Source organism: Hylobates moloch, unplaced genomic scaffold (genome assembly GCF_009828535.3).
Source record: "Hylobates moloch isolate HMO894 unplaced genomic scaffold, HMol_V3 SCAFFOLD_11, whole genome shotgun sequence".
Taxonomy (NCBI): domain Eukaryota; kingdom Metazoa; phylum Chordata; class Mammalia; order Primates; family Hylobatidae; genus Hylobates; species Hylobates moloch.
The window spans coordinates 32,335,093-32,623,450 of record NW_026652286.1 but is presented as its reverse complement, the minus strand read 5'-3'; the positions used below and the strand labels follow the sequence as shown (position 1 = coordinate 32,623,450).

Genomic DNA, 288,358 nt, shown 5'->3' with positions numbered 1-288,358 from the left:
AAATATGCTCCACCAAAGTGAGAGAGTAAACCATGTATGAGGAACAAATAGGATCCAGGAAGAGGGATAAACAAGTGATGGGCAGAAAGATAATTAAGCAAATGAAAAGAGAGGGACTTACTCAAAATAAAACATATATGCAAGAAAATGTAATCAAAGTACACAATGTCTCAGCTAGGAATAATATGTATATAATCTTAATAATGTAAACCCTGAATATATTTTTGACAAACAAATAGATGATGTTACTACACTGACAGCATGTGATTAGGGTAGGATGTGTTCTATTTGCAGGGAGGGGTGATATACAAGGATTCTTGTTAAGTAAGTACATCACTGAAATATAAGCACAGGGAAGGCAGGAGTTTCTGTTTTGTACACTGTGAATCCTAGTGCCTAGAACAATGCCTGGCACATAGTAGGTCCTCAATAAATGCATGTTGAATGAGTGAAACTTTCTCCTAAGCAACACTTCTTCTAGGAAATTTGTAAAGAAAACAGAAAGTAAGCCAAACAAATAAAAATAAACTTCAAAATTATAGTATGTGGAATCTGTTCCCAAAATGTTAAGACCACCATTTTCATACTTGATAAGTAATACTATAAGTTTATTTAAACTGAGTATCAAAATATTTAAGACACAATTTAATAGCTAGATATTCCTAGGAAACTATTGTCTACAAATCTTTATGGTCGTTTGGTTGGTTGGAGAGGCCTTGAGGCTCAGAACAGTTCCAGGGAAATCAAGATGCAATTTTCTCAATTTAAAAAATAAATTATTTTATTAACTTTTCCTCCCATTCACTCACTAATATCATACAAAGATGGACTGAGGGAAACTGCCTTGTTTTGCTTTGCAAACTGGCAGACTCCTGAAGACATAAAGCCCTCAGTACTTCTTCTCACATTTGATTCCAGAAATTTTTCACCAGGACACTGATAACTTTTATTAAAATAAAAAGATGTGCATCTTTGGATAAGCAATCTTCCCTTCCATCTAACAGATCTAAATTGTGTCTACATCCCAATTTAACTTGGGTGAACTTATTGTCTGACTTTGAGGGTAATGAACCCATGAATTGTTCATTCACTGCTTTGCTCTTTCTGCCTCATTGAGCATTTGCAGGAACCTATCATGTGTCAAACACTGTGCAAAGACGCTAGTGGGGGAACAAGTCTAGGTCAAATAATCCTGGGTTCGCAAAGCTAAAATAGCTAGTCCCATGGAGACACTGAAGAAGACAACAAACTTGACTAATGGGGTATGTTTGTGTTTAGGTTGTTAAACTTCCCTTGGTGTCTGGTAAGCACTTTTCACAGAGCAGTGTGCAGGGATCCCAGTCTTGGCAGCCTTAATAGAAACTACTGCCTAATCCGCCCCAGGCAGGAGCTGGGTGCTGGGTTGTGGGCCACCCAATGCGTGCCTGTGAAGCAGAGGGCCCAATCCAGGAATTGTGCCATGCTATGGCATATCGGGGGAACCTGCCCCTGATAATTCAATGTTATTTCATGTAGGTTCTTTTCTATTTCCCTAAGTGTCGACCAGTCTGAGAAGGGAAAGGGAAAGAGTACAAAAGGGAGAAATTTTAAAGCTGGGTATCCGGGGGGGACATCACATGTCAGCAGGTTCCGTGATGCCCCCCAAGCCGCAAAACCAGCAAGTTTTTATTAGTGATTTTCAAAGGGGAGGGAGTGTTCGAATAGGGTGTGGGTCACAGAGATCACATGCTTCACAAGGTAATAAAATATTACAAGGCAAATGGAGGCAGGGCGAGATCACAGGACCAGGGCAAAATTAAAATTGCTAATGAAGTTTTGGGCATGCATTGTCATTGATAGCATTCTTATCAGGAGACAGGGTTTGAAAGCAGTCGGTCTGACTAAAAATTTACTAGGTGGGAATTTCCTTGTTCTAATAGGCCTGGGAATGCTACGGGAGACCGAGGCTTATTTCATCCCTTATCTACAACCATAAAAGACAGACATTCCCAGAGTGGCCATGTTAGAGACCTACCCCTGGGAATGCATTCTCTTTCTCAGGGCTGTTCCTTGCTGAGAAAAGGAATTCAGCAATATTTCTCCTATTTGCTTTTGAAAGAAGAGAAATATGGCTCTGTTCCACCTGGCTCTCAGGCAGCCAGACCTAATTGTTATCTCCCTTGTTCCCTGAACATCGCTGTTATCCTCTTCTTTTCTCAAGGTGCCCAGATTTCATATTGTTTAAACACATGTGCTTATGAACAATTTGTGCAGTTAACGCAATCGTCACAGGGTCCTGAGGTGACATACATCCTCAGCTTATAAAGATGATGGGATTAAGAGATTAAAGACAGGCATAGGAAATCACAAGAGTATTGATTGGGGAAGTGATAAATGTCCATGAAATCTTCAAAATATATGTTCAGAGACTGCAGTAAAGACAGGTGTAAGAAATTATAAAAGTATTAATTTGGGGAACGAATAAATGTCTATAAAATCTTCACAATTTATGTTCTTCTGCCATGGCTTCAGCCGGTCCCTCCATTCGGGGTCCCTGACTTCCCGCAATATCTCTCCCTTTCTTTCTGTCTTTTTTTTTTTTTTTTTTTGAGACGGAGTCTCGCTCTGTCACCCAGGCTGGAGTGCAGTGGCGCAATCTCGGCTCACTGCAAGCTCCGCCTCCCGGGTTCACGCCATTCTCCTGCCTCAGCCTCTCCGAGTAGCTGGGACTACAGGCGCCCGCCACCACGCCCGGCTAATTTTTTGTATTTTTAGTAGAGACGGGGTTTCACCGTGGTCTCGATCTCCTGACCTCGTGATCCGCCCGCCTCGGCCTCCCAAAGTGCTGGGATTACAAGCGTGAGCCACCGCGCCTGGCCTCTCCCTTTCTTTTTATATAAATGTGCCATAGCAATGAAGGCTTGTTCGTTCTCTCGATTTTGACGCAGGATTCTTTGACTGGTCTGGCATACTAAAGACAAGCCAATTAAACAGAGAAACATAATTCCAAAATTTACTACAATCGAGCCCCCAATAGACTTAATCCAAGTTGTGGGGTTTAATCCAGAAAGATTTTCTGTCACCTGATCTAATGCCTCTGCTCCAGGCACAATGGATAAATGAGCTTGAGAGGCTTCAAAAATTTGTTTCTTTAATTTAGTTATGTCCAATGATAAATTATCTTCCCTACCTAGAAGGTGTCCTTTGACCATTTCCCATGAAGGATCAGTCTACTTATAGGAATATGGGGTGATACAGAAATCTGAAGTATTCCAATTGCACTGCATTTGCATGCAATGTTCGAGACTCACCACCCAATCTCCAAGCCAAATAACAGACTGTCTTAAATCATTAATTTGATTAGCCCATTTTTGATGAATGCCTTGTTGAGAATTCCACATTTGGGTGGAATTGGCTTGCCAATCATTAACAGCATCAGCTGTTTGAATAGATTGGTGTAACGCCATTCTGGCAGTGGTGGCCAGTGCAGTGACTGTAATTAGGCCCATGATCACAGCAATTAAAGTGAAAACGAATCTCTTAGATCTTTTTATAATTTACTGTAACACTTCATTAATTAAATGTATTGAGGGGGAGAATTCCCAAGGTCTGGGCAAAGTTAGCAGAATCCAGATTCCTTCTTGAACTCGAACCAACATTACACTTTTCCTGGAGTCAAAATAGGAGTTAATACAAGTGTATAAATGACAATTAATGCATTGGACAGTTTGATTGTTTGTCCAAATTTTGATATTTCCCACTAACAGCATGTAAGGAGGCTTAACACAACTCTGTATGGGAACAGTCAGGTTGGAGGTAAGTAAAATGGAATGTCTGGATCTACATTGATACCAAGGGAGAGGGACGGTACTGGGGACAACAGAATAGTTTCCCCTTCCCATACTCACAGTCCAATTTCCAAAGTCACAATAGCCAATTTCCAAAGTTCTGGATGTTCTGAGCTCAGAATGGGGAGTATCATATGAGGTCTCGGTGGGGTAATGCCTTTATCTTCCCACTTTAAGGGAAAGAACGAACTGAACATCCTATGCAAAGTAGAATGATGATTCTCGTTCTCTCAATAAGAAATAAAATAATTAGCCCCCAGGCATTCCTTTCCGCCAGAGGAGCAATTTTTTTTTAAATAGCCCTTTGGTGCCCAGTCTATTACTAAACCATATGAGTCATTTTTTAATATTACTGCATGTGAGTTAACACAATCTTCTCAAACTAAGTTTTAGATGGGCCCTCAAAATTTTTAGGGCATGGTTTTCCTGCAGGTTTATATTGAAAGTATGGGGTATCTCCCATTACTCTCCCCTTTCATTTGTTTTAAAGGAGAAAGGGAGAGGCTGGAGACCAAATGTCCCAGTTCCTCTGTAGCTGATCTCTCCAGAAGATAAGCAGCCCAGACTTGAGTTTCTAGATGGATACAACCAGGTGCATGTCTGAGGCACAGAGGGCAGTATTTATAACTCATGGTAACATTAAATGCAGTGTCTTCTTCTCCTGGTTGAGCAGGGCAATGGTCATCTGTAGCTCCAAGCATCCACACACTATTGTTAGTGTAGATTTCTGCGGGAGCATCCATCCAGGTGAGAGGTCGAATAAGTGGAGGAAAAGGCACATAAGCCCAATAAGAATAATTTTGTGTAGCAGGTAAATCAGTGTGAGAGGAAACTGGTGAGACAGAAAGTATAAGGAGGAGAATCATTAAATAAAACCTATTGTGAGATTCAGTGCAGAAGCAAGAAGAGAAGAACAGAGGGATGTTATTTTTAGGCTAACAGAAATGGTGAGATTTTTAGGTTTGTAAGCAGAAAAAGAAAGATAATTAGAAGTGAGATTAGTTAGATGGGTCTCCATTGCCATCAGGGAGGATTGAATCAGACCCATTTTGATTTGGCGTGCCAGCTTCTGAGGAGTTGGCACAGATCTCACCATGTCTGAGGGTGGTCTCTGACGTGGACGTCTTTTCCCTGTGGTTTTCATTTGATGATCTCCTGGTGAAACACAAGCGTATCCTCTTTCTCACGTTAAGTAGAATCAGAGACAATATTTAAAGGTTTGGGGAAATCTTGTAAGGCAGTAATAACAGCACTTAACTCTGCCTTTTGAGCAGAGGTATAAGGGGTAGAAATAAGCTTGTTTGTAGGACCTATATAACCAGCATTTACATTGCTGGAGCCATCAGTGAACGCTGTAACAGCCTCAGGAATGGGCTGATCTTTGGTCAATCGAGGGACCACCCAAGAAGTCATTTTTATAAAATCAAACAGTTTGTTTTTTGGATAATGATTGTCAATAACACCAATAAAATTAATCAAGTGAATTTGCCACAGTACGGAATGTTGAAAGGCGGCTTGAACTTTGAGCCTATTTAAAGGAACTACAATTAAATTTGGATCAAATCCAGAAATTTTAAGTATTCTACACCATGCCTGTCCAATTAAAATGGCCATTTGGTCCAGATAAACAGACAAAGTTTTTGACACAGAGTGAGGAAGAAAGTACCTGTCTACTAAATCATTATGTTGAACTATTAGCCCAGTAGGGGAATGCAATGAAGCGAAAACTAGAAGCTGCAAAGGCTGAGACGGCTGTACTCTAGATAACTGGGTGGTCTGGATTATTTCCTCCACGAATTCCAGTTTAGTGAAGCCTCAGGAGTCAAAGTCCTGGGACTGTGGAGATTGGAATCTCCCCGCAGCATAGAAAACAAGTTAGAGGCCGGGCGCGGTGGCTCACGCTTGTAATCCCAGCACTTTGGGAGGCCGAGGCGGGCGGATCACGAGGTCAGGAGATCGAGACCACGGTGAAACCCCGTCTCTACTAAAAATACAAAAAATTAGCCGGGCGTGGTGGCAGGCGCCTGTAGTCCCAGCTACTCGGAGAGGCTGAGGCAGGAGAATGGCGTGAACCCGGGAGGCGGAAGTTGCAGTGAGCCGAGATTGCGCCACTGCACTCCAGCCTGGGCGACAGAGCGAGACTCCGTCTCAAAAAAATAAAGAAAACAAGTTAGACAGCACATAGATGGGAATACCTAAAGTAGGTCTTAAATAATTAATGTTACCTAAAAGTTTTTGGAAGTCATTTTAAGTTTTCAAAGAATCTCTCCTAATTTGAATTTTTTGAGGTTGAATATGTTGTCTATTGATCACCATTCCTAAATATTGAACAGGAGTGGTCTGTTGAATTTTATCCTGAATGATGTATAATCTAGCCTCTGTAACGTGGCGGCTCAAAATTTGATAACAGTCAATTAATTCTTTATCAGTGGGGGCAGCAATTAAAATATAATCAATATTATGAAGAATATAGGCCTGGGGAAACTGAGCTTGAACTGTTGAAAGCACTTGCCCAACATAAAGCTGGCAGATTGTAGGGCTATTTAGCATTCCCTGAGGAAGTACTTTCCATTGATAACAAGCTGCAGGCTCCTTATTATTGATAGATGGTACAGTAAAAGCAAATTTTTCACAGTCTGATTTATGTAAAGGAATATGAAAAAACAATCTTTAAGATCAATAACTATGAGAGGCCAATTTTTAGGTATTAAAGCAGGGGCAGGCATGCCAGGTTGGACGGCCCCCATAGGTTTAATTACAGCATTAATGGCCCTTAAATCGGTTACCATCCGCCACTTACCTGATTTCTTTTTTACTAGAAACACAGGAGAATTCCGGGGGAAAGAGAAGGTTCCACATTTCCAAGTTGTAACTGTTCAGAAACCAAGTGAGTTAAAGCCTCCAGTTTTTCTTTAGAAAGCAGCCACTGCTGAATCCAAATGGTGTGTCAGATTTCTATTGTAAAGGGATATAGGATCAGGAGGCGTGGCAGTGTCCACCATTAAAAATGATAACTTAAACCCTCCCTGTTTTCTTTTACAGTAACAGGGAGGGGTTTAGTAATCCCTTCATGAGTCCAGGAACAAACCCCATGTTTTCCATCATATGCTGACTGGGAGCACTATAAGAGTTATGTGGAATATTAATTTAAGCCCCAGTATCTACTAGGCCTTCAAACTTTTTTACTTGAATGTGTATGATGGAGGTGGGCCGTTGTTTAGAAATTACATTAATCCAATAAGCAGCTTTCTCCAGAGCCTATCCCAGGGCCACGTGTCTTATCTCCTTTGTTTAAAATGATATTAGGTAGTAAAAGCAATTGAACTTGTTTAACAGTAGTAAAAGAAACAGGAGCTTGGCCTGGGGCGCATAATTTATTGCAAGCTCTCATACACACCTTTGTTACTTGTTTTGTGGTAAGAGCATCAAAGCCTAATTGGGCATAAGTATCAGAGAAACTATCGGAGCCTGTGAGCTGAGCCTGAGTAATTAGAACACCATTAGTCTGATTTAGCTGAGCCTGTAGATGGGCCTCCTCTCTGCCCACTAGGCTGAGATGGGGTTAGAACAGCTTTTTGCCAAAAGGTCCTAGTCTAAAGGAAGCAAAGTGACCTCTGTACAAAAAGTTTTTAATACCATTTTAACATAAGGAGAAGTAGGACCATACTGAGTACAAGCATCCTTAAATTCTTTTAACAAGGTAAGATTGAGAGGTACGTAATGACACAGACCGGAATGACATGTGAGAAAGGGGCATTGAAGGAGCAGAAGAGGCAGAAGATTACTGGCGTCCATGTGTGAAGAAGGGTACAGAGAAGCAGGCCGGGTGGATGGCAAAGTGACCAGTTGAGGAACCAAAATGACAGGAGGCTGAGGGGCTGCAGTGGATGGGGGAGGACCTGGAGAATTATAGGTAAATTGTAGGTTGGTCCTGGAGCCATTAGCTGATGCCAGAGGTTTGAAGAGAGAAGATTTAGCATATCTCTGGTCCTGGGCTGTGTGAGTCATGGCTGGGAGCTTCAAGTACCTGCTCTTCATGAAAAGAAGTAAGATCAGTAGGGGATAAATTTAAGCCAAAGTCACCAGAGTTAGATACTGAAATCTCAGCATCATTATATGGGAGAGGAATAGGCAAAGGGAGAGGCTGATCAGATAATGAAAGCTGTGCAGGAGAGGAAAGTTGAGGAGGTATTAGGATGGCACGTACCAGGCCCAATCATCCCAAACAGTGACGGGAACATAATTCTCTGTTGAGACCAGTTCCTGGAATGTTGTACCAACAAGATCCTATACTTTTACATATACAGTTCCTTTTTCAGGAAACCAAGGACAGTATTTTTCCACCGCCCTGAATAGAGTGACCATATTTTCCATAGGCACTCAAACCTTTGCCTGTTTTAACAGGTCTACATCTAAGGTTCCTTTTTCAGGAAACCAAGGACAGTATTTTCCCACTGCCCTGAATAGAGTGACCATATTTTCCATGGGCACTCGAACCCTTCCCTGTTTTAACAGGAGTTTAATATAGAAGAGATAAGTATAATTTTTAGACTCTGTGTGACCCATAGTTAACCTGGATCATACACAGACTACTCACCAGTCGTCAGGGAGTCGAACAAGCGTTTCTGTGTACCAAACCAATGACATTTCTCCACACCTACCAAAGGGAATCGGGTTCCCACATGCACTTGGGAAAAAGAAAAAACCATGTTGGTGGGCCAGATTTTGGGGGAGCCCACCCCGGATAATTCAATGTTATTTCACATAGGTTCTTTTCTATTTCCATAAGTGTTGGACGGTCTGAGAAATAAAGGGAAAGAGTACAAAAAAGAGAAATTTTAAAGCTGGGTATCTGGGGGAGACATCACATGTCAGCAGGTTCCGTGATGCCCCCCAAGCCGCAAAACCAGCAAGTTTTTATTAGTGATTTTCAAAGGGGAGGGAGTGTACGAATAGGGTGTAGGTCACAGAGATCACATGCTTCACAAGGTAATAAAATATTACAAGGCAAATGGAGGCAGGGCAAGATCACAGGACCAGGGCGAAATTAAAATTGCTAATGAAGTTTTGGGCACGCATTGTCATTGATAACATCTTATCAGAAGACAGGGTTTGAAAGCAGACAATGAGTCTGACTAAAAATTTACTAGGTGGGAATTTCCTCGTCCTAATAGGCCTGGGAACACTACGGGAGACCAAGGCTTATTTCATCCTTTATCTACAACCATAAAAGACAGACATTCCCAGAGTGGCCATTTTAGAGACCTACCCCTGGGAATGCATTCTCTTCCTCAGGGCTGTTCCTTGCTGAGAAAAGGAATTCAGCAATATTTCTCCTATTTGCTTTTGAAAGAAGAGAAATATGGCTCTGTTCCACCTGGCTCTCAGGCAGCCAGACATAATGCTTATCTCCCTCGTTCCCTGAACATCGCTGTTATCCTGTTCATTTTTCAAGGTGCCCAGATTTCATATTGTTTGAACACACGTGCTTATGAACAATTTGTGCAGTTAACGCAATCATCACATGATCCTGAGGTGACATACATCCTCAGCTTATAAAGATGATGGGATTAAGAGATTAAAGACAGGCATAGGAAATCACAAGAGTATTGATTGGGGAAGTGATAAATGTCCATGAAATCTTCAAAATGTATGTTCAGAGATTGCAGTAAAGACAGGTGTAAGAAATTATAAAAGTATTAATTTGGGGAACAAATAAATGTCCATGAAATCTTCACAATTTATGTTCTTCTGCCATGGCTTCAGCTGGTCCCTCCATTCAGGGTCCCTGACTTCCTGCAACAATAGCAGTATGGCCATCTGTCCCAATATTTCAGAAAAGTCCTAGTGACACAGACCTGGCCTTTGGAGATAGTGCCAGCTGTTGAGTGCCAGTTCCAAAGGTTCAAATTTCCCTTCAGATAATATTTCTGGGCTTCTTGGGAGGCCAAACACCAATTGTGACTCCTCTTGAGCTCCTAGCTTGCTTCCTTGGCCTTGTGCACCACTGATAACATTGACAGGCTGGGGAGCCCGCCGCTCCAAGGTCTGGGGCCCTCCAGATCTTCTCTCCTACTCAACTTCCTTTCCTCTCCTGCCAGGCTGGCCCAAGGGCCCTGCGAAGGGTGGTGCTTCCCAGAACTACTGGGCTACCAGTTCTGCCAGACCTCAGAGAGGGTGGTAGTGGCCAAGGAAGAAGCGGGGCAGAGGGCACAGCCCTCATGCAGGTAGCACCTCCCAATTTTGCCTTTCCACTAGGCAGCCATTTATCTGGGCTGGAATCAGGGAGAGGGACACAGAAGTCTCCCCTAGAATTGCAGGGCTTTGGGAAAAAGGGCTCCCAAGTGAAGGCCGCCTTGGTGTCCCTCATTGTTTCCAAAAGTGAGCCCAACATCTAAAAATCTAAACAATTGAACTCATGGACCTAGAGAGTAGAGATGGTTATCAGAGGCTGGGAAGGGTAATGGGTGGTGATGGTGGAGATGGGAATGTTTAAAGGGTACAAAAAAAGTTGAATAAGACTTACCATTTGCTAGCACAACAGGGTGACTATAGTCAATAATAACTTAATTGTACATTTAAAAATAACCAAAACAGTGTAATTGGATTGTTTGTAACACAAAGGATACATGCTTGAGGGGACAAATACCCCATTCTCCATGATGTGATTATTACATTGTATGCTTGTATCAAAACATCTCATGAACCCTATAAATATATACATCTAGTATGAACCCACACAAATTAAAAATTAAAAAACAAAGCAGAACCAAAAACACAAAAGTGCATCCAACAGTCTAGACGTAGAGAACCTTCGCATACATAGAAATACTCCTTAGACAGCTGCAGTTCCTGGTGTGGTACTACAAAGGTCCTGGAAGTCCTCCTGCCTTACTTTGAGTCTGCCACAGGCCGGAGCTACTTCTAGAACAGTTCTGGCTGCCTTCCCAGAGGAGGGGGTGACTGCAGGTCACCCTGCCTCAGTGCACTCTGCACACCTGAGTTGTAGGCCGGGCAGCAGTCACCGGAGTCAGTGGTCCCGATTCTTCATGGGTGTTACCTGGAGTTTCCATTGCACGGGTGCTGGAGGCTAACCCACTTTAGTCCCACCAGCTGGGTCCTGCCACACGAAAAGGACCCAGAGGGCCTAGACAGATATCCCCTGAACTTCTTTCTGACCCGCAGAAACAGTGAGCATCACCTGCAGGGGTTCCGCCAGCCTCTGGCTTTGCTTCCTGCCCGGCAGCCTCCAGTAAGTTTTCCCGACTGCTCTCCAGGAGTGCAGTGGGCGCCCGTGTACTTATTTAGGGTCGCTGCTGCCAAGCGGCAAAGAGCGAACCTGAGGCCCGGGGCTGGGGGCTGTGGTGAGAGGCGCCCCTTTCCTTCTTGCCACCGCCCCTACCCCCCGCTCCTTCCTAGCCTATTCTGCCAAAGCTGGGATCTTCTCCTGGAACCCAGGAGCAAGAAGAGCTGGCAGTGCCGACTCCCAGAACCCGGCTTTCCTTAAGAAAAAATGGGTAGGCTGAGTTTGTGTGCGTGGATGTGCATGTGTCGGTGTGCATGTTTGGGGGACAGTATGTACCCCCGTTTGCATAAAACACGCCTGTTTTTGGAAACAGAAACACACGGGGTTGCTTTCGGGTATGAGTGTGGTTAGTTTGGGTTCCTGAGCGCGAGCCCTTTTGGGAGCAGCTGGTGAGGGCGCATCTGTTCCAGTGAGTGCTGGCTGTCTGCTGGACTGTCTGTGAATGCAGAAGGCAGAGCGTGTGGTGGGGGTCCTGCCATGTGAGTGATGATGTGCGCACCGGCTGGTCTGTAGTCGCGAGTGGAACTTGTGTGGAAATTCTTAGACTGACTCTTGGGCTGCAGCACCTCCTCCCCTCCGTGGGTGGCAGCTGGACCCCAGCGCGCTCAGCTCTCAGGCGCTTCAGCGAAGTGGGGTAGGGGTGTGGAGCGAGAGAGATAGAGAACCGGGCATAGACCATCTCCGCCAGGCAGCTTGGCAAACAGGTGGCAGAGTCGCAGGGCAGCTGTGTAAGCCAACTTCGGTGTGGCAGTGGAGGGTCCTGGCTTGGGGTGGGGGATGCTGGACCCGCAGTCGAGGATGTGGGGATACAGGGGAAGGGGGAGGAGGTGGATGCTGAGCCTTGTATGCAGGCTATGTCAGTTTAGCCCTCTCCCCAACCTCTCTTCCACTCCTGCCCATCCCAGAGGAGTGAGGTGGAGAAGGGTTGCCTGCCAGACTGGCACCAAAACATCCTTCTTTGGGTGCCTATGGTGCCAGGGCTCGAGGAGTCGGAGGATATCCAGAGAAGCACCCCAGGTGGTCCAAAATGATCAAATTTTTAGGACCCCTCCCTCCCCTTTTCCCTCCCCCACCACTCCTTCCCTGCCGTGGGCTCTTTCAGTTGTGGTCCCTTTAGAACCTAGGACTATTGCTCAACCTCGCTGGGGGTTCGGGTGGCTGGACTCGGGTCCCTCACTGGCGTGACAGGAGGGAGTGCGAGGCAGGAGTTTAGGAGCCAAGGAGGTGAGAGAAGCTCTGGCCCCTCACTGTAGGTGACGCCAAACTCTCCTCGACTTGCCCTGACTCTTAGTTAGTTGAAAACTCTCTGTCCTCTCCCAGGCTCTCCAGCTTCCCAAGCAATGACCTCAATGAAAAAAATGACAGCGGGGCGGACTGCCCCTGCTCCAGAGTACCAGTGTCTGCAGTGTGAGTTATGACGCAATCGGAGCTCGGTCGGTCCTTTGATTGGCTAGTCTTGGCCACTTTGGATTGGCCGCGCGGGCTGGTGGGGATCCCCCCTCCCGCTATCTCTGTAATAAGAGCGGGGTCTCCGCGGGGAAGGCGCCCACAGCAGGCGTGGTGTTCATCCCAGTCGACCGGTCGCTCGCGCTGCCCTGAAACTCTAGTCGCCAGGTGAGGAACTTCCCATTCCCCATTCCGCTCACTCTAATAACCTGCTTCTTCGACTAGTTCATCCAGTTTGCTCCATCTGCCTGTCCGCCTCTCCGCCGCCATCTGGTCCTACCTTACAGCAGTGGTCCTAGCTCTCTTCCAGGCTCCGGAGAAGGCGAGCGGTTAGGGTTGTCCTGGCAGTTTCTCCTACCAGTGCGAGAGGAGCCCAAGCATCCCCGTGGCTCAGCGTGGGCGCTGGAAGCGCGGCGAGCCGAGGTAGGCGGGTCTGCAGCCCTGGCATTGGGGCCCGGCTGAGCGCAGGATTCTGCCGAGTTGGGTCCGGGAGCGCCCTGCGCCGTCTTTGTTCTTCGGGATCATGTTTCGTTCCCGGGAGGTCGGAACCCTGAGCTTTCCTCTGAGGCGCCTCCTGGTGAGCCTTCCCGGGATTCCGGTCCGGATCTGAGGCGGTGTTTTTAGCCGACTAGAACCCTGGGCGCTCACCTCGCGGAGCTGCTGCCCAGCATCTGCTGCTAAAATGCGCTCCGGCAGAGGGCTGGCTTTGCGGGCGAGTCCTGAGACACCCGTAACTGGCACGTTAAAAATTTTCCCAGTTCCAAGACTGAGAAATGAGCGCTCCTTTCCAGTCTACCCTTCCCACCTTCCCCTCGCATGCGTTGGCGCGAAGCCCAGAAGAGGAGAAGGCGAGAAGGGGAGAGCAGGTCTATAGCAAGGTGCGTCCACGCCTGGTTTCGGCATAAATCAGGGCAGAAGTGTCGGTTTGCGTGCACAGGCGCGTGTGGCTTCTCCCTGGCCTTCAACAAAACAGAACCAAAATTCATCCTTTCTTTCCACCCTTCCCCTAGGACACCTTTTTCCGCTCTATCAAGCCATTCACTCACTGCAATGTATCTCTTGAGATTCACAGCAGCCCTTCCTGCAAATGAAGGGAACAGAGGCTCAGGCAGGTGAAGTAACCTGCCTGAGGTCACATGGCGGTTGTGGCAGAGGCAGGACTGGAACCTAGATCTATGCTGGTGCAGTAGTAACGTCATCCTTCCTTTACAGAGAGGCGGCATGGGTTTCCGGAAGTTCTCCCCCTTCCTGGCTCTCAGTATCTTGGTCCTGTACCAGGCGGGCAGCCTCCAGGCGGCGCCATTCAGGTGAGACAGCCTGGAGTCAGGGGCGCCTTCTGCTCCCACTGCCCCTAGGACCAGACAGCTCTGTGCCTCTGAAGTCACGCGTGGCTCCTGGTGAATCAGTGCCCACAGGTGGACCCTGGCCTCATGCCCGTCCCCTGGGAGTCGCGGTGGCCACATCCCCAGGGGAAGAAGCAGAGACCAGGAAGCCTGGCTGCCTATCCTGAGGATGGGCAGGCAGGGGCTCACAGCCTGCAATGAGTTTGCTTCTCCTCCACAGGTCTGCCCTGGAGAGCAGCGCAGACCCGGCCACCCTCAGTAAAGAGGACGCGCGCCTCCTGCTGGCTGCACTGGTGCAGGACTATGTGCAGATGAAGGCCAGTGAGCTGAAGCAGGAGCAGGAGACACAGGGCTCCAGGTGAGGTTCCCCAAGCGCCCAGCACAGGGCCTCCTCTCCCCGCAGCATACACAGGAAGGTGGATCCCAAGAGGCAGGAGAGAACACACTGGCAAGGGGTCCAGCAAACTGATTTGTCCAGCAGGATCCCTTTCTCAAGTTCCAAGGGAGACAGAGATCCCAGTGCACCTGGAGGGACTGTGTGTGGTTAGACACAATAAAAAGCTCCGTTTCTGAAAGCTGTTAGGACATAGATTTAGAAGCTTTTTCTAGACATAGAAAAAACTCAATTTCTGAAAACTGATAGGAAATGAAATGGGGAGGTGTGGAATCGTTCACTGTGGAAATTGCTCTTGCAGTACTGGGAGATCTCCTAGCATTGGATGAGTTAAGACTGGTAAGGGTGAAGCCAGGGATAGACCCAATATCTCAGAAAGTTTTAGAAATTTCACATGTGCATGCCATTCTTTCGCACCTGCAAGGAGCCTTCATTTCATATTTGCAAGGTGAAGATGAAGCCCTTGCAGGGGGTGGGGACAGAGCAGTGTCTGAGGTAGGTTTGAGCCTTTAGATGTGCAAGCTCTGTGGAGATGTGCGTGTTGTCATGAGGCCAGGGAGAGCACCCTTTCCCAGACCCACATCCTTTTGCACGTTGAGCCTGAGCAGAGACCAACTCCTGGCCTGGTCCCAGCACTGCTAGGCAGAGGCATGTGTCACACCTATATCCACCCCGAGAACCTCTCTGTTGAGCATGAAGGACTGACCATCATGGGAATGCCAGAAAAGATCATCCTTCCCCATTCAGCCCTTCTCTACACTGCCCTGGCCCACTGACCCTCTCACCTCTCCTAATGGAGTGTGTGTGAGCTGCCCTCCTGCCTGCCCCACCTGCTCCCACACGACATGTCCCCTGCCTGGTCCAAACTTCTGAGTGACTGCCCATGGGGACAGCCCGTAGTGCATGGTACTGTCTGGCATGTCCTTCCCTTGCAGCTTGAACAGTCCTAGATTTAAGTAGTGTAGTAATCTGAGTACTTGCCTGCAGGGCACATACTTGCAGTACCTGAAAAACTCTCATATGTTCCCTGGCATCAACTTTGGGCCTGAAATTCCTGGCAAGAATAGGGACATAGCCAGCGGCGTGCAGAGGGACCACTACCCCACTCCAGGGTCCCCCAGATGGCAGCTGAACTCCTCTCACCTCTCCTGATTCCCCTTCTTGCTCCACTTTATGAACCTGATGCATGTGTATTCCTCTCTGATTTGTCTTCATGCTGGTATTGGTATCTTTGCTTATGATAGAGAATGTTTTGAAGACCTCAGGATGGAAGGGAAGGCAGCAGAACTTACTGACCATGTTAGAGATAAGAGAAAATAAGGGAAGCTTCTTGAGACTGTAGAGGGTGTTATGACAGAGACATCCAATTTCTGCTTCTAAATATACCATGATAAAATAAGCACATCCTTAATGCCTTGGCATTTGATGAATCAATCTATTTTTCTAAAAGGAACTGAGCTGCGGTGCTTATTGCTGTGGTCCACATCCAAGACTTGAGGGTATCCAGTGCCTATGCTCAGAAGTAGCCTTAGCTTCAGGGTAGCTGGATATGGGGCTTGGTGGGTCATCTCTGTGACCCAGCTCGAGCAGCAAGGACAGTGTGTGAAGGAGCTGGTAAGTACTTCTGGGAGAGGATGCTGCAAACCCTGTTCTCTGAGCTTCGTCTGAAGACTTTAGGGAATTTCATTTTCCTGTGGTAAAGGGTAGTGTTGGTGCTTGTGGCTGGGGTATGTTCTCTATATACTCCTTGTGTATCTTGGGGTGGGTCTGGGCCTCGTTGCCCACTTCCTCCTTGAATGGTAAATGCAGGGTTTCAGCCTGTGCCCCATGGCTTGGAATTGTTTTTTCTTCTTTCTTTTCATGATGGTCTTTGGGCAGAGCTCCTGGCAAAGACTGCCAGGCCATTTCCCCTAACAGCTTTTATAATTGCATTTTTGAGAAACACTTACTGTTAGGTGGTGTGTCAAAGCATTGCTGTTCTCTTTATGAAGGTCCCATGAGGTGGGCTCCTCCCCCAGCTTTTCACTCACAGGTCTTCTCTTCTTTCTCTATTTTGCAAATCAGCTCCACTGCCCAGAAGAGAGCCTGCAACACTGCCACCTGTGTGACTCATCGGCTGGCAGGCTTGCTGAGCAGATCAGGGGGCATGGTGAAGAGCAACTTCGTGCCCACCAATGTGGGTTCCAAAGCCTTTGGCAGGCGCCGCAGGGACCTTCAAGCCTGAGCAGATGAATGACTCCAGGAGGAAGGTAACTGCCCTTATGCTATGGAATGAGAGGGGGAAGGGACTTGGAGTTAAAACCTACATTTTGAAAACCTCTGCTCTGGTAGGTTCTTTAGGTTCCTTCTGTCCGGTTACATTCTTCCTCCTGAGGTAGTGAGTTCTTTCTAGAACCTAGCTTGATGTCAGAATGCTAGGGCATTCTGACATCAGAGATGTAGTGTCATTTTTCTGATAAGGGAAATGGAAAGAAAAAAAAAGCTTGCTGGATTCAGAAAGGGAGAGGTCTGCAAACCTTAACCAGGGCCAGTCTTCATTCATTAGGCTGGTTTCAGAAAGGGCTCAACCCTTGACTACAGATTCAGATGGATGAGCTGTAATCATAACCTACTCCCAAGATTAATAGATGCAGTTGAATTATTTTAGTCTTCATTTGCCTTACAAGCCTGCTTACCTCTCATATCCACAATTCATAAATGGTGTTTAAAGAAGCACTTCTGTAAATTAGTATTTTTTCAGTAATAATTGTGATTATTCATGACTTGTCTTCTACTTCTTTTTTTCTCTTCCTTCTCCTTTTCATCTTCTTCCTTTTTCTCTTCTTTCTCCTCCCCATCTTCTCCCTCCTCTTCTTTTTTTCCCCTAATCTCAGGTTATCATGAAACTGAACTAACCATTTCTATTAATTTCTGTTGGCAACAACTTGGTGAGAATGCCCCATGGAAGATATACATGTTTGCATCCTAAGATACTGAAAAAAGCCACCTTTGTCACTTGAAAGGAATGAAACTGAATGCAAAATAAGCTAATTCCATATTTGCTGTGCATCATTTTTATATTTAGTTCTATGTCCAGTAAAAGTGATGGCGTCTCTCATTGACTTATCTGGTAGCAAACTGGTTCTTTCAGAGCCATCCTGTTGATCATGCAGCTCCGCCAAACCTTAGGGGGACATGAAATCACTGCCTGTTGTGGTCTCCGAGGACACATGGTAATGGTGATGCTGTGCCTTGTTATCTAAGAACATGACTGTATAATTTGTTTAAGAAAATGTCAATATTGTGCCATTTGTGAACTTCATCAAGATTAAAAGCATATTTTGGGTACATTTGTTTCAAAACCTTGGTGATGCATTACAACTTGTTTTCCTATGTAATAATAATAATGATGATGATGATGATAATAAATATTTTTGAGTGCTTACTATGTATGGGCCAGATGTTATTTTAAAACAGTGCTTTATACCTGTGAATTCATTTAATCTTCATGACAAAACCATGAAGTAGATGCTATTATTCATGTTCCTTCACCTCTGAGGAAACAGAGCCAGGGAGAAGTCCAAGGTCACACACAGATAGATAGTGGTGGACCCAGGTATATTGGGTTCCAGGGCTTACAGTGGAAATCACTGCACTATGTGCCTTTCAACAGTGGCTCCTAATGTTTTTCAGAGACTCGTGAGCCATTCTTTGGCCTAGCTGCCTGATAAGGTAGACCCTCAGATTTTGGAGATGCATAACAAATTTTAAACATAAAAATAACCTAGTCTTAACATAATATAATGAATTTTTTGTATCCATTTCTTGGCTTCAAAAATGATCACTTGCCACTGTTGTTATGTCTGTATATCATCTATATCCCTTCCTCCAGTGTATTATCATGTCAATATATCCATAAATAAATATTTCATCATGTATTTCCAAATGGTAAGGGCTTTTAAAATATAATCACAATTTCATTTAACAACTAAAATAAATTTACAATAATTTTAAAATTCTTTAATATTACATATCAGCCATGGTTCAAATTCTCTATGTATCATGTAATATAAATGATAAGATGGAGAATTTACATATATTTATATATATGTGAAACCAGGGCTCAAATTGAATCTTCACATTGCTGCTGGTTAATAATAAGTTTTAATTTAAGGCTCTTACAAATTAGAGGTTCCTCCCTCATCTATTTTCCCCCTTGCTGTTTACTTGTTGGAGAGACTAAGTTATTTGTCCAATAAAGAGTTCTACATACTGCATCCCTGTGGTGAGGTTTAACAGTTAAGTCCTGTGAATCAGCAGTCGGGTCTAGAGTGGGCGATGGGGAAAAGAAATAGGGGATGAGGCCAGAGAGTAGATGAAGGCGAAGACAGATCACGTAGTACTTTGTAGGGCATAGGAAACACTGGCTTTTTATTAGTCAATCTCTAGTCAGGAAAACAGGAACTACCTCAGTAATTTTAACAGAAACAATTTAATAAAAGGAGTTGGCTAAATCAGTATTAGTGTAGTGACAAAGCGAAAGAGAAGAGTAGTTCAGAGATAGAAACCATAGGAAGAAGTCACCATCCTCGGGGCTATGGGAATAAAGAGAAGAAGGGAGGTAAGTAGGATCTAGTGCCTGCAGGAGGATTCTCAGACCACCAAGACGGGAAGCTGGCAGATGCTAGTATCTCTGAGGGGGTATCTCTGGTATCTCTGAGGCTATTCTAGAAACAGGGAAAAACAAAACAAAACTTAAAACTGGAAACAACCTCACTGACAGGGTAGAACATCTCTGTGGGTGATGCCAGCAGCAATAGAAGTCGAAATTGGAAGGAACCTGTTTCTTTTTATTCCAGATGCCTCTTGTCTCCTCTTAGGACCCTCAATTAGCAGAGCCTAAAGGCAGTTCAGCTGACAGAGGAAAAGTTGGTTTGCAAAGTCCCAGCCCTAGTATTTCATAGTAAACATGTGATTTTAAATTTACATATAGGGAAGTTCATTTTTTGTGATGTACCATTCTATGAGTTTGAAAAATACATTGTCATCCAATTACCACCACCATGGAGATATAAAACAGATCTATTCCTTCCCCAAATTCTTCCATGTTTCCCCTTTGCAGTCAATCACTCCTTCCACCCTCAGCCTCTGATCATGACTGTTCTGTTTTCTGTCCCTATAGTTTTGCCTTCCCGAGAATGTCATATGCATGTAGCTTTCTGGTCTATCTTTTACTCAGCATAAGGCATTTGAGATTGATCCATGTCATTGGATGTATCAATGACTTGCTTCTTTTTATTACTGTGTAGTATTACATTCTTGCATTATGCCACAGTTGATTTATCAATTTACCCAAAGAAGGACACCTGGGTTGTTTCTTATTTGGAATTTATGAATGGAGGTGCTATAAACACTCATGGATAGATTTTTGTGTGAAGATGAGTGTAATGGGCTGAATCCGGCACTCACAATGTGTCCATGTCCTAATCAATGGAACCTATGTTTTTACCTTACTTGGAAAAAGGGTCTTTGCTAATGTAATTAAGAATCTTAAAATGAGATCATCCTGAATTATCCAGGTGTGTCCTAAATCCAATGACATATCCTTATAAGAGATTCACTCAGAAGACACATGTGGAGAAGGTGACATGACAGAGGCAAGGAGGCACAAGCCAAGGAAGTCTGTATCTACCAGAAGCCAGAATCACAGAACAGTCTCTGGAAGAAGAGCAGCCCTGCTGACACCTAGATTTTGGACTTCCAGCTTCCAGAACTGTGAGAGAATAATTTCTGTTGTTTTAAGCCACAAAGTTTGTGGTAATTTGTTATGACAGCCCTAGGAAACTAATACAATAAATTTTCATTTCTTTTGGGTAAATGCCTTGGAGTGGGATTGCTGGGTTATTTGGAAAGTGTGTATTTAACTCTGTAAGAAACTGCCAAACTATTTTCTGAAGTGACTGTACCACTTTGCCTTCTTGCCAGCCATGTATGAGAGCTCTAGTATTTCCACACATAGGTATGTAGTACTATCTCATTGCTGTTTTAATTTGCATTTCCCTAATGACTAATGATGTTGAGCATCCATTTTGCCATATGTTTATCACCTTTATTGAAGGGTCTGTTTAAATCTTCTGCTAAATTTTTATTGGCTTGCTTGCTTTATTAGTGTTGAGTTTTTAGAGCTCTTTATATGTTGTAGATGCAAGATTGTTTTCAGATATATAATTTGGAAACTTCCTTCCCTGAATCTGCAGATTGCTTTTTCATTTTCTTAGCAGTGTCTCTCATAGAGAAAAAGTTGTAATTTGAATAAGATCCAATTCATCATTTTTTTTCTTTTATGTATTGTGCTTTTGGTTCATGTCTAAGAACTCTTTGCCTAACTAAGGTCCCAAGTTCACAATAACCTTACTCAATACTTTCTTGTAAAAGTTTTATAGTTTTATATTTTATATGTAGATTAGTGATCTATTTTGAGTTAATTTTTGTATAAGGTGAGAGGTGTAGGTTGAAATTCGTACCTGTGAATATAGATACCCAATTGTTTCAGTGCCATTTGTTAAAAAGACTGTTATTTCACCATTTAATTGCCCCTGCACCTTTGTCAAAAAGCAATTGATCATATTTGTGTGGGTATATTTCTGGGTTCTCAATTCTGTCTCATTGATTGATTTGACCATTCTTTTGCCAATGTCATAGTGTCTTGATTAGTGTAGTGTTAAAGTGAATCTCAAAACCAGGTAATGTGGGTCTTCCAACATTGTTCATTCTTGTTCAAAAAGATTTTAGCTACGTCTAAAATATTTTCTACATCTTTTATACATTTTAGAATCAGTGTGTCAATATCTACAAAATTTCTGATGAGATTTTTAATGGGATTGTGTTAAATCAGTGGGTTAATTTTGGGAGAATTAGCATATTAATAATATTAAGCCATCCAATTCATGAATACAATACATGTTTTCACTTATTTAGGTTTTGTTTGTTTTTTTTTTTTTATCAGTGTTTTCAGTTTTCAACAGAAAGATTTTATTTTATTTTTTGGTGCTAATGTAAATGGTACTTAAACATTTTTATTTTTAATTGTTCATTGCTAGTAGATAGAAATACAATATTTAAAATATTAACATTGTATTCTGTGACCTTGCTAAACTCAATTATTCATTCTATGAGGTTTTTTTGTTGTTGTTTCTTTCAGGGTTTTCTATGTAGACAGTTATGTTTTCTTCTAGTAGAGCTAGTTTGAGTTCTCCCTTTTACATCAGCTTATCTTTCAGTTCTTTTTCTTGACATATTACACTGGCTATAACTTCCAGTATGATGTTGAATTGGAGTAATAAGTGCAGACATCTTACTCAATCTCTGTGATGATATTAAAGAAAAGTCCATACATTCTTTGGTACTACTTCCTTTAAAATGGGGAGTCAACATCCCCTTCCCTTAAGTGTAAATTCTATTGACTGATTTGCTTCTAACAATAGAATGTGACAGAGGAGATGGTATGTGACATGTGCTTAGAACATATAAGGTATTATAGTATCCTCCTTGCTTTCTTTCTTGGGTTACTTGCTCTGGGGGAAGTCAGATGACTTGTGAAGACATTCAAGCACCTGTGAGAGGCCTACATAGCATGGAGCTGAGGCATCCTGACAATAGCCATGTGTGAGCAAAGTGGGGTTGCAATCAGCTTCGTTGGTGCCAGTTACGCCTTCAGATGACTGTAGCCCCAATGGATACTCTGCCTGCAGCCTCATGAGAGACCTTGAGCAAGCACCACCCAGCTAAGTCATTTCTAAATTCCTAACCCACAGAAACTGTGACCAAAAAAAATTGTTGTTTTAAGCCACTAAGCTTTGGGGTAGTTTGTTACACAGCAATAAATAATAGTCTTTCAACATTAAACATATTGGGCATAAATTTTTTAATAGATGCTCTTCGTCAGGTTAAGAACCTTCCCTTTGATACCTAATTTGCTGATACCTAATTTGTTGTTTTTATCATTATGGATTAATATGAGAACTTTTGTGGAAGCTAAATGATGAGAACACATGGACACTTAGAGGAGAACAACACACACTGGGGTTTATTGGAGGGTGGAAGGTGGGAGGACAGAGAGAATCAGGAAAAATAACTGATTCTAAAAATCTAAAAATAACAGGATACTAGGTTTAATGCCCGGGTGATGAAATAATCTATACAACAAACGCCCATGACACACGGTTATCTATGTAACAAAACTGCACATCCTGCACTTGTATCCCTGAACTTAAAATTTAAAAAAAGAAAAAAAAGAAAAATTTCCAAGTGTTTTCCCTGCATTTATTTATATAGTCATATTTTTTTCTTTAGTTTGTTAATATGGTAAATTAATTGATTTAAAAATGTTGGAACAGCCTTGCATTTTCAGGACAAACTCCACTTGGTTATGATGTATTATTCTTTTTATATATTGCAGGAATCTATTTGCTAATAAATTTGTAGAAGAATATTTTGAGTTTATGTTCAAGGAGAGCATTAGTTTGTGCTTTTAATATTTTTGTTTTTAGGGTGTTAGGGTAGTGCTAGCCTCATAAAATTAGTTGGGAAGTATTCCCTTCTCTTGTTTTCAGGAAGATATTTTTTAGAATTGGTATTACTTCTTCCTTAAATATTTGTAATAATTTACCAGTTAAGCCTCCTGGGCCTGGATTTGCTTTGTAGAAAAGTTTTCAACTATATATTAAATGTATTTAATGCATATATAGGACCATTTTTATAGTACCATTTAGGTTTTCCTTCCTGAATGAGTTTTGGTAGTTTTTGCCTTTCAAGGGATAGATTCATTTTTATCTAAGTTGATGACTTTATTATAAAGTATTCCTTTATAATAAAGGAATACTATGACTTATTCATAGTATTCCTTTATTATTGTTGTTACTGTCTGTAGGGTCTGCAGTAATACCTTCTCTTTCATTAATGATATTGGTAGTTTGTCTTCTTTTTCTTTTTTTCTTGGTCATTCTGGCTAGAGGATATTATTTAACTATCTTTACAAAGATCAAGCTTTTGGTTTCATTGTTTTTCTTTGTTTTCTATTTGTAATGTTATTGATTTCTGCTTTTATTATTATTATTCCTTTCTTCTTTTTTCTTTGGTTATTATATAAAATTCTTTTTCCATTTTCTTAGGGGGGAAAGCTTAGGTTGTTGATTTGAAACCTTTCTTTCTTTCTTTCCCCTAATATAACTATTTAAAGTTATAAATTTCCCTCAAAGCATTGTTCTAACTATAATTTTGTTATGTTACATTTTAATTTTTATTCAAGTCAAAATATTTTCCAATTTATTTGAGAAATTTTTTTAATACATTGACTTTTTAGAAATCTATCCTTAATTTCCAAATATTGCAGAAGTTTTCAATTTTCTGTTTTTGATTTACATCTTAATTCTGTGCATGATTTCAATTTTAAATATATATATATTTTGATTATTATTATTTCAATAGTTTTTGTGGAACAGGTGGTGTTTGGTTACATGGACAAGTTCTTTAGGTATAATTTCTAGGATTTTGGTGCACCCATCACCTGAGCAGTGTACAGTGCACCCAATGTGTAGGCTTTTTTCCCTAACCCCCCTCCTGCACTTTCCCCTAAGTACCCAGAGTCCATTATATCATTCTATGCCTTGCATCCTCATAGCTTGGCATAATTTAAATTTATAAATTTTTAATTTAAATTTTTGGCAATCAAATATATTAATATTTTCCTTTATAATTTCTTTCTTTTTTATCCTCAAAAACAGGTTCCCCCATGTGCAACTACACCAAGCTTTTATTTATATGTGCCTTAACTCCATGAATTGCAAAATTGTTAGAGACGATTTTTCAGGCATATTATACTTATAATCCAACTGGAACTTACTTCGTTGTGTGGGAATCAGAATATTGTCTGCAGCTTTTGATTAACCTAAGCATATGAAGACACAAAGGCATAAACGTCATAGCATAGCTTGGTTAAGGAATAGCCATACTGTAAAAAGTTTAATTATGGCCATTTTTTAATCAAAAAATCGGCCGGGCATGGTGGCTCACACCTGTAATCCCAGCACTTTGGGAGGCCGAGGTAGGGGGATCACCTGAGGTTGGGAGTTCGAGACCAACGTGGAGAAACCCTGTCTCCACTAAAAATACAAAATTAGCCAGGTGTGGTGGCTCATGCCTGTAATCCCAGCTACTTGGGAGGCTGAGGCAGGAGAATCGCTTGAACCCGGGAGGCAGAGGTTGCAGTGAGCCAAGATCATGCCATTGCACTTCAGCCTGGGCAACAAGAGCGAAACTCTGTCTCAAAAAAAAAAAAAAAAAAGGAAGGAAAAAAAGAAAAAGAAAAAAAAACTAATGGATGTTGGCATGGATGTGGTGAAAAGGGTACACTTTTACACTGTTGGTGGGAATGTAAACAAGTGCGACCGCTATGGAAAACAATGTGGAGATTCCTTAAAGAACTAAAAATAGATCTATCATTTGATCCGGCAATCTTACTCCTGGATATCTACCCATAGGGAAAAAAGTCATTATATGAAAAAGATGCTTGCATACACATGTTTATATTATAGCAGCACAATTCACAATTGCAATTATATGGAACCAGCCCAAATGCCCATTAATCAACAAGTGGATAAAGAAAATGTGGTGTATATATATATACCATGAAATACTGCTCAGCCATAAAAAGGAACGAAATAATGGCATTTGCAGCAAGCTGGATGGAATTGGAAATCATCATTCTAAGTGTAGTAACTCAGGAATGGAAAACCAAACATTGCATATTCTCACTCATAAGTGGGAGCTAAGCTATGAGGACGCAAAGGCATACGAATGATTCAATAAACTCTGGGTACTTGGGGAAAAGTGTGGGAGGGGAGTGAGGTATAAAAGAGTACACATTGGGTACAGTGTACACTGCTTGGGTGATGAGTGCACCAAAATCTCAGAAATCACCACTAAATAACTTATTCATGTAACCAAATATCACCTGTTTCCAGAAAAGCTATTGAAAGAAAAAAGAGCTGGGTGGCTACGGTAATATTAGACGCAAAAGACTTTAAACAAAAAATTATACAAGAGATAAAGAGGACATTTTATAATGATAAAAGGGATGACCACTAAGAAGGTATAACAATAATAAACATATATTAACCTGAAGGCAGAACTCCAAAATTCATGAAGTGAAAACTAACAGAATTGAAGCCAGAAGTAGGCCATTTGAAAAAAAAAAAAAAAAGATAAATTATGGGCATTCTTGCAGAAGTAAGGTGATAACCGCATTGTGATTTTGATTTGAATTTCCCTGGTAATTAGTGATGTTGAACATTTTTTCGTATGTTTATTGGCCATTTGTATAACTTCTTTCTTGCTGATTTGTTTGAATTCCTTGTAGATTCTGGGTGCTAGTCCTTTGCCGGATGCATAGTTTGTGAATATTTTCACTCACTCTGTGGACTGTGTTTACTCTGCTGATTATTTCTTTTGCTGTGAAGAAGCTTTTTAGTTTAAGTCCCATCTATTTATTTTTGTTTTTGTTGCATTTCCTTATGGGTTCTTGGTCATGTACTATTTGTCTAGGCCAATGTCTAGAACAGTTTTTCTGATGTTATCTTCTAGAATTTGAATGCTTTCAGATTTTAGATTTAAGTCTTTGATCCATCTTGAGTGGATTTTTTACAAGGTAAGAGTTGAGGATCCAGTTTCATTCCTCTACATGTGGCTTGCCAATTATCCCAGCACCATTTGTTGAATATGGGGTCCTTTCCCCACCTTATGTTTTTGTTTGCTTTGTTGAAGATCAGTTGGCTGTATTTGGCTTTATTTCTGAGTTCTCTTTTCTGTCCCATTGGTCTATGTGTCTGTTTTTGTACCAGTACCATGCTGTTTTGGTAACTGTAGCCTTATAGTATAGTTTGAAGTCAGGCAATGTGATGCTTCCGGATTTGTTCGTTTTGCTTAGTCTTGCTTTGGCTATGTGGGCTCTTTACTGTTCCATATGAATTTTAGGATTTTTTTTAGTTCTGTGAAGGATGATGATGGTATTTTGGTAGGAATTGCACGGAATTTATAGATTGCTTTTGGCAGTATGGTCATTTTCACAATATTGATTCTACCCATCCATGAGCAAGGGATGTGTTTTCATTGGTTTGTGTTGTCTGTGATTTCTTTCAGCAGTGTCTTGTAGTTTTCCTTGTAGAGATCATTTGCCTCTTTGGTTAGGTATGTTCCTAAGGTTTTTTTTTTCCTTCTTTCTTTTTTTTTTGCAGCTGTTGCAAAAGGGGTTGAGTTATTGTTTGATTGTCAGCTTAGTAGCTATTAGTGTATAGCAGTGCTAGGGATTTGTGTACATTAATTTGTATCCTGAAACTTTACTGAATTCATTTATCAGATTTAGGAGCTTTTTGGATGAGTCTTCAGGGTTTTCTAGGTATATGATCATATTATTGGCAAACAGAGACATTTTGACTTCCTCTTTACCAATTTGGATGTCCTTTATTTCTTTCTCTTATCTGATTGCTGTGGCTAGGACTCCCAGTGCTATGTTGAATAAGTGATGAAAGTGGGCATCCTTGTCTTGTTCCAGTTTTTAGGGGAAATGCTTTGAACTTTTCCCCATTCACTATAATGTTGGCTGTGGGTTTGACATAGATGTCTTTTATTACCTTAAAGTGTGTCCCCTCTATGCCAGTTTTGCTGAGGGTTTTAGTCATAAGGGGATGCTGGATTTTGTTATATGCTTGTTCTGCATCTATTGAGATAATCATATGCTTTTTGTTTTTACTTCTGTTTATGCAGTGCCTCACATTTTTTGACTTGCGTATGTTAAACCAACCTTGCATCCCTGGTATGAAACCTACTTGATCATGGTGTACTATATTTTTGATATGCTGTTGAATTTGGTTAGCTAGTATTTTGTTGAAATTTTTTGCATCTATAGTCAGCAGATACTGATCTGTAGTTTTCTGTTTTCTTTTTTTGTTATGTCTTTTCCTGGCTTTGGTATTAGGGTAATACTGGCTTCGTAGAATGTTTTAGGGAGGATTCCCTCTTTCTCTATTTTTTGGAATAGTTTCAATAGAATTGATATCAATTCTTTGAATGTCTGACAGAATTCAGCTGTGAAACCATCTGGTCCTGGGCTTTTTTTTGGTTGGTAATTTTTTTTTTTTAATTGCTATTTCAATCTCACTACTTATTATTGGCCTGTTCAGAGTTTCTGTTTCTTCCTGGTTTAACCTAGGAGGCTTGTATATTTCCAGGAATTTATTCATTTCCTCTAGGTTTTCTAGTTTGTGTGAATAAGGGTATTCACAGTAGCCTTGAATGAACTTTTGTATTTCTCTGGTATCGTTTGTAGTGTCTCCCATTTCGTTTCTAATTGAGCTTATTTGGATCTTCTCTATTCTTTTCTTGGTTAATCTCACTAATAGTCTATCGATTTTATCTTTCCAAAGAATCAGCTTTTTAAAAATTTATCTTTCGTATTTTTTTGTTTCAATTTCATTTAGTTCTGCTCTGATCTTTACTATTTCTTTTCTTCTGCTGGGTTTGGGTTTGGTTTGTTCTTATTTCTCTGGTTCCTTGAGGCATGACCTTAGATTGTCTGTTTGTGCTTTTTCAGACTTTTTGATGTAGCCATTTAATGCTATGAACTTTCCTCTTAGCCCGCTTTTGCTGTATCCCAGAGGTTTTGATAGGTTGTGTCACTATAATCATTCAGTTCAAAGAATTTTTAAATTTCCATCTTGATTTCATTGTTGACTCAATGATTATGCAGGAGCAGATTATTTAATTTCCATATATTTGTATAATTTTGAGGTTCCTTTTGGAGTTAATTTCCAATTTTATTTTTCTGTGGTCTGAGAGAGTACTTGATATAATTTCAATTTTCTTAAATTTATTAAGACTTGTTTTGTAGCCTATCATATGGTCTATCTTGGAGAATGTTCCATGTCCTGATGAAAAGAATATATATTCTGCAGTTGTCAGGTAGAATGTTCTGTAAATATCTGTTAAGTCTGTTCGTTCTAGGGTATAGTTTAAATCATTGTTTCTTTGTTGACCTTCTGTCTTGCTGACCTGTCTGGTGCTGTCAGTGGAGTATTGAAGTCCTCCATTATTATTGTGTTGCTGTCTATCTAATTTCTTAGGTCTAGCAGTAATTGTTTTATAAGTTTGGGAGCTCCAGTGTTAGGTCCAAATATTAGATTATCTTTTCATTAAAGAGTTATGAGAGTTCTTTATATATTTTGGATACTAAACTCCTATTAAATAAATGATTTGCAAGGTTTTTCCCATTCTGTGGGCTATTTTTTTTGCCTTCTTTTAAAGCATAAAGGTTTCAATACTGATGAAGTTTACTTTATGTATATTTATTTACTTATATATATTTTTTGAGGATTTGCTTATGTTTTAGTATATGTAGGAATCCATTGTAGGCCAGGCACGGTGGCTCACGGCTGTAATCCCAGCACTTTGGGAGGCCGAGGTGGGTGGATCATGAGGTCAGGAGATCGAGACCATCCTGGCTAGCACGATGAAACCTCATCTCTACTAAAAAATACAAAAAATTAGCCAGGTGTGCTGGCAGGTGCCTGTAGTCCAAGCTACTTGGGAGGCTGAGGCAGGAAAATGGCGTGAACCCGGGAGGTGGAGCTTGCAGTGAGCCGAGATCGTGCCACTGCACTCCAGCCTGGGCGACAGAGCGAGACTTGTCTCAAAAAAAAAAAAAAAAAAAAATCCATTGACTAATTTAAAACCACAAAGATTTATCTATGTTTTCTTCTAGGAGCTTCATAGTTTTAGCTCTTACATTTAGATTTCTGATCCATTTTGAATTTGTTTTTGTATATAGAGTGAGGTAGGGTACAAATTCTTTTGTTTTTCATGTAGAAATCCATTTGTCCCAGCACAACTTACTGAAAATATGATTCTTTCCTGCATTGAATTGTCATGGAATCTTTGTTGAAAATCAGTTGACCATAGATGGTTAGGTTTATTTCTGGACTCTCAATTTAGGTATTATTTCAATGATATTTATATCAATCTTTTGGCATTAATACACATTTTAAAGAATACTGTAACATTGCAGTAAGTTTTGAAGTTGGGAAGTGTGAGTTCTTCAAGTTTACTTATTTTTCAAAATTATCTTGGCTAATCTGGATTTCTTGCATTTTCGTATTAATTTTAGGATCAGCTTGTCTGTTTCTGCAAAAGGGGTAGCTAGAATTTTGATAGGGATTGTGTTGAATACATAGGTCAGTTTAAGGAGTATTGCCATCTTAACAATATTACATTGTCCAATTCATGAGCACAGGATGTCTCATTCATATCATGAATTGTTTTTCTGATTTCATTCTGCTTTCATTGAATTGCCTGTCTGTATTTTATTGTATCTTGTTGAGTACACTTAAGATAATTATTCTGAGTTTCTTTTTCAGCAATTTGTTGATTTTTTTTTTCATTGAGGTTTGTTGCTAGGGAATGATTATGTTCCTTCAGTGGTGTCTTATTTCCTTGCTTTTTCATTTTGTTGTTGTTGTGGTGGTGGTGGTGTGTGTATGCGTGTGTGTCCCCACATTGATGTCTGTGCATCTGGTGGAACAACTACCTGTTTCAAACTTTCTAGAGTGTCTTTCACAGAGAAGAGCTTTCACCTACAGTTGGATCTTTGTGTGCAGCTTGGAAGGATGTGGTGACTATTTCCAGGTAAGTGCAATGGTATAGTCTTAGTGCAGCTTCTTTGGCTGCATTCAGCATCAGCAATAACTGTGAGTGCCTCAGTGGCTTAGGCTATAAAAGTTTGTTGTATCTGAGGTGGCAGCATAGGTTGTTAACATCCTCAGGGACAAGGGATTTTGAGGTCCTCCTATTCTTGTTTTTCCTACAATGGGAAAAACATAGGTGACAGGATCCCTTTTGGTGTCAGGTCTGACATGTCCTATGAGCTGCTGCAGTGGTGCTGGATTCCAGATACAGGTGCTCAGATTGGCTGTGAAGCTAGGGTCGTAGGCTCAGTGTCTCCCAAACCTCTTGTGGCATCTGGATCTTAGGGTGCAAGTTCACTCTCTGTGGATACATGTTGCTCATAGAACCAGGATCTTAGGCCCTGAGGCAACCCCTAGCAACTCTGGTCTAAGGGATAAGGTTGTAGCTGTAAGCTTACCCTTAGGGGGCAGGGCACAGACCAGGCCCAACTCTAGGGAAGAAGGGGTGCTCTAGAGGCTTGAGCCCAAGGCAAATGGTACAGCTGCCATGCAGGAGCCTGAACCAATAAGGTTCAGTGACAACTCAGCTCCCTGGGGATGAAACACCATATAGTGGTGATTCTATATTCTGGGGATGGTAGGGCTTGGTAGTATCCCTGACTCTGTGAAGCCAGATGCATTGGCAGGAAGTACCCCAGAAGGGCCAAGCAAAGCTGTTATTTTGGCCTTGGAGACAGGGAAAAGCACAGCAATGACTGTACTCTCCAGGGAGAGGGGTGTCTCAGCAGCTCAGACTCTAGGTAAGTAATCCAGTTCCAGTACTAGAGTTGTTTGGCCTGTAGGGTGAGGTGTCTCAGCTCAGTCATTGCTCTGTTTCCCTGCAATGCAGAGTGCTATACCAGCTCAGTTTTGGACTACACAGCTGCTCAGCTTGACAAAGGCACCAATTCCCCAGGGGGTGAAGTCCCATTTCAGCTCAGGCCCTGGGGCCTTGACTGTTCTAGGCAGCCCAGGCACCATTTTTCTGTTATGTAGGGCCCCATCAAAGCACTATGTCCCTGGCAGATAATGTGCAGTTTAGTTTAGGCCCTAGAGGCAGGGTGCAGCCACTGTTGACAGAGGTAGATGAAGCCGTTCTGTCAAAGCATCATTTTCCAGGAGGGAGTGTGCAGCTTCATCTCTTGCCTGAGGTAGCCAGTTTGGGGATGTGGGGGTAGGTGGAGCAGTTTCATCACTGCTTGGCACCATCAGGAAGAGTGTGGCAGTTGCCTGAAGCTTGGTTTGGGGATGCTGAGCCATCAGGTATGGGTGGTTTAATTGTAGTTTAGGCTCAGGGATAAAGAGGTGCTGTGGCTACTCACCCCCAGAGCAATACATACTCCAGCATTAGTTCCCTTTTCAAAATGACATAGGGCAGTAGCTGCATGGGCCACAGGGGCAAGGCACAGTGTCAGCTCCTTCTAGGGGGAGTACAGCTGTGTGGACTCTAGGTAGGTAGCTCCCTCCGGTAGGCTTAGTGTCTGTGAGGACTGCAGGAGACCCCAGTGGACTGTAGCTATCTCAGGTGGTGTTGATGGGGGATGCTGGGGTCCTCTTGCCTCTTGCCTACCTTTTCATTGTAGGGAGAATTTCCTCCTGGTTTTCGGCTGATCCTGGGGGTGGGGGTGTGGAATGGTGGAGGCCTGGCATTTTATTTTATTTTATTTTATTTTATTTTAATTTTATTTTGAGACAAGTTCTCACTCTGTTGCCCAGGCTGGAGTGCAGTGGCCCAATCTTAGCTCATTGCAACCTCCACCTCCTGGGTTCAAGCAATTCTTCTGCCTCAGCCTCCTGAGTAGCTAGGATTACAGGCACGTGCCACCACACCCTGCTAATTTTTGTATTTTCAGTAGACATGTGGTTTCACCATGTTGGCCAGGCTTGTCTTGAACACCTGGGCTCAAATGATCCATCTGCCTTGGCCTCCCAAAGTGCTGGGATTACAGGTGTGACCCAATGTGCCCGGCCATTTCCTTCCATTCTTTATATGGCTATCCTGAGTTTTTGTGCTCAGTAGGGTTTCTGTTCCTTTTTTGATGTACTCTGGCATTTACCTTTTGTTATTTTTATTTATTGTTTTGGCTGTCTTTTTTGGAGGAATGAGTGCTAGTGGCACCTAGTTGGCCATCTTGCTGACATAATCTCCAGGATGTCTTTTTACCAGTTAGATTTTCTTTATTTTTATATTTTTGAGTTCCTCAGCATTTGTTTGGGAAAGTCTCTATTTCTCCTTCATGTTTAAAGGATATTTTCACTGCATATACTGTCCTTGGATAAACAATTTTTTTCCTTCAGTACTTTATTTATTTATTTATTTAAAATAAGAAGTATAAACTTTATTTCTCAACATAAGCTCCATGAAAGGCAAGAGACTTGGTAGGCCATGATTCCAGCCATTTAGTCCATCCTCAAGAACTGAGGGTCCTGAGAATTTAACCATGTCAATGAAGTCTTTTTTTACATTATTAACTGAAAAAAATAGTGCTATTTAAAGACGCTTTTAAGGTTAGAGAAGAAAAATAAGTCAGAAGGAGCCAAATCAGGATTGCAAGGTGGATGCCTAATGATTTCCCAGCAAAATTCTCACAAAATTGTCCTTGTTTGATGACAGGAGTGAGGAAGAGCATTGTCATGGTAGAGAAGGACTTTGTGGTGAAGCTTTTGTGGGTGTTTTTCCGCTAAAGTTTTGACTAACTTACTTAAAACACTCTCATAATGAGCAGATGTTCTTGTTCTTTCACCCTCCAGAAATCAATAAGCAAAATGCCTTGAGCATACCCAAAAGCTATTGCCATGATGTTTGCTCTTGACTGGTCCACATGTGCCTTGACTGGCCCACTTCCAATTCTTGGTAGCCATTGCTTTGATTGTGTTTGTCTTCAGGATTATACTGGTAAAGTCATGTTTCATCTCCTGTTACAATTCTTTAAAAAATGTTTCAGGATTTTGATCCCACTTGCTTAAAATTTCCATCAAAAGCTCCGCTCCTGGCTGCAGCTGATTTGGGCACAATGGTTTTGGCACTCATTTAGTGAAAAGTGTGCTTAACTTCAATATTTTATTCAGCATCATCTAAGCTGAACCAATTGAGATGTCCACGGTATTGGCTATTGTTTCTGCTGTTAATCATTGGTACTTTTCAATTAGGGCACTGATAAAATTAATTTTTTCCTAACAAATTAATGTGGATGGCCTGCCACTGAGGGCTTCATCTTCAACATTGTCCTTTTCCTACTTAAAACAAGTTATCAGTTTGTAAACTGCTGATTTCTTTGGGGACATTGTCCCCATAAGCTTTTTGTAAAGCAACAATGATTTCACCTTTCTTCCATCCAAGTTTCACCATAAGTTTGATATTAGTTCTTGCTTCAATTTTAGCAGAACTCATATTGCTCTTATAGGGGCTCTTTTCAAAGTGATGTCTTATCCTTCCTTTATGCCTTGAACTAGATCCTGTTCAGACATGTCATAACAAATTAGTACAAGTTTATTTTGGTGCAAAAATTTTTGAAGTTGATGTGTAGTTTTTTTTTTGGTTGTTTTAAAATTCAAGTTTCTTTTTTTTTTTTTTTTTAAAAACCTTTTATTTTATGTTCAGGGGTACCTGTGAAGATTTATTACATAGGTAAATTCATGTCATGGGGGTTCGTTGTACAGATTATTTAGTCACCCAGGAATTAAGCCCGGTACCCAATAATTATCTTTTCTGCTCCTCTCCCCGCTTCCACCCTTCACCCTCAAATAGACTCAAGTATCTGTTGTTTTCTTCTTTGTGTTAATAAGTTCTCATCATTTAGCTCCCACTTATAAGTGAGAACATGTGGTACTTGGTTTTCTGCTCCCATATTAGTTTGCTGCAGCTCTATCCATATTCCTACAAAAGACATTATTTCATTCTTCTTATGCCTGTATACTATTCCATAGTGTATATGTACTACATTTTCTTTATCCAGTTTGTCACTGATGGGCATTAAGTTGATTTCATGCCTTTGCTATTGTGTATAGTGCCAAAATGAACAGTCATGTACATGTGTCTTTGTGATAGAGTGATGAAATATGTCATGTCACTCTCTTCTGGCCTATAAGGTTTCCACTGAGAGGTCTGCCAGATGTATTGGGACTCCTCTGTATATTATTTGTTTCCTTTCCCTTGCCACTTTTAGGACCCTTTCTTTATCCTTGATCTTCGGGAGTTTGTTTGTTAGATGTCTTGAGATATTCTTTTTTGGGTTAAATATGCTTGGTATTCTATACCCTTCTTGCGCTTGAATATTGATAACTTTTTCAATATTGGGAGGTTTGGGAAGTTCTCTGATATTTTCCCTTTGAATAAATTTTCTACACCAACCCCTCTCTCTACTCCCTCTTTAAGGCCAGTAACTCTTAGATCTGCCCCTTTGAGACTATATTCTAGATCTTATAGGTTTGCTTCATACTTTTTAATTATTTTTTCTTTTGTCTCCTCTGACTGTATATTTTCAAATAGCCTGTCTTCAAGCTCACTAATTCTTTCTTGTGCTTGGCCAATTCTGCTGTTAAGAGATTCTGATGCGGAAGAGGAACATCACACACTGGGGCCTGTTGTGGGGTGGGGGGAGGGGGGAGGGATAGCATTAGGAGATACACCTAATGCTAAACAACAAGTTAATGGGTGCAGCACACTAACATGGCACATGTATACTTATGTAACAAACCTGCACGTTGTGCACTTGTACCCTAAAACTTAAAGTATAATAATAATAAAATTAAAAAAAGAGATTCTGATGCATTCTTCAATATGTCAATTGCATTTATCAGCTCCAGGAATTCTTCTTGATTCTTTTAAATTATTTAAATCTCTTTGTTATATTTATCTGGCAGGATTCTGAATTTCTTTTCATGTTATTTTGGATTTTGTTGAGCTTCCTCAAAACAGCTCTTTTGAATTTTTTGTCTGAAAGGTCACATATCTCTGTTTCTCTGGGATTGGTCATTGGTGACTAATTCAGTTGATTTGGTAAGGTCATGTTTTCCTGGATGGTCTTGATGCTTGTGGATATTCACTGGTATCTGGGCATTGAAGACTTATGTAGTTATTATGGTTTTCGCAGTCTGGGCTTGTTTGAACCTGTCCTTCTTGGGAAGGCTTTCCAAGTATTTGAAGGGACTTGAGTGTTGTGATCTAAGTCTTTGGTCATTGCAGCCATATCTGCATTATGGGGCACCCCAAGCCCAGTAATCTGTGACTTTTCCAGTCTCATAGAGGTACTGCCTTAGTGGTCTTAAGTAAGATCTGGGAGAATTCTCTGGGTTACCAGGCAGAGACTCTTGTTATCTTCCCTTACTTTCCCCCAAGGAAATGGAGTCTGTTTCTCTGAAGTGAGCTGCCTGGAGCTGTGGGAAAGGTGACGAAAGCACCTCCGTGGTCTCCACCACTGGAGCTGTACTTGGTCAGATACAAAGCCAGCACAGCTCTGTCTTACCTAAGGCCCACAGTGACCATTGCCTAGCTACTGCCTATGTTCATTCAAGGCTCAAGGGCTCTATAATAAGCAGGTGGTGAATCCAACCAGGCTTGTGTCCTTTCATTCATGGTGGCAAACTCTCCCCAGCCCTAGGCAGTTCCAGAGATGTCATCTAGGAGCCAGAGTCTGGATTCAGGAATCTTAGAAATCTATCTGTTGCTCTATTCTACTGTGGCAGAGCTGGCACACAAGCCACAGACAAGATCCTTCCCACTTTTCCTTTCCCTTTCCTCAAGCAAAGGAGTCTTTCCCCATGGTCACCACTGCTCCAGGCTCATGGTGAGTACTACCTGGTTACTGCTGATGTTCACTCAAGGACCAAGGTCTCTTTAGTCAGCTTGTGGTGAATGTCACCAGTCATAAGTCTCTCCCTTCAGGGACATGGGCTACCCTCTTGCCCAGGCCAGCTGCAGAAATTCCATCCAGGAGCAAATGCCTGGAATTGTGGACCCCAGTAGCCCAGTTGGTGCTCTACCCCATGGTGGCTGAGCTTGTACCCAAGCTGCAAGACAATGTCCCCTTTACTTTTCCATCCCCTTTCCTCAAACATTAGCCTCTCTCCACAGCCACAATAGCTGGGAATGTGCTGGGTCTCACCTGAAGCCAGCATAACACTGGGTCTTACCCAAGGCCTATGATGTACTACCTGGATATCACTGCTGGTTATTCAAGACCCAAGGACTCTTTAGCCAGCATGTGATGGATCTTGCCAGGACTAGGTCTTTCCCTTCATGACAACAGATTCCCTTCTGGCCCAGGATGTGTCTAGAAACATCATCCATGAGCTAGGACCTGGCATGGAGGCCTTAGGACTCTTCCTAGTGCCCTATTCTGCTGTGGCTGAGCTGGCATCCAATTTGCAAGACAAAGTCCTCTTTACCTTCACCTCTCCTCTCCTTGAGACGGAAGGAGTTTCTCTTGGAGCTGTGAACTGCACTGCCTGAGGTTGGGGGAGGGGTGGTGCAAGCACTCCATTGGTTGCCCCAGCTGGTGTCTCCCTAGTTTGCATACATCTGAAATCCATTGGCTCTGAGTCCAGCCCAGCACCAGGACTTTCCCAAGAATTACAGTCCTTGTGGCCTAGACCACCTTTCAAGTTTATTTGGAACCCCAGAGTAATATATCCCATGGTAATGGGACTTGCCAGATCTCAGGTTCTGACCATAGGGATGGATGATTCACCTCTGGCTAGGGCTGGTCTAAATGCTCCATCTATGGACACCAGCTAGTTCTTCCTCATGTTACTTTCTGCCATGACAGGGCAGCACTGAGTTCCAATGCCGAGCCCCACAATGACTGTGCTCTCCCTCTCCCAAGAGCACAGATTCTTCACACCATGCGACTGATGCCAGGAGATGGAGAAGGGGTGGTATAGGTGATTCAAGACCGTCTTTCCTACTCTCTTTAGTGCCTCTTTCCATAATATGATGTTAAAACCTGGCATTGTTATCTCTCATCTAATTTTTGGTTCTTATGAAGGTGATTTTTTTTGTGTGTAGTGCAGTGGAACTTCATGCTGTCATGTTACAGTGGAAAGCAACACTGAGTTCTACTGCACTGAGAGTTTGTTTTTAACACTATCATGGAAAGTCCTTGAGTTTCAGTGCGTGCCTTGAGCTGAGAGTTTTGGGATGTAGAGACATAAGCATTCACCTCCACTCAGATCTTTGGAGTGTCCAAAGTTTTCTATTTGGTGAGAACTTAATTGCAGGTAATCAGTTTTATGCTGAGTGTCATAGCTGCTAGATCTTTATTCTGGGACATGAATGGACCTTTGTGCTATTTGTCACACACAAGCTAGATAAATGATCCTATATTTCCCATATTTCCCATATTTTGCTAAACATTTCTTTCCTGCACTGCACTCATGGTATCAATCTCTGTATCAGTTAGGATTCTTGGCTGCAAGCAATAGAAATGGACTCAGGACCTCTTATGCAGAAAGGAAAATTTTTGGAAGCATATCATAGCTTCACTGAATTATTGAGGATTGGAAATGTGGGAGTGGCTTCATTGGGTGGTCCTGGTTCAGAGACTCTCATGAAGTTGCAACTAAGATGTCAGCCAAAGCTGCAATCTTCAAAGACTTGAATGGGGCCAGAGGATGTGCTCTAAGGCTACTAATGTGTCTGTTGGCAAGAGGTTTTAATTTCTTGCCATGTGGGCTTCTTCAAAAGGTTGCTCATGTCATGACTTACCTCAGAGTAACTGATTGCCAGAGGATAGTACGTGAGTGGGAAGAGAGAATGAAAGCACAAGATGGAAGCTGAAAAGTCCTTTATTCCAAAATTACTTTTGTAATATTCTATGGGTTACATTGACCAACCGTAGCATAATGTGGGAGGGAATTGCCCAAAGGCATGAATATTGGGAGACAAGGATAATTAGGGGGTATCTTGGAGGCTGCCTACTACAATGGCTAAGTGGAGGACAAAGCTGAGAAATAATAAAAAGAAATCACCAAACAAACAAAAAGAAAACCTAGGGATGTTCCAAGGGCTGGCCAGCAAAACTTCAGAAAATGCCAGAGGGGAGGAACAAAACTCTTTATGCTGTTATTGCCATAAACATAGAGACAAAAGTCTTTATGTTGTTATTGCCACTGTAATGGTTATGACTTTTAGTCATTCTACATTTGCTCAAGATTGAGAGCCCTGAGAGAGAGCTGAGCCTACCTCATGTGGTGCATCTCCATCGTGCTGGGTTTGTGAGAGAATATCTATTTAATTCAGCTTCCATCATGGGAAGAAAGCACTACCTTCCACCAAGACTACACACGACAGGGAATTCTTCAAATAAGAGGTCAGGATGCTAACTGGGAAGAAGCGTTTAATTCTAGATACACCTGCCCTTTCCCAGAAAATACAGTATCTAATAGAGTCATACAAAATTGAGGGACCTCCAATTGGCTAATGTTACGTGAATTCTGAGAGATCTATGTAAACAATTAAATGTAGGAGTCACTGGAATTTGAATAGGAGGTATTTGAGATTATGATAATACACAAAAGAGCTAGTGAGTGTTTGTAGAGACAAGATAAGAGGGCAAGAAGGAACACAGAATATTTGAGAGAGTAGGAAAAGTCAGTCTGATGGATACTGCATCTTTTCTGATTTCTCACTGTTTGAACCACATCCAGGAACGGATTCACTTGTAAGTCCTTGCTGCTGTTGTGTCTCTTAGTTTTCTTTTGTCTGAAAGTGCAGTCTTCCTCAATAGGGTAGAGCTGTTATCAAGCAAGGACTGTCTCATTCACCTTTGTCTTTCTTCACTCCATAACTCAGTTGTTTAGCTATGTTTTAACCTGCCTGGGAGGAGGGGATCTAGCTATAGTTGGTTATCCTGCCCCCGCAAAAGCTCAAGAGAAGAAGCCACTCCTGGATATTAGCAAACAGCTATAGAAAAAGTGATTTATACTTTGCTTTAGAGGAGAATAACCTTTTTAAATTGCAGCATTCATTTGATGATTCTTCAATAGCCCTCAGATCTAAACCTCTGGAAAGGTAGAAGTTGCTATGCAGACAAAGAGATAAATTCTCAATGTGTAGTATGACTTGTGTTAAGGAATAATATACCGCTTGTATAACTTTTAATTCTTAGTAAATGAATATTGTGGATTAAGCTGTCCTTATAAGGATGAGACAATAAGTGATAAAGCCAGGGGCCTTCTGTAGGTGATAAGGTGTCACCTCTAGTGTAAGCTTGTTACTTGTCCCAGTTATGTGGGGCAATAGGCCTGTTTCTCAGCTAAGAAACTAGAACTTGGGAGAACAGGTCTAGGTCACCAGAAGGGAATTGATCCCTTCTTTGGTTTGGATTTCAGGAAAGGTTTGTTGAGATATCTAGGAAAAGGCTCACTGATGATGGGTGTTAAGATGACACTGACCCCGTGGAGGCAGGCTGGAAACTGAGAAGGTGGGAACCAAGGGAACAGAGTCAACCCTTTGAAGCTAGTTTGATGATTATCTCTCTGGGATGGAAGTGAAATATTATAGAACCTTTGAGCCCTGAGAATGAGCTCCTGATGGTAAAAACCAGCCTTGGATGATAAAGCCAGACTTCACTTCCCTTTGGTCTTTATTTACCTGTTGCCCTCCAACTGGGTTTTGTGAAATCTGTTCAAGTCCTGGATGGTCTCAGCTAAGCTCTAAGGGTACCCAGGTTGGCTCTTGTGTTTTATAAGAGTTAGAGTTATAAAGGAGAAGTCATAGTCCACTTGCCTTTGGCCATTAGAGCGTTTGCAGTGTGGATGCAGAACAAAGCATGAACATGTTCCATGCCTCCTCGTGTATCACTGAGGCTGTGCCTGGAGAATCGCACCATCTCTGTGTGCCCTTCCTAAGCCAGGCTGTGGTCACATTGCTGGTCCCTGCTTCTGCTGCCTCCTTGGCACCCCAAACCTGGATGGCATCCTCTAGAAAGGGTGCGAAGGCAAGAGACTGGATTTCTTATCACTTAGTTTCCAGAACTATGAGCTGAAGGTCTAAAATTTTTTCAGGGATTCATGAAAATGTTCAAGTTTACAAAGCATATTATTGGCTTCAACATATGAATATGGTAAGACAGGTAAATAAATAAATGTTTATTTAAGTGTCTTCATGTCTGTTGGTCTACTAAACTCAATTATTATGTAGTTGTATAGAAATTGTATTCTATATGAGATATAGATGCATCTTATTATGATATGAGGTGAGAATTTCAAAATAAAAGGACTAGCAGCATCTTAAAATACTGTCTCTTCCTCAGTCCGTCCCGCTAGGTGCAAAGCAGCCCCTTATCCACCAGAGGGCAGACTAAGCCCCGCTTCAGCTTCCTTAGCCAGGATCCCCTTCTCCCAGGCAGATCGCAAGCAGGTCTCCCAGATTCGTCTCTAATTCTTCCTTGTTTCTGAGCTTTGGTTTTGTGGCCTGTAAATTTGAATTAATGGTGCCACCGTCACAGAGGTGAGGCAACGTTCTTCCAAAGCACTTGGGATTCCGGGGGCAGGTGGTAATGTTAGGGAGGAGGGAGGCTTGAAGTTTCCTCTCATCTGAGAAACCTTGCTGAGACATCTAGAGACAGAAAACTAGTGAGACCCATTTTGTTTTATTCCTGATTTCCCTCAAAGCACAAAAGCTGGGGCAGAGATAGAAGAGTGGTGGGAGTGGGGGTCATTACAGGCATGAAGGAGATCCCCGAATTTTGACACAGGACTGCTCTTCTTCTTGAGCCTGTCCTTCCTTACTGAGATTTATTATTTCAAAATGCTCTCTGAGCTCAGAGGAGGCTTAGAGATCTCCTGGCTGGAGATGGGGTGGGGGTGGGTGAAGAAAAAATTAGGGAGGTTTTATGGAGGAGTTAGTCTTGACCTGAATGTGCTGGTAGGGTTTTTTTCAAATGAAATAATTTAAATAACTTGTTTTCCTAATTATAAAATAATATATACACAATACAGAAAATTTAGAATATAGCATCTCGTCCCCCCCAAAATATATGTGTTTTTTAGTTATCACATCATTCAGAGAAACCCACCATTAACAGTTTGGTGTATTCTTTCTTTTACATCTTATCTTAGTTTTGTTCCTGCTGCTATAACAGAATACCACAGACTGGGTGATTTGTAAAGAATAGAAATTTATTCCTCACAGTTCTGGTGGCTGGAATGTCCAAGATGAAGGCATCAGCAGATTTAGTATTTGGTGAGGGTTGCTCTCTGCTTCCAAGATGGCACCTGTCGCTACATCTTCATGTGGCAGAAGGGCAAAAATGGGGACAAACACTGTGTCCTCACATGGCAGAAGAGATGGAGGGGGGAGCTTACTCCCTTAAGGCCTTCTATAAAGGTGCTAATTCCAGCTGTAATAGTGAAACCCTCATGATTTAGTCACCTCCTAAAGGCATTGCCTCTTAATACAATCACCTTAGAGGTTAAATTTCAACATATGAATTTTGGAGGCACACATACATTCAAACCATACCACATCTTATGTACATATTTATAAACACATATAACATCAAACCTCTTTAAAGTCTACCTTTTTCAGTGTATATCTTTCTATGCTATACTTTGTTCTTCTATTATTTTTTGCTTATTTCATATTACATTGAATAGATGTGCCAGAATTTATGCAATGAAGCCCTATATACATGTAAATTGTTTCCAGATTTTAATTATCATAAAAATGCTATAATAATAATCTTTGGAGCTAAATTTTGCAAAATGTTCATATTGTTTCTTAGCAGGGATACACATGGGGATAATCTGGGACCACTTTAATCTAATTTTAATCTAATGCGATACTATTTTTTATCCTTTCTAGAAACAGGATTGTATAGTCAAAGGGGAACTGCATATGTAATTTTGCTAGATTAAGGAAATATGGCATTTTGTATTTCTACCCATCTTATATAACAGTTCTTCTTTCTTGCAGCCTCACTAACTGGATATGTTGTCAAATTTATAGATGAACTTCTGGATGACCAGATGTAGGAGGAACTAGTACAACTTAAGCAACAGACAACAGAAACAGACCCACAGGTTCAAATGTAGGGGGACCTAACAGGAAGAGAAATGTCAGCTCCATATAGGGAAGCACTTTCTGTCACCCTATCTGTCTAAAGGTAGTGTGAGATTCTCAGGAAGTTATAGGCTTCCTGTCACTTGAAGTGTTCAAGCAGAGGCCGGATGACCATTCAGCAGAATGTACTAGAGAAGGTTTCAGCACCACTTTGGCATCTAGATCAAGGACATTTAAGACTGGAGAAAAACACAAAACCATATTGATTGCTTCATTTTAAATACCTGAATCCATGATTATGAGAGACTTCATTAGGCCCTTATTGCTGCCATGGATTTATATGTCCCTAGTCCTTTCACTCTCCCATTTACGTCTAGATCACTTTTATATACCTTTCCTCAAACTCCTAGCACCCTCTCCACCATCCTTATTCTAAGCTTCTGACCTTGCTTCTTACTTCACTTAAAGGACAGCATCAATCAGAAGAGAGCCTCCACAGATTCTTATCAAAACATCTCTACACCTACTGGCATCGGAACATAGGTACTCTTCTCCCATTGGTTGCCATTGATTAACTTTCTGTGCCCCTAGCTGGAGCCATTTCTTTTATTTGTGCAGCAGATCCCATCCCCTTTCCACTACTCAAAGGCATTGCTTCAGCCATTATCTATCTCCGCCTTCACCTCGTACTCCCCTCACTCCTTTGTTTCACCTTAGTGTTCTTCCTGCTCTTGCTCAAAGATACCAGCCATACTCTTGCCTTAGAATATTTGCTTTCACTGATTCCTTTTTTTGGGATAGCTCTTCTCACAGATTTGCATTATACATAACTCTTTCACCTCCATTTACGTTGACTAGACTTAAAAAATATCTAACTGTAGGCTTTTACAGGAGTTACCTAAAACATAAGAATACAGAATGGCAAAAGTAAAAGAATGAAAATACAATATACCATGCAAACACTAAAATAATGGTAGTGTAATTAATATTAATTTGAATAAAATTGACTATAAGACAAAAGGCATTAAGAGATAATGAGGGCTATCTTAAGATAACAAAATGTAACATTTCCAGCAGAATGTAATAATTCTAAATGTATATGCACCTAATAACATAGCCTGACAGTATATAGAGCAGAAATACACAATTATAGTGGGACATTTTAATTCATCTCTCCTAGTAATTAACTCCTCATATGGGAATGGTCTGTTTATATCTCTTTCTCCATTTACTAGGTTATGAGGACTCCAAGGTAGAGACCCTGCCTTGATCATGGTTGTATTCCTAGTGGTGTGCATGGTGCCAGGCATAGGATTGGTCTTCATTCATTAATGTTTTCTGTACTAGACTTTCTCTGGCCATAGTGAGGTCACCATGTTCTGAAGCATTCTTTAGGAATGTTCTTACTCCTAGAAGGGACTTAGTCTTCTGGACTGAAAGCTGTCTCTCTCTGCACCTCACACTCCCTACCCTGTCCTCATGGGGCTTGGAAATAGGTGGGTTCTGGAGGGCCGGCGTTTTAAATCATGAGTAGTGTTAATTGTAGGGAATTTAAAACAGATCAATTTTTTATTTCCTACAGAGTCCTGGGCTGGGCATGGTTTCTATTAGAAGGATCCTTTCTAATGGATCCTCAATAATCTAATACATCCTCAATAATTTATCTGAGGGTTTGCATTAAGGCTTTTCAATTATTCAAATTGTCAGATTTTTCATCTCTTGGTGAAACTTTTCTGGAAGCTTCTATTTCAGTTGTTGCAAGTGCTTGATAGCATAGCTTCTGCCTTTGGCAAGCCCTTAGCCAAGGGCTGTAAATCTGGGCCTATCAAAACCATTATGGCAATTTAGAGGCTTTCTGGAGAATTCAGTGCTTCTACAGAGAGATTTAAATGAAGCAGTGTCTGTGGGGACTTAGAGAGTTTGTAGGTCTTGGTTTTTCTCTGGGTTCTGCTTGTAAACCATTGTGCTGGGCATCCTCCCCCATAGCTTCTCTATCATCTCTGCTCTGCTCTGCATCTGGAAGAGCTAATCTTCAGACCGTAGCACCTGGAATCTCTTGTTCCCTGATTGGGTTCAGCCAACAAAGGCACTGGCTGGAGATCAGAGGAAGGAGCAGAGACAGGTTAGGGAATTTCTTCTCCACTTCTCTTTGGAGCTATGATTTTATGAGCACAATTTCTTCTGGGTAGGCTCTTCCAAGGCTGCCCTGGAACACCAGTAAGTGATTTACCTGCTTGTCCCTCTAGAACTGGTGGTGGTAATGGCTTCCCGCAGTTGTCAGTCCCCGCATGCTTCAAACCACTTGCTGTTATTTTCTTAACCCTGAACATAAATAGGCCTTCACTAAATTGTTGTTCAAATTTCAGCCGTGTGGCCTTCTTTCCCACTGGGACCTGCCTGGAATATGAAAATGAACAGAATATGCATTTTGCCTGAAAGATGGCCCCTTTCCTTACCATCTGTCGGCTAAGAGTCCTCATCAGATACACCTGGAAGGACTAGGTCTCAGGTGCTGTGGACTTAGATGTGGAGATTCAGAGAAGGAAAAGACACCTGTGCAAGGTCAAAGAGCTAAAAGACAAGCCTCAAGCTCTCATCCCCTGTGCTGCGTGCTTTCTGCTGGTGGGCCTTCTCTTTTAGCTGTCTTCACTGAGGAGACATGCAGAGGGGGAACAAATGAGGACTCGTAAATTGGCAAGCAAAAGTAGAAAACTCAAGCCAGCTTAAGGGAAATAAGAAAAATCTTGTCAGAATGTACAGGTATCTCATGGGACCCCCAGGACAGGGAAGCTGTTGGTTCTCATAAACCAGGAATGGGAATGTCCTTCTCAGGGAAAATTATTGGAAACCCAAGTCCTCTTTCTTTTAAGGACTGGGTTTTCTGTTGGTTCTCTTTCTCTTTTTGCACCTGGTTCCTGGATGATCTCTGTCCCTCTTTGCTCTGACACATGGGACAGCTACTTCCTCTACCATGCTTGAACCATTCCATGGCACTTTACTAATATCTATTGTGTGCCAGCTGCTGCACTAGAAGACACGGTCTCTTTTCGCATGGTATGGAGGGTGGGAGAGACAGACAGTAATCAAACAAATAAACAATCAAGGGAATTTCAGAGAGTGATAAGTGGCATTCATAGGAGAATGACCGGGGATGGTTCTTTGTAGGTCAAGGAAGACTTCTCTCAAGAAGATGATGTGACTTGAGACCCTAGAAGAGAGAAGAATTATGTAGGGTTTCATGAGTCAGAAGAAAAGGTTTGCATTTTTTTTTTCTAAGTGCAGTAGTAAGAAGCAATTAAAGAGTTTTAGGTGAGGGAGGACAAGCTCATATTTACATTGTTAAAGGATGACTCAGGCTGCTGTGTGGTTAATGATGGTTAGAGGGCAGAAAAGGAGGCAGTGAGGTCCTCTCAGAAACTCTAAACAGGAGTCCCGGTTTGCAATGATAAGAAATGGTGGAGGGTTAGAGAGAGAGACTGGAGGCAGAGCAGAGGACTAGCAGACCAGTTGGATAGACAGGGAGGGAAATAGTAGGGGTAAAGAGGAAGCAAAGGCAGCTCAGGTTTTTGTTTTCATCAGCTGGGGGTGGGGTGGTGCCATTTAATGACCTTCCTTGATGAGAACTCACAAGCAGTCCCAGAGCTGCTGCACTCTCCAGGTGGGGCAAGTTCTTTCCTTGTCAGGCTCCACAGCTTCCTGATGGCTCCCAAGTGCCGCCACGGGCCACTTCTATCTGCAGGCCTTGTTGTCTCTGGGATCAGCCCTTGCCCCCGCAGTAACTTTGTGACTCAGATCGGAGTCACCAAGTACCGGTTTGTACACATTGTCCTCACTGGTTTCATTTCAAATGTATGTGTTCCAAGCCCCAGCTGGGCTCCTTTTGTCATCCCTAATCCATTCCTTTCTTTTCCATACTTCCCATGGGAGCTGGGGTGTCCTATCCCTGATTCCTCAAGGCTCCACCCCCACTTATGCCCCTTTCTTCTCCACAAATTACCTGGCCTCCCACTTTGGGAAAAGGCCTTCTTATGTCTCCACCCCCATCCTGCCCTTCTCAGCAGCAGATGCACTTCCTCCTGTCCCAGGCGAACCTCTGCACTTGTATTGAAACTCGAGGGGCTGCCGGGCACAGTGGCTCATGCCTGTAATCCCAGCACTTTGGGAGGCCCAAGTGGGAGGGTTGCTTGAGCTCAGGAGTCCGACAAACATGGTCAACAGGGTGAATCCCTGTGTCTACTAAAAGTAAAAAAAATTAGCCTGGCTTGGTGGCGCATGTCTGTAGTCCCAGCTACTCGGGAGGCAGAGGTGGGAGGACTACCTGAGCTCAGAAAGTTGAGCCTGTAGAGCTGAGATCATGCTACTGCACTCCAGCCTGGGGGATGGAAGTGAGACCCTGTCTTAGAAAGAAAAAAAGAAAGAGGGGGAGAGGGGAACAAACCAGAGGAACCTAGAGTCAGGCAGATATGTTGATATGTTTTCATATCATATTGGGTTTGAATCTCTGATCTTCCGTAAACTGGCTGCCTGACCTTGGGAGAGCTATTTAACCTCTCTCAGCCTGCTTCCTTCCCTCTAAGTGGGGCCAGTAATAACTACATATTATTAGACGAAACATGGAAAGTACTTGGTACAGGTGGAGCTGGTATATAGGAAGAACTCAATGCATGGCAATGTAGCCACTGTTATTATAATTTTGTCCCTTTTCCCGAGACCTCACTTCTTCAGTTACCTTCATACCCATCTTTCTCCCTGAAGGGAGCATAGGAAATGGAAGAAACACTGGACTCTGGGCTGGAGAGGCCAAAATGGCTTTTGGAGCCAGGCTGTCCTCCTTCCAGAAGGACCTGAGAAGCTGTTCCAGGCAAGACAGAGCAAGCTTCTGGGAATCTAAAGAGCCAGGGAAGGTCCAATGTGAGTCACTTCCTCAGTTAGGCACCAAGGCAGTGACAGAAGTAGCATTTCCTGGCCATGACTTTGCTGAGGTTGTCCTGCTATTTTTGGAAAGGTATTGCTTTTTAGGCTTCATAAAGGGGGACTCTATCTTAGTTCAGGATGCACAGCCACTGCATAGTCTCTTGGGATTCTCCAGTGCATGGGTTTAAGGAAGCTGGGGAGGAAGTGGTGTGACTGGCCCTACACAGCCCATGCTGGTCTTACACCCTGATGGCCTTTCCTCCCTGACCTGAACAGCCTTTATTTCATTGTTAAGGAGGCTAAGCTATGGCTCCTCCCACTGGAGCAATTCTCCTCAAAGTTTAGCAGACATCAGAATCTCCTAGGAGACTTGTTCAAATGCAGCTTGCTAGACCGTAGTGACAGATTTTCTGATTCAATCGCTGTGGGGTGAAACCTGAGAATTTGCATGTTGTTATAAGATCCCAGGTGTTGTCAAGATAGCTGGTCTAGGACCACTCTTTGAAAATCACCACCCTAGAGAGTTGCATACTTGCACAATCATTTGTCCTTTGGCATCCCGTCTGAGGGAAGGGCATGATGTAGAGGAAAGACAAAGGGGCAGGAATCTTGGGTTCTTATTTTCACTAATTTACTCTGTGGCTGTATTTCTGAAGATGGTTTTGATTGTGAGTAAGGGAATATTGCTTGTTACTCTAAGACACACCTGGACTTTGTTGGAAGGATACTAGGGAATCTCTCTAAATTCAAGGAAGAGGTTATAGTTAAGGTTTGGGAAGGGCAAGGCAGCCTTGGAATTTATTTTCTGCTGTCCAGGGCACTCTGGTCAGGTGGTTCAAATTCTAAATGCTGATAAGAAGTAATCTATTTGGCTCACAAGGACAGGACTTTCCCACCCTCCCCCACTTAGGCCAATAAGCCTCAACAGGTATTCAGTGGAGCAGACGTACACAGGACAGGGTCAGGTAAACAGGCAGGGCTGCTCCCCAGCTCCCACCAACCTGAACCGAGCAGCTTACTACAGAGGCCATGACTGGGATTCTTCCCCTGCCTGGGCCTCAGTTTTCTTATCTGTACTATGAGGGCTTTGGGTTAGAACTTCATCACTAGATTAGTGTTTCTCAAAGTTGGCCTGCATCATAATTGCTTGGGATGCTAGAAAATAGAGACCCACAATGTCCTGTGGTGTGCTGCTAGGTGATCAACAACAGGCTTTCCAAAACAAAACAAAGCACCCTAATTTATAGTGTTTGCTCAATTTCTGTAGTGTAAATAAATACTTCTACCTTGGTCAAGTTCAAGCTAAAAATGTGAAGTCACTGAACTTCACTCTGGGGAAGAGAGGTGCATGTGGGCTCCAGCACACCACCCACCTACTGACTCAGAACCACTGAGGGAGGCCTTGGACTCTGCATTTTGCCCCCCTTCAGATGATTCTAGTGGATCATAAAATTTCAGAACCCCTGAATCCAGAGATCTCTGAGGGCTTTTCTGTCCCTTCTGTCTCTCCATTCTAATTATATTACAGGTTCTCACGCTGGCTCTGGGAATTGGGGATCATTTTCCTTCTTGTAAGAATTGCAGAGCAAGGCCTGGAGAGATAGATGAGCCATTGCCCAAGTGAGTTAATGATGCATCTGCACCAGCCTGTCTGGTACTCTGTCTCCTTGTCCTCTGTGAGGGCCCTATCTCTCCATCCCGAGGACAGGGCAGCATCTCGATGTGCATGTCTCGGGGATACTGGAAGTTGCAGCTGTGGGTACTGGCACCCATTCCCATTGCTCATCTCTAAGGGTGGGGCTGGATTTCAGCTGCTATCACTATGACCTTTTGATCTCTTATCTCCATCCCTGTAACTGAGAGCCTGCCTGGTCGTTGCTATTTTTGTGCAGGTCCCTCATCTTGATAACTTCTCTGTGCAGGTAGAGGACAGAGTGGAGGATGCCGTTTTTTGTCTTGAGGTGCGCTGGGGCAGAGAGAGCCATGACAGAGCCTGTGAAAGACCCACCAGTGGATGGCAGGGGTGACACAGAAGTTGGGAAGAGAAAAGTTAGGCAAGGAAGTGTACGAACTGCTGAAAAAGTTAAAAATTCTTTCTTTCTTTTTTTTTTTTTTTTTTTTTTTGAGACAGTGTCCCACTCTGTTGCCAAGGGTGGAGTGCAGCGGTGTGACCATAGCTCACTGTAACTTTGAGCTTCTGGGCTCAAGCAGTCCTTCTCCTATCCTCCTGCCTCAGCCTCCTGAGTAGCTGGGACCACAGGTGCACACCACTTTTCCTGGCTAATTTTTTATTTTTATTTTTTTGCAAAGATGAGGTCTAGCTTTGTTGTTTAGGCTGGTCTTGAACTTTTAGCTTTTACTTATCCTCCCACCTCAGCCTCCCAAAATGGTACTGGGATTACAGGTGTCAGCCACTGCTCCTGGCCCAGGATTGTACATTGTTTCTTTAAGGAGCTTTCAGAAGAGATCATTTTTACACTGTAGTTAGGTTGGAAATTTAGTTTTGAACTGGGATTGTCCCTGACTTTTATTCTAGAGAGTAGTGGTTCTCAAAGCGTGATCTCCAGATCAGTAGTATCAACATCACCTGGGAACTTTTTAGAAATGCAAATTCTTCAGCTCAGAATATCTCCCCCTCTTAGAGCTGTTGCCTGAATCACCATGATTCCTTATTAATTTGTGGAGATTAAGCACTCCTCCCTCAAAAAACTCTTCCAATGCTGATGCCCCACGGGACTGCCATGCTGGGCTATTTTCTCTGACTATAGGGTGGATGAGCTTGTGACAACAGAAACAACTGGGGAATTCTGGGTTGGGGATAGGGGAAACCAAAAGAGACAATAGAAACTACTCTGGCTATAACAGGCCTTCTTAGGCACTTTCTAATGTGGCTACTTAGAAGGAGGCCTGAGGCCAGCACACCTCCTGCCCCTTGGAGATACCTAGCATAGCATGGCAACTTCAAGCAATGCATAAGCTCCTGGCGGACTGAACTCTTTGGATCTCTCCTGCATGTCTGTCCTCTCAACTCCCTGGACTCAGGACTTCACTGCCTGTCCCACAAGGAACAGGACTTTTCTGCCCTCCCCTACGTGGCTAATAAGCCACAACAAGTATGTGGTGGAACAGACGCAGGAGAGGGTGGAGTGGCCTGGCCCCAACCCCTGTCTCCTCTCATTCCACCAGGGTTTTGCCATCTTCCTACAGTATAACTTCAACTCCCTTGGGCAACATGTGCTCTGTTCTACCTGATGCTTGGGCTCCTGTGCCAGGCCTTGTCCCAAGGGCCCTGTTTATATTCATCTGGGCCTGAAGGACAGGATCCTAGCATTGGAGGCTGGTCAGTGCTCAGAGCATTTGAGGTGCCCCCTCCTTGGAAGTGTGATCGCTTCAGAAGAATGTAGCTGAGGCTTCTTTCAGTGACTATCTAGGGAATACTGGGGAAACAATTTGGAGCTGAGGCTGGGGGTTGACTATGAACCTGGTAGACTGCAGTGTAAACCTGAAGTCTTTCCTCCATTTAGGTTTGAACTTGTCCTTCCTAAAGTGATGAGTGAAGCTGGTGGATCTGGGATAGGCCATCTGGACAGGAGAAGAATGTGGAGTCAGGCTGGAGGGGACCTTTGCCTGATACAGCTCTGGACCAGTCCTGAGGCGCCTACTTTGGTTTAGGTGAAATAAGCTATTTGTGGGTACACCTCTGAGCATGTGCATGTGTCTCTACCTGTGTGTCTTTCTGTGCATCCATAAGGGTTCCCATGTGTATCTGTGTAGAGTCTCCATCTCACCAGCTGTGAGGCCACAGACAGGTGATTTAAACCACCTGGCTTCCCTTTTCTGTGTCTGTATTATGGGGATAATAATAACTTTTATAAAAGGTTACTATGGCAGCAAAGTGAAACAATGCACATAAGCTTCTTAGCACAGTTCCTGGTGCTCATGTGTTAGGCTATTATTATCAATGTCTTGGGTAAGTTACTTAACCTCCCTGGGCCTCAGTTTCTTCATGTGTAAAATAGGGATAATACCAGAACCTAGTACTGTTCTAAGGATTAGAGCAATTGATACCTATGAAGTTCTCGTATATGCAATAAATGTTAATGATTAGAATGTGTATTATCTTTGTGTATGGATGTGTCTGGTTGAGAATATCTGAGTTTGTAAATGTCTCTGAGCATGTCTTGCTGCTGGTGTGTGTATACACACATGTATATATGTATTTAAGTGTGTTTATATGGCCAGACAGGCCCAGTCTCTCTGGTGGAGTTTGCTGTTGGCCCAAGCCTGGACTCCCTGAGCCAGCTAGGGCCGGCGCCGAGGATGGAATTTCCATTAAGAATTAAGCAGGACAGCACAGCATTGAGAAGTCAGGCAGGCAGAGGGGAGGGGGTCGAGGGGGAGGAAGCTTCAACTCTGAGCTCCCTTGGGCAGCCTCAGTACTGAACTGCCTTGGACAAGCTTTGCCTTGAGTCACAGGCCTTCTCAGGGCCATGGCCCAGAAGGATGGGCAAAGGGAAGGAAGCTGTTCACAGGGGCCTCTGTAAGGAGACTTGCAGTCGCTGCAGCCAAGGCTGGAGCCATGAGGCGGCCCCCTGGCAATGGAGAGGCAGCCGGCGAAGGTCCAGGTGGCTGGGGTCTATGGGGAGTCTAGGAGTCCAGGAGGCTGGGCTGTGCCGTACGTATCTGGGAAGGTGGATGTGACTGTGTGTGTGTGTGTGTGTGTGTGTGTGTGTGTGTGTGTGTGTGTGTATTGGGAAGTGGAGGGTGGGGGCATTTATGCCAAATGCCTCCAGGGAACATCTAACAAACCAAGTCTGTTCCTCTCTTACCCTGAAACCCAGACACAGGGTTTGGGCCTGGAAATAAAAGACCTTTGAGGCTTTTTTGCTAACATCGATCTGTTTATGATCTAAGCCTCATTCTATTTCTAGTGTATAATAAAATATCTTAGTTTTCCAGGTGTTTTACATCCTTGACCTCACTTCATACTTTCAACAACCTCATGAGCTGGGCAGAGATTTTTATGTTCCCCAATGTACATATGGGAAAACTGATGCTCAGAGAGGTTAAGTGATTTGTCCAAGGACTCATCACTAGAAAGTAGTAGAGGCAGGATGCAAAACAGGTTTATCTGAGGAAGAAGTGGAGACTTCTTTCCTTCCCTTTCTTCCCTTCCCTTCCCTTCCCTTCCCTTCCCTTCCCTTCCCTTCCCTTCCCTCCCTCCCTCTCTCTCTCTCTTTCTCTCTTTCTCTCTTTCTTTCTTTCTTTCTTTCTTTCTTTCTTTCTTTCTTTCTTTCTTTCTTTCTTTCTTTCTTTCTTTCTTTTTTGATGCAATCTCACTCTGTTGCCAGGCTGGAGTGCAGTGGCACAATCTTGGCTCACTGCAATCTCCGACTCATTGCTTCAAGCCATTCTCCTGCCTCAGCCTCCTGAGTAGCTGGGGTTACAGGCACATGCCAACACGCCCAGCTAATTTTTGTATTATTAGTAGAGATGGGGTTTCACAATGTTGGCCAGGATGGACTCAGTCTCCGGACTCCATGATCTACCCACCTTGGCCTCCCAAAGAGCTGGGATTACAGGTGTGAGCCACCACTCCCGGTTGAGACTATTCTTATCATACCACCTGCCCTACCAGAAACAGACTCAGAGAGAAGATTCTGCAAACAGTCTGTAAGACTGTGGTTTCAGTGGTAATGCTGAGCCAGGTGGCACCAAGCCCTGTCCCCAGCCCTAGACAGCACTTGTTGAGACAGGAACTGAGGCCCCTCTCAGGGAACTTGGGGAGTAGAATCAGGCTGTTCTGGATGACTGGAGGGTAGAGTCGAAGCTGGCTTGTCTGAGAGGAATGATTTGGCCACCTTCTGAGCCCTGGGCCCCCAGAGAGCTGAGGAGGAGAGTTAATGTCAGAGAGCTTCTGTGTGTTTGAGTCCAGGGAGCAGCAGTCAGCTTCAGCCAGAGCCTGAAAAAAGAAATAGAGATTATTAGCATCAAGGAAGAGAAAGCTGCAGTGGGACCTTGGCGTGGTCGTTTTGTCATGGGGACTGAGTTGAGCTCCTTCTCCCTGAATACATATTGTGAGCAAATTGACATAGTTTGCATGTGAGAGATTTAGGTTAGATGTCAAGGAGATCTTTCCGCCAATAAGAGATCAAGATCCGCCAAGCTTTGGAACGGGGCTCAAGGGAGCCCAGGGGCTGCCTTTGCTTGAGGACCTCCAAGAATAGGTCAAGATTCTCTGGGATCTGGGGGCCTCATAGCAAGAAGGCGGAGGCGGGGGAGGGGGGCTTGTATGAAATGACCTGGAAGCTTTCCTCCAGGTCAATAATGCCACATTCCTGAGCTTTTGGGTAGGAATCAAGTTCCTCTAGATTTAGCTATTTGACAGAGTTCAGGACGGGGGTGGGGGGTGGGGTCTGATCTTATGTGCCGAAGTTAGAAGGAGTTTCTGCGACAACCCCTGGTCATTTTTGGCAGGTCCAAGATGTGGAGGGTGACTTAGGTATGTGTGAGCAAGGTTCCAGAGGGAAGCACCTGCGGTGAATAAACCGTCTCATTCTAGGCATTTGGGGCCCATCAAAGCTGGGCGGCTTCCTCCTTCCGAGCAAGTGAACTGCACCCAAATCCCTCCTTGTTTTGTTTCAGCTCCAGGGGAAACGATCGCGGCACATTCCCTTCCCCTCTCCAGATGTTGGCATGCGGGGCACCTTGCGGGCGACCCCGCCCGGACGGCTCCGCGGCTCCCGGGCTATCACCCTGGTGCCTGCCCGCCTGGCCCGGGGGAGCCCGGTCTCTAATTAGGCCTGACCGCGTCCCCATTCCAGCGCTCCCGCAGATGGGAGGGAGCGCCATGTTTCCCTCGCCAGGGGCACCGAAATAGCCTCCTCGTTGTCCCGCGGAGACAGCAGGCAGCCGTGGCTGACGCGGGACCAAGGCTTGGCAGGGAGCGCGCTGTTGTGGAAGGTCCTTGGGAGGCTGCGGCCGCCTCGGAGAGGGAGGGCGGGCGAGGGCGGGGGAGAGCGGGGCGGGGGGCGGGGGCCAGAGGCGGCCCCTCGGGCTGGGCCGGCAGAGCGGCCACTTCGTGCGCGGCATCTGGAGCTCCAGCTGCGCCCCGCCACCACTGGCCGCTCGTACCACCCGCCTGTCTCGCACGCTAAGTAAGTAGACAGCTCCCCTAGCTGGATTCAGGGGGCTGGTGATGCCTCTGCCAGCCTAGTTGGGAACGGTGCAGATTTGTCACTAATTGGATAGTAGGTGTAAGTGTGTCAGTGGGAGCGCTTTGAAGGGGAGCTTGCACCAGTGTGAGGGAGTGTGTCTGGGTGGGATGTCCACATGTGGAATTTTCTAGCATGTGCCCCAGGGTGTGAGTGTGGGTGAATGAGTGTGTCAGAGTGTGTGGTGGCCTGGAGTGGGCCACAGGTGTTTGCCTGTGTGGCACCTGCTGCCCTGGATGGACTGTGTCTGTACCTGTGGAAATGCCTGTGTGTGTGGCAGGAAGGCCTCCAGGTGGGCTAAGCCAGTCCACTTGTGGATGAGTGAATGTGCCAGCGTGAACCCAGGAAGGCAGAAGCTGGGGCTAGGGAGTGTTATCTGAATTCAGGCTTTCTAGGGTGACCTGACTTGTCCCAGCTGGGGTGTCTTCTCTGTGGGTCATTCAGTTTTGGTTTCTCAGGGCTTGGAGAAGGACAGAAGCTCAGAGCCCTCACACAACACTGGAGTGAATGTGGCTCTGACTGACCCCATCTGGCTAGACCAGGGTCAGGGAGACAGCTTGGGGGACCCCAGTCTTAAACCAGGAGAAGAGACAGGAGGCCAGGGGATGCGTAGACCACATGGCCATGGCCACCCACAAACGCTTGCAGTGCACCCACGCTCACATGCTCAGCATACACACGTTCCTGTCCATGTGCACCAGTCTTGCACACACTCTTCTCAGGATAGCCATGCAACCATTCACACTTTCAACATGTATACCTGTGGACAACGACATGTATGAAACATGCACCCATTTTGTTCAATGCATATGCACAAATGTATCCCTGGTGTGGCCCCACCCTCAGCCGCTAGCCTCCTCCCACTTTTGCCCCTTTTAACCTATATATTGTACCTCTGACAATGGCTCCAAGAAACTGGCCTCAGTGGAGAATATTTTAAGTCAGGGACTTTGGCTGCGGGGGTCAGGGCAGATGGTGATATGGTACCTTTGAGGGGTTCCATTTAATCTGAAACTGAGGCTGTCCATGGAGCTCAGCCAGAGAGCATCTTGTCCCTTAAGCTCTGGGACTTAGAAGCGGTGTTTGCCCTTTTAGAAGTGAAAACTTCCAAACGCTGCCTTTGGAAGGCAAGCCAGGTCAGGCTGGGATCTGAGATGGAGCTCAGCATATGTAATTTGCTCCATGCTGTAGTTTATACTCTGGATTACACTTGCTGCAGAGAAGCAGTGACCCTTCTGGGCTGGGTCCCAGGGCAACCATTTGGCAGGGAGGACAGTGAATTGAGCTGAGCTGATTCCTTCTCTTCTTTGCTTTCATTCAACCCTACTTTGAGTCTCCCTCCCGCAGGCTGGTGGAGGGATGGCATTTGCTCTGCTCCTCTCCTTTCTTCCAGTGGTTATCTTTTTTTCTGGACAGAATCTCCTCCATGACTTCCTCCCCCTGGTGACCACTGGGCACACGCTATACAGTGCTTGGAAGAGTAGGTGCCCTAAAATTCCAGCTGAGTGGTGGTGTTATTCTTCTTAGTAGAGCTTCTAGACCTGTCCCATCCTGGCTATTCTCTTCTGCATACTTCAGTGAGGTACTCAGACTAAATGTGCTCCTTCAGTTGGAAAGTTAGAAAGATGGTATTGAGTTTCCTTCCTTCCTTCCTTCCTTCCTTCCTTCCTTCCTTCCTTCCTTCTTCCTTCCTTCCTTCCTTCCTTCCTTCCTTCCTTCCTTCCTTCCTTCCTTCCTTCCTTCCTTCTTTCTTTTCTTTTCTTTTCTTTTCTTTTCTTTTCTTTTCTTTTCTTTTCTTTCCTTTTCTTTCCTTTTCTTTCTTTCTTTCTTTGATAGAGTCTCGCTGTATCGCCCAGGCTGGAGTGCAGTGGCATGATCTCGGCTCATTGCAACCTCCACCTCCCAGAGTCAAGCGATTCTCCTGCCTCAGCCCCCTGAGTAGCTGGGATTAGAGGCCCCCACCACCATGCCCAGCTAATTTTTGTATTTTTAGTAGAGATGGGGTTTCTCCATGTTGGCCAGGCTTGTCTAGAACTCCTGACCTCAGGTGATCTGCCTGCCTAGGCCTCCCGAACTGCTGGGATAACAGGTGTAAGCCACCACGCCTGGCCTGAGTTTCTTCTTTCTTGGTGTTTATGGTTTGGTCTAAGGGGTGACTAAGCTGTCACCCACCAACTTCTCTAATATGCAGGAGAGCAAGTTGGGTTCAACCACTTTTTGAGGGGAATGCTGGGATCTAGCTTCTCTTTGGCCTGATCCTACACCTGACCCTTGGGAGTGGTTAAAAAAGGGCTGGCTGTGGTCAGTCCAGCAGAATAAAGGTGGCAGGGGAAGGAATTATTTTCCCATTGTGCTTCCCTTGTCACTCTGGTTGCTGGGAAGCTCTTAGTCCATCATATGGCTCTGTTGTAATAGCTATGTTAGTTGGAACCATTGCTTTGACTTCTAATTTCTGCTTTATCAACTTTATAGAATACATATTTTCAACTGTAAACTTCCACATCCTTTGTTGAAGGAAATCAGAACAAATAAATGAAAAACCAGCAATTAAGCATTCTATTGGTCTCTGGGGATGGGAATCACACTGGATTTTCTTGGGACGTCCTCAATTTCAAATATGTCATCTGGTTTTCAAACCATATGTTTCAATTTGGCTTCTGTACCTTTGGACTCTAATTGGTGACAATGTCTTGGAGGTTTTTTTTCCTAGTAGCTCTGGGACATAATGCCCATCTCTGTGCTGGCTCAGACAAGGGGGATAGTTGAGAATGAATTGGGCCATTGATAAACACCGCCTGCTCCGAGTGTTTCAGCTGCCAACTCTTCCCTGTCTCAAAAGCTCAAGTGTCTGGGTGCCCGAAGGAGTTTGACCCTTGCCCTAAGCCTGGCCCTGGCCCCACAGCCACCCCTTCCTCATGTGACCCTGCCCAATTCAGGGCTCTGCCGGGAGGTCTGTGTCTCTTGGATCTGAGCCCTCCTCTAGTATGGAACACAACATCTCTGATCAGGGATGGCCCTTGTGGAGCTGGAGCTTGGGATGGGGAGCTTGGACTTAGGAGTGTGGAGGAGCACATGAAGGGCTTTACTGCCTCCTTGCCTGGGTCTGTGAGGCTAAGTGGTCAGGGAATCATTTGTCACCTCTTACCTGCAGAGGTGCACCTCATCTGAATGCAGGGCAGGGTTCTAGCCACATTGCAAAGTTGATGAAATTTCTAATTCACTCCAAGACAAATTATTTTATGCTGCCCAAGGCCATTCATGTTTGGAAAGGAGAAAGCTGGAGGGTAAAGCTTAGCAACAAAGAGTGATTAGAATAACTCGAATGGTGGGCTTTCGGGCATTGCATTGAGGTCCTGCTTCTCAGTATGTGTTATGTCAACCCAAGCTGGTGGCTGTTGCCTGCCTTCAAGATGCATCCTCCCAGAAGCATTTGATCACAAGGTAGGAAAGAGGAAATCCCCTGTGGCCTGGTACTGAGTAATGTGCTGGTGGCTTGGTATGGGTGAGGTGTTTGTTCCTTCCCAGATAAGTGTCATCTTAAAAAGGTAAGACTAAGACTGGAGCACATCTCTGCTGAGTTTTCACACTATTTAGACTCTGGTTGTCCCCTGGGCTTTAAGCTCAACCAAGTGAAAACAGGCTTAAAAGCCAGCAAGAGCATTGTGTGAGATAGTTAGGACTTCTGTACAGAAAAGGTAACTCACAGTAACTCACTTTTATTTATTATCGACTACTGTCCACCTTCCTTTTTGGGCTCTTTCCATCTTTTGTTTCATGAAATCTCTCCCCCTGCCTTTCAACCTCCCACCAACATGCAGTGGGCAGTGTTGAACTTCTGTGCCTTCACTTCTCCCTGGGGCAAACTCCGTCCTGGGAACCAAGCCTCTGCCCAGACTCTGCGATCTGGCCGGCTTGATCTCCCCTCTCCCAGCTCCAGGGTCCCCTCAGTGCCAAGCTCTGGGGGAGTCTTGGATACTTTGAGGATGTCTCAGGGCAGATCAGACTCTGTTTGGTGTGATGCAGTGTCTGTAGGCATCAGCAGTTTGGCTGGGTAGTTGTGTATAGTGTTCACTTTCTGCAGGAGAAATGGTTTTGTCTTACAAACCAAATATTCTGGGTTTGGAAACCATGTGAAATGTGGCCTGTGGTTGGAGGGTGTAAGCTACGTTGTGGGCCTGTGTGTGGTGCTGGATTTAAAGACACTGTTGAGGGACAGAACAATCGGCTCAGGCCATCTCACTTCTTTTGATGGAGGGTCAGAGGTGAGCAGTACATACTGGCAATGTGCAGAAAAGAGAGCACAGGCTTTGCAGCCAGACAGATCTGACTTGGAGCCTCAGTTTCCTCATCTGTAAAATGGGGTTCCTCATAAGGCAATGTGGTGCTAGAACTGGAAAGTTTATTTGAAATTCAGTGTCTGGCATAGAATAGGCAAACCGTAAAATGCAATATCCTTCTTTCTTATGCCACCTACTTTCTGTGAAAGAACACTGGATTCCAGCTCTGACTCAGCCTTGGGCACACTGTGTTATCTTGGGTTAAGTCACTTACCCTCTCTGAGCCTCCCTTTCCTGGTGCATAAAATGAGAGAACTCATTTCTCTCACTTCTCTGCATTTTCTGAAGATAATGAAAGAGACTAAAGTTAAGGGTTCTCTTGGAAGATCCAGAAAGTGCAACCCAAACTGATTCATTTATTCATGCCTCAGTATTAATTGAGATCATTTGCTGTGCCAGGGTCTGTGCAAGGCCCTGGGGGTAGAGGCAACTAGGAATATCCCGGGCTTCAAGTAGCAATCAGACCATATGGCAAGGCAGACTTGTAAACAAAGGCCTGTCTCTAGGGCATGATCAAAGCAGGTACTGGAGCACTAATGTAGCAGCAAGGAAGTGTTGTCTCCAACTGGGGCAGACAGAGAGGCCTTTCCGAAAGTGTAAGTACTTGGTGTGGATCTTGAAAGATAACAGGAAGTTGCCAGGAAGAGGAGGACATTGTAGGTAGAGAGACCAGCACGTGTGAGGGCACACAAGTGTTGCCTAATGTGGTAAGTTTGGGGAACTTTAAGCAGTTAGCATAACTGGAGCCTATGGTGTGGGTGGTCAGTAGTGTTGGGGATGAAATGGAAGATGTTACAAAGAGCTTTGTATGGAGTCCGGTCTGGATGCTGTCCTGAGATATTTAGACTTTTTGTCATATTTATGGGCAAGCACTGAGGTATTTTAAGAAGGGAAGGACATGGTGGATATGGGCTCACTTATTCATTCAACATTTATTGAGTGCTTCCTATTTTTATGTCACTCTAAATTTTGACATATCAAATATAATAACTATGTATAAGACTTATATAAGAAATCTCTCTTTATTCATGTCTCAATTGTTTACATGATCTTCCATTTACTTTATTACTTTCATTCTCTCCAATCATACATAAATATTATTTTTATTATTTGTGTATATTTTTATTGTTTATATAACTTATATTTCACTGTAAATTTTTATAATATATTTATTGTTTTATTATATATGAATACTTATGAAAATGTTTATATTTCTGATCCATTGAGGAGAAATTGGAGACATGATGCCTCTTTAGCCCCTATATAGTTAAGTATACATTTCCTTAAAAAGGATATTCTCTTACCACAGTGCAATTCTGTCCTAATAATGTCTTTATGGCTCCCCAATCTCCCTTGCCTCAGTCAGGATCCAATCCATAGATTGCATTTAATTGCTATCTCTCTTTAGTCTCCTCAAATCCAGAGCAGTTCTTCTGCTTTATTTATTTATTTTTTGAACTTTATTTTTTTGAATAGCACAGGTCAGTTATTATGTGGAATATCTCTCAATTTGGTTATTGTTGATGGTTCTGCATGATTAGATTCAAGCAATGCATTATGGGCAGGAATACAACTGCCGTGAGGTTATGTCCTCTCCAGTTTTCATATCAGCAAGCACATGATGTGGGGATTGTCCCAGTGCCGGTGATGGGAGCTTTTATCACTTGCTTAAGAATAATGTCTGCCAGTTTCTCCACTGCGAAATTACTATTTTTTCTCTCTAGAATTAATAAGTAATTTGTGGAGAGATACTTTGAGACTATGTATAACCTGTTCCTTATCAAACTTATACCCACTGATTTTATCATCATTGATCATTTTGAGTCAATTATTTCTTCCATATTTAGTAGTTGGCATTCTACTTTAAAAAAATCTTTTCCCCACTCCCTCCCTTCCTATCACTAGGGTCTCATGAATTCTTCATTTATTCAATGGGTTATAATCAATTATTATCTTTATTTTATTTCGATGTTCACATTGTCCCAAACTTGATTAGTGGGAGGCTCTGCAAGCTGGCTTTCTTTGTTTTTGATGCATCCCCATGATTCTCTGTGCTCTTCCTTACTATTTACTATAGCAAGAAGTTACAGGCTCAATTTCCTTACTTTGCTACAGCCCTGGAATTAGCCATTTGTCTGAAGAGCCCTGGATCCTTTTAGTCGAAAATGGTATTTAGAAACCAAGATTTAAAGGCTACCTGTGCTTTTTGTGATTGGTGGTGTGTCATCATTTATATGCTTTCTTAGCAAACAAAGTTAGGACATATATGTATATTTATTTCTCCAATCAACCAATACAATACATTGTTACATGTTTTTAGAAGAAAAAACCCCAAAGACTATGATAGAGAGTAATGGGGTAGGAATACTTTAGATTGGGTGGTTAGAAATGGCCTCTTTCAGGAGGCAATATTTAGAAAGACAGCATGAGGTGGGTGGATGGATTGGAAGAAGAAAGAGCCTGGAGATTGTTTTAATTATTCATACAGTAATTACCAGGGCCTGAACTAAGTTCGAATGAAGAGGTGGTAGAATCAATAGGACACAGTGACTTGTGAATGCAGAAAGTGAGGGAGATGAAGGAGTCTAAGGGACTCCCAGTTTGATGCCTCAAAGGCCTCTCAAACTCAACGTGTCCAAAACAGAATTTCTGTAGTTCTTTTTTTTAAATATATATATATATATTTTTATTGTTATACTTTAGGTTTTAGGGTACATGTGCACAATGCGCAGGCTTGTTACATATGTATCCATGTGCCATGTTGTTTTGCTGCACCCATTAACTCGTCATTTAGCATTAGATATATCTCCTAATGCTGTCCCTCCCCCCTCCCCCCACTCCACAACAGTCCCCGGAGTGTGATGTTCCCCTTCCTGTGTCCATGAGTTCTCATTGTTCAATTCCCACCTATGAGTGAGAACGTGCGGTGTTTTGCTTTTTGTCCTTGCGATAGTTTACTGAGAATGATGTTTTCCAGTTTCATCCATGTCCCTACAAAGGACATGAACTCATCATTTTTTATGGCTGCATAGTATTCCACGGTGTATATGTGCCACATTTTCTTAATCCAGTCTATCGTTGTTGGACATTTGGGTTGGTTCCAACTCTTTGCTATTGTGAATAGTGCCTCAATAAACATATGTGTGCATGTGTCTTTATAGCAGCATGATTTATAGTCCTTTGGGTATATACCCAGTAATGGGATGGCTGGGTCAAATGGTATTTCTAGTTCTAGATCCCTGAGGAATCGCCACACTGACTTCCACAATGGTTGAACTAGTTTACAGTCCCACCAACAGTGTAAAAGTGTTCCTATTTCTCCACATCCTCTCCAGCACCTGTTGTTTCCTGACTTTTTAATGATGGCCATTCTAACTGGTGTGAGATGGTATCTCACTGTGGTTTTGACTTGCATTTCTCTGATGGCCAGTGATGATGAGCATTTTTTCATGTGTTTTTTGGCTGCATAAATGTCTTCTTTTGAGAAGTGTCTGTTCATGTCCTTTGCCCACTTTTTGATGGGGTTGTTTGTTTTTTTCTGGTAAATTTGTTTGAGTTCATTGTAGATTCTGGATATTAGCCCTTTGTCAGATGAGTAGGTTGCAAAAATTTTCTCCCATTCTGTAGGTTGCCTGTTCACCCTGATGGTAGTTTCTTTTGCTGTGCAGAAGCTCTTTAGTTTAATTAGATCCCATTTGTCAATTTTGGCTTTCATTGCCATTGCTTTTGGTGTTTTAGACATGAAGTCCTTGCCCACGCCTATGTCCTGAATGGTATTGCCTAGGTTTTCTTGTAGGATTTTAATGGTTTTAGGTCTAACATTTAAGTCTTTAATCCATCTTGAATTAATTTTTGTATAAGGTGTAAGGAAGGGATCCAGTTTCAGCTTTCTACATATGGCTAGCCAGTTTTCCCAGCACCATTTATTAAATAGGGAATCCTTTCCCCATTTCTTGTTTTTGTCAGGTTTGTCAAAGATCAGATAGTTGTAGATATGTGGCATTATTTCTGAGGGCTCTGTTCTGTTCCATTGATCTATGTCTCTGTTGTGGTATCAGTACCATGCTGTTTTGGTTACTGTAGCCTTGTAGTATAGTTTGAAGTCAGGTAGCGTGATGCCTCCAGCTTTGTTCTTTTGGCTTAGGATTGACTTGGCGATGCGGGCTCTTTTTTGGTTCCATATGAACTTTAAAGTAGTTTTTTCCAATTCTGTGAAGAAAGTCATTGGTAGCTTGATGGGGATGGCATCGAATCTATAAATTGCCTTGGGCAGTATGGCCATTTTCACGATATTGATTCTTCCAACCCATGAGCATGGAATGTTCTTCCATTTGTTTGTATCCTCTTTGATTTCATTGAGCAGCAGTTTGTAGTTCTCCTTGAAGAGGTCCTTCACATCCCTTGTAAGTTGGATTCCTAGGTATTTTATTCTCTTTGAAGCAATTGTGAATGGGAGTTCACTCATGATTTGGCTCTCTGTTTGTCTGTGATTGGTGTACAAGAATGCTTGTGATTTTTGTACATTGATTTTGTATCCTGAGACTTTGCTGAAGTTGCTAATCAGCTTAAGGAGATTTTGGGCTGAGACAATGGGGTTTTCTAGATATACAATCATGTCATCTGCAAACAGGGACAATTTGACTTCCTCTTTTCCTAATTGAATACCCTTTATTTCTTTCTCTTTCCTGATTGCCCTGGCCACAACTTCCAGCACTATGTTGAATAGGAGTGGTGAGAGAGGGCATCCCTGTCTTGTGCCAGTTTTCAAAGGGAATGCTTCCAGTGTTTGCCCATTCAGTATGATATTGGCTGTGGGCTTGTCATAGATAGGTCTTATTATTTTGAGATATGTCCCATCAATACCTAATTTATTGAGAGTTTTTAGCATGAAGTGTTGTTGAATTTTGTCAAAGGCCTTTTCTGCATCTATTGAGATAATCACGTGATTTTTGTCTTTGGTTCTGTTTATATGCTGGATTACATTTATTGATTTGCGTATGTTGAACCAGCCTTGCATCCCAGGGATGAAGCCCACTTGATCATGGTGTATAAGCTTTTTGATGTGCTGCTGGATTTGGTTTGCCAGTATTTTATTGAGGATTTTTGCATCAATGTTCATCAAGGATATTGGTCTGAAATTCTCTTTTTTGGTTATGTCTCTGCCAGGCTTTGGTATCAGGACAATGCTGGTAGTTCTTTATCCTACTGAAACCTGGTCCTCTTCAGGTATTTTAGATTTCATTGAATGACTCCTTCGTCTGGGAAGCTGCACAAGTCAGACAGACCTGGCAGTCATCCTCAACACCTCTCTCCCTCAAAACCCATATCCAATCCATCCCCATATCTTGTTGATATTAGCTTGTAAATATCTCTCAAATCTTTCACTTCTCTCCATCTCCACCAGCATCGCCCTAGTTCATGGTACCATCTTTATGTTTCTGGGGTACCACAAGAGCCCCCTGGTCCCCCTATATCCACACTGGCTCCCCTCCGATTTGTTCTCCACACAGCAGCCAGAGCGCATTTCAAAACACAACTCTGTTCATATCATTTTCTTCCTTAAAAGTATGTTAGTTGCTTCCTATTGATCTTAAGATAAAGACCACACTCCTTAATAAGTCCTATGAAGTCTTGCTTGCCTGGCCCTGCTGCCCTCTCCTACATCTCCCTACCCAGCACTCCCTCCCTGGCTCTCCCTGCCACACTGGCCTCAGCTGAGTCTTAGTCCCTAGGGCTTGTTAGGCTCCCTCCCACCATAAGTCTTTGTATTTGCTGTCCCTCTGCTTAGAATGCTCGTTCTTCCTGACTACACCTACTGAATTCCTGCTTTACTCTCAGTTCTCAGCTGAGCTGTCACTTTCATAATCTTCAGGACCAGGCTCAATCCTGTTTTATAAAGTTTTAAAACATGTGCCTCCTTCAAGGCTTTATCATAGTTTCAGTTTTACATTTATTTATGTAATCATTAGTGATTACTTTCTCTATATGATGATGAGCTCTGTGAGGGTTGGAACCATGTCTGGTTTTGCTCGTTACTTTGTCCTAGCAGGTATCATGGTACCATGTTACTGACATATGCCACAAATATATGTTGAACAAATGAATAAATGAAGATTTATCATCTGAGTAACCAGATAGATGATGGAACCATTCAGTGGAATAAAAATCAGGAGAGAAGTAGATTTGAGGAGGAAAATTATCATTCATTTTGGGACACCTGGCATTTGGGGTCCCTGCCAACCATGTCTGTCCCTCAGAGACCTTACCATCTTCTGTACAAATTAGGATGTCACTAAGGAGCTTTTGAGGGGCTGGTGACAGGTGATATCTAATTCCTGGATGATTCTAAGAAGGTCCCTGGAGGAGGTGGTTAAGTCACAAATGGCATCCCTGAGCTGTGGCTTCTCTATCCTTATCTCTGGTTTGTAGAGCATACAGGAGATAGAAGGGGTTCCCAGGTGGTCCTGACTTGGCTCCTTGAGGACTTGTATAAAATATCTTTACAATCCTATGAAAGGCTCCGTGGAATTTTAGTTACTTGTATGATTCACATTTGTCAGGAGCTGCCAACCTCCTTCCTACCTCTAACACTGCACTAGACATAGGCTTAAAAGAGAATACAGAAAGTGGGTCTTACTAAGCCCAGGGAGCCATACTTTCAAAGATGTCATCAGCACTAGGACAGAACAGCCCATTCCATCCCGCTGACTCACTTACTCTTACATTCCTCACTCACTCATTCAACTTTCTATCTCATCTTGTTCATTCAGTCCCTTACCCACACACCCATCTGTCATCCACCTATCCATCCATGAACAAGAGTTTATGTTGGATTTATAGCAGGACTCAAGGCTAATGCATTATCTTCAGCACCACTCCTGTATCCCTCTTTTCTATGGTCCTCACAGCTCAGAATCCCAGGCGAGGAGACTGTCAGGGTTTGGGGAGATGTCACTGTGCTGGCGTAGGGCTGGGCTGGGTATGATTGCAGGGTGTTAGCAGGAAGAGTGGGAGACCAGAAGTGGCCACACTGATTACTCCTCTTGGCTCACTGTCTGCTTTTCTGGCTTCCCCTCTTTCATTGGTGATGAGAAATTAGAGATTAGTCTCCTTGTTCAGGTAGATATAAGATAGACTGGGCTTTGCAGAGGGGTTAGGGGGCTCTGGCCTTAAGGGGAAATAGGAACACAGCGCCCTGTGAGCCCTACGGTGGAAAAGGTGATGCTTTTGTTTTCTTCTTCATTTTAGACTAAGATTGCACTTTAACCCTGTGGAATTTGCAGAGAGGCTGGGGGAGGGTGGGAGAGCAGGATTTTAAAATGTGGCATTTAGAAACCAGGCAGTAGACTAATCCTGGCCCCATCCCCATAGAAGCTGCTCTTTCAGTTCTCTTAGGCTTGTCATTTACAAAGAGCTCCCTAGAATGTGTGCTGTCCATCTGCTTCAGCGGCTGACAGGGCTGGAATTGAGCAGACATAGGACAATGACAGCCACATCAGATAACAGCATCTTGGAAAAATGCCTGAAGGTTGCAAGGGTCTAAGTTACAGACTCATTCACTCATTCCCTCCCTCATGAATTCATTCATTTATCTACTTAGCACCTACCTAGTAGGTGCCATGTTTAATTCTCAGCCCTGGAGATATGACAGTGAGCAAAGCACATATTTCATGCCCTTGGAAGATTTGGTTTGGGAAGATAGACAGTAAACAGGGTACTATACACCATACAAAGTGTGAATACCATGGAGAAATATAGAGAATAATAAGGGAGCTCCAAGGGTTGGAGGTGGTTTATACATTTATACAGGGTCAGGAGGTTTTCTCTGATAAGCAGGCATTTAAGCAGAGGCCAGGAGGAAGCTATGTGAGTACTTGTTGGAAGAGAAGCCAAATAAAGAGAAGAGTAAGTGGAAAGGCCCTGAAGCATGCTTGAGAAAGAGCCTGCCGGTCCATATGATTGGAGTTAAGTGAGGGATGGGAAGAGTTGAAGGAGTTGAGATCAATGCAATAATGGGTGCCAGTTCACGAAGGCTCTTGTGGGTTATTTGAAGAACCTTGGCTTTTAATATGAGTGGAATAGTGAACATTGAAAAGTTTTGCAGAGAGAAATGACATGCTATAGCTTCTATGAAAATAGAAGATTGTTACTGGGAGGAGAAATGAATTAGGAGCCTGTTATAGTGATTTAGGTGAGAGATGATGGTGGCTAGGACCAAGGTCCACTTATTCATTCATTTATCTTCCATTTCATTTTCTATTCTACAGATGTCTCTGTAACCCTGCCTACATATGAGGACCCTTAGCACTTTGCATCCATTCCTCTGTCTGACCCGCTCCCATGATCTAGCCAGCTATCCTCATTGCTTTCAACAAGTCTTTACCTGCTACTTGGAGAGCGTTGTGCCAGATGCTGGCTAATATGGGCATATTCTTGTGGGACTTTGGCCCTCTCAGGGAGACAACATGCACCCATAGGAGATCACCAGTCAGCTACAAAACCAAGCAAGTCTCTCAGGCTCAGTATGAATGGTGTCAACACTTCATTGTTTTAGGAGGCCTGTGGGCTGGAGATCAGAGTAAGCTTCTGGGTGGAAGCCACATTTAAGCTGAATCTTGACAGATGGGGAGGGCAAGTCAGTCCTGAAGAATAACGGGAAAGTTGCTCTGAAGCTTGAACATAAGGGACATGTTGGGAAATACTGGGTGGTAATGCTAAAAAGAGGTGGCATGGGCTGGAAACAGGGTCTGGAGAGGAACAAGCACCAGGCTAAGGAGTTCACATCTGAGTTGAGAGAGTTTGGGGAGACACAGGTTTTCAAGGAGATTTTACAATGACAGCTGTGTTTTAAGAGGCTGAAACTAAAATCAGATGGAGGAATAATAGGCTGGGGACTCAGACAGCAAGAAGACAATGGCCTTGTGTGAACCTGCTTGGCCTTTAGGCCAGCAGGAATGCTGAGGCTAGGAGGACTTCTGGGGCAGCTCCTAGATGCAATGGTGTGGGGCTCTATGGCTAACACAAACAGCAGGATATGGTAGTGGCAGTTCCTGGGACAAACCCTACATGTCTCCTATAACTCGAAGCCACCTTTGAGCAAAGAACACAGAGAAGCCTGGGTTCTGGGAAGAGCAAGCTGGAGAAAAAAGTTCAGGTCTGGGCTCTGGCCATGAATGACTCTTTTAGAAGCCTCTGGGGTCACTGGATTGTAGGAACGTTAGATTCAGAGCAGGAGCTCATCTAATTCAGCCCTCTATTCTTATAGATGGGAAACTGGAGGCCCACAGAAGGGGCAAATATTGTCTAAGGCACTATAGAACACTTGTTTCAGAGAAAGGTCAAGCATCTCATTGAATTCATGCTGGAGGAATTTCTATGTTTTATTTAATTATTCATTTACATATCTCTTTCAGTGGGAAATAAAATTCTAAGAAGAAGAAAATTGTTCTGTTCATCTCCTTTCTCATCTAGCTGGGGCTTGATACAGAGCAGATGCTCTGCCTGACCCCCAGGACCACACTGTCTCCCCTCTTGACCCAGACAAAAGCAGGGTGTTAGGCTTGTCTCAGAGCTGGCCAGATGTGGAATCAGAAAGAGCTGCCTGTGGATGGAGATAGAGCCTGACTCTGGACCCTTATAAACTCATGAGGCTTGGCCTGCGACCAGTTTCTATCTCGGCTGTGTCCTTGGTGACATCTCACGGGTGGCCGTGATTATGGCTGTTGCCATGAAGGGGCTTGCTGAGAGAGAGGAGAGGGAGGTTTTGGTGTGGCGAGGGGGTATCTTGTGCCTGGGGCCACTGCAAGAGGAAAAAGCCCCTGCCCAGCTGGAGAGAGAACAGCCCACAGGGAGATTAACAGCCTCAGATGGGCACCTAGGATACATATTTGGGGCTTAAGGCCAGTGCTTGGTCTGGCCTGAGGCTGTTCCTGCAGGGACTTCACCAAACTCACATATTTGTTCTCTTGCTGTCCTAAGAAGCTTAAAGCCACTTCTTTAAGAACAGCCTCTCTGTGCAGTCTGCAAAAGTCTATGGCTTAACATCAACAAGATTTCAAACTGAAGTGTGTTTTGATGCACCTCCATCCCTGCATTTAGGATCCTAGTGGGGAGGGCTGAAGCTGGAGATTTCTTGAAAAATCAGAGGGATTTGGGCCATAGATCCTGCCAACCCAGGCACCAGGGTTTGCGTCAATGCTGGATGGGTAATTGGTTCTTAAGCTCTTGGTCAGCATCCTGTTCTGTTTGTCTTGTGCTGTATACTTGGCAGAGGGCTTCCACATGGAGAGGAGTGAGTTATACTTGTGAGCAAGCTTACTTGTAGGCACAGGAAAATAAGTACTCTCTCACTGTGTTCCATGTTCCTCAGAGAATATCCTGGGGAGGCAGTGGTGTTTTCTTCAGTTGTGGGGTCATTATGCCCTTCAGGTAGCAATCATGGATCAAGCAAGTTGGATGGAACTTGGATGGGTGAAATTCTAGAAGGAGACCAGAAAGAACTTGAGTTCACAACATAGCAAAACCCTGTCTGTACTAAAAATACAAAAATTAACTGGGCGTGGAGGCGTGCGCCTGTAATCCCAGCTACTGGGGAGGCTGAGGCAGGAGAATTGCTTGAACCAGGAAGGCAGAGCTTGCAGTGAGCTGAGATTGTGTCATTGCACTCCAGCCTGGGCAACAGGGTGAGACTCCATCTCAAAAAAAAAGAAAGAAAAGACTTGAGTTCTAATCTGGGTTCTATCACAAATTTGCTGTGTGACTTGGACAAGTCATTTATCCTCTCTGGGCCTCAATTTCCTTTTGTGCAAACTACAGAGTTGAAAAAAAAACATTTCTGAGAGCCTTTTTTGTATAACATTCCAGATTTCTTGCTTACATTATGCCAATAGGAATTTTGGTTAGGACCCTGTCTTCTGGATTTCTATCCCGACCAAGGGCTGATTTTTCACTTTGCCTGAATTATACCTTTCACTCCTTTGGTCTTTTAAGAGATTTATTTATTTATTTTTTTCCACAGACCATCTTGCCTGACAAAATCCCTCCTATTTTCATGGAATCATATGGGGATCCAAAGTGGTGTCTTAATGTCATATCCATTATTATATTTTAGTTTTTAAAACAAATGTGCCAAGTAATCAAATATATATTATTATCGCCAGTTTGCAAATGAGAAAAGAGGCCAAGAGAAGTTAAGTAACTTGACTAAGATTACGCAGTTAGTTACTGACAGAGCTGGGGCTAGGCTGCAGGTTTCTTGGCTGCTAGTCTGTGTTTGGTTGTGTCACTTTTTGGACTTGGGAAGGGGCACCATAAGGACTGCATGGGATAGGGCTTGTGGGATTCACCAGGTGACAGAATTATCAGGATGAGAGCACCTGCCACCACATATCTGTACCATGTAAGGTTGAAATGTTCTTAGCTTTGGGCAGCCCCCACCCACCTGGACCCAGAGGTGAGGGGGTAGGCTGGCCCCTGCACCCAGCTATGCAAAGATCAAGGCTGCAGAAAGCCCTCTGTGGCAGCTTTTACTGACAATCCAGCCCTGCTGTCTGCTGTGTTAGCAGGGTGGTGGGTATCTGGCCAGTGCCTCTTAGTCAACCTTCTCTTCTTCATTTTAAGAAGCTTTTTTTATCTGCTTGGTCCTGGAGCTAGGTTGGCTCTTTCTGGCTGCAGAAAGGGGCTTTTAAAGTAACCGTCTTAGTTTATTTCCCTTTGGGCCAATCCAGCCAGATCTTTGCTTGGGGCAAGAGGGAACCTCAAGGGTAGAAGTATGTGAGCAAGAAGGAGCTCTCCCCTCACAGACCAGTCAAGAACAACTGGACATATTCTGCCTCCCCAACCCCATTCACTTTGTGTTTGTAATTTGGGATCTGTGTGTGAGAGCTCTGAATAGATTGCCCCCATCTTCCCCTCCTTACTCATTAATCAAGTTTCCATATTTTCTTGGGTCTATTTAGGGGCTTGCCATTCTGTTCTCTATGTTTATTCCAGGGTCAATATCCCGTTGTATTTATTAGTTTTTAAAAAGTCTTATTATCCGGCAGGAAAAGTCCCTCCAATTTTTTTCAGAAATATTTTGGCTACACAATTCAGATTCAACTTGTCAAGTTCTAGAAAAAAATCCTATAGGGAGTTGATCGGAATTGGACTGAATATTTAGATCAGTTTATGATGAATTAACATTTCCCTATCATATATATGGTATTTCATATGCATGAATTATCTATTAACTTATCTTGGCCTTCTTTAATATATCATTTAATAATGTTTTACAATTTTCTTGAGAAGGGACTTGCACATGCTAAGGTTCATTTCTATGGCCCTTACATATTTTTGTTGCTTTGTTAATGGCCTCTCTTCTAAATTTTACTCTGTTTATGCTGGTATCTAGAACTACACTTGACTTTTGAATATTCATTTCTGACCAACTTTCTAAAACCTTGTATCAATTAAAATAATTTTTTGTAGATACCCTTGGATCTTCTACATAGAGAATGAGGATGAATTGCTAGTTCATATGTTTTCATAAGAATTAGGGAAAGATACTGTGTCTGCAGGGACACAGACCCGTGGACACCTGGCTTGCCAAGTGGACTGCAGGTCTGTGCCTGGTGGACCCAGCCCTGTGTTGGGGTGGCTGGATGAACGCAACAGAGGCCAGATTCAGACTCCGTGCTCTTCTGGCTGTGTGCTGTTATGCACAGGCAGATGTGGCTGCCTGTGGAAAACCACGTCAGCTGCAAATAATGGCAGTTTTGTTTCTTCCCATTCTAATACATTTTCTTTCTATACTAGCTAAGATCTGTAGCACTATAATGAGAAGAAATTGTTGAGAACTGGGCATCTTTATTTTGTTTCTGATCTCACAGGAAATGCTTTCATTCAACGTGTCATCAAGTATATTTCTTGTGGTCTATATTTTTCTTGGTGGATGCCCTATAATCAGTTTAAGAGATGTCTCTTCTATTTCTAGTTTGCTAAAATATTTTATGAATAGCTGTTGAATTTTATCAAATTATTATTCTTCATCTGTTGAGATGGCCGTAAGATTTTTTCCTTCTTTATGTAGTGAGTTTCACTGATCTGTTTTCTAATGTTAAAATAGCCATGTATTTTTAGGCTAGATCCAACTTAGCCATGATATACAATCCTTTTCACATATAGTGGATTTTGCTTGCTAGTATTTTGTTTAGTGTATTTTCATCTGTGTTTCTATATGAGATTGGCCTGTATATTTCTTTTCTCGTGTTGTTCTTGTTCAATTTTAGTATCAAAGTTATTTCAGCCTTATACAATCAATTGAAGTGTGTTTTCTCTTTTCCTATTCTGTGGAAGAGTTTGGTTATTTTTCCTTTGAATGATATAAACTCACACTTCTCTGGGCTTGGTGTTTTCCTTATGGGAAGATTTTCAACTATTGATGAATTCTTTCAGTGGTTATAGATCTATTCTTTCTTGAATCAATTTTGGTAAATTGTATTTTCTAGGAATTCGTCTAACTTATTTATGTTTTCAATGACATTGCATAATATTCTCTTATCTCTGCTGCATCTGTAGAAATAAACCTCTTTTATTGCTAATATTATTTATTTGTTTCCTCTTTTTTCTGATTTTTTTCCAGATCTTACCAGCAGTTTGTCTATTTTATGTTTTCAAAAACCAACTTTAGTAATTTTGTTTATGTTTGTTTTGTTTTGTATTTTGATTTGTGTTTTATTTAATGTTTGTTCCTATCTTAATTATTTTCCTTCTGATACTTTCTTTAAATTATTTTCCTCTTCTTTTTAAAGTTTCTTAAGTTGGAGATTATTATGTTGGAGAAGTTGGAGATTCTTTGAATTTTCACATTTTTTCTAATTTAAGTATTTAAGTCTATAATTTTTGTTCTCAGTTCTATTTTATCTATATACTAAATGATTTTTAATATGCCTATTTTCATCATCATTCAGGTTTATTTTCTAATTTCTGCTGTAATTTCTCCTTTGATCTATTGCTTGTATATTTAAAAATATACAACTGTATGGGGTACCTATGTTGGGGTAGAGATTGCAACCCCGGTGTCAATCTTTTGAAATTTGTTGAGGCTTGCTTTAAGGACTAGAAAGTAGTCGATTAAAAAAAAAAAGAATGATTCATGAGTGCTTGAAAATAATGTGTAGTCTGGGTGTTCTATTCATTAACATTAATTCTAACTTAAATGTGCCATTCAAATATCCTATATCCTTACTGATCATTTTCCTGCTTGATCTATCAATCAATGACAGAATTGTGTTGAAATGTGTGTGATTCAGGACTAGTTCATTTCTCCTTGAAGTTTTATCAATTTTACTTTGCATATCTTAAGACTATGCTATTAGGTATATCTCATTATTATATTTTCTTAATGGTCTGAACTTTTAATTTTTATATAGTGAATCTCTTCATTACCTTAAAGTTTGTTTTGTATTATATAAATACATTAGCATCAGATTTCTTTAGGTAAGTATTTTTATGGTATATCTTTTGTGGCCTTTAACTTTAAGCTATTTTAGGTCTTTTTGTTTTAGGGATATTTCTTGTAGCTAGCACATAGCATACACAACTTCCAGTCCCCTCCATGTAATGCACCCTTAATAATCTCTGCTTATAACTGGATAGTTTAGCTCATTTCCCCTTAATGTGATTACTAGTATACATTGATATTCCCTTCTACATATTTTCTTTCTTTGTTTGGATTAATTTTTTAAATTTATTACTCATTTATTTTTTCCTCCTCGACATAGTTGGAGGGAATTGTCTCTTTCTCTATGTCTGCTCTTTTAGTTAATTACTTTAGATATTATAGCATTAATAATAACCTAAAAAGCCTAAATTTAATTTACATCTCTATTTTTCTTCTCCCAAAATAGAACCTTGGAGCACTTTAAACAGCTTTAGTCATATTCTTCTAAATTCTATACAATATTTTAGATTCATCGTTACTTATCTCAAAAATGAGGGATTATAATTGTTTCTTTTTTCTTTATTTGGAGGCAGGGTCTTGCTCTGTTGCCCAAGCTGGAGTACAGTGGGGCAATCACAGCTCACTGCAGCCTCAACCTCCTGGGCTCAAATGACCCTCCCACCTCAGCCTCCTGAGTAGCTGAAAACACAGTTAGGAGTCACTGCACTTGGCTAACTTTTTAAATTTTTGTAGAGATGGGGGCTGCACTATGTTGCCCAGGCTGATCTTGAACTCTTGGGCTTAAGTGATCCTCCTGCCTCAGCTTTCCTAAGTACTGGAATTACAGGCATGAGTCAACGTGCCCGGCCCTGTAATTGTTTCTTAGTTAAAGTTTCTTTGGATTTACCCACAGTTTCAAGCAAGTTTGCTCATCATTCTTTCTTGTATCTCAAACCTTCCATATAATATTACATTCTTTCTGCCTGAAGCAAATCCTTCAGAATTTCCTTTAGTGTGGGATTTTTGGTTGTCTGAGAATGTTTATATTTCATACTTATTCTTGAAAGATAATTTCTATGGATATAGAATTTTGAGACAATTATTTTCTATCATAATATATTTTCCTGTTGTCTGCTGTGTTTCGTCATTGTTATTAAGTGGTCATCTGTCAATCTAGTTTCCTTTTTCCTTTGATTGCTTTCAAAATCTTTTGTCTTTGGTGCTCATTAATGTTATGAGTTGTCTAGGGTGTGTATGTATATGTTTTGTATTTATCTTGCTGGGGATTCATTGGGATTTCTGAATTTGAATGTTGTTTTTTCTTTCAAAAAATCCAGGGAACTGAAATTTCAGCCACTGATTCTTTGAATATCACCATTTACCCCATTCTCTCTCTTAACTTTCTTTGCAAATATGATGAAATGCTTGTTAGATCCCATCACTCTATATTTCTTAGCTTTAGTTCTCTCATATTTTTTCTCTCTTTGTCTCTCTGGACTGCATCTTGGTTAAGTTCTTTTGTTCTATCTTTTAGTACACTAATCCATTTTTTAGCTGTGATTAATCTGCCCAATGAGTTTTTCATTTTAATTATTGTATTTTAATGTAGAAAAGTTCTACTGGGTTCTTTCTCAAATTTTCTTGGCCATATTTTATAGCCTTTGTTCTTTGAAAATGTTTCCATGACTCTCTTTTATTTCTTGAAACTAAATTCTCTAATCAAGCCCCCTGTCCCCACAACAGATAATGTAAATTCAGGCCACAAGCCTATCTGAGGCCCATATTGTGGTCATTAATTCTCAACTCTCATTGTTGAAAATGTGATATAGACGGTTTATTTTCCATTTACTCTTAAACTGAGTTTCTGGTTTTCTGGATCCCTATTTGATTCCTCCCCTTGGGAAGTTCCTAGGCTTTATCACGTCTCCTTGCCCTGTACACATAGGAAACAGAAGTCCAGAGAATACAACATTCAACAGATGTTCTCAGGAAAAACCAAACAAAACAACAACAAAAAACTCCCTTCAACTCTTGCTTAGGTTTCCTGGTTCTTCTTTTGCTTTACTTTTGGCCTCTCCAGATTTCTTACACTTTTGCCAGCTCAGTAATATATTTAAAAAACATTAAAAACATCATTATTCATCCTTTAAAATTGTTCTTATGGAGAAGTATTTAAAGTATCTGGGCTACCATATTGTTGGAGATAACAATGTTGTATGAGTTTTCTTTATAAGGAGAAGGATTAATTGTCAATTAAAAAGCAGGTGCTAAAAATAGTGGCTCGATATGCCTCTCTAAAAGAGAAGGTAGAGTCTTCACCCTCACCCAACATATTAGCTGTGTACCTTAGCAAACGATTGAACCTCTCTGGGTCACCATTTCCACTTTTTAAAGTGGGGATAATAGTAGTACTGATTATTTTGGACATTTGGAGGAATACATGAAGTTATTTATGTAAGACACTTAGAAGGGTTCTTGGCACATAGTTAAGTGCCTAATACCATATTTCATTGGATTTAAGATGCTATATATTGTAAGATCCTTGTTACTTCATGAAAAAGAAAATATGGTTCCAATTAAACGATGACACAATGCCAAGATGCCATTGACTGAAACATACATCCCAATTTTGGTTGTTAAAATATGAAAAAAAGATATCTTAGAATGACCTGGCTATAGTAAATTTTAGCTATTATTATGAATAGATGCATATGAGCAAAGAAGGCAGTGGTTGAGAAACAGAATCTCAGTCTCAGAATTGATAGAACTTAAATGTTTGTAGGTATTTACTCCATTCCACCATGATCCCATTAATTTTTGGACTCTGGCTGTATTGTGCACGAGTTTACTTCTTTGTCCGGAGGGCTGTCATTAGACAAACAAAATATTCCACCATCTCCTCCAGGACTGAGGAAGAAGTGACTTCCATGTGTGTAGCACATTCATAGGTGCCTTATATATAGCATTTACTTTAGTTCTCACAATTAGTCTCATTAATTAAGACTGGTTGCCATGACCCCCCAATATTAGTGGCTTAACATGTTGCTTATTTCTTGCTTACCCCACAGATTGATGTGGATTAGGTGGCTCTACTCCAAGCTGCGAGTCAAGTCTCATCTTCCTCCTTTATTTATTTGTTTATTTTGCTTTACCATATTGTGGCTTTCAGATTGCTTTGGCATCACTCAACAGGTAGAAAGGGGAAGAGAGAGGGAGCATCAAGAAGGTACACCTTCTATTATAATATAATTTAAACTTCTTTTTTAAGACCTTACCACTTTCTTTATTCCTATTTGGAGGGAGAAATTAGTGTAAGTTAGGGTGTTTGAAGAGACCTGCCAAATGAGGTGGGATTAGAGATGAGTCCTGAGGCATTGGAATTACTTGGAGATAGAAAAGAGAATTGAGGGATTTCAGTCAGGATGTGCTCGGGTGCCATGACCAATGCATAGAATTGTGGAAGTGCAAGATGTTTTTGGAGCATCATAGAATACTCTGTTGGTGGAAAGATTAACATTGGGCTCCTACTCTGTGTTAGACACTGTGCAAAGCACTAGACCTAAACAAGTCTTGATAAAACAGTATTCTGCAAATGGCTTGTTTTTCATGTTTGATCCATTCTGTGCCCCAGATAGATGTGGATCATGTGGCCCATGTACCTTATACCCCCTGTTTCCAAACATAAAGGATTCTTTAACTGAAGATGTTATGACAATGACAACAGGATTTGCTGAGAATGACTGTGTTGTGCTCACATTCCGGGATATTCTGTTACATACAGTGGTTGTAGAATAGGTGATGGTTATGTCTTTTGTCCCTTTTTGTTAATGAGCTGGTGAGAACTCTTCACCCTTGTGGCCAAGCCAAGGTTTTGGTTCAGTCTGGAATCTCCTTTGAATGTCCTATACTACTTTGGTCACATAAGATGTGAGCTGTGATATTAATTGTTTCTTCTGGGTCAATTTTACTAATCACAGAAAATGTCTTAGTGTTTTTGTCTGCGTTTATTCAAAACATGGTTTATTTCTTAGTCCATTTTGTGCTGCTACAACAGAATGTATAATAGAATGGTACAGACTGGCTAGTTTGTAGTGAATAGAAATTTATTGGCTTACAATTCTGGAGGCTGAGAAGTCCAATATCAAGACGTCCATGGGTTTGGTATCTAATGAAGCCATTCTCTTCTTCCATGATGATGCCTTGCATGCTGTGCTCTTTGGAGGAAGGAAGACTAGATGCTCACATGACGGAGGTAGAAGGGCCAAGAAAGTGAATCTACTTATGTAAGGCCTTTTTCTAATGGTATTAATTCATTCATGAGGGCTCTGCTCTCATGACTTACAGGCATATCTTGGAGATATGGCACATTCAATCCCAGACCACTGCAATAAAGCCAATATTACAATAAAGAGAGTTACAAAAATTATTACGTTTCCCACTGCATATAAAAGTTATGTTTATACTATACTGTAGTATATTAAGTGTGAAATAAAATTGTGTCTATGTCTAAAAACAATGTACGTATATAATTAAAAATACTTTATTGCTGAAATGCTAATGATCATCTGAAGCTTCAGCAAGTCATAATCTTTTTGCTGGTGGAGAGTCTTGCCTGATGTTGATGTCTGCTGACTAATCAGTGTAGTGGTTGCTAAGGTTGGGGTCGCTGTGGCAATTTCTTAAAATAAGGCAACAGTAAAGTTTGCCACATCAATTGACTCTTCTTTTTATGAAAAATTTCTTGGTGGTATGCAGTGTTTGATAGCATTTTACCCATAGTAAAACTTCTTTCAAAATTGGAGTTAATCCTCTCAAATCCTGCCACTGCTTTATTAACTAAATTTATGCTATGTTCTAAATATTGCCTCTTCACTAGGAGTAGATTACATCTTAAGAAACTTCTTTCTTTGCTCATCCATAAGAAGCAACTCCTCATCCATTTAGTTTTGTCATGAGGTTGTAGCAATTCAGTCAGGTCTTCAGGCTCCACATCTAATTCTAGTTTTCTTGCTATTTTTAACCACATCTGCAGCTGCTTCCACCACTGAAGTTTTGAACCTCTCAAAGTCATCCATGAGGATTGGAATAAACTTCTTCCAAATTCCTGTTAATATTGATATTTTGACCACCTCCCATGAATCATGAATGTTTTTAATGACATCTAGAATGGTAATTGCTTTCTAAAAGGATTTCAATTTATTATGCTAAATCCATCAGAGGAATCACTATCTACGGCAGCTACAGCCTTACAAAATGTATTTCTTAAATAATAAGACTTGAAAGTCAAAATTACTCCTTGATTCATGGGCTGCAGAATAGATGTTAGCAGGTGTGAAAACATTAATCTCTTTCCAGATCTCCATCAGAGATTTTGACAACTAGGTGTATCATCAATGAGCAATAATATTTTGAAAGGAATTTTTTTTTCTGAGTGGTAGGTCTTAACAGTGAGCTTAAAATACTCAGTAAAACATGCTATAAACAGATGTGCTGTCATCTAGGCTTTGATGTTACATTTACAGAGAATAGGTAGAATATATTTTGCATAATTTTTACAGGCCCTAGAATTTCTAGAATGGTAAATGAGCATTGGCTTCAACTTAAAGTCACCAGCTGCATTAGTCCCTAACAAGAGAGTCAGCCTGTCCTTTGAAACTTTGAAACCAGGCTTTGATTTCTCCTCTCTAGCTATGAAAGTCATAGATGGCATCTTCTTCAAATATAAGGCTGTTTTGTCTCCATTGAAAATCTGTTGTTGAGTGTAGCCACCTTTGTCAATAATTTTAGCTAGATCTTCTGGATAACTTGCTGCAATTCTCCATCAGCACTTGCTGCTTCACCTTGAACTTGTATATTATGGAGATGGCCTCTTTCCTTAATCCTCATGAACCAACCTCTGCTAGCTTCCAACTTTTCTCCTGTAGTTTCCTCACCTCTCTTAGCCTTAATAGAATGAAATAGTTAGGGCCTTGCTGTAGATTAGGCTTTGACTCAAGGGAATGTTGTGTCTGGTATCATTTTCTATCCAGACCACTCAAACTTCCTCCATATCAGAATAGGCTGTCTTGCTTTTTTATCATTCGTGTGTTCACTGAAGTAGCATTTTTAATTTCCTTTAAGAATTTTTCCTTTGCATTAACAACTTGCCTAACTGTTTGGCACAAGAGGCCTAGCTTTTGGCCTATCTGGGCTTTTGACATGCTGTCCTCACTAAGCTTAATCATTTCTAGCTTTTGATTTAAAGTGAAAGATGTGTGACTCTTCCTTTCACTTGAACATTTAGAGGGCATTGTAGGGTTAGTAATTGGCCAAATTTTAATATTGTTGTGTCTCGGGGAACAGGGAGCCCGGAGGAGAGGGAGAAAGATAGGGGAACGGCAGGTTAGTGAAGTAGTCAGAACACATACAAAACTTATTGGTTAAGTTTGCCATCTTATGGGGGTGCAATTTGTGACCCCCCCAAAACAACTACAATAGTAACATCAAAGATCACTGATCGCAGATACAATAGTAATGAAAAATTGGAAATATTGTGAGAAATTACTAAAGTGTGACACAGAGACATGAAGTGAGCACATACTACTGGAAAATTGGCACTGATAGATTTGTTTGATGCAGGTTTGTCCCAAACCTTCAATTTGTAAAAAAAAAAAGAAAAGAAAAAAGCAGTATCTGCAAAGCACAATAGAGTGAAGTGCCTCAATTCCCAACACTGCCACAGTGGGGATTAGGTTTCAACCTATGAACTTTGGAGGGGAAACACTGAACCACAGCAATCTCTGTGTGCTAGGTTTTAAATCATATTTCTTCTATAGGACGCTTTGCTTCTTTCCAACATATTTAATGTATTTTGCTTTTTAATTTTCTCTGGTGGAAAGCAGCTCTTTGGATCTGAAGTCTGGATAGGAAATGGATCCTTCATTGGCCACAAAGATGGATATCATAAAACTTCTTACGGAGTACCATTAACTAGCCTGCTGGGTCAAAGTAGCTTCTGGTATTATTGTTTCACTTTATCTGAAATATCATGCAGGCTACATCATCTCGTGTAATTTTGACCACAACCCTGAGAAAAGGTTTTATTCCTATCTTACGGATGTAGAAGCTGAAGGTCAGAGAGGCCTTAGTAAGAGACAAAACTGGGATTGGAATCCCAACTCTGAACTTTTGGATTTTCAGGACCTCACCAGGCTACCTTCTAAATGTTATTAAGCAAACTCCAATTTAGAGGATTTGAGGAAGAAATAAAATCAGAGAAGATTGGATTATCATGGTTGTTGATTCAATGCTGTCATTTGTTCAAGGCTTTAGATTTCAGAGAAAATCATATTTGTGAAGTTATAAGAGATTGTACAATTCTCTCTCCTATGTCATTTTCCCAAGGGTATACAGACCCCTCCAACCTGGGTCCTCATAATGACTCAGAAAGGGAAATAGCTTGCCCAGTGTGCCCTTTGAGTATGATTTATGAAACAGGATGTATCCAAATTTTCACCACGTTGGAGCTATTCAATTTTCTCTAATGGCCTTTATCTGAGAGTTATGTCTATTCGTGGCAGTCACAACCAGTAAGTCATTAGCTTAAAGTATGCTGATTGTTAATTTTAGCACCCTGGGCCCTGGGCCCAGTGGGAGAGGTCTCTCGCTTTTGTAAATCGAAGCTAAGGAACATTTGAGCAGTTGGCAAACATTCACATTAGGAAAAGTTAGAAAGTAAGAAGGAATAATTTAAAAGTTAGAGTAAGAAGCAGTAGAATTGTTGGAGCTGAGGAGGCAACAGGATAGCTTTTTTCTGGCTGCCTCCCAACTGCTAGGCACTGTCCTCACCAGAAGAGAGGTAGAACCAGTCTTTAGATCAACACCTACTGTGTGCCAGGCACTTCACATATGTGAGCTCACTAATGTGCCTAGCATTCTTATTTTATCCTTATTATAGATCCCATTTTATAGACAAAAACCCTAATGCTCAAGGTCACACAGCTATTAATGGATGGAGCTCACATTTGAACCTGGGCAGTTGACTCCTGAATCTGTATTCTTAACCAACAGAGCTCTGGATGAGGGTGGCTAAAAGGGCCAACCAAGCCTCCCTTGGAGCTACATTTTGCCTAAGATCTTGAGATCTGGGCACCAGATTCTCACTTTTGGTCATTAAATAATTTTCAGCTCAGAGCTAGCTCCCAGAATGCCAGTAAGTGCAGCTTTCTTCTGTGGCTTAGGGCTGGGAGCTCCTCTGATGAGTAGCTGGTCAATCAGAGCCCCAGAGCCAGGAATGGCCCACCCTGAGACACAAGGTGAAGACAGCCATGGCTTTCCTGATTCCAGGAGCCTGAGCTTTCCTCTGAGATAGCCACACAAGCTCCTTCAGGGGAGGCTGCATGGACAAGCTGGAGCTCTCTAGAGGATGTGTATTCATATAAACCAGGTGCTGGCACACATGGGCACCAGTGAGGACACCTTGACACTAGGCTCCTCTCTCTCTGACCTCTGGGGACTCATGGGCACTTCTGAGTTAACCTGCCTGTCCCATTCCAGAGCTGAACTGAATCTGAACAGGACTCAGTAATTTCCCTGCCCACTCTTTATTTCCTCGTACTTGATAACCACAGCAAAGGGGAAAGTGCAAGCATACTTGCACTTTCCCAGTTTTACAGGTGGAGAACTGAGGCTCCATTGACTTCCTATGGTAAACCACTCTGAGGCGCTGGTGGGCCTGTTCCCTCCAGCCAGGCAAAGCCTTATTTGGATTTTCCCATGGTGGGAATGAGGAAGCCTGTGTGCATGTCCCAGGTGTAGCCTGGCTTGCTGTGTGACCTCAGTCGTTGCCTTTTTCTTTTTTTTGATTTCTTTCTTTCTTCTTTTTGTTTTTTTCTTTTAGAGGCAGGGTCTTGCTCAGGCTGAAGTGCAGTGGCATAATCATAGCTCACTGTAACTTTAAATTCCTGGGTTCAGGCAGTCCCCCCACCTCTGCCTCCCCAGTAGCTGGGACTATAGGAATGCACCACCATGCCCCATCTAATTTTTCTTTTTCTTTTTTTGTAGAGATGGGGTCTTGCTATGTAGCCCAGGCTGGGCTCAAACTCCTGGCTTTAGGTGATACCCTTGCCTCGGTCTCTCAAAGTGCTGGGATTGCAGGTGTGAGCCACTGCACACAGCCTCTCTTCTTCTTTTGAACTTGTCTCTCCGTTGTCCACGTTAACCCGTCTGTGCTTCTGGCTCCTCATCTGAAAAACGGAGATAACAATAGTAAACTACCTCATGGGGTTATTTTGAGGACTAAATGTAAAGCATTTAGAACAGTGCCTTATACATAGTAAACACCTAAGAAGTGTTTCTCCCTGTCTGCCTCCTCTTCCTCCTCCTCCTCCTCCTCATTATTATTATTACTACAAGGTGGTAATCTCTAAGGCCCCCCTACTAGTTCTCATACTCTGAGAGTATAATGTGAGCTCCTCCAAGAAGGCTGCCTGGACATTGCCTGGGAGCTGTAGTCTTAGCCCTGTCAAGGTCATGGATGTATTTGTGTAGATGAGATTCCTATTGCCTTCTAGGTAAGGCCTAAAAGGTAGATGTATCCAATTAATCAGGTGGAGGCTCGGGACCTTGTCTGAGCTTTGTTGAAACTATTTTGGCTCCAGAATTGAGGGGCAGAACAAAGGTCTGGGTGGGGCCCCCTCTACCTGATGCAAGTCGTTCTGGGCTATCTAGCCAGGGTCTCAGGTCCTGGAGGGGATTCAGCCCTGCTCTCTGAGTCCTGAGGTCTGTTCTGCCTACTTGTTGGGCTCTGACACCTGACAGCTGTGAGAGGCTATTGGGGCTTCCTCCAGGGAGCTAGAGCTGTCTATATTTCATGAGGCTCAGTTCATTCAGCAGGGCTGGGTGGCAGCTTGCTTGGTTTCTTGTGCCTCCCCTGGGAACGAGGGCTGTTAAAGTATCTGATTGCTGCAGGATGCCAGCCACCACAGCTAGCAATAGCTCCAATGACTATTGCCACCCTTGCACAGGTCACATAGAGGTCCAGAGTAGGGTGGGGAGGGAGATATGTTGTGAGTACCTCCTAGAGCTCTTTGCAGCCCTTCTTTCCACTCCTAGGTTCCTACCTCTCCACCCCTAGGGCTTTTAGTGCTCCGACTGAAAGCTTGCACCTGCCTCTTAAATTAACCCCTGTTGCTGGTCTTACTTTCTGGAGTTCATCCACTCCACTGGTTACCATGAGTACTGAAATTCCACTCTGATCATTTCACTCCCCTGCTCAAACACCTTTGATGGCTCCCTATCACCAATAGGACAGAGACTAAATAATCAGTTCCTTTCATAGTCAGGGCTATAGAAGCACCTTCCCTCCAGCCTCCTGAGAGAGATTTGGGTCCCCAAATACTTGCTCCATTTTCTGGTTTCTTTGCCATGGCTCACACTGCTCTTGGCACTGAATGCCCTTGTCCCATCTTCCCCTGGCAAAATCCCTCCCTCCATTTGAGGCCCAGCTCAGGTGTCACCTTCTCTAAGGTGAAGAAGTCTTCTGTATTTCCCTAGCTGAAAGTGACCACTCCTTTTTCTGCATTCCCATGCATTCCCATGCTGAGATAGTTTCCTATAAACTCCACCACCAGGCCGGAGTGCTCCAGCCTTCTTGAAACACTTGCAGTTCCCTAATCTCACCATGCTCATGATTCTGTGTCAAATGCTCTTCCTTGTGCCCTGAACACTCTTCTTTTTAGCCCCCTGTCTGTCCTATGGGAGAACTTGATGAACACAGAGCTGGGAGTGGAGAGGGAGGCTGCCTAGTTGGGTACGATCACACAGTGAGGACTGCAAGAACTCAGGAGGGACAGGCAGCTTTGTCTCAGTGGATGTTAGGATGCAGAGAGCTTTCTTTTTTTTGTTTTTTGTATATATATTTTTATTATACTTTAAGTTCTAGGGTACATGTGCACAAAGTGCAGGTTTGTTACATATGTATACACATGCCATGTTGGTGTAGAGCACTTTCAATGCACAGTGCATATGGTATGCAAAGGCTCCTCCTCCCCACCCTGAGTATTCATCTCACTGAATACTCATCACGGCATGGTGAAATAGTTACCATTGTCTCCAGTTTATCTGTGAGGAAGCTGAGCTTCCTTCCACAAGAACCCACCCAGTCAGTGAGCAAGTGTCTATTGATTGTTATGCACCAGCCTATGTCAGGCACAGGGGGTATGGCAGTGGCAGTGAGCGGCACATTCCTCTAGTCCCTGCTCCCCGCCTTCGGGGGAGAAAGACATTAAGCTCTTATTAAGCCCCTAATGTTACAGTTAATTATTTAATTACAATTGTGATAAAGTCTATGGAGGAGAAATACCGAGGGGACTAGGGAATCTTATAATGAAGGACATGACTGAATCCATGGGTCAGGGAAGCTGCCCTGAGGAAGTGGCATTTGTTCTGAGCTCTCACCAAGGAATAACTTGGTGAGAGGAGACAGAGGAGAGGTTGTTGGGGTCAGAGGAAGGAGTACCATGAAGGTGTTGGGCAGGGGGAGGCGTGGCTTGCTGCAGGGATGAACAGCAGCTGGAATGGCTGCAAGGCTGAAGGACAAGAAGGGTGGTTAGACAGGGACAAGATCCATGTGAGGCAAGTAGGCCATGGCAGGGTTTGGTCTTTGTCTTAGTAGCACCAGGAAGCCATTGAAGGATTTTAAACAGTGAGTTGATGTGATTAGATTTGCGCTTGAGATCACCCTGGTGGTGGTGTGGGGAACAATTTAGAGGGGGGCATGTCTGGAAAGGGGCGAGTGATGAAAGGAAGCCCTTGCAGAGGTCCAAGTGAGAGATGCCAATGCCTTTGACCAGGGAGGCGGTCATGAGATGAAAAAAATATGATGAGGATAATTCTCAGGCAAGACATCCAGATCTAGCCTCTGGGCTCTAAATCCTGTGCATTTTGCACACACCGGGGAAGGCAAATTGAAGAAAAGCCTACATTGTAGTCCCATTTTAAGGTGTAATCTGCATGCCAGGTACAGAGGAACTTGATTCTTCTGCAGGTACCACAAGGCCTCAGAAAGAAATCTTTCAGTCTCAAGCTCCTAGTCCTGTGCACCTGATTGGTGAATCCTAGGTCACGTGCTTCTGCTCTGTGTGCCTGATTGGTGGCACCTAAGTCATGCATTTTACTCTTGCTGCAAAGGATTCTGGGAAACAAGTGCCTGGCTTTTTAAGTTTCTATGTTGGGAGACAGGTTTCCACTTCACTAAGACTCTTAAGCAAAGGGATATTTCTCAAATGTAGGAAATGGGTTCATATGTTAGAGGCCAGAAAGAACGATAAATGTTTACACATGGATTGTCTTGGTGCTCACAACAATCTTGTGAGGTTGTCTATTTTTGCCCCATTTTACGATGGGAAACAGATATGGAAACACTGGAAAAGCACTGATTTCTTCCTCAGTAAAGCAGTACTCTCTAAGAGCCTTTTCAGCTCCAAATGTAGAGATTCATAATGATGGACAGCTCTGTTGCTTCCAGCTCTTGGACTTTCTGAAGTCTTTGAGAAAGAGTCATATCTGCCTGGTGCTGTCCAACTCCTCTTCGACTCCCCAGCAGCCTCCTCCCTGTTCCTAGAGCTGCGGCCAAAGCTTAACTACTTTCCACAATACTTACTGTCCCCTCTCCCTTCCATGTTGACAGCCCTAATATTGACAGCCCTAATGGGATTGCAGATTAAGCAATCCCAGACATACTTGGAGCTGTACCTGGATCGGCCCATTAGACAATGGCAGAAACCATCTTTGCTCCTGATTTTAATTGAATAATTTACTGTAAATAGCCTCCATTTCCTCCACAAACCCTGTGTCGTTAGCCAAATGGAGGTGAGCAAAGGCTGCCTCTAATGGGATGTGGGCGCAGAGATGAGTTGTCCAAATGGAGCTGTTGTCACAGCAAACATTGAATTAAATCAGAGACACTTAAGACTTCAAGTCTTTCTTGTAAACTAGTCACTTCTGATGGGAGCTACATAGCCCAGAGCCCTGAAGAAACAAGGCTGCAGGATCCATGGTGGGATTTTCAGTGAATTAGGAAAGGCCCTGGGATAGGTGATGGAGGGATTTCCTCTTCCCTGCTCACTCCTATATGTGTCCTTTTCGCCTCTCTTCCTGGGAAAAGCAGCAACTCTGCTCTGAGATGTATTTCTTAACTCTTCCTTCCAACAGGAAGGGTACTTCTTCTTGGACACTGCTATATACCAAGCACAATATCGGGGACTTTTGCAAGTAATCTCATTTAATCCTCATGATGCTCCTGGGAAGTAGGTGCAATTGAGGAAACCACATTTTCAGTGGGTGGGCAATTTTCCCAAGGTTATGTACTTATCAGGTCAGGATTTGTACAAGACAGGATTTGAATCTATCAGATTCCAAAGTTCATGTTCTTTTTGCAACACGAGTGAGGACATAGTACAGGACCAAGGGCTTGTCTTGAACTCAGTTTTGGTTTCCTAACATTCTGTGTAGCTTTGGAAGGAGTTTATTCTTCAAGTCTGCTCAACAGGATGAGTCTGACTTAGGGCTGTGGGAGTGGGTGGGTGCGAGGGCTTCAGACTGAAGATGGAACTTTGCAGTAGGAGCTTCCCTGAGGATAGCATGCTTTAAACAGGTCTCTTTGCAGCTTTAACTGGGACTATGATCTCCCCTCCCCTGATCCCTTTAGGGCCTATCTCTGTCCATATGACTTTCACAAAAGTGCCAATAAATGAGGAACAAAAGAGAAATGTCCCCATTGTCAAGCCACCCGTCCTCATTCCGTATGACTGCAGTGTTTGCTTTTCTTCCTGAGGGCTGTGTCACTGAGGGCTGGCACTAGGTGAAGCTGGAAGATTTACAGTCTGGGAAGTGGGAGCAGTAGGCAGTGCTGGTGAGAGGGAAGAGTGCTGGGCTGTCTGAGAAGGGTCCCCTGGGTTGGGTGTTGCCATTTGGGAATGGAGTCAGGCTGTCTGTTAGCAAAGGCTGAACACAGGCTCTTATTTTCATCTGCTCCAGCACCTCCCCTTCAATCAACAAACCTGGATTCTAGTCCTCTGCCACCTACTAACCTGTGCTTCTCACTGAATTTAAGAGGTCTCATCTGTAACAAAGGATGATGATAGCATTAAATGAACTAATACTATATGAAGCATTTAGAACAGTGCCTGGCACGTAACACACGCTCAGTAAATATTAGCTATAATTATTATTGTTATAGACACTTTATAAACATCAGCTGGGCTAAACAAGTATTTCCTATCTCGCCTTCCAGATATTCTTCCTCATCCCTAGTGAAAATGAGCTGTGATTCCTCTGAGAGCTAATCTGATTCACAACCCAGACTTTGACCATGCAGGTCATTGGGTCAGGACTGTTCCCATTCCCACATTCAGCAAGATTTGGCTTTAGACATTAAGGAATCTTATCCTTTTGGGGTGAAGAGGCAGCCAATAATGACACAGTCTGTGAATAGGGCAGTGATGCATATGCAATCAGATGTCCTTAAGGTGCCTCTCCAGCCTCTGGGAACACAAGAGATCACATGAAGCAAGGTTTTGTGAGCTGGCAGCTCCCCCTGCATAACTGCTGGGAAGCTATGGGTCAAAAAGATGAATGATGGCACCTCACTGGGGTGCTTTAAAAAATCAAGATATATTAGGCTTATCGCAGTTCCCTCAGCTAACAGCCCAGAGGCTCCTAAGGAAAAGAAGTCAATTGTTTTGCCTTGTTGCTGCTGTGTTCTAGCTGGCTTCTTGTGCTCACTGCTTCTTTCCGAAGAGTTCACAGGTTGGTCATCCAGAATAGGCTATAGAATGTATGGTCACAGAGCTGTATTTCCGGAATCTGCCTCTTAGAAATTCAGAACACTTTCTTGCATTCAGGCTTCTGCTCATGACAACTTTTTTTTTTTTTTTTTTCTCTGGGTCCCTCAGAGATGACTTGAATCAGAGTCAGAGGTTCCTCTAATACTCTGTGGTATGTATGCTTCACCTCATCCTACAGTTTCCTTTTGGTCCAAACTTCAAAGGGCCCTGGAATTTTCTTAGTATTTTCCTGTCTCCTCTCCTACCTTAGGCTCTAATCGCCACTTCAACATTTTTACGTTGCCCCTTTTCTTCTCAATGATGAAGATATTGAAGTAAAACAAAATCTACTTGCTCACTGCCATCTAATCACATCTTAGCTTTTACCCTGAGAAGTTGGTATTTTCCTTTTTTGTACTTTAGTCAAACATATCAAAAGGGAGCAAACGCCTCATTTTATTCTTCCTAGTTTTTATTTTGTGCCATCCCTTTCAGTCTACTGGCTCGCTAGATTCCAAAAATATACCTTCTCAATAATGACAATAATGATGGAAATAACGATGGTGATAACATGCTAATGAACGCTCATTGAGCCTCTCGCTGTGCTGAGTGAGTGACCTGTATCTCATTTTCTGCATCTCCCTTAGCATAGCTGACCAGAGAGCTGAGCACATAGCAGACTTATAGGACATAACAATAATAACAGCTAACTATTTATTTAGCTCTTACGTTGGCCGTATACTTCCACATTCCTAATCTCATGTCATCCTTATACTAGCTCTTTAAAATAGTTATTATTTTATATTATTAAAATAGATATTATTATCCTCAGTTACAGATGAAGAGATGGGGCTCAACATCAATGTATTAAAAATTTATCCCTCTCATTCTTTCAACAGACGTGTAGAGTGCAGGCTAAGTGCCTGGCCCTTGGCTCAGTTCCAGAAACACATGTGGTGTCTATCCTCAAGAAGCTCACAGTCTAGTAAGCTCCACAGACAAAGAAACAGGCAACGGCAGTAAGTGTCTGGAAATATCTAGCACCCTAGTTTATTCTGGGCTCCTGCCTCCCCACACTTTTCAGACTGACCATTTTCTTCTTTCTTCCCAGCATTATGAGGAGTGCTTTGTGTTCACCCACATCATTATTAAAGTGCTCCTCCTCCATTCTTTTCTATAGGGCTCCCGTGTAATCACGGAGTAAGACTCTTCTGTTGATGTGCCCAGGCAAAGGTGACAGAATCTGCATATTCCTCAGGGAGGGCTTACTCATGGGCTTGGAGGAGTTGGCAGAGAGAGAGAAATGAAAAAGAGATTGTGTACAAAAAGGCCTCCAGGAGCACAGCAGGGACAAAGCGAGGGAGAAAAATACAAACAGGTGGGTAGCTGGTTTGGGTTTAAATGTGAGGCACAGGGAAGCCAGCTATATCCTCAGTGCTGGGATTGGGAGTCCCCAGAACCTGGATTACTTTTATTCATTAGGATGCTTTTGGCTGTGTAGAACAAAAACCCTCACTCAGACTGACTTAAACGACAAGAGCTTTTATTTTCTTAGATAATGGGAAGCCTAGAGCTGGGCCAGACTCCAGCATTAGTTGATTCAGTGGCATAGTGATCAAGGACCCAGCATTTTTTTCTTGGTATGCTAACTTTGTTCTCCAGCTAGTGCTGCTCGTGATCGCAAGATGGTCTCTAGCAGCAGTGAAGTGAATATGCTCCCTTGTTCAAGTCCAACAGGAGACATACTGCCTCATCTTGCAACTCTCTGTTGGGAGAAAGAACACTTTTCCTAGAAGCAATCCTGTCATGGCTCATTGGCCTAAATTGAGCCACATGCCTATTTCTGAACCAATCACTGGCAATTTGGGTGCAATTACATTATCTGAAGTGGAATGGATTTGGGAAAGCAACCACTATGCCAATAACAGGGTCACATTTTCCAGGACAGACTTAAGCATAATCACAGTGAATAAGCCAGTTCTACAGTGGTAATAGCCAGGGAATTAGAATATAGAATTGCCAGTTTTAGCAAGTAATACAGGATGCCCAGTTAAATGTGAATCTCAGATAAACCATAGATACTTTTTTAGTACAAGTATGTCCTATGCAGTACATATAGGCTGTGTGTCCCAATATTTGATACATACCAAAATAAGTCAGGCAAATATTTGGCAATTGGAATAAGAAAATATTTTAGAGATATAAAGTGGGCTAGGGACTTAGAAACAAGATCAAATCTGGGTTCTGCCTTACTTGTGTGAGGATACTGGAGTGTAAATGGTTCAAAAGAAGAAGAGGGCTAAAAGGCTTTACCTCTTTGTCTGCTTTGGTTCCTTGTGGCCTGGGACCGGGAGAGAAAGTGATTGCACCTCCTCTTTTAGGGCCTCGTTGTGCCATCCTGCCCTCTATTTTCAGGGTCACAACCACTGCGAGCAGGCCTTGCTGCAGATTGGGATCAACATGATGGCACTGCCTGGAGGTCGCCACCTGGACTCCGTCACCCTGCCGGGTCAGCGGTAAGTCCTACAGCTGTCACTCCAGGCCAGGCCTGCCCCATCTGAACCCTGACTGAGGCCCAGTTCCAGCATCCTGAGGCTGCAGGTGACCCCATCTTCCCACGCAATTTTCTGGGGAGGAAGCCGAGCATAAGGTATTGGGGATGTCATGTTCACTCAGCAAATATTAATGGAACTGGGCCCTGGGACACAGAAAAATCAGGCATATCCCAGCCCCTAATGAGCTGAAGTCTAATGCTGAGGCTGACCATGAAACAAAGAATTGAATGGGTGTGCTAGTAACATAGAGGATGCCAGAGGAGGCTCCTGATCCTGCCTGGCTAGGGGACTAGAGCCACTGGGGGTCCTTGGCATTAGTGGAGGCCCTCTCTGAGGCTTTTGGAAGGTGTCATTCTACCCTTGGTTGTCTTCTCTTTTGCCCAGAGCATCAAGGAGAAAACTGAGCATAGAGCTGATCCTTGGGAAGTACTTGTCCTGAGTTGGTCAATGAGGGAGGGTGGGAAAGGCACATACTGAGAAGAAGGTGAAGCCCGGATAACAAGGTGAGAGGGGCTTGAGAACATCCTGTCTGAAGAAGAAGACACTTGGGGCCACCAGAGGTGCCTGCACACAGCTGGAAGATGTGGTAAGGCAGGTGCAGGTTTGATGTGGCTGGTCCTGGAGCCTGAACCTGAACCAGTATTAGAAGCACCAGGGTGCTAGATCTTTGCTGCCCAACTGTCCCAGTTTGCCGGGGCCTATACTGATTTGGGTATGGAAGTCCTGTGGCCTTGAAAAGTCCTGGCAAACCTGGAAAGTTGGTCACTGTAATGTAGGTTTGGTCTATAGAGGAGCTCAGTAACCTCAGAGTGCTTGGGGATTCCACTTAGCCTTATTTATTTATTTATTTTGTTGAGACATTTTGATGGGGTTATTTTGAGGCAACACAATCCAAGTATCTTTTGTAAAACTATGAAACCATTGTTTTATTTTGTAATGTTTTGTGTTACATATTCCATGTATCACTGACATTTTACCTTTATCCTTATCCCTCCATCTGAATTACTTGGGATTTCATCTTACTATGTCATTAATTTCGATATTGTTTGGTTATTGAGTATTTGTTTTGGAGTATGTGTTGCTTTTAAAATCAGAAAAAAATTATTATTTGTTAAAAGTCTACTGGAACTGGTTTAGCCTCTGTGTACACACCCACAAAGCCATCATTATAAAGAGGTTTTAGGATGTGATATACAATTCATACATGTTCCTGAGGACTCAGAGCATGGTTAGAAATGCCACTCAGAATTTCCTCTGCAGCTGGAAGCCAAGAATAAGAGATCATATAGGGGTCCAATTATCTTTGCACACAGCACCTCTAAGGTGGAACTCAGAGATGATGAGATACAGACCTGTCAGGATATATGTGGTTTCCTAAAGAAGGGGCCTGCCTTAGCCTGGAATGGCTGATGGCCTTTCATGAGACGGGGAAGTAGGGTCAGCTTTGTACACATGACTGCCTGGCTTCAAGGCTGAGTTATACTTCTTACTAGCTGTGTGGTCTGTGCAAGTTCCTGAACTCTATCATCTGTTCCTCACTTTTCTCATGTAGAAAAGGGGGTAACTAGCACCTGCTTCATAGAGTTAATGTGAGGATTAAATACATCTATATATGCAAAGTACGTGTCACACATCGAGAGCTACATATGCAGAGCCATTACTTATTGAGTGCCTGCTGCTGTGTGTTGGAGCTCTTCACGTAGGTGATCTGGGGAAATTCTTCCAGAAATTCCTCTCCTGACCCTTAATCCTCAGCAAGTGACCTGAGTGAGAAAAAGAAATCATAGGCAGACACTCTCAACAGCCTAATATTTAAAACCAGGAAAAAGTGAAACTATCCTGGTTGAAGTGAAGCCTGAGTCTCTCCTGTCCAAATAGTAGGTTGGGAACTGTGTAGCCAGGGGGTAGCAGCAGCTCTGGCTATAGGGCTTTGGGATCTCTCCAAACACCCCCTTGCAGTCCTGGTATGGTCAGATCTGAACCTGTGCTGGGGTTGAGGAAGCCATCATCGCAGGGACATTTAGGACAGTGGTTAGGAGCGCAAACGCTCCAGCTTGGTTCTTGGTTCTGCTACATAGTAGTCATAACTTTGAGCTTTAGTTTCTTCATCTATGAGATGAGGATAATTTATACATGCATCATTGGGTTGTTAGGAGCATTTAAAATGATATGTATGAAGCCCCTGGCTGGAGCATAGGACCTGCTTAATCAACGCTAATTTCTCCTGCTTCCCATGAGCAATAGGTGCACTGAGTAGAGAATGAGGGGCAAAGATCAGATCTTGGACCATTTTAGGCCACTGAGAACCATTGACCTATCTCTCCCTCTCTCTCTCCCACTTGCAACCTCTTCAGAAGTCTTGAGGTCACAGGAAATTAAATTACATGAAAATGATTTAGGAATCAAATTATTAGGAGGCAAGGCATTATTTCTAACTGATCTTGCACAGCAAATCCATTGGGAGGAAAACCCCAGACTGACCTAACATCAGGAGTTATGGCTGGCCGTAAAGGATGTAGCTTGTGAAATCTTTTTTTTCACAATGTCTTCAGCCTTACAGTTCTGATAGGGTGGGGTGAGCAACAGCGAGAGGGTGGTATTTCCTTTAATATGTTCAAAGCCTAGCATTGCCAGGCCTAGCCAGAACACTGAGGGAATAGAATCCCTGGATCTAGCAACCTGTTAATTGTGTATATTCCAGGGGCCCATGCATGGTCCACATTCACAGAGAAGGCGCATGTGTAGTTACAGAATGTCAGAAGTGTTAGTTTGCCTATGATGCAATCTGAAGCAGCATAATAGGCAGATAGTAGCAGTCACGTCTTCTTTACTCCTGTTCCAAGCTGCCAAGGCCTCTCTTGTGGGGAATAACACTATGGTTATTGTCTTCAAATAAATAATTCATGCTGGATAATTGACTTCTTTCTGTTGTGTTCCACTGAAACTGAATTTCATTTTGCAGTGCCATTGTTTACCTCAGTGCACAAAAATAAATAAACAAGTACTGCCATGTTGCATGGAAGCATCCAGCAGCCTGGGTAAATCATATGGGTGAGGCCATTAGTATTTGAGACCCTTGTGAGTAAATAGCAGCACAAAGGGCTGTTCTAGGTGCAGATTCCTAGGCGAGAGTAGAGGTCAAGAGCAACAGCCTCCTAGGCCAGAAGTTGGGATCCCTTGCTGAACTGGCATGAGTGATGGGAAGTGGTCTGACAGGGTGTGGTGGTTCTCAGCTCTGTATCTGAGTCTCCTGGGATGCTTTCATATTTAAAAACAATAAAATAAGCAAAAGAACAAAACTCTACTCTTGGAATCTCTTATGTGGGGCTAAGTGGTTGAAAGCATGTAGACCTTGGAATCAGACTTGGGTTCAAATCCCAATTCACCTCCTACCAGCTCTGTGACCTTGAGTGGCTGTTTAAGCGGTCTATGCACCTGTTTTTTCTTCAACATAGTGGCAGTGACAGCTTCTTTAAAGGGTAGTAGAAGTGCTTGGATCCAGGAAAGAAGGTCTCTCTAGAGCCTCAGGGTGCTCTGCAGTACACAAGCCTCACTTTCCCCGGTCATAGAAATCAGTGGTCCCCACTCCTGGTCCTCAGCCTGTTAGGAACTGGGCCCCCGCACAGCAGGAGGTGAGTGGCCAGCAAGAGCAAGCATTACTGCCTGAGCTCTGTCTCCTGTCAGATCAGAGGCAGCAGTAGATTCTCATAGGAGCGCGAACCCTACTGTGAACTGCTCGCGTGAGGGATTTAGGTTGTATGTTCCTTATGGGAATGTGATACCCACCACCCACAGCCTCCCTGCATGGAAAAATTGTCTTCCACTAAACCAGTCCCTGGTGCCAAAGGTCCCTGGTGCTGACAAGGTTAGGGACTGCTGGTATAAATAACAGTAATAATCTCTCTCCCTCCCACCAGGTAGTGAAAACGACGCAATCTCTGGTCTAAGTACCTCCCTGGGGGGTGGTCAAAGATTTACTGGTGGAAGTGAAGGGGGCCAGAGACGAGCTTCCTGGATAGCAGGAGATTGTAGCTGCTATGTCCCTGGCTGGTCTTCATTTGCTCCTCTGGCCTCCCATCTTTCCATCTGGGATGCTGATCTTCTTGTTGGTTCTGGGCATGGTGGTGGTGCTGCTGGAACATAGCCATGGTGGTCAGCATGTTGGGCCCAGGCTTTACACTCCCAGGGTTGTGCCCTCCGCCGTCACAGCCTGGCCTTCATATTCTGCCAAGATCCAGATGACTCAGTCCTTTGGTTTAACTTTCTTTATGGGAAGCCTTCTGGGGTGTAAGCTGGAGGCCAGGGTCCACACAGGGCTGGGTCCAGATGTCCCCTTCCTTCCCCACTTCCTTCTATAACTTATCTATCCCACAAATCATCTATGGCATTTAGAATTTTTCTCTCTGGATCCCTGCCAGTGAAAAGTCAGGGTGGCAATATTGATTAATAGGCAGGCCTTTGCAAACCCCTACAACAAAGTTGGCTTACAGTTTCAAGTACTTGTTATGGGCTGGGTACTCCACACAGCTATTCATTTAGTCTTCACTATGACCCATGTGTATAATTATTATTATCTATATTTTGCAAACAGGAGGTCATAGGTTGAGTTATATGGGAACAGCCTTTTAGGTGGGGTTTAGAGTTCAGAGTGGTTTTTAGTGACCATCTTTGGGATCAATGGCTGTGGAAGGGGGAGGAAGGAAGCAGGACTGGGTGGAAGGTGAAGTTGAGCTGCAAAACCTGGCTCAGTGATGTCAACTGATCTTGCAGGAAGCTTTGGAATCAGTGTTGTTGTCCATTGGCCAAAATGTCCAGGGCCTTCGTGTCCCACCTTGATCTGTCGTTGGAGTGTGTTAGAAAATATTTTAAACTGGGAAGCCATTAGGCTGGGGCTGCTCCAACACTTTAGGTTTCTACATAGCAAACTGAAGCCCAACGTCAACAGTAAAATGAAACTAGAAACTTTACTGTTCAGAAATCAACTAACCTTTAATTAGGATCTTTCCCCTTTAATCATTACATGCATTTTCTTTGTTTTCCTTCTGTGTTCAGCCCATAAAAGCTTGCCGTCCATGCTGCTTCAGAGGAGTTCTCCAGCCTCTTCTGGCTCTGAGTGCTGCCTGATTCATGAATTGTTTTTTGCTCAAATAAACTTTGTTAAATTTATTTTTTCTAAACTAGGAAGGATGTGATCTTAGGTGAGATGGCTCTGAGAACATCTGGAGGGCCTGAAAGCTGAAGGCTGTTGGCTAATGATACCCCCAGCAGCTGGGACAATAAATCCTGCCCAAAAGAGGAATCTCGGTAGCACATCACAATGTCTATCTCATAAGAGAACTGAGCCTTGAGGAGGTGAAGTTACTTGCTCAAGAACAGAGCTGACAGGTAGAGAGCTAGGATACATGTTTCTACGTGGTGCTTAAACCTGAGTGCTGGGTAGTACTCTAACCAATCTCTGTCTTTTCCATAAACAAATCATTTACTCATTTATGCAGGTAGTTGTTTATTAATTAGCTTTCAACAAAGTTCTTCTGTAAATATTTATGGAGTGTGGGTCATCTGCCTTGTATGGTGCCGTGTGCTTGAGGACATGTTGGTGACCTAGTTGGTGACCTAGTTTCCTGCCCTCATGGAACTCAGTCATTATTCACTAACTTCTCTTTTGGCTTGATCAGGCCTGGATTTGTAGCAAGTATACAGTTTGGGGCTTTCATCTGTGACTTCTCCCTGGGAGTGAAACACTTTTTCACATGGTTTCCATTCAGCTTGGCATATGAGATGAGCCTGGACTGGATGCAGCTGCAGCTTGTGGCAGGCAACCTCCTGGTTGCCCATGGCTAGCTGGGGAGATAACTAGCTTCCCTGAGCCAGTGGGGGCCATTGCAGGCCAGCTTGTCTCCATGTAGATGATGGCTTGCATACGTGCACCTCTGTTCTGTGGCCAGTTTTCTGCTGCTGGGACATTTTCTATGCTTGTGGTGAGATGTGCAGACTGTAATTGTGAATGGGATAATTGGATATTTTTCTGTTGTTTAAGCTGAAAAGAAGGCCAATCAAAGCTAGACTTGAATTCCATCCTTTCTCCCATTTCCAAAGAGAAATCCACAGAAACATAGGGTGTGACCCTGAGAAGGCAGAGGGACAATGATTCAATAGTTATTTTTAAGAAGAGAGGCTGGATTTATACTTTTGTACAGTGCTGGGAACCGAGATCATAGAGGCATTGGATATTGTTGCTAGAGTTTCCCCAGAGTTCATCTATGCCATCCCTTCATTATAAGATGGGGAAACTGAGGCCCGGGGAGGGGAATGTAACTGTCACAATACTCTTCAGGCTGCTTTCCCACCTTTTGGAGTCCTGCCTCCCCTGGGTTGTGTTTCTTAAATTAATGCTCTCACTCAGCCTTCAGTAAATCTTAGAAGCCCTGTGTCCCCACTTCAGTGGAGTTCTCACATAGCAATTATTTGTAATAGAAAAATCAATTTTATTCATTCATTTGAATGAGATTTACTTTGGACCAAGAACTTACTTTCAGCCAAGCCTTGGGTAGGCCAATAACAATTTATGTATATGTCATCTTTTCTGCTCAAGGATAAATGTCCTAAGGGCTAAATTCATATTTGGTTCATATTTACGCTCCTGACTATGATAAAATGCACACAGTAGGATCTCAATAAGGGATTGTTGAGTAAATAAATGTTTAATAGCTGTTTGATAAATGAATGATGAACTCTTGGCTAGGGAGTCTCAGGTGATGGTGAGAAATTAAATTAAATAGCTTGGATTGTGTTTTATTCTTTAATACACTCTTCTGTATCCAGCAAGCTATTCTCATTTTTTTAGTATAAAATTGCTGTTTGGAGGGAAAGGGTAAGCCAGAGATTTATCCTGATTAATTTAAATACTCCCCTTGAGTGGGAGCCAAAGATTTAATGGGCTGAAGGAGTCAGAGAGTTGAAGAGGCTTTGTTTCCTTCTAATGAAGAATAATTAAGAAGTATTTTTAGTCTTTACATTTAAGTTCACTGGAAAAAAGTTTGCAATCTCATCATCAAATCCCCTGCAGGAGAGCACAGTGCAGTGGGGAGCATGGATTAGGAGCCAGGGGCCAGACTTCCACTGATATTCTGTGTGTTCTTGGACAATTTTTCTCTCTCTCTGAGTCTTAGTTTCTTCATCTGAAGATGAGGAGGTAGACAAAAGTATCCCCAGGGACCCTTCCAGCTTTAACATTCTAAGTCTGTGAGTGAGTTTTAAATGCTTTTGTCCCTCTTTTTGGACAAAAATAACCCATGTTAGTGCCACAGGGATAGGAAAGCAAATCCATTGACTAAAACAAGTTCTTCCCGTTCTTTCCTGTAAAATGTGCAAAGGGGTCTTGTGTTTGCCTTGTGGCTGGGATGGACATTTCAAGGCATAGTAGTTTGGGAGTCCTCTAAGGATCTAAAATGTGCCCTGTTCAGGTTTTATAGAAGCCCCTTGGTATAGCCAGGAGAAGTATTCTATGGTGGGGTTGTGGGGTGACCTAGGGTGCCCTGCCTTGATGGAATATAATACAGATAAACACATGGATCCTAGCATTCTAACATTCTGCAAAATTTGAGCCAGTCATTTTCAACTTTACCTCCACCCCTCTGGCTACACTTAGCAACTTGCCATTTTCCCAACACATGAGTCCATGGTTCTACTTCTTTGCACATGGTGTTTCTTCTGTTTGAAGCTCTATCCTCTTCCAATACTAACTCTTTTCCTGAGAAACTTGAGGGCATCCTTTAAAGACTAGCCTGGAAAACCTATTGAGATATTCTGGCTTGGGTTACAAATCTCTTCTCTGTGCTCCCCTAATTCTCTATGTTAACTTCAAAATGCCATTTGCAGCACAGTGATCCATAATTGTTTGTTTACAATTATTTAGTAAATCTTTATAGAGTGCCTATGAAGTACTGGGTGCTGTTGTAGGTAGAGGGAGTATGTCACTGTGCAATAAATGATCCTGCCCTCATGGGGACCATATTCTCACATCTCTCCTCTGTAATCCTAGCACACAGGCCCAGTGCCTGGCCCACTTGGGGTGCTTAGTACGTTTTGGAGGTCACTTCCAAGTGTTTCAGGTATAGTAAATTGTTCATTTACAGGGAACTCCCCACTTCACACAGAAGGTAGACTAAAGTAAGGCAGAGAAATCCAAATTCCAGACTTTGAAGACTTTTAAAGTTCCATTCTAAATGAAAAGAAATTAAAATGAGCCAAGAAAAGAATAGGCATAGATTTCCACAAACTATTCACCCTAGAGTTTTGGGGACACTGGACACCAGATCAGCAGGATAAGCTGGGAATAAGGAACTGGTACCAGTAGCTGGAGGCCAGGGTACAGATCTTCTGAGCTGGGAAAATTGTTCTCTTTGGCCTCTAAGGGGTCAGGCACAGTGACCTTCTCCAAGTGGTAGGCTTTGGGGAATGAAGGAGGCGGTCCATAAGGCAAGGGCAGAGGCAGGGCAAGGCCACTGAGGGAATGAGGAGACCTCTAGGCAGTCAGGGTCCCATGAGGATCTCTCCCCACTGTATCACTACTTACATGGTCTTCTGGGCTTCCCTGCAGCTGCTACAAATTCATCAGAGGTCTGTGATGTTGAGGCCAGGGTCAGAAGTTCTGTCCTGAATGTTGAAAACATGCGCCCCAATTTTCCTCAGAAAGAAACCAGACAAGGGTTTGAAAAAAGACCAGACACTCCATCATCTTTATATGATCATAAACTATAAAAATTCGATCGTATGTCACCTAAGGGCAGTCTTGCATAGCAGAAAGAGCTCCAGCTTTGGATTTGAGGGTTTCAGTATTAGCTAAATTGCTAAAAACCATCAAAGAGCATAGCATAATAATTAAGAACAAGGCTCTGGTCTCACATTGCCTGGATTTTTGTTTCCACTTATTCATTGTGTGATGTTGGCCAAGTCACCCAGCCTACCAAATCTCAGTTCTGGGAATCTCACAGGATTGTTTTGAGGGTTAATTAAGCCATTAAGATTGAATAAAGCATTTAGCACACTGCCAAGAACATAATAAGTACTCAATCAATTTTAGCTTTATTGCCACTATTAACAATGAGGTCTTAGACAAGTTATGTAATGCCTCTAGGCCTCAGTTTCTCCATCTGTAGAATGGGGATGGCAATCTCCAATCATCAAACCACAGTGAGACCTGGAGCAGAAGGTTCTTGGTACATTGAAGATGCACTATAGGTGGTAATCCTCCCTTTTTGTTGTGTGAGTTAATTCCTTCTGACTTTGGAATACCCCTGAGGAAATATTGTAGGGAGAACACTGTTTCATACTGCAATTTCTTGGTATGAGACTTCGCTACTCCCTTCTCCCACCCCAATTCCACCCTGCATAATTCCAGCTTAGAAAAAACTTACCCAGCCTGTAGCCTGGTATGTGGAGATGATTGTAGTTGCATTTGGCTTTGTGTTTGAGTCTGCCAGACTTCAGAAAGCCCAAATTTTAGGACTCAGTCCCCTCATTCCAGATGTTCAGGACAGCCTCCATCAGAATGCAATGAACAGGGCTACTTGGGGAATAGGCAACTTCTGGGAGTTGGGTAGGACTCCTGGGAGCCACATTCACTGTCTTGGATGCCCTCCTTGCTCTCCAGGCAAGGGGACAATCTTAATAGCATCAACTTCAGATTTCAGTTCACTGTGGAGACTACGGAAATCAAACCCAAGTCCTGGCCCCTGGCCTCTCCAGCTCCTTGGCCAGGGACCTTACAAGCTCCTGACTCTGGTGGTTTTCCACCATGAAGGGAATGTGACTCATTGCCATTCCATCTGCCTTGACCTCAATTTTCAATTCCCGTCCTCTGTATGAGTAATAAGATCAGTCATTCGTACTTGCAAAGGAAGGATTTCATGCATAGTGAGATGGCAGCTCGAAGTTTATGGCTGAGGACAATTGACCCACTGGGAGTTGGAAGGGGCAGGGGCAGCAGGCAGCCCCCATCACACAGCCAGAACTGCTCTGTTTAATCAGACTTTTCATACTGGGGTCAAGCAGCAAATCCAGTAGGAGAGGTGGAGCCCAGAGAGTCAGCGAGCTAATGACAGAGACTCAGGCAAGCTATGCAATTATGGGATGTTCAGCACTAACACAGTCCAAACCTTAATGAGCCGCAGTCCCTAGACTCCCCAAATTGAGAAGGGCGCTTATTATGTGGCGGCACCGTGACCGTGGCTGGTATTAGATGGGCTTGTGGTGGGGCCATGTGGGATTCACCAGGTCCAGTCTCCTTCCTGAGAAAGCTGGGGCTCCCTTTGATGGGCCCCTCTGCAAGGCCTGACCCCCACTTCTGCTGTGGCCTTGTGCTCTCCACTTGTCAGAGGCCACACCCTGTAATCAAACCAAATGAAAACAGTTCCTCCCTGGATGTGTTTCCTGTCTCAGCGAGGGCAGCAGCTTCAAGAGAAACCAGGGGAGTCAACTTTGATTCTTTCCTTTTCTTCACGCTCATATCCTATCCTGTCCCTCCCAGATCTTCCTATCCCATGCCATTGCCTTAGTTCAGGCTTCTGTCTTTCTTCTCTTTCTGTTTTATAACTATCATTTCCCAACAGGCTACTCTCCTGCCTAGGATTTAACCTGGCTGTGATTCATTTTTTACTGATTCTTTGCACAATTGTTGTCACTTCCCTGCTCTAAAATGCTTTTGGTGGCTCCAAGTTGCCTTTCGGATTAAATCTACATCCCTGATCATGGCATTCGAGGTCTTTGATCAACTAGTCCCTGTTTCTCTCTTCAGACCCGTTCCTAGCCCCTCCCTCAGAGGCCCCTAATGTTATAGTCTAGTGAAACTTCTTGCCATATGACTTTTTGGCCATATGCCTCTGGGCCTTTGTACATGGTGTCTCCCCTATGTGGAAGTCTTTTTGCCTTTGTCATCCTGGCAACTCCTCTCCTCTAAGAACTAGAGCAAATGTTACTTCCTTTGTGTAAATATTCCCAGGCGAAGTCAGGCCCTCTGTCTTCTGTGATCGTAGCCTATCCTGCTCACAGCTTCTTGATGGTAGTGTGGTGTTTAGGTGATAGAAGCTGAGACTCTGAACTCTAGAGGCCTGGGTTTGAGTAATGGCTCCATTATTTACTCACCATGTGACCTCTCCAGACAAAAGTCTCCTCATCTGTAAACGGGGATAATAATAGTACTTCCCTCACATGACTGTGGGCAGGCTTAAAGGAGATAATATATAGAGAGGGCTTGGACACTGCCTGACTCCTTGCTGGAGCTCAACACTTCCACTACTCTTATAATTATAACCAGATTGAGTTGTTGGTGTTTTCTTTTTGTTGTTGTTGTTGTTTTTTTTTTTTTTTTTGCCTGTTTGGGTCTTGGCTGAGCTCTATGAAGGCTGGGATGTTCTCCTGTTCAACTTTGTAGCCTCAGTTCCTAGAATGGGGCTTGTTCTGAGCAGGCCCTGGAGACTAGGTCTCCAGGCCTGGCCCCAGTGTGCACTGGCTGTAGGACTTGAGACAGGCAACTTCTCCTGGCCTGTTGCACCTGGGGGTCTGTTTGGAGGGCAGAGCTGCCAGTGCAGCCCCAGGTGAAGGATCTTTTGTCCCTGGGTCTGCCCACAACTGAAAATGGAGAATCCTCCTTAGGAGCCTGAGGCTTGGGAGTGGAGCCAGGGCATGATGGAGGCAAGGTACCCAAGTGGTGGCTGGAGGCTGATGAAGAGTTCTGGAGCCTTGTAGATGGTGGAGAGAACTGGCTCTTGGAAACCCTCTAGTGGTGATTTCTATACCGTCACCTGCATTTCACAGAATCATGCAGAGGTATCAGGATGGTAATGGGCACACTACATCTGTGATGTAATATTCTCTTTAAAGTAGGGAGAAGAACAGAATAGAAAAAACAAAGCTAAACCATTTTTAGTCTATACATCAAATCCCATGTTACTGCCGTGAAAATTCATGACAAACAATAGGAATAGCTGGATGTGTGTGTAAGAATGCATTTATAGTTTTTACCTGACATTACTGCACATGATGTTGGAACAGAGTGCAGCCTAAAGCAGTTTAACATAACACTTAAGAACATACAGTCTAGACACTGATGAGCTGGGTTCAGAGCCAAACTTTGTCACTCGTGATCTGTGTGATCTCAGATACATTATTTGGCCTTGCTAAGCTTCAGTTTCCTCATCTGTAAAAGTAAGATCATAAGAGTACCCACCTCACAGGGTCATTGTGAGAACCAACTGAGATACTACATGTGAATCAATCCACATGATAACTGGCACAGGGCCCATCCTCAATTAGTGCTATTATAATGATTATGGATTTTATCTCCCTGACCCTCACAACCCAATGAGACAGGACAGCAGCATAGGTTATTATTATTCCTACTTGAAAAATGTTTAAGTGTAGTTAAGTTCCATACATATACACCAGCTGCATCGTTGGTGTGTCAGATCCAGTGCCTTGCAGATAGTGTAGCATGTAGCATGGTGGCTTGTAGGGAGGACAAGAGAGACACAAGATCTGCCCTGTCTCATCTAGGGGGTAAGGCAGACATTTAAAAGTTGTTAAACAATTGAGACCAGTATAGATCAGGGGAAAGACAGAGCAGAGTGCTTACAGACATGTGGGGCACATGGGGCATAAATTTGTTGAGGAGTCACAAAGGACTCCTTCAGAAGAGAGATTAAGGTCAGACTTCAACAATGTGTAGAAGCCAGCAAGTTGAAGAGGAAGTGGGAGAGAGGGACCAGCATGTGCAAAGCCTAGGAGGCTGGAAGTCACAGTAGCAGGACTGAAATAACTCAGGGCTGGGATAATGGTTGGAAATAAGGGGGGAATGAGCAGGTCAGGAAACTGAGGCTCAGAGATGACAGGTGTCGTGTAAGGGCACACAGCTATCAAGAGGAGGCAGTGGGAGGAGGGCACAGGTGATGGCTCCTAATCAGGTGTTCTTGTGGCTTATATCATCATAATGACTCTCATACATATACTGGCAATACAGATACACATGCATACCATTTTTAGAGGTTAAAAAATAAGTCATTCATGAGTTAATGAAAGATCGGAGAGTGTTAACAATGTCTTCTCTCAATCAGAGGGCATCTACAATGCTGGAGTTTGACAGTTAACAAGATGGGGCTCTGAGTCATCAAAGAGAAGGCAGCTGTCAGATGTACACATTGGCTCATAAGAGTGAAAACTGTTACCTGGAGCTAAATTCATGTTCCTTGGCTTTCTGAAACAGAAATAACAACAAGTTCCATTAGGGTGCTGGACAGACTGTAGAGATGGTGAGATCACAGACTTTAGAGTCAGGCATGGGACTGAAATCTGGCACTGTCATTGACTAGGTGGAAAAACCACTTTGAGCCTCAGTTTCTCCTCCTCTGTAAGATGAGGGTAATAAATAGCATTTTACTGAATACTAGTTAGATATCCTATGTGCAAGTTCTTGATATGTGCCTGCTATGCAGAAGGTACTCAAGAGATAGTTTCTTTCATAGTGTGCTTGGAACTATGCTACATTAAAAATAATTTGTTAGAGTAGTCAAATCTCTTCTTTACCCTCAAACCTTTCTACCAATTGAGAGAGGGCCCAGCCTGGAGAAGTGGATGTGATAAAGTGTTGGCAGTGCTGGTTGGTGGGACTGTAAACTAGTTCAACCATTGTGGAAGTCAGTGTGGCGATTCCTCAGGGATCTCGAACTAGAAATACCATTTGACCCAGCCATCCCATTACTGGGTATATACCCAAAGGACTATAAATCATGCTGCTATAAAGACACATGCACACATATGTTTATTGCGGCACTATTCACAATAGCAAAGAGTTGGAACCAACCCAAATGTCCAACAACGATAGACTGGATTAAGAAAATGTGGCACATATACACCGTGGAATACTATGCAGCCATAAAAAATGATGAGTTCATGTCCTTTGTAGGGACATGGATGAAACTGGAAAACATCATTCTCAGTAAACTATCGCAAGGACAAAAAGCAAAACACCGCATGTTCTCACTCATAGGTGGGAATTGAACAATGAGAACTCATGGACACAGGAAGGGGAACATCACACTCCGGGGACTGTTGTGGGGTGGGGGGAGGGGGGTGGGACAGCATTAGGAGATACACCTAATGCTAAATGACGAGTTAATGGACATGGATACATATGTAACAAACCTGACATTGTGACATGTACCTAAAACCTAAAGTATAATAAAAAAAAAGTGTTGGCAGTGCTGTAATCCATGCCCATGTCACAAATTACTCTCAGTATTAGCTTCGAGGTGGGTTGGTGGGCCTCATTTTGCCTCCCCCAGGAACCCTGGGGTTATACCATCGGATTTACTCTCTTACTATATTATACTGAACAGTTTAATTAACAAAAAATGATATAGAACACATGTCAGAAGATGATATGGAACACCAAATGTTAAGTGAATAGGATGAAGAGTGAAAATGGAGATTTCTGAGTAATGTTGATCTGAAAACTTTTTCTGCTGCTACAGCTTGGAGCAAAGGACTAGTGCATGGAGGCAGGAGAGAACACAGAGAAGCTCAGAGGAAAAGGGGGCATTTCTACTACAGGTGGCACAGGAGGCATTTTGCAGAGCCCACTGAAGAAGAAAAAAACCTTCTCAATGTTTCTGGTATTGCACAGATGTGTCAATGGCAAGTTAGAAACATGCCTGTTGCAATCTGCTAAGCACCAAACACTGGGGCAGGATTTACACTTAAAATGTGAACTTGGAGTGGTTAGGGATGGAGAGACGAAGAATTGCCTGCCACTTACATAAAAGCCCTGATGCACAGTGAGGCCTATGCTGATGCAGCTCAGCATGGGATTCAGAAGCAGATCAGAAGCAGAGAAATGAAAACATTGAAAAATTTGAACAAGATTAGAGTAGTCACATTTCCTTTAGTCGCATTTGACTGGGGCTTCACAAGAGCCTTGGTGCAGAGGGATGGGAAGTTAATAGCCTAACCATGCTGTAAATTATTTATAGCTTGTTACATAAATAATTATGGTTTAATTAGCTGTTTAGTAAGCAGTTTATAGTTCACTGCATAGTGGAGGTTAAGTCATTCTAAAGTCATCTATGTGTTGTTTTTATAAAGCCCTCACTGAGAGAGTCTTCCTGTTGGGTTATAGAGAAGTATATGGGCTAGATGGACCCAGCTGACATCTGGTGACAAGAGTTCTTGGGGGATCTGGGAAGTATTTTGTTTACTCAGAATAAAACCCAAAATGTTTACAATGGCTTCCATGGCTTTATGTGATCTGGCCTAATCCCTTCTCTGAGCTCCCCTCCTGCTAATATTTCTGCTGTTCACTCTACTCTAGCCACACTTATCTCTATACTGTGTCTCAAACAAAGCAGGCATCCTCCCTCTCAAGGCCTTTGCGCTAGGCTCTGACCACCTGCAATGCTCAGTACCCATATTTCAGCTAATTCTTTCACCTCCTTGAAGTGTTTGCTCAATCTTAGCTTCTCAAGGAGCCCTGCTCTGACCACTTATTTAAAATGAAAATTACTTCCCTGCTTTCCACTTGACAATTGTGGTACCCCTTATTCTACCACTACTTTTTAATAGAAATCATCTGCTTTTAACATACTGTATTCATTTTTATTTATTGTATTTATTATTGTTGTCTGTCTTCCTCTGCTATGATGTACTCTCCACAGGGGCTGGGATGTTGGTTTGTTTTGCTTACTAATATATCCCAAGTAGCTAGAACAGTTCCTGACACCTATTTAGCCCTAAGTAAATGTTGAATGAATGAGACTTGTGAGAATATTCAGGGTGAGACTTGTGCCAGTATGTTGGCCATGCACTCTGTATGGATGCTGGGAGTGCCTGGAAGTTTTTAGAATAAATTTCTATGAGAGGACAGTCCAGTAAGAGGGACTGGACTTCTTGAAAAGAAGAGATGGTAGGTCTATTAGATTCACCGTGTCACAAACTGAACCTATCATTGTGTCTTCCAGATTTATTTCTCCTATCCATTCAGCTGCTCAAGTAAAAAATCTGGGTTTCATCTCTTCACTCTCTCTCATTCATCATCTATATGAATCAGTGTCCAAGTCTTACTGATTTTGTCTTCTTACCTATTCTTGAAGGATTTTTGCCCAACATCACTCTGTCATCAGAGCTGAGAGTTTCTACTCACCTTACACTTGAAAGTCATTTTGAATGAATATAAAATCATTGGCTCACACTTTATTTCCTTGAGTATTTTAAATATGTAACTCTACTTTTTTCTGGTACAAAGTATTGCTCTCAGAATCTGATGACAGTGGAATTTTCTGTCTCTTATGGGTAACATGCACTTAGTTTTAGATGCGCAAACAATTTCTTCCCTCCCTGCCCCCCTGCCTTCCTTCTCATTCTTTTCTCTTGTGCAATAATCTTACTATCTTACTAGAGTATGTCTTGCATGTTTGCTTTCATGTAAGTAGTATGTTCTTTCAATGTGTAGTTTTAAGTCCCCTCCCCCACCTGAAAGTGTTCTGATTTATGGTTTTAGTATTTACCCTGTTTCTGTGCTTTGAATTCCTTCCTTAGGAACTTACATTGTGTGTTTGTTGAATCTTCTTACCTAACTTTAATATTTGTTGTTTTCTCTCAAATTCTTTTTATTTTATTTATTTATTTATTTTTTGAGATGGAGTCTTGCTCTGTCACCCAGGCTGAAGTGAGTGCAGTGGTGTGATCTTGGCTCACCGCAACCTCCGCCTCCTAGGTTCAAGCAATTTCCCTGCCTCAGCCTCCCGAGTAGCTGGGACTACAGGTACCTACCACCACGCTTGACTAATTTTCTGTATTTTAGTAGAGACAAGGTTTCACCATATTAGCCAAGATGGTCTCGATCTCCTGATCTCATAATTCACCTCGGCCTCCCAGAGTGCTGGGATTACAGGCGTGAGCCACAGCATCTGGCCTCCTTTCATCTCTTTCTTCATTTTTTATTTTCAAAGTTTTCTTAATTTTTGCATTTGATTTTTAAAGGCATTATCTTATGTGTTTCTTCTTGTTTAGTCTTTGTTTCTAAAATAACTTTCCCCTCTTTATTTCTAATTCCTTCCTGAGTTAAGACATTTCCTTTCTGATAATTTATGCTTCTTGTTCCTGTTTTTTATAATTTCCTTAAAATTTTAAGCTTATTTTATTATAGTTTTATCTGTTTTAAGAGTACATTTTTTTCTGGCATTTTCTCATTGTAGAGATATTATTCTGCTCTTTATTCTCTTTTTAAAATAACTATATATGGGATGAGACTACAATAATTTTCTGTTGCTCATTTTTAAGTGAAATTAGTTTTCATGAACCTTTAGAAGAAAGCAGGGTTCAGGAAACCTATTCTAACTTTATAGAACTTCACCTTCTTTTGTTTTAGTATAGGGTCCAAAAATATGATGACCTGCTCTCTGTGTGTTCCTAGCTCTGCTTTCTTCCCTCACATTGATCTGAACATCTCGTTCCTGTGCCTCCGTTGTCCCTGTCCCACTGAATTTGGATTCCACTCCCAGGAGTTTCTCCTTAATGTGGTGCTTTATTGTAGTAGAGATTCCTGGTGGGTCAGTTTTGAGAGTTCATAAAACACCCTGTACTTAGCTATATTGGAAAGGCAAATCCCCTTCCAGTTTCAGCTACTGTTCTCAAATTCCCATACTGTGCTTTCCAGTAAATACTCGGGCTATTTTGGGTTCTCCTTTCTCGTGTTCAGCAGATGCCACCTTCTTGCTTCTTTCTTCTTCTTCTTGTAAGATAATATGATATGGTTTGGCTGTGTCCCCACCCAAATCTCATCTCAAATTGTAGCTCCCATAATTCCCATGTGTTGTGGGAGGGACCAGGTGGGAGGTAATTGAATCATGGGGGTGGTTTCTCCCATACTGTTCTCATGGTAGTGAATAAGCCTCATCAGATCTGATGATTTTATAATGCCTGCCACCAGTTAAGATGTGCCTTTCACCTTCTGCTATGATTGTGAGGGCTCCCTATCCATGTGGAACTGTGAGTCCATTAAACCTCTTTTTCTTTATAGATTACCCAGTCTCAGATATGTCTGCATCAGCAGCATGAAAATGATCTAATACATGATACCGAGCAGGTCTTACAGGTCTTACAGATGTTGGTGGTTTTTCCCCACTTGCTGGTATTTCGAAGTTTGTGGGGATAACCTATCACCTAGTTTAATTATAAATATTATCCATGGGGCAGAGGTTGTCATATAGTTACTCTGTCAGTTTTCATGTGGGAGTTTGAAGAGATTGGAAAAATATGTGCCACCACTGCCATCTTTCCAGAATTTTCTTCATGTTTTTGACTTTTAAGTAAAAAAAGGTTTGATGATACAGTGGCTTTATTAGAACTTCTCTAATAGAGACTAAGACTTAAAGTATTACCCATCAGGCATTACATATATATATATATATATATATATGTGTATATATATATATAATATATATATATAATATATATATAATCACTTCACTTAATAATCACCAAAAGCTCAGAAGTTAGTTATTATTATCTTTCACCATTTGCTAGTGAGGAAACTGAAGCACTGAGTGGTTATATAACTTGCCCAAAGTTACATAGCTAGCCAGTGGCAGAGCTGGAATTTGAATTCAGGTAACCCAGCTATAGAGTTTCTGCTCTGGTGGGAGCAGTGGTAACCAACAGGAGTCTTCATGATGCCTAGAAGACCCAGTGGCATGCCTGGTGGTGGTACCCTCGTACCTAAGAGAGATAGCAGTAAGAGAAGAAGTGATGAATGTAACAGTCTGAGATATCCTGTGGAGTCCAGAGAGCATGACATTCACTGGAAGGAATGGCAGCCATGCTGGGTGGACATGGCAGGGCACGGCAGCTAGGGTCATGCCCAGTGTAAGGCTGCTAAGGAAGAAAAGATGTCAGAATCATTCAGTTCCACCTTGTAGTTGCTGAACCAGTCTTTTGGGGGGTGGTGGGGAACATATGTTAGATGAGCTCTGGGGACTCTTAGATGCACTTGAGCGAGCCTCATGACCCATCATGATGGGATGAGAGTGAAGTTGGGCTGTCTTTCTTATGTCTGTCTCTTCTGCTAGACTGTGTAACTTCCTGAGGGCAGGGATCACCAGAACAAGGCCTGAAACATTGTCGGTGTCAATAGTGTTGCATTGAATTAAGTTGACCAGGGATTGCCTGAGAGACACTGCTTACTGTTTTAATCCTTGTTGAACTGGTTGAGAATATTCTGTTTGTTCCTGGTGTCATGTGGGGACAGACACTTCTCAAGGGCTTGAGAATATATACCCACAACTCACCAGAACACTGTTTGCCTTTACATTCAGGCCAGACTCTGAGAATTGGGACAATGGTTTCTAAGGGTCCAAGCTCTACCCAACCAGAGCATTGCTTAGTGGAAGACAGGAACATTTGCAAAAATGCCTTGTACAAGAAGTTTCTCTGATTCTAATGACATCAGCTTCAAGTATTTCAAAATCTTTATTATCATACTTTTTGTGGGATCCAGTTACTTGCCCAACACTTAAACTTTTACCACAGGGCTGGGAACTCACCTATATTTTGTCTGACATCCTAGCCAAAGACAAAATCCATACCTCCTAAAATTAATTCTAGAGCAGAGGATGGGGTGGGTTTGGGATGTTCGTATGTGCCAGTCCAGGAAACTCTTGCCCGTCTTGTGTAACTCCTTGCAAGTTTGGAAAATATTTTTTTCAAATAAGCTGGCTTGGCAAGGCATACAATGCATGTCTCCCAGGCAGTCTTAGGCTTATTTGATTCAATTACATATTTATTGATACCTACTGTGTGTCAGGCCTTGCGCTGAGATGAATCAAACAATGACTGCTTTTGAGGATATCTCAAAGTCTGGTGGAGGAGAGACATAGATGGGAAGATGAATAGTGTGGTCAGTAACACAGTCTCTGGAGTCAGGCTGCCTGCTTGGAATTCTGGCTCTCTTAAGTCATGTGGCCTTTCTACACCTCTGTATTTTCACCTGTAACATGGGGCAAATAAGAGAGTAAACCAAGTAAGGTTGTCGTGAGAATAAAATAATGCATGATAAGTGCACAGCTCTTGAGGCACTGTAAAGGTTCAATAAAAGTTTTTATTACTGGTGGATTTTTTTATTTTTTATTTCACTGTGACTTCAGAAGTGCTTTTTGTCTAATTCTATTTTTTTTTTAGCTAAACGCAGAAATATTATTAACACAGTAGTTTAAATGTGAGCAGCTTGGGTGCAAAGCATTCTGGGAGAATTCAGGCTGTGTGGGAGTTCTTGAGCAGCCAACCCATTTTTTCCTTCAGCTGCTAATAGGCCAGAGCCTCTGAATGTCTTCCCTGCCCTGGACATAAGTGGCATGCACCTGCTTGATGGGCCTGGGGATTGGTCACTGAGTAGAGTCAGGGGGAGACAGGGATCCCCGCGCCTACTAATTTGTTCTGTTTTCTTCTCAGTATGTCTCGTTGCTGCTTGGGGAGAAAGAGTTGCTGCTGTTTAAACAATCTCTAGAAACAACAGTTATTTTAAACTCTTTTTTTAAGAGAAAGGGTCCCGCTTTGTCACCCAGACTGTAGTGCAGTGGCACCATAATAGCTCACTGCAGCCTTGACCTCCTGGGCTCAAGTAATCCTCCCGCCTCAGCCTCTTGAGTATTCTGAGTAGCTGGGACCACAGGGAAGAGCCACCATGCTCAGCTAATTAATAATAATAATAATAATTATTGTTATTATTATTATTATAGAGATGAGGGTATCGCTATGTTGCTCAGGTTGATCTCAAACTCCTAGTTTCAAGGGATCCTCCCACCTCCACCTCCCAAAGTGTTGGGATTACAGGCATGAGACACCACACCTGGCCTAAGCTCATTCTTAAAGTAAACCAGATTCTGCTTTTCCCCACTGGCACCTTGTCTGTCCTCATTTCTAGGACTGCTACCATGAAAGGCAACTCCTACAGCCGGACAGCTCTGTGTGGCTTTGGCCCGAAAGCAGCAATTATATCTTGGCGGCTCATCATTCTTGCCCACCTTCCTCCCCAGAGCTGTAGGTGGGGTCAGGGGCTCACAGTTTCCCTTCATCTTCCTTTGCCCATAGCAGCCCCAAGTTGTTGCTTGGGCAAATGGTCCTCCTCATCTGCCTATGTTAAGGCTGCCTCATCCCTCTCTCTGCTCGTCTACTTTATTATTTTATTTTATTTTAAGTGCTGGGATACATATGCAGGATGTGCAGGTTTGTTATATAGGTAAACGTGTGCCATGGTGGTTTGCTGCACCTATCAACACATTACCTATGTGTTAAGCCCCACATGCATTAGCTATTTATCTTGATGCTCTCCCTCCCCCCACCCCACTGACAGGCCCTAGTGTGTATTGTTTCCCTCTCTGTGTCCATGTGTTTTCATTGTTCAGCTCCCACTTATAAGTGAGAACATGCAGTGTTTGGTTTTCTGTTCCTGTGTTAGTTTGCTGAAGATAATGGCTTCCATATCCATCCATGTCCCTGCAAAGGACATGATCTTAGCATGGTGCTCAATGCATGGGATATACTCAATAAATTCCAGTCATTATTATATTTCTAGTTATTGTGACACGTGTGAAGGTGTTTTATATGGGGAAGAGCAGCACAGAGAACTAACATTTTTGAGTGTCCCCTTTTGTGCCATGCAGAGTGCTAGGCCCTGCACATTCATCACTTAATTTAATTCTTCCATCAACCCTGTGTGGAAACTTCTATTATTATCTATTTTATGGATGAAGAAATTGAGGCTCAAATTGGTAAGAAACTTATGCAAAACACAAACTTATGTTGTTAAAAGTCAGGATACTGGTTATCCTGGTTGGGGAGTGACTAGAAGGGGCACAAGGGAGAGTTCTGGGACAATGGTAATAGTTGGGTTTCTTTATCTGGTTGCTGAATTCATGGATGCGTTGACCTTATGAAAATGTATTGAACTGTAGCTCAATATTATGATGTGTTCACTTCTATGTACATATGTTATATTTCAATAAAAATTTCAGAAAATGGTAAAAAGAAGCAGCAGCTTGCCTAGGGTCACACAGATTATGAGAAGCAGAGCTAGCTCTTCCTACCCTTATGCCAGTGTGCAGGCCTTGTTTGCTTGTGTCTGGATACATCCCCCTTATGCTCAGACTTGTAGACAATAGGCTACTCAGTCCCAAGGAAGCTGTGGCTCAAGGCCTGGCTGTTAAGGTGGTTAAGGAAGGAGCAGGGTCAGTATGAGCCATCATGAGGGGCCTCAGAGGGAGGGTCCCGCGACGTAGCTAGGCATTGAAGGCACAGGTCCACGAGGCTCACCTGGGATTAATCTATAGGACAGATGATGGGGGCCCGACTGGAAGACAAAGCTACTGGGAGTAGCCATGTTCCTTTCCCCTTAGAGAACAACTTCCACCCATAGCCTGACTGGCGACCACTTTTCCTTCCACTTCCCAGTTCTTTGAGGAAGGCTCTGTTCCTGGCTCTTTAGCCAGGTTTCACCTACCATCCTGGAGCTTGGGCTCTCAAGGTGTTCCCTGCATGAGGCTCGTGATATAAAACCAGAGAGACAGCTAGTCTGGGCTCACAGTTTTTTTTGTTGTTGTTTGTTTGTTGTTGTTTTTTTAGATGGAGTCTCACTCTGTCACCCAGGCTGGAGTGTAGTAGTACCATCTTTGCTCACTGCAACCTCTGCCTCCCAAGTTCAAGTGATTCTCCTGCCTCAACCTCCCAAGTAGCTGGGATTACAGGCATGTGTCACCACACCCAGCTAATTTTTTTTTTTTGTACTTTTAGTAGAGACAGGTTTCACCATGTTGGCTAGGCTGGTCTCGAATAGTTGCAGATTTACAGAAAGTTGCAAAGGTAGTACAGAGTGTTCCCATATACTCCACATCCAGTTTCCCTGATTGCTGACGTCTTATATTACCATGGCACATTTGTCACAACTAAGGGACCAGCATTGGTCCATTACTATGAACTAAACTCTAGACATTGCAGGTGTCCCTTGGCATCCATGAGGGATTGGTTCCAGGACTTCCCACAGTTATGAAAATGCGTGAATCCTCCAGTCCCTGATATAAAATTGCTTAATACTTGCATATAAGCTACATATATCCTCCTGTATACTTTAAATCATCTCGATTACTTATAATACCTAATATAATGTAAATGCTACGTAAATAGTTGTTATACTGTGTTTTTTATGTGTGACATTTTTATTATCATATTGTTATTTTTTATTTTTTGAATAATTTCAATCTGCAGTTGGTTGAATCCGTATATGCAAAATCTGTGGATATGGAAAGCTGACTGTATTCAGATTGCACTAGTTTTTTTTTTCATGAATGTCCTTTCTCTGTTTCAAGATTCCACCCAGGATATCATATTACACTTAGTCCTCATGTCTCCTTAGTCACCTCTGTTCTATGACAGTTTTTCAGTCTGCCTTTGTTTATGATGACCTTGACCACTTTGAGGAGTATTGGTCAGGTGTTTGTAGAATGTCCCTCAGTTTGGGTTTGTCTGGCTCTTCTCTCATCATGAGACTGAGGCTACATGTCCTGGGGGAAGAATGCTACAGGATGAAGTGCACTTCTTAACGTATCCTATCAGGGGTACATGCTAGCAACATGCCTTATCCTTGGTGAGGTTAAACTTGATCACTTGGTTAAAATAGCGACGCCAGATTTCTCCACTGTAAAGTTTCTTTATTTCTCCCTTTTCTATACTCTTTTCTTTGCAAATGATTCACTACGTGTACCCACGCTCAAGCTCCTCCACCCCCACTTTTTAATCATCAAGTTTATATGAGGTAAGTCCTGTAAACACATATACAGTCATCTATTTGCGCAAATAGGGATATACACACAGACAGATACAGGCATCCAGATAATATAGACAGGCACCCAGATGGATTCATATCCACAAACACAGACACTGGTAGGCACAAACACGCAGGGCTTGAAGAAATCAATAGTTCTGTCACTCCAATTCTCCTACTAGCAAAGTGCTGAATCGATTAGGAGTTTAATTAACACAGCTTCTGAAATCTCACTTTCTTTTTAATTCTTACATAGCTTTAAAAACAAAACTAAGTATATACCTCCTGTGTGCATTGGGGTGGAGGGCTTGACAAAAATGTGAGTTGTGGATCTGAGCAGGCCTCCCAGGGCCTTGTTCTCCTTTCCTACCTCTACCATGGCTTTGGGGTTGGGTTGGTTCTTTCCCTTCCAGGCCAGAGGTAAGGGGTGTGAGTGCCTCCATTCAGAGGATGCCAGAGCTCTTCCTTGGGGAGCAGTCCCAGCACACAGGTTTCCTTTCAGCCAGGTGGTGGTCCCAGGTGCTGCGATTTGGCTGTTTTCCAGTCCTAGCCATCCCTACCTCCCCTGCCCTGCCCACCCTCCAGTATCTTCTCAGGGCTCTCAATGTGAATGGCCAGCCCCTAATCTGGCACCGAAGGCTTCTCAAAATCAGGGCCTTGGTATACCTTTCTGGCTTTCCTTATCATGGTTCCCTCTCTTCCAGAATGTACAACTCTAGAACAGGGGACTTACTTATTGTCCCTTTGACTGCCCCACCCTGGAATATGCTCTCACTGTCTTGACAAGTCCAAACCCTACCCAGGGTATGACCACCTCCTCCAGGCACCTACCCCTGATCTCCAACGGAAAGGGGGAGTTCTCTTCTTGGAATTCCCAGCAGACCCTTACTCTAAGAAGAACACCAACTCAACTATGTTTAGTTATTTGTGTGCTTGTGTCTTAGAAAATGTTCTTTTGGTTACAAGCAATAGAAATTAACTCTTGGACTTGTCTCCCCACTCCCGAAGTGATCCTGGAGGTTATCATGGAACAACTGAAGTTGCCATTGTTAACATGTCCCATGTACAATAATCCCTGTCTGTGTGACTCTTGGTTCTACGTTTCACAATTTGGGGCAAGGAATTGGATTAGTGCAGCTTAGTTCAGAAACCCACCCCTGGATCAAGCACCAATTGTTTCCAGCGGCATTTTAACACAGTCTAGACATGGCCACAGATGGCCAGGGGATTACCCCTGTGTTTGGGAGGAGGGGCCTTTAGCAAAGAAGAGGGAAAAGCTGAAGCCTGGGTAGCCAGCCCAAGAGGTAGCTAATGAAACTTGTCTCTATGATTGACAGAAGAGAGAGAAAAAGATGCTGGAAAGATAATGTAACAGATGTCCACTGCAAAGTGCTTATGCAGTGAATGAGTCAGTGTGCAAGTGACTTGCTCATTTGTTGCTTCTTAAAAGCCCCTAGTTCAGTTTTCCTCCCATTTCTACGTCTTTAGAACACAATAATCACAGTTTTTCCATCTTTTTTTTTGAGACAGAGTCTCGCTCTGTCGCCCAGGCTGGAGTGCAGTGGCGCAATCGCGGCTCACTGCAAGCTCCGCCTCCCGGGTTCACGCCATTCTCCTGCCTCAGCCTCTCCGAGTAGCTGGGACTACAGGGGCCCGCCACCACGCCCGGCTAATTTTTTTGTATTTTTTTTTTTTTTTTTTTTTTTTAGTAGAGACGGGGTTTCACCGTGCTCTCGATCTCCTGACCTCGTGATCCGCCTGCCTCGGCCTCCCAAAGTGCTGGGATTACAAGCGTGAGCCACCGCGCCCGGCCAGTTTTTCCATCTTTAATAACTCCTTTTCCATCGTGTCAATCTCAGGGCACTCTCTGCGTAGCCTGTGTGTTGGAGGCATATGAAGTCTCTGCATAGGTACAGACCTATGACAATAAATGCCTGACACTTGGCCACTCAAAAATGGGCATACATTTTCTGAATAACTGATATATATCAGACACTGGCAATAAGCCAGGCACAAGAGACTGTTTCTCACAGGACTTGGGGAGTTCAGGCACACACACCAATTGCGGTAGAATGTTATTAGTGCCCCACTGAAGGATGCAGGGGCCCTGAGGGGGAACTCATGAGCTATGGCTGTAGTTTTTTAGAGGAGGTAATATAAGAGTCAGGTCTTACAGGGTGAGTAGAAACTTGCCAGGTAGAGAAGAAGAAAAGAGGTTTCTAGTCTGAGGGAGAACTTCAAGGCTGCAGAGGATTGTGAAAGAGAGTGGTATGTTCGGGAAATGGGGAGGTTGAGTTTATCTGAGGTGTAGAGTGTGTTTGTGGCAGGGGTGCCAGGAGTTGGGGAAGATGGACAAGGGAGATGTGTGGGAAGGGAGGCTGGGGCCATATCGTGGAAGCTCTCTCATCTTAGCCTCAAGAGTTTTGACTTATCCAGGGAACGGTGGTATGGGGGGCGCAACTGAAGGATTTAAGCGGGGGAGAAACGTATTTCAATATCTATGTAGAAAGCCCTAATACATTCTTGGGGGAATGTGAAGGATTGGGGCTTTTGAAAGTCAATGTGGCAACATCTATTGAATTACAATTCAGAACATATGCATGAGGGTGTTGAATGTTGCATTGTTTATAGGGGTCAGGAGCTGAACAAAAAGTGAATGCCCAGCAATGGGAAAATGGCTTAATAAGTTGTGGAATATACACAATATGGAATAGTATTCAAACATTGGAAAGAGTGTTTTAGGATTCTACTGGATGACTTGAAAGATTTCAAAGTTAAGTAAGAAAATCAAAATGCAGCAAGATGTATATATATTATGGTCATATTTACAAAAAAAGCAACAGGTCAGAAAACCTTATAAATGTATATATACTTAGATAAAAGTCTGTGTAAGAATGCATGAGTGTGGAGAAAAATATAAAATGATACTTACTAGGTTAAACTTAGTTGGCTGAGATTGGAAGGGGTGGGCAAATATAAGGGAGTGATAATAAGATGCAGAAGATTAGAAGTTGTCTGCAATCAAACAGTACATGAGATGTGATTCTACTTAATATAAAATTAAATATGATTTCATAAGGATATATGGGCAGTAGGGTGCTGTGATTTTGGATTTAATGGGTTTTTCTTTCTCTCTCTCTCTCTGTGTCTGTATACATATACATATATGTATGTGTTTACATACATATGCAGGTATATGTATATGTTCACATGCATATGTATGTATATGTGTATGTTCAAATTCTTTACAAAATGTAATAGCTATTTCCATGAAGGGAGGCAGAGACAGAGAAATCATTGGTTATTTTTTAAAAACAACTTAAGAAGCAATTTCCTAAAAGAAATAATATGTTCAATTTCATGATTAAACATAAGATGTGTGGTTAAAAATTACATTTAAAAACCTATAGTCAAATGGTTACATATTTCAGAAAGCCTTGCTCCTTCTCATTAAATAACTGTAAACATGAAGACATGATTTTTTAACCTCGATAACTGGAGTCTGCCTTATAATTTCAACCACTTGGTACCTTTGCTTCACCAGGCTGGCCTCATTGGTGCCCTTTATTTGCTATACTGACTCAGAATAAAAGCCAAATCTCCACCTTGTTCAACACAGCCTTATAGGATCTACTCCCCTCACCCCCACCTCATTGCTCTCAACTCATCTTCCACCCCAGCTGACTCTTCCCATGCTACTCTGGCCTCCGTGCTATTCCTCTCACATCTCAGGACACTTCTGCCCCCAGAGCCTTTGCACTTGCTGATCTCTCTCCTTGGAGCAATTTGCCCTCAGATATCCACATGGCATCCTTCCTCGTGTGCTTCAAGACTTTGCTCAAGTGTCTCTTTCTCAATGAGCCTCCTCTGATCCTCTTATTTTAAATTGTGAGGTCTACTCCCCCATCCACCCCTAACACTCTCTAGTCTTCTTTTCTGTTCTCTTTTCCTTCCTAGCATTTGCTGCTTGCAACATATTACATACATTGCTCATTTATTTTGAAAATTGACTGTTCTCTCACTTGAATGTAACGTTGGCTAGAGAAGTGATTATTTGTTTGCTGCTACAGTCTAGGTCTTAGAACAATACTTGACATGTTGTAGGTACTGATATTTGTAGATGAGTGAATGAGCTGGTGGCAGGTGAAGAATGTTTGAGGCAGGTAAGATCAGTGGCAGAAAGACTAATCAGAATACTGTTACAAGCCAAAGACAAAGGAACTTGTGCTCAGCCTTAGTCATTAGTTATGCATGTCTTCTGTTGTGAAATGATGGTGAAATTTGTTATTGTCTTTTTAGTTTAGTTTTGTTTTCAAGTTTTACTTTTAATTGACACCTAACAATTGTCTTTTAACTTCTCATTAGTTTATCTTGATTCTTTAGGCAGATCAAAAGCTTTTTGAGCATGAAGGCTTAACATTTTCATATCTGCTTTTCCCACAGTGCCTGGCACTTATATGAAATATAAGGGACTCAACAAATGTACAATGCTTTACCAATGATCTGATATTACTGACTTTTACTTGACTCAGTGAATTTTAGAGTGCATTTTATTTTATTAAGATCTTAGGAACTAATCTATGTTCTCATGCTGTTGTACTAAATAAAGTTAATTTTGTTCCATTACAAAAGTCATATACATGCTCACTATAGAAAATTTGGAAACTAGAGAAAAGTTGAAAAAAATGAAAAAGACTTTAGTTATATTTAACCCATTAAGAGCCTTTAGCATTGTAATGTGTTTCCTTTAAATATTTTTCCTAGATGGAGCTTTCTAACATTATTGTAATAATTGTGTGTTTACATTTCCATTTTTGCATATTAGCACACACATTTTTCTTAGCTATAAACTTTTGGAAAGCATCATTTAAAATAATTGCATATACATAATCATAGCTATACCATAGCTCACTTAGCGTAACCATTATTTGATATTTAGGCTATTTCCATTAACTTTTTTTAAAGAGATGGGGTCTTGCTATGTCGCCCAGGCTGGTCTTGAACACCTGGCCTCAAGCAATATTCCTGCCTCACCCTTCCATTTCCCACTTATTGGAAAGATCATTGGCTACTCTGTCAGACATAATTGCCTGTTGCTTATTAGTCTGGTCATCTGCCCTTAAAACTTTGTGCTTCAGACTTGTTATCTGTAAGATAAAGAGAATGAGAAATGACTGAGAATATCAAGGTGCATGAATGGGAGAAACACTGCTAAGCATATAATAGGTGCTTAGTAAATATCAGATGGCCTAGAATTGAGTGAGACCTTTGGAAATCATGGGGTGTTGATAATTACCGTGGTGCTGTTCCTGGTTGCAGGCTGCACCTGATGCAGGTGGACTCAGTCCAGCGCTGGATGGAAGATCTGAAGCTCATGACCGAGTGCGAGTGCATGTGCATCCTGCAGGCCAAGCCCATCAGCCTGGAAGAGGATGCACAGGGTGACCTCATCCTGGCAGGTGGCCCTGGCCCTGGAGACCCCCTGCAGCTGCTGCTCAAACGGGGTTGGGTCATCAGCACAGAGCTGCGCAGGATCGGGCAGAAGCTGGCCCAGGACCGCTGGGCACGGGTGCACAGCATGAGCGTGCGTCTGACCTGCCACGCCCGCTCCATGGTCAGCGAGTACAGTGCTGTCAGCAGGAACTCCTCGAAGGAAATGGGCCAGGTCAGCTGCCCTGGGATAGGAGTGGGCAGGAACTGGAAGTCAGGATGCTTAGAGAAGAGTGGGTTTGAATCATGTGGTGTCTGAACCTTTTTTGGTCCAGAAGCCTTTCTCCCCTTCCAGTAAAGGAGGAAAGAAAGAGGGTAGAATCTTTACTGAGTGCCTACTATATGGTGGACATTGTGCTAGGTGTTTTTTTACATGTATCTCATTTAACCTGCACAACCTGTGAGGTAAGTGCCAGTACTTTGAGAAGCTGTGCAGTGGTTGAATTTATTGACTTTAATGCCAGACTGCTTGGGTTGAAATGTTAGCTCTGCTATGTGGACCTCAGCAAGTTACTTAACTTCTCTGTGTCCCAGTTCCTTCATCCTAAAGGTATAATAATAGAATTTATTTTATAAATTTGTTGTGAGGACTAGATGAATTGTTATATGCAAAACACTTAAAGCAATTGATTAAAAATGTTAGGATTACCTTTATTTTATAGATGAGGAAACAAAAGTTCTAAGAGGCCAAATAATTTATTTAAAGTTACGCAGTGAATGGTGTAATAAGTAGGGTCCAATCTAAGCTTTTCTGATTCCACAGCCCATGACTTTGAATCTTCTTCTCAAAGCCCAAAGTGAACCATTAAAAATCTCTCTTGTTATTAATTCTCTCTGTCATCATTCTCATTTCACCTTAGTGCTTTGCCCTTTGCCTCAAACTTTTCCTTCCTCAGCTTTGCAGACATTAAAACTTCTCTTCATTCTTCAAAGCCCAGCTTAAATGCCCCTTGTTTCCTGAAGCTTCCCAGCTTCTCAGCATAAATAATTGCTCAGTTTCATTTTCTTATACTCCCAAAGCAGCCTACCGTGATCTCTTTTGCCACCTGTATCACACTGTGTTATATTTTAAGTGCCTGTTCCCCAAGTCATATTAATTGATTCTTCATTTTTAATGCCCCCGAGTGCTCAGCACAGCAGTTGGTCCTCAGTTAATGCTTACTGAGTTGAATAAAATGGACTTATTTTTCTACAGATTGAGAAGCTGCTAATGGAGAAATGCTCAGAGCTCTCAGCAGTCACAGAGAGGTAAATTTGGACCATGGATCACCCAGGGTCTACCCGCCCAACCTCTGGCAGGAGAAGGGGCTGGTATCTTCTCCCAGAGGGAGAATGGGAATGGGAGGCCTGGGGGTGGTTTCAGAGTTTCCTTTTTCTGACTTTTATCAGACATCTTAAAATATTCTCTTGAAATTTTCTGCCCCATGTTCAGGCCCTATGGATAGGGTAAAAGGCAGAGGAGAGGCCTGGGCATAGGAAGAAAGAGGATTTTCTAGGAGTTGGTAACAAGGAAAAGGTTTCCCACAGCTTTGGGAAGACCCACAGGTCCTCAAAGTCAAGGCAAGAGTTAAGGCAAGGTGAAAGCAGACACTCACACCCTTACACACACATACACATAGACTTCAATGCCCACAGACACTCACATTCTCATAAACAGATATATAAACACATGCTTGGACCAGCACAGAAATACAGTCACACCCTCTCCTCCATATTTCACACACATAAACCTACATATGTTTATACTCAGATATGTACACACACTCAGCCTCACATGTATACACACCCAGGTGTGTGTTGACATTTTCCTTCACCCTTCCCAGAGCCTGTGTCCTGAAGATAAAACCTGAGCTCCCTGAGGTCTTTTGCTTTCCTGGGTAGAACACCGTCAGGCCACAGGAGTAAACTGGAACCTGATCCCCCTCTGTTTTTCTTGTCTGGGAAGAAAATTCTCAAGGCTCTCTGCACACTCTAGGCAGCCATTTCTTAAAGGGCCACAGGCATTGCCATCTACCTTTTCAGAGCTCACTAGCAATACCTGGCACTTGGCACCTCTCTTTGAAGCTTCTTGCCCCTCTATCTCCCACCCCAACATCACAGAGAAGATAGACCCTGGCTGCAATGATGGCAGATTCTGCAGGGAGAAGCCCAGAGGTACAGATTTTCCACATTCTGCTGGCCTTTCTTCCTGGTAATGTGGACTAGAAGTCCTCATCTCAGGCCAGCACATCTCTGCACACTAAGAGACCAGGGGGCAAGCCAGCTGTGGAATATTCTATCTCTGACTCCCAGTTGCCACTGTCTTCAGCACACACCAGGCTTGGAGCAGGTCTAGTTCTGGCCCCTGCAACATTTCTGGGCTGACCACATGCCGCTTCCAGTGGCCCACCCCATGGTTTCTTCTCTTCAGGTGCCTTCAGGTTGAGAATGAGCATGTCCTGAAGTCAATGAAGGCCTGTGTGAGTGAGACCCTGAGCACACTGGGCCAGCACTTTGGCCAGCTGCTGGAGCTGGCCCTGACACGGGAGGTTCAGGTCAGTGCAGGCTGGGCTGCGGGGAGGGGTGCTTGTGTGGACCCTTGGAGGAAAGGAGAGAAAGAGGGGCTGAGCCAGGCTTGGGGAAGCTACTGATGTGGACTTTATTGGGAAACATCTCACTCAAACCACCAAAGTCAACTCCAGCATTTGTGAAACAAAACTGTCAGAGCTGGGCTGAGGCTTCCTGAGCACCTAACCCAACTCTGCATTTTCCATATGTGAAAACTGGAGCCCAGAGTGGGGAGAAACTTATCCAAGGTTCATACAGCAAGATGGTGGCAGAGCCCAGCATCTCCCAATTATACTTTCATTATTACTCCCACCACCCTCAATCTTCTCTGTTGAGTTAATATTCACAGTGTACCCGATGGGTCCTTACTATCCTGAAAGAATTGAGGCACCTGCAGGGAATAAGCTAATTCTAGAAATCCTGACAACAGAGAAGAATCTAGAAAGATCATATAGTCTAGCCCCTGCCTCTAGGCAGGCTTGTGCTTGATTCCAGAAAGAGGGAGGGATTTGGAGCCTGGCCTATCTATTTTCAATCTGTGGTTCACCATGGAGCCTTGGTTAAGTTCCTGAACTTCTCTCAGCCTCATTTTCCTCCTCTATAAGTTGATAAACCTTCTCCAGAAGAAAAGTGAAAGGACTAAGCAAAGGCATATGGAAGTTGTTTAGCACATAGAGTGGGTTAAATACATGTTATTTCCCTCCCTTACCCTTTGCTATTTTAAAAACCTCCCAGTAAAGCAGATTCCATGAGGTTTTCATTATAAAAGGTATTTATGGTTATTTATAGTTACAGAAGTGTTGTGTTACATATTTGCCATTCTTTTCCCACCGCCAAATAAAAGCCTACCACAAATAACAAATCTCTTTCCATGTCGGCTCCTCTCCAAATTCAGCCTCTCTGCTGAGCCCAGGGTTTGCTTTCTCTCCTTCCTGAGTGTTTGGCTGGTTTGACGCAGGCCCTTCTGGCTTGACTGACATGCTGGTCCTGCCTCACCCCCACTCCTCCCACAGGCCCCCATGTCAGTGCAGCTGGTCCTGGGTATTATCACCCCCCACCCCAACAACAGGAAGGTCCTCAACGGCCACTCTCCATGTCTTGACAGGGACAAAGGGAAGGAAGGGCCACAGGCTGAGGTACTGGGGCAGGCACTTGGAGCTGATGAGCCAGTGCTGACAATCACATGCAGGGGCAGGCGGTGATCAACCGTCAAGTCCAGAGGGACCCAAGGGACACAAAGACCAAAATGGGCAAAAAAGTCAAGGGAGTGATGAACAAGAAATATTGGAGTTAGTGGTGGAGAGGGAGACCTGGAGCAACTTCTGAGCAGTGGTACAGGTGCTGGCTGTTGCTTTTTATGCCATTTTTGTGACCGCTTTCCTGAAAGTGCCAGGTTCAATTAAAAGGGCTGAAAACGGCTGGACGCGGTGGCTCAGACCTGTAATTCCAGCACTTTGGGAGGCCAAGGCGGGTGGATCACGAGGTCAGGAGATCGAAACCATCCTGGCTAACATGGTGAAACCCCGTCTGTACTGAAAATACAAAAAAAATTAGCTGGGCATGGTGGCGGGCGCCTGTAGTCCCAGCTACTCAGGAGGCTGAGGCAGGAGAATGGTGTGAACCTGGGAGGCGGAGCTTGCAGTGAGGGGAGATCGCACCATTGCACTCCAGCCTGGGCAAAAGAGCGAGACTCCGTCTCAAAAAAAAACAAACAAACAAACAAAAAGGGCTGAAAAAGAGGTGTTAAGTTGAACTGTGAGTGAAAGCCAGCTGGGTTTGGAACTAGTCATCAGTGTCTTCTATGAGGCAGCAAAGAGGCAGGGTATCTTTGATGCTTTAGGTCAGAAGAGCCTGGGAAAAGCTCCCTGGGCTTGCTTGCAGCCTACTTCCCTGGGCTTTGGGCTGTATAGTTGGATCCATTCTGCTATTTCTTCATTCTGATCATATTCAGGGTGAAATTCCCGATCTGGTGCTCCTACTTCTCCAGCTGTCCCCTGCTCTGTTGCCAGGTCTGACCACCTGGTTCATTGATGCCTGGCCTGGAAGCTAAGCAGACCGGCTCCTGCCCTGTTAGAATGGGTTCCTTATTGGCCTCCCTCTCATGGTAGGAGTGGGGAGGGGGCGGTGGGTGGCCACAGAGTGTTGTCCCCCATTCATTTGCATATTAGTTTTCTTCCTGATAACCCCCTTTCCTGGTGCTTTCCCCCTTCCCTGCCAGCATGTCCCATGATTTTCTCCATGTCCTTTTAAAGGCTGAGCTTACCATGCTCATAATGTATTTTTGGCTGATCTTTGGCTTCTTTTTACATTAGAAAGTTTCCATACAAGGCAGCAGTGACATCAGGAGATATATTGGCTGAAGACAGGGTAATTTGTGTTCAGTGTTGTAAGCATGTGTTTCGTAAACTAGTGACTCAAATATTGTTCCTTAGGATGTTAGTAATTATACCAGGATCTTACATTTGTGCTGTCTTGATGTAAATGAAATCAAATCTATTTCTTTACATCAAAATTTGTCTTATGATGTGCCGTTCTGCTTTGCAAATCTCCCAAAAGATCCTCATGCACTTATAGTATTTCTTGTCTGACCTGCAGCTTCCATAGGCAGGGATTTTGGTTTGTTTTGCTCATGCATATATCTCTAATGACTAGAACAGTATCTAGCATAGAATGTTAAGCAACATATTCCAAACTTTCAGGGTCACAGATTTAAAAATATTATTAAAGCACCTATTTACTTCTTCTGCGATGCTGGTGTTTTAGGAAATGCAATTCGAGAAACATTCTTTTAGCACTAAGAAGTCGTGTGGGCTCCTGAGCAGAGGAACAAATCTCCCCACCCACTTCACCCCAGTATTAAGGGCTCTTTGGACACCTTCAATTATGGTTGGAAAGACTGGTACAAATGGAGAAGTCCTGAAGGAACCTCCCAATGTTGTACAGACAGCCTGGACTAAAGCTGCTGAAGGAAACCCAACTCCCCACACACTGGAATGAGGCCCTCCTGGCTGAGATGAACAAAGTATAAAAATTGAAGTGATTGTATTAACCCAAGAATCTGGGACTTTGGATTATTCCTAGAGTAAAAGGATTTAAGTTTTTTCTTTTACTTTTATTTTTTCCCAGGGAACTTTAAAATGGGATATGAGCATATTAAAATTTTGGAAATCTTTACGTTTGTCATCTTGCAAGTATGTTTTGGATTATCTTTGTATTGCCATTTACTCTCATTGCAGCTTCTACCTACCTATATTGGGCAACATGGCTGAGCAAAATCTGCTCAGTGGGAGAGTGGGAAATATAATAGGAAGCAAATTTCAATCTTTTTACTTTTAGGAATAATCCAAAGTCCCAAATTCTTAGGTTAGTACAATCTCTTCAATTTTCATACTCTGTTCATCTCAGCCAGGGCCTCATTCCAGTGTGTGGGCAGTTGGGTTTCCTTCAGCAGCTGTAGTCCAGGCTGTCTCTTCAATAATGGGAGGGGTTCCTTCAGAACTTCTCAATTTGTACTGGTCTTTCCCAACCATAATTAAAAGGGTCCAAAAAGCCCTTAATTCTGGATACATAATACTATCACAGCACTACACATATATTCTTAGAAAGTTACAATAAGCTGATCCTCAATGCCTACAGAACCCCAGGAACCTCAGGCAACCTGTTGTCCCAGGATGCCATCCTTAGGGTTGCCAAAGGCCTTAACAGATACAGGCTCATCTGTAGCCAATAAAAAAAAAAAAAAAAAAAAAGGATGGGTGACTGAGACTGCCTTGGTTGCAGCCTTGGTAGGATGTCAGTCAGTTTATTTCAGTTGTCTATAGTCTATAAAGATTTGTGAACATACACTTACTAGGGGAAAACATCCACCACAGGTGAATTGTGGTACTATCTTTACCATATATGGGGAAAAAATTTTCTCCTTTCTCATGGACGGGCATTTGAACTGTTTTCCTTTTCCTGCAAAGTCAGGCATTTGCAACTTCTTTACTAGGACTTGCTTGATTTGCATTCTTTCCCATTCAGCATATTCAAAACATCTTAATTTTTAGCTCCCTGGAAACACTGTGTTTCTGCCACTCTAGCATGCACTGATTTGGGCTTCTTGAAGTGACAGACCAGTAGTCTTCAAACCATTTCAAATGCACTGCATTCCCCAGGTTCCCAAAGATTTCCCAGGAGAAATGCAAGCACATACAGTTTTAAGGAAATCTTATTTCCAGATCTTCAATTTTCATTTGTTTTCTTTCTTAAAAATGATCTTCCCAATAATACACTGAGTTTTTTATAGGCCTTCTATTATTTTCCAAAAGGCATACTCTTCATCCATCCCAAATCTTATAGTACATTGCCTTGCCATACAAAAATCTTGGTATGGGAGTGGAGAATCAAGCAAAGGAAAAGCCTTCATTCATGAACCATTAAGACCCTTAAGCTTCCATGAATTATTTCCATGCTTTATACATGTTTATGTTGAGTATGCCATTAGAAATTGTGTATTTTGGCTGGGTGTGGTGACTCATGCCTGTAATCCCAGCACTTTGGGAGGCTGAGGCAGGCAGATCACCTGAGGTTGGGAGTTTGAGAACAGCCTAACCAACATAAAGAAACCCTGTCTCTACTAAAAATATAAAAAAATTAGCCAGGCGTGGTGGCACATGCTTGTGATCCCAGCTACTTGGGAGCCTGAGGCAGGAGAATTGGTTGAACTCAGGAGGCGGAGGTTGCCATGAGCCGAGATCTTGCCATTGCACTCCAGCCTGGGCAACAAGAGCAAAACTCCATCTAAAAAAAAAAAAAAAAGAAAAGAAATTGTGTATTTTTCCCAGTGTGAGCAGTTTCTCAATTAAGATATATTGTAGTGTGTGTATGTGTGTGTGTGTATGTGTGTGGTTGGAGGGATGATTATAAAAGTTTTCAATTTATTTTATCCTTTCCATCCATTTATTCTCAAACAGTATGTGGCTCTTGAGGGACATTCTCCTTAGACCAAAGCAAAGAGAGGACTGGTAGGATACATCAAGCACTAAAAATTGCTCTTTTAGGACGCACATTAAAATGCAAGCAATTCCTTTCAGCTATTTTTCACACTCATCTCTAGGATGTGATATTAGCTGGAAAAAAAGTATCTTTGAAGAGCCAAAGATTCTAAAGGTTAATGACACTGATTCTTTTAAATGTAACTGTAATATGCTTTTGAGAACAACCAAAAATTTCAAGACATATTGGATAAAATACAGATACAGGTTTTACATTTTTAAAAAAATTTGGTGCACATTATTTAAGATAACAATTAAAGTCTATTTTGCCAAAATATTTTCTGAAATATTTATACTACTTTTTACTGCCTGTTAACAAAAGAAAAAATTAATTGCTGGCAGTTATGCTAATTAGATTTTAGCAGTATATACCTTTCTTTTTCTTTAAATACATAGAAAAATTTGACGATGAGAGCTACTAAAATTAATTGAATTACATATGCTTTTAAAATTCTCAGTTCTTATTTAATTATTCCCCAAAGACACCAAAGTTTAATATACATGTACCTATTTACTAAAGGAATACTGTGCTTTTTAAATCATATTCTTAGATTTTTTATTAACTTAGAATGTTAGCTACATATTACTTTGCATTATTACAAATTCAGTAAATTATTTTATCTTGGCTTTATAAGGTATACAATTAAATCAGATTTTTATTTTATATCTAATTTATTTTAATATTAACAGTTTTTGGATTTTTTTCCCATAGAGAATGATCTTCATAATTGTCAGTAGGTTTTTGCATTTCTTGAAATACATATAGAAATATTTCTTTTATTTTTGTTTTTTTTTTGAGACGGAGTCTCACTCTGTCACCAGGCTAGAGTGCAGTGGTGCCATCTTGGCTCACTGCAACCTCCGCCTCCTGGGTTCAAGCGATTCCCCTGCCTCAGCCTCCCAGGTAGCTGGGACTACAGGCGCACGCCACCACATCCAGCTAATTTTTGTATTTTTAGTAGAGACGGGGTTTCACCATATTGGCCAAGGTGGTCTTGATCTTTTGACCTCATGATCCGCCTGCCTTGGCCTCGCCAAGTGCTGGGATTACAGGCATGAGCCGCCGCACCCGGTGAAACATTTCTTAAATAGAAATGAAGTCAAGTTTTTACTGAGAAAAAGTTAACTCTGACTTGACTGATTGGGTTGACTGAAAGCACTATCTTTTCCAATTAGGTTATAGAGTGCGTATTTTTCATAAATTAAGTAAGTAAAACTGGAGCTTCAAGCTTTCAACAGAACATATTTGAAGAATAAAAATATTTTATTAAAACTTGTATTGGCAATGAAATAAATAATATTTTGATTTTCCCAATCCTCTCTGAAGAATTCGGGCGACTCAAGGTACTCTTAAGTGAAAAAGTAGTGGCTGTAATTAATGGTTATTCGATAAGTCTTGGAAAAGTACTTTTGGAATTTTTCCCAGAAATTGAGAAAGTAAATGAACATCTCTAAAGATTGGGTAACAAATGATTTTGCAAGTCAAGTCTTTTCCAATTCTTTGCTTTTGTCGATTTAGAAGAGGACCAATTTAGAGGAGTTATCAGCTGCCAGATTATTAAAAATAATGTTTGATGATAGACTGCTATGTAATTACATAACTTAGAAGGTGACTCAAGAGGTTAAGCAATGTAGTACACAAAATCCTCTCATTTCCCTCTATTGATTTATGGGAACAAGATTTTTCGGAGTTTACATCTAAAAATATAGCATTAAGTCAATATTCAATCACAGATACATAAATGAATTATCCTAAAAATGATAAAAGCCTCATTCATCTCATTTAGAGTTATATTTATTTTAAAAATAAAATTTTTATAACTTACAATTATTTATCAAAATTTATAACGTATTTATTTCATTTGACCAATTGGGCTGATAATAATCCTCAACCAAGAAAAGATTTTTTTTTTTAACACGGAGCTTGATAGTAACAGGAAATAATATTTCAAATTTCAATGATAAGGGTGATAAGGGTGATCAATAAAACACTTTAAAACTTAAATATATTACATTAAATTCTGAAGGAAAATTGAAATGGGAATATAAATTTAATGAAAGATGCAGAATGTTAAAAAAGAGATTATTCATGTATTTTTAAGTGAATGATGATGGTATTCAGTTGTTTTGGTATTTAGAATCTATTGAATACATTTGAAAGAGTGATGTAATGATTTTATTTTACGTCAACATTTGCAATTTTCTGGAAATTACATACTTTCCAACTTTGTTTTTTAAACTTATGATAAAAAAATTTAGCTGTCGAATTAAAAATGTGCAAGGGGTCATATATTTTTCAAAATCTTTTTAGGGTGAAATGAGAAAAAATTCTTTTGACATAAGATACTCAGGTGCTTCTAGTTCTGTATTATGAGGGCTATTGCCCCCTCTTCTTACTAGACGATTGCTTAAACTTTGAGATCTCTATCTGCTGGGAAGGGTTTCCATTTGGTTTCCACACTTGCTGCATTTGAACATCATCCTCAGCAGATACCTGAGCTGAGGCCACTCTTGATGTTCCTGAATTCTGAGTCCATGAGGGTCAGTACCTCTGCCAGGGGCTTCTCAGAATAGCATCTTCCTATAGCTTTTGAATATACCAGTTTTTAGTAGTATTTCTGTCTGCTACTTTTTTTTTTTTTCAGTAATGAACTCTGCCCCCAATGTTCTGTTTCCCTCTGTTAATCCCACATCCCTTTTAGAGAGACTCATTTGAATTTCTAATGATTTACTCTCCTTCTCATGTGGCTCTCTTTCCTAACTTATAGAGTAAATGCAGCATCTGGATCTGAGCTACTTTTCTGCTTTTAATTCCCTTCGTTTCCTGACACATTCTTTTGTTTTTCCAACAAACTAATCTAGATGTTGGGATTTCCCTGATTGAGAGAAATGAAATCAATTAAGTTTGGGGTCTGTCAAAATATTTTAGTTCTAAGCGATCTTACCCACATTTATGTTCCTAAATTGGATATTCCCACTTAGGAGATATTTTCCCATCTGACCAATAGCTCATCTAAACCTGGATATAATTATTATTTTGTTTGTCTTCTCTTCAGTACATCCAATCTTTCTGTGCCTTCCCTCAGAGTCCTAATTCATGCATTTCTCCAGCATGTTCTGTTAAGACAAAGGAAATACTGCATCCCCACTTCCAAAAACTTTCACCTGAGATGGTTTATCCAGTAATCTTTCGAATAGTTCATGATGGTCTCTGTGGTCTTTTCCTGTGTTCCGAACTCTATTATTAAAATATATTTTTTAAAAAACCAGCAATTGCTTTTATTATATCTCATGATTTTAAGGGTCAGTAATTTGGACAGGGCTTGGCTAAGTGATTCTTCCATTCTGTGCAGCAACAACAGATGTGGTATTCAGCTGGCAGCTGGCTTGAAGAGTGCTAGACAGTGGTATTCACTCACATGTATGGTGCCATGGAGGGGATGGCTGGAAGGCTGACCTTGGCTGAGAGTATTGATAGGGATCCTACACGTGGCTTTTCTAGCATCACATTCTCAGAGTTATCAAACTTCTGATATGGAAGCTCAGGGCTCCCAAAACAGTGTTCCAAGTTCCAAGATGCCTGGGTGGAAGCTTCAAGGCTTTTTATGATGTGGCCTTGGAAGTCTTAGGACATTACTTCTACCAAATGCTGGCTTCTATTGGTCAAGCAAGGCATTAAGATCAGATTCAAGGGGAAGGGGAATTAGAACTCATCTCTCTATAAAAGAAGTAGAAAAGAATTTTTAGCCATCTTTAATCTACCGCATCCTGTCAATGCTACCTGCATTTTATGTAACCCCTTTGCACAGATGGGCTACTCTACTATGTCTGACTATGGACTTTCTATCCAAAACTTTAGGGAGAGGTCTCACAATATTTTCCTGGCTCCTTCTGAGGAACTCATGCCAGTTTGCTTTTTGAGAGTTTACCTCCCTTCGATAGATTTCACTGGGTTGCAGTCACTCTTTTTCAGATTGACAGTCAATGAAAAATACATTTTTTCTTTTCTAATTCCTTATCCAGAGAAGTTAAACTGCATGCATCTCCTTAGTCCTCTTTTAATCCCTTTTCTTTGGTCTTTAAGGACTTATTTTTTTTTGTTTCATATCTGCCTAGTATGCATTTTAAGAAAATGTTTGTCATTCAGCTTCAGCCTATCTTCTCTTACTTTTTTTCAGTCTTTCACCACTCTTCTCATGATATTGAGTGAGGCATATTTTTGAAACTTCTCCAATGTCTTCTTGATTTCCTGAAAAAATCACCTTGATTTGTAGAGACTGTGTCAGTTTGAGGCAGATACTAAGGTAGAAGTAGATAGGCAATTCCTATGATGGATGCAAAGGAGGAAGCAGAAGCAGGCATGGAAAGCCATGTTGCAGGTCTGACATCTGAGAAAGAAAAGGAGGAAGGAAAAGACTCAGACAGGGAATCAAGCTAAAGTCCCCTGTTGGAGAAGTCCCCTGTCCCACAGTCATGCTGTGCTCAGTTATAGCTCGGAGTAGCTTAGGGGAAGTGTGGCCTTGGCAAGAACACAGGGCAGGTCCAGAGGGGCATTTGCAAGGCCCCCACTCACAAGCTCAGGTTACCAACACATAGTGTTAGATGCGAAGGGAATGGGAAGCCAGGATGGAGACCCACTCTCCTATTCGGCAAAACCTGCTAATGAGGCTGGACAATAGCCTTGCCTTGAGGCTTCAATCTCCACTAGTCCAGGTGAGGCCCTGCCTACATTAAAGGAGGTGGATTTCCTGACCTTCAAAAATGGGATGTCAAATTCAGAGGGGTCAGGGCCCAGCTCCTCCCAAGACCACATAGTTAACCTTAGTCAAGTCTACATCTGTTTCCTCCACTATGAAATGAAGGTTGGACAGATGATTTCTGAGGTCCTTTCCAGCTCTGACACATGGTGATATTTAGGGCCTTGAAGATTTCAGTGGAGCCTTTGATCTCATATCTTTCCAGATTTACACTGTGGAAAGGATGTTTACAACTTTTCTTTGTCAGAGATCTGATTCACTGAGACATATCTGAGGTGTAATTACTGTATATATGTGTATAGACATTAACATGAAATTATTCTCAGACTTAAATTGTCTAATATTAGCAGCTGATTGCAAAAGACATTGGGTTTGAATTGTTTAATGTAATGCTAATTTGCTTCAAGTGCAAACACTAATCAGGAACATTAGGTAATTATCATTTAGGTACAGGACCCCAGTATATGAAATCTGCATTTTCATGTGAGCATTAGTATCACATGTGTAGCTGCTTACGGTAACGGTGGGGAAGAATTCTAGGAAGTGTGATCTTTATAGGGATTTGTAGTGACAAATCTTGGTTATTAATTTTACCTTTTGCTGAATCTCTAACAAGAGGCATCTATCAAAACTTAGAGCATAATTTTTATATTTAATGTAATTTGATTAAATACACACTTAATCTTAGATGGCTATATCTAGATTAGCATGTTGTGCGTGTGTGAGGAATTCCATAAATTTGAATAAAGAAGACAAAAGGGAGAGCCACTTACCTTGAGCCTCAAAGCTCTTAATTTTAATCATTTTACAAACAGGGAAACCAAAGTGTGGGGAGCTTAACTGTACAAGATCACAAAATTGTAACTGCTTACAATTTTATTTAGCTTCCACCTGGCAGGTACCTTTAGAAATCCTTTATTTATATTGATAACCTTAAAAAATGTGCACAACCCCCTTAAAAGATAGAAATTTTTATTTACACCATTTTTAAAATTTATTTATGTATTTATGTATTTATTTATTTGAGATGGGGGTCTTGCTATGTTGCCCAGGCTATTCTTGGACTCCTGGACTTGAGCAATCCCCCTGCCTCAATCTTCCAAGTAGCTGGGACTCAGGCACGTGCCACTGCACATGGCTTATTTTTACACCATTTTATAGATGAGGAAACTGAGGCAAAGAAAGGCTAAGGTGCTCCAATTGTTGCTCTTAAGTGTCTTTTCCATAATACCAGTGTTTAATTAAAACTAAATTTCATTTTAATGTTTTAAAATAAACCTGGCAACTGAAACCACATGAGTGGCTGCTCAGAGCACCCAGGTCTGGAGGTCTTACTTTCTCACATGAGACCCTCGAAGGTTGCCCTTCTCAGTCTCTAACTCCATTCTTTCTAGGAGAAAACTTGAGCTACTGGCATTAATTAGCAGGAAGGAATCCTTTACGCTCAATGAATCACATGCTTCAAAGCAAATGGCTGATGATGAAGTGGTTTCAAGTTACATAAAAACCTTTCCCTCAGAAATTAGCTAAACTTCTCTAGAAATAATCTTTGTATCTTTTTGTTAATGAATCTTTCCTTTGCTTTCCTTCCTGAGCCTCTCTTCTTGGTCTTATGTTCAGTCCTTCCCAGACCCTCTCACCGCTAGCCTCGGGTTCTTCAGCCTTGATGAGTATAGCATTCCTCACCTAGCTACCCACCCTTCGACAGGATTCCCAGTGTTGCTATTTCATCTTGGCCTTACCCCCCAAGCAGCAAGCTACTGGAGAGAGCAAATGTCCAAGAAACATATCCCTCAAGCAGTAAACTACTGTGGAGCACTTCTCTTGACTTAACCCTTGAACCCATCACTCAGCTGGAGTTCACCATTGGCTAATAGCCATTCAAAATGAGCAAATTCTTTGGTCATAGCTGTAGCCACTCATTGGTCTTCAATTTGATGGTTTGTTAATTTAACTGATGGTTTCTTTTCTTATTAAGAACCAGTAGATTCACAAAATGGTATTTGCTGCACCCATCAATGTTGGGAGCTGATTTTCTGAGGGACTAGGGCAAGGCTAGTTATGGCCTATGTACCAAGGGTTTGAAATTATCCCGTATCTCTAAAATGTAGCTTAGACCTCACCCTGACTGATACCTTTCCCAAAGTTAGAACCTCATTGCCCTCACAATGGGGCAGTGGCTAGGGGCAGGAGTGGATTCCATGGTTGCTGTTAGGAGCATAGGCCCACTGGTATTCCATTAAGATGAGCAGAGGGTAGAGGTGGTGAGCAACTACTAGCTAACTTTTCTCTCTCTTCTTAGGCACTGGTGAGAAAAATTGATGCCTCAGACAATATCTACACCACAGAGTCCACCACAGGGAACCTGTTCAGCCTGACCCAGGAGGGGGCTCCCTTGTGCCGCATCATAGCCAAGGTGAGCTTCGTGGTTAGGGACCAAAATGGCAGGCCTGGGGAAGTATGAGGAAGCTCACTTGTTCAATGGGAATAGCTGGCTCAGGAGGTCTGTCTTGGCCCCTGCATTAGCTGGTGAGTGACCTTGGGAGAGTCACTTATCCTATCTGGGCCTTGGTGTCTGCATTTTTTTTTTTTTTTTTTTTTTTTTTTTGAGACAGAGTCTCGCTCTGTCGCCCAGGCTGGAGTGCAGTGGCGCGGTCTCGGCTCACTGCAAGCTCTGCCTCCTGGGTTCACGCCATTCTCCTGTCTCAGCCTCCCGAGTAGCTGAGACTACAGGCGCCCACCACCATGCTCGGCTAATTTTTGTATTTTTAGTAGAGACAGGGTTTCACCGTGTTAGCCAGGATGGTCTCGATCTCCTGACCTTGTGATCCGCCCGCCTCGGCCTCCCAAAGTGCTGGGATTACAGGCGTGAGCCACCGTGCCCAGCTCGTGTCTGCGTTTGTGATAGGTGGCTAGCCCCTCTGATTTCATTTCCCACTTGAGACAGAAATCTGGTGCCCCTAGAGCCTCTATCTTCTTTCTTTATGTGGTATATGTTATAAATACCAACCGTCTTTCTCCATCTCCACACATCCTTCCCTTCCTGGCAGCTGTGGTGTCCCTGAGGTCCATGGGATGTGGTGATGTAGTGAATAAAGAGACCATCTGGCGTGTGGCATTTTGGGTGATCGATTGACCTTATATGGCTCCCTGACATCATGTTTGTAAGACATGGGATGCCTCAAACCCAGTTCAAAGAAAAGTTTTTAAATTTTTTTCATATAGACTTGTGTATGGCTTAAGCTCTATCCACATTGCTTAATGCTGCTGCCATAACAACCTATACCCCATAATAATTAGCAGTAGCATTATCAGGAGAAAGAGGAGGAACAGATCTACAAACATGACCTTCACTACAAACTCGGAGGTTTGTTCTCTGGGTTCCCATCCAGTGCCCTTAGTCTCTTTTTGTGACCCTTTAGAATCTTGTGAACCTCAGCATCTGCCTATGATCCTTGGAAAAGCAGGAGGAGAATCTGGGTCCTCTATTGTTTTGTCACCAAAGATACTGGCCAGTGTTCAGCAGGCATCAAGACAAGATGGACTCTGAATACACTCAGTCTCTGCCTAAGCTTTCCTACTCCTCCCAAAAAAGGAGGCTGTAAAATTCTCTGAACAAAATAAAATGCAAGGATTTGCTCAAGGAATACAAGAAGGGAGAAGAATGCAGGCTAAACTGCAAAGCAGGCTTTATTTAACTAATGCTTCTCAATTCTGTTGGCATATTTCTCCTTTTAAGCCTTCATATCAATTTCTCCCTCTCCCAGGCTGAAGAGGAGCCCAGAGACAGCCTCCCTCCCTCTGACTCTCTCTGTTGATTGGGTCCTACATTCTGGCCATGGGCTGGGGTGGTTGTGGCTGTCCCAGCTGCTTGTCTGAGGAGAAAGCAGAGAAAGCACAAGGGCATGTCATGGCCTTTGCACCTTTTGTCTTTGTGTTTTGAATGTCCTTCTCTCTTTTTGCCACTTGGAAAACTCTTACTCAGCATTCCACACTCAATTCTGTATTCTTCTTTATTGCTTTCCAGACACCCTCCCACCTATGGTGTCTAAAAAGAGTAGCAGGCACTATCTCAGCACTTACCATATTCTATTTTGTTATGTGTTTTAAGCTGTGTGCTTTTTAAGGACAGAAACATCTGAGTCATCCCTGTGTCCTTAGTGCCTAGTGCAATGCCTGCACAAAGTGGGTACTCAAAGAATTTGTTGAATGAGAAAGTTACAAATTCACAGATCCAAAATCTCTGAGAGTTGGGAGGGAACTGAAGTTCATTCGACCTTCAATTTCGGTAGGGGTTTCTGAAGGGCTGTTGAGTATCCAATGGGTGATCCTGTGTCCAGAAACAGGTTCACTTGGTGTGGAGTATTTTGAATAACCTCCCTTATTCCCCATCTCTCATGTCCCCAGTTCTAATGCAAGTTCTCAGGGTACTACACTTTGAGACCTACAGAGCTAGTATGGTACTCTCTAATGACATTTATACTCAGACTAGATTCATATATATTGGAAGATAATTCATATATATTTGTCTCTGTTATATTTCTAACACTACACTGATGGGATCTCATGTAATTCTCATGATTCTGTGAGGAGGGTGGTACTAACATTTTATACAAATGAAGACACTGAGGAACAGAGAGATTAAATAACTTGCTGCAGAGCATATAACTATTAAGTTGAATTGCAGGTATTCAAATTGTGAGCTTTGATTCCAAAGGATTCATTGCACTTATATTGTTTGCCTAGGAGTAGGTCTAGGATTTGTGAGGCCAGAAGCTTATAGAATTATTGGGACCTTACTTAAGCAAAAGATTATAGAATTCCAAATTCCAAATTATTTAGAAAAGTGGGTTATTTAGAACGAGAAAATAATTCAAGAATATTTCTGGAAGGCAATTTTTTAACCACTTTTTTTATTATTATTATACTTTAAGTTCTAGGGTACATGTGCACAACGTGCAGGTTTGTTACATATGTATACATGTGCTGTGTTGGTTTGCTGCACCCATTAACTCAGCATTTACATTAGGTATTTCTCCTAATGCTATCCCTCTCTCATCCCCCCACCCCACGACAGGCCTCAGTGTGTGATGTTCCCCTTCCTGTGTCCAAGTGTTCTCATTTTCAATTCCCACCTATGAGTGAGAACATGCGGTGTTGGTTTTCTGTCCTTGCAATAGTTTGCTCAGAATGATGGTTTCCAGCTTCATCCATGTTGCTACAAAGGACATGAACTCATCCTTTTTTATGGCTGCATAGTAGTCCATGGTGTATATGTGCCACATTTTCTTAATCCAGTCTATCATTGATGGACATTTGGGTTGGTTCCAAGTCTTTGCTATTGTGAGTAGTGCTGCAATAAACATACGTGTGTATGTGTCTTTATAGTAGCATGATTTATAATCCTTTGGGTATATACCCAGTAATGGGATGGCTGGGTCAAATGGTATTTCTAGTTCTAGATCCTTGAGGAATCGCCACACTGCTTCTGGAAGGCAGTTCTATACCAGGCTGCTTTGCTGTAGTTCACCTACATGAGAAAGTGATGCCAACCACATTAACATATCTCCCCAAACCAAAACCAAGCATGTCTCTCACACTCAGCTTCATAGCTGGATCTGCAAAATGCCTGCAGCCACTCCAATACTACATTCAAGGAAGACTAAATAAAAAAGGATGGTGGTTTTCATTAATTATAATAGGAATTGTAATTAATTAGCTTCATGGTTAACTTGCCCCTGAACTTGGCTTCAAGACACTTAAAGCAAATATAGGCAACTAGTAGCCCTAGGACCTCAGTAAGGTCTTTTGTTTCCTGTTTCCATTCTCCTTTTTCACTTGAAATATGACATCACCATTGGAGACAGAACCAGGGATCTAATTGGTAGCAAAGTTATGTCCTTCAGTAGACTTAAGACTGTAGTCACAGGAAGATGCCCCGGCAACAGTGGTTCCCAGTGCCCACTCTGTATCACAGTCCCTCAGAGAGTTTATGGAAAACCCAGATACTTGTGCCCTACCCAAGATTCCATGGGGTCCTTGGGTAAGACCTGAGAATCTTCATTTTAACAAGCCCTACAAGTAGTTCTGAAGCATGGCCAGACTCTCAGAATCACTTATCTAAGCCCTTAAAGCAATCTTAATAGTAGAGCAGGGTAAATGCTCGTCAACTCTTGTGAGTGGAGAAGTGAATTTTATGTAATAGCAATAGCTAACATTTGAGTGTTGCTGTATTCTGTCCTTAATGCATTATATAATTCCTTTCTTTTAATTCATAAAACCATCCTATGAAGAAGGTACCATGTTGTTACCATCAATAGTTGAAATGGTTTAGGAGCTTATTCAGGATCATGCAGCTGACAAGGAGTTGAGACAGAATTGAACCCTAGCCTCTTTAAGTTTAATTCAGAGTTCATGGTCCTAAACCCCACAGTGGTGACTTCTGGTTCAATCCTTGGTCCTTCAGGTCCTTGGGCCAAAGTGTGACTCAGGAGTTCTCAATCCTGGATACACAATCGAACTACTAGGGAGCTTTAAAATTTTTAGGATTCTGACTTAATTCGTCCAGAGTAGGTCCTGGGATGAATATTTTAGCTTTCCAAGTGATTCTACTGTGCTGCGTGGATTGAGGACCTCTACTCTCTTTTGGGAGTCATTTAAATGTATTTAACCTGAAGAGCTTGTAGTGGTGTTGGGGCAAAGGGGATGGAGGAGATAGCATTGGATCTGTTTTCTCCAAGGATTCTGTGACTCAAACATTTAACTTGGTCAAGAGGGCTGACTGGAGATTTTTGTCTTGGTGCTGTGGGGGAACAGGGAAAAGCTCCAACCTCTGAGCTGAAACTGACTCAACGTTTGTTTAATGACTAATTCCAAACAGTAAGTAGCTGAATTTCTTTTGGAACAATTACCATTTTTCCCTTTCAAAATGAGTTGCAAACACATGCTGGGTTTGGGCTCTCTGTGTGGATCTGAGGTCTGGGTGGGATAAGGACTTCTCAATGGCACATGGGGTCTGAAGATATTTTATGTTTTGTAAAGAATGGGCCTTAGAAATCTCCTGGGAAGGAAACTTTGCTTGGCAGGAGCTCTGAAGCTCTGGGTGTTCTGTTTCAGGACCTGAGCATTGAAGGTCTGTTTTCATGTGCCGCTTGATATAGACAGCTCCTACCACCTGCCTGCATTTGTGCACCACGTTCAGGAAAGCAGAGAAGAGACGTGCATTTGGTTGTAAGCCAAGATGATGTTTGGCCTCCTGCAGATTTAGTCTCCTGTCAGGACCAGGCCTTAACTCCAGTTAAACATTAATCCCAAACATTTCCAGTGGTAGAAAGCAGGGGAAAAGGCCTGGGTTGGGACAAGAGGGCAGCTCTCATCCCAGCTCTGCCACTAGCTCACTGAAGGAGGTTGGCCAGACCACTGGGGATTAACTCCTCCTTTGTGGCCTGAGGATGCTGGACTGCATATCTAAGACACCTTCCAAATCTACCGTGCTGCCTGACTTTCCCAGTGTTTTCATGGGAAAAGTAAGGATGCAATTTTACTTTTATCCCATTCCATTTTAAAACAGAAGGCTAAGGTGAACTATTTGCCACATTTAGTCATCACTTCCTACATTTCTGTCCATAGGCTTCTCAGCTGTTCTATCACTTCCTCAGCTACTCAGGGATCTCCCATGCCCCTGGCACTCCCCTGGGCTCTCAAGAGCTTTGACCAGGAGTTGTTTAAAGATTTGGAATGATCTTTTGATTATTTACATGGGCCACACCCTCCAGAGCCTGCCAAGAGAATACTTGAGTCTCACTGAATATTAACAACGACGATAATAATTATTATTTATTGGTGGCTTCCTATGTGTCCAGGCCCTGTGCAGGGACTTTCACACAGTTGTTGTATCTTGTCCACATGACCGCTCTGAGAAGCGTATCAGTGACCCTGTTTTACAGGTTAGAACTCCAGGACTCACAGTGGTTGAATACCTTGAGCAGTTGACACTTGAAACCAAATTTGTCCAGCTCTGGAGTGGGTGCTATTTCCATTTCACCAGCTCAGTTGGTTAAAATCTAGAGTCTTTCCCTTTCCAGGCAAAACTCTGCTACGATAAATCTGTCTCCCTCCTAATCGGTATTTCCTCTTTTTCTGCTCCTTGTCCACTGCACAGTAATCAGCTTGCTTGCTCTAGGTATGAGGCTGGTGGAGGTCAAAACTGGGAGGCATTGGCAGGAGCTGGGGGCAAATGGGAGAATATGAGTTTTCTGAAGCCAGAAATGATCCACTCTGATGATGATGGTTGTGATGACAGCTGTAGTAGCAATAGTAATAATAAATTTATTTTTATAGCACTCACTTTGTGCCAGATAATGTTCTAAGGGCTTTATACAAATAACATATTTTAACATCCCAATGATCCTCTGTGGTAGGCAGGATCTACCCCCATTTTCCAGGTGAGGGAGCTAAGACAGTGAGAAAGTCCAAAGCTAGTAAGTGACTGAACTGGAATTTCAACCTGGCTGTTTGGCAGCAAAGGCTATGTGCCTGGTTACTGTTTTGAACTGCTTCTCAGCAGTCCCTCCTCTTCCTCTTCCTCTCACCTTCCTTTCCACTCTCTTCCTTTCTCCCACCAACCTTCCTTTCTCCCACCAACCTTCCATGCCCATTGTTTACTCAGGCATGGTGCTATGCTTTCTATTCACCATCTCATCTGATTCTCCGACAGTCTTTTGATATGTCATAATTATAATTCCCATTTTGAAGATGAAGAAACAGAGTTTCAGAAAGAACATAAATAATTTATTCAAGGTCACACATATGAAAGCAGAGCTGGGATTTTAACCAGGTCTACAGATTCCAGAATCTTAATCTCAACCTTCTGATATTTCAGGTCCAAGGGATGGAGTAGACAGAGTGTTGAAGCAGAGAAAAGATTCAGGGAGGACTTCCATCTTTCCAGCTCATCTTTTCATCCATTTTTCTGGGCTGGAAAAGGGAGTCCTTCCTGAATCTTCTCTCTGGAAGAAGATGGGAGACTAATTCCTCCCATAGAATTACTGTGTTTGGGTTTCCAGTTCTGACAGTGATGCAGGAGCTGGGAGTCCCTGGCATGCCCTGCACATCATCCTTACCTTGGATGCTCAGTAGATGTACCCAGTGTCGTAACAGTGTGGGCCAGTGATCTAGCGGCCTTCTTCATTCACCTCTTTGCGGCCTGCTGTTCTGTTTGTTTGGGTCCTTCATATATCTTAGCTGCTTCTGGGAGAGAATGTGGGCAACCTGTCTGAGGCTTGTCCTCTCAGCTTCTTGGGTTCCTCTGAAGGCTAAAGAATAAGCCCAGAGCTCTCTATGATGATGGCGGCAAATTCCATCCCTTCCCCTGGGCAGGGCACAGAAAACTCCTCTGGGCTTCATCAGAATTATCCCCCCCACCAATAGCTCCTCTGTTTTTCCTTCCACCACCAGCCCACACACCCCACAAGTGATCTCTTCCCACTTTATGACAGCTCATCCCAAGTCTCTCTGAATAATTCATACTGTTATGTGGCTGGGCTCTGAGCCCAGAGCTTTCTATAAAATTAAAAAAGCTTCAGCCAACAGTGTGATTCTGCTAGCTCAGGCCATTCCCAGCTTCACTCCAGGATGAGTGCTGCACTCGGTTCTTGAATGGGGGCTCCAGAGTGGTCCTCAAGACCAATCCATCTTATTTCCTCTGTGGCCTTCTTCCTTCTCTCTCCTCCCACATATCCTAGCCCTCGGGACCTCTTTCATGAGGATATAAGACACTCTGCTAATCAGGAAGCCTCACATAGCCTGACCCTTACCCACTCTCCAGAACCAGGTACTAGGCCTTTCCACATGTACTAACTCAGTTGCACCCCCAACAGCTCAGACATATAGCTATCATAGCCCATTTTTAGCCAAACTTAACCAGCAGCAAAGCCAGGATTTGGACCAGAATCTCCTTCTTTTGGATCCAGGAATTTCTCCCTCCCTCTCCTGGTCGCTAAAAGTGCTAAGAAGGCCATTTTTCACAGGCTTGAGAGAGACGTGATGAGAATCCAGTGCAAATGCATGCAGAGGCTTAAATATAGTTGTGCTGGGCTCAGTGCCTCCTGAGCTAAAGGAGGCTGCCACATTCATCCTGGCTCAGGCCTCACGCGCGTTCTTTGGCACTGTTTATTTATTGTCTGTTTCAGATGTAAAAGTCTATCAATCAATCATCTCTCTCTCTCTCATCTGTCTACATATATAGAGAAATAATATTTATACAATATGTATGATTAAATATAAGCACATACATATATAAATATATATCCATATATATGTATATATATTTACATCTGGAGGAAGGCTAGAAATGACCAGCAGGGCTGGCTGAGAGCTTAGAACTTCTATTTCTTTCCTTCTCATTTCAAAGAGAAACTTGGTTTTCCTTCAGTGACTCTCTGAGTGAGGTCTGTATGTAGAACCCTCAAGCAGATGTCCCAGGAACTATGGGAAAATAGGAAGGCAGCAGTAAAGGTTGTGGCACAAGGAATCAGAGGTGTAAGTGTCTGTCTCATGCCAGACATTTTTCCTGAAGTAATTATGTGCACTTAAAATCACAGTGGTTCTGTCTTGACCCTTCTACAACCCCCCACCCTCCGAGCATGTTAGGGCTTCTGCTCTGTGTTCTTTTAACCCTGCACCCCCAACCACATGTCATTGCCCCTCTACCAGCTTTGTACCTACTTTTAAAATCGTGTGCCTTCTGTATGAGATCATGAGTGTATTATGGACGGGACTGAAGCAGTCTTGCTCAGTGTCCAGTGTGATGTCTGGCCTATAATAAACCATTAACGTTTTTGAATGCACGAATGAATGTACTAGCCCTAAGTTATGCCCTTTCACACCAAAAGAAATGAGGAGAATTCATCCACCCCAAAGGAAGTAGGAATATATAAGTTGTGATAACTCTTAGCTGATTATAAAATGTCAGAAATTATGAACTCCTCCAGAGTTGGGTATCTTCATCTTGACCCCTGAAATGACCAGCAGCAAAACTCTTAGAATGAAAAGGGCCCATGAGCCTATCATTTTGGGGTGGAGGGGAAGGGAAAATCTGGAGTTGAGCTATTTTGGTGAACCTGTGCTGGGCTGCTTCTTCCAATCGCCCATTCGTTGTTCTATCAGTCATTCACTGCTGCGTTCTCAGCACACGTGGAACTGAGCCTGGCACATAGTAGGTGCTTTTGTTGTCAGAGTTCTCAAAAACCTGACAGAGGATGGTCTTTTGCTGAACTTGCCTTCTTCCTATAACATTTTGCTTAGTTTTGGGAACCGGTACAAGGAGGTTAGTTAGACCCAGGAGTGATGAAGTTAAAGGCGAGTGCCCTGAGGGACCCAGTTCAGATCAGTTGCTCATGCATTCTTTACTGCTGCCAACCCTAGGCACCCTGCCAGCTTTCAGGGAGGGAAAGAGGGAAAGATCTAGGCAAAGTTAGATGTGGGATATCCAATTCCTGCCACTCTAACTGCCCCAGTTAGTGCTGCCACTGGTTTGCTTGGCACCTTGGTTAGTCATTCTAGTGATCTCTTGGCTCACTTTGCTCCCAGAGCTAAGGTTGGCTCCAGCGATTATTATGAGTAAGTCTGACTAGTTAGCAGGGCACCTGGACAATGAGCTCTGCACTGCCAGATTCTTGCCTGATGGTAAACACTTTATTGGAAAGAAGTTTCCATAAACAGCTCTCACAAAAGGAAAAGTACATGCTCACCACACTCAAGAGCTGGGATGATTGTTTTTAAAAGGGTTACACACACAGGAGTAAAGGAGTGAAAATGATGATGTGAATTTAGGCTGAATCATTTTACCCATCCGGACTTCAGTTTTTTCGATCAAAAAATGGGAGGAAATGATAGTACTAATATAAAAGAAACCTTTTTTTTTTGCCTGCCTCCCGCAGCAGTTGGAAGGATCCAAGGAATAGCATGGTGACTTTTGGCAGAGGGAGAACCAGCTCTGGGCATCTAGTCAGTTCCTTCCACCTGCCTCAGATTGGTTTCTAGGACCTGCTTCCTGTGACTCCGGGCCTGCTCTATGGGGGGCTGCTCCAAGGGAGTTGCCAGATGTTTGGGAACCCTGTTGAAGGGTACTGATCGCCAGCCCTAGCAAATATGCCTGCCTTGGCCCCTGGCTCCTGAGCCCCAGAAGCATTTATAGTATCCCATCTCCAGCTTGGACTATGAAGGGTGACATTATTTCTGGAGCTAGCATCTCTCTAGTGTACATGTGAGCATGTGAGCGCGTGTAAGTGTGTGTGGGGCGGGGGTTGCTGGAGGCAGAGAGGACCTGAAAGCATATCTGGTGAATCAGGGATGTCACTTATTCTTGAGTTAGCCCCAGACAAGGTCACACAGTAAGATGATGTGACATTTCTTTCTCTTGGCAGGAGGGTGGGGTCGTAGCACTCTTCAAGGTTTGCCGGCAGGACAGTTTCCGGTGCTTGTACCCCCAGGCGCTCCGCACGCTGGCCTCCATCTGCTGCGTGGAAGAGGGTGTCCACCAGCTGGAGAAGGTAAGGACAGCTGGCTGGGTGGTGCCTGAGGTCCTCAAGCCAGGTAGGGGTGAGGGCCAGGCCTCATGATGGCCATCTGTTCCTTTTCATGGACCAAGTGCCCCGAGTAGTCCTTTTCCCAGGCACCATTTGGATAGGGCCGCTGGGACCTGGACTATGGGAGTCAGCAAACAGGTGAATGAGATGGGAACTGATGAGCCTGAGCAGGAAAGGCAGGGCTCAAAGGGACACTTAGCACTTTCTGGGTGGGGTGACAACTGGGGAGACTCCTGTGGGTGGAACATGGTAGGAGGCAGGCAAGTCAGGGGGTGGTGTTGGGGTTCAGGGTGGTTGATTCTTCACCCATAGCAGGCCTCCTAAAGATGGAAGAGGATCCAGATCCTGGGAGCATAGAGTGGGCAAGAGCAGGGCAGCACTGGGTGCCTGTGAAAGCAGGTGGGACTCCTCTCCACTAAAGACCATCGGGCTTGGTTGAGGGACGTGGAAGCCCCAGTCCAAGTGCTTGCTGGGCCAAGATGGTGTGGGAGTCGGGTAGGGTTAGAGAAGGAAGGTGGTGATCTGACAGGCTCTAGCGCCTCTGCTCAAGCCCGATCTATGGTAACATAACAAATTCTAGCCACCCTGACCCCTTCCCTGGTTGTGCGACTGAGGCTGCTCCTCTACTCAGATATGAGTGAGTCTGAGCTTGCGGATAGGCTCTCAGGGACTCCAGCCAGGAGGGCTGGGGAGGTGGGGGCTGAAATCTGGGGTTTCCCAACCAAGTTTCCAGGAAAGATGCTGAACATTCTTATAGAAAAGTGGAAAGGCCTGGTATGTCCTGGTACTATGGTGGTACCTGCAGGATTTGGGGTAGGATCTGAATCTGTTCCTGTGAGCTGGTCTAAATGGGGACAGGGGCCAGCAAACTGCTCTCTGTCCTCTGCATCCATGTCCCACAGTCTGGTCCTGGCAGCCCAAATAACTCCACCCTACCCTCAGCTTCTTCACTTTGGTCTGGACTCCTAGACAAATGGTCATCTTACTTTTTACCCTGCCTCCTTCCAAACCTACTCAGATTATTGGGTCAGGGTCATAGAATCATGAACTTAGAGATGCTCTTAGCTAAGGATGGAATGTGGATAGGGAATCTGCTCATTTTATAGATGACAAGGCTATGGGTCAGAATGGGGAAGTAATTTGCCTAAGGTGACAGAGCAAGATAGTAGAGGAGATAGTGCCAGCTTTTTGGACAGAGTGCCCCCTTCCCACTGGGTTGGAAGTCTTCATATCTAGTTGCTATGAGCACTAGATTTGGAGGTGAGAAATCCATGCTTACCCTTCATTGTGCTACTCATTAGGTAGCGAGGCTCTGAGGTGAGAAGTGACTAACTCAAGGTCATATAGCTATTAAATGAGAGAACCAAAAGCCAAATCCAGGTCTTCTAAGACTGAAACCAATTACAGTTACCTCTATTCCAGTGGACTGTCTGATTGTGTGAGCACAGACATGCTATGCGTGTGCTCTCTTATATGGCAAAATAGAGGAGTGGAGAGGGTGGTGAGAGAGAGAGGGAGAGACAGACAGTGGACTTGATAAAGGAAATGCATTGAGCATCCTCAACTTCATGTTCTGAATAATTCCCTCCCTTCTATAAAACTTGTTCTTCCTTGGATAGTGTACAAACGACCAAATGGGGTTTGTTTCTCACCTTTCCTGTCTGGTTGGCAGGGAAAATGGGAGGAGAAGATAGAAAGAGCTTGGGATCACCAGCCCTCCAAAAGCAGCAGATTGTATGGCTTTAGTGAGCTTGCAGGGCAGAATGAAGTTTTCAATTCAGGGAAGAAAAACAACAGGGCTTTTTTTTTGTTTAGAGCTGAAAACCTGTGCAGCTGGGATGGCTGGAGGCATTTTTCCTTTCCCCTATCTGATGCTGCTCAAATGCCAGAGTGCTTTAATGTGTCTTTCCCAGTATAGACGGTCCAGGCCCTAGCCTGAGATTCAGACCCTGCCCAGTTGAGCAAAAGGAGAAAGAGATGCTCATAGTCTGGGGGTTTAACTACATGCCAGGTGCTGAGATAGTCCACTACATGTATCCTTTCATTAATGCACCAGAACCTTGTGAGGTGAGCACTATTAGTATCTCCATCTTAAAGATAAGGAAATGGAATCTCAGACAGTTTAAGTGACTTGCCTAAATAACGTAATAAGTGTTGGAGCCAGAATTTGGACCCACATCTGCCATAGTACAACACCCAGTGTGTGTCACGACCTTGCTGGTTTAATGGTTACTCTGAGAGCACTGAAAAGGTCCCTGCAGCTTAATCCCAGACCACCTTGCTGTTCCTGGCCACTGTGCTAACCCCTCACATCCCCAGCTGGCATAGGGGATAGTAGCTTACCTGGACATTTCTCCTCTCCAGGCCAGATTGCTTATAAGACACAGACACTCATGAACTATTTCCTCTGTGCCAGGCACTGAAGAGGAATAAGATTTACCCTGGTAAGGGCCCCTGAGTGATCAGAAATAACAACTACATTGTATAGCAGTTGTAGAGCTTGCAGAGTGACTCCACGTGGATTCTAATTTCATTTGATGCTTGCTTCATGTTTGAAAGTATCCCCATAGTATGGATGAAAATACTGACATCCAGAGAGGTGAAATGACTTCTTGCACGAAATCATACATTATGTAATTCATTCATTCAGCAAATATTTACTATCTGCTATTTGCCAGGCACTGTTTTAGGTGCTGGGAGTATAACAGTGAACAAAACAGACAAAACCCCTTGTCTTCATGGAGTTTACATTCTAGTCTAGAAGGTAGCAAGTTATGGTCCATGGGATAAATTCAGCCTGCTGTCTGCCTTGTATGGCCCATGAGCTAAGAATGATTTTTTTTTCATTTTTAAATGGTCAGAAAAAAAACAGAAGAAGAAAATTTTGCGTCCCATGAAACCTTCTGTGAAATTTGAAGTTCAGCCCATAGTTTTATTAGAACACAGCTGCACTTGTTTGTTTGGGTGTTCTCTATGTGCTTTCATACCAAAACAGCAGAACTGAATAGTTGCAACAGAGACCATATAGCCTTCAAAGCCAAAAATATTTACTCTCTGGCCATCTATAGAAAATTCTTGCCGAGACCAGTTCTAGCAGGTAAGGAGGATGTCATGACCACGATGAGAGGAACAATAACTAACATATATCGAATACTTGCTTTGGGCAGGCACTTTGCTTAGCCCCTCCTTCATCAAGTCAGTTATTCCTTGCCGTCCTGTTATATCTCCACTGCTTACAGAAGAAAGGGAGACTCAGAGGCACGAAGCCGCTTGCTCAAGGGCACATAGCTAAAAAGTAGCTCAGGCAGTAATGTAATTCCAGCTCTGCTGGGCCAGAGCCAGCCTGGGCTGTTAACCATTGTGCGGACCCAGGACTCAGAATCTGATATTGTGAGGCCAGTGTCCATGCTCTTTTCCTCCATGTCATATTGCTTCCAACGTTGTGAGAAGTTCTAGAGACACCCATGAGGTCCTTAATCTCTCCCACCCTCCACCCACACCCCCTCCCTGGGTCCTGTCCATGCCTGCCACCCTCTGTGAGCTGGGCTGCTCAGCACTGCCCACAGAGGCTCTGGGGAGGTTGGCCATTGTCAGTGTTGAAGATGGAAGGTGGTGAAGACCAGGCACAGGCCGGATTGTAGAAACCACAGAGTGACAGGTGAGTGAAGGTGGAGTGGGGAACTGTGGTTCCCCGGGGCTCTTGCCAGCCACCCACTCACCGGGCATGGTTCGTGGCCTAATTAGATCACATCAAACTTTCAGCCTTCTCCACCTGATTTACTGGCCTGGCCTTCTCACTGAGGTCCGCTTAATTAATTGGCAGTGGGAAACGTGCTGGATTTGGTGAAATTCATTTCTGTTGTGCAGCTTCCCCCTCCTTTCCTTCAACCTTGAAGAGGTTCATTAAATCCTGCACAGCCCCCAGCGGAGTTGTGGGTCTAGACAGGTCACTGCATCCATCCCAATTGCTGCTGTGTCATGCCTGAGCCTTGCCGGGTTTGGGGGACTTGGGTGGTCATAGATTCAGTCATGGTCTCATTCATTTACTCATGGGAAGTCGCTTCGTCTCTGCTTCTTCATTCCTTCTGTTTGCCAGTCAGTCATTCACTTACTTTTAAACTCACTCAAATTCCAGTGCTTTAAGAGGGTGAGGCAGGAGCATTGCATGAAGCCAGGGGTTCCAGACTCGCCTGGGCGACATAGCTAGACCCTGTTTCTTAAAAATAAAATAAAATAAAAAATAAGTAAACTTACTCATTTGTTCTCTCACGAAGTCCACCACTAATTCACTCTATGAATTCCTTCTTTTATCACTGAAGCAGCCTATTACAGTGGAGAGACTGGGAACTTGGAGAATCAGGAAATCCTGGGTTTGAACAGATTTTTCTCACTGTGAGCTTGGATTTGCACAGTTCCTTGATCAGTAAAATGCGCCTATAAAATCTACCTCATGTATAGTAACATGATGCTTGGCACAGAGTAGGCAGTGAATAAATGATGGCTACTGTGATTGTGGCAGGTACGATGCTAATCACTGGGACTTTGAAAATGAATGGAAGGTTAGGGTCTGGTGGGGAAGGGAGGGCTGGCATGTGGGAGAGGGGCTGGCCTGGTCAAAGTTGCAGTGAAGTGCACACATGGAGAAGCTGGGTGGTGCGGTGGGGATGAGTCCTCACAGCCTTTCCCTTTAACAGACGAGGAAACTGAGACTCCGAGACCATGTTTCCTCAGTCATGAATGTAGAGCTTGGATGCAAACCTAAGTCTGGCTGGTTGTAAACTCCTGCTCTTTCCTCTGCTATTTGGGGAGAGCTGGTCCTTCTGAGGCAAGGACTGCAGAGGGATGAATCCCTGTGAGCTGGGTTCTCTGTGTTGGCCTGGGCAGGGGCCGGACACGGACGCCTACCAAGCAGGGATGGAGGCAAGATGCCAACACACAGCAAAGGCCTCTCCACAAGTGTCTGACAGGCATTTTGAGGCCCCATTCTTTCTTTTCAGAGCTGTCACGTGTAGGTCTGGTTCATCTGGGCTACAGCCTCCCTGCATCCTAAGCTTCAGGACATCTGTCCTTCCTTCCCTGTGTCCTCATCTGACATCACTCCTCATTCTCTACCCCTATGCTGGGTTCTGGAGAAGAGACAGGCTCCCTGCCTCCCAGGATGGCTGAATGGGGAGAGGCCCAGCAGGACAGACAGTGGTAAGGGCTGTCCCATGGCCATCAGAGGCTATAGGCAGGAGGCCCCACCTCTGGTGGGGTTGCCGGTGCAGGCAGCACCAAAGAGGCAATGAAGCTGGGCCCAGAAGGGCCAGGGAGGAGCTCCCAGGCAGGCCGGAGGAAAGCAGTCTTAACAAGGGCAGGGGCAGAGGGGACACCACTGCAGGGAGCCATCCCAGCAGGGAGCCACCTCATGGGGCTCCAAGTCTTTCAGTGTTCAGTGAATTGGGGGAGCCCCAAGGAGAAGGCAGTGTTCTCTGGACCTCACTTGGGAGAAGGCTAGAGGGAGAAAATGAGGGCCAAGGAGGGAGTAAGGGCCCCAGAGCCACACAGTCCAGCGAGAGCAGATGAACCCAGCCTGGTCAGGGTGGACTGCTGAGGGTGGCCTTCCTGGAGGACTGGAGCTGGCAAGGTGAGCTGGCATTACCAAGGGGGAGGACTGCAGGGTTTGGGGAAGAATGGAGAGAGGTGAGGGAGCAAGTCAATTCTCCTGTCTGAACCCCAGCATCATCTTCTGTAAAATGGGACTACCACCTCCTTTGTAGGGCTGCTATGGTGATGCAATGAAACAATATGGGTGGGTCTTGCAGCAATGGTGCCTGCATGGAGAAAGCACTCTGCCTGTGTCTGTTTCCTTTTCCTCCTCCCATGCCCATTTGTCTCCACTTTTTCAGGCTGGTCTGGGGAAAACTTCACATTGCCCCGAAAGGACCTGGTTATTGGGGATTTTGCAATGACCATGGCAGGGTGCCAGGTGCTCTGAGTGGTGAAAGGGAAGGTCAGGGCACTGCTGGTTCAGGGATTGTGGTTGGATGGGGCCAGGCCAGGATGGGGTTGGAGGGGGCTGGAGACTAGAGCTGGACTGGGTACTGTGGTCCAGATGAGGGGCTGGAGATGTTAGGGATAGGAAGCTACAGGTCTGTGGCCATAAGGAGTGGGGGGCACTCAAAGCCCAAGGCTCAGACAACCTCCAGGACAGTTCTGGTCATAGTCTTTTCCAGCCTTAAGACCAGAGATGGCCTCACTTTTAAAAGAGCATCCTTTTATTCTCACTCCTCCCTTTTATTTTTTGTTTTCAAATAACGAGTTAGTTCACTCTGTGCTGGAGCCAAGGGGGGAGTTTAATGAAAATCAATACAGAAATTAAAGATGAGGGGAGAGCGGGGAGGAGGGCTCAATTTCAAGTCCAAGAAGAAAATCACCAAGGGCAAGAGCTGGAAAAACTGCTGCCTGTCTCCATGCAGCTCCTTCACGCCTCACCCTCATTTCCTGGGGCAGCTTCTGGGAATCAATAGGCCCTGACAGCTGAGGTGCTGGGCTGGAAGAGAGATGAAGACAGAGAGGCCTATATTGAGCTCTTGAAATCCCAGAGGCCCTGGCCAGGAGGGAGTGGGCCACAATGGAGAATGGTGGGGAGGTTCTGTGGCCCCAGCTGCTGTTTTACGGGAGTCTCTCTCCACTGTCTGCTCCCTGTGTGATTGCAGATGGTCAGAAATAGTTAGTTTTTGCAAAAAATAAATAAAAAATTCAAACAAGCAAAAAAACCTCACTTTAATCAGTTTTTCTCACCATTATGCCCATTTGCTTTTCACAGTCATTTTGTAAGGAAGGCAGGGAGAGATGGTCACCTCCATCTTATTTACAGAAGACCAAATTGAGGCTGGAAAGGATAGAGATACTAGGAGGGACAGAGGCTGGACTGAGAACCCTGCGTTTTTGCTCCTAATCCTAAGTGCGCCCCCTGGTCCCATTAGGTGAATGGTGTCATAGTGTGCAGATCCCAAAGCAAAGCTACTTTCTTGCTAGAGTTGGTTCTAATATGTAAGCCAGGCTGGATAGAGTCAGAGGGGCTGTGAATGCAAGGCAAAAAAATCTTTGCTTAATTTGTCTTGCAATCCCTTCTTACCTAGGAATAGCTTTTAGAGAGAGGGAGAAAGAGAATGCCTCTGAATGAAGGTCGCAGATGCCTCTTCACCCCTCTTTGGCACTCAACCCATCTAGGATTATCAGCTTCCTCCACTCCTCACACCCCCAAACACTAGCCTTCAACTCCCATGGGAATGGGATAAGGCTTTGTAGAGAGGCCCAGGGTCCTAGGTTAGTTGTCTGTGCTGTGACTCTGGCTGACAGGCAGAAAGGAATTGGGGCTGGCACTGTTATTGTCACTCTTCCCAGCCTTGCAAGGGGGCAGGGCCCATGACCAAGCCTTCTCAGAGGGATTGTGGCTTGTTCACTTTCGACATGCCAAGGCTCTTGTCTGTCTGTCTTGATGGCTGGGGTGGGGGCACTTAAGGAGGCCAGGACGCAAAGAGGCAGGAACTAAATCAGCCACACTGCCCCACCTGCCCTCTCCCCTTCTAACAAAGATCTAGGCTGAGATTATGGGCCAGTACTTTCCAGACTGAAGGAAGGTTCGGGGACTGCGCCTTTCCCGCCAGGTCCAACCTGAGTTTGGAGACGGGATGGGGCTGCCAGGCAGTCCGGGTGCCTAAGAGCAGCAGTGGGTTTGCAGGAGCAGGCTCCATCCGCAGAGGCTCGGTGGGACCCCATGTGCTGTGCAACAGCGACCCCTGGTGGATAAGAACACCAGTGGCAGCTCCATCAGGCTGCCTAGGGTAGGCTTCTCCTGGGGCTGTTGAGGCTGGTGGTCTCTGGGCTACAGGACCAACAGTCAGGGCCAGTGTGTGGGGCGGAGTGGGTTGAGGAGTAGCGGAGGTTTACAAATTCAGGGCAGTGAGGGCTTCTTCCTACTGAGCCAGACTCCGATGATGTAGGCAAATCTTTCATTCCAACATGTCTCTAACTTCCAGATTTCCCCAGAGTCTGTCCTGTGTGTTCTTGGAGTGGAAATCTTCCTAGGCCTCCTAGTTCCCACTGGACAAAATCCAAACCCCTCAGCCTGGCACTGAAGGTGCCCTCTGAGCAAGCTGCCTCCAGCACATTGCCCCTTTGGTAAACAAGCCTGGGTTTGATGTCCAGCTCCACCAGTTATTCACTGTGTGCGTGACCTTGTACCCCTCTGAGCCCCATTTCATCATAGGTGAAAGTGAAGTGACAATCCCTGCCTTGCAGGTTGTGAAGATGATACAAGTCAATGCTCTATAGATGTGAGTTATTTTCCGCTTCCCAACAAATTTCTCCACCAAAGATCTTTGGGGCCTCCTTGCCTTGGAGCCTCTGCCTGTGCTGGATGTCCCAATGAGATTTTCACCTCCACTGTTGACATCTCACTCTAAGGCCTCCTCTGGACCTCCTTCCCGACTGTGATCCTCCCTCCTTGGTGCTCACACAGTATGTGGTACTGCTCTGGCAGCATATCCCACACTGCCTGGCCTCAGAACTCTGCCTTGGCTTCCCCACCAAGAGATACTATTCTCACCCACCCACTTCTTTAGTCCATCAGGGAAGTGGTTTGCACAGACAGGTGAATAATGTTTGCTATGGAACCAAATAAATACCATTTGAAGACTTCTGGTTCATTCTTCCTCATTGCAGATGAGAAAATAGAGGCCCAGAGAGGTGAAACGATGTGCACACCCACATTCCCGAGATCAACCACAGGGCTGAGACCAGAATGCAGAATGTCTGACTTCACTTGAAACAGCATGGCAGGATGCCGTGATCAGTTTCAGACCCTGATGAGGGGTGGGAGTTGGGGGAGTATAAACATCATAGGGTCCCTCAATAAGGACAGAATGGAATTTGCCCTGAGCCCCTGATTGCACCACTTAGCCCTGGCAATTTGCACTGGCTTTGCCTGTCTCCTAATTCTTATGGTCCTAAGCCCAAGTTCTTAGGTCTCAAAGAGACTTAGAGAGGTTGATGGGCCAAGATGAACTCTGCAAGTCAGCCTGAGATAAGTCGGATGAGTAGAAGCCCTTTGAGGCTGGCTATGTTCCCTGGGTAAAGTTCAGCAGGCTTGACGTTAGTGAAGAGATCCTGAGACCAGTTCTTCATTTGCCACTGATTTGCTAAGTGACCACAAGGAAGTTTTCTAATCCCTATGAGCCTCAATTTTCTCATTTGATGGGATTCCTAGTTGTGCTGGTATCTTGTGGCATATGAAGTAATTTTGTGAGATGTAATGTGATGAACAAAAGTTAGATGTTTAGCTGGCAGGGCTAGGAATTCTAGATGCCTCTTCTGTGGGTTTGGGTTGTGTTGAGTGGGTGGTGTTCTTCCAGGAGTTGTTAGAAGAGAGCTGGGTGCCTGTGAATTCTTAGATGGAGCTCTGCATTTGAGAGTTTGTCTCTCTCTCTCTCTCTCTCTCTGTGTGTGTGTGTGTGTGTGTGGTGGAGTGGGTTGTAGCAGGCTTAGCAGGGTAAAGTTGTTGTGCATCTCCTAGCTGGGCCCAAAGAATCTGGTGAGAACAGAAAATAAATGAGAAGTCTGATGAAAACACAATGCTGATGCTGGGGAGAAGGGAGGCTGTGCTCGCAGGGAAGCAAAGATTGCCTAGCACATGGGACAAGGTACAGAGATGGCACTCTCAGCCACCCCTGAGTGCTTCTGGAGTGGGGCAAATGCTAGTTTGGAGGGGAGCAGGGTAAAGGAGGTTGCTTGGGCTGATGAGGTGGAGGGAGGATTGAGAGGATGATACAATGTGAAGGTTTAGGGTAGAATTTGGTAGGCAGGATCCACTTCTGGGAACAGTCTGGCACTGACAGTGCGGCATGGACAGTAGGCCAGCCCTCAAAGCCCAGAACTAGAACCATCACCCACCACCTGCTGCCGGCAAGTGGTGGGTCCTCTGGTCACCCACAGAGATAAAGAGAGACAGGGAGAGGGAAGGAGGATGAGAAAAGGGGAAGAGACTTACGGGAGGAAGAGAAAGGGAGGAGAGCTGGAAAGACACAAGCCCAGCTAATGAACAATCAGTTTCCAAAGGTGTTTCATTCTCTCTTTGGGCTACTTCAAAAATACAAACCAAGTTATTTGGAGATTTGTAATAGCTGGACATGCAGTGCTCTGCTTGTGACCAACTTGAGTGTACTGTCCTCTCTTATTATGGTTTCAATTTTTATTTTCCTAATGAGTAATGGTTTTGAACACTTGTTCACATCCTTACTGGCCATTTGGTTATCATCTTTTGTGAAATGTAGGGCTGAGTCTTTTGCCCATTTTTAAAACACTGGGCTGTTTGTCTTATTGATGTGTAAACTTTGAAAAACACGTTCTACATATAAATCCTCTTAAGATACATAAGATCAGCCTGTGGTAGGTTTTTTATTCTCTTAATGATAAATAGAGATAAATGATAAATAGTCTTTTGATAAATAGAAATTCTTAATTTTGTTAAAATTCAATTTATTGACCTTTTCTTTTGTAGTCAGTGCTGCGTGTGTCTATTTAAGAAATCATTGATTTTTCCAAAGTTATGAAAACATTCTCCTAATTTTCTTCTAGGAGCTTTATTGTTTTGCCTTTAAAATTTTGGCTTATGATATATTTCAACCTAATTTTAAAATGGTGTTCAAGGTCAATTTTTTTCCCGTATGGATACCCAATTGAGCCAGCACCGTTTATTGAAAAGACTATACTTTCAGCATTGAATTGAAGTGATACCTTTTTTTTTTTTTAAATAGTGATACATGCATGAGTTTTTTTTCTGTTCCCTTAGCCTTTTGGTTCATTTTGTGCCAATAGAGCATGGGGCCCCTATAGTCTAATAAATTTTTCTATTTGGTAACATAAATTAACCAACTTTGTTCTTCTTTAAGATTATCTTGGTAATTCTTAACTTCTTTGCAGTTTTATATACATTTTAGAATCAGCTTGTCAATGTCCACAAAAATATCTGCTGAAATTTTGATTGGGATTTTAAAAAATTTAAATTTTTGGAAATTGATATTGTGTGTTTTTTTTTTTTTTCGAAGACGGAGTCTCACTCTGTGACCCAGGCTGGAGTGCAGTGGCACGATTCTAGCTCACTGCAACCTTCGCCTCCTGGGTACAAGCAATTCTCCTGCCTCAGCCTCCTGAGTAGCTAGGATTACAGGTGTGTGCCACCACGTCCAGCTAATTTTGTATTTTTAGTAGAGACGGGGTTTCACTGTGTTAGCCAGGCTGATCTTGAACTCCTGACCTCAGGTGATCCCCCCACCTCAGCCTCCCAAAGTGCCGGAATTACAGGCATGAGCCACTGCGCCCTGCCAGAAAGTGACATCTTAAACAATGTAGAATATTCTAATCAATGAACAGAGTACATCTCTCTACATCATACAAACTGTCTTTAATTTCTCTCAGCAATGTTTTGAGTTTTAGTGCTGGCATCTTGCACATCTTTTTTAGCCTTATTCCTAGTTATGATTTCATGCAAATGTAAATGGTGTTTTTTAATTTTTATTTTCTGTTGTTGCTAATACATTAAAAATACAAATTTGATGTTGTATCCAGTAATCTTGCTTGCTATATTTACTTACTGTTTTTAATAGTGTGTAGATTCATAAGGGTTTTCTATGTACACAATTATGTCATCTGTAAATAATGACAGTTTTGCTTCTACTTTTTCAATCCTTCTATTTTTGCATTTCTTGTCTGACTGCATTGGGCAGTATGGTTTTAAATGAGGGCAGTGATAATGGATATCTTTATCTTGTTATTGATTTCAGGGAAAAAGCTGTCAATATTTAATTTATTATTTTATTGTTAAGTATGATACCATTATTATTTTAAGGATTAAAAATGAGGCTCATAGAAGGTGGATAACTTGCTCATTTCACCAAGTCAGCAAAGAGCCCAGGCTTTTCTTGCTCTGAAGGTTGTGTAACTTCCTTGTATTACAGATATCTCTAGAACAGTGCTGCTCAACTCAGGATGTCCATGAGAGTTACTTGAGGAGTTTTACAAACTAATGATACCCCCAGCACTTTAGGAGGCCAAGGTGGGCAGATCACTGCACTCCAGCCTGGGCGACAGAGTGAGACCTTGTCTCAAAAAAACAAAAACAAAAATAAAACCCTAATGATACCAAGACTCCATCATAGACCAATTAAATTCAAATTTCTGGTGGTAAAGTCTGGGTATCTGTGTCTTTAAGACTGTCCTAGATGATTCTAATCATCTAAGAACCAGGCTGAGGACCACTGATCTAGAAGCAAGTTGGGTACAATTCAGATCCCAGCTGCTCCCAGTAGTGCTTTGCGAAAACTTGATATTTTCTTATCAGCACATGCCTAGTAACCCTGGCCCAAAGGGAAATCCACCCCCAAAATGCCTTCAGAGCATCTGTTTGAAAATCAGCTATAAGGAAAATCAACTGCTTAACAGGGAAATTATTTACTCTATATACTCTTAAGTTATTCAATCCATAATTGCTTTCCACCTTAATAACTCATCCCTGCTTTCTCTGCCTGTATGTCTCTCTCTCTCTCTACCTCATTGACTTGCCTGCCAAACTGGTTGTATAATCCCTTTCATTCATTGTTTCATTCCATATTACATATTAATATTTGTATTTTTCCATTTAGCTTTTAACTAAAGATTCTTGTTTGATGTAGCAAAAGAAGTTGAGTGCTGGGATATATTAGTTTGGAGGAGGATAATATTATCATCCTGAAGGCCTGTTTTAGCTTCTGTAGCTTTCTATGGAGCTCTCAGCTCTACCACCACTCCATAAAACAAACACCTCATTGTATAAAGGGAGCCTTTAATTAACCCCTTAGACTGTTACAAACGTCATCCTGAACCTTATCCCTATCTGGTGTACAGTCCACATTAGCATTCTGCCTCTGACCCATGGGTTTATTTATTCCATGAAATGCTTTGCCCTTTCCCTTGGTCTGTCACTTGCCTTTGCTTCCTTGGACATGATCCTTGGACATGGTCCTTGCTCCCCTTTCTGATTATAATTGAATTTGCCCTCTAACTATACCCTGGACAAACAGGTCCATCCTGCCTAGACCAGTGAGCAGGATTCCAGTCACTTTGTGATTCCCACTCATCATATATTTTCCTGCAGCCTTTGGGTGTCTGGGAGGACAGAAAGAAAGAGAAAATTTGAGCGTGTCTAGGTCACTCTCCTACTCCTATGGCTGAGTTTTCAGTGCATTCGCATGATTCTGTTTAATTGTTACAATCCAGAAACCAATTCTACCTCATTTTCCTTAAAATTAGACACATAAAACAAAAACAAAAACAACCTCCCTAAAAAACAAAACTAAGAAGAGCAGACTAGCACCAGTGATATATAATGGGCCTTTGTATATTAGCCTGTGTCCTTTAGATATTTGCATAAAAACCACCACTGGTGCTTTTCCAATAATCAGTAGGAGAATATTGCCCATAAATCTGATATGATGTTTACTGTGCATTTTGGGTTCTTTAACTGCAAGAGTTCTGCTATGGTTTGATTGTGTCCTCCAAGGTTCATATGCTGGAAACATAATCCCTAGTGTAACTTTATTGAGAGTTGGGACCTTTAAGAAGTGATTAGGTCATGAGGGCTCTGAGCCCATGAGTAGGTTAATACTGTTATTTTGGGAGTGGGTTAGATATCTTGGGTGTGGGCTCTTGATAAAAAGATGAGTTCAGCTTTATGCCCCACCCCCAATCCTTTTATGCAAGATCTCTTGCCCTTCTGCCTTCCACTACAGAATGACACAGCAAGTGGGCCCCTCAAACTTGGACTTCACAGCCTCCAGAACTGTAAGAAGTAAGTTGATTCTTTATAAATCACCCAGTCTCAGGTATTTCATTATAGAAGCATAAAATAGACTAAGACAATTTCCATGCTCTTCCTCCCACTCCCTGGGAAGAATCTCAGCATTCACCAGCCCCTTCTGTATCCAGACTCCAGGTGCATCAGCTCTGCTGCCCAGATGATGACCAGGCCAGGTCATCCTCATCACCACTTGCATGCCCGCCCATGAGGAAAGTCTGGCTTTAGGCCCAGGCCCATTCCATTCCATGCAAAATCTAATTATCTATAAGTGCTTCCAGCAGCAATTTCTTTAGGGATGTGAAAGTGCTTTGATTAGATTGTTCTCTTGGCATCATTAAGTTTACAACAAGGGATGGGAAGTGGGTGATTTGGGGATGCAGACTTTCCCAAAATGGAACTTGTGTTTGGGGCAGCTGGCCTCAGGGTGGGCTACTCCTGGGCCCATCATTGGAACTAAGCTGAGCAGCCCCTGCTCATCTGGCCCTTTCACCAGCTTCTCCTCTTCTCCCCAGAGGCCCCAATGAGGGAGGCATGGGACAATGAGTGAGGAGGCCAGAATTGGAGTCCTGGCCCTGGCATTAACTTGCCGTGTGGCCTGGGTAATCTCGTCTCCTCCCTGGGCCTCCATTTCCTCATCATTCAGCCCATACTTCAACAGTAAACTGCTGTGTGTTAGGCCTCAGCTGGATGCTGAGGACCTAGAGAAAATTTGGTATAGTAGCTGCCCTGAGTGGCTCAAATCTACTTGGGGAATGTGCATGTAACCAGATGAGACCGTCTAACTAGAAGGTGTTCTAGCTGAGGTCAGACCACAGTGATGTGGCAATGGGGAGAACAGAGATGACCTCTTCTGGGTGAGGCAGGTGCATGCATGTTCACAGAGGAAGTGACATCTGACCAGATCTGAGAGGGGAGCAAGGAGGGAAAACAGGGAAAATGACCACTTCAGCTTTAAGTGAATTGGGTTTGAGGTGCCCGTGGAATATCCAGGCAAATTATGTTTGGAATTAAATATAAAATGATAAGATAGCAGTTTGGAATGTAGATGTGGATCTCAGAAAAGAGGGCTAAGTTTAGGGGTCATTGTATTGAGTCACTGACTTAACTTGTGTTTGGGTGCCTTTGTCTGATAATGGAGTAAAGCAGGCTGGCAGCAAAACCTGGTATATGCCAGTTGAGATGAATGCAAAGGAGGAGAGGCCAACAGAGCAAATGGTAAAAAGTGGTGAGCTAGGGAGGAGCCTAAAAGTGTGGTGTCATAAAGTCTCTGCAGGAGATCAGGGCAAGATGGAGAGAACTGAATTCTCAGGAGCAGTGGGGGTTACAGAGAGGCCGAGTGAGAGAGGAACTGAGAGACTGAGATTTGCATCAGACAATTTCTCAAATCCTTTTTAAGCATATGATTTCTCTCTCCCCTCTCTATCTCACTTTCTATCTGTCTCACTCTCCATTTTCTTGTTGCTGTGCGTCTTTGCGTCTTCATCTCTGTCTTATTTATTTCTGCTTCATCTTTGTGTCACTGCCCAGGTCAGCACCTATCACAATGTAGGTGCTCAGGAAATGTTTATTGAACTATAGAAATGCAGGGATAGTACTGATTTTCTCTTTATTCCCTTCTGAGGAGTTGCAACTGTTCATTGCATTGTTCCTAGTTAGGAATCAAAACAGAAATCACTCCCATTTTAAAAGTCCTGGTTCTGGGCTGCATGACTGAAGGATGTCTAAACAAGTGGTTAAACTTTGGGCCCCAATCCAAAGAGCTGAGGTTCTTGGTGGGGTCTCAGTCCAAAAAGAGTGTGCAGAAAGGAATTCTGGAGAGAAGCCCAGTCAGGAGGCTGGGACAGGCAGAAGTGGGGTGAACCTGGGATTCAGGGCCCCAAGTCTAGGAGCCACCACATGCGGAGGGGAGGGAATGATGGTGCCACCATGTGACAGGCACTATACATGCAGTCTCTCATTTAATAATTCCAATGGTCCTCTGAAGTTGTTACTTTTAGGCCCATTTTATAAGGAGGAAAAAAACAACCTATGAGATTGGTATTATTCCTGTTTTACAGATAAAGGCTCAAAGTAGGTGTATTAGTCTGTTTTCACATTACTGTAAGGACATACCCAAGACTGGGTAATTTACAAAGGAAAGAGGTTTAATTGACTCACAGTTCCACAGGACTGGGGAGGTCTTAGGAAACTTACAATCATTGTGGAAGGGGAAGCAAATAGATCCTTCTTCACATGGCAGCAGCAAGGAGAAGTGCAGAGCAAAGCGGAGGGGAAGCCCCTTATAAAATCATCAGCTCTCATGGGAACTCACTCACTATCACAAGAACAGCATGATTCGATTACCTCCCACCAGGTCCCTCTCATGACGTGGGAATTATGGGAACTACAGTTCAAGGTGAGATTTGGGTGGGGACACAGCCAAACCATATCAGTAGGTAAGAAAATTGTTCAGCTAGTAAAGGACAGAGGCAGGATTCAGACCTAGGTAGGCCTAACTCTAATGTCTGTGCATGTTCTGATGCTACAGGAATTGCCTCAGGTGCTGGGAAGCCCAGAACCCAGTGGTGTGGGGCACTTGAGTGGCCTCCTACTATGGTGAGCTGGGCTGTGCAAGAGCTGCTGAGATGGTAATGAATATGAAGATCAACTTGCTGGCAGCAGACCAAGTGGCCAGTCAGCTGCATCAGAACCAAACGCTAGGAAAATTTGGCCCCTATGAAAAGACACTAAACAGGCAATTCATAGTAGAGGAGATCCAACTTGCAAAAAACAAAAGCCAAAACAAACCAAATCAAAGCAAAATAATGATATTAAAAGTCTCTCAACCTCATTAGTAAGTGGAGACACACAGGTTAAAATACAATTTTTATAGCCATAAAATTGGCAAAAAATTTAAATATCTGCCAATAGCAAGTATTGGCAAGAATCTGGTGTTTAGTGTGATTATGTATTGCTGGTGGGAATAAAAGTTACTACTATCGTTGCAAAACAATTTGGCAATACCAATAAAGCTAAAGATGCGGAAACACTGTGCCCTCGGAATTCCACTCCTAGACTGGGATCTCTGAAGAAACTGGCACATGTTCACCAGAAGACATTTAGAAGAATATTTATAGCAGCACTGTCCATTATAGCAAAATCTGGGAAGGCACTCAGACACCCATCGATGGGAGAATGCATAAATGAATTGAAATTGATTTATATAATGAAATACCATACAACAGTGAAAATAAATGGATCATAGCCACATGCAACAACAAGAAGAGGTTTCATAAACACTGACTGGAGAGAAAAGTAAATTGCTATATTCAGCATTATACCATTTATGTCAAGTACGAATCTTGTAAAACTAACAGTGGATACGGGCAATAAACCTCTGAGGAAAACAAGAGAATAATATGCATAAAACTCAGAGTAATGGCCCATCCAGCAGGAGAAATCAGAGGTATGAGATCATGAAAGGTGTGCAGGGGACTTTCTTGATTTTATTTCTAGAACTAGAATTTTTGGATATTAGGCATATACATCTACACATACAGGTGTTCATTTTATTATTTGTTAAAACTTATTCTCTCTCTCTCTCTATATATATATATGTACATATATAGATTTCCCTTTTGAAGGGATAATTAATGAGTTACCAAAAGAGATCTGAAGCATTTGAAACAAATTACAAGGGAGGCAAGACAATGGGCAATTGGCAGTTGTATAGACAACTCCACAGATCCTCTGGAAACCAAAGGACAGTGAAGGAATCGGGGTCTACATGAGGATGGGATCACTTTCCTGGGGTCAAGAATCGATTTAAGTTCTCATGTTGGCTGTTTCTCCAATGCTATCTTTTCCTATAATTGCCTTTGCTCACAATAGTTCCTCCATCTACAACGCAATTCCTTTAGCTTTGCTTGTCTAAAGTGTGTCCATAAGTATTAGGTCAAATTTTACTTTATTGTATTTATTTCCCACTTACTAAAAGCCTGCTACATGCCAGACCTCAAGCAGCCAAGAGTTAACAAGCTGTGGTCCCCAGGCTTGCAGAGATGGCAGGGGGACGGGGAGCAGACAGACAAAGGAGCAGAGAATCACACTGTATTCGTGCTCCTCTGAATTGCTGGCACATGAAAGTCAGCTGTGGAGCTGTTAAAAAGCAGATTCTCAAGCCTCCCTGGCAATTCTGGTGGAATAGGTCTGGGTGGGATATAGGAACTTGCTCTTAGGAAACTCTCACTGAATTTGATGCAGCTGGTCCACAGACCTCACTTGGAGAAACAGGGTCTGTTGGTGTGATAAATGCGACAATGGTAGCAAAGGTACTTGGGCATGGGAGACCCAAGGAAGGCCACGTCTCCCACCTGAGACGTGGACATTAAGTTAGGGTAGCCTCCAGGAGGCCCCTCTGTAGAGCATCTTCATTTGTAATTTGTAGATGTGAATCACTTCCCCCACTGCAGTGGACACTGTTCCCAGCACAAGGCTTGGCATGCAGTATATGTCAGGGATGTTTTATTCAACGGGGTTTCAGAGCAGTAGTCTGGACTAGGCAGCAGGCCTGGCAGCCAGGCCTTGGGTGGCAGCAGACCCTGGGGACCATCAAATCCTTGGCCTCTCTGGTGTGTTCAGATTGGCCTATCTCCAAGCATGTGTTGGGGATTAGGGTAAGTTACTGGTTTGGGTCCGACTGGTATTCACATCTGAGCTGGGGACCAGGATAGCATCTGCAACCACATTGAGATTAAGGAGACAGGATTGATTGAGACATTTCCCCACTAATGATCCTATAGCTTCTTAGCAACGAGCTTGATCTGTGCTGGAAGGAGGAAAGGGATGAAAGCCAGATGGGGTAAGAGGTTTCTTGTGTTGGCAATAGGGCTGCTTCCTGCTTTTAGCCCCCGCTTCCCTTCCCTTTTCTAGGCCCAAACGAGGCCTCTCTGAAGGCCTGTTAGTTAAACACCTGGTATGAGTCCAGTTCTGCCAGGGACCGCATGGCTGCTGTTTGTTCCCTTTTATTAAGCACATCCAGGTGAGTTTTATTGCGGACAGTTCCCTGGGCTCCTGTTTCCACATTTGTCTCCTTTGAGTCTGAGATTGCCAAAGGCTTTCACAGCTAATGGACCTTACAGCTCCCAAGAGCCATTTAAGGGAGGCACAGAACTCAGTGGTGATAATTAGTCAAACGAAATGCAGACCTCTGGAGGCCCACTGGAGCTGAGTGGCAGGAAGACGTAGGGACAGAAGCCTCAGGTCTGTGGCAGGTGTAGGGAATGAGCACAGGCTGTTCCTCACCCCACCTCTCCTGTTCTTCCCCTGCCTCATCCCTATCTCCCACTCCCAACCTGAGAAGGACTTGGTGCTTGGTGGCATGGTCCCCAGGCAGGCTGGTGTCCAGGACATCTGAGGGGCTGCCCTAGCACTGCAGAGCTAAACTTGACAAGCTCCTGCCTTCTTTTTCTCCAGCAAGTCTTGTGTACTGACCCCAATGGAGGCTGAGGTCTGAGCTCAGGTGCCACTTCTTAGGAGGCAGCATAATATCCTGTTCAAAACCTGGGCTTTGACACCAGACCATTTGAGTTTGAATGCCAATCCAACTGCTTTTAAAGTTCTTGATCTGGGGCAAGTCAATGAACTTTTCTGTGACTCAGCTTTCTTGTCTGTAAAAGGAGATAATAATACTGACCTCAGAGGGTTATTGTAAGGAATAGATTGTGTAATAACATGTGCACTCTATAGAATGGTACCTGGCACGCTGTAAGCAAATGCTCAGCAGAAGCTGTTATGCCAAGAGCAGGTCTGCTCCGGGCAGAGCTTGGAAACATGTTCTTATCAGGCACTAATGTCCCACCAGTTTCAGGTTTGATCCTTACTGGTTGGGCACAGAAAGCAAGGCCTCCAGGGAAGCAGCTCCATTTCTATAGTGGAGGATGGTGGAGGACAAGATGGGGAAGGAAATACTAAGCTCATCCTGTTGCTAAATGAGTAAGGGAAGAAGAAACCAACATTTCTTGAGCATCTCTTCTAGATCAGGCATTGCCTGCTTTATCTCTTCAATCCCACAACACCCTGTTGAAGGGTGAGGAAACAGAATCTCAGAGAGGGTAAGTGACTAACGCCAAGTCACATAGCAAGGAAGAGGGGATTGGAGGTCGGGGATGTGAGATTTCTAAGTGACTGTTCTTTCTATGACAATTTGCTATGGTGGATGACCAGGGTCCTGCCTCTGGACACTTGACTTGATGTCCGCTATCTAGGAGGCCTATGGAATTTTACTGATCTCTGCTAGACTCAGCGGAGAGGCCTCCAGGTGCCAGAATTTGAGTCATTATGAGGGCCTTATCACTGGATTGTCCCTGGTTCCACATGGGGTCCTGGGCTGTTCTGGGAAGCCAGAGCTGGCTTCCATGTAGTGGGGGCTGAATCTGTATCTGCCTCATTAATGTCATGGGCAGTGGTGTCCACCCAGGATGCACAGGGGAGCTCCCTCTCTCCATCTGCAGGTGGATGGTGTTTTGTGCTTGGCCGACATCCTGACCGACGACAGCCACTCAGAGGCCACACGGGCTGAGGCTGCGGCTGTGGTGGCCCAGGTCACCTCCCCACACCTGCCCGTCACCCAGCACCTCAGTAGCTTCCTGGAGAGCATGGAGGAGATCGTGACAGCCCTCGTCAGTGAGTCACCCTGGGCAGCGGGACCACTAGGAGAGAGGGCCTTGGCACAGTTGTCTTCAGAAATAGCCAGGAAGGCCTTCCCATCTGCCACTCATTGCACCCCAAATATCTCCTGCATAGATGATCACATTTGCTGAAATCCCACAATTAATGGATCTGAATTAGGCTTTGATGAGCCCTATTGTCAAGAGTTTCCTATTAAAATGTGTGCGGCCCTCCCAATTATTGTCAGTTTGGGATTCATTGGCCTTTCAGAAGGGAGTCCAGGACAAGCCCCAAAAAGGAGTGGGGCCTCAAATTTTGATGTTCAGATACTCAGATCAAGAGACTCTGATAGGCATTTTTCCTAAAGTCTCAGTCCTTGTATCCAGTGACTATGGCAGCAATGACTGGGGAAAATGGTTTCTCAGAGAGCACCAGCCCACCACAACCTGCTGCCTGAAAATCCCACCATTGGTCTCATATCATGGGGCCTTGAAAGCATTGACTCCTCTAGGTTCCCCTATTCGAACATATGTACCCCCAGCAGGAGAATCATAGATCCGTATCTAAAATATGCTCTTTTCTTAGTTTTCCTTTGCCAAATTATAGAAACTGAAAGGGCTGGTCTGGATAACAATCCCCAGGGAATTTTTTGTGACCCACCTCTTTCTTTTAAAAGTGCTAGTGGTGATCGGTGTTTGTATTTCTCTGTCACTCTCTTTATATCTATATCTAATTGAAATGGAATGAAATTTAATTTCATCAGAAAATTTAGGATTAGCTCTCGGAGTCACCATGCCAGGGCTGGGAATATCTGAAATAGCACGAACTTAGGGGCAACACAGAACATTGGGCAAGGAGTCAGAACCCTGGGTTTGGACTCGGGCTTTTCACTCATCCATTCAAGTGGCTATGTGCAGCAAGCCTGTGCCGGTACTGTGTGAGATCCCACCACTTACTGCTTACCATGTCACATTGTAAAATCCATTTCACAATTTTCCTGATATAAACAAGACATTGCAACTCGTTTCTTTCAAGGGTCCATCTAACTCTAGAATTTGGAGATCTGCAAGTACTTTGCACATAGAAGACATCAGTTAAGTTGAGTTTATGGCTGATTCTAGTCATGGGGGCAGTGACACTCACAGTTCAAGCTGGGAGAAATCAATTTGCCAATGTCCATATTTATTCAAAATTGAGAAAACATGGAAGCCCATTGTTGAAAGTCTTGGCTCGAGGGAGCTCAAGAGACCCTACAGTTCTAAGCATACTCTCTAGGTGAAGAAATCTAAGCCTAGAGGGGTTAAGTTACTTTCCCAAGGCCACAAAACAGCATTAGGACTCACTTATGCCAGGAGTCTCATATTCAACATGCACCAGAGCCCAGTAAGAAACATAAATGAGTTGAAGAGAGCCAGGTGGAAGAATAAAGGTGTTTGAGTCCTGTGTCAAATTGAAAAGCCCATGCACTGTCTAAAGGGGTGGTCACTGGTACATTTCAGTTGATTGTTACCGTGTGGGAAAGGCATAGACTTTTAAAGATAAGACAAAAATTGTAAACTTCACAGAAAATTTCTCAATTTATAAACATTATCAGATAAACAAAAGTACATGTAATCCAAGTGACCTTTCACTATTGTCTTATATTCGTTCCTGTTTCACTGCCCAGGCTGGGTTTCTCCCTGGAGCCAAGGGGTCTTCCTATTTATTTCATCCTGATGAAGATGCATTGTATAGTCCACTATGAGATTCAGCAGATATCTTCTGGGCAGGAAGCCAGAGCTCTGTTCTTTGGTGGGAAATAGCCCTCCAACTTCTTGCCATTCCCTGGAAACATTTATAAATGAGTCACTGGAATCCTCAATTTAATCTTCCTAACACATCCCAGGTGACTGAGACTGTAGTTCAAATAAATGTGCAGCAAAATTAAAAGGCACTTAGGTGGTTGTGTTAATAATTGCTGTGTCGGCAGCAATAGCAACTGAATGAGAATGAGGGGTAGTGTGAGGACCTAGAAGGAATCTTACAGCAAAGTGGGCCGCTGAGCTCTGTAGACTTACCCAAAACCTTGGATATAGGGAGGTGGCCTGGAAGGGGCTGGGGACTCTAGTGATTTTCCCAAAATCAGAGGATAGGGCAATCATTGGATAAAGGGAATCAGAGTTCTTAATACCTTGGCTAATCGGTTGTTCCAGTCCTGGGTGGTTGGATCAAGAGTTTGAATTATCTACTGGTCAAACCTGGGCTGTGGGGAGCAACATTGCCCAGAGGGAGGCATTACCCTCCTGACAGAACCGAAACCCACGTCTGTGGAAGCATTGCTGGGAATGAGTCAGAGGCTGAGAGACCAGAAGCAACTTGGAGTGTAGAAAGAATGGGGACTTTGGAGTCAGGCAGACCTGGATTTGATTCTAGCCTCAAACAGTTATTTACTGGCCATAAGACCAGGAGCAAATCACTTAACATTGAAATCCTCAATTTCTTTATTTACAAAATAGTGATAAAAATGGGACTGTTGTAAGGATTAAATTATGTAATGAAGTAAAAAATATGTACAACAGTGAGTAAACAATAAATGGTAGCTGCTGCTACTACTAGCTTCTGTAAGATTCAGCTAGTTGTAAATGTGGACAATCATTTTCTACTTTGAGGGTATTCAGAATTTAGCGGCACAGTGCAAGTCCCATTGCAGGTGTTTGACTAATGTTATTGGTAGAAAAAGGGTTTTACTACTAAAACTAAAATGTAGGGATCAGAATGTGCATTCACAGGTAGGTGCCAAGAGGTGGCAGTTGCATTAGAATCTGGAAGTATTGACTGTCTGGAGGCAAGAACTAGGGACCAGGATAGAACACAGCTGAACTTTGTCTCCCAAACTTTCTTTCTCTCCTGGGACTCTTTTTCTGAAGTATGGCCTTGCCTCCTGTGGTTTTGTGAAGGTGTTATCAGTAGGAGAGGGCCTGGACCGGAGAAGTACCTTGATTGGTAGTCAAGTTGGAGCTGAGGGCCAGATGTCAGGTCCACTGAAATGGGGGAAGCACCAGGGATAGAGCCCATCTATGCCTCCTGCTGAGGTGGGCATCCATTCCAGATTCTGTGGAGCCCGTGGGGGATGTGTCAGGTGGTGGAAGGATAAGGTCACTCTGCTCCTTAAAGGCCTTTAGTACAATTACAGATGGTAAATGGGGGAATTTGGTTAGGGCTAAGCTAGGACCACTAGGATTAGAGATAAAGAGCCTGATATTCAGGAGCTTGGTATAGGACTTTCTTGCTGCCAGATGACCCTTATACTGGGACCAAAAGGAAGTACCGAGGCTCTGTTGATGGCAGCTGGAGGGGTATAGTCTCTCTGTTTCACCTTTAGTTTCTTCCTTAAGGCAAGCTTAGCAGCAGGCTAGTGTGCATTACTGGAGACACAGATGGACTGGGAGCTCCTTCCCGACTCACAGGTTTTGTATCTCTTTTTCCTTTGGTCTAGAATATTCTATTTCCCCAAGTATTTTTATTACTGGCCCCTTTCTTCCCGTAAGGTCTCAGCTGTAAAGTCATATTCTTAGGGACACCTTTTGTTGCACACCTCAGCGGACCGCTAGTTATTCTGTCTTAGCACTTGTTTATTTCCTCCCTCATATTTATCAGACTTTGTAATTATGCAGAATAATTTTTAAAAGCTTATTTTCTCTTGCCCACTAGTATAATGTGAGCTCAACAAGGGCAAGGACCTGACCTGTTTTGTTCACTATGCCATCCCAATACCCCAGTGGCGCCTGACACATAGTGTTCATTCAATAAATACTTATTGGATGAAGGAGTGAGTAGAGTTACATACCAGGTTTCAAATCCCATTTGCCACCTGGGTAGACAGATACTGTTGCCTCTCTAGTAGCCACTTTCCTCATCTGTAAAATGGGTATTATAACACCTGCTCAAAAGATCTCCCAGAGCTATCGTGAGAACCAAATGAGACAACTGATATGAAAACACATGGCACGGAAGTTATTTTCTTTCTCTTTGCCATTCAGAACTGTGCCAAGAGGCCTCGTCAGGGGAAGTCTTCCTACTGGCCTCTGCGGCCCTTGCCAACATCACATTCTTTGACACAATGGCCTGCGAGATGCTCCTGCAGCTGAATGCCATCCGTGTCCTCCTGGAAGCCTGCAGCGACAAGCAGAGAGTGGACACGCCTTACACTCGGGACCAGGTAAGACACCCAGAAAGCACTGAGCCCAGGGCCCATAGCCATGGAGACAGAGGTTAGGAGGCCAGTGCTTCGTTTCTGAGGCAGGGGAGAGAGCATGGGAGTCCTGTTAGTTTTGCATGCTGTAGGAAGGCAAATATTCTCCACGTTTCTCACTGACTTTGAAGCCTCTCTATGAGACCTCCTACCCTCTTTGCCCATCCCATTATGAGCTTTACATGCTGCAGGAAGGTAAAGGAATATATTTTCTGTGTCTCTCATTTGATCTTGAAGCCTCTCTATGAGATCTCCTACCTGCTTTGCCCATCCCAACCACTATAGGGCCTTCCTCAATCTCTGTTCAGATTGCCTGTTCTGGGAGGCGGAAAGACCCATGGAAGGTGCCTAGACCTCCTCTGAAGGTCTGTGTCCTGGTCATGTTGGTGACCATCTGACACTGAACCCTATAGAAAACTGCTTCCCTCTTTACCTCCATGAGAAACAGGGGCTTGGAGCAGAATCTTCATTCGGGGCCTCCGCCTCTACATCAGTCATACTTGTCTTTGTATATTTGAGCTCCATGAAAGGTTTTCTTTGGTGGAAGGGGGGTTTTACTACTAAAAGTGTTTGAAAACATAGAATGGGGGTATTTTAAAGGCTCTTTGAACTCTGATGTTCTAGAATTTTAGCCCATTTCACCTTTGGCCACACTTGGTCTCCCACGTCACCACTAAGGAGTGGGGGTGGTAGATTAGGTGGTCTCTGTAAATTCCTCCCAGTACCTGAGCTCTAAGTTACATAATCCTCTCATCCTCAACTCAGCTTATCCCTGTCTGCATTTTAGCCCCTACACCATCACCTCTTCCAGGCTTATCTCTTAACTGAAGCTGCTTTGGTTTCTGTTCCATGCCAGCAGCTCCAGGAAGGCCTTCCCTGATGGTTTCGGCCCTCTGGAATTGCCTCCTTTTCTTAGAATTCATATCTCACAATGCAGTGTTGACTTATCTAATGACATTTGTTCCTCTTAATTATTTCATGTGATTTTCTTCCTCTGAGGGCATGGTCCATGTTCTGTATTTCCCTAGGATTTTTTGAGGCCTCTAGCTTAGAGCTGGTGCCCTTGGTGAAGTTCTCCAAACTTTGTCAGTTATTTCTTATCCTTAGAATCACCTGTGAAAGGGGAGCTGACCGTAGAAGCTCCTATTCAGAGATAATTTTCTAGTATCTAAGCATTTGCATATGAGGGTTCTAATAATACTGTGACACTGGTGATATTTGCCCCATTTTATAGATAAGAATATTTTGGCTCAAGAGGATGTCCCCAAAATTAAATGGTTGGCAGACAGCTAGCCAGTATTTAAATGAGGATTAAATGTAAATCCTGACTTAGACCTTGATCTTTGACTCTCATCTGCTATCATCTTTGAAGAAAGGAGGTAGTGCAGCTGTTGAACCACAGACTGGGTGTTGGTCCTGCCTGGGCCATTTATCAATTGAGTGACATTGAGCAAGTCAAAAGCTCCTGGGTGTTGGGTTTTCGCATCTATTAATTGGGACATGAATGTTTATATTGCAAGGTTATTGTGAGGGTGAGTGTAATAAGATATGCAAGGACCTGATATAAGGCTTAGCCCCTACTAAGTTCTTAATAAATGGTGAATATGATTACTTTTTAAACCTGATGCTCCAAAGAAGAGCATGAGTATTGAATTATCCAAAATCCTCAACTTGGCCCTCCAAACTATGTATGATATGTATGATTCCAGACTTCCTTTCCACTCTAATCTTATTACTTCTAAGAGTTGGAGAAGTCCCTGTAGAGACAAGGTATGACAGTAACAGATAAAGTGGTGGCCCCCTGGTTGGCTATTGGCTTGATTGACTCCTGAGGGGGACATGCCCCATGTCTACCATAGACATACCCTTGGTAGTAGGGAGGGAGACAGGAGGGCCCGCTCTTTGTGATCTGCCTTGCTCATGCTCATGTTCTCTTCAGATAGATACCTCCAGTTGCTGAGTCTCTCATCTACCTGACATAATTTTAGGTTCTTTCACCTTCAAGTGCCTCTCCTGTGGCTGACTCCAGTCATTTTATACAAGATCCAGTAATGAGGCAGTAAGACAAGGAATTTTGGATTCAGACAATCTAAGTTTGAAGTTTTTTTGCTATTAATAATCATGTCACTTTGGGCAATTCACTCTGAGTCTCACTTTCTTAATTTGTAAAATGGAAACAAATAATACATATTTTACAAAATTGAAATAAGAATTAAATAAATTAATAAATATAAACTCTTGGTACAGACTCTGGCACATAGAAACTATTAAATCTATGGAAGCGACTGCCAATGTTACTATGATTGGCCTTTGAATGTGTGGCACACAGCATTGAATGGGAACCTCCAGGGAGGAGTTCCCTCATCTGTAAAATGGGCATGACCTCTTCCATCTTGGATGTCCTGTGTCTCTATGTGTAGAAGTCCCCTTCTTATCACAAGGAATGACTAGCCCCCTCTTGAAGCCTCACTGAGTCCTAGGAAAAGGAGATCAGGGTAGGGAGAGAATGTGGTCACGCTGCCTGCAGATAGTTCTCCCTGCACCTGGAGTCGGTACCTTTTCATGTTACTCCACTGTCTGAGCCAGGCACGTCCCCCACTGTCCTCAGGATGGCTTCACCTTCTGCCCTGGCTCAGAACAACCACTTAGCTAGTGAAAGTGCACCCATTAAAGAAACAAATGGCTCTTTCCTGTGGCAGCGGGAGGATTAAGGTGATCAGAGGGCTCTCTGTAATGAAAACAAAGAAGATGAATTAGGCTTTGAAGTGCTCACCGCCCCCTAAAATACTTAGGAGATTAAATGCCCCATGAGACTTCCGGTAATGAATCTGCCAATGACGCCAATGCTGTGTGGAGCCTCTTGGGTCTTGGATCTGTACAGACTACCTCTGTTTGGACAATGAGAACCCCTCCATCATCCTGGCAAGCCAGGTCCACTTAATTTGTTCAACAGAAGCCTCGTTGGGTATGCCTATCCTGTTGCCACCCTTGGGGTATGGACGTTGGTGAGGGCAGCCTTGGACCTAGGCTCTTCTATCCCCTTCAGCTAATCTACAGGAAGGCGGCACGGGCTGCAGCTGACATGGTCAGCCATTGAGAAGCCTGACAAGCAATCTGAATAGTCCTATGTTTTCATGCCCAGGAGGTATTTTCCGGGAGCCATACTGCCCATAGAATCCAGCTACAGATCTGACAGGGGGAGGTAGGAAATGGGCTGCCTCCAAATGTGTTGGTGAACTTCTGGCCTGTCCATCAAGCAAGGACAATCTAGGATGGAAGAGACCTGATTATCTTATCTAATATATAATAGAGATTTTTACTGAGTCTGACTTTTTGTGGCCTTCAGGAATTAACTGCTTTCATAAGGGAAGGAGTGCTAGTATATACTTCCCACAGTAATACCTCATCTGTTTGGCATTTTAGAATGACTAGATTTTGTAACATTTCTGGGACCTCACTGTGAATACCATTTATCAGGAAATGCCAGTCACTAGGGGTTTAATTTTTGTCTCACATCTCAAAATCTCTCTATAGTTTATAAAGCTCTGTCATATACATATACGACATATTAGAAACAGCACACGTTTTTAGTTCAGACAGATTTGAGTTCACATTCTGGTTCTGCCATTTCCCAGCTATGTGACCTTGGACAAATCACTTAATCTCTGAGCCACAATTTCCTCATCTGTGTAATGGGGATAATAACATTTGCTCCCTCCCTCATGTCATTATGATGATTAGATGGGATAACGCTCGTAAAGTACTTAGAACCAAAGCGAAAACTCAGTAGTGAATGGGATGGGCTTCTCTAACAGAACCAGAGACTGGGATGGGTCTGAGACAGAGAATGCAAGCTTTGGAACAGAAAGGTAGGCTCAGGAAATATAGTTAATGTGGTGGTGATTGTATTAGTCTGTTCTCACATTGCTGTAAAGAAATGCCTGATGTAATCCCAGTACTTTGGGAGGTTGAGGCAGGCAGATTGCTTGTGTTCATGAGTTCAAGACCAGCCTGGGCAACATGGCAAAATCCTATCTCTACACACACACACACAAAATATATATATATATATATATATATATTAGCCAGGCATGGTGGTACACACCTGTAGTCCCAGCTGCATGGGAAGCTGAGGTGGGAGGATGGCTTGAGCCCAGGAGATGGAAGTTACAGTGAGCCAAGATGGCACCACTGTACTCCAGCTTGGATGATAGAGCCAGACCTTGTCTCAAAAATAAAAATAAAAATAAATTACCTAAGACTGGGTAATTTGTAAAGGAAAAAGGTTTAATTGGCTCACGGTTCTACAGGCTGTACAGAAAGCATGAAGCTGGAATCTGTTTGGCTTCTGGAGAGGCCTTAGAAAACTTACAATAATGATGGAAGGCAAAGGTGAAGCAGACACATTGCATTGCAGGAGCAGGAGCCAGAGAGAGTGAAGGGGGAGGTGCTTCACACTTTTCAACAAGAACTAACTCACTCACTATCACAAGAACAGCACCATGAAGATGGTGCTAAATCATTCATGAAGGGTCCACCCCCATGATCCAATCACCTCCCACCAGGCTCCACCTCTAACATAGGGGATTACAATTCAACGTGAGATTTTGGTGAAGACACAGATCCAAACCATATCAGGGACATTGTGTAGTATTGGAGGAATCCAGGATCACAACACCCTGTCCTGACCTGCTCCAGAAACCCCTCCCTACAAAGCCAAGGGCAAACCAAGCACAGAGAATATGGTCTGACTTTTATATGCTCTCTAATACTGTGGGCTTACAGCCCAACATTCATATAATCCCTGGGGCGAGGGAGCTGGGCCTCACCCAGGAGAGCCCTTCAGTCTATTTGCCGGCAGCACGGGACCTACATCCAAAACAGTTCTATGGCTTTTATCATGCGGTCTCCTAAGCCTAAATCTTAGCCCTCCAGTCTTGCCACTTTAGTAGTAAGGGAAAGCTGATCCTGTCAACGAGAAGACCCACGTGCCAGAGAGAAGAAGCCATGTGCTTGTCTCTGGGTCTAGGCAGGTGCCCTTCTCCTAGTCTCCACGCCTGTCCAGGCCTCTCAGGTCCTGCGCCCTGGTCCCTGGGCCATGTCTGCCAGAGGGAGGAAAAGGCTCAAAAGAGAGCAGAAGAGGAGAGGGCTATACCTTCTCCTGGGCTCTCTTGCCTCCCTGGCCTTGGAAAAGAAAGTATGTTCAAAGAGATCACACCTTTCTTCCCTTAGATCCCTTAATTCTACAAATCAATGTCCTTGTCTGGATTCTTTCTGCTCTTTGGTAGAGGAAGTGGTGTGGAGGGAAGAGGGTGCAGAGAAGCAATGGGCTTCCCCTAGAGCAGGGCTATCCAATCTTTTGACTTCCCTAGGCCACACTGGAAGAAGAATTGTCTTGGGCCACACAGATAATACACTAACACTAACAATAGCTGATGAGCTAAAAAGAAAAATCACACAAAAAAAAATCTCATAATGTTTTAAGAAAGTTTACAAATTTGTGTTGGGCCACATTCAAAGCTGTCCTGGGCCACATGTAGCCTGCAGGCCATGGGTTGGACAAGCTCGCTAGAGGCTGAAAATTATTCTGCTTTTTGTTCTCAGGGCTGCAGTTGACATTGTTGCTGCAAATTTCAGAGAGTTAACACGGTGATAATAGAAATCTAAATATTCATCTGGCAATTAAAGAATACTTCTAATTACAGTCATACAAGCTGTTGGCCTTTTGGTCCTAATTTCTGCACAGCATAAAAGTAATTACAACTTTTCATGAAATATATGCCAGACTTTCTTTGTTGAAAGTTCTTTAGATCAGAGCACCTGTCTCTACTTGGGTGTCCTGGGTATTCTTCACTTGCCTTGAATGCAGTTTGGTCTTCAGTATTAGTTTCCAGCAAGGGAACACAGGCAGAGTCAGGGTGTGATCAGGGCTGACTGCTGAGACGCTGCTAGGATGTGAGGCAGGCCTGGTTCACACCTTGGCATCGGCCTGCAGACAAGTGTTTCTCCTCCGTGTGTGCTGACATCAAAAGGCCTCGCCAACCTCCTTCCTACCACACAGGGGCATTTCTTCTTGAACCAGTGACATGGGAGGTCCCCTGCTATCCTGGATCAATTTCCTGTCTGCATTAATTTTCATGTCTTTGGAGGCCAAAGAAAAAATAATTTGAAAATGTGGGTAGTGAATACACACTTTGCTATTCTTCTGATGGGAAGGGTTGACCTGCTCTGGGACAGGCTTGCCTTTGGGAGGGATCTCACATTAGCAGCGTGTCTTGGCCACACAGATGCTCAGCCCCCTGAGTGCTGCATGTTTCTTGGTTAGTGTTTCTTGACACAGTCTTTTAAGGCTTTGGTCCTTTCAGGTTCTCCTGCCCAGAGCGAGCCATATTTATTTTATTTAACAAAGGGTGCTTGATATTAACTCATTGAATGCTCATACAGGTCTTAAAAGATACCTTTTATTTATTTACTTATTTATTTAGAGACGGAGTCTTGTTATATTGCTCAGGTTGATCTCAAACTCCTGGCTTCAAGTGATCCTCCTGCCTCAGCCTCTGGAGAAGCTGGGATTAAAGGCATGAGCTATGGTGCCTGGCTGAATTATTTTTATTTCTTGTGGTAGGGCCCCCAAGGATGTCCACATCCTAATCCTCAAAACCTGTGAATAAGTTACTTTATATAGCGACACGGGTTTTCTAGATGCGATTGAGTTAAGATCTTGACATAGGAATATTATCCTTGATTATCCAGTTGAATCCAGTGTCATCACAGAAGTTCTTGTAAGAGGGAGGGAAGAGAGTCAGAGTCAGAGAATCAAATGTGATTAAGGAAGCAAAGGTCAGAAGGATATATTCCCCTGAGCCAAAGAATGAGAGCAGCCTCCAGAAGCTGGAAAATAGAAACTAGGAAATTGATTTTCCCCTAGAGCCCCTAGAATAAATGAAGATCTGTCAACAACTTGATTTTTGCTATGTAAGACACATTTAGAACTTCTGACTTCTAGAACGGCAAGATAAAATTGTGTCATTTTAAGCCACTAAGTTTGTGATAATTTGTTATAGCAGCAATAGAAAATGAATACACCAAGGCACAGAAGGTTAGGTAACATGGCCAAGATCATAGCAAAATGCGATAGAGCCAGGATTTAGATGTAGGTTGAGCTACATGCTTAGCTGTCACATTATACTGACCTCTCACCTAGGGCCTCTCTCAAGGGTGATGTCCTCTGGATTCACCAAACAAATGCAGGGGGAATGGTGCCCTTTCACTTAGGTGGAATAGAACTTAATTGAACATCACCAGACAAGACTGAATTAACCTGGGCCGGGGAAACTGTCTGCCTGGCTCCTGCACTCTGCCCCCTGACAGCATTGTTAACTTGTATCCAACCAGGTAAAACAGCTGTCCCTAAAATCCCACCCATGGACTTGACTGTGAGGATAAACACTGACCTCTTTCCCCTCTATGTTATGGTGCACACAAGGATGTTTCACAAGGGGAACTCAAAGCAGGGCATAATTGGCATTTATTCAAATTGTGTTTAATTGAATACTTCATCTGCACCTCCAGAAAACCACATGGGGTACAGGCTCTGTAAAGAGGAAGTAATTTTCATTAACAGGATCTAAATTAGTCTGACACAAAGACCTACGTGGTGCCTGTGACATGGCTAATAATTACTGTGTAATGAACCCGTTGCCGCAGACAAAGTTTCCCTTTTCTTTTCCTAGTTTGTCCTTCCTTCCTTCCTTTACCTCCCTTCCTCCCTCCTTCTCTCACCTCCCTTCCTCCCTCCTTCCCTCCTTCTGCATGTCAAGTAAGTGTTTTTATTCAGAAAGGCCAGCCTGGTGATGGTGGGATGTCTCAGTCCCTGTGTGGTGGAAACAGAGTCCATGCTTCCTGCTAACAGCCCAGAGATAGCCAAATAAACTCTAAACTGACATAGACTTGGCCGTGTACCTCCTCCCTCATAAGAATGTGCACACGATGCCTCTTGGGGAACTTTCCAACCCAGCTTTTTCAACCCAGCTTTTTCCTCTAACTCCTTCCACTGAGCCCACAAACACAATCTTAAAAAGTGCAAAAATAAGTAAATAAATACGTAAAAGAGCCTCTAAGTCCTAAACCTCCTTTAGTCCTATTATCTTCTTAACTGCAAATAGGAACTTGTCACCCCCTTCATAAAACACCTGGTGGTACAGAGTTGCTTTCAGGATAAAGGTTCTGGAGTATTCTCCTGTCCTTCCTCTGGCAACCCACTGTAGTCATGCTTATCCAACCAGGCCCCTGATGGGGTCTGAGCTGGAAGGGGTTGTCACACACACAGATGCTGCAGCAGCCTAAGAATGTGGAATCCCCTTCCAACATGTATTTAGAAGGAAAGGGGAGAGATAGCTATTCTATTAATATGGTAAAGTTTTTTCTTTCTGTTTAAAAGAAGACATTTTTAAATGTATTTGTTATCCAGAGTAAAATAGTAATATTTGTTATCCAGAGTAATTAAAATGTAGATAATATTCTTTCTTGGTAGACATCACATTACTATCCAGTTTCAGAATTTTAGCTGCCAGAATTCTACTCAGTAGATTGTCAACTGCTGTCTCAGCGGAGGGGGGACACAGCCTTTGCTTATACCATCCTGCAAGCTTTGAAGAAACCTTTCGAGACAGAGGCTTGTACCAGTGAGAAGTGTTTTTAAATTTTATTTTATTATTTATTTTAATTACCACTTGAGAGCGCTGTCCATTTCTGTGAAAGTGGGTGAATTTTCATCTTGCTATTTATGTCAGGAGCAGTGTTGTGGGTGGTATCCGAGTTAACAGGTGCCATGTTTCCAATCTATTCCAGTAGCATTTTGGCACCCTTTTGCAGTTTGGGATCCCTGGAATGAGTTCTCTGTTAGGCCATTCCTTAATCTAGTTTGTGCTGTGAGTTCTTTTCTCCCTTGACAGTACCAGGGGAGGCTGGTTACAACCCACAAAGCTGTAACTGAGACTCACTGTCCACCTGGTGTCAATACCCCATTGCCTACAGGCAGAGATTTTCAGTGATGACTGATGAGCGAGGCTTACGACAGACTCGTAACGTGCAGCTGAGTATGCACTTTCTTATCAGATTCCATATAATACCCAATGCTCGATAACACTGCCTCTTCCTACCCATGCCCTCTAATGTGACCTTAGCCTTCATTCATCACAGGTTGAAAGTAGATGAGGGTTAGTATCCAGGAAAGATGCTGGGATGGAAGAAGTCAATCCAGAGTAAGAGCTAGCTGTCAGGAGGACAGGCCAGCACAGAGGAGTTTGAGGGGCCAGGGACCTGCTGGTTCTGTCTGCATTTCAGGACTGGGGACCAGAGCAGAAAGACAACCGGGCCCCAACTTCACCCAGGGTTATGCTAGTCTCTCCAAGGTGTCCTGGGGTCCTCGGGGGCTGTCCTATAGCCATAGGCTGGTAAATGGGCATTAGTCACCAGGGAAATACATCTGGGTGGCAGGAGCCCATAAGGATGGAAGAAAATGCCGTGGAAGGATAGGCCCAGTGGACAGGAAGGAGTCACGGGATAAAAGGAAGCTTTGTAGCCCCTGGCTGACCTGTCTGTAGGGAGGACCATTAGGATCAGGTGTGCTCATTTTCTGTTTCTAAATTCTCTTTTCCAGATTGTGACCATCTTGGCAAACATGTCTGTCCTAGAACAGTGTGCCTCTGACATCATTCAGGAGAATGGTATGTCTTTGCAGCATTGTACATGTTATGTGGATTATCTGGATGTAGGGGACTGTGTCTTTGTGCTTGTGTGAATGCCTGTGCAGGTATGTAAATAGGTACATGTGGCCGGGTGCAGGGATCACGCCTGAATCCCAGCACTTTCGGAAGCAGAGGTGGGAGGATCAACTGAGGTAAGGAGTTGGAGACCAGCCTGACCAACATGGCGAAACCCCGTCTCTACTAAAAATACAGAAATTAGCTGGGTGTGATGGTGGGCGCCTGTAATCTCAACTACCCAGGAGGCTGAGGCAGGAGAATCACTTGAACCTGGGAGGCAGAGGTTGCAGTGAGCTGAGATCACGCCATTGCACTCCAGCCTGGGTAACAGAGCGAGACTGTCTCCAAAAAAAAAAAAAAAAAAAAAAAAATAGGTACACATGTCTCTACGTTTGCATGAGCATATATGTGTGTGCTTGTATGTGTGCAACTGGGTCTATATATGTGAATATTTGTTTGCTTTTGTGAGGCCTAAATTCTAGTGGAAGACATATAATGTATAAGAAGATAGCAAATGTCCAGCAATGATAGCGTGACAGTGCCCTGGGGAAAATGAAGCAGGGAAGAAGAGTAAAGTAGTCTCAGGGTGGGGGGGTGGTGGTTGCTATTTTAATAGGCTCGTGAGGAGAAGGAAAATATTTCATTATCATCCTCAAATAAAAAAAATCTATTCCTACCAAGGGATACATTCCAACTTTAAATTGTTCCTATCTTAATTGCATTTGGCCACAGTAGAAAGCTGAGGAAGGGGTGAGAATGGGAGAGCAGGTCAGGGCAACCTGAATGTCTTGAGCCCTCAATGAGTGCATCTCTTCTCCCACTTGCTCCCTTGTTCCATCTTGTGCCGAACATGTCACCAAGGTCCAGGTGGGGTGGGCCAGGTTTCACTGGCCTGGAAGCTGATCTAAGCTGTTTCTGCCAAAGGATAAGGTGGTTGCCTTACAGCTGGGAGCAGAGATGGTGACGGCTTCCTGTGACTGGGAAATAAGGGAGCAATTAGCAACCGGTTGGAAACCAGAGACGCTAATGAGGCGGAGTGAGCTGGGAGCCTGTGCCTGCTGCCTCTGCTCTTGCTAAACCCCCTTCTCCCAGGCTTCCCTGCTGTCTTAACAAACATACACTTTCCCATCCCCCAATGCTCTGTTACTAATTGAAGGACATCATTTTGTGTTAATTTTATGTGATTGAGCTAATAATGAGAAACTTTGCTGAGCCAGCTGAGGCCACGAAGCTGAGCTATTGCATCTGTGCCCTGTTCTTTCTGTACTTATAGAGCCTTACGTTGAAGTGTTCAGTGGGAGTGGGTCTCCATAGGCCTGCGAATTTGAGATTGGAATATCTGGCATCTGTAGAGGGTTTTATGGTTCACAAAGTGCTATTGACTGACTCACTTAGTAAACAGTTACTGAGACCTAATATGTGCCTGGCATTGTGCTAGACAATGAGAACAGAGATAACTAAATCCCTCTCTTTGTCCTAGAGGATTTCACAGTCTAGACCGAGAGCACAACTTAACAAAAGTGACATATGATAAAAATATAACATCTACAATAGAATAATACAACAGAGGGAGGTTGGCATGGTGGTCGAGGTTGAAAACTGGAACCATACTCTGTGGGTTTGAATCCTGGCACTGTTGTTTACTAACCATATGACCTCTCTGTTTTTTCATCTGCAAAATGAGAATAATCCCTACCTCATAAGGATGTTGTGAGGATTAACATGAAGCATGTTAGAAGATTGTCTGGCACAGAATGAACACTATGCTAAGCCCCTCTGCTCTTTCAGGAAACAGTGGCAGTCTCACGGCGTTTACCTGAAGAGAGTTTAATGAAGGAGCTATTTTCCAAAGCAGGGCAGGATTTGAGGAATCATCAATGGTGTCAATGCAACTGGGGTCTACTGGAAGACAGGCCTCTTAGATCTGGACAGGGCAAATCTTGTTGTGCAGACTGGGCTTTGAGAGTCCATGGTGTAAATCACAGGTTGCAAACTTAGATGCCTACAAAATTCAGACAGGTAATGTAAATGGACGAGGTAAGCTCACCAGAGACAGGATCAATCTAATTTAAAGAAGGAACTCATAATAAGCTTTAACAATTTGTTATGCAGAAATGAGGTCCTAGGGTTAAAATTCTGGAGGCAGTTTCAGAAGTCAGAAATCTAGATTTTTATAGAAATCCTCCAATTAGCACACTATCGAAAATCTAAAAAATTGTAGACACTGTGTGGGGCAACAAAACAAAGCAAAACTATATCCTCGGGTCATGTCTGGCTTAAGTTCTAAGCTGGCAGGAGCCACTGGGTGCAGAAGAGGGGAGTGTGGGATAGGCCACTGGGCAACAGCTCACATAGATGAACTTTTGCTACAACCTGCAGGATGGAGTTTTTTAGATGGAGCATCAAGAGGGAAAACAGCATCCCTTTTAGAAAGAAAGAGTGGGTAAAGGCAAGGAGGTATGAGTGGACATGGCTGTGGTTTCTAGAACAATCAGAAGACAAATCTGGTTTCAGGGGGAGGGAGTAGACTTCTCAGCAGAGACTATTCAGGTCGAAATCTCTCAGTCTAACTACTGCACCCTTTTCCAGCTTGAGTTTACTCTAAAACATTTGATCTAGTCAATATCCAGCTTAGGTTTGGATCACCCCTTACCTGGGGGATTCATCAGCACTGGACCTGTCTCAGATGCAGTCAGTATCAGAAGTGAAGAGGTGATGTAGAGAAACCAGTTATGAGTTTCTTTCGTTTTCTTAATCCCAAATGTGATGTTACATCTGAATTTTAAAGCGGCTCCCCCAACTGCTAACCATGTGACATTGGGCAAGATACTTCACTTCTCTCTGGGCTTCAAAATGGAATTGTAATGGTACCTAATACATGAGGCTACTGGAAGGTTTTAGGGCATTATGCATTTACTATGCATTTAGCACAGTGCTGAGTGTGTAGTAAAAGCTCAATAATAGCATTAAAAAAATAAAGATGTCTTCAGATGCTCCTCATAAGTATAGTGACTTGGTACACGGAGACACCCTCAGGAGAAGAAGGCATGGAGGAACAGCCTTGTCTAGCTTCCTCCCCGTGGGTGAGACCCCTGAAGTCATCCTGACAGCCTTTGCTTGCACCCTGCAGCCATCTGTCCAGCTGGCCCCATGCGGGAGGCTCCACGCTGGGGTAGGTACCAACTGTTTCTTGCTTCCTGCCTAGGGGTCCAGCTTATCATGGGCATGCTGTCTGAAAAGCCAAGGTCTGGGACCCCTGCTGAGGTGGCAGCCTGTGAGCGAGTCCAGCAGAAAGCTGCAGTGACCCTGGCTCGTCTCAGCCGAGACCCAGATGTGGCACGGGAGGCCGTGCGGCTCAGCTGTGAGTGGTGCTTTCTGGCTGTGGCTGGAGTGAAGTGGGGGGATTGGGGGCGGGAGCAGCTCTGATTTCACAGTGGCAACAGTGGACACAGGGCAAGAGCTGGCTGGCATAAGCCCTATCTCTGGGGGCTCAGGGGTGCAGCCCCTGGTCTAGTTTGTAACTTGAGGCTGAAGCAAGAGGGAGAAAGGACCTAGAGAGGTGAAAGTTGGCCAGAACAGTGACTCACCTGCAGACTGTTAATAAGAACCCCATTCTTTCATTCACTCATTCATTTATGCACTTGCTCAGTTATTCATATACTCATTTATTTACTTATCTACTCACTTGTTCATTTACTCATTAATTATCCTTTAGTTCATTTATTCATTAACCCATTCATGACTTCATTATTCACTATTAACTCATTCATTAATTCACCCATTAACATGCTCATTCCTTCAGTTAGCCACTTATTTACCCAACAAATATTGTCAGAGCACCCACCCTATGCTAAGCTCTGTTCTGAGCGCTGGGCATGTAACACTGGATCTGACATTGTCCTGACCACAGGGGCTCACAGCCTCATGGAGGTGACAGATAAAAAAAGAGATATTTTTACTTCAGTATCTTGGGAGTGACACCCAAAGCATGTCCATGGTGCATTTGGCATGCACAAGAAGTAGCTCATGTTTATCTGGGTGAGTCAAAGAATGGTTTAACAAGGGGGTGAGTCCTCTGCTGTGGTTTGATGGGTAAGTTACTCACTCCTATGTGAAGGCTTCAGGAAGAAGCATGAGAAAAGGCATGGCAGTGTCACCAATCATCCAGGTACCCAGAGGGACAGCCTGGGGCAGCAGAGGGTTCCTGCTCCTTCAAGACCTTACAGAGGATGGACACACAGACTGCATTTGCATACCTTCTACTACTATCGTATAATGAGGGTGTCTTTTTTTTCTTAAAGTGTAAAAGAAGTCAGTCTGCATTGCAAAGCTTAAGTCATTCACTTAACTCTCCTCAGTAAAGCCCAAAGGAAATATTAGTAGAGTCTGTAGTTTTGTGTTATTTTAGCCACAGTATATTTTCTGACTGAAATTGGCACTTGAGAAAAAAAAAGACACAGCTAGGAATTTTGTCTGGTAAAGATTCAAATGTTAACCCACATCTGTGGGTTTGGCTTGGACTCTTCAGCTTGGCCTGACCCTGACCAGGGTCTGTTCACCACTGAGGGAGTACAAAGTTTCCACCACAGACTCCCCCAGGTGGGTTCAGTCCCCTTCTCTGGCAGATTGGGTGTGCAAGGGAGGCCCAGAACCTCTGGGTCAGGCCTGGCTGGGCCCCGTCCTGGGCCTGAGGCTCTCCCTGTGTCTCCTACAGGCATGTCCCGTCTCATCGAGCTCTGCAGATCTCCATCAGAGAGGAACAGCAGTGACGCCGTGCTCGTGGCCTGCCTGGTGAGTTCTCAGTCTTCCCCCAGCTTTTCCCCCAGCCTTCAGGATGCAGACGAGGGGGCCAGGAGAACTGGCTGTGCTGTAGCTGGCTTCAGTAAGCCATAAAACCTCTCTAGGCTTTAGCTTTTCTCTTTAGGATTGTGATCATTGTATTATTTGTTTCACTTAATTCATAAAATCGTGATGAAAATTATATGAGGTCATATGTGTGAAAGATGAGGGCTGAGAAACTCCCTCTTCCCTCTGTTCTACCACTACAATTTTAGGAACCAGGAACCTTTGAGATTCCCGTGGAATGCTAGCAGCTCGTGTCTATGTCATGGTGCCTGCAGAACATGGGAGCTAGGATAGGGATATCCCCTGCCTATTCCAAAGGGAATAAAGTGAGAAAAGCCTCCAGTTATCCCTGCAGGGAGCCCATCTGCTGTTGTTCTTCCAGCATCGTAGCTCCCTCCTCCTTTGTGGAATAGAAAGACAAGGAACATGACAAGACAGAGTGGACTACTCAGCAGCCACCTGGATCCTCACTTTGAACACAAGCAAGTGTATCCTAGGAAGTCCCTACCCAACTTCTTTTCGCTAGGGGTCCACCATGAGATAATCAATAGTACCAGACAGAAAATGCATGCTTCGTCTATATATTCTTCCCTACTAGGTCTCTAAGGACTCCCAAAGTAGAGTAGCTTCCATTTAGAAACATTTAGGAGCAGGGAAGCCACTCTATAAACACAACCCTTAACTTCCAGAAGAAAGCGCCGGCTCTTGTGATCAAAGAACATAAGGGGGAAGTGATGGATTTAAATATCCTTCAAGCTGTCTCACAGTAAAGTCCTCTCCTCAGCCCATTTTGAGCTGAGCTTGTCTCTTTTCTGGGAGTTTCTGATGGGCGTTGCGCAGTTGTAGAAACAGCGGGGCATTGCAGTCAATCAGACCTGTCTTGGTTGTACCATTAATGAGCTGTGTGACATTTGATAAGTCACTCAGTGCTATACATTTTATTCAGTAAATGTTTATGGAATGATTCTGTGTTGCATTCACTGTTCTAGGCTATGGGGATACAGCTGCAGGTAAAAATGACAAAAATCTCTGCCCTCCTGCTGTGGCTTTTATTTTGGTACGTTCAAGGCAATCTTAATCTTTTTGTGCCTTTGGTGGTCTGGTGAAGCTTACGGACCCCTTTTCAGAATAATCTTTTAAATGCAAAAAAATAAAATATATAGAATTAAAACCAAAACCAATTATATTAAAAATTATTAAACTATTTAAATATGTGATATATTAATATATTTGCTTTTTAGTCAACATATTAAATAAGACCTAGCAGTAAGTCTAATAAGTATTGTCATCTTGACTCATGCGGACCATAAATGGTATTTGAAAATATTTTCAACAACTTTCATGGGCTGTGAAAGTATTTGTAATTTCTACTGGGAAATCACAAATCACAGGGATTGCGAAGATGCCATGGTTTGTTGCTGCATTCACATTGCAACTGAAGGAAATGCTAAGTTTCAGTTACAGGTTGTGAAAATAAAGATGTATCTTTTTCTCACTCAAGTTCACAGATCCTCTTAATTCTGCCTGTTCTAGCAAGTGAAGTGAGAGGAAATTAACATGTAGTGATTGGCCCCAACTACCACTGCCTGACACTGAATAGGCCCTGAGGAAATGTTGGTAGCATTGAAAGCACTTGGGAAACTATAAAGCTCCATTCAGATATGAGGGCTTGTGATTATTACAGCTATCATTTTTATTAGTGTGAAGGAGAGCGCACAGAAGAGCTTGGCTACTATCTTTAATCACTTGAAGGACTTTCAAGCCGAAAGGGATTATATTTGTTCTTGTGGATGAGTTGGTGGATGCTGAAGAGAACCCCTCCCTCCCTAATCCATTCTCCGTGTGGCTTCTGAGTTAATTTTAGTAATGACAGTTTATAATCATGACACTTTCATGAAACCCCCATGGAACCTTTCCATGGTTCCCCATTATCTCTGGGCCACTGTCCACCTGTTCGGCCCTTCTCAGTCTGGCTCCGACCCATCCCTAAGGTCCTGCAGACCTCCCACTGTCTCCAGGCCCTGTCCAGCTAGGCTAAGCCAGAGCACCCTGAACTGTGCCATGATCCTTGCTCCCAGCAAATGTTTTCTCTATAACTCTGTGTATTAAAATTCTGCCAATCCTTCCAAGCTTAGATCTAAATCTCTCTCCTTCACAAAATTTTCCAGGAGCTCTCTGTGGTGCAAAGCCAGAGAGTACACAGCATGAACCTGAGCCTCCTCTCTTGGATTTTGTTTGACCAAGTCCTAGGCAGGTTCCATTATCTTTGTCCCAGGTGTTTTAAGGGGAGGCTCTTGGAATTCAGACATAGGCCTGCCTGATTCTAGAGGCCTGCACTTTTCAACCAGACTATCTTGTTCCAAGCCATGCTCTTTCTCTCCCCCTCTCTTACAGCACTGGTCTCCAGCATTGACTCATGGAGGAGGATTTGTATTTTTCCCCCTCTAGCCTGGAACCTTCCCAGGGCAGGGGACTTTTTCCAGCATTTTGTATATCCATGGGACCTTGAGTTTGGTGACTATGTATTAATTGATTTGGGGACTGACAGACTTGCTTCCCTTTTTCCTAGCTCCCAGTCTTGGGGGTGTCCATGGTTTGTCACTAGGAGTGTTCCAACATTTGAGTGTGGTCTCCTGGCTGTGAGATTCACTTGGAGCCTAGCCTGGCAGATGGAGTTAGAAGCCACCATTCCTGCTCTTCCCCAAGGCCTTTCCAGCTTCAAAGGCTCCCTTCAGGTAGAGGGAGGAAGTTTTACTTATTGTCTCCCCTGTCTGGGAAAGTGGCAGTGCAGATCGTCTCTCCCAAAAAGAATGGATTTTTCCTGAGTGAAGCAGCTGTCAGTAGGTTGCCAGGCTTGTTTAATGCTTGGGTGTTTTCAGGCTGTCTGGGAATGAGATTCTAGGATGACTAGCTGTTTAACCCTCTCAGAGAAGCAGAGGCTGAGAGAAGGATTGGCAAGGGTGCAGGGTCCTTTGAGGCTGCTGCACACTGAGGAGGGGGTGCTGTGAGCTACTGTAGAGTTCATGTCCTGCAGACTTTCTGGGGACCCTGGGGAGGTAAGGGTGTCTCTTCTCTCTCTGCCGCTCTCTGCTGTGTTTTGGTTTCTGCTTTGCTCTCTTTCTAGGGTTTGCCTTCTCTCTTAGCAGTTTCTCTTTCTTCTTTCCCTTTCTCCCCTCTTTTTATCACCATAACTCCTTTCTTTCCCTCCCCTCTCTACTCCTTCCTTTTTCTCTCTGCCTCCTTACCTCACCCTGCCTCTCTCCTATTGTCTCCCCTCCCCCTAAGGGCTCTCTCTTTTATTTTCTTTGCCACTATTTCTTTTTTTTCTCCATCTCTTATTTATACTTGGTTATTTTTCTTCACCAAGTTCATCTCTGTCTGTTTTAATATTTCCTTCTTGTTCTTTTTTCCCTGTTGTCTTTTTTTCTCTGTTTCTTGGCTATTTCCCTTTTCTGTCTTATTTGCTCTCTTGATAGGTCTATGTTCTATTTCTCTGTGTCTCCTTGCCTCCCTTCTTGCTTTATTTTTATCCCTAATGATGCAAAAATGCATTGGTGGCCTTATTTCCTCATCTTCAGAAAACCCCTGGTTCTGTTTTCATGGTGACAACTCAGGGGCAATGGGGTTATCTTTCCCAGTTGGAGCCAAGAAGAATCAGAAAGTGCTATGAAGTTTACCCTCGTTAGCCTATGGGGTGAACCACGCCCCATGAGAGTCGAGATGTACTAGAGACAGTTCTGGGGAGTCTACTTCCTTTTGCTAGGGTCACAGACCCTGCTCATTAATGCACAGAGACACATGCTCCTTCTCTTTGACCTGGCCTGGACATGACAGCACCTGTGACTCCCAGCAACAAGCTCAAACTATCCTCTCTTTTCACTTTGTTGGCCTGATTTCTCAGCAACAGGCTACCTACCATGTCCAGGTAATGAGCAGTACCCCTGCCTTGTGCTCAATATAACCTTGTATCCTGGGGTTGCTGCATCCTACCTATGTTCATAGGTCTGAGTGCCCTGGAGTCAGACTCCTGTGTGATGTCTGGAAGGCCACTTTCCCCCTCTGAGCCCTAGTTTCCTTATTTCCGAAATGGAGATCATGACACTTAGCTTGCAACATCATGTAGGGATTAAGTGAGGTGCTATGGGGAGATTCTCAGTGTTTGCATTCCCTCCTTCTTTTCTTCTTTTGCCATTCTAGATATTCCCCCACTCTTTTTGCTTCCAGCAGTGGGAGGGGAGGGGCACATTGTTCCCTGCTGTGTATATGCTCAGGAAGAGGGAAGAAATTAATATTTATCAAGCACTTAGCATGCATTGTCTCAGTTAACTGGTAAACAGGTCTAGGTAAGTGCACAGCTCACGTTTAGTTTCAGGTTGCTCTATCAGCAGATCTTAGTACTAAAGCACTTCGTTTATTCATGTCTTTTCAGCCAACATTTATCGAGCCCTGTGCCAACCTCTGTGTTGTCTGCTATAGATACAGAGAAATAGAAAACAAGATCCTTACTCTCGAGGGGCTCAGAGTCTAGCGTGGGAGATAAATACCTAAAAGCTAGTTACAGTCAAGTGTGAGAAGCCTGAGGTTGGCCCAGGGGCCCTGGTTGCACAGGGGAGGGAGGGATGGACTGTCTCTGCTTCAGGGTAATTGGGGAAGGCTTCGTGGGGGAGGTGACAATAGGCAAGAGCAGGAAGTCACTTCAAGTCACAAGTAAGAATATGAGCAAGGAGGAGGGGGTCTAGCTCAGAGGTAGAGCATTGGACTGCAGATTAAGAATACGAGCAAAAACACGTGGACATAAAACAGAAATAGCATACTCATTGCTCATTGTGTGGGGAGCTGGGGAGTGATTTTATTCTGCCAGCACCTCTCTTTCCTGTTCATCCCCCTTGCCAGATGTTGAATTTCTCAGTAGCAGAATCCCTATCTACTTTTACAGTATGTTCTCCCTCTCTTTTCTTCTTTTTTCCATAGTGCTTTCTATAGGACCTTGCTGAATTTATGGCTGAATGAATAGTTCTTGCTGTTCTAAGGTTACTCTAGGGATCTGGAAACAATAAAGACCATTATTAAGATTATTAACAGCTTTCAGATGACATCTATCTTAGTGATCAAGGTGCAAATAAAGCCAGGTGACCAAGAGATGTGGTTGCTATGTTGACCAGGTGACCAAGATGGTGACTGAGGTGCCAAGTGGCCAACATGATGATCAGCCCAAATTGTCTGGTAAATGCACCACTTCCTGAAATGCACATTTCAGGGTAGGTGAAGGAAATACATGTACCTGACATGGCCCAGTCTGACATGTGTCACCTCTTCTGTCTTCTCCCCAGGCTGCTCTGCGTAGATTGGCTGGGGTCTGCCCCGAAGGCCTCCAGGACTCTGACTTTCAGCAGTTGGTCCAGCCTCGGCTTGTGGACTCCTTCTTACTCTGCAGCAACATGGAGGAGAGTTTTGTGTAGTGAGTGTGGGAGAAGAAAGACATTTGGCTGTTCTCACACCCCCTCTGAGTACGCACCAGTGAACACACCTGAATACACACCAGCTCTCCTCGTCTTCTTATTTATACTTAACTTATTTTTGTGTGCAATAAATGGAGGGCGAAATCTTAGAGCAACATCATCAAACAGTCTGTGGTCCTTGGGAATCTTCTTTGTTTTTTATTTTTTGATTTCTGTAGCTTTTCAGTTGCAGATGTTGAAATTCGTAACGACCAATATGACAGATTGTCATGGGTGATTCCACTTCATCTTAGTTTTTCTACTCTCACTATATAATCTTGCCTCATTTTTTAAAACTTTGCAACCAGAGTATTTCAACTGCCTAGGAGGTTTTTTTTTTAAGTTGGATTTGCTCTTCTCAAAAATGTAAAATGAATTTAATAATTGGGTAGAATATATTGGAAAGAAGTTTCTTTTTCTTTAATAAATGGAATCATATAAAATGTATCCCAGATTTTCTTATTAAATTGTATTTTAAACTAAGTTATTGCTTCCCAGGTTTCATTCCCCAAAAACTTTTCCAACCATTAAAAGTACATACAGAATTGTCTTGTTTTCATAGGTGTATAAATAGGTTAAGTAAGTTCTGAGTGATTTAGGGAGAAACCAAAGTGACTTTCAAAAATACACCCAAAGGTACCAGAAACTCTGCTTCCTTTGGCTTCTTTGCTTTTGTGTAACCTCCTGTTCACCTCCTGGTGAATAGAATCCTCAGATGAGGCTTATTGAATGATTCCTCCTCAAAAGTATACTTGAAAGTAGTGGTGTGCCGAAGCCAGCTCATGCCCACTCACAAGGGACAACTGTGAGAATTTCTTCCCAACTCTGCACTCAGTGACCTTGTGTTGGTAGCCATGAGCTACCTCATGAGCCCTCATGTTGAAATTGCCCACAGTGGGAGTATTTATACCACAGAAATTCACAGATGCTATAAAGCACAGCTTTTGCTTTTTTTTTTTTTTTTTTTTAGAGAGCTGGTTTACCAATTTCGTTGCTTGAAAGTATCACAGAAATCTGGGGATCCTTCTGGAAACATAAATGCCATCATATGTGATATAACTTACACAATATAATATAATTGTGTAAAATCATGATTATAATAATGTTTCAAGAAACATTTCTTAAATTCCCAATTACTAGTTTACGTGAGTTAACCTCTGAACCAAGTCCTGGGCTAAGCATCTAATGTGCATTATCTAATTTATTCCTCACAATAATCACATGAGTATTAATTAGTATATTCATATATGTTATTACATATGATCAGATTATTAAATTACTTGCACAAGGCCACTAGCTGGTAAGTAGTGCTAGGATTTGAATCTGGCAATATCTATTACCAAAGCCTTTGTGCTGAAGTCATATGCTATATAGAAAGGTAATGTCTAGGTCCTCCCATCTAATGTGATGATGATGATGATTATTACGATAGAAAACACTTGTGCAACATTAACCAGGTGCCATGGACTTGTTTTATATTATTCTAAGTATAGATATTAACATTTACTACGTATACCCAGTTTACAGAGAAGAAACAGAGGAAACTCATTTTACAGATACAACAATGGAGCTGAAGTAGCAACAAAATAGCAGACCCTGGATTCAAACCAAGGTCTTCCGAGTCCTTATACAAAGCTTCCATTTTTAGAAATAAGGTATATATATATATTTCACTGAGTTGTGCAGATTGTTCAGCTATTGGCAACTTTCATTATATGATATCAGCAAACAACTTTTGTTAATATCATTATGATCTCATCTGAAAAGTTTTTAAATATTGGGAAACTATCAAGCTTGGAAGCATAAATTTTGTCATTGGCAACAAACACTGTCAGTTGTTTCCCTTGAAGAGATGGACTCACTTTGTTCATTTTTGAGAAAATGTCTGCCAAACTCCTCAGTCTCAATAACCACAGTTTGTCAATTATTCTTTCAGGTAAAGGTAGTGTTCCACAGAAAAAGCAAATAGTTGATACTGCAATTGAAACAATCACACAAGTGCCTTTCTCTTGAAACTGACATGCATTCTGCTTTGGCATACAGTAGAAATGCCTGAAATGCAGTTCTCATATCACTCAGAATAGTTAAAATGGCATGTACCAGGAGTCAGAACTTAATACACTTAATAATTTTTACTGCTTCATCAAGGATATTCCTAAGTGGAATTGTCATTTTAAAAATTTAAGTGTGTGGGAGTGAAGAATACAATAACTATAAGTATAGTTTGGTGCCACTGCCTTGATCATATTAAGGTGCACTTTTACTTACCATTGCTTTTGCACCATCAGCGCAAATGTCAATAAGTGAGAAAGGTAAATAACTTCTTAGTATTTTTATAAAAATAGTTTTGACCTCACAGAGCTCCTGAATGTGTCTTAGGACTCCCCAGAGATCAGGGGTCCTACTTTGAGAATCACTGATCTAGTTTAATACTAATTTTATAGTGAGGAAACTGAGGCCTGTGTTGAGGGGAAGCAAATGATTTTTCTCCAAAGCATACAGAATGAAGACTAAATTGCAGCCTTTTGCATTCAGGGTCAAAGTTCTGCCCATTCCTCAATGTCAGGCTAGTTGGTCACTAATATCACAGAACTGGAAGAGATTAAAGGAGAGTAGCTCTTCGGATAATATATAACGTTGAAAATTTCTACACTGCAACCTTTATTGTGAAGGTGCATGTATGTCAACCAGGGGCCTAGCAGGAAACAGAATTTAACTCAGGTGGTTCAAATAACAAAGTTTTAGTAAAGAGACCACTTGGAGACTTGAATGCCGAGTTAAGGGAGCTACTGAGGGATGCTGAGTCACCCAGAGACTAACCACCAAGGTAAGCCTTTACCATCCTAAGGGCAGAAGGGTCAAGTGAGATAATAGTGTTACCAAAGTCCACTGACAGCTGCAGTTGTGGCAGAGGGGCTTATCCGGTGGGAGCCATAGGGACTCAGCCACTGTGAGGTGCATGGAGTCTGGGCAGGGAGGCAGCAGGACAGAAGTACCCAGACCATCTCTTCTCACCTTCTGACCTCCTTCCAGTGCCTCCCATTGGCTAGTACTCTGGTGAGAGCCAGTTATGAAATCCTCTGGAACCAGCCTCTTGAGAAGAGAGCAGGGCAGAGAAGAGTAGAGATTGGATCTGGGTAAGGTTAGGATGGGGCCAAACTGAGAATAATAGGCACAGGTAGAAAAGTCTACATCCTTTCTTATTCCTCTGAAAAGTAACCAGTATTACTTTGAGCCTGAAGCAAACCATCAAATAACAGGATTTATGAGACTTGTTTTAGAGAAGGGGACGATAGGGGGGTTATAGGTAGAAGCAAATAATATCCCTCCTTGGAGCCTTGCTTCAGAAAGAAGAACCAGGAAGGATGGAGTAGGAGATGGCAGCACTTGGGGAAGGGGAAGTAGATTGTGTCCCAGGCCTCAGAATAAGGAAGATACAGATATTCAGGGAACTACCTGTCCCAGGCCTTAGAGAAAGGAAGATAGAGATATTCAGAAGTTGGTGTAGAGCTGAATCAACAGCAGCAGACTGTTAAAATCACAGGAGGTCCAGAAAGAGAGGAGTCAGCATGGTTGATGGTTCCTGGAGATGGGACCAAAGGCTGTGGCCAGAAGTGTGCTCCAGGGAAAGGTAGAGGAGTCTCCACCTTCCACATAAGCCCTTGGCTCTGCCTCATGGTTTTTCCATAGTAACTTTCACTCTGCTAACTCTCTACCTACACTCTGTACAAGACAACTACTATACTGGGCAGGGCGTTGGCTAGCTATGTGGCCTTAGGCCTTCATGATTGAGGCCATGGGCATAAAGTCCTCACTGGTCAGGTGCAGCACAAGTTAGCTCAGGTCACACAGATCAGGTTGGAATGGGGGGTGGCTGATTGATTAAAAGTTAGGATTTTCTTGGCCTAAAGCACACATATTGCCTGAAATCTTCCTTTATCTCTAGGCCCTAGGACAGGATTAAGGCTGGGACTGGTTTCTCAGGAAGCCCACAGGTTGAGTAGAGTCTACATCTATATACTGTGTCTAGATGGGGAAACCTGGACACCCAGATTCTTTAGAATAGGTAGGCAGCATGCTATGGAGAAACAGTCACCACCAGTTGGAATCAGGAGGATTCCTCCATGAGTTAAAAATCCTAGCTTTACCACTTTACTGTTGTTGACTTTGGACAGGGCTTTGTACCTCTATGAGCTTCTGTTCTCTCATCTGTAAAGTAGGGATAATACTCCTGCCTGATCTCCCTCTTAGGGTTAGGATTAAGATTAAGTGAGATCATTTGTATGGAAGTTCTTAGTAAACTATAAAGTTCTGTGCAAATGTAAGTTGTTGCAATCATCATAACTGTCATCATTTTGGAAAGGACTGTATAGATGACCCAGTACTTCACTTTCCTTATGCTGGGCCCCCTTGACAGTATCCCTTCTAACAGAATCCTCCATTATTGCTCATGCATCTCCACTGAATGTCATTAGTTTCTCTATTATTTGACAGTCCTTAGGATCATGAAGTTTCACCCTATATGAAGCCATAATCTGAAAATTCATCTGTTGGTCCTAGTGTTGGTGTCTATCTCTTGGCATGTTATCTGTTCAACAAAAGAAATTACTCCCAAATTTAGTGGCTTAAAACAATAACAACTACAACAAAAGCAGCAGCAAGAACAACAACAACAACAAATTTATTCTTATGTTTCCTGTGGGTCAGATTTTCAGAAATGGCTTAGCTGTGGATATGGCTCAGGATTTCTCGTAAGTTTCTAATGAAGATGTTGAAAGCATTTACAGAATGGCAGAGCAAGGGCTCCCAAAATCTGATTCTCCATAAAAGCAATGAGAACACTGTTTAAGATTGTAAAAATCAATTTTTTCAGAACTTTGAAAATTAATTAAAGGCTCGCAATAATCCAAGAAGTTCTAAAGAAAAAGGCCTGAATCTCTGTAAGAACAGTGAGCTTTGTAGTGTTTAACCTGTCTTATTCTCATACCGCTCTCCCCAGCTCCAGGGTATTCTTAAAGACCAGCAGCCTCAAAACTAATAGCTGTGAAAACCAGCAGCCTAGCAGCTCCTGGAAGAAGCAAAATGAGTTTGGAGTTTCTGTAAAAACTCCAACTAGACATCCACATGCAAAAGAAATCCAACTGGAAAGCTACATTATGCCAAACACAAAAATTAACAGAAAATGCATCACAGACCTAAGTATAAGAGCTAACACTATACAACTCTTTGAAGTAAACATAGGTGTAAGTCTTTATAATCTTGGATTAGACAACGGTTTCTTGGCTATAATACCTAAAGCACAAGTGACCAAAGAACAAATAGATAAATTGGACTTCACCAAAATTAAAAACTTTTGTGCTTCAAAGATCACCAATAAGAGAGTGAAAAGGCAACTCATGGAATAGGCAAAAGTATTTTCAAGTCATATATCTGATAAGGGGTTGATATCAGATACAATAAATTCTTATAATTAAACAATAAAAACACAACCCAGTTAATAGCTGGACAAAGGATTGGAATAGATATCTCTCCAAAGGAGACAAAAGATACGTAAAAGATGCTCAACATCATGAGTCATTAGGGAATGGAAATCAAAACTGCAATGAGGTACCACTTCATTCTGGCTAGGATGGCTAAAATAAAGACAATAACAAGTATTGGTAAGGATATAGAGAAATTGCAATCCTCATACCTTGCTGGTGGGATGGTAAAATAGTACAGCCACTTTGGAAAACATTCTGTTAGTTCCTCAAAATATTGAACATAGAGTTATCATATGGCCCAGCAATTCCACTCATGGTATATGTTCAAAAGAAATGAAAATGTATGTTCACACAAAAACTTGTACACTAAAGTTCATAACAGCATTATTCATAGTTGCCCAAAAGTAGAAACAACTCAAATGTCTATTAGCTGATAACTCGTTTTTAAAAATGTGATAAATCACACAATGGAATATTATTTGGCAACAAAAAATGAAGCATTGATGTAGGCTACAACAGTGATTAACTTTGAACACATTATGCTAAGTGAAAGAAACTAGTACAAAAGGCAATATATTGTATTGTTCCAAATATATGAGATATACAGAATAGCCAAGGCTGCATGGATAGGCAGTCGATTAGTGGTTGTCAGGGGATTTGGGGAGGAGGAATGGGGAGTAACTGCTAATGAGTATGGAGTTTCTTTTTGGTGTGATGAAAATTAATGGTGAATGTTGCACAACTCTGTGAATATACTGAAAATCCAGTGAATTATACACTTTAAAAGGATGAATTTATGATATGTGAATTATATCTCAATTAAAACTATTACTTTAAAAAAGGTGTCAGCCAGGGCTGCGACAATGTGAAGACACAAATAGGATTGGAGGATCTGCTTTCAAGGTTGCTCACTCACCTGGCTGGCAAGTTGGTGCTGGTTGGTAGTGGGAGGCCTCAGTTCCTCTTCATTCGAGCCTCTCCGCAGGCTGCTTCAGCGTCCTCTTGATATGGCTTTTAGCTTCCTCTAGAGTGAGTGATCCAAGAGAGATAGGGGCTGTCAGAATCTATTCTTTTCATGAGCTAGCCTTAGCAGTCACTTAGATGACTTCTGACACATTTTGTTAGTTAGAAGCATGTAACTGAATCCAGCCCTCATTCAAGGAAAGGGGAATGAAACTCCACTGCTTGAAGAGTAGATGAATTATCAAAGAATTTTCAGACATATTTTAAAGCCACCACATTGATTATATTTTTAGCAAGGCTTTTCTGTCTGATATGCTACTTTACTAGTCACATTCATGTTTTCCAAACTCTTTCTAAACTGCTCACTTAATTTCAGGAAGTCTAACGTGTCAATATCTCTCAGGTCCCAACCATCTTCCTGTGTCCCACTGCCATCAAAATGAGCATACAGAACTGAAAACAAACCCACTCCTTTTCCCTCTACTCCCCTCCACGTCTCTCACCATGCCAGCCACCAGCTGTGGTAGAACAAAGCCAGTAATAATTGCATTTGTTAGAAGAATATAGGTAAAGAGAAAATTACCACTGAAATTTGATTTCAAAAACAACAGTTCAAAAGGGAATAAAAGGAAACTGCAACAAACAGAAGAAAATATACTTTCTTGCTTAATAAAAATATTCCACGCCCTTTGAATTTTTTTGCTTGGGGTAAGGAGGGCTGGGAGCAGAAAGTGTGTAAGTCTAATTTTCTAATATAAGTTGTAGAAAAGAATAAGAAGTGAAGATCAAAGAATGAGGGAACCAAAAGCCTATTCAAAGGCGTTGAGACACAAATGACACTACATAAGCTTCCGACATAAGATGCTTCATGAGAGGACTTGCCCTTGGAGGACCCGCAGCTCCGTCATGTCTTGTCTCTGGCCATATTAAGCCTCCGAATAATTACTGTCCCTTCAACGCTATCCTTTTGTAACACCCGCAAATTCATAGTGTGGAAAGATGGTGTTACACATAAAGGAAACTTTATTAACAAGCAAAAGAAAAGGAGGAAGAAAAGGAAGTTGAACACTGAATGGAAACTCAAGCCAAAGACTTGCAGGGTCTTTTTTTTTTTTTTTTTTTAAATAATATTCAGAAAGGTGGAACCTTTGAAAGAGAAAGTTTAAATGAGGAAAGAAGGGGTGACGTCAAGCCCTGGATGAGATTTACAGTTAAAGCCCATAGCAGATGGGAGAATGACCTGTCCTCCCCCTCCAGGCTGTGAAGTTTAGGGCAGGCAGGAGACATGACTCAGTCTCAACTGATGAGATCCTCTCAAAGTCCAACTGATTTTAACAGAGACTTGGAGTGTAGACCGGGAACTTGGCCATATCTATGACCTAGGTAAGAAGTCATAACAGAGACCCTGAGGCAAAGAATCCTATTCTGGAACTCAGAACAGGGAAGAATTGAAGGAGCCTTTCCTCAACTCAGTGGCTCCATTTGTAATTTGCCTCAAAGTATGGAGCTAATGCTGATGGTATTTATTGAGTGCCTCCTACATGGAGTCATTTTACCAAGTGTTACCTCTCATTTTCACCTTTGTGAGTTGGGTGCTATTATTATATTTCCACATATACTCTCCATTACAGATGGGGAAGAGGCTTAGAGAGGTCAAGTAGCATTGCCAGAATCAGAAAGTTAATACTGATTTGGGATAGAATCCATATCTCTTTGACTTTAGAAGCTAATTAGGAAGAAAGTAGGGACTTAGTACCAGAGACTTATTAGCAGCTAGATGTGGTACTGGATCTTTGTAGAGCCATTGTCCTCCAGCAAACATATCATGAAGGTCTGCTCTAGGCTCAGGAAAGAAAAACAAATATAAGTAAGTGCCAGGACTACCTCTGATTTTAGATTAGAGGGTGGTGAGGTGTAGATAAGCCAATCCCTTCAGAAAAGCTTTAAAATATAGTGCTTAAAACTGTAGACTGTTGTGGACTTGAATCCGGGCTCTACCATTTACTGACTATATAATCTTGGGCAAGACATATACCTCCCTGTGCCTCAGTTGCCTCATATGTAAAATGGGATAATGATAGTGCCTTAGGCATAGGATTGTTGTGAGAATTAAATGTGGTAATACATGGAAAAGACTTAAAATAGCGCCTAATGGCAAGTACTCAATAAACGTGGTTACAATGAAAGTTAACCAAATCCCACCTTTGCATCTATTCAGGTTGCCTGGTCCTGCTTGACAGTGCTTCAGATGCAGGTCCATAGTGTGTTAGAAACAGAGACTATTAATCCTGTGAGGGATGCAGAGACCATCTAGGCTGATCTCTACATCCTCCACCTAGGAAAGAAGAAACAGGCTTAAAATTACAGCACAAATAAATGGAAAAGCTATGACTTGGATCCAAGAAATAACACCTACTATTACCATAGTTGCCATTTTCTTGAGCACTTTTTCTGTGCCAGGCACTGTGTATGTACTACTTCACTAAATTTCTAAAACAATTCCTGCTAAGTAGTTATTATTGATTCCTTTATACAAATAAGGGAACTGAGGTTTAGAAAGACTTTATGTCTTGCCTAAGATCACATAATAGAAGGCAGGATTTGATCAAACACTTTCTGAAACCAAAACCCTTGATCATTCCACTTGGTACACATATATTTTATTTTATTTGTGTATACATAAGCCCAATCACCATACATGATCTTAAAACACTTTGGCAAATTCCAAACTCCATTTGAAAAAAAAGTTTACACTTTAATTAGTTAATTCTTAAGCACAGATACACAATATTTTAACACTTGTTAAAATTTCAGTCGTAGATATGAAAATTATTTCAGGGAGAAGGAGAATAGGCATGAGAATAAAATATAACTTAAATAATGAAACTAAAAGTCCTGTGCAATTCTGATCAACACCAGAAAAATCTCTAAAATAACTACTCCTTATTCTAGTTTCAGAGTAAAGCATCAAAGACAAATCAAAGTGGATGCTATAAATTATCAGTTCAATTTTTAAAGCAATGACAGCCTTTGGGAACAAATGCTTTAACATGTCTTTTTGTTAGATATTTCTGATGGTTCCTTGTAGAGATCTATTTATTTCTACGATCTTGTCTTCTTTAACACAGTTTTTATTGGGGCTTCTTATACAACTTTTGATGCTATCCATAACTGATAAAAACAGAAATAAGAGGCTATTTGTATGTATGTATGTATAAGTGTGTGTGTGTGTGTGTGTGTGTGTGTGTGTGTGTGTCTCGGACTTGAGGTTCTCAAAAGAAACTGTGCAGCCCAAATATAAATCCGTAAAGAGATTTTTATAAAGAGGTCTATAAAAGGATAATCTATAAAGGGGTATTTGTTTATTTTCAAATTTTGGCATCACACAGAAACAAGAATCTTCAGTTTGCCTATGTGGTTAACATGGCATTCTCTTGTAAACGCCATGGCCTCTTTCTTTTCCACCCTGAGATTGATTCAGTCCCACTGCAGACATATCCCACCATCAACTCTTAAAATAGACCCAGTTCTCACTTTGGTGCAAGCCATGATGTCATGCATGACAGCTGGAACATGGGAGTTCCACTACATATGAATGAGTGTGTTTCTGTTCTCAGGGAAGGCAGGGGAAAGAGCAGCGTTCAGGGCATTAGCCCCATTTTGCAGGCTTGGCTGCTCACACCATTCCCAACTGTACTGTGCTTTCAGCGGAATCCATGCATGACTTGAGGAACAAGGGTAGGGGAAGGGACATGCTAATTTTCAATGGTTTTTGAAAAATTTATTCTTTAAACCTCAAACTTGTTAAAATTTAATAATGAACTTGTACTTCTAAAGTACTTCTAAATTGAAAAGTTCACCATTTAGATGGTGCATCTTGAGAAATGTATCACACAATCCAACTGAGAAAGTTCAGGGCCTCATATCAGGTTCACACTTTCTTATGGCAGTTCTTGGAGAAAATTTCATTTCTTTTTTTTTTTTTTTTTTTTGAGAGAGAGTTTTGCTCTGTTGCCCAGGCTGGAGTACAGTGACATGATCTTGGCTCACCGCAACCTCCGCCTTCCAGTTTCAAGCAATTCTCTTGCCTCAGCCTCCCAAGTAGCTGGGATTACAGGTGCCCACCAACACGCCCAGCTAATTTTTGTATTTTTAGTAGAGACGGGGTTTCACCATGTTGGCGAGGCTGGTCTTGAACTCCTGACCTCATGATCCGCCCACTTCGGCCTCCCAAAGTGCTAGGATTACACGTGTGAGGCACTGCGCCTGGCCTGCAAGGTTGGCTGCTCTCTGTGACTAACAACCAAAAGACAGTGGGGTTGGTCTCCTCCCCAAAGACCAGTGCACAAGAGTAAAGGTGGCGGGGCAGACCCTCACACATTTGATCTATGGCCTTTGCCTTCCTCCTAAATGTCTATCCCTTGAGCTTGGGACGTTTAACTGTCATCCCAGGGCTCTCCCAAACCAGATACAAATTTTAAAGTTTCTTTATCAATTAAAATGTCTTATTTCTCTTCTTTGTTATTTAATGGTATTTTCCAACATTTAAGTGGCTCTCCTCTTATTGCCTGATATTTCCTTAATGATGGAGCCTGCTGAGGCCTGAAATTATAAAATTGCAAGATCAAAAAGTTCAGTTAAACAGCCCTATGGTCTCGGCAAGGATGACAGAGACTCATTTAATCCAAGCCCAAGATGCACATATCCATTATTATTCACTGATTGGAAGACATTTTGAACCTTGTATATATTTTAAATTTTAGTATACAGAAGAGATTGGTAGTGGTAAATTCATAAAATAAAATACTATAAATAAATTTGAAAAATTTGTCATCTGAGTACATCTCAACATATTGTTGGAGTAAGAAAAAGAAAGTGATAAAAGATGTATACAGTACAATGCGATTTATACAAAAGTTGAATATATAAAAGAAACTAAATTATGTTTATGGAAAAATCATATGTTGTTAAACTATTAATACATGGATGGTGTTATGAGTGAATTTTATGCCCCCAAAATTCATGTTGAACTCCTAACTGCCCCCCCGCCTCAGTACCTCATAATGGGACCATTTTTGGAAAAAGGGTTATTGCAGAGTTAGTTAAAATGAGGTCATACTGGAGTAGGATAGGCCCTTAATGCAGTATGACTAGTGTCCTTTTTTTAAGAGGAAATTTGGACATAGAGACACATGCACAGGGAGAAGACCACGTGAAGCTGGAGTTATGCTGCCCGGAGTCAAAGAACTACCAGAAGCTAGAGAGAGGCCTGGAGCCCATCCGTCTCTAGTGCCTTCAGAGGGAGCACAGCCCTGCCCACACTTGATCTGCGACTTCCAGCCTCCAGAACTGCATGACAATGAATTTCTGTTATTTAAGCCACTTGGCTTATGGTACTTAGCTATGGCAACCCCAGGAAACTAAAACACATGGGAAAGATACACATGAACTTCAAGACAATGTCTACCCCTGGAGAGGTAGGAAAGGGAACAGGATTGAAGAGGAGCAAATGAGACCTTTATTTCATTAATAATAAAATAAAAGACCTGCAGTATATATGGGAAAATGTTATTAGTTGCTAAATTAGGTAGTAGACATATGGGTGTTTGTTATATTATTCTCTGTACTTTTTAAATATGTAAACTATCCCAAAATGAATCAAAAAGATATTCAGAGGAGTGTCTCAGCACACCTAAGACCGGCAGTGTTGTCTCTGGTTGCTGGTTCTAAAGCTGTAATCAACCTAAAGCCCTGCCTGTCTTTGGTTATAAAGAAAGAGATTGCTGGGTCAGAGACTGAAGATGCTGAGAATCTATCGAGACCAGTTATGCAGAAGAAAACAGATAGCTGGCATAGAGAGATTTATTTTTAGAAACAGCCACTTTATTCACTTGTCTCATCCCTTGAAGGTTCTTTATAATTGTGACTGAATCGCTCATCCAGCTCTGGGGTTGAGATGTAAGGTCAGAATCTTACCAATTAGAGGAGTAGATCCTCATAGAAAAGAGTGTCTCTGAAGCTAAAGCTCCTGCAATATCCTGTCTAGAGACAGCTCGCCTGGGCAGTGGGTGATGTAATTTGATCTGTTAATACTTAACCAGGAGAGACTCAAGAATTCATACTGACATCTGCTGGACCCTTTGAATACTTCCTGGTGTAAGTTAGAACCAGAAATTCTGGAGCAGGAGAACTCCCAATAGGCCCCTTTAGGGACTCTCTGACCTGGGGCGGGTGTGTCAGCATGCTGAGATATGCAACTTGAAATCAAATTTAAGATCTTTTGCTCACTGCACACATTTAGCATAATACATCCATGGCAGAATGAGGCAGGACATCTAGGGTATAATTAACAATCACTATTCTATGATAGTCTCAGCAACACAAATGCCAATTTGCTTGTCAAATTCCAAAGAGAGAGGAAGGGACCACGTGGTAACAATACAAAACAAGGTCTTTGTTTTCAGGGCTCAACTCAGCAACTGCTCTGTTCTTTGTGTAGCAGGAAAGAAAATCTTGTCAGCTCCTGGTCCACTGAGCTCTAGATACAAAGTTACTGTGTGGACATCTTTCCAGAATCAAATTCCAATACAACTCAGTTCTCTGGATCCGTGGGGGAGTCTGTAAAGATGTAAATTGAGATCCAGGAGCCCAGTGGAGGAAGCTGAGATAACTAAGAAAACAAGTTCCTTTGCTTGGGGCTTGTTGGATACACCCTATCAAAAGCTCTAGCAGTCATTAGATTTTGCTGTTGCTTAATAAAGACAAGAAAGCAAATTGTTACTTAATAGCTGGAATTTGTTTGACAGGAAAAATTTTTTTAAGAGTAGAACTATCTGAAAAAAATTAAAAGAATTCTATTGTGGTATGCATGTTGAAAGCTATTCTATAGATAATAATAGAGTTAAATATTTTTCTCCTAAAAAGGAACTATTGATTATGACAAAACAATAAAATGTTTCTCTTTTACTCCATACTCTCCTAAGAAAGAGTTGTATGATTTGAGTTGAAATTGGATTTTTAAGCAACTTTCATTATTTTTGTCTACTTTTAGATAAGAGTTCTCATATTCTTTCTGTTGAAGAAACAGGATGAGGGAAGGAGATAAACATTTACTGATGTGCAAAACAGTTTACATGCATCTTTGAATTTCATTCCAAGATATTGTTATGCCCATACTATGGATGCAAAACTTTTTCTCAAAGAGATTAGATATTTTTCTCCAAATTTCATGACTATTAAGCAGCAGATTCAGGATAGGAATTCAGTTTGACCTGACTTCAAAGCCTATGCTTGCTTTCCCTTACATAATATTGCCTACATCTGATTATAATTGCTGGGTTAAAAGAAAAATTACCAGATTTTACTTAGATTTTCTTTGTGTCCCTAAACAATTGAAAGTACACATAATCCCAGTGTTTAGACTTGAACCACCTCTCCGTACTCTGATGTGAGAGAGAATCTGAAGGTGAAAATGGCAGTATGATCAGTGGGAAAAAAAGTGAAGGCCAAATTGATGGAACTTTGGTTTTATATCCAAGGTAGGCATGGATCCAACAGCCATGGAGCAGTGGAGAGGATCTTACCCAACCCAGCCTGCCTGAAGGAGGCTGGCCCACATCCACAAAACCCTGACCCCTGCTCACTCTCTATTTTTTTTTTTAAGATGTTGAAGGCAAGTTTCCAACCAGTCTTGCTTTCCCTGGACACAGGATAGTGGCTGTAAATGTCATGTGGGTCCACCCATTTATTGTGCTATTGACTGGGTACTTGAAAAGACAACAGTAGAATGCAGTTGAGAAGCACTCTTACGATGAAATGTAATGATCTAATTTATTCATTTTGTAAATGTTTATTTAGTGTCTTTTTTTGATGTCATAAGACAGAATACAGGTATGGGGGTCATCTAGATCTGGACGTAAATCTCAGTCAGCCACTTACTATTTAACGTGAGGCTATTATTTAATATCTCTGTACTTTATCTATGAAATGAGAATAACATCGAGCTCACATGGTTGTTGTAAGATTTAGAAATAATATATGGGATGTGTCTAACGCAGAGCCTAGTACCTTGAAGGTACAAAACAAAATGCATTGTTTTTGTTATTCCTATATTTAAAATAGTTATTGTGTTATATTGATGTAATAGAGATTATAATAGACCTGGGGGACAAATAAATGGAAGAAAAGGAAACTTTCCCTGCCTTTGAGACATGCACATCTAGTCCTGGAGCCAGGTGCATAAACACACGATGAGGGGAGGAGAAAGCTTTTGTGACTGAGGTAAGGGCAAGATGCTCTGGGAGCACCTCTTATGGTTTACTGTTAGTTAGCTTAAATATAATTATATATAGGAGCTACAAATTAATATAGATTCTAAAGATATTGGGTGCCTGTGGCATCCACCAGCGCCTCACAAAGGTTAGGCCCTAAGCCAGGAATCTCTGGGCCAAAGGTGGAAATTAGGTTTCCTTTCATGCATCAACTCTGATAATTGATAGTGTGTTCTTGCATGGCTTTGTTAGTGAAAATTCTGAGCAGAGAAGTTTGCTCACATTGTAGAAGCAGCATATCAAACAGACTGAGAACTTGGCTTGTGGAGCCAGACTGCTCTGTTGCTTGCTTGATCCTGGACAAGTTCCTTAACTTCCTTGTCCTTTAAGTGTCTTCACGTGTATGCCTGGTTCTGATCCAGGTTTTTTTCTGCCATATTCTGAGTTTTAGCTTTAGTTTTTGTGTGCTAGTTTTCACTTCTTTCTATACCCCATACTAGCTGCTGTTACATTTTGGCCTTTGCTAGTTTATAACACTTTCTTATATAAGAGCTGATATGTAACAGCAAGGACTTCTCATTCTTTCTGTAATTGCTTAAATTCTAGTCTTTAAAGTATAAAGTAACACAATATTGACCACATAAACTCCATAACCTTTGTTTTACTGCTTCAGGCATTTTAAATTAAGCACCTATTTTGAATTAGACACTTTATTATCTCTGGTACAATCTGACAAAGTTATATTTACAAATAAGGAAATAGAGGCTTAGGGAAGTTAGGTGGTAACTACCAAGTGGAAGATCTGAAATGTAAACTTTGGTATTTTGGAGTCCAAAGTTTGAGCTTCTTCCTTTCTTACTACATGCTGCATCCTAGAACCTATTGTTTTCAGCACTTGGTTCTAGCACAAGTTAAGATACAGAACTTTGAAGAATGTTGAGAAAGATGGGAAAATTAGCAGGAAAATGGGGTAGAGCTCTCAGAAAAGAAATTAGCAATTAAAAATCAAGTGTACTCAGGGACTTAGGATCTAATCCACTTCTATACTTTTGTGCAGGTGTGAGAATCAGGCTGGACTGATTTAGGTGCATGTAATGGAGGTGAGGAAGATCAGAATTGCAGAGCAGGCATGGCAGGATATCTGGCCTAGTGATAACAGTGGAACTGGACCTCAGGGAGGGGACAAGTAGAGCTAGCAGGCTGAAGCAGACAAGTAAGCCTATCAAAATACTGGAGTGCAAGACAGGGCTCCCACCTTTCTGGGTCCTAGTTCCTCAGAAGGTATCTCAGAGAGAGTAAAATAGGCAGGTGGCAGCTTGGCCTCCCCTTGGACAATTTATCTTGCAGAAGGGCAAGGTGCCTGGAGCTTCCATTTCCAATAATAAGACAGAGATGAGGTACCCTGATTGACACTCACTGAAAACAATGGAAAACAGTGAATAAGTTATATACAACATCTTATTAAAGACTTTAATGAGCTGGCAAGAGAGTAAAAAGCCATGAACTAAGCAAAAGTGAAAATCCATGAGGCAAGTTTTTACCATAAAGGCATTTAATAAATCAGGTGGAAAACAGCCTCGCATAATACTATTGTATGAAAACACAGTCCAGAGACTGCTGGACATACTGAGTCTGAAGAGAAGCCCCCAGCAAAATCTGGGGCTCTAAAGGATTTTGTCCTCAGTATAAGGGTGAGTTAGAAATAAACCCAGTCATCTGACCCAGAAGGCTGAAAGGGAAACTGCTGGTCTTGATTCTTGGCACCAGTAGCGAGAGAGGAATTTGTGCCATAAGATGGCCCTCACATGAGTTTTCAGACTTAATTTACATTATCTGGGTGATACACACACACACACACACAAACACACACACACACACAAACACACACACACACACACAATCTCCAGCCCAAGAATTTTGATTAAAGTGGTTCTTTAATTAGATGAAAGCACAGTTCTCTATGGAAGAAACAATTTCAAGGCCTCAAAGCATTTCCACAGACAAAGCTCAAAGACATACGAACTCAGTCCAAAATACCAATGAGAAACAAAGAGAAATATAGCACTCTGAGAAAGAGACGAAAAAAATCAGAAGAGCTAGACTTACACTGAATATAGATATCTGACTCATCAGATACAGAATATGAATAAGAATATTTAATTTTTAGAGAAATATAAAGTGAATTCACAATATTTGCAAAGGGCAAAACTATTAAAAATGACCAGATAGATTTAAAATAGAAACGACGGAACTTCTAAGGTTAATAAAAAATAAAATAATTGAAATGAGAATCCAATAGATGTTTTTAAAAGCAGATTAGAAGCAGCTAAATAGTGAACTGATGAACTGGAAGATATATCTGGAAAGGTGTACATTTGAGAGTACTTGTGGGCAATATAGAAGAAAGATTAAGAAAAATTGAACACAGAGTTAACAGGTTTAATACATATGAAACTGGAATTCCAGAAGAGGAGGAGAGAATCAGGTAGAGATCATATCTGAAGATGTAAGGGCTCAAAAACTTCCAACATTGGTGAATGACATCATCATCATTATCTCATTCAGAAACTGTGATGATTTCTCAGTAGGATAAATAAAAAGAAATCCGTATGTATACATATAAAAATGAGACTGCAGAACATCAAAGACAGTGACAACATCTTAAAGGTAGACAGAGGAAAAAAAACAGATTAAAAGAAATGATAATTGGAACAACAGCCAGTTTCTCACAGCAAAAATGAAAGCTGTAAGTGAAATGATACTGTCAATGTATCGTGCATTCATTTTCTATTGTTATAATAAGTTATCACAAAATTTTCAGCTTAAAAATATACAAATGTAGTATCTTACAGTTCTGTGGGTAGGAAGTCCAAGTGGGCTCAGCTGGTTTCTCTGCTCTGAGTTTCACAAAGCTGAAATCAAGCTGTCAGCCAGCTGGGCTCTGATTGGAAGGCTTCGGGAAGAATTCACTTTCAAGCTCATATGGTTGTTGGCGTAATCCAGTTCCTTGCAGTTGTAAGACTGAAGTTCCTGTTTCTTTGCTGGCTGTCAGCTGGGGACAGCCATTAGATCCTGGAGGCCTCCCTCTGGTCCTCTATCTAGAGCCAGTAATAGAACGTCAAATTCTTCTCACGCTTGGAATCTTTTCATCTTCCCTTTTGCTGTCTCTCTCTTCTGCTGCAGCTGCTGCTGCATATCTCTGACTGAAGGCACAAGAAGTTCTCTGCTTTGAAAGGCCCCTTTAGTTAGATTGGACCCACCTGGATACTCCAAGATACTCTTTTTCAAAGGTCAGTAGCCTTAATTACATCTACCAGTAGCCTTGATTACATCTGCAAGTTTTCTTTTGCCATGTAATGTAACCTATTAACAGGTTACATGAGGGTGTGGACAACTTTGGGGTGGCAGCATTATTCTGCTGACCACAAACTAACAGAAAGTAACTATTTGGAAATATTTTTCAAGAATAAAGGGAGAATGACACTTTTAGATTAGCAATAACTAAGAGAATTTGTCACCAATGCCGGGCGCGGTGGCTCACGCCTGTAATCCCAGCACTTTGGGAGGCCAAGGTGGGCGGATCACAGGGACAGGAGATTGAAACCATCCTGGCGAACACGGTGAAACCCCGTCTCTACTAAAAATACAAAAAAAATTAGCTGGGCGTAGTGGCGGGCGCCTGTAGTCTCCGCTACTCGGGAGGCTGAGGCAGGAGAATGGCGTGAACCCGGGAGGTGGAGCTTGCAGTGAGCCGAGATTGCGCCACTGCACTCCAGCCTGGTTGACAGAGCGAGACTCCGTCACAAAAAAAAAAAAAGAAAATGCTAAAGAATGTGTTTTAAGCAGAAAAATGTGACCCAAGAAAAAACGTCTGAAATGCAACAAGGAATGAAAAGTAAAAAAGGTTGTGCATTGTATAAATCGGTAGTAAGTGCTTTGTAGGTTAAGAAAAATAAGTTTAAATTAAAATATGTGACAACAATAATGTTTAACTGAGTGGAATAAATGTATTCTAAGGTCTTTATAAATTTTCCTTGAATGCAAATAGACTTACTGTGAAGAATGTACTTCAGGCAGAAGACATCTGCAGTGTCTGCTGGTCATCAATCAAATTTCTTATTTTATCTATGTTAGGATTTGGAATAAAATTATGCTATCTTCTTAATAAAAGTTATATAAGTTTCTGGAATAATTTGTAAGATAGAAATGTTTTGAATAATCAGTAAAACTTCTCAATAAGATCATCTAGTGTTCTTTATGGGAAGATTTTTGGAAGTAACAATTCAATTTATTTAGGGATTATTGCACGATTCACCTTTTTTTTTTTTTTCTAGAGTCAGCTTTGGTAAATTGTATTTTAATTCATGTTTCAATTATTTATTAGCATAAAACTTTCAAAATATCCCCTTATTACCTTTTAAATTCTACTGAGTCTGAATTATGTACTATTACTCATTTCTGGTATTTTTGGGCTTTTATTGTTTATATTGATCAAGCTTGCCAGAAGCTTGTAAATTTTACTAGTTTATTTAAAGTACTAATTCTTGGTTTTGTATATTCTTTCTATTATATGTTTATTTTATATTTCACTAAAAAAATCTTTATTTATTTTTTGGTATGGTAGGTATTTTTAGGTATATATTTTTAAATTGTTCTTGCTTTTTTTTTTTACTTTTAATCTTTCTGTATACTTCTATTTTAGCATTTTTTTCAGTCATCATAGTAAAATTTTCCTAAAACTTAAAAGTACATGAAATCCTTTGCCTCAGTGAAATTTTCCAAGAGTCTTGTGGTTCTCTCAGGCTAGGAGTTTCTGCAGATACTCATAGTGACAAAGTCCATTGAGCCTGAGACCACATACATATTTGCTCAAGATTTGACATGATTTTCAGGAATAGGGGATGATGAAGCAGAATATAGGATTGATATCTCAAAATGCTTCTTAGATGTAGAGAAGAAGTAATCTAACCAAGAGTTAGTTTTATTTTTAGGGAATATTTGTATTTTTGGAGAAAGGAATAAAATAGGTTAAAATAAAGGCCTTTCTAGAATAAGACCAAGATCAATATGATGTCATCTCAAAAAAAAAAAAAAAAAAGTAACACTTTGCACATTATTCAGGATTTGAATTGCAAGGACATGCACCAGAATAAAAACATTTCCAGATGTCTTAGGAACTGCACTGGCCTTCATAGGGATCTATTAGCAATTTTAAGGTCACTTATTGCTAAATAGAGACTTCTTGGTTATGTCCATCATCTGTGAAGAATGAATTACTAAATTTTACAGAGAGTAGACTAGTAAAGACAAGAAGAATATTTCTTAAGTGGGTAGAATGAGGTGCTATAAGAAAGGCAAATATTTTTCCTCTATACCTTGGCTACTATAGCAGACTATATAAAATCCTGTGTCCAAATTAGATGCTATCTTATTATGCACATCTTTTTGGTAGAAAAGTACACTATTGTGGTTGTACCCAAGATTAGTGAGCAATGAAATGCTCCAGCACACATACGAAATGGACAGTTTGAACACTGCTTTCATCATAAAGTGGAAAAGGTCTCTGAAGGAAGGTATATTTTTCTTCATATATTTCAGAAGTTCCAATATTAACATCCAATCCACTTTCCCAACCACTTCATGCAAGTTTCCCAGGTAAGTTTAGAAAAGAAAGATTTCATGATTGGGTTAAAGAGTGGAAGATAGGAAGACACTCAGAGATGATGGGCTATATGCTACATCAGTCTCTATTAATCAATGAAGCAGAAAATAGAAGCTATTATTGCATGTTTTATTCCTTTATGTAAATTCGGATTTCTATTTAGTATCATTTTTCTTCTGACTGAAGAACTTTTAAAATTTCTTGTAGCATATACATCTACCAGTGTTGAATTCTTTCAGCTTCTGTGTGTCTGAAAAACTATTTCTTGCAGGGTATGAAATTCTTGGGGCGGAGCTTGCAGTGAGCCGAGATTGCACCACTGCACTCCAGCCTGGGCGACAGAGCAAGACTCCGTCTCAAAAAAAAAAAAAAAGAAAAAAGAAATTCTTGGTTAACAGTTTTTTTGTCCACAATTCCTCTAGCCCCAGTTTTGCCCCACTGCCTTCTGGCTTATATTGTTTCTGATGAGAAGTCTGCTGTCATTCTTATCTTTGCTCCTCTATATAATGTGTCTTTGATCACTTGTGGTTTCAAAATATTTCTCTTCATGATCTGTCTTAAGCAATTAGGTTATAATATGCTGTATGTAGAGCATATTATAATGATTATTGTAATTTGAATTCTTTCAGCTTTTTGGATCTGTTTATTGTTTTCATCAAATTTGAAAAGATTTTGGCCATTATTTCTTCAAATACTATTTCTGATTCACTCATTCTTCTCTCACTCAAGGACTCCAATTACGTGCATATTGGGCTGAATGAAAATTTCCCACAGCTCACTCATACTCTATTCATTTCCACCTAGTTTTTGTTAAAATTTTATTTTATTTTGAATAATTTATATTTCTATGTCTTCAGGTTCAGTAAAACTTTCTACTGGATTATCTAGTCTGCTGTTAGTGCTATCTAATATACTCTCATCTCAGACTTTGTGGGCTATATCTCTAGATGTTCAATTTGGGTCTTTTAAAAATATATCTATCAGATATATTTGAGCACCTGGAAGGGGAAAAGTAACAAAAGAAACAAACAAATGCTCTTTCTTCTACCTTCTTAACATACTCTACCTTCTTGAAGATATAGTGTATATTTATAGTAACTATTTCAATATTGTTCTATGCTAATTCAATCTTCTGTGTCATTTTCAGATCTGTTTCTATTGATGGAGTTTTCTTATTATGGGTTCTAGTTTCATGCTTCTTTGCAAGACTAATTATTGGTTGGATGCAAGAAGTTGTGAATTTGCTTTAGGAGTACTATATATTTTGTCTTCATATAAATATTTTTGAACTTTGTGTAGGATGTAGTTAAGTTATTTGAAAACAGTTTGATAATTTTCAGAGCTCTCTCTCTGTGTAGCTCTCTCATCACTGATAATCTGCCCTATCAACTCTAGCTGCCTTGGCTTCTTGGACTCTTAATACCATCTTCTCAATTCAGGAAGACTACCAACATCTGCCTGCATTCCACCTCCTTGCACTGTAGCCTGGAAACACTCATTAGGTGGTCAGATGGTACAATCAGAGGTCTCACTTCATTTGTTTCCTCTTTCTCAGAGAATTTACTGCCCCACATTGATGATGTCCAGTGTCTGAAAACAATTGATTTGTATATTTTTCCAAGATTTTAATTGCTTCAGGTGAGAATCAAGTCTAGTCCCTGTTACTACATCTTGGCCCAAAGCAGAAGTTGCCCTTCTATTAATTACAAAATTCAGATATTCACTGACTATAAAGAAACTACTTTAGTCAGAAAATCCTTTCTTGCTTTTAGATTGTCTTTTAACACATAATAAAAGTCTGGTTGACGTGTTTTAGGTGATGACTATGAAATAGACTCAGACTGTTCCATTTAAATAGATATGATTCTTGATCAGTGAAGGATCATTAACTCTTTTCATGCTGGAAACAATTAGATTCAAAAATCTGAAAATCAAGATGGCAGAAGTTATAGTCTCTAAAATGACAAATAATATTTTAAAACAAATGAATTGAGATATCAGCAATTCTTTGAATTACAAAACGTGTTTGCCTTCACTAGTCTGGAAGAAACAATGCTGCTGAAAAAGAATTTGCTATGGCATCAAGAAATTAAGTACTTTAAGCCCCAAGCTATTTGTTGTTCACATCAGGATTGGCCAAATTACCGGATTATTCAGAGTCTGTCTATGTATGTTTCAGTTCCTCAGTCACAGCATTTTTAGAACAGTACTGTAACCTCAACCTAATCCTTAGCAGTGGTCATAAAGGCTGAAATTTCACAAGACTATATGGATAGTATAGCAGTTTTTCTTATAGCTTTAGTTTCTTGAAAAAATGCTGTTTGAAAGTAAGAATTACTCTAAATACTTACATTATCAACTTCAAATTAGTACAGAAAACGTAACATCTGTTATTGATACAGAGAAATACAAGGTATTCTGCAATTTTTACATTTTTGCATTTATTTGAATCTGAATTCCTTACGATAAAATATCCAATTAACTTGCAGTCACTGCTTGTCAAACAATGTTACCCTACTCAGTATGTCAACAATTTTGTTTTCAAAGGTATTATCTATTTCATTAAATAGTTATTATTTTATTAATATAGTAATACTTTTCCCCTTCCAGGTGCTCAAACATTTAGATACTGTTATCCTTTTGGAATGGGTACTTTGATTAAATTTTTGCCTATTATATATTAAAGTAGCCTATCAAATATTCAATTATTCATGGTTGTGAGACTTCATGGCTTCTTCTACATGTTGCAAGACTCTTTTTGAAATACTATTGCCTCTTTTTCCTAATCTGAAATTGAATGACCAAGGTCTCCCAACCATCTTTAGGCACTTACGGTGTAATGCTTTCAACTTCGCCATTTTCCAGAGGACATTTTTCCTTCCTTGGCAGTGATGTGGTACTTTTTTTTCTCCATCCATGGCTGCCTGGAATTCCTGATGGGTTTTTTTTTTGTTTGTTTCTTTTTCTTCACAGACTTTCATGGAAATTTCTTCAATGGCAGTGATGAGCAGGAACACGTGTAAAGAAGACGATCTGAACTAGGTAAGTGAGATCATCTTTTGAATAGCATCCTACATGATCTTGTCTGTCTCTGTTCAAGTCTTTATTGCTCAGCTCCATGGGAATCAATATTTTACCCATAAATCTAATATTTATGGTTTTACAGGAATAAAGAAGCAACTTTTTTACATTATTGATTAGGTTGGGTTCTAAGCCAGTATCAGACTTGATACCATGACAAGTTCTACTACAGGGCAGTTCACTTTTCACAAAGGTAGCTTTTAATTACAGGTAATTCCTGTACAGATTCACTCTTCTCTCTACACAACTCTTCCAAATAGGATTGGTCAGGCCAGGGCCACTGTGTTACAAAATGTGGTATAGTTAAATGGTGCCCCCTGGGGTTATCCCACACACATCCTTGGGCCAGGTTATCCTCAAATTCCCTAGAGCCTGAATTTCTTGTCTGTAATTCTTCACCAAGGACTTATATAAAATGCTTTTCAAGAGATGAAATTCCTTTATAGCCAATGGCCTGGATGCTTTTTCATCTCCGGGAGGGTTTGTCCTTTACTCCTATGGTCATCTTCATCTAAGACGGAGGCAATTCCCTCCTTCCAGTTACTCAGACAAAAAGCCTTGTTTTAATACCTGCACCCAATTCTTCCTTTTAAAAATAACCCATAGCCAATGCAACAGCAAATCTGCTTATCTCCAACTTCCATTTAAACACATATTTTAGTTATTTTAGGCATGGCTTTTCTTTACTACATTCATGAGAAAACTTTATAAATTGCAACAAAAACAGATGGTTTGAGAGCTGGGTTGGAGCTAAGATTTAAAGAAAATGTGAGTCCAACTGAAGCTATTCCAGTCCAGGGACAAACAAGGAAAGATCCCATTTATTTCAAAAAATAAGTGTGGTATTCAGAACAAAGTCTTGGGAGCCTCAGATTCACAGACTGAGGGTAGATGTCCCATTTGGGTCACATCTCAGTCCCCAAGAGCCATGCCTGGGGACCCTGTGCTACTTGTTGGAGGCACCTCCTATCCAAAGATGTGTTTGATTTTTTGAAATCAATCTGACAATACTTGTCATTAAATTGGCCCAACCTTCTTACATTTATTGTAACCATTCATTTTCTATCACCTTATTTAATGCTTTCTTTATTGCCTCTTGCCTATTTTTGAATTGGACATTTTTTCCTTCATTGTATTTTTTTATCTCCACTTCTCTTTTTTTGGTGGTTACCTTGGAAATGTGTCATGCATGGGTAATTTGTCAAAGTCAAAAGGTAAGCTGTATATTTACTACCCTCCCAAACATTACAAGGATCTTAGAATATTTTATCTTCAATCAGTACTTACCAGAGAATATTATTGTTTTGGTATATTTATCCTTTTTTTTTTTTACTTATAAGACATTGTTATTTTGTTTAACATAGTCAAAATTTGTTTAGATTCACATATTCAATGATTTACTTGATCGTCATTTTTACTTCTTCTTGAATATTCCATCTTAGAAAACTTTCTGTAGAGAAATGTTTGGTCAAATCCATCAGGAGACAAGTATAAGAATGTATGTATCAGCACCCCTTATAATGTCCAAACCTGGACAACCCACACATCCATTCAACAGTATACCGGATAAATATTTTGTTATATTCCTTCAGTGGAAATCTATAAAACCATGAAAATTAATGAATTGATGTTGTACAGAAAAAAAGAATAAATCTTAATAAAACAAGGCTGAGCAAAAGAAGTCACAAAACGCATACAGTGTGATTTTATTTACATGAAATTTTAAAAATGTAAAACTGAACAGTATGTTGTTTAAGGATACAAAAATGTGTAATGTAATTATAAAGAAAAATGAAGTGATAAATACAAAATTCAGGAAGATAGTTATGTCTGAAGGATAAGAAAAAGTACTGGCATCTGATAAGAGAACACAGAGCACATGTAATAAAAATGTTCTCTCTCTTAAACTCATTGATGAGTACAAGGATGTTTGCTCTATGCTCAAATATTGTGTCAAAGGCATTCCATCTATTTCCTCCCAGTTTCTACCTCCTTGAAGTTAGGCAAGGCCATGGAATTGGTTCAAGCTAATAAGTTGTAGTCAGGATTGATGTGTGTGTGTGTATGTGTGTGTGTGTGTGTGTGTGTGAAGTGTGTGTGTGTTACTTCTTGACCAAAGCATGAAAAAGTCAGTGAATGACCCTCCGGATAACTCCTTCTTTTCCATAGCCTCATGTTGAGATGGGGGAGCCACAGGATCGTAGCAGTCTGAATTGCCTAGCCATTGCATGGAGAGTAACTCTGGAGAAGTGTCCAGGCCAGCAGCTGATCTTGCAGAGATAGAAGTCCATGTTTATTGTGCCAAGTCATGACTATTTTAGGGTTGTTTGTCACTGCAGTATAATAACCTGGACTAATACAAATATTTTTACAAATACTCTTTTATATTTATTCAATATTTAACAAAATCAAGTTAGAAGACTCACACTAAAAATTTCAAAGAATACAAACCAATGAGGAAAGAGCACCACCCAGGACTTGGGTATAAGTAGGTCATGACTACTTCCAAATTTCTCTAGCTTGAATGGTAATAAAATTACCATGCTGATCTATTGACCACCTGTTGGGTCCAGAGAAAAGTAAGTAGAGCAGTGGGCATTCATTAGAATCAGCTCTATGGTGCTCAGCCAAGGAATGGCCTTTCTGACTCTGGCCTGTTTTGCATCGTTATTGAACTTGGCCACATGTGTAGGTAGGGGCTCCCCAGTGGGATTGGACATTCCTTGAGGCCTGGATTATGTTTCTTGCACCTTCCTGTCATCTTCATCCTGGTAACAGGCTTGTGAGTGATCCTCAGGTACTTGTTGTATTGAGCTCAGAAAGCCTTCTTTTCCTCTTCAGCTAAAGTTCTTGACAGCTGCCACATCCTCCCTGCCCTCTCCCATCTTGCCAAGCACCTTTGGCCTGGGGACCTGCCAAACAAGACCCAGGGGACACAGTTTTCTAAGAAAAGCTGGCTTCTCCAGCAGGGGGGATTTACCAGCAGCAGGATGTCATGCGAAACAGATTGCAGATGCCTCGCCTCCGTGGCCATCGGAATCAGAAATGCTTGCCTGCCAATCAGCATTACGGTGAAGAACTGTGACATGATATTTGTCTGACTTGTGTTAATACGTTCTAATCTTGCAAACTAATTTTGTTCCCCCACTTGGCTATCGCTGCATTGTGTTTGGCCTGCCAGGGCTGGCACCATCCATCAATCTTAGTTAGTGGCCTGCTTCTTCTACCTTACAGCTGAGAGTGTCCCTGATCCCATCGAGACACCCATACCCCTCTCAACAAAGCCTTCTTTTCAATCAGCCTGTAAGAATGCAGTCATTTGGTTCAGAATAAAGATGCAAGTTCTTGTCTGTGAGGGCTGACAAGATGACCATTGTCTGATCTTGTGTTTTCAGGATGGCTTTTCTGGGAGAGAATTCCCCATGGCACAAGGAGAACATTGTGGGCCTGGTTGTCATTTATGAACCATTGAAACATGTTAAATTTGTTGGAGTCAAACTCCCTGACCTCTCTTTGGGTCTAGTTTCCCCATCTGGATGTAGAGGTCTGGGCTACATGATCACCAAGGTATTTTTTGTCTCTGAAATTTGATCAATTCAGTCCATCATTCTATGGCCATTGATCCCCATGTCTGGCAATAGCATTTTGTTTCAAGTTGTCTTTAGGGTACTATTTTAATACGTTGGGGGGTGTATAGCGGTGTTACAAACCCCTTGAAAATCTGATGAAAGAGTTAAAACCTTTCTTCCTAGAAAAATGCACTGACACAAAACTTGTACTTAAAATTTCCTGAGGTTTGTAACTCCTAAAAGCTAATTTGTGGTTTCTAGAGGTTGCGAAGCCTAATTTTGATTTGTGTCCTGATTTTATTTCTTACTCTGGAATTTACCTTAGTTTTAAACTTGCAAGCCATATTAAGTGATTTTTTTTCATTTTTTTCAACATTTTGTTTTGAAAAATTTCAAAACTACACAAAAATAGAAAGTTCTGATGGATATTCACATACGCTGTAACTATTAATAGATTCACCAGCTGTTATATTTGCTATCTTCTCCTTGTCCTTTTTCTCCTCCTTCTTTTCCCCCCTCATCCCTCTCTTATCAACCCCCCCACCCCTTATGCTGGAGGCTGGGTCTTTAGAGATGTATGAAACCCAGCCTCTTCCCTTTCCTCTTCACTAATCTTGTGGGATGATAAGACAAAGATGCTGTTAATTGCGTAGAAAGCAAACTTCACCAGTGCCAATTAGAGCCATAATAAGATACTGTGGAGTGAGAGAAGAGAAACATTTCTACTAGAGGTAAGGGTCTGGGGACAGATTGGCAAAAGGAATCACAGAAGGGTAGCAGTTACCCTATCCTTGAAGAATCGGCACTTTTGGTGTAGGTTATAGTGTAAGCAAAGGCATAGAACTGGCTTGGAGCAGAGTGAATATGAGCAATGACAGATACATTTCTCCCTTGGACTTGCTTGTATTATTTTTCTATCTGACTGGCCTGACCCTAAATGAATCCATCCCCTACCAAAGCCTTTTAGACAATATCCCTGAGAGGACCTAGTACTGTGGGTCATTTCTGGAGCCTTCCGTCCCTTTATCAATGAAAGAGAAGAGACAGTTTTTTCTGCTCACATGACTCTTGGATAAGGAGCAGGTGATGATTACTATACAACCTGGCCTCCTCTCCCCATCTTGTCTCTTCCTCTTCCTAGGATCAGGTAGGGTTTGACCCAATCTTCTCGGCCAGAACTGCCAGCATTGAGTGTTCATCAATTTTGAAATCCATTGAAAAGCAAGGAGCGCCTGTGGTTTTCTGATGAGCCACAAGAGGGGGAAGTGTGAACACAAATGAAAAAGGGGGGAAAAAAAGAACTCACACAAAAACAAAATCCAGCTGGGAAATGAACAGCTTTTCTGAGGCCCTCATTTCTGATGCAGGCTAGCAGTTTCAATCTGTTATGTTTCTGTCTCTGTCTCTGTCGCCTCTCTCTGTCACTGTTCTTTCTCTGCCCCTCTCTCACTTTGTCTCTTACTTTCCCGCTGGAATTTCTCTGGGAAAAAAATGCAAATTTGTTTTTCTGCCTCTAGGTTCAAAAATCAGTTGCACAATTTCTAGATGGAGGGAGTTAAGGATCTGAGGGGCTTTAACTTTAATTTGAATATCAGTCAATGGGGAGTTTTTGCAGCTAAGCTCCTCACTCCTCACAAAAACAAAACAGAAAAACCTAAATGAAACCAGGGCCGTTTGGCCACATTAATACTAACAGTTAACAGTTGTGTAGCCCTCTCCTTGTACCAGGTGCTGTTCTAAGTGCTTTGCATGGATGAACCCTGTTAATCCTCCTAGCTACCCTCTGGGGTTGGTACTATTATTGTCAGCGGTTTACAGATGAAGAATCCGAGGTACAGAGATGTTAAAGGGCTTGGTCAATATCACACAGCTAGTGTCAGAGTTGGGATTTGAAGGGGGCAGTCTGGGTTGAGACTTTCTGCTCTTAATCTCTCTATAGTAGCTAGATCTTAAAATTAATGAGTGTATAGTGTTAAAACAAAGGAGGTGATAACCCTAATACAGTCTCCCACAGTCAGATCAGATCTGGTTGTGTTCAGCTCATAGGAGCATATATTAAAAGAGATAGTTGACATTTGGAGCTGCCCATATGCAGGTGATGAGGGTAATAGAAATAAGGCCATATGCAAACCATTTGGCTCAAGTGAGGGGTTTAGTCTGGCAAAAACAAAACAAAAGAACCCAAGAATGGAGGCCAGAAAAATTGTTCTCAAATATTTGCAGACTCTGAGAACTCTCTCTTTCTCTGGAGGTTCAGCAACTTTCTTTCACAGATAGTCCCCCGCCTATGGACACTTCCTGAGCAGGGAGACTATCTGTGGCTTATTTGGGCCAAGGTTTCCTGATCAGTCCCAAGACTGGCAGGAATTCCATTATCTGGCAAGAAGACTGACCCTCAATCATTTGAGCTTCCTTTGCCTCCCACGGGGTTGTTCAACCAGGGCTTACTTTCCCAGACTGTGGGGTTAGGTCTGCATGTATCAGTGATAAAATGCAATTTGACATGTCCTTATGAGTCACTTCAAACATAACAGGAGTATCTTTTCCTTAAAAATAATGCATATTTAATATAGAAAATTTAGAAATTATAGTAAAGTACAGAAAAAATATCTTACACTATCCCATCACCCTGAGGAAGCCAGTGGTAACATTTTATTATACTTTCTCCTGGGCCTTTTTTCCTGTGCATATATCCTTGTCCACAATCTTCTTAATGGTTCTGAAAGGAATCCTTTCTGGAGAGGCATAAAAAAAACTCAGAGAAATGTCACAGTCCATTATGAAGCGTGAGTCAGAGCTTCTTCAGCCTCCAGAGAATGTCTTTGGTGAAAATATTTCAGAAAACATTCTGAAAAAAAGTAGTGATTTTATTTCTTCTAGGGCCTCCTCTAAAGACTTGGGATTACTGAGACGGAGAACAGAGTGTGGAGTATTTGGACTTCATAATAGCATGAGGTGGGAAGGGGAAGAGAAGGCTGGGTCTGGCATCTTTTGTGGGCCAGGCACTGAACTGGACACTTTACTCACTTATTCATTTATTCAAGAAATATCTGAGTCCCTGTAATGATGGGCACTGGGGATATAGTGGTGAATACAAAGGATGTGCTGTGGATCCTGTTCTTAGAGAGAAACTAGTGTTGAGGGGAAAGCTGAGAGTAACCAGTGGAGGGAACAACCAAATAATATAATACGGAACTGAACACAGACAAGGGTGGGATAGTTGGGAAAAGCTTGCCTTAAGGAAGGGGGATTGGATCTGAGGTCTAAAGAATAAAATGGAATTGGGTGAGGGGAGAGGGAAAAGGGAGAACATTCCAACAAGAAGGTAGAGTATATGCAAGCGTTTAGCTGGAGGATGCGTGGCATATTCCTGGAGAAGAAATGAGACCTGATAGACTGCAGAGAGGGAGCAGAGGAGTGAGGCAATCAAATTTAGAGACTCTAAAGAAGAATGAGCTATTGTACATGCAGCAACATGGATGAATATCACAGACTTAAACTTGAGTAAAAGAAGACAGACACAATAGCGTGCACAGTGTATAATTCATTTATACTAAGTTCAAGAACAGGTAAAACTAATCTGTGGTGACAGAGTCAGGACCGTGGTTATCTCTGAGGGGAGCTGGTATTCACTGGGAAGGGGCACAAAGGAACCTTATGAGGTGCTAGAAAATGTCTATTTCCAGATGATGGTGACACCAGTGTATATGTATGTAAAATTTCATCACGTTGTATGCTTAAGATTAGTGCACGTGACGTACTTTACTGAATGTACAATCTAACTCCATGAAAAAATACAATAGACACATTTTAAATGTATAATAAACCACTCAAAATGAAGTCCATGGGCTGATGCCGCTCTGTGAGCAGTTTGTTACCAGTGGGCAAGCTTCCTTCAGAATGCAAATCCACGCATGACTTTTTTCATGGAGAAAGTCTTGCTGGCACAGAATGCTAGCAGCGTGCTTGGTGATGTAGCACCAGTGGAGGTGAGGGATGATGCAGCTTGGATTGCAATGAAGAAGTGGGGGATGAGAGAAGTTAATAAAGAGTCCTGTGAGGTTTGGTTTGGTTTTGTTTCTGTGTGAGCTTTTTACAAGTTAGAAAATTGAGATTAGAATGGTGACTGCTATGGTCTGAATGTTTGCATCCCCCTCTCCAAATTCATATGTTGAAGTCCTGACCTCTAAGGTGATGGTATTAAGAGGTGGGGACTTTGGGAGATGACTAGATCATGAGCTCTGCCTTCATGAACGGGATTAGTGTCCTTTTCAAAGGGGTCCCGGAGATCTGTCTTTTGCCTTCTGCCACGTGAGGAGGCAGCAAGAAAACACCATTTATAAAAAGGGGCAGATTCCAGACATGGAATCTGCCTGTGCCTTGATCTTGGGCTTCTCAGCCTCGAGAATTGTAAGAAATAAATCTTCGTTGTTTAGACCCAGTCAATGGATATTTGTCATAGCAGCCTGAGTGGCCTAAGCCAATGACATAAGCATCCAAGGTCATGTCGTTTGTAAGGGGTAGGCTATTCCAATTCACCATTTCTTTGCAAAGAAATAAAGAAATAATTTGAACACCCTTATATTTTTCTATAGAAAAGGGCTGCTATAAGCAACTTTCCAAAGGGAATCCTAACTTTTTTTGCTTCCAAATACAGAGCTCAATCATCCTCTAATATCCAGATAACAACCTCCATTAATGAGCCTTTACTCTGGGGCCAGTGCCCTGGGTATTTTTCACATCTTGTCTCACTGGAGCCTCTAAATAACCCGCTGAGGGAGGTAATATTAACATTCCCATTACCATTTGAGAAAATTAAACATAAAGAGGTGAAATGCTTTTATTCCTGGGGTCACAAAGGGTTTGAATTCACCAGGATTTGAACTTGGGTCTACATTTTATTCATTGCACTATGCCCAGTCATGCTTCCTGGCATGTGTCCTTTTCAGTGAGGAAGCAGTGGCTGAGTTTGAGCCATTTAGTGATTTCTCTGTGGTTGAATACACATTGAAGGGACCTGCTCTGGCCTCATGCGGGTTTCAGAAGGAAGACTCATATACATTGCTTTTGATGTTCACCAGGGCTACTCCATTCTAGGCCTTAGGAAACTGTTTCTCCCAGCCACCTGGCCTATATCTTACAACAACTAACACAGCAACACGCTCTTGAGTCAGTTGTTTAGGGCAGCATAAAGGGCTTGGTTGGGGGCTACCCTACCCAGGGACAAGGAGGAGATGCAGAGAGTGTGGCTGAATATTATGCACCACCAAGGAGTTAGTTCCACTAAGACCCATAAGATTTTAGAGTAGAACCAGATCTGGGTCAGTCCTAGACCCCAGCAAGGAATACCTGCAAAGTCATCGTAGTTACCTAATCTGTTTGTGGCTACTTGGACCAATTGGTCTGAACACCAACATGGACCTAGAAACAGAATGAGATTTTGAGTCTGTTATCCTGGATTTTGTCTCCACCTACCCACTCTGGTTAGGCAGACATCGAGATATAACTTTTTAAACCCTCAGCTTCCTCACTTCTAACATGGAATAACAATATCTTAACAGTGTTGATATTGGGATTCAATGAAATCATATATGTGTAAATGCCTACCATAGAGACTGCTTCATACCAGCTACTCAATACATTATTTTTCTTTGTTTTTCATGAAACTGGCTTTCTTTATATTTTTTCTCACTGCCATCCAATTCCCTTTAGGATTCAGTTATTCTCAGTGTAGTTTTCGTGTGTGTGTGTGTATGTGTGTGTTCTTGTTCCAGAGGATGGATCCATCTGGGGTGGGAGGTGATCCCTGAGGAATGAGAAGAAAACAGTGTGGGTTGTTGCAACGTGACTCTCTCTCCATTCCCATTTGCTTCTTCTCCCTTGAGTCAGGGCAGTGAACTTGAATAAGCTTTGATGGGTTTCCTAAAGGAGGTTTAGAGAAGAGAGGGTCATAGGGTGAGCAGAAAGCAAAGGGAATGCCTCCCTAGGTCTGAAACCCCATGCCTGCACACTCCAGTTCACACGGTGCAGGCAGTGACTCCCACCCAATCCACTCTTAGTGCATCTCTCCTCCACCAGCACCTCTCAACCCTGATTTTCTGGCATTGGGGAGGGAAGAGATGCTGTGGTTGAATTGGGGGAATAAATGATTTTCTTGTTTCTGAGAGGCAAAAGGCAACCAAGGTGTCCCCTAAACATGCCTGAAGCCACTGCCAGTGGCCTCTGAAACCATGCATACCAGGGTGCCTTCCCTGGTTCCAAGCCACTTTACAGGTTATAGGCCTCCTATATACCAGTGCCAGGGCAATGTGTCTGATGCTTCGGCTTAGTTTCATTTTAGAGAAGAGCTGGAACCATAACCTGTGGAAGGAGCCTCTGCAGGCTGCTTGACCCAGGGGAGAGGAAAACTCATTTTCTTTCATGATGGCAAAAGATTGATCTAGTGATTTTTTGGGCCTCTTGGTGTCCACAGGTCAAACAAACAGGTGATTTTGCAATGCTGTTTCCAGTAAGTAAATCCTTTTCTTGTGTTTTCATTTTAAGAAGGCTTAAAAAGGCAGCAAGAAGAGAAGCCTTGAACATTTAGGATACGGACACCTTGACACAAGGTGATGAGCTGTACTAACATTTGTTTCTGTGGAAAGGTTTGCAACCAACCAAAGAACAAGACAAATAACCACATGGCTTTTTAAGAGCGAATGATGAGAAAATTCCTTCATTTTGCAAGGCAGGAATGACTTTGTGCAAGTTGGACAGGGTGGCAGGAGGTGAGGAACGGAGTCAGGGAGGGACTTCTAGCAGCTAGGGAGTGTATTTCTGATCCAATGGGGCTGCATGACTTGGGGGCAGGGTAGTGAGATGTGAGTGGATGATGGATAGAAGGTGCTGTTCACTGTCCCTGTGTTAGGGGGAGAAACTGGATCAGGAGGAGGCTGCTTTTCTGCCCTGTTTTCCTTCTCCCACTGGATATGGAAGAAAGTGGATGCAGTGTTAGTGAGTCTTCCTTGGAGAACGATCCAAAAAATCTACAGATTAGGTGACTAGGAAGGACTTAATGGGCCCTAAATTCCCACTTTTGTGGTGGGCTTCAGTTAGTGTTCCTGCTCTGCTCTACAGCTAGGATGTCACATTAGTAGAGGGAACCAACATTCCATGGGATTTTTAACTCTAAGATCTTGATATAGTCTTTGAAATTCCCACAGTGTAGTGAAAGAAACAGAAAATGATCAAAATGGAAGAAACTGCTTGCTATGATAGAAGCATAAACAAAAAAACTCTGGGGTCCAGAAGAGAGAGCAGCTATGTATTGAAGGATAGAAAAACTTTACAGAGGAGGTGGTTTGATATGGGTTTTAAAGGATGAATAGGAGTTTGTCAGTCAAAGAACATGAGGAAAGGCAGTCTAGTAGAGAGAAAGACACATAAAAAGACACAGAGATAGGAGAAGGCATGAGATGCTGGGCAATAGGGAGTGGTGAAGTGAGGGTGAGGGATGGTGGGATGGAGTGACAGGAGGCGCACCCAGAAAAGTAGTCTGTCTCCAGGGTGAAGAACTCTGGATGTCATGCCAGGAAGCTTGAACTTATATCTGTGAGGAAGGGAGAATTAGCAGAGTCTCTACTTTTTAAACTTTAATTTATTTATGACATGAACTATATAATATATATATATATTTTTGAAGAATTGGGTAATACAGATAAGTAAACAAAAATAATCACTTTTAACCGTACCCCATTGAAGACAACTACTGGTAACAATTTGATCTATATCTTTTCAAAATTCTACATCTATCTATCTATCTATCTATCTATCTATCTATCTATCTATCATCTATCTATCTATCATCTATCACCTCTCAATCTATTCCGCTTTCATGAATAAGAACATTATACACACAAAAACACACACACTCACACATACATAAACACTGTATGTATATAAGCCCCCACACACATACAATCATCTCTCCATATCTGCAGGGGATTTGTTCCAGGACCCCCAAAAGAATACTAAAGTCTGAGGATGTTCAAGTCTCTTATGTAAAATGGCATAGTATTCGCATATAACCTACATACACCCTCCTGTATACTTTAAATCATCTCTAGATTACTTTTAATATCTAATAAAATATAAGTGCTATGTAAATCGTTGTATGGTTTTCATTTTTTTTTTTACTATTGTATTGTTATTTTTATTTTTTTTTCCTCAAATATTTTCAGTATCTGGTTGGTGGAACCTGCTAATACAGAGGCCTGACTGTATATATTTTCTTAATTATTTGGATTTTTTTAAATTTAACATTTGTTCATAGCCAATGAACATATTCCCTGGCCTCATCCTTTTTATGGCTACATGGTATTTTAATGCATGGGTCCACATCTGGAGTTCATCTAACCAGACTTCTATTATTGGAGATTTGGGTGATTTTCAATTTTCTCTGTTGTAAATAATGCTGTAACAAAAATCTTTGCAAGTATGTACTTGGGTAATTTTCTGATTCTTTCCTTTGGATAAATCTATAGAAATATTTTTGACAACTTTTTGGAACTTTTAGATGTTTAAATATCCAGGATGGGTTTTAAGCAGGGTAGCAACTACAAGATTTTTATGTAGAAAGATCACTCTGGCTGCTGGTGGTCTAGAGAGGTCAGGAAGAGAGCTGCTTCAAGGGTTGATGAGGGATAAATTTAGGAGATAAAATCAACAGAACTATTTGTAATTTGATATGTGGGATAGATTTGGAGAGGGTAAATGTAAATTTTTAACAGTAAAAAAAATGTTTTAAGGCAGTGATAGTCTTTCCTTTACAAAATGGAGGAAGAGAAAGTTAGTGTCCAATAGTGTTATGAGCTTGTGTTCCCCCACCATGCCCAAATCCATATGCTGAAGTTCAAGATCATAGTACTTTGGGATATGACAATATTTGGAGTTGAGTCTTTAAAAAGGTAACTAAGTGCACATGAGGTCGCTAGGATGGGCTCTAATCTAATATGGCTCATGTCCTTGTAAGAAGAGGAAATTTGGACACCGTTGGATACAGAGAGAAGACTGTTGAAGACACAGGGAGAAGAGCGTCATCTACAAGCCAAGGAGAGGCCTCAGAAGAAATCAACCCTGCTGACATCTTGATCACCCTCTAGAATTGTGAGAAAATAAATTTCTGTTGTTAAGCCCCCACTTGTCTGTGGTGCTTGTTATGGCAACCCTAACAAACTAATACAACTAGAAAACAGGAGGAGACAGGTTTTTGTTTTGTTGTTGCTGTTGTTGTTGTTGTTGTTGAGATGGAGTCTCCCTCTATCGCCCAGGCTGGAGTGCAGTGGTGGGATCTCGGCTCACTGCAAGCTCTGCCTCCTAGGTTCACACCATTCTCCTGCCTCAGTCTCCCGAGTAGCTGGGACTACAGGCACATGCTAGCACACCTGGCTAATTTTTGTTGTTGTTGTTGTATGTTTAGTAGAGATGGGGGTTTCACCATGTTGGCCAGGATGGCCTCGATCTCCTGACCTCATGATCCGCCCACCTCGGCCTCCCAAAGTGCTGGGATTACAACAGGCGTGAGCCACCCCACCGCCCCCCCAGCCTTTAAAGGGTTTTTTGAATTCTCCTTCTCCATTTTCTTCTTAGCCACAAATGGGTTTGTAATATTTCGGTAGCAAAGGAGCTCAGTGGTATAATCAAACTCTGTTTACTAAAGATATAAAAATAGTACAACTAATCAAATCAAAATGGTGTTATCAAAGGAATTCCCATCAATTTTCTAACCATTTACTGGATAACTCTCATTTGATTAAAATTTTTTTTCTTTTTTTATGAGCAATTGATCTTTGTAAATTTTCTGTGTATACCCAGGGTTAAGTTTTAGCATATAATTATCCTACATTGTGTTTATGAACTTCCAACAAGCTGCCCTCCATTCTTTGTGGACAGTTTCAGCCTTGGGTTTGTTTAACTATGATTATTAACATATTTAAATGCAACTGCATAATTTTGATGCTTAATTTCAAGTTGATACGTTGAGATGTTTGAAGAGGAAATTAACGTAGCCGATAAAATAACTTCAATAGTATTCAGGCATTTTAAAAGAGTATGTAAGGGTACAGCAAGAGTGTTATAGAATTTTGTTCATGGAAATTATTGGAAACTTATTTGTCTCTGGCATGAGCATTGCTCCTAAAATATTCTCTAAAATGCTACCAGCTTGGAAAACCTGCCAATTCAAGATCAAACTGACACATGACATTTTCCTTGTGTGGGCTACTTTGAGGGAGTCTTGAGCTGCTTGGTCATCTGGAATACAGAAAGGCAGTCCATAGGCCTTTGCCATTTCAGAAGAATCTGATTCAATTATCTCTCAAAGAAAAGTAACCTTTATCTAAAGCCGATGGGACAAGTACCTGGGTGATCTATGTTTCTTTTGGAAAACTCCCATGTTCTTAGTTTAGATTAGCGAGAATCTGGAAACCGAAGAAGCATCCTCATTGAACTTCTCTACCCTCTCTGGGTTATGGAATGTCTATACAGGCCTGAGGCTAGGATTGTCTATGACAAGCTCAGGACATCAGGATCTTACTTTAGGTCTTTTCCATCCTCTAACATTTTCTAAGTATGTTGTCTGTGCCGAGTTCTGTCCTAGGCACTGGTGATACCAAAAAAGACAGGCCATTCTTTCCTCAAAGAGCTCACAATATTACCAAGACCTTTATTTCTAATTGTGCTTTGCAGGACGTGAGAGCTGGGCAATTCTCTATAAAAAATATTTTTCCTGTTCAAATAAATGTGAGACAATACAAGAAATGATGTATATTCTATCCCTTTCTAAGAGTCACACTGTACAACAATATACTAAGGGTTCTACTGCAGACATTAAAAAAAAAGAAAACAACAACTTGTAGGTAAAATATCTAGAAACATCCCAAGGAGTACACTTCAGAAAACCCTGAGATTGTGGTGTGTTCCAGTCCTGGGATTTCTGCTGCCCTTGGTTCTCGTGGTAACTGTCAAAGTTACATCTCACCTGATCTTGTGCTTGCTGTTCTTGGGTACCCAATTTACACAGCATGTATTTATATAGGCCAAACCATTTTACAAGAACCCCAAGGGCTTCTTTGAATTCTTTTCCTGTTACAGGAGATTTTATTGTTTTAAATATTGCTTACAGTAAGTGCGTCACTGGCTGGGAATCTTTGGTTAAACTGAGATTTCACAGTAATAGAATCCAATCCGGTCTCTAGGGTTCATTGTACACATTGTTGGTTGGGTTTTCACTCAGATTTACAAGGACAATTACAGTTCTACTGGTTTAAGCTATCCAATGAAGGTCTCCCTGAAGGCAGGGACTGAGGTTCTTCTTTTGTCTGTTTGTTCACCTGCCCATGGCCAAATATCCTCCTTCCTTTATGGCACATAGAAAACTTTCCACAGTACTGTCAAGATTGAGTTGTTTCTTTCAAGTTTCAACTCAGTAGCCCTGCTTATATGGATGTGACATTAGGTACACATCAAAGTCTTAGCGTTCTCCCTCCTACCACCTTTATCTTCAAGCTTACATGTCCTGCCTTTCTTAACCAAAGGTTAGGCTGAAGAAAGTTGAAGAAAACCTCAGACATGTCCATCTTCCCACTTTCTCAGCCTTCACATGGCTTGGGATTGTTATTTCCTGTTGTGTTTCTTGAGTTTCAGCCCCATTCCTGCCTCATCACCACCATTCCCTCAAATCTCTTGTGAATAGCTTGGCAAGCCACCTCTGAGCACTACACTAATGTCAGTGAAAGAGGGTGAAGAAGAAATTAGATTTTGAAGCACTGAGAATAATAATAAGGAAAACTTCTATGTGGATGCCAAGGTTGTCTTTTCTTCTCCCCCATCGGCTCATGTTTTTGAAGCTATTTCATTCTAAAATGGGTTGCCTTGGGGAGCACAGAGTCAGACAAAGCTGAGGTCCTTCCTGTAAATGTCACAGGAGCCCCAACTCAGTGAGCTGGTCTGTCCTATTCCAAATCGGGCAACATTGCTGAGTTCACTAAGTTTGTGCTTAGGTCTCTTAGAGGCTCAAGGTATAATCCCATGCTATGTCGTCCATTATTCATGATTCATTCAGCTATCATCTGTGGGAGAAAAACAAATGAAGACAATGTGGTTTCTTCTCTTAAAGAACTCACAGTCCAATGGTGGAAGTAGGCACCCAATCAAGTCACTGAAATACTGATATGCATGCAAAAGGTAAAGGTATGCGGAGGTGGGATGGGGGCATAAAGAACAGGTGCCTAATGCAGCCTGGGGATGGAGGGGTGTTAGAGTTGGCATCTTTTTAAACTGAATCTTGAAGTAGGGGACAACAGAATTGTTCCACAAAGAGGCAGGTAGGAAATAGTTTAGGCTTTGGGGTCCATACAGTCACTGTCACCAATGTGCAACACTGCCACTGTAGCAGAAAGGTCATAGACAATAGATAAACAAATGGGTGTACCTCTGTTCCAGCAAAACTTTATTTATGAACTCAGACAGATGGATTTGGCCTGAGGTCATAGTTTGCCGACATTGTCTTAAAGCAAAATAATAACAAATAGCTAGCTATATAATGCCTACTAGATACCAAACACGGTGTACACACAGACACACATATATATGCAAACACATATACTTATTTAATACTCACAATGACCCTATGAAGTAAGTATCCTAATCTCCATTTTATAGTTGAGGAACTACAACAAATGGCACTACAATGGTTAAGGGCCTGAAGGCACTAACAGGTGAAGAAAATTGCCCAAAGTTGATTAGCTGTTGAGTAGTAGAGCTGGGATTCAAATTTTTAAGTTGGCCCTAGAGTCCAGGCACTCAATGACTATTCTACATAAGGCAAGAATAAAAGAGTGGATATACTATGGAGAACAAACAGCATAAGCAAAGACCCACAGGCAAGAAACTGTATGAAGAGTGCACGGAGGAGTAAGTGGGAAGCAGACAGTGGCAAGAAATGAGGTAAGAAGGGGCTGGATTGTGGGAGGCATTGAATGCCATATTGAAGAGTGAGGTCTTATTAAATACAAAAGGCAGCACCAGCCCCGGGAAGAGACAACACGTTATTCTGAGACTTAACCCTTCTCCTTTGCATTCCTGGGAGCAATACTTTGACTGTAGGGAGGCAGGAGCGAGCGCCAGGTTTCTGCAGAGGCTGGAAAAGGAGCAGGAAGGAGAGTCCTTTGGCAGATGCTGGTTTTCCTAAGGGCCAGCTCTGATTGGAGGATGACCCAATCCAAGGAGCTCTTGCAGGGCGAGGGGCAGTCTGAGCATGGCTTCGCTGGCCTCCCTCTTAGGTTGCCAGCCTGTTTGGCTTGGCAGAGGTGGAGTAGCACAGTTAGCCCATCAGGCCAAAATTCCTCTGCCAGACGTGAAGTTTAATAGTCATCAGAGCCTCATAGCTGGGGAGAGTTTATAAATTCTCATACTTATTATACACAAGCCACAAGACTGTTTATTGAGGGTTTTTTTTTTTTAAATTAAAGCTCCAGTTCAAGCCCCACCCACACCATTACCTTACTGAGTGAGTTATTTCTCTCTCCATCTTTTTAATGGGCCACAGTCACCCTGGTCTCTTGCCTCAGGCACAAGGGAGAGCTCTGCTGGAAATAAAAGTGTCTAGCTTGGAAGGAAGCAGCCAGCTGCAGGCCAGGCCGGGCCAGTAATTGGCTGAGATGATACTGGAGGCTCGGCTAACAGGCCCAAATTGGTCCCTAATCAAGTCCAACCTGAGAGCTGCTCGCTTCCCTGGGCTGCCAATTTTCTTCTTGCTGTTGGGCAGGATTCCGGCTGCCGGTAGAAATGGCACTACAATGGTTAAGGGCAGGAACACAAATCCTCTTCAGAATCCATTAGAACATGTCACCTGCTTTGTCCTGGAAGAGACTCGGCTTCATTCATCTCTTAGCTTCCTGGTGCCAAGTCCTCAGCCCAGCTTCGGGAAGTCTGGAGAGGCTGGAGGTCTAGTCGATGCCAGCACTGCTGGCCATAGTAATAATTACCTCGTCTCCTCTTGCACTTGATGTATTTCAGAGGACTTGTCGTATACATGGACTTGAAGACAACTCTGTGCAGGGGCCCGGCAGGCATTATAATTCCCCATTTTGCAGATGAAAGAAAATCCCCATTGTATAGATTTGAGAGGAATCTATTTGGCGGAAGAAGAAACAAAATCTCAGAGAAGTCAAGCAAGCTTCCCAAGGTCCCACAGCATCTGGTCCAGCCTGGAGCTGAAACTAAACTCCAAATCTCCTGGCTACTAGTCTGGGCTCTTTGTCTTTCATTTTTCTTCCATGAGATCCAGCAGAATTGTGAATTTCTGGGCAAGTGTACTCAAGTTAAGTGGCCTTGGGCCTGGCTTAGCCTGGGGCCATTGGATGCAATAGAGACATGTGTTCCTGGGACAGGTGGTGGCCCGTGGTGAGGAAATGTCACCAGAGGTTAGGGCATATGGGTGTAGAGAGTAGACGGGTGGACACTGTTGCCAGGCAACTAATCCCACACTGCCCCAGTTACCTAGGTGATGGTGGAGTGAAGAGGATCTGGATAATACTGAGTGGGGATGAATTCCAGGTCCTTCACTGTATCCAGGCCTTGGAGTAAAGATTTCTCTTTTTCTGCTGATTTTCTTCCCCTAGTTATCTGGTCCTCATAGTGGCACTAGGATGCCTCCTTTACCCCAGCAGTGAATTTGTTCATAGATTTTTTTTCCCTTCAGCTTACTTCAGTGTCTGCCCTAAATTGCGAGCTTTGGAGGATAAGACCCAAGCATTAAATACAGTTAATGAACATTTACTGATTTCCTAGTAAGGGGAAACCTATCTTCATATGCATTAACTCATGTAATCTGGGGGATGGGCTGGCTCTGTCTGTCTTGTGCGAGCCAATTGTGTACGTTTCTTCCCAATCTGGAGTTCAGTGACATCATGTTGGTAACTTGAAGCCAGCCTCACTGAGCGTATTTATACCATGAAAACCCACAAACACTAAAACCAGGTATTTTATTTGTTGTTGTTGCCCACAAATCTGGTTGTTAAATATTTATCAGCACACAACTGTAATTCTCTCCACAACTCAGTGAGGAAAGTGTTTATTATTTTCATTTTATAGGTGAAAAACGGAAACTCAGTGAGGAAAATCAATTTGCTCCAGGGCACTCAACTAGTAAGTGCGGATTTACCATTGGAACTAGCCTCACTCTGATTCTAGAGCCTTTGCTATTTTCATGCTACTCCACTTATGGTCCTGGTAATGCTTCAATTGCATGGATCAGAGATTGGGATTCTGTTGGAACAAGTTGCAAGAACAAGACATACAATTTTTACAGCACTTTTAAAAGTTTCAAATATTTTCATACTTATTATGTTACTTGTTCTTCACAAACATCTTGTAAAGTAGATGAGTGTCATTACTTCCACTTGAAGTTGAATAAATTGAGACTTAGAGGTTAAATAAACATCCCTTGGTCATGCCAGTAATAGATGGTTAATTTGAAGCTGGAATATTTGTTAAATGATCTTTGGTTCAGGGTCCTTTTCATTATGCAATGTAGCCTCAGATCTTGACAAAATAGGTCCTAGCTAATCAAACATTTCACCTAAATAGAATTTTTACCTTTCCTCTACTTGTGAGACAGCACAATGAAGTTGTCTCATATTAAGGATTCATTAGAAAGAAATAACAGATACATGCTAGGATCAGCTTATATCCAAGTAAACCAAATCTCTGCCTCCTTCTAGGTCTTAATCTATAATATGGGTGGTGGTGGTAGCAGCAGGAGGGTGAGCAGAGGAAAACGAAGGGATAGCAACAAGATGAGGGCTGGATAAGAGAACTTGGACATTCTGGGATCCTGAGATTCCCAACCTCCCTCCAAATTCACTCACAGTCCTGGACAGTAAGAAATACTTTCAAAGAGATCACTTCTGTAAGGAGTTCTTCCCAGGAAATACTCCAATGTTCTCTGGACTGACAAGTAGCAGAAAAGAGATCCAGACATTGTTCCACACTTACCAACTACCAAGGTTGAAATAGAAGGGTTTTCTTTTTAACTCCGAGTAAAATGGAAAAGGAATTTAAAGAAATTTCCTGGGTATTAGAAATTCTGGTTAACTGAGATACATTGGTCCCTATTGAACCATGATGTGGGGCAAGGGAAGGATGCAGAACAAGGAAACCAGGCATCTGTGGGGCCATGAGAAAAGCTCTGGGAGTGGACTCAAAATACACAATGGCAGCCCTGCTATGGGTCAACTCTGGGACACTGGGCAGATCACTTTGACTTATCTGAACTTCAGTTTCTGCCTTTATAGACTGGAAGAGTAAAATAACCCTACAAATAGTTGTTTTGAAAATAAAATTAAATGGGATAACCAATGCGAAAGTGAATAGTGGGTATTCAAGAAATGTATTCAATGTTTTTCAAATAAATAAGCCATTTTGTGGCTTGCTCTTGAGAAGTCAACTCTTAGCTATTCTTTGTCAAAAAATCCACCTAGCATGGCATAAAATGAGTTAAATTTTATTCAGCAATCCAACTGATTGTTCTCTTTTTTGCAAGCCTGTTTAGAGAATGAGGCCATTCTGCTGCCACCTCCCTGGTGGCATGGTGCCCAGTTGCTTTCTGTAGGCAATGGTGTGAAAAAAATTTTAATAGTCAGTCATGCCCTAGAGTGGGCATAGTTTATAATTTTCCATGACTTACTATGCTCAGCCTCAATTACTTTTGATTGAATATATATATATTTTTAAATCACCTCATTAATAGTGGTGCTTGTGATTTTGTTTTCTATTTCTAATAGAAATCTACCATTTTTCATTTGGTGGTTTCCCAGCCAAGTGGGAAAAAGACAGCCAGGGTGAAATAGATCCACTGAAAATAGTTTATGGAGAATATGGGGCAGGAAAATATTTTCCAAACTAACACCAGTAACAAAATGGGTTACCCCTACATGATTCTATTTATTTTTTCTTATTGTCTTACTATCACATTTATCCATCTTAACCATTTTGGTTATCTTTCAGCCCATGAATTACTTAATCTGTGCAAAGCAGTGAGTCCAAGAAATGGAGAGAAAAGAGATAGAGTTAATGCATATGAAGTTCGTAAAACTATGCCCAACACACAGAAATCATTGTATTAGTGTTCAGTCACAAGAATCACCACTTTGAATGTGAGTGGATAGGCTTTCTGCAAATTGAGATGCTGGAATAGTTCATCTTCTCAACTTTCAGCTTGCTATCTTTATGTTTCAACATTCACCACCTCTCCCTAACCTTAGCCAGGTTTCATATATGCTTCCCAGACCCTTCCCATAAAATCTTGCTCCCAGGAAAGACTCTGATGAATTGATTTAGTGAGGTGTCAAGGATGAATATTGTTTGAGATGATCATTGGGTGGGGATGGGGCTGTAGCCAGAGGATTCCCTTTAGAGGGCAAATTTAATTGGAGTTTCAAGCCTCATTTTAGGAATTCACATCTAGGAAACGCAGACATAGTTTGGGGGATAGACTAGGAGTTGACCCATCAATTTTGTTGGCCTTCACAGACAGATGTCAGGCAGCCCTATGGGCTGAGCAGTTCTCATGAGACCAACAGGGAAGGAAGCAGCACTAAACGATGTCAGCCATCAGTGCTATCCTTCACAGTGGCCTCGGTATGTGATGCAACAATACATTCTTCTTCTAGGCTTCAGCCAAATAAGATGCCGTCTTAGTGCCCGCTAGATACTGTCAGAGTCTCCCCATTTTCCTGGTAGAGCTTTAGAAACAAATATCAGCTATAATAAGTACTTGACCAGTCCATATGTCTATCTCCTGGGCTTTCTGGATTCTGCTTCTGCCTTAATGAAACACAGAGATGCAGCAATCTCTATGCCATTGGTCCTCTAAATAACACCAATCCCAAGAAGCCAACAGAATGAATCTGCTTTCCTGACAGCTCTCAGGCATAGGCCTGGCCATTTTGCAGGCTCAGTGTTCTTTGTTCCTATGCCAGCCCCTGTGCCAGTGAGTTCAAAGCCACAGCAAGTGTGGTCTGAGAAAAACCGGCCATTCTATCTGCAGAGTCTAGTTGGGAGGAGTGTGATCTGATTGGAAGGACACAGACTCCGGAGTTGGGAGAACAGAGTTTAGATCCTAGCTGCTCCTAGGATTTGGACAAGTCCTTTCATTACTATGGACCTCAGTTTTACTAATCTGTGACACAGAAATAGAAATCTCTGCCCTGAATATACCCAACGGTTGTTTTGAGCAGCAAATGAAATCCTGGCCTGAAGCTGAGATCAAGGGTGAGCTGCCCCTTGGTCTGGGGCTTAAGTTTTCCGAAGGGAAAACAGCTGCAGAGAATCAGCTGACATTATCTGAAAAGCAGGGAGGGGATTCATTGGACTGGCTGCCCTTCTCTCTGACGATCTGTGAATGTAGACAGCAAACCTTCCAGAGAAAGCCTACCCTGGTCCCAGGTAATATTTGCAAAAAATGGGACCCTTGGGCTAAGTAAAAGACCAGATTGTGGAGGGGAAATTGATAGAAATCATAACTGACAGGTCACAGATTTAAACATTTATTGACTCCAGCTAACTATGCATACTTATTTCAGTGCTACATACACTTACTTTGATCTCACACACACACTCTCTCAAGATGTCACAAACGCTTGGCTGTTACACACACTCAGACTGTTACACAAACACACCCATGCAGATGTTACACATAATTTCGCAGATGTCCCCCACACTTACTCAGGTGTCCCAGACACTCAATCATAGGGTAGACACACTGGTTCTGTTCGGCTTCATACTGTTTTAGGTATTATTTGGTTGCATGAGACTAAGCCCACTCAAAGCAGCTTAGGCCAAAAGGAGATTTGTTGGAAAAATTAAAGCTATGTCACAGAACTCTGGGTGGGAGTCAGCAACAAGGGTGTGTGTGACTTTTTCCTCTCTCTTTTTCTGGAGAGGAATGAACTAGCACCCTGGTTTCTGCTCTCTGCCTATCTCTGAGTCTGTGGTTTATTTTGTTTCTCCTCTGGCCAATTTTTTTTCTCTGCTTGCATTCAGTTCATCATAGCTGTTCTTAAATGATAAACCAGGCTTTATTGGATTTTGCTGTTCTTGTTTTTAATATCATGATAGAGCCCATTTGTCTCTGCTCTCACAGACTAGTCACAGGCTACCCAGTGGTCTTTCTTTTTAATTTCTAATGTTAATTTTCTGTGTTTTCCATCATAAGACAAAATTTTTTGTTATGGAAAATGGCAAAAACAAAATACCGGCAAAAACAAAATATCAGCAAAAAGAAAAATAGGACTCATAATTACACCACTCAAAGAGAAATTACTTTCTTCTCATCTTTGTTTCTCTGTGGTTATTTTTATAGCACTGGCCATATAAAATAATACAATTTAGAAATAACATTTTAGTATCTATTGCAGGAATATGGTTGAAGACATCTTCCTTTAAGCACATACTCTCAGGTGAGCCAATCAAGGCTCTGGTGCCTTGAGATGGGCCCTGGTTCATCTTTGCCTCAATCAAGAACAGAGGGAGTCTTTAGGCAGCTCAGGTGAATTGTGTTTGACTAGGTTGGGGGCCACTGCCTCAGGCATTTTCCCTAATGCTCACTAATGTACCTGCATGCCCAGGAATCCAATGGGCCTTCATCTCCACAATAGTTCTAATTTGAGCCATTCTAGGCTTCTTAACAAGGGGCCCATGTCCTGAACTTCAGGTTCTCAGGGACACTCTGTGATTGTTTGCCAAGTTTTGCATTTGCATTTTTTTTTTCTGGAAGAAAGAGTTCATAGCTAAAAAATATCCATGATCTAGAAATTCAAGAACCCCTCGTTCACTGTCAATAACAACGGCTATCCTAGACTGCAGGGGCCTCTGCCCTCCTGGTTTCCAGCCAGCCCAGCCTTAGACAGGGAGAATAATTAGCAAAAGAAACCAGCTTATCCTTCTTCCTCCATTTTTTTTAACTTTTGTTTTCATTTTTGAGGTCTGATGCACATTATTCTAAACTGTTAAAAGGGGTGAGAACCTTCCCACACAGAAGAAAATGGAATTGGTATGCAAAGTAAGCCCAGTCTTGAATAATTAATTCTGATTTACATGTTCAGATGAGCCTGAGAGCTGCCCTGGCAGCCGGGAGGGAATTCATATGCAGGAAGGTGGAGGGTAGTGTGCCCAGAAGGGGAAATTTGGCTTCCCCAGGAACCTTCACTGTCTTTCTCAAGTCAATTCTTTTGCTTTCTGGAGCTATAAAAGCCCTGGGAGATGGGGAATTGAGGCTTAGGGAGGGGGAAGTGTCTTGCCCAAACTCACACAGCAAGTTAGTGACAGAAAATATCACATAGTGATTAACAGCCAGGGATCAGGGATTTGGGGATCACCAGGATTTTAATCCTGTCACTTACCAGTTATGTGACCTTGGCAAGTTACTTAATCTCTCTAAGCCTCAGCTTCTTCATCTGTAAAATGGGAACAATCAATAATATCCACTTTATAGGGCTGTTGTAAACATTCAATTCAATTTGTACCATGCTTATAAGCATGGTAGAAATGGTTGATTGCTCTTGCTGTGGCTCTTATTATCAAAATCCTCCTCCTCCTCCCTCTCCTCCTTCTCATCTTTAATGATGGAACTATAATTAGAACCCAGATTTCTTTATCAGCACAACTTATGTTAATCAAAAGCAGTTTAGGGTCTTTGGTGAGCCTCAGTGCCTCCTCCCTGCTAATTATTCTCTGGTATTATTGCTAGGGAACAACAATACTACTAATAATAAATAATAACATATGCCAAATGGGCACTTCTTCCAAGGTACTTTGCTAAGCACTTTGCAAATCTTTAGGCCCCTGAAGGTGATAATTCACTAAGGTCCTGGACCACAATGTTGAGGATGGAGAGGAGGCACCATCTAATGGGATGGGGCGCTGTCTCCAGGGTTTGAACAGAGAGGCTGTTGAGACTCAAGCCTGACCCAAGCATATGCCCTCCTCTCAGCTCTGCTGCACCGAGGGCTGGTCAGATCCCTTCAGAGGTTGGCGCCAGTAGACTGTCCACAGTCTGCAGTTCTGAGACCCACTGAAACTCACTGGGGAGAATGGACGCCACTGACAGACCCCAGGTGTACATCCTGAGGAGGAGCACATGTCCTCACTGCTTCCACTATCTGAATGAAAAGGGGATCCTATGGAGGAAGGACCCAGTGTTGAACCAGTGGGTGGAAGCTGTAGAGAGACAGATTTTCACAGTAGTTTAATTCTGTAGAGCAAAAACTCTCTATAAAGTTAGAATTCATCATCGAGATAGATTCCCAGCCACTAAGAAGTTTTTGTAGGGGTCCCTGAGATGTTGTAAAGAGGAGTCCTTTAGACAGGATGATGCTTGGGGCCCCTAGATCCCTGGAACTCTCAGGTTTCAAGTTTCCAAGCTGGTTGATCAGGCCGTTTTGCCTTCATAGAACCAGGTTTTCTACTCACACTGTTTAGGACTCAGGAGATGCCAGCCAGGAAGCTGGGTTGCCCCGTTAGTCCATGATAAGAGACAAGCAACTTCCAACTTCCTTTTTTTGTACCATGACCCCAAATTAGAATGACCTTCTGCAGATGTGATAGGCTTAGCCCCTTTGGGCTCCAGGGCTTTATTCTCAGAGGCAGCATGATATAGTGAAAAAACAAACAAACCAAAAACAAAACACTGAACTTGGAGCCAGACATTCTGCGTTAAATTCCGGTACTACTCATAGTTTTGTTTTACTTTGGGCAACTTGCTGAACTTCTCTGAACCTTAGATCTTTTGGGAGATCATGTTACCCACTTAAAGATTTTTTTGGGAGGTCATGTTACCCAATGTAAAGAGTAGAGATAATACTTGCATGGTACCTGGCACAGCATAGGTGAATTCTATAATGTGTCTCAGCGTATGTACATTATAGAAGTATATAAACATTGGACAGTTGTGCAGACTAGATGAGAGAACAAATGACAAAGCCTAAATGTCTCTTTCCTTTCCCCAAGCCCTGTTCATGTGTTAAGGAGGCTGTGTCCTCTGATATGTCATTCTCAGTAGCCTAATACCTTTCCTCAAGCTTTACTTTCAGAAGCCTCTATTCTGCTGGTACTGAGAGGGGAGGCTAAGCTGGGACTAGAATGTTGACAGAGGATTTGTATAAATGCAATGAGAAAAGAGCCTCCCAAATGGATGGTAGCGCCTGCTGACTGATGTTCAGGAAGACTTTAAGCATCTGTTGTAAGATCTCACCCCTCTGGAACCCTGCATCTACTTGTTCTGGAAGAAGAATCAGAAAGCAGAAAGAGTGCAAACCAGAAAACCTATCTCTGCCCCTTACTACTCAACCTCTCTCTGCTTTGATTTCCTCATCTCTAAAATGCGGCTAATAAATTCTACTGAGGATTTTGATAAGAATTCTATGAGATGACTGGTGGACATATCTAGCCAATGCCTAAGTGGCCTCAATATAAGCTAGTGAATCTGCATCTGGAGAGTTGAACTCTCTGTGTGGCCAAGGGCTAACCCTATAAATATTAAGATATTTTTAAAAAGTATTTTACTGCAGATATTTCTATTCTTCTTCACTGGGGGAAAATGAGCATAATTTAACCTTTACTTGGTGACTTAAGTTGTCACTATTAACACCAGCCACTACTCAGTAAGGTCCTTGGGAAGGTGGGTAGGACTGTTTGCATCTGTGATAAATGGCTCCAGAGCAAACTTCTGCCTCATCACTGCTATTGCTGCATCTGCAAATAGTAGTTTTTCTCAATAAATTTAATTGACTGCCTCTCCTCTTCTGTAGGCTGGAAAAATAACATCCAAGAATTTTGTGAGTAAAATGAGTTTCCAAATCCCTGAAGGGCTCCCCATGGTTAAAGCACATGGGTTTGTGACAGCTCTTTTGGCTGGCATATCTCGATTGCTTCCTTACTTGTACCTGGGTATATTCTGGACGGAGATAGTATAAGTGTTGACCTATTCTCCAACTGGAAAATAGACTGTGGAATCCTACATTGCTCCTATATAGCTTGTCTCAGAAGCACAGAAGCACAGGGGCAGTTGAGGAGCAGCACTAACTCCCTTCTTTCCCTCCCTTACTTACTTACTCCCTTCCTTCCTTCCTTCCTTCCTTCCTTCCTTCCTTCCTTCCTTCCCTCCTTCCTACCTTCCTTCCCTTCTATTTTTCTTCTTCTTCTTCTTCTTCTTTTTTTTTTTTTTACCATACTGTTGTGAGGACTTACTCTTTCATGCACACAGTTGTGTGTGGTTGGGATACAATGAGGCTCAGAGGTTAGTGTAGTTCAGTTGGTTTGCCTATATCTGACATCCTTACTTCTAGGAGAAGATTGTCTGTAAATCCGTGATTTAAAAATGCCCAAACCACTGAGCTTGTGCTAAAAAACCAGAAAGTAAATCAATCTTCAATTAACCTTTGGTACCTTCTATGCTTTTGTAAATGAGAGTTACAGACAATATAGTAGGTATATGAAAGATTCACTTGCCAACTTGGGTTAGATTAGAAATAGCGGCAATGGATTGTTAGATCCAGAGTTGCTGCCTTGAGCATTACAAAGACATACTCATTTGCTCTCCAACTGATCATTTAAAATACAGTGTCTGGTTTTGAGATATTTCCTGCCAGAGAGTGTTGTGATTCCCAGACACTGGGTATACAGAGGCTCATGCACACATGGATTACTCAAAGCACACACATAGGCACACACACAGGCATGCACATGGCCCTGGACAAAATCCATCGACCTGCGCACAGGTACACATATGCACACAAAGGCACCTAGGTGCGTCTTCTTTACCTGACTTCTTTCCTTTGTCTGGCTACCTCCCCCTTATTTTCAGGTCCTAGCTTAAGTGCCTGTTCCTCTGAGAAGTCTTTTCTGATTTCTCTTGATTTATATGTCCCGGCTATGTATGCCAAAAACACTCTCTCCTCCCTTGATCTTAGCACTTATCCTGTTTTACTGTGATTGGCTATTAAGTAACATATAGAACCCTCATAAGATCATAGCTCCCTGAGTAGAGATGCTTTCAAAGATTTCACAACCCTTATAACTCCACATTGTGTAGTACATAATAGATGCTCAATAAACATTGTTGAGTGAATATAAGAAATAGTTACACAAACTCAAACCAACCCACAAAATCACTCTCATATACATACTCACAAAGATATAAATGTATACACAAATATGATATGTGCACAGAGAGATGAGCTTGTGTGCTGTTACACACACCCATAGATCCACAGGGACAAAGCAGGCACACACGCTCCCCAAGTACAGAGATGCTCACATTCACACACAGGCCCATATAAGGACTATTATAAACACACCCACAAGCAAAATACACACTCACACGCCTCAAGGAAGAGATTTTCCTCTCACTTGTATTCATGACCTGTGTATGCAAATTGGATTTTCAGAATGTTCTAATCCTTTGTTGACATTTATTAAGACAAAACAGAGGTGGGCACACATAGCCTCTTGGCTGGGCAGATGCATCTTTGCTGCAATGTAATGTCAGAAACTGTTGATGCAGAATTAATGCTCACTTTTATGAGTTTATCTTATGTCATAGAGTTGAAAAAAACCTTGGTGTAAATATTCATCATATGGCTTAATTGGTTTGATGTACCGTGGCAACAAGCATAGCGCCAGACGCTTGCTATGGAGGCCTCCGCGTTGTTTCAAAGTCTTTATTATTATGACAGCAAAGTCTTGTTCATTAAAGTTTCACAATCCATTTTCATTAGGTTGAAGCTGAGTCTGTAAATGAACAGTTGCTCTGAAAAATCAAGCCCTCACAGTTCTCACTGGGGAGGCAGCGCGTCTGTATTAATTATCAGGACGCTGGTGTCGATCGACGATGTTAATTGCACTGATGGCTCGTTATTTGGGGAATTGCCATGCATTTCATGCAGGGATAATAAAAATGAATTTTTAAACAAAGAGACTTAAAATAATATCGAATCTGCAGAGAATACCAACATCAAAGGCGTATCTCAAAGCTTTGAATTTTATCTTTGTGGTCCAAAATGTTAAAGAGGCGCCCGCAATGCAGTTGGTTCAAGTTTGCAGTGAAGGAAAACAAAACAAGAGTTAATTAACTGTTATTACAAACCTTTTCAACTTTAATTTGACTTTCAAATATTAGCATTTATCTATGAACTGTGCTTCTGGGTTTGACAAATTAGTTTTCACAGAACAAGTTTAATTAGGCGTCATTGTGCTTTTATGTCAGTTTTCAGAGCTCCAGACAATGAATGGATTAACTTATTAAAAGTCATCTGTTTAAAAGACTTTGTCGAATGGCAAATGGGTGGGCAAAGTTGCTTGGCTTTGCAAGGAGATGGGGAAAATGATATTGCTGGTTCGGTGTCAGGGGGGTTGTAGATCAGATGAAGAGGGGATTGGCCTTCCTGCCAGCTGAAGCCTGCTTCTGGGGCACCTCCACTTTCTTGCTCTCTCAGGTGGTGAGGGACCTATGGTCACTATGCCAAAACAGTGCCTAGGAAAACTGAGCCGAGAAAGGCACCATGTCTATTGTGGAGGAAGGAAATGGCAATGGCAATGGAGAGAGTTTTAGGGTCTGTTTGCATGGCAATCTGTGCTTGACTCTGTGTTATATTCCATGATTCTCTAGTTCAGAGCTCAGCAAACTTTTTCTGTAAAGGACCAGACAGTCTGTCACAACCACTCTACTCTGACATTGTAATATGAAAGCAGCCATAGCTAAAAAAAAAAAAAAAAAAAAAAATCAGGTGTGCTCCAATAAAATTTTATTTACAGAAAGAGGAGGAGGTGGCCCAGGGGTCATAGTTTGCTGACTCCTGCTCTAGTTGAATGTCATGTGTTGCTCCGGCCATAGCAACCAGAATACATTCAACAAAAGGGAGTCTCTTCTCTGTTAATTTTCTCCTCAAAATGACCCATGACTTCTCAGTCATCAAACATTTTCTGGCTTTCATCTAAAGCACTAGGCATTACTGGACAAATGGCGATACACAGATGGTTTATAAAATGTGTCCTGACCTTGAAGAGGTCACATTCTAATGGTGGAGCTCCTTCTTTGGAATCTGCTATGATAGGGTTAGGGTGTATTTATTTTGACTTGTTGAGTTAGATGTCTAGCGTTGTATTACAGCAGGGCACACATGGCCTTGAGGGTGTCTCTGGAAACTTCAAATACACTCATTGCTGCAAAACCAGGACACCTCACCTAGACCCTGGGAAGTGGAGTGGATGGGGTGGAATGAAGTTTGAGAAGCAAGCGAGGCAGGCTAGCCAGGGTGCAATATATCAGGAGGAGTGGCCTGGGCAGCTGGCCTGGAAGTGGCGTGGACTAAGAGGAAAGGCAATTTTGGCCTCTTTGGCTCATAGTAAAAATGGAAAAACAGAAGTCTAGAAGGAGATCTGGACTTGTCTAAGTTCAAACTGTGGAAAGAATAATAGGCCTGGAAAGTGGCAACTTAAGGAAAGAGGAGAAAGAAGCCAGAATCCACGGATCTAGTTTCCAGCCTCAGGACCATTGACACCACCCATCCCCATCTCTGGCTTCTGCTTCTCCAACTCCCCACTTCCAGTGTCAGTCTCCCTTTTCCTCCCTATAGTTTCAGCCTGTTCTTATGCCCATAGCAATGGGTACACTGGGCAGGCAGGGTTGAAACAGCTTTGATCTACTTCTGCTTTGCTTCTGGGGGCTGTGCGTGGTATCCCTCTGGGGGGTGCTCTGCTGAGCCTGCCTCCCCTCTCAGCTCCCCTGCTCTCAGGTTGCCTAGACTGAGGGCTTGTGTCTGGTTTTGCTGGAGGCCCACCCCTTGTCCTGACACCAGGGTTGTATCTGGGTCATGCCTGTCATCCTTGGGTCATCCCTCCTGATGAGGGCTGCCCACCTGCCTGACCCTGTATGCCAGATTCCCTTTCCAGGGTCACACTTCCCTGAGGGAGCTGTCTTACTTACAGATTCCCCTGGTGTTTAGAGATTTCTGAGTCTTTCAGACCCTGAGTCTTGCCTGCCTTAGAGGCCAGGCCCTGGATGTGTCCAAGATCAACCCGCCGTTCCATGCAGACTTTTGCCAGTCCTGGGATGTTGCTATTAGGACCTTTCCCGTACTGTATATACTCTGGACATGAGAATTATAGTCTGACCATAACACAACAGGGGATGGTGAACATCAGACAGTAACTTGTGGATAGAATGGAGATAAATAAACAAAACAATAGTCAGGCAGACTTTAGCTGTACTTGGGATGAGGGGACAGCCTTCCTTTAGACTTCCAATGTCTAAGATTGATTTATGTATGCCCCTATTATCACTACCCAAGAGATACCTCAGTAAGAAGAAAAACAAAATAATTTCATTTTATCTTATTACAATCTTTTGAAGACAGATTTATTAATCCCATTTCACAGGTGTGGAAACTGAGGTTTGCAGAGGGCAATGAATTGGATCAAAGAGCTGGTAAGTTGTGAGTCTGATCCCAAGAGGATGTTCTTTCATGGCTTCCCACATTAACCATACCCTGGAGCCCATGCCAGGAGGATGGATTCTAGCTGAGGGCTCTCTAGCTAAGAACACAGGGCATCCACTTCTTACCTTGTCAGTCCCAGGAAAGACGACGGCTTAGTATACACATGCAATTGACATCCAGCTTCTCACTGCCGAATCCCTGAGCACAAGAACTTGTTGTTCATTTCTATAAATGTTAACATATCAGGATGTATTTTGACATGCTACTAAGATAAGTGCTAGAGCTGACAATAATAATGTATAATTTATGTCTCTCATATTACCTTCCCATCACTATGCTTACATTATTACATAAATTAGTTTAATGTATCTGACATTCATCAGATAATTTAAGCATTTGTTCTTTTGTGTTCATCTCCAGCTCTGCAGGCTTCTAGGCTGGGGATCATGGCACCATTTTGGCATTGACTTGAGGGTGCCCTGGGAAAGTTATGGAAGACTTTGCTGACATGCATAGAGGAGATTTACTTTCTAGGGGAGTGATTAGACCATAGGGTACAGACAGCCCTGGAAGAAGCACTCACCTCTGAGGTAGACTGCAAAAATACCCACAAATTCTTCCCATCCTGATATGAATACCCCTTTATAATGAAACTTTGGAGCCCCTCCCATCCAGAAGTACAGTCTATTCACCATTTTAATTTAGACTTTGCTATATATCTGGTTTTGGCCAGAGGGCATCAGCAAACTTGTGCCCAGTGACTTGCCCTCTTTCTGCTGTTGGAAATCTGCACTTACCGTTATTTGAATGAGCCCCAGAGAGCCTGCTGGATTATGAGACCCAAGATCCAGTTAGCTCTTTTGCCCTTGCTGATACTCAGCCATCTGCCAGACATGTGGGTGAGGCCACAGACTGCTAGCTAACTGTAGCTTCATGAATGGGCTCAGTAGAGGCCAGCAGAAGAACCCCCAGCTGATCCCAGCCCAAATTGCTGATCCACAGAATTCTGAACTAAATGCATGGTTGTTATTTTAAGCCAATAAACGTTGAGGTAATGTGTTACACAACAAAAGATGATAGAAAGCTGAGGTTGATTGATAGGGGAGCCCTCTTTATAGTTGTTAGGGAGGAGAAGGGGATATTTCTTGAGTTTCTACTATACCGGGGCTGAGCACTTATACATATAATATCTCCTTCAGTCTTCACAACAGATATATTATTTCCTTTGTGATGTAAGAACTATTATCCCCATTTTATAGTTAAGAAGACCTAAGATTCAAAATATTTAGGTTTCTTGCCCAAGGTCACAGAGCTAGTAAGTGGTAAAGTCAGGATTCAAACTCAGGTCTGTCTGTTTGAACACCCCAACCCTGATCATTTATTCAGACCTTAAAAAGGAGAAATGTTTGAACTGATGAATTCTGAGGTTGCATTTTTGCCCCAGGTGAGGAGCATACATAAAACAACTCCAAGTGTTTGCTATGACCGTAGTCCAAAAAGCATCAATGCAGTGTCTGTTATTTGTAAGGGTTTTTCACTTGAAATATCTGACTTAATTACTCAGGCCTATAGAGTCTGTATTATTATCCCTTTTTTCTAGATGAGGCAAGTAGATTCAGAGAAGTTAAGGAACTTGTCCAACATAAGCAGGGAAACCAGGACTTGAGCTCAGAACTCTTGAATCCAAGCCAGCCCCATGCCTGCTCCCTTGAGCCAGGCCATCTCTCTTTCCAGTTTCCTAGTGGGACCACAGGATGGATGCTTTAAGTTCCAGAGCTTTATGTATTGACAGAGATGAAGACAACTGATTTAGAGCTACTACCAGTGTGCGAGACCCTGTGCTAGACCTGTGTAGGTTTTAGAGACAAATAGGGGATAGTCCCTGCCCTCACAGGGTTTGCTCTCTGGCCAGGGAGACAGCACTCCACAGTGTGGTAAATCTGGGTCTATGCAGTGCAGTTGTGTGGAGCGTTGTCACATGACCGGGTATATCAGCACCTTCTTTTCAAGTGATGCTAACACTTGTCCACTTGAATAAATCAACATGTCCATTTCCACAGTCAATGCCTGTGCCCCATGCATGGCCCCTGGGACCCCTCCAAAGTGCATCACTCTGTTTTCATGTTCACAAGTGTTAAGAAGCAGTCAGACTTAAAAGTGAAATGTCCAGTTTTGGTGAGGATATGAAGAAGCTGATAAAATTAGTAAATTGATTCAAATTTTTCCATAAGACAATTTGGATTAGGTAACAAAATCCTCAAAATATGTATATATTTGATTCCCAAATTCTAGGAATGTATTCTAAGAAAATCATCTACCGCGAAGATTTGCAAAGGTTTGGTTATAATATTTTTAATGATAATGATATTTAATTGGAAACAACATAAGCCAATAATAGGTATTGGTAAATAAAATGCATCCACACAATGGATTGCTAACCAGTGAGTTAAAGTAAGGCCACAGATGAGTATCATGAGAGATCATTAAAAGAAAATGTAGACTAGAAAAACAATATTGTGGTATGAATTCACCATGTAAACAAAATATATACAGAAAAAGTTCTGGAGGATTGTATGCCAAAGTGTTAACAATGGCTATTTCTGGTAGAGAGGTCAGGAAATTAGGGATATTTCTTATTTTCTTCTGTATGTTTCTTTGTATTTTTTTCCATTTTCTTCATTAGTGGTGTGATGCTTTTAGTGGTGAAAAAAAAAAGAGGAATAAGCCATATTAAATAGCATTCAGCATTTAAAATAAAATTTTTACAAAACCTGTTTGCAGAAACCTGGAAATCTGGTTGATACTGATGATCTAGTTTTATATTCCATGGAAAGATAGTTACAGAATTTAAGAAGTGAGGGACAGGAGAAACATTACTAAGATTTAGGAACCAATACCTCATTCCTTCCACCTTCACCCCAAAGCTATTGGCTTTGTTACTCACAGAGTTCATGTCTCTTATTTTGATCCAAAACAGATCTGACCATTATTTAATACAAAGAAAAAAGTCTTTGGCATCAGACAGATATGGACTCATTTCCTACCTCTTACTACCATAGTGATAATGAGCAAGTCAATATCACATCTCTGAGCATCCATTTCTTTGTCTTTAAAGCATGGATATACAGCCTAGCTTGCAACAATGTTGGGAGAATTAGTGTGTAAAGAGCCAAACATAGTACCTGACATATGGTAGGTGCTCTATAAATTGTCATGATTGTTATTATTGGTGTTTTGGTATTGTTAGTATCACTTAAAGGATCAAGAGAGTTTGAATGCTATGCTCATATTTTCTGATGAGCAGATTGAATCAGCCATAGAAATAGACTTCTGCAAGTTCCCAAGGGTAATAAGGAATGCTGGTTGACAGTTGATTCCAAGACTCCTCTCTTCCCTGGTAGTGACATTTTAAACAGGCTCCCACAGACTTCAACCCAAAGCATCTTCACTCCTGAAGAAAGCACATTTCCTTTTGCAGGCAGGCAGATCAGGATTATTATCTTGCATGTATAGAAAAGTGTATCATTTGTCCCCATATAAACATGGCTTATCCTAGAATGGGGCCTGATGTCCAACTCTGCATGTGCTCAACCCTGCATGTGCCCACCTCTGCATGTGCCCAACTCTGCATGCTGACTCTTGCGTGTGCTGATGGCAAAATGTCAGTCATTGATCACAATGCCCTTTCCTTCCAAGTCCAGGCATAGTCTTGAGATTCTTCTCAACACATGTTTCATGTAGCCATTGTCAATTGATCAGAGGTGGCAAATAAGATGAAACCCACTTGGCATGTCTGGTTGAAATCTGGGAGGTGGGAGGAGGCAAGGGCTGAGGGTTCATCTATTTCCACCCCTGATTTACTTCTGGGAGGTTAGAAGAGTCTTTTTCCCTCTGGGTCTCATTTTTCTCATGAATTCAATGAAGTCCTAGGATTACATCAGGTATGATGAAAGGTTTCCTTTCATGTGTCTATTTTGATGAATTAGTATCTCTATACAAAGCATCTTGTACAAAAATATTGAAGAGCCACATCCAGAGTTGGCTGGAGAGGGTAGATGAGTGATGCCTGCCATGGCCTGATATGAACTGGGGCCAGGGTAGGGGTGCTGGGCATTTGCCGTTCCTGGATTGGATGGTCTCAAGTAGTTTGGAATTTTTACAGTTCTTAGAAACTTAATGGGGTGAAGTGACTGGTCCAAATAAGTTTTTGGTAAAGCTGGGCTCCCTGTTTGGGGCTTGTTCCACAAAGACTCAAATGCTACTGCAAGCCTCTGGGCAGCATGAGTGTTCCTCCAGGGGAAATAGGAGTTCTGGGTGAATGGGCAGCATCAGTCCTTCCTTTTCTGGGACAGACCTTTGCTGCCCCAGTGAGGCTCTCTGCTCAGCCTGACACCCTTCACTGCAGCAGTGGGCTCTGGAGCCAGGGCCAGGCTGATCCTCTAGGCCAGCCAAGGGACTTTCTCTGGGTCTTTCCCAAAAGGTCTGGGGAAGGAAGTGATTAGATTCCAAAGTCTTTCCCCTGTGGTGGAGTTGCGGGGTGGGAGGCATTTCCCAGAGTGGGGCTTTGGCTAGGCAGGGGGCTCAGCTAAGAGCTACAGGGAAGCAGCAGGGGTTCCTTAAATATGCAGAGGGAGCAGCTGCCTTTGATCTCTCCAGCGGCAGAAGCAGCCACTTCCCGCTGAGCTAGAGTGTGCATATGTGCCTGAGGGTGGCATGTGCTGTGTGTGGGTTAACATGTAAATAAGGGTAGACTGAACACCAGCGTGTGCACACGCATGCACAACTACAGATTCATATGTGTGGACATGTGTATACACATCTGCATATGTGTGCTTTATTGTGTGGGAGTTATCAGTGTGTGTACATGTATATGCTGTATAGTTTGTTGGGCCTAGCACATGTTTGTACTTTCATTTATTTGAGATATCTCTATAATACAATGTTATTATCTGCCTGTCAACCCCCATTTGGGGCAATTCTTTTTCCTTTCCTTATTCTCAGCATTACTGCCAAAACTACAATAGTAGTTCAATCTGATCCTGCCTCCTGGCTCAATCAACTTATCATGGAATGAGTCGCTTCTAGTACCCACTCACCTGGTCACATATGGTCAGGAGACAATGTGGTAGATTGTGTTACTCTTCAGAACATTTATTGCCCTCTTCCCCCTGTTGAAGTTAGGATGCCTGAACAACTTACTTTTGCCAATGGAATGAGGGTCCACACACATGTCACACTTGGGTATGACTTCTAAGAGCCCTTTCATGGCTTGCCACCTTTTCTCCTTTCCCTCTGCCATGAGATGTATGGTATTCAGATAAAGCCTGTCCCATCATCCTGGTTCCCAGAAAGGAGGTGATATGGAGCAGAGCTATAGGCAGCCCATAATAAACCTTAGCAGAAGTGAAAAATAAGCCTTGTAGGAATGAGCTATGAAGATTTTAAGGTTTGGTTGTTGTTTTTTAATTTTGTTATTGTAGCATAACTTATCCTAAACTAACTAAAACAGATGGGCACTGGAATTAATTGTCCCTTCTCTTGGATTTTTGACCTAGGAACCAGAAACTACTTGTATTTATCTGCCATGTATCTGCTTCTCTCTACCATGATATGTGGATGGAGATCAGCAGATGTGTGGCTATGTTTCCCACACATGGAGAAATGCCATGTTTTCCATATTTGACTGCACATTTGCTTTTTGTGTGAAGCTAACACACAGAGAAATAGAGACCAAAGTGAGTGAAGAGGTCAATAAAGTCCATGATTCTGAATTAGGCGACTCTGAGGCCAAGTTACATCCTTGTTTTGCCTCATCTTCATTGTCCCACCTCACCTTGATTCTAAATTCCCCTTTTAATGAAAGCCAATGTGAGTTAGGTAGGTTTCTGTCACTTGAACAAAGACTCTAATGTAATATGCATGCTCTTGTATGACTATATCCTTGTGTGCATTACACTGCTATGTTTCTGTATGTACTTTTGTTTATTCATGTATGTGCCCCCATTTGCGAAATGTGTGTGTCTGTGTATCCTTGTGTGTCTATGTGTGTCCTGTTAATCATATGAAGCCATATAGTTAGTTTATAGAACACAAGTATGTGTGTAAATTTGCTTGGCAAATAATAGGTATTCAATACATATTTTCTGAATGAATATACTCTTTTACAACAGAATGTTCACATTTGTTGCACAATAAGTGACTAAGAAAAAACTGTGTTGGGCGGAGGGATTGTTTGTATATGGTAACAGTCTGCTAGAACATATCCTGACTGTACTTGGACTCATGGTGGAGATGATCTGCATATTTCCACTTCTCGCAAATGGTTTACACATTAGGTTTGCAGGTTATCCCTTGGGCATCTACTTAGCTGGGCTTCATCCACCCTTGGTCCCCTGACAAGACAATAGAAAAAAGCATAGGCCCACCCAGCCGCTCTCTCGTGGTGCTGGGACAGCCACTGTGGAGGCCTGGGAAAGTTCTGTGTTTCAGGAGGATATTCTGGAAGGATTGCTTAGGTCCAGAGTCAGGATGGCTGCTGTAACTCCCAGCCACCTGCTCAAGCTCTCGGTCAGGCTTACATTGTTGTAACAGGGAGTGTTAATCAACAGATTTTCTGCATTTGACTTTGGCAGTTTTATGATTAGGTGGTTTGACAGAAACTTGGGATTTGATTTCTGCTATTTGCACTTTATTGTCATGTGTTAGGAGAGTATTTTGAATTGGTGAGGTGGAAAGATTGAAGAGACAGCAGTGAAGGGCAGTGGAGGTGAGATGGCAAGATTACTACAAAGAAGGAAAGCATCACGCTTGCAGGCTTTCTGAGTAAAAATCAGGGACCCCTGGGGTTGAAGGAACTTTGAAGATCAACTGCTTCAACCTAACCCCATGCTCAAATTTCCTCTAATAATATTAATTGTAATTACAGTAACTATAATAACAGCTATTCTGTGTGAGCACCTACCAGCCTTTCAGGAAGTTGTTGGAGTCAGGCTTGATAGGCTGCAGAGAATATAGATTCACCCAAGAAAGCTCAGTTCCACTCTTTCTTTTTCCTCTCTTTTCCCCTTCTGTCTTCATTATCACTGATGCTCCACCTGTGTCTTTTTTTCTGATAACCACTTGGGACAATATAAAACAAGCACAAACCTTCTCTTGTGGGACAGCCCTGTAGCGGTGCGAAGTTGGTGCTAGTGGCCCCCAGAGTGGTGTATTTTCCAGACTCTTTAGCTTCAGTACTTCCTCCCCTGACCTTGAGCTCCCTCCCTCTCCTGTTTTCCTCTTCAGACAAATCAAGCATGTGAATTTCTCTCTTCAAATGTGGTTCCCAGTTGACCCTATCCTCCCTAGTGAAGTGTGTCCAAGATAAAAATGCACTTCAGGAAAGACTTGTTATGCCCCAGGTGTGTCCTTGAAGCACCTTTAAACCCAGTAGGATCTTTGTAAAGAAGAGTCCCTAAAGTTACTGGGGCCCTCAAATCCTGCCACGATGGTCAGTCACCATCAGTTCTGGAAGGTTCAAATCAGTTCAACTCAATTCATTCAACAAATATTTAAAGTATGTACTTTGGAGTCAAGCAAACCTAAGTTTGGACTCTGATCTATCATTTCTTAGTTGTCTGATTTAATATCAAGTGACAATTATTCAGAGCTCCATTTTTTTTCTATCAGATTTACAAGGGGCAGTCGTACCTGACTCATGGGCTTTCCGTGAGGGTTGATGGAAACCATATATGAGAAACACTAAGAATGATGCTTCATCCACCCACTGGCTCATTCATTCATTCCTTTATTATGAAGGATAAGAGCTTGGGATATTCAGTGGTGAACAGGTCCTTATGTTCACAGAGTTTAGAGGGGTACCTGCTTGCCACATACTCAACAAATATCACCCTGCTGACCTCCTTCATGTCTCTGTTCACACAGGAGACAGTGCTGGGAAACTGGGTGTGGGTAGAGTTACAAAAATGAATAAAACAGGGCAATGGCTCCCAAGGAACTGAGATTTCAGGAAGAGCACTATGCCATTATGGAAATGGAGAGGGGGCTGACCAGTTTTTAAGCTTGAATTTAAATTTGACACTAAATCCTAGAAAGAAAGAAACAACAACAACAACAACAACAACAACAAAACTTGACTTTCTTGGTAACTGGGATGTTGATAGTCCAGACAGAAGTCTGGACTGGAGCTGTGGTAATTGTAATCATAGAAGTCCAACTTCTCAGAAAGACCAGCAAAGCTACAATCTGGATGAGGGAGACTAGCTCTGAAGGGAATTATGGGGAGATGAAGTTCATTGACTATTCCTGAGTGTCTAACTCTGGTTGGGTCATTCATTCATTCACATTTATTGGAAGTCCAGTATGTGCCAGGCATAGGCAATATGCTGGTACAGATCCTTGTGTTTTTACAGTATAATGGGGGAAGTTGGCCTTTATAATCTAGTATGAAGAATGCTAAGATAGGGTGGGGAGTATCACAGTAATTTCCTAAGTCATGGTGACCCAGGCAAGTATCATTCTTCTCCATCCTTCTTCATTCATTTCAAGTACAGGTGATTTTTTGACCCCTAGGGGACATTTGACAGTGTCTGGAGACATATTTGGTTATCACAACTGGAGTGAAGGTTTGCTACTAGCATCTAAAGGGTAGAGGCTGAGGATGCTGTTAAACATCCTACAACAGACAGGACAATCCCCTTCAACAGATAGTTATCTAACCCAAAATGTTCATAGTGTTGCTGTGGAGAAACCCTAATCTAGAGGGATGATATAAAGCTTCTCAAAAGAAGAGATTCCAGCCGGGCATGGTGGCTCAATGCCTGTAATCCCAACACTTTGGGAAGCCGAGGCGGGCGGATCATGAGGTCAGGAGATCAAAACCATCCTGGCTAACACGGTGAAACCCCGTCTCTATTAAAAATGCAAAAACATTAGCCTGGAGTGGTGGCGGGTGCCTTTAGTCCCAGCTACTCAGGAGGCTGAGGCAGGAGAATGGCGTGAACCCGGGAGGCGGAGCTTGCAGTGAGCCGAGATCACGCCACTGCACTCCAGCCTGGGTGACAGAGTGAGACTCCGTCTCAGAAAAACAAACAAACAAAAAAAAAACAAAGAGGAGATACTGATTTGGGTCCATAGGACTAGAAGTTAACTGGATAAAGGATGTGGGTGGGCAGGCCTCCAGGAAATGAAACAGCAGATTCAAACATGTGGAAATGAGAGAGCACAAAGAGCAAAAGTGAGAGCCGGGGTGGGTGGGAGCAGGACTGCCCCGAGACCCAGAACTGTAGAGCCACCCATGTGCAACTCCAGCCTGGGAGAGCCGTGGGCACAAGACTCAGACCTGTGAGAGCTCCAGTATGGCTGTGGTCGAAAAGTCATGGAGATGGGGTCATCCAGAGTCTTGGGGGCCCAATCCCACTCCAATGTATCTATAAGGCAGGACACAGAGTCAAAGGAGAAGACTCTCAAATCTTAAGATTTAATGTTGTTTGTAATGTTGGTTTTAGACCTATTTGGGACAAGTTACCTCTTTCTTCCTTCCTATTTTTCCATTTTGGAATAGGAATGTCTATCCTAGGCCTATTCCACCATTGTATTTTGGCAGTACTTAACTTTGATTTCACAGGCTCACATTGTTGAGTATGTGGAGGGAAGTTTGCTTCAGCATGAATCACGCCTTGAGTCTCATCCATATCTGGAATAGGTTGATATTTAGATGAGACTTAGACTTTAAAATTGATTTTGGAAGAAATTAAGACTTTTGGGGATGTTGGTGAGAGGTGACAGCGTGCTGGCAGCCCTCGCAGCCCTTGCTTGCTCTTGGCGTCTCCTCAGCCTCCGTGTCCGCTCTGGCCATGCTCTGGGAGTCCTTCAGCCTGCCACTGCAGGGGACCCCTCTCTGTGCTGGTTGAGGCCAGAGCTGGCTCCCTCAGCTTGCCGGGAGGTGTGGAGGGAGAGGTGCAGGTGGGAACTGGGGCTGCACGCGGTGCTCGTGAGTTCCGGATGGGCGTGGGCTTGGCGGGACCGCACTTGGAGCTGCTGGCCAGCCCCGCTGGCCCCTAGCAGTGAGGGGCTTAGCACCCTGGCCAGCAGCTGCAGAGGGTGTGCCTGGTCCCCCAGCAGTGCCGGCCCACCGGCATTGCGCTCGATTTCTTGCCAGGCCTTAGCTGCCTCCCTGAGGGGCAGGGCTCGGGACCTGCAGCCCACCATGCCTGAGCCTCCCCTCCCACTCCCTGCCATGGGCTCCTGCATGGCCGAGCCTCCCCGACTAGCACCGTCCCCTGCTGCAAGGCGCCAGGTCCCATCTACTGCCCAAGGGCTGAGGAGTGCAGGCGCAGGGCCCAGACTGGCAGGCAGCTCCACCTGCATCCTCAGTGCCAGATCTGCTGGATGAAGCCAGCTGGGCTCCTGAGTCTAGTGGGGACTTGGAGAACCTTTATGCCTAGCTAAGGGATTGTAAACACACCAATCAGCACCCTGTGTCTAGCTCAGGATTTGTGGATGCACCAATCGGCACTCTGTATCTAGCTAATCTGGTGGGGACTTGGAGAATCTGTATGTCTAGCCAAGGGATTGTGAATACACCAATTGGCGCTCTGTATCTAGCTCAAGGTTTGTAAATGCACCAATCAGTGCTCCCTGTCTACCTAATCTAGTGGGGACTCGGAGAACTTTTGTGTCTAGCTCAGGGATTGTAAACGCACCAATCAGCACCCTGTCAAAACGGACCAATCAGCTCTCTGTAAAACAGACCAATCAGCTCTCTGTAAAATGGACCAATGAGCAGGATGTGGGTGGGGCCAGATAAGGGAATAAAAGCAGGCTGCCCCAACCAGCAGTGGTAACCCACTCGGGTCCCCATCCATGTTGTGGAAGCTTTGTTATTTCACTCTTTGCAATAAATCTTGCTGCTGCTCACTCTCTGGGTCCACACTGCCTTTATGAGCTGTAACACTCACCGCGAAGGTCTGCAACTTCACTCCTGAGGCCAGCGAGACCATGAACCCACCAGGAGGAAGGAGCAACTCCAGACACACGCCTTAAGAGCTGTAACACTCACTGTGAAGGTCTGCAGCTTCACTCCTGAGCCAGTGAGACCACGAACCCACCAGAAGGAAGAAACTCCCAACACATCTGAACATCAGAAGGAATAAACTCCGGACACGCTGCCTTTAAGAACTGTAACACTCACCGTGAGGGCCTGCGGCTTCATTCTTGAAGTCAGTGAGACCAAGAACCCACCAATTCCGGACACACTGGGATGAAATAAATGTATTTTGCATGTGAGAAGGATATGAATTTTGGGGGTCCTGGGTGGAATGCTATGGTCTGAATGTGTGTGTCCCCCCAAAATTCATATGTTGAAACCCAACCCCCAAGGTGATAGTAAAAGGTAGGGCCTTTGAAGGGTAATTATATCATAAGCTGCACCCTCATGAATGGGATTAGTACTCTTATAAAAGAGGCCTGGGGGAGCTTGTTGGTTTCTTCCACCATGTGAGGACTCAGCAAGAAGGTGCCATCATTGAAGCAGAGAGTGAGCCCTCAACAGACACCAAATCTGCTGGTACCTTGGTCTTGGACTTCCCAGCTTCCAGAATATGAATAATAAATATTTGTTGTTTATAATTGATCCAGTCTAAGGTATTTTGTTATAGCAGCCTGAATGAACTAAAACTCTGACCTTTCTTCTCTGTCTTTTTCTCCCTTCTCTGTTTTGACTTCTCTCTCTTTTTTTGAGGTTATATTGAAGCTAGGCCAACAAGGCCAAGCAAAAGAATGGGATTTCATGCTAAATTTATTTTAGTTCACTCAGCAAACATCTCTCAATTTCTCACTCCTAGCACAGTGAATAACACATATTAAGTGCTCAAAAAATGTTTGTTAAATGAATGTAAGAATACATTTCAGTCTTAATTTAAATGTCTTCTCCTTGGAGAAGCCTCATTCGGACCATGTCATGGGCAACAGTCCTCCATCCTAAGTTGGTCTCTTCACAACTGCTTCACTTCATTTCTTTCATCATACTCATAAGGATCTGAAATTATACTAAAATATGTGTTTGTATGTTATGGTCTGTCTCCCTTACTAGAATGTAAGCTCTGGGAAATAAGGGAATTCATCTGGTTCACCTATTCCAGTGCCTGGAAGAATGTCAGGTAAACAGTAGACATTCTTAAATATTTACTGAAAGAGGTTTGCTGGTTGGCTTCTTTGTGTTAGACCCCGTGATAAGTACTGGGGGTTCAGAGATGTATAAGACATGTACCCTGGACAGAAGACTCTTTCATGTTGGATAGAAATGCCAAGTAACAAACCTGACAAAAACAAGCAATGTGGAAAGGATTCACTATTTAATAAATGGTGCTGGGAAAACCGGCTAGCCAGATGTAGAAAGCTGAAACTGGATCCCTTCCTTATACCTTATACAAAAATTAACTCAAGATGAATTAAAGACTTAAATGTAAGATCTAAAACCATAAAAACCCTAGAAGAAAACCTAGGCAATACCATTCAGGACGTAGACATGGGCAAAGACTTCGTGACTAAAACACCAAAAGCAATGGCAACAAAAGTTAAAATACGCAAATGGGATCTAATTAAACTAAAGAGATTCTGCACAGCAAAAGAAACTATCATCAGAGTGAACAGGCAACCTACAGAATAGGAGAAAATTTTTGCAATCTATCCATCTGACATAGGGCTAATATCCAGAATCTACAAATTTACAAGAAAGAAACTCATCAAAAAGTGGGCAAAGGATATGAACAGATACTTCTCAAAAGAAGACATTTATGCAGCCAACAGACATATGAAAAATGCTCATCATTACTGGTCATCAGAGAAATGCAAATCAAAACCATAATGAGATACCATCTCACACCAGTTAGAATGGTGATCATTAAAAAGTCAGGAAACAAGAAATGCTGGAGAGGATGTGGAGAAATAGGAACACTTTTACACTGTTGGTGGGAGTGTAAACTAGTCTAACCATTGTGGAAGACAGTGTGGCAATTCCTCAAGGAGCTAGAACTAGAAATACCATTTGACCCAGCAATCCCATTACTGGGTATATACCCAAAGGATTAGAAATCATGCTACTATAAAGATACATGCACATGTATGTTTTTCATGGCACTATTCACAAAAGCAAAGACTTGGAACCAATCCAAATGTCCATCAGTAATAGACTGGATAAAGCATATGTGGCACATATACACCATGGAATACTATGCAGCCATAAAAAAGGATGAGTTCATATCCTTTGCAGGGACATGGATGAAGCTGGAAACCATCATTCTCAGCAAAATATCACAAGGACAGAAAACCAAACACAGCATGTTCTCACTCATAAGTGGGAGTTGAACAATGAGAACACACGGACACAGGGAAGGGAACATCACACACTGGGGACTGTTGAGGGGTTGGGGGCTGGGGAGGGATAGCATTAGGAGAAATACTTAATGTAAATGATGAGTTGATGGGTGCAGCAAACCAACATGGCACATATATACCTATGTAACAAACCTGCACATTGTGCACATGTACCCTAGAACTTAAAGTATAATAATAATAAAGAAAATGCCAAGTAAATTCTGAACATGATATAACTGAAGCTCCCCTTGAGGCTGACTCATCTGCCATCATGGAGAGTGGATTAGAGTTAGGAACCACTAACTGCTATAAGCAACAACCTCAGAAGATCAGTGACATAATTCAATAAGAGTTCTATTTTTCTCTCTTCCCAGTTCAATGCACGTCAGGCAGCTCTCTACCAAATGGTGACTCAGGAACCCAGCCTCTTTGATTTTGTACTGCCATTTTGTGAAATGGGAGAGTTGAAGATCACACTGGAAGTGGCGTGCATGGCGATGGCCTACATTTGATTGGCTGAACCCCACCATATGGCCCTAGCTAACTGCAAAGAGCTATGAATATTATCCATATGTGCACCCAGAAGGGAAAGGAAATAAATTTGATGGTCACAGAGCCTTTTGTTTTTGCCATTGACAGGATGGAAGGGAGAGGTCATAGACTGAGACAGGAAGACCACTAGAAGGATTAATGAGAACCAGTACCAAAATAATAGCAGTGGCCATGGGGCTTTTATTTTTTTTATTTTTTGACATGGAGCTTCGCTCTTTTTGCCCAGGCTGGAGTGCAATGGCACGTTCTTGGTGATTACAACCTCTTTCTCCTGAATTCAAGTGATTCTCCTGCCTCAACCTCCCAAGTAGCTGGGATTACAGGTATCTGCCACCATACCCAGCTAATTTTTGTATTTTTAGTAGAGACAGGGTTTCACCATGTTGTCCAGGCTTGTCTCAAACTCCTCACCTCAGGTGTTCCACCATTTCAGCCTTCCAAAGTGCTAGGATTACAGGAGTGAACGACTACACCCGGCCGGCCATGGAGATTTTAAAGAGAGAATTGGATGAGACTGTTATCAAACCCAGAAGTTACAAATCACATAATCATGCTCTAGTTTGATGAGTCCTTTAATAAAATTACCATGAAACTTTTGTCGAGATGCCTCCCAAGGCTGCACTTGTTTCATTAGAAGTTATTCTGAGGATAACATTGTCTCTGCTGCTCTGAGAATTTTACTATTGATTCAAAGTGACAAGGTTGTGTCTCACTGAAGAGATAATTGGATCACGCACAAAGGGTGAGATTTTTGGGTACAAAGATTGCCCATATCTTTTTCTGTGGTACCTCCATTCTTTAGATTTCACATAAAGTCCTCCCAAATGATAGTGCCCATTATGTGCCAATTTCTGTGCCAGGTGCTCAGGGATATGAGAGGGGAAAGATACGAGTCTGACTATCAAGTGACTTAAGTTTTTCCTCAGAGAGCTGCAAGTGACTCATGTGACACAATTATGGAATCTAAAAACATCAAACCTTGAGCTGCAGTTGCTCAATGGTGTATGGGCTCCCAGCAACGTGAGATTACTGTGAGCGCGTGATGATGCTAACATTTCTGAAGGAGGTGGCCGTTAAGTTGAGTCTCTGAGTGTTTCTTTCAAAGCTACCATTGACTTGGGGCCTAGTATATTCCAGAGACTGACAGCATGACTTTGGAACCAGATAGGCCTGGGTTTGGAGCTGGGTTCTATTCTCTACTAAATCCATGGTATCAAATAAATGTGGATAAATGAGACACCATAAACAGGGTGACTTACACAGAGGTCATGTTCAATAAATGATAGATATTAGATTGTAAGAGAATAGTAACAGTATACTCTCTGAAGCCAGAATTTTGGGGCATGAATCCCAGCTCAGCCCCTTACTTTCTGTGTGATCTTGGGCAAGTCACTTATCTTCTCTGTGCCTCAGCTTCCTCATCTGTAAAACAGGCATAATGCTACTGCCTATATGTAGGGCTGCAGTGAGGGTTCAAGCCATTAATAGATATATAATATATAGATAATATGTAACATATATATTAAAAACATATAAGTGCTATATGTAAGTAGTACCTATTAATATCACTATTATAAAAGTAATCATTTCACATCTACATGTAATCACCTCTACACTGAGAAATAGAGGCATTTCCCTCCTGGAGATCCACAGAATAATCCAGACACATGCTGTGCATTTTTTCCATGTGTGTCTGTGTGTGCATGATGGGAAGTGATGGCCTGAGTGATGGAGTTTTTTTTTTTCCTCACATTGTGACATTGACACATGCATTTTCAAATAAATTGAGTTCCCATTTTGCTATACTCATTTGGCAGCAACCACAAGTTCATGGAAAAATATGAATAGACAAGGGGAAGGTGCACAAAAGGGGATGGTGGTGGGAGAGTCAGAGAATCAATTTACAGTTTGTCAAGACAAGAGTATTAATGCCTCCCTTTTATTAAAAAAATTAATGCACCGGGTCCTTGTCTGTCATGGATTGTAACAGCTATAGCAATCACTTATTGAATACTCACCACGCATGGGTTTTTTTCTAAGCACTTTATGAACGTGTTATCTTATTTAATTTTCACAATAACCTAAGAAACTGGTACCATTTGAACAGGCTTTAAGAGGTTAACTGGCCTGAGGTCACATGGTCAGTGTATGATGGAGCCAAGACTAAAATGCAAAGCTTTCTGACTCTAAAAGGAAATGGTCTTAACTGCAGCTGATGTCCAGCCAGGGCCTGCCAGGACAGCAGCACGGATTGTTTGTAGCCACCATCTTTTCTGATGGGTGGGGCCTCATCATACTGGCTGTTGAATAATTCCACTATCACTACTTCCCAACCATGAGGTGATACTACACTGTTATAATCAGTGGTAGGGAAAAAGGCGGCAAACGTAGGGTATCTTCTTACAATCTGTGACACATTGATTTGAATCTAAAGAGAAATAATACTAAACTTTAAAATGCACAAGACCTTAGGAATAAAGTGATCATCAAGTATGTTTGCAACACCTAATCAGCATGGTGGAAGGAAAAGAGCACTGGGCTATGAGTCAGAGGAGCTGACTTATAAACACTTCTGTCCTCCAGGAGAAAGATGCTGTTGACAAAAGAATTTTAGTAAGTGCAAATAACATAAAATGAAACAAAAATCTAAAAAGGAAAAACAGCCACTATTTTCAAATTCTTATCTCTTAGGGAAAACCCTTGGGAACTTCTGTGACCATTTTTATGGCTCTGTATACTTTTAGAAATATGTTTATATATTCCTCCGTCTGTTGGGTGACAGGTTGATATTAGAGGTCCCTTCTGGTTGAAAGCATTCTGACAATAATTCAATAACTCCTGTCAAGGTGTGGAATAGGAGAAGCTGGGGATGTGCCACTTTTGACTGGTTAGCTAGGTTCTAGTTCATCCCCAGTGAAAAAGTGTCTAAGGCGAAATTTTCTTACTGTGTAAAACTGAAAAGCAGAACTAAGTACAGTATATAATCCTAACAATGCCGTACGAAAATGCAGTAAAAATAGAGTCAATTATACACTGTCAAAGCTTTTCTCTAAGCAGCTGCCTAACAGAATATGACAATTTTTCCTACAATGTAGTAAAAAATAAAAAAAAGTTCTCTCACAATGCCAACTACACAAGGCCGAATTCATTAACACTTTATTACCTTAAACTCCATTGTAAGACAAAAATAATATGACGCAACTTGTCACTTTTTTCTTTTCCTGGTTTTGTTACTGTGACACATTAAGATTTGGGCGCCTGCTCGTGTGTTGTGATCTACGTTTAATGATCTTAACAGGGACTTAGTAAGACATTGTTCGTTTCTCTTGCGCTATCCCTGAGCGGAGTGTTACATGAACAGTGAGACCCAATTATATCATAGTGTAATTTACAAAAGAGAGGGAAAAAAAAGTTCTTTTCATGGAGTGTTCCCCAATGAGACTAACAGTATTGTAGCAGTTTCTTGGCTCTGCTTTGCAACAATATAATTAGCTATAATCTGAGCATTTGCATATAGTACATAGAGCAGAGTAATTCTCTGCTTGCTGGTTTAGGATGTAAAACAGTCTTTTATAAGACAGTTGCTCTGATACACCTAATTTTACTTAGCACATTTGCATCTATGTTGTGGCTGATTATCACAAATGGAAATTGTCACTTTCAATATGGAAGAAAAATGAGGAAATGCATCATAATGAAAGGTAGTTTATTTATTTATTTTTTTTTATTTTAACCAATAGATTTTGATTGGGGGCTTATTATTGACTCAGGACAGGGGCAGAACCCTGATGCCTTAGAGATAAAAAGCTGGACTTCATTTTAGTCCAAACTTTGTATGGCTTTATAGTTAGGGTTACATTTCATACACGTTGTAATTATACTTGAGAATGTCAAGTGCTTCAGCACTAGGATAGCTGGAGCTTCTATTCTAAGCACAGGCCTTTGTTTCCCTTAGTAAACAAGAAGCTCCTAGTAGGGAATTGAGGAACAGAAAGAGAGTTTTATTAGTTTGTTATCTCTTTCTTGTAAACTGTCCACTTTCTTACCCTTAATCACCAAATTTGAGATTGATCATAAATCTATAAACTGGTCACATTAGTTTATTTCATTAATTGATTTCACCTTAGAGAATGTGTGTGTATCATTCCAATGTGTCAGGCAAAAATCTTTACATCAAAAAATCTCTTGAAAATTCCATCAAATTACATTTAAGGGAGTTAAGAAGCTCTATTACAAAAGGCCTATGGGAACTGAGCCAATTGAAGGAGTAGTGGATTCACAGTAATTTTTCATTTCAGGCTCCCTCCAGGGCACACCTAAATTGTAGGTGGAATGGCCTCATGTTTAAGTAATTATCTCTCTATATCCCTATCTTCTCCCCTTTCTTCTTCATCCCATTGAAACAGAAGTGTTTAGTTGACAATAAGCATGACCTTCAACCACTCCCACTAGACTGAAAGCTCCACTGGAATGTTGGTCTTGTTTACCTTTGTTTCAGTACTAGCACAGTGCCTGATACATAATAGGCACTTGGTAAGTATTTATGAAAAAGGACAATTGAAAGGATTTGCTAATCCTTCAACTTTCAGCCACATAAGATACACAACTAGAAAGATTGTGGTGGCTATCAGGCCCCAATAGTCTTGTTTATCATCTCCATCTTACTACCTTGAAAATTCAAAAGATGGTGGAGCTGAGATGGTAATGCATTGCCTTCAAAGTTTGGTTTACTTACTAACTGCAGGTTAGGGAATGTAAAATTCCACTTCTTTGGATTGGATTAGAGCTAGCTTTTGGCCAGCCGACATGCATTAATTGGACATTGGGAATTGTGGATTCCTAGAACTATAAGGTGTTAATGCTAGACGGACTCTTAGAGATAATGAAGTCCAGGACTCCAAATTCACAGGTGGATGTTATGGGTTACATTGTATCCCTCTTACACTAATTCATATGTTGAAGTCCTAACCTCTAATACCTCAAAATGTGACCTTATTTGAATATAAGATTTTTACAGAGGCAATCAAGCTAAAATCTTAAAATGATGTCATTAGGGTAGGCCCTAATCTAATACACCTGATGTCTTTATAAGAAAGGAAAATTTTGGACACAGAGACAGGTGTAGAGGGTAGATGTTATAAAAAGGCACAGAGGATGACCATGTACAAACCAAGGAGAGAGATGTTGACTGGATTCTTCCTTCATATCCCTAAGAAAGAACCAGCCCTAATAACACCTTGACTTTGTGTCTTCAACTTCCAGAAATCTATGACTACAAGATACTATTGCTTAAACCACCAAGTCTGTGGTACTTTGCTATGGCAGCTCTGGAAACCTAACACCATGGGTAATCTGGGGACCAAATTTAGGTAAATACCCAGGCTGCTTGTTAGGCAAGAGGGTAGATGGTTTTGGCCAGCCTTAAATGTGATCTTTCTCGGCACTAGCGGCTATTTTTGAGAGGTCATGCAGCCACCTCCATGTGTGATCCCTTTTGAAGAACACTCTCTAAACTTAGATGTTTAGGAATGTTTAAAATATTTATAAAATGTTTAGGAAGAAAGGAGCATATGTAATGATTAAGAACATGTGGCAACAAGAAGCCGAGCTCTTGCTTCTGTGATTCCCTGCTTGTCCCTCAACCAACAAATTTGCAGCGCATCAGTGAACTTTTCCTACTTAGTAATACTTGTTGTAATATAGGAAGTCAGATTTATTTTCCTATTTTTTGTGATTTTTTTTTTATGGACGTTGTGAAAACAATAGGGGAAGGGAGTAAAGGATACAGAAAGTGGGGAGCAATGGAAAATGCAAGATATTTCTTCATGATTTGCATACAAACCCTCCAACTTTTTAGCTTTTTAACTTGAAATAATTTTAATCCTATAAAAAAGTTTCAATAACAGTGAGAGAGCTCTCATATGTCTTTCACCCAGGTTCATCAATTGTCAAGATTTGTCACTTTTTACATTTCTTTTATCATTATATGTTCTTTTCTTCTTAAACATTTCAGTGTGGCTTTCCTAAGAATGAGGTTATTTCCTTATGTGTAACTGCAGTGCAATGATCAAAATCAAGATATTTAACATTGATATTAACTAATAGATATTATTTAAATTTCACCAATTAGCCCAATAATGTCTTGTATAGCACTCCCCCCACCAGTTCAGGATTCAATGTAAGATTATGTCCTGCATTTAATTTTCATGAATCTCGAATCTGCTTTTACCTGGAAAAATCCCTTCATCTGCAGATATTGAGATATTTTAAAGAGTACAGTACAAGTCATATGTTTTGTGGATTGTCCTCATTTTTGATTTGTCAGATGCTTTCTTGTGATTGGAGCCATGTTGTACATTTCTGGCAGGAAAACTCTAAGGTTGGCTGTATCCTCTCCTGTGCATCACGCCTGATACTGGGTTGTCTCACCAGGTTCCTCTCGCCCAACACACTCTACTAGTAGATGAAAACAACAGGTTAATAATGAGTACAGCTAAAGGTAACTTTTGAGAGGAAAATGCATGTCTTCATCCATTCATTCATTACACACAGGAATTTTATGATCTCCAGAGCACCAATTTGTTCCTCTTTGGAGAACAGATATATTAGTTTTTGCTTTGTTTCAATGGTTTCCAAAAACTGTTCAGGTTGTAGAATGCCTGGAAATCAGGACCCTTTTTATGGATTTTTGAAAGGCCCTCTCTAAATGCCTATACCAGAAAACAAAGTGTAAGCTTTCCCCTCTCCCAAGTGCTCACACAAAACAAGAAGCAAAACAAGCTGTTGAACTAAACATTATCCATTGTTTCTGAGTTTTCCTGTTAACAACTTGTTCTTTACCCATTCATTTTGTGTCCTGTGAGGCCAGTCTAGCAGTGCAGCGGTAGCTGGGTCTGAATTGTAAAGAAAAAAATGTGGGAAGGAAAGATTGTAGCTAAAGGAATTTCCTCACTAATATGTGTTCTACAAATTGGAAAAGAATGCTGATGTTGGGTTTTAGCTTCAGAATTCATTTGTGAAATGCCTGCAAAGAGGAAAGATGAGAACTTTGGTTTTCTATAGCATGTTTTCTCAAATGTTACAGGATTCATGGATTATTCGTGTGTGGAGATAGTGGTTCCCCCAGTCTGTGGGAAGATTTGGTGGGGACTAGGGAGCTAGAACCCCTGGGGTGATTGCCTATGACCACAAACAGTCTTGTGAATTAATCTCCATTGGCTCTTAAAATAATCATTTTCTGTGCCTACTGTAAAGTGAAAAGATTGGAAAACACTATAGTCACCTGCTTTATTTTATGCCTCTCTGAAAGCAGGTGACTGAAGGCAGGACTCGGGTCTCATTCATTTATTTGTCTTTTTCAATGCACAGCATAAGGCCAGGCACACAATATTTACTCCATATATATTTATTGCATTGAAATTGCTGACTATCTGCTATGAGCAGGCACTGCAAGAAAAGCTGTGATGGTGAAGCAATGAGAGACTGCTTGAGGGGCCACTTTTCCAACAGCTGTTGCCATGGAGGATGGAGAATCTTTTTAAGCACAGCTTAAAGGACACCTTAAATCTGAAATAGAGCAAATGACAAAGTGGTGAAAGAAGAGACACATAACACATTTCTGGAAAAAGAGAGTGAACCCAATCTCTGACAGGATTAGCAGGTTAATTAAAGAATCTGTCCTGATGATGCTGGCACATCTTCAATTCAGACTGACATTAACTGAAGACACAGGCCCCCATCTATCTTTTCCCCCAGCTGCCATGAAGCTGAAGTACTTACCAGACAAGTTGATTCTTAAGAATCTTCTAGGCATGTGTAACTCTATCCCAGGTGGAAGCCCACTCCAGGAGAGGTGATGAGTTAGCTCATAGATTAGCAGGAATGGGATTATCTGATTAACCTTGACCACCTAGTTATGGTCAGTGGGTATAATGAGCAACAGAAAGGGAAAGTTTAGATGGAGTGAGCGAATTAATGCTCTCTGAGCATCTCTCACATGCCTGACACAGTGCTAAGCATATTGCCTCACTTATTTCATTTGATGTGCTGATTAAGAGTGGCTACTAAGGTATCAGGTAGACCTGGGTTCAAATCTCAGCTCTGTTATATTCTGACTGATTGACTCTGGGTAGGCTACTTTTTTGTAAGCCTTGGTTGTCTTATCTGGAAGACAAGGACAATAATACCTTTGTATTAGTTTCCCAGGGATGCCATAACAAATTGCCACAAATTTAGTGCTTTAAAACAACAGAAATGTATTCCTTTTCAGTTCTGGAGGCCAGAAACTCAAAATCAAGGTGTCAGCAGAAGAGAGCTTCCTTTAAAGGCTCTAGGGGAGAATCTGCCCTTGCCTCTTCCAACTTTGGGTGGCGCCAGGCTTTCCTTGGCTTGTGACTGCATCACTCCCATCTCCTCTGCCTCCTCCTTCACATAGCCTTCTCCTCTGTGTCTTTTTCTGTTCTGTGTCTCATAAGGACATTTGTCATTGGATTTAGGACCTACCTGGGTAATGCAGAATGTTCTTATCCTGAGATCACTAACTTATTGGCTATAGAGAGCTACGTCACAATAGTATAAAGTCTGGGAACTAGATCTTATTCACCTCTGTTAACATGTTAAAATAGGCTCGGAGAGGTTTATTACCTTGTTCAAGGTCAAAGTGGGTTTCCTATACAGTGCTGAGTAACCGTGGAGTCTCTGTTTTTGTCCCTCATTGTGAAGAGTGGGTTGGATCTTCCAATGCAGACCCTAAGACAAAAATTTGGATACAAGTAGATTATTTAGAAAATGATCTTAGGAAACAGTGAGACAGTGGGAAAGTGAACAAGGTAAGCAGAAAAGCCAGTGCAAGTTGCATTATTTTGTGAGTGCGTTACTGCTGTGGGCACTTGGGCCTAAACCCCACCAGGACCGTCTGGGAGGTTGATGTATATGAGAACACAGGTAACCTCCAGGATCGGCTGAGGGGATACAAGAGGGGCAATAAGAGCTTATCCTACCCTCATAAACTCCATGGTGGCAGAAATCTTGGGGCATCAAGGTAAGAGGAAGCACTGAAGTGAGCGATGAAAATGGGCAACAAAAGTCAACCTTAGCTTTTGGTAATTTTGCTTGGGCCACCCCTGGGATGTTTGATAGAATCACAGATTCTCAGTGCTGGAGTGGGCATTACCAGTCATGGTATTTGACCTCACTCCCATTGATGAGATTCCCTTTACAATAACCCATATCCTCAGATTTGTCCTCAGGGTTGGTCTACAGCCACTACGTAGATACACTGCCTCCTGAGGCTGACTGTTTTATTGCTGTACACCTCTAATCATGAAAAAGATCTTTATGTTGATTCAAAATTTGACTCGTTGGGTCTTCCACCCAGGAGAGCTAGTTCTTTTCCTTGAGCCCTCATTCTTCCTTAAGAGAGCTGCTTTTGCTTACACATTGCTTTTAGCTTTGCAATCCCTTCCTGTCCCTGCCCTAAAAGCTGTGGCTCTTTGGAAACACTGTATCCAGCTCCCACAGGGCTCCTGTTTATAATGGTCTAGGAAGTAACTTAAGTGGTTTTAGAATGAAATATAGCTGAACTGTTAGGGGCAATTTAAGCATGTGGAACAGAAAGAAGAATATCTACTCAACAAATGCCAAATAAGCACTAACTTTGTGTGTCAGATCTGTGGCCAAGAGTCTGTTAGAAGATATGGACACACAATGATAAACTACAATGCCCAGGATAAAGGTCTTGAAAGGCCACTTCTAGAAGGGGCAGAATGAGGTGTGCCATGCTTACCAAGGCCTGAAGGACTACATGCTCTGAGCGTTGCAATTTCATCATGGAAACTGGGGAAGACTTCATGGAGGTGACATTTGAATTGGGCTTTGATGAAAGGTTAGGATTTTTACACACTCTAGTACTAGCAAGAAAAGAATCTGAAGATAGGGGAATGGCACAAAAATGTCCTAGAGATGAGGGCATGTATGCTTTATTCAGGGAATGGCAAGTTATCAGGTGTTCCTAAGAGTTTAGAGTGTGTATGTTTATGTGTTTGTGTGGTTAGTAGCATATGAGGTTGGGATGGCATGTAACAGGCCCACTTAGATAATATTGTATGACACCTGGTCTTGACTTGTCCATTAGATGATAGAAATGTCTTCAAATGCTTTTGCCCATGGAAGAGAATGATTCAGTTTTACTTTTAAAAACAGTCACTCTAATATCCTTGTGCAGGATAGGCCAGATTGTGGTGAAATTGGAGATAGGAAAATTAGGTAAGGTGGGAGTGCAGACATTCAGATAATTTACCCATCCATGCTTTCACCCATTTTTTCATCCATTCTTTCATTCATCTGTCCATCCATCCCTCCAATCTTAAGCATTTACATGAAAATTATTATGGTAGAAGTTAAAATTCTGAAGAAAGGAAAGATATTTTCTATCTTCAAGGGGGTTATGCTGTAGTAGGGCTTGAATTGGGGAAGTGGAGAGGAGAAGGATAGAAAGATGTTTCAGGATTGAAGTAGACTCATCAGTGTCAAATTGCAAATGGATGGGAAAGAAGAAAAATGGAAAAAAATCCCTCACACTAGAGAGGGATACCTTAAATCCAAGCCCAGTTGTACTATTGGCTATACTATACTATACTATACTATACTATACTATACTATACTATACTCTATACTATACTATACTATACTATACTATACTATACTATACTATACTATACTATACTATACTATACTATACACTGTCTGTGTGACCATGGGCAAGTCCCTATCCCTCTCTGGGCCTATTTTCCTCATCCACAAAGTTTGGACTAGATGATTTCTTTCATTGCTTGCCATTCCAGGATTCCATTCTTCTATCTCTTTGTCCATTAATTATTAAGAGAAAGAGTGATGGTTAGGAGCTGGCAAACATTGGGGTGTTTGGACATAGAAAGTGAGCACAGGGCAGTGTGAATCAGTGAGGAAACAGTTGGAGAGACAGTTGACTAGGAACACAGGTTGGAATCAGGAAACAGGGGCTGCGAATGTCAGAATCATGAGCAGTAGTAAGAAACACAATTTTTACAGCTTTGTTCCATCACTTCATCTTCCAGCTTCTGGCATGCTTCCCTGCTTCTGGCTCTAACCTGGCTGGAGTACTCCCAGAAACAACTTCTCAGAAGCCAGATAACCACAGTTTCTTCCCCTTCCATCTCAAGTGGGTCTAAGCCCTGGGCAGGCTTGAGGCAATCCCAGACTAGCAGGGTGTGGACCAGGGGACACTTGGGTAAGGACATGACTGCTCTTCTCCTCTGTGGGCTGGGTGCCTTGTCACTCTGGACTAGAGCTTGTTCATTTTTCTCCCCCGGCCTCTTCTCAGGGCCTTTCCTACTTGGCAAAGAAAAGTCATAGAGTCAGGGACCTAGGAGGACATGAGTTGTCACTGATTCTAGAAGACTGGGTGCTCCTTAACGCAAGGGCCACACCTTGGTGCTTGCTGAATTCTCAGCCCCTAACAAGATACTGGTTCATAATAGGTGCTCAATCTAACCTCATTGAAGGAATAAATGATTGAATGATTGGCATCAATAAATGCTCATTGAAGGAATGAATGAAAAATTGAATGATTGGAACCAATCATGTACAAATGAAGAAGCTGAAGTCCAGGTTGGCCAAGTGGCTACTGAAAAGAACACTTACTTTGGAGTCAGACAGAGCTGGGGTCATATCTTAGTGCCATTTCTTCTTGGCTGTAGCTCTTTAACATGAAGACAATATGTGCCCTGAAAAGAGCAGCTACGAAGATTAAAAAGATATTGCAGCTAAAGCTTCTAGAATGGTGTGAGCACACAGTTTGCACCCAATATTTTTCAGCTCTAGCTCAAGGGTGTCCATAGTATCAGTGGCAATTCTGACCTTTGGAAAGAACTAGGGGCATCATGTGAGGAACCCTTGTTTGAAAGGCTTTAAAGACCCTAGACAACCTAATCTGTATAGGGCACCTTGGGATACAGCCTTCTTAGAGGGAGAAGGGGGATGGACCAAATGGCCTGGGGCCCTTCCCAATCCCTTTTGGATCTTGGAAACAAGGATGCACTTCTGATCCTGACCATGGGGTGGCACCAGCCCATCAGGTTAGGTAACTCACAGTGGCAGGCAAGGCCTCTCTGCTTCCCAGCAAGGGAGTTGGAAGAGGGTGGGGGTGGGGAATGAGCAGGAGTGGGGGTGGGGGAAGGAGCAGCCTAGAGAGTCCAGGTGTTTGTGCCTCTGTGTGCCTGTGTGTGTGTGCCTTTGTGCATGACTGGGTGGGGGTGGGCTGTAGAAGCATTATGAGGGTGTACGAGCATGTGTGTGAGTGTGTGTGTGCCTGCGTGAGCACTAACGATTCAGAGAAAGGAGGCCTTTGTTTCACTCCTATTTATGTGCAGGGAAATCATCTGACCTAAATGAAATCACTCTGCCCTAAGGATATTAGTATATGGCTGTGGACGAAGTTAGGCTTGGGGGCGTGGAATTTTCAAGATGTTAGGGGCACTAAAACTTGTTTAGTCAACCCCCCTCATTTTACTCATGGGATAAACTGAGGCCAGATGGGGGCTCTAACCAGGTATGCCATAGACCCTTGGTGGGCTGGGCCAGAGCTCTGGCTCCCTGACGCTGCCTACCAAGGTTTGAGTGTTTGAGCCTTGTGGCTTCCTCAGGACAAGGAGCTGGACCACCTGAATATGATGGGTGACCTCCAGGAAGCAAGCCCCTCAAGATGGGGCTGAGGACCCATTGCTTAGTCTCAGCTGCATTCAGTGGGAGCTTCTTGGCTTCTCCCCCTTGCACTTCACTCATCACATCTTTATCCCTGAGCCAGCCCAGACAGGCCCTGTCATCCCCTAGGCAGAACCTCGAGGGTAGCAGGCAGGTGACAGCCTGGGAGTAGAGTCCAGATCTCCTGTCTTCTACCCTGTGTTCTTTTCCTGCTGTCACTGCTTCCATCTTACCTTTGGGGAGGGGCTCTACCTGTCTCCTCAGTAGCCAGGGGATCAGGCCTCGGGGGCACCAGGCCTCAGCTCTGCCTTTTCAAGGAACTCAATGATGTCTCCATCCCTTTAATAAGGACCTTGAGCTATACCCAAGGCCTGATGATGGTCACAGAGATTTGGGCATGCAACTGGTATGCAGCTGGTAAAAATGATGGTGAGCCCCACCATTTGTTTGAGTTACTCTGCTCTAAGGACTGGGCTGGGTTCTTTAGTTCTGGAGTCAGACTACCTGGGCTTGAAGTCTGCTTCCTTCACTGTCTAGCTCTGTGACCTACAGCCAGCTTCCTAACCTCTCTGATTCCACATTTTAAAGCCAGAGATGTCATGTGTGCCTACCAGGGAGAGTTGTTGATAGGCTTAAATGAATTAACACATATAAAGTGCCTAACATTAATGTCTCAATACATGTTGTTACTGTTACACTTTAAATCTTACAACAACCCTGCCCCAAATGGGAGATATGATGCTCTCATGTTATGAATGAGAAAACTGAGACCCAAGGAGTTGATGTATTATATATGATTCAAAGTAACATAGCTAGCAAATGGTGGATGTGATACTAAAATCCAAGTCTAGATTCAGACCTTATGCCCGTCCTCTGAAATCCTTTTTTGTCCCATTACCAAGTCCAGGAATGAAGGGTGGCCTCCTTTATAAAATAAATTTAATGAAAGCAAAATCAAATATTGTATATGTTTGCACATGTATATATAAATATGAAGGAGTAAGAAAGCATTTAAGAAAATAAAAAATGACTTTCTCCTACACCTAGTGTTCTCATCAGGCCCCAGGTTTGTCTTGAATTCTAGCAGGATGGTTTAGGAGACAGAGATATCCCAGAAACCCTTCCTGGTCTGCCAGGAGTCCTGTGCTCACAGCACTCTTCCCTCCCAAATTACCCATCCTTTGTTGATTCAAATCCATCCCACATGGATGAGTGTTCTGTACTGGGTAGCAGGATGGTGCACCCCAGACTCCCCAGGCATAGTTCATAATCAGCGCCCCTTTATGAGCTCTATGCCAAGGCATAATCTGTGTTCTATAAAACATAGTTATGAGTTCTCATTATGGCTGGGAGGCCGTAGTTAAAATAAAAATTACCCAGTTGCAGATGTGCGATGTCAGGCCACTAATGAACCAGTCTGGCAACCTAGCGGGTCCCACCTGGTCCAAGGAAGGGCCTCTGTGCTGCTTCAACCCAGGCAGCATAAAGCCTTCAAGATAAGCACTGTTTGCTGGACCGCAGCTTTCTTGAAACTCCTCCCCATGATTCCTTCATCAGTGGAGGCTCCCTCCATCCCAGACTGGCAGTGAGCATCCAGGACATCTATAGCCATCCATTCACCCAACCATCATCTTTGGGGCACCCATTCTGTGTGGCATTACAGAAGCCTCAATGAACAGTGTCAACCTTTGCTATGCCTTCATGGATCTTGCAGTCAACAGCTTTAAGGGTTATAAGTGAAAATTATGAATCAAATCACTGCCATTTGGGGATCTAGACTACCCATCTGATCCTTAATTGTGCAGAGCCAGCTAGGCAGGTGACCAAGTAGCTAACAACACGGCAGGTCAATTCTTGGGGAGCCTTGGATGAGGGAGGAAGGAACTGGGGAATCTGAATTGCTCAGTAGGAACATTGGGGTTGGAATCAGGAGCCAAAATTGGTAAACTAGACATCAGTAGAAAGTGAATGAAGTCTTGGTTGGGCACAGTGGCTCACACATGTAATCCCAGCACTTTTGAGACCAGTCTGGCCAGCATGGTGAAATCCCGTCTCTACTAAAAATACAAAAATTAGCTGGGCATGGTGGTGGGCACCTGTAATCCCAGCTACTTGGGGGGCTGAGGCAGGAGAATTGCTTGAACCTGGGAAGTGAATGTTACAGTTAGCTGAGATCTGAGATCATGCCACTGCGCTTCAGCCTGGGCAACAGAGTGAGACTCAGTCTCAAAAAGAAAAAAAAAAGAAAGAAAAAAGAAAGTTAGTGAAGTCTCCCTGCTTCCAGTTTTGTTATCTACAGTTCATTCTTCACTCAGCAGCCACAGTGATCTGTGAAATCATACTACATTTCTCTCTGTCTTAAAGCTTTTCAATGGTTCCCCATTATGCTATGGTCTGTAAGGATCTGGACAGTTTGTGTCCTCCCTCCTGCTTCTCAGGCCTTAGGTCTTAAGCCTTACCATTCTCCCATCCTTCTCTACTCCACTACTTCAACCACTGCTCCACTGCTTCAAGCACATTGACCTTCTTTCTATCCCTGGAAACACTGGCAAGCTTAGTCCTGCCTCAGGGTCTTCACACCACTTTCTCCCCTGCCTCAGGGTCTTCACACCCACTTTCTTCCCTGCTTCAGGGTCTTCACACCCACTTTCTCCCCTTGCCTGAAATGCTGCTCTCCCAAATTGTCACAGGTTTGGCTACTTCTTGTTATTCAGGTCTCAATTCGAATATCACCTCAGAGTTGCAGTGGGGATGGGAATTTTGATTTTTTCATCTTAGAATCGGTTGTAGGATCCTTGGAAAGCCAGCACCATACTGTGATGCCTGGGATATTTCTGGATTAGATCCTCGTGGACCTAGGGAAAACTCCATCCCCCCAGCAATGCAATCAGAAATGGAATAGATGTCTGCTCTTACAACAGGGATAGGAAGTGAAGAGACAGTTTGCCACCATAAATTTTGAGCTCTTAAAAAGATATTATTTCAACAGAGCAAATAGATTTTTGTCTTTTCTTCTAGGCTTTTTCCATATAAATCAAGTGAAATCATTTTCCATATGTTCATGTGCAAGGCATCATTCAGTTATTTAGGAAAATCTTACAGAGAACTTACTATACATTAGTCCCAGCTAAGGCACTGGGGTAGAAAAGATGAACAAGACTTGGCCACTTTCTCCAAGTATATGCAGATCAGAAGGGAGGCAGGCATGGCCATTATATTGGAAACAGACCTCCTGAGTTCAAATCCTGGCTGGGTGTCTTTGGAAAAGTTATTTAACAGCTGTGTCTTATTTGCCTTCTCATTAGTAAAATGGGACTGATGAAAATAATGCTTCAGAGGGCCATTGGAAAGATTAAATGAATTAATATAAGAATAGAGCTAGCACAGTGTCTGAGACATTGTAAATGACAAATAAGTGCCAACTAATAAGGTTGTTATAAGGTAAAGTGAAGTAGGCTTTCAAGGGAGATGTACAAGGTGCCATGGGGACAAGAAACTGCTAGACAAGGACAGGAAGTACTTCTTGCCGAAGATGAAAGTTACCTATGGAGTGGCAGCATCATGTCACGGCAAGAGTAGGGTCTTTGGAAGATAGGCCTCTTTTTCAATTCTAGGTATGTTGTTTATCAGCGTTGTGACTTTGGGCAAGTTATTTAACATTCTCTGTGACACAGGTATTGTCTCATGAGATCACTGTGAACATCAAATAAAATGCCATGAGTGAAGTTTCTGGCACATGGTAGGTACTGGATAAAGGGCCCTGCTCACTAGCCCCATGAAGAATTACACTGTGAGTGGATGCTGTGTTGCATGGATCCCATCAGCCCAACTCAAGAAAACTATCTCTTCCAGGGTTATGTCTCTTTTTAAGGGCAACCTGATTCCAATGTCTGATGACCTGGGAGCATAAAGACCCAGACTCTCACTAACACTAGAGATGACTCTGAGTGACCATCCTGGCTCCAGAGCTTTCTATGGAGCCAAGTGAGGTCTTAATTGGGACTGCATTACAGCTCAGTGTCTGCCTCTGCCCTTCATGCTTCCTTCATTTCTTGTCTTAGTAAGCTCAGGCTACAATAACAAAATATCACCAACTAGGTGGCTTAAACAACAGAAATTTATTTACTTACAGTTCTGGAGGCTAGAAGTCCAACATCAAGTTTGGTTGAAACCAACCAGCAGGGTTGGTTTCTGATGAGGGCTCTCTTCCTGGCTTGCAGATGGCTGCCTTCTTGTTGTATCCTCATGCTGCTTTTCCTCTATATTCATGGGGAAAAGAGAGATTTCTGGTGTCTCTTCCTCTTCTTATAGGGACACCAGTCTTGTCAGATTATAGCTTCACTCTTATGACCCTATTTAAACTTAATTATCTCCTTGAAGGCCCTAACTCCAAAAATAGTATCACTGGGGGCTAAGATTTCAGCATATGCATTTTGGGGGAACATAGTTCACTCCATAATAACTCCCTTTCACAGGAGTGGATCTTAAATGTACTCCTTAGTAATGCCTCCCACTGTCTGTCAGTTGAATGCCTTCTGGGGAATCCAAGGTGCAGACACACTTCCAAATAATCTCAGTGTACATTGTGCCTGGAACATAGTAGTTACTCAATTCATCTTTGTTGAATAAAATTATATTTGGATGAATATTTGTTAATAATGGTCAGAGAAAATAAAAATCCAGCTATTCCATTATGGGTTTTTATTTAAGTATTCATGTACATAAACACCACAAACCTTAGCCCAGGGATCATAAGGTCAAGTAGCCTTTATTTGCTGCATAGGAAAGGGGGTCATCTGACAAGTCTAGGTTCTAGTTAGGAAGGTCTAAAGGGAAGAATGGAGAAAGAAATTTCCCTTGTTGACTGCCTTCTGTAAGCCAGTGCTATGCTAGAAGCCTTGCTGGCACAGATTTTCATACATACAACTCAACTGCTCTGTGAAGTAGAAATCTTTGCTAACTCTACCTGAAAGACAGAGAAACTGAGGCTTCCTGTTCAAGGTCACACAGCCAGCCAGTGGCACAGTTGAGAGTCAATCCTCACACAGCATCCAAGGCGCTGGAAGGAAGATAAGAGTCCCCAGATCCACTCTCTTTCATCAGAGGCATCACCTCCAGGTTGGCAGTGACAGGCCTGTCCTCCCTCAACCCCAGGGTGTGCCCAGGCCCCACCCCAGCTGCTGTTTCCCAGAAGCCTTTGCAAAGCTGAGGAACCAGACCTCTGGGGATAAGGCTGACACTGGAAGTTAATGACTATCAGTTGATGAAAAACACTTGTTTACATGTTTCCATCATTAGAGGTTCCAGCCTCACCTCTGCTGGGCCTCCTGCCAGATGTTTGGAGGGGGTTTTCACAAGCTGTGCAGTTTACTAAATACTAAAGCACCCATATTAAGGCATTTTAGTATTAGGCAGTACAATGTTGCAATGTTGATAAGGGGTAATTGAATTTCTTTATCTGGAGCAAAATGGACATAGACACTCTCAGAATTTGCTCAGCTGGGGAACACAGATGGTTGCTGAAGACATGAAGCTTCCCTTCTAGAGCCTCCATTGAGGAGAATAGTTTGATTTAATGGTCCTTTGAGCTTTGTATCTGGCTCCTGGTGGATGCTGAAGCAACACTTCCTGAGGAAACCAGAGGAGACTTCATAGGGAAAGTGACATTTAAACTTGATGTTGAAGCATAAGCGAGATTTTTCCAGGTAGAAAGAGAGGATGGGGAAGGGCATTCCGGAGGAGAAAACAGCAAGTGCAAAGGCACAGGAGTCTGGTAGTTCAAAGATAGAAAGCAACTCCTATAACACCAAGCACACCTTTATGTCTGGCTGGTTTCTATCCAGACTAGTGGCTCTCTACCCTATATGAACACTAGAATCATCTGAGGAGATTTAAAAAAATTACCCAGCCCCTCTCCCCTGATTTAATTCAATTAGATAAGATTCTGAGTGTCAATATGTTTGGAAAGTTCTCTGGATTAGTCTAATATACAGCCAAAGTTTGAACTGATCCTTACATCTTAGTGACTTTTCACCTTCTCAACTTTTAGACAAACGCACTGGGGAGAAACTTTGGTCAACTTTTCAAATTTGTTACCAAGTGTGACTGAAGTGCAAGATGGGGCTTCCTCAGTGCTCAGCCTTGAGGGCAAACATTTCCCTTTGGGCTGGTGAGGCACATGAGGCACCCTCTTTCCTGTCAAATCCTGTTAGGGGAAGAATAACTTGTAGGAAGAGCTCAACTTTGACCAGATCTTGACCACATTAATCACATAAGTAAGCAAATACCAATAGGACCCCAGTGCCTTTACCTGCAACTTTCCTTCTGCTGACTTTTCTGGATGAAGAAAAAAAATGGTAAATTATTCAAGATTGGGGAGAGCAGGTTTTGTAACTGTGAATTGTGAGATGGCTGAATAAGAAACTATAGTAGCCTATACATGTTTTATCCCTATTTTTTTTTCTCCTTTGCAGAAGAAGATTCAGTTTTTGTTTCTCCCAAGCAGGACTGCTCACTTTGACATTCCCTGGGTGTCTGTAGTACTAGGCAATAATTAAATATCAGGTGCATAAGTTGCTCTTTAATTTGACATGTGTGCTCCAGGCAATAACGGCATGCAGTGCCATGTGGGAGTGTAATTGCTAAGGAATAAAATCTTGTAGCAAGTGAGATCATTGTATCAGGTATGATGTGACAGCTCATTTGATCATTATGCCCAGGCTAAAGAGTTTGCCTAATTAGTTTCCATTAAAACTCACCCTTTAATCAAGAGTTATTCTTGCATAAAGAATGTCACTCGGTCCAGATGAACGAACAATGGTTTCCCCTTGAGATTGGACTCTCAGCTACACTGGGATGCCATATGTCTTTTCAAACAATCCACACCCAGCCCTCAGCTGGGAAGCCCAAGCTGGAATGGTTGGTATAAGTGGAGAAGAGGAAAGATATTGGGAGGAAAGAAATGAATGCTTCCAGCCCTTGTGGTTGGGGCTTGGGGTCTAAGGGAAGCCTTCTGACAGGCACAGAGACATGGGATTCCAGAGAACTTCCATATGCAGAGAGAATGAGGACATAAAGAGGAAGAGGTGACTTGGTCACAGGTAGGTTGTGGCAAAGCTCAGGCTGGAACCCAGTTCTGACTTGCAGCCCAGGGCTTGCTGTTTCCCATCAAATGCTGACTTCAATCTCTCACGCTTCTTAGGACTGAGCACATAGAGCTTTATCTCCTGACCCACTTTGAGTACTGGGTTTTGAGATGGCAAGAGTGAGAATGAATGCTGGGTACACTCAGCACTTAGTTTTGTTCCATTTCTATCTCCTAGGCTCTGAAGCCAACCTACTCTTCCTCTGAATCTCAGCTCTGCCCTTGAATAGCTGTGGGGTCTTGAGCAAGTCACTTGAGCTTTCTAAGATTTTATTTCCTTACCTACAAGGTAGAAGTAATAATATCTACCTCCTGGATAAAAGGACTCTTCTCTGGGTACCTGGAATTCAGGGTACCTCCTCTTAACTTGGGATTCTATTTTGAGGAAATGTGTGCCAACATTATGTGGTGTGTCTAGTTATTTTGGCTTATAAAATGGTGTTTTCCTGGGGCTTTCAACCAATTACTTAGGTAATCTGTATTGGGGAAAGAATCAAGGTCAAGGGTCTGTCTGGCCCCATGGGTTTAAGGAGAAAGGGGAACAGATGAATCCTAGTACAGAAAGCTCAAGACCCCACAAGCCCATTGGCTGGAGTTTCGCTTTCAACCTGTAGGGTGAAGTGGCAAGGGGAGAGGATGGTCCCTTAAGGTTGTGTCTCCCAGCCCTGGGTTTAGGAGGGGGCAGGGTGAAGGTGTGAAAGCCTAAGGGCAGCAGAACAGACCCTCTTTGTTTTAATCAACTCTTAATCCCAGCAGGGATTTCCTGCTGCTCTAGCGTTGGCCTGGCTGAGCTGTGAAAGGGCAGGCAATGGCTTACCTGAGGCAGTCCCAAGGAAGGTGAGATCAGGATTTCAAAGATTCTTTCTGCACATTGGCTGGCACCATCCCTTGCTGCCCTGGACCCCTTGAAGCTGCCCTACTCCCTGGCACATGCCAGTTCCGGGAACTGTTCCCAGAGGGCTCACTTTTTATGTTGTTGTTAGTTCCTGGAGCCCATATTTTCCCTTGCTTCCACCATTTTTTCAGTGTTCATATTTTTCGGAGGAAGGAGAGAAAACTAGTCAACTATCTTGACATAAACCAAGATTTTATATATTTTTAATATTTGATACACTATCTACACATATGTCACATTTGTTAGATGGCACAGTTGTTAAAAACAAGGACTCTGAAATTAGACTATTTGAGTTTTTAATTTTACTTAATGAAATATAAATAAACTTTATGGGTATATAATATACATCAAATAAAATTTACTCACTTTAAGAGTATAGTATGGAGACTTTTGGCAAATATATACACCCATGTAACTACCACCACAACATATATAGAGAATATATAATATAGAGAGAATATATTGCCAGATTATAGTTGTGTATATTTAAGGGGTGATGTTCTGACTTTTGAATACAATATGGAATGACTGACTCAAACTAATTAACATATCAATCACCTCAAATATTTCACTTTATGTGGTTAGAGCGTTTGAAATTTATTCTCTTGGGGATATTAAAATGTACAGTACTCAATTATTAACAACACTATGCAATTGATCTAAAAACAATCAAACTTATTCCTCCTATCCAACTGAGGCTTTGAATCGTTTTATTATTATCTTCCCATTCTCCCCACCCTCAGCTTCTGGTAGCTACCATTCTACTCTCTGCTTCTATGACTTCCAATTGTTTTAGATTCCACATATAAGTGAGAAATTGTCATATTTGCCTTTCTGTGTTTGGCTTATTTCACTTAACATAATGTTCTCCAACGCCATCCACATTGTCCCAAATGACAGAATTTCTTCCTTTTTTAAGTCTTTGTGTATATGTACTATATTTTCTTTATTCATTCAACCTCTGATGAATACTTAGGTTGATCTTGGCTATTGTGAATAATGCTGCAATTAACATGTGCATGCAGACATTTTTTGACATACCAATTTCAATATTTTTGGGTAAATACCCAGAAGTGGGATTGCTGGGTCATATAGTCATTCTATTTTTAGTTTTTTGAGAAACCTCTGTACCTATATAGAGAATATCTTAAAAATTATATATTGACAGATTATAGTTGTATATATTTAAGGGGTAATGTTATGACTTTTGAATACAGTGTGGACTGACTGACTCAAACTAATTAACATATCAATCACCTCAAATATTTAACACTTTTTGTGGTTAGAGCATTTGAAATTCATTCTCTTGGTGATATTAAAATGTATAGTACTTAATTATTAACAACACTATGCAATTGATCTAAAAAAAAATCAAACTTAGTCCTTCCATCCAACTGAGGCTTTAAATCGTTTTATTATCATCTTCCCATTCTCCCCACCCTCAGCTTTTTTGAGAAACCTCTATACTGTTTTTCATAATGGCTGTATTAATATACAAGTTTTCTCTTTTGTCCACATACTCCCCAACACTTGTTATCTTTTGTCTTTTGGATAATAACCATTTTATTGGTTGTGAAGTGACATTTTATTGTGGTTTTAATTTGCATCTTAATGATTAATGATGTTAGCAGTTTTTCATTTGTCTGTTAGCCACTTATATGTCTTCTTTTGAGAAATATCTCTTCAGGTCCTTTGCCCATTTCTTATTCAGATTATTTGTTTTCTTTCTATAGAGTTGTTTGAAATCCTTATGTGTTTTAGATATTAATCCGTTATCAGATGTATGAGTTACAAATATTTTTTCCCAATGTGTAGGTCATCTCTTTACTTCGTTGTTTCCTTTGTTATGCTGAAGTTTTTTATCTTGATGTAATCTCATTTGTCTAATTTTGTGCTCATTGCTTGTGCTTTTGGGGTCAAATCTAAAAATCATTGCCTAGATCAATGTCAGGTAGTTTCTCTCCTATGTTTTATTATAGTAGTTTTACAGTTTCTGATCTTATATTTAAGCCTTTATTGCATTTTTAGTTGATTTCTGTATGTAGTGTGAGGTACAGTTTCAATTTTATTCTTTTGCATGTGGATACCCAGTTGCTGATGACATGATCTTATATATAAAGATCATGTGCCCTTCTGAGCACAGGGCCCAGTGAGACTTCACAAATGCGCAGGTGTCCTTTTGAGCGTGGAGCCTATTGGTTTTATTCTCTGCTGTTGCCATCTTGAAATCTTAGTACTTTTTGAACAAGTAGCTCCACATTTCCATTTTATACTGAGCCCACCAGATTATGTACCTAATGTTAATATCCTACATAACCATGGTGCATTTATCAAAACTAAGAAACTAACATTAGAACAGTACTATTAACTAGACTATAGGCTTTATTTGGACTGTACCAGTTTTCCTACTAATGTCCTTTTTTCTTTTCCAGAATCCAATCCAGAATATCACGTTACATTTAGTTGTCATGTCTCCCTAGTTTCTACTCTGGGACATTTTCTTGGTCTTTCTTTGCCTTCTAGGACCCTGAAACTTTTAAATGTCCTGGCCAGTTATTTTGTTCCTCAACTCGAGTTGATCTGATGTTTTCTCTTTATTAGACTGAGGTTATGAATTTTTTTAAAAGGATATCACAAAGGTGGAGTGCTCTCAACTCAGCAGAGGTACATAATCTCAACGTGACTTATCACTGGTGTGTGTAATCTTGATAACTTGGCAAGGGTTGTGTGTGCCAGGTTTCTCCATTAGGAAGTTACTACAGTTCCTTCCATGCTCCATTTGTTAGAACAGAGTCACTAAGTCCAGCTCGCCCTTAGTGGGAGCGGAATTAAACCTCACCTCCTAGCGGGAGGAGTATCAAACAACTTGTGAACAAATGTTAAAATTACCCCAACAATAAGTAAATATTTGTGTGGGAGTTTATGCCTCTTTGTAGGTCCCTAGGAACTTGAATCTGGGTGCTCCTCTGTTGGGTGTGTATATATTAGGATAGTTAGGTCATCTTATTGAATCGGACACTTTACCACTATGTAATGCCCTTCTTTGTCTTTTTTGGTCTTTGTTGGTTTGAACTATGTTTTGTCTGAAATTAGGATCACAGCCCCTGCTTTTATCTGTTTTCCATTTGCTTGCTAGATTTCCCTCCCTCTCTTTATTTTGAGCCTATGGGTATCATTACATGTGAGATAGGTCTCTTGAAGACAGCATACCATTGGGTCTTGTTTTTTTATCCAATTTGCCATGATGTTCCTTTTAAGTGGGGCATTTAGCTTGTTTACATTCAAGGTTAGTATTGATATGTGTGCATTTGATACTGTCAGTGTGTTGTTAGCTGGTTAGTATGTTGGCTTGTTTGTTTGGTTGCTGTACCATGTCATGGGTCTGTCTGTTTAAGTGGGTTTTTTATTAGCTGGTAGTGGTCTTTTCTTTCTATATTTAGCACTTCTTTCAAGATCTCTTGTAAGGCAGGTCTGATGGTAACAAACTCCCTCAACATTTGCCTATTTGAAAAAGATCTTATTTCTCCTTTGCTTAGGAAGCTTAATTTGGCTGGATATGAAATTCCCAGTTGAAGATTTTTTTAAGAATGTTGAATATAGGCCCCCAATCTCTTCTTGCTTGTAGGGTTTCAGCTGAGAGGTCCACTGTTAACCTGATGAGGTTCCCTTTGTAGGTGATCTGCCCTTTCTCTCTAGCTACCTTTAACATTCTTTCTTTCATTTGACCTTGGAAAAGCTGATGATTATGTGTCTTGGGGATGATCTTCTTTTATAGAATCTTGCAGGAGTTTCTGTATTTCTTGAGTTTGACTGTTGGCCTCTCTGGCAAGGTTGGAGAAGTTTTCATAAACAATATTCTGAAATACGTTTCCTAAGTTGTTTGCTTTCTCCCCCTCCTTAAAGGGATGTCAGTGATACATGGATTCAGCCTCTACATAATTCCATACATTTTGGAGGTTTTGTTCATTTCTCTTTGTTCTTTTTCTTTATTTTTAATCTGACTATATTATTTCAGAGAGCCAGTCTACAAGTTCTGAAATTCTTTTCTCTGCTTGGTTTATTCTGCTGTTAATACTTGTGATTGCATCGTGAAATTCTTGCATTGTGTTATTCAGCTCTGTCAGATTCATTAGATTCTTCTTTATACTATTTTGTTCTTCAGCTCCTGTATTATTTTATTGTGATTCTTAGTTTCCTTGGACTGGGTTTTTTCATCTTCCTGAATCTCAATGATCTTCGTCCCTATCCATATTCTGAATTCTATTTCTGTCATTTCAGCCAACTTCTCACTGGGGATTAGTCCCTTTTATTGGGCAGGTCTTTCTTCCTGGATTATGTGCCAGCTCCATTACATTTAGTTAATGCTTACTAAACATGCAAGAGATTCTGAACCTCTAATCTATGGGACCTATATGTAACCTATTAATATAAATATTGCAATGCCTCATTAATTTGAACTCAAAAAGATTCAGAATTGGAGTGAACTTGCACTATAATACAGCTGAATTTACATTTTGATTGTTTCTGAAGACTGACCAACCACATGAAAAAAAGTGAAAGGAATCAAGAATAAGCATAAGAACCACATTAAGATGATCCAATCCCATGATTTTTGAAATGCTATTTTTTTCCACTTAAACATAATACTGGAAGCCACTTTAAATTATTGTTTGAAAGAGAAGGAGGAAAAATGGAATGAAATCAGTAAATTTATCAGACATGCTATTTATTCATTAAAACAGGTTTTGAAAGGACTTAAACTAGGCAAGCCTTAGTTACTCTAGTCTGGGGTTCCTCTAAGTTTTGTAATAAATAACTGTGTATTTATACTCACAGCTTCTGTAATTCCAATTGTGCCTGAAGTGAACTGTGGCAATCCCTGATATTAAGGGGCAATTAATGAAATCTGGAAGGTGCAAAGCTCTGGCCTTCCTACAGTGGCCTTTGCCTTCTTCAAGGTCTCACAAAGGCCATAATGTTTTCCCAAGTCTGTTTTTGCCCTCACAGCTGAGGAGGCCCAGCCACCCCTTCAGGGGGGCAGTGCTGGGAGTGATTTTCACCCCATTTATCTCTTCAATATCAGCAATTTCTGTGTGTTCCTAACAGCAATGGATGTCATGCTGGGTAATCCTCTTCCTGTTGTGAAAGGACCTGAGCAATTACCAGTGAAGTATTCAGGAAAGATCCAAGGGAAATGATAGCTAATGATGCCTTTTATCAGACCCACCAATATTTGAGCAAACATGCTTTGGAGAAAATAGAGATTGTATTATCTTTATAGGTATACAATGAAAGTTATGTTATAGTGTTTGAATGTGCATATATGTGTGTGTGTGAATCTATATGTTTTAAAAGTCTTATCAGTATTCTTTTATTAAGAAATTCACTTTGCTTTCAGGGCAACCTTTATCTTGTCAGAGAATCAGAGAAGATTAGAAAAAAATTGGCCTTCTAACTTTTTGTATGTTACCCCCCTTGCAGTACTACTATCTCTTCTCTTCAGAGTAATCAGAGTGGTCTTTTAAAAAGATAAAACGGATTATATCATATCCTCCCTTAAAAATCTTCCAATGACATCCCACTGTACTTACGATAAATGCCAAGCTGAGGCTCACCTTGGCCTTAACAGGGCCCTGAACGACCTGGCCCCTGCCTGCTTCCGCCTCCCCTTTGGCCAGCCTCATCCATGCTCTGGTTCATTTGTTTCTTCCTGGTGTCTAAACATGCAGGGCCTGTTCTCATCTCAGAGCCCTGCTTGTCCCACCTGCTGGTCCCACTGCCTGCACATGCCCTCTTTTCTGAAGTAGAAACCACCTATCTAGTTACTCTGTTTCACTTTTCCTTGTTGGATTGTTTTCAAAGCATTTGTCACTCTCTGGAATAGTCTTGTTTGTTCATTTGCTTAATGTCTGCCCTGACTCAATGTAAGCTTCCTGAGGGGGAATCTTCCTGTTTTTTTCACCACTGCATTGCCAGCACCTGGGAGAGTATCTGGACACTAACAGGTGCTCCATGTATTTTTGAATGACTGAGTGAATTAGTGAATATAAAATTTGGCTGCCACCTCCATCTGCTATGCTTTCCTTGGTCTAGTTTTTCTTTCAGGATTCTAATACAATTTTGGAGGAAGCTACCAATTGGTAGATCAAGTTGGAGTGAGTGCTATGTGGGTCAGGAAAATCTGGCTCAGAAGCCAGCTAAGGCAGGATGCATCAGGTGCATGTAGGCATTTGGAACTCAGGGGGCTGCACCGTAAAAGGTATCCTCTTATCCTCAAGTTTGAGATGTGGGTGTCAGGAAGCTTCTGAAAGAGATACTCAGTGGACACTCAACAGTTATACATTGTGCTCTGCCAACTGAATGATTGATTGCCATAGCACAGGAAACTCCTGAGAGCCTCCTTCAGCAGGGAAGCCCTTTAATTGTATTTCTAAAATACCATCTGCCTCTATTCTGACACTTCTGTTTCCACTGCACTGCCTTAGCTAAGGTTCACTTTATCCCTCTCCCGAGGAGATCCTGAAGGATCTGTCTTAAAAGCAAGTGCCAATGGTGAAAATCCTCTGCTTGCTCCTCATTGGAGAACATGGGAGTCCTAGCCTAGGGCTGCAGAGGTTTGCACAGATGTTAACTATCAGAGATAAAAAGGGTGTTTGCTGCCCTTTTAATCAATTGATGACCCTTTATAGCCATCCTCCTTGTAGACAGTGACCCTCTTTTATTGCTAGCTGCCAAAGACAATTTGCTGTACACTCATCTCCCCCTGCCTGGAGTCCCAGACTTAGTGCTTTGCACCAATCTGAACAAAGTGTCAGATAGTAAAGCATTTCACCATTATTCAACCTAGAAACTAAAAACCTTTCCAGATAAAAGACAACAGAGAGAAAGACTTAGGCCAATCTAATTCAAAGTTTCTTAGGAAATGTCATCGACCTCATGGAGCCTGTAGGAATCATAGTGCAAGAACTCAACGTCATGTCTTGCTCCAAGAAATACCATTAGAATAAAGGCTTCTAGGCCAGGCGCGGTGGCTTATGCCTGTAATCCCAGCACTTTGGGAGGCCAAGGCGGGCAGATCACCTGAGATCGGGAGTTCGAGACCAGCCTTAACAACACGGAGAAACCCCGTCTCTACTAAAAATACAAAATTAGCCGGGTGTGGTGGCGCATGTCTGTAATCCCAGCTACTTGGGGCACTGAGGCAGGAGAATCGCTTGAAGTCAGGAGATGGAGGTTGCGGTGAGCTGAGATCATGCCATTACACTCCAGCCTGGGCAACAAGAATGAAACTCCTTCTCAAACAAACAAAAACAAAAACAGAAAGAGAGAGAGAAAAGGCTTCTATAAGTTGCCTCTATAACATATGGTAGAACAGTTATAAGGAGAGACAAGTGAAGCAAGGCTACACATGATTTTTGCCCTTTATTTGAAGATTTTTCTTCACTGAGGTCTTATTAGATAACACTTTCTCTTTATAAACTTTGCATTTTGTAAAATATATTATTTGTCTATGAGCACAGAAAAAATTCATCCAGATAAATCCAAGACCAAGGGTATTTCTTAATGTCTTTTTCCATATGAGCATCAGCAGATGAGAATAAAACTCAACGTACATAAATACCACATGTCTGTAGAAAGGCATTTCCCAAACTAGAGACCCAAAGGACACACTTTCCAGGATATTAATGTCACAGAAAATGTTTGGTGCACCATTAAGTCCCATTTACTGTAATAGAAGCTCCACGAGAAGAGGGACTTTGTCTTTTTTTTTCACCACTGCAGCTCCAGCATCTAAAACAGGTCCTGACACATAGTAGGCACTCAAAATATTTATTATTAAATGAAATGTTGCCTTAAAGGAATTTAACCAGGTTTCTTTACTGCAGGAGTTTCCAGAGTCTTATCATGCTAATATATGTAGTGAAGCTCCAAGAGGTGGAACTGGCATAACTTATTTCTCAAACCTATTTGAACATGGGTCACCCCAGGACATATCTATTCACACCTAGTGGCACTGTGTTCCATACAAGTTTGGGAAATTCTGAGTTAAATTAAAAGGACAGGTAAAAATGTCTAAGGCAAAAGGGAGTGCAGGTAGTTAATCTACAATTTAGGTTCTGTTACAACTTTTTGCTGACTTACATTCTTTGATCTTTGAATGCAGGAAAAACGAAGAACAGGATGGAGGAGAGAGCATGGGTGGGAGGAGAGAGAGGAAAAACAGAAAGGAAAGACAGAGACAGAGAGAGATGACCATTTGAGATGGAAGAAGGGGTACTCTGAACTGCAGGAAAAAATTCAGACCGTGCTGGGCTTGGCTGGCAGATGATTGGCAGCTGGAAGCTTCTCGTGGAACCTAGTGATGATAATTGCCCACAGAGTGGATTTATCTTGTAAAGACTTGCTTGAAGCCTTATCTGCTCGACTGGCTGTGACCAGGAAAGAAGACATTGATGGTTAGATCTGTTCTCTTTTTTCAATGTGGGTTCATCCACCCATCCTTTCTACCCTGGGACACACATTAGTGAATGGTCTGGATTCGTTACTACAGAAGAAATTAGGCAAAGATGAAGAATAGGTAACACTGCAGATTTTGGAGACAAGCAACTGGGCTGATGGTGAGTATCCTGTGTGGTCTTGGACCTATTAACCTCTCTGTATTTCAGTTTCCTCCTCCAAAAGGTGGAGATAATAATAATATTCACCTCATAATGTCCTGAGTGTCAAATAAGGTGATACATATGCATTTATTACAGTGCCTTGCACATGGTAAGTGCTCAAATGATAATTATTGGTATCATTAGTAATAGTAATTAAATATATCTGGGTGTTCTGTTAACTCATAACTTATATTTCAATTTATTTCTATGAACCTCATGTATAGCATGATGTAAGTAGACTTTGTAAGTTATTTCTTTTAATACAAAACACATATTACAAATTCTACTTGCTTAGGAGAATTTGATACGTGGTTTTGAAGGTGGGTATCCTTTGAGGAAACAGCACCTCTTGCAAATAGAAATATTCCCCCTCACCTTACGTTATTGGTTCCTCTCTCTAAAGAAAAGAAAATAATGCCTATCCTGGAAGAAACATTTAGACTTGCATCTCAAGTGAGTTGCTTAATATCCCATCTCAATTTTACTTTTTGCCCTCTTTTATCTTGTGCAATATGTTCCAAAGCCAAAAGTCTAACTCCAATTCTCCAGGCTCTGTTCTACTGTATGAATAAAATGTAGCACAGCAGGAAAAAATGAGCCCTTTCTATGCCTCATTTTCTAAAGCAGGGTGGGAGAAGGCGTCTCTCACCTGTTATGCACACCTTTGGCTCCTAGGTCATAATTACACCCGTCAACTGGCCTCGCTCCATTTTGATGGCTCAGCCCACCTACCTGGAGGGATTCTTTTAACTTAGGACTCTAGAAGGAAAATAAAAATGGCGATGAGTGACTATGTACAAGGGTTGAATTATGTTTAATTTAAAACAGGCCGGGTGCAGTGGCTCACGGCTGTAATCCCAGCATGTTGGGAGGCCGAGGTGGGCAGATCACCTGAGGTCAGCAGTTTGAGACCAGCCTGGCCAGCATGGTGAAACCCCATCTCTACTAAAAATACAAAAATTAGCTGGGCTTGGTAGCAG

At 42.4% G+C, this 288,358-nt stretch overlaps 2 protein-coding genes, 2 long non-coding RNA genes and 1 pseudogene across 8 annotated transcripts; 2 read left to right on the top strand and 3 right to left on the bottom strand.

Moving 5' to 3' along the window:
• Window positions 1-11,812, bottom strand: part of LOC116477248 (olfactory receptor 7E24-like) — a 91,782-nt pseudogene extending 79,970 nt beyond the window's left edge.
• An 865-nt stretch (window positions 11,813-12,677) lies between these two features.
• CALCB (calcitonin related polypeptide beta) lies at window positions 12,678-17,743 on the top strand. Its single transcript, XM_032168021.2, has 5 exons — window positions 12,678-12,747; window positions 13,792-13,886; window positions 14,143-14,280; window positions 16,381-16,565; window positions 17,190-17,743. The coding sequence occupies exons 2-4, from the start codon at window positions 13,801-13,803 to the stop codon at window positions 16,538-16,540; spliced, it is 384 nt and encodes a 127-aa protein (XP_032023912.1). The 5' UTR covers window positions 12,678-12,747; window positions 13,792-13,800; the 3' UTR covers window positions 16,541-16,565; window positions 17,190-17,743.
• On the bottom strand, window positions 15,738-16,425 carry LOC131384655 (uncharacterized). Its single transcript, XR_009215727.1, has 2 exons — window positions 16,266-16,425; window positions 15,738-16,107 (listed from the first exon to the last, which is right to left on the bottom strand). It is a non-coding gene; the product is annotated as an uncharacterized LOC131384655 (long non-coding RNA).
• Window positions 17,744-54,059: 36,316 nt separating the features above from the next.
• On the top strand, window positions 54,060-190,587 carry INSC (INSC spindle orientation adaptor protein). 5 transcript variants are annotated; one of them, XM_032168017.1, is made up of 13 exons: window positions 54,060-54,140; window positions 90,176-90,276; window positions 119,492-119,837; window positions 120,858-120,910; window positions 122,073-122,196; window positions 134,305-134,418; window positions 144,428-144,553; window positions 164,957-165,128; window positions 169,133-169,311; window positions 179,006-179,072; window positions 182,317-182,472; window positions 183,826-183,902; window positions 189,287-190,587. In XM_032168017.1, exons 2-13 carry the CDS (start codon window positions 90,221-90,223, stop codon window positions 189,413-189,415), a joined length of 1,599 nt encoding a protein of 532 aa, XP_032023908.1. In that variant the 5' UTR covers window positions 54,060-54,140; window positions 90,176-90,220; the 3' UTR covers window positions 189,416-190,587. The 5 variants fall into 5 exon arrangements, with proteins under 5 accessions (XP_032023908.1, XP_032023910.1, XP_032023909.1 ...); XM_032168019.2 differs by lacking the exon at window positions 54,060-54,140 and adding an exon at window positions 184,946-185,024 and having other exon boundaries at window positions 90,148-90,276; XM_032168016.2 differs by lacking the exon at window positions 54,060-54,140 and adding an exon at window positions 128,045-128,149 and having other exon boundaries at window positions 90,197-90,276; window positions 189,287-189,551.
• On the bottom strand, window positions 179,769-207,154 carry LOC131384656 (uncharacterized). Its single transcript, XR_009215728.1, has 5 exons — window positions 207,021-207,154; window positions 195,854-195,961; window positions 189,238-189,384; window positions 180,928-181,113; window positions 179,769-180,088 (listed from the first exon to the last, which is right to left on the bottom strand). It is a non-coding gene; the product is annotated as an uncharacterized LOC131384656 (long non-coding RNA).
• Between the last annotated feature and the right edge of the window lie 81,204 nt (window positions 207,155-288,358).

What these genes read in the sequence shown, in the direction of transcription:
- INSC (XM_032168016.2), top strand. Translation starts at nt 90,221, where the DNA reads ATGATGGCACTGCCTGGAGGTCGCCACCTGGACTCCGTCACCCTGCCG. An exon ending in CTCTCAGCAGTCACAGAGAG is followed by an intron (nt 120,911 to 122,072) that starts GTAAATTTGGAC and finishes TCTTCTCTTCAG; the next exon opens with GTGCCTTCAGGTTGAGAATG. An exon ending in TGACATCATTCAGGAGAATG is followed by an intron (nt 179,073 to 182,316) that starts GTATGTCTTTGC and finishes CTTCCTGCCTAG; the next exon opens with GGGTCCAGCTTATCATGGGC.
- CALCB (XM_032168021.2), top strand. Translation starts at nt 13,801, where the DNA reads ATGGGTTTCCGGAAGTTCTCCCCCTTCCTGGCTCTCAGTATCTTGGTC. An exon ending in CTCCAGGCGGCGCCATTCAG is followed by an intron (nt 13,887 to 14,142) that starts GTGAGACAGCCT and finishes TCTCCTCCACAG; the next exon opens with GTCTGCCCTGGAGAGCAGCG. An exon ending in CAGGAGACACAGGGCTCCAG is followed by an intron (nt 14,281 to 16,380) that starts GTGAGGTTCCCC and finishes TTTGCAAATCAG; the next exon opens with CTCCACTGCCCAGAAGAGAG.